Genomic DNA, 288,358 nt, shown 5'->3' on the forward strand with positions numbered 1-288,358 from the left:
GGAGACAGAGACTGTGTCTGAATTCAAGAGGGCCTGGAATAGGCAGGTAGGATCTCTCAGAGAGAGAAAGAGATAATGGTTACTGTGGATGGGCAAACTAGATGGGCCATTTGGCCTTTATCTGCTGTCATGTTTCTGTTTCTACGCACTTCCCTAGGCTTGTGAAGACGCCTACAATATTGGCAGCCTGCCTCGGGATGTTTTTTTTAAAAAAACATACGTTCTGATTGGCTGGTTAGACAGCGGTAGGACGCCTACTGCCGCTTACAGTCGGGACGCCGTTGATAGAATTTGCCTCTTAGTCCAACAAATTTCCAGTTTTTGGTAAATTATTTTCCCACCATACAAAAACAATGGAGACTACATTGTTATAACTTACTTTTTCACCAAACCTTTCAAACCACTCTAGTATGTGGGATTGCTGTTTATGAGTTCACAAAAGGTTAGTCTAAGGACAGCTATTTCTTTTATACAATAGACCAAGTGCACCTGCTCCACTTTTCACAAAATTACATGGGTTTTTATGAACTGCACCCATTTTTTTTAAAAACGGCATTTGTCTGCACTGGCTATGTGAAGCAGGGAGGGAGGTTAGCAGAGAAAGGTGGATCATCCTCTCTGTGTGCAGCACACGCACAATGTTTCATCAGCTTTGAGATAAACTGAGAGGAGAAAAGAAGAATACAGATATAGTTGTTTTAAAACATAAGAAATACATTCACCCTACTAAGAACAAGAAAGGCTCAAAAGCGAAATAAACTCTCAAAGTGAACAAATTCTATATGATTTGTGATTGTAAAGGTTTCAGGTAACTTTTTCACTTAAAAGTCTCTGTTTTCATAAGGTTCAAAGGTGTGATAAGAATTTAATTAAAATTCTCTCAGGTTTTCATAAACGATAACTTTGCATACCCAAATGAGTAATTCTCTTTTTATCAATAAATATTTTAGGAGTTTGACCCTTTGTGTATTGGATTCACGTTTAAGTGCTCAGTTTTATTGATTAGACAGAACAGTAAAGGTACCATATTGGCATCTGACTTAATGGGAAAAAATAACTAGATAATCCCACCAAAAAGGGACATGCAGGAATCTTGGAGAACTCTCACAAGCCTGAACAGGATACTATAGAGTTCATAGGATAGAGATTAGAAGTAATATATTAAAAGGCAGGGACTGTTTTCTTATTCTTTGTGACTCTGTGCAGCGCTGCATGTGTCTGGTAGCGCTATAGAAATAATTAATAGCAGCAGTAGTTCTGTGAATTACTTATCTATTTCTCAAGTTTGATTTATCTCCGTGGACAATATCTCAAGGTAGATAAAATAAAAATATTTTTAAAACAAGTGGGAAGGCACTTCGAGCTTGATCTCTGGAATTCTTTCCAATTCTCTCTCTCTCTGTCAGCATTTCTGTGTGCAAGAACATAGGGGTCCTTTTACAAAGGCGCGGTAGCGGTTTAACGCGCGGAATATCGCGCGTTAAACTGCCTGCCGCGCTAGTACCTAACGCCTCCATTGACGAGGCGTTAGGATTTTAGGCTGCCACGGGGGTTAGCGCGTAATGAAATGTCCGACGTGCTAACCCCCGTAACGTGCCTTGATAAAAGGAGCCCATAGGGGAGATATGATGGAGTAGAACAGGTTCAAGTGGATTGATTTTTCACTCTGTCAAAAATTACAAAGACTGGGTGACACTCGATGAAGTTACAGGGAAATACTTTTAAAACCAATAGTAGGAAATTTTTTTTCACTCAGAGAATAGTTAAGCTCTGGAACGCATCACCAGAGGTTGTAATAAGAGTGGAAAAGTCCATAGTCTGTTATTGAGAAAGATATGCCCTGGATCGGGGACGTGGCCAGGTACTAGTGACTTGGATTGACCACCATGAGAACGGGCTACTGGGCTTGATGGACCATTGGTCCGACCCAGTAAGGCTATTCTTATGTTCTTATAGTTGTCTATCTTCCTGTCTGTATATGTGTGTCTGTGTATTGTCTCTGTCCCCTTGATAGTCAGCCAGCGGCAGTCAGCGTTTTTTAAATGCAGATTAATGCTGGCAAAATTATGTCCTGCTGTTCAGTGCCAGGCCATGTCCAGGCACTGGCACTGAATATTAGGGCATAATTCTGGGTGGCCGACTGAATATCATACCCGGACCGCATAACTAGTTTTTTGGGGGGGTGTTGGGGGTGTCCTCAGGTAGGAGCGATCGGTCAGCTGGTGGGTGGGAGGCAGGGAAGGAGAGAGAGGAATTGGGGATCTCCTGCAGGTTCTGCTGATCTTGGCAGGGGAGTCCCTGATCAGCTGAGCTGGCAGAACTGCCCGACGCTGCAGTTTTGGAGAGTCCTGCTGGCTCAGCTGATCGGGGATTCCTCTGCCATGATCAGCTGATGGCAGGGTACAGACTATTGTTATGATCCTCCAGCACAGATAGGCACCAGAACTGTAGGCCAGGGTTTTTTCTGGGCCTACATTTCTGGTGCTCATCTTTGCGTGAATCGCACATCTGAAGGCATTTTAGGCCACCTAACGCCATTTCTAACATTGGCCATGTCTACTTTGATATTCGGTGGCCTAAATTCCAGTGCCTTATATTTAGGTGCCAGTAGTCGCCTTAACTTTGCCATTTTTTGCCATTTCTAATGGCGTTTTTCAATTAATTTAGGTGTCGATAGGGCGCTGATTTTAGAATTTCCTCCCATACAGCTTATTCCATGGTCAGACCATTTTTTGATTGCCTTTACAGGGAGTTTTAAAGTAGCAAAGACAGGAGACAAATAACTTTTGATAAATGTAGTTCTTTTGAAATTGAGGATTTTACATTTGAGGGGTATGAAAATATATCAGTTTATGAGGCAATAATATATCCTGGGATAGCGCAATTAAAGCAGTATTAGATGAAATTGCCCCAGTTAAACAGGTGGTGGTTAAGCTATCACATATACTTACCTGTATCCTGCTCTGGGCAGGCTAAGGAAACTGTTGAGTGGGTTTTTGGAAAACCAGGATGGAAGCAGGGCTCTGCCCAGCCAAACGGAAATGAACTGCTTATGGTTAAAAGCTAATGTTTTTGCCTATAATGAACTGTGGATGAAAATCCTGAGTGCTACATAAGAGTTTTCCTTGGAGTTTTGTTGAACTTTAATTCTGCGTAGTGCATTGGCACATTCTGACAAATAAAGCAGTGTTTTGGAAGTTTTGTAACAAGATTTTTGTGTTCGTGTGTTTCCTGACAGTACTTTACCTGTAGGGCTGATCTCCATACTGAGCAGTGCACCTAGATCAGTTTTGCCTGTGGCCACTAGGGGTGCTGTTACCCTTGTTTTGTGACCCCGGTGGCTACAGTGTTGTGTAGCCTTGTTTTTCAGAGGTGCTAAAAATACTTGAGAGAATTGAGATGTGAATGTGCTTGGAGAAAATATCCTCAAGGGTTACACAAGAATAGTACAATCAAAGTTTGCAATTGTATAATTCTGAGACTGTGCTTACAAAGAGAACATGTTATAATGAGATTATTACAGTTGCCCCTTCTCAATGTCGTGAATTATTTATGGTAGTTAAGAGGCTGGTAAATTTGTAACAAACTTTTGCTAAAATATATGAAACAATCCCATGTCAAAGATTTGCAGTGGGTTTCTTAGAAAAGGTAGATATGATAACTACGAAATTTGGAGTAATACCACTTCCCCAGGAAGAGAATTGTTTATTAAGTTGTGAACAAATATTGATTCAGTTTCAAGAGCCCCCTTTGAACCAAATTAAAGATCTGATGTTGCACACTCTTAAATCAAGTTCTAAGCTACCTCGTAGATCCTTGTCTTTTATCATGGAGTGGATCAGGAAAGGCAGTTTTATTCCCACCTTTATTGGAAATTGTGTATAAGTCATTAAGGCCCCCTTATGCAGATGACATCCAATTTTTCTTTAAGATGGAAACTTCAATCAGTTTTGATTTGTTGTGCTTATGGCTTAGAACAATTATTTGTTGGATGTGAGCAAATCATTTGCAATTAAGGGCCTCTTATGCAAAGCTGTGCTAGTGGCTGCCGCACGGCAACAGCCCCGAAGCCCATAGAGATTTAAAGGGCTTTGGGGCTGTTGCCGCGTGGCAATCGCTAGCACGGCTTTGTATAAGAGGCCCTAAATGTTAAAGACCCTGGTTATGTTTCGTGCTGCACATCCTTCTTCCGATATTCCAGCTTCATTTTATTTTGATAGAGATATGATAGAATTACCCAAAACGATACAATCGTTAGGAATTGTGCTTGATTCAGCATTAAATATGAAAAATCAAGTTCAGAAAATGGTGGGTAATGTTTTATGATGCTGAAATAATTGAGGTGGTTAAAAAGCTATCTTGAGGATCAGAATTTCAGGCTAGTGGTGCAAAGTATTGTGGTTCCTATTTTAGATTAACAGTTTGTTGAGTAGATTATGAAAGAAGGCTGTACGGACCCTACGAAATGTTCAAAATAGAGCTGTACATGTTTTATATGGATTGTCTAGATTTGAACATATTTCCCCTGTTCTCATTCAATTGCATTGGCTACTGATTGCATTTCATATTCAATATAAAATTTTACTTTTAGTTTTTAAGTAATCACTGGTCAGATTTCTGTTGTGATAGCTTCATCAACCAGTCCAGGAATTTATTGGATGTGCCTTTTTTCATACTATGGTTTTGAATTAATATAGGTTGTCCATTTTTTACATTATTGGTCCGCAATTATGGCATGAACTACCATTGAATTCAATTGGAATTAAAAGATTGAATGATTTTAAAAAGGACCTGAAGACATTTTTATTTCAGAAAGCTTTTGGGATATAAGGTCCCAATTTTCAGGATGCACGCTTTAGAAAAAATACTGACGAGGAAGGACGCCTGTTAGGAAGGCATCCGTGGTGCATCTATGGAGTTGCGCAGGTACGCTTAAGCACACCCAAGGCAGGTGTGGGCGTGGTTTTGCCGAGAAGTGGCTTTGGGCAGGCTTAAGCATTAGATCGCGCCTCCGTAGATGGGCGACAGATGCCTTAAATGTATACCTGCAAAATGCTGGCCTACATTTAAGCCACCTGTCCAGGAATGTAGACCCAATTCTGAATAGGACACACACGTGATCAATGGTTGCTTCTTAGGTGGCCGTTGATACCGGCGTACTATAGAAAATTAGGCCCATTGTATGTTAATTTTATGTATGCTTTATTTGTACTCCACATGAAATAAATATGAAATAAATATTTTTAAAATATATAAATAGCTAAGTGGCTTAATTTAGGACAGATTTTGAGCTGTTTTAAATTAAACCAAGATGATAAAGGGGATGGAACTCCTCTCGTATAAGAAAAGGCTAAAAAGGTTAGGGCTTGGAAAAGAGATGACTGAGGGGAGATATGATTGAAGTCTACAAAATCCTAAGTGGAGTAGAATGGGTACAAGTGGGTCGATTTTTCACTCTGTCAAAAATTACAAAGACTAAGGGATACTCGATAAATTGCAGTGAAATACTTTTAAAACCAATAGGAGGAAATATTTTTTCACTCAGAGAATAGTTAAGCTCTGGAACGCGTTGCCAGAGGTTGTGGTAAAAGCGGATAGCGTAGCTGGCTTTAAGAAAGGTTTGGACAAATTCCTGGAGGAAAAGTCCATAGTCTGTTATTAAGACATGGGGAAGCCTCTGCTTTCCCTGGATTGGTAGCATTGAATGTTGCTACTCTTTGGGTTTTGGCTACGTACTAGTGACCTGGATTGGCCACCATGAGAATGGGTTACTAGGCTTGATGGACCATTGGGCTGACCTAGTAAGGCTATTCGTATGTTCTAATATTGCCAATACATGCCTAACCTGGAGCTCGTCCACAGTGCCTCCCTTTTTTTTTTTTTTTAATATACCGCAGGACGGTGAAGTTCTATGCGGTTTACAATGATTAGAAATGTTACAGATTGAGTGAATATACAAAGTTACAGATTGAATGAATAAACAAAGTACAGATTTAGCGACAGGTGGTTCTTGCGCTCGGTTGTTAAGGACTAAGATTGAATAGGTTGGTTTCCTAAGTATTTCAGGAATAGATGTGTTTTCAGGCGTTTCCTAAATTCCCCATAGTTAGAAGGCACGAGCAATTGTTCAAGGTCTTTACCCCATAATGCTGCTTAATGTTGATGATGTTGATGATGACTTTTAAATTTACAACCTCTAACCGGTGGAGAAACGAAGTTCAGGTGTGAGCTTCGCTTGTGTCTGTTGGTTGAGAAAGAGAAAAGGTCTGTTATGTATTTAGGGGCTGAGCCATAGAGTACCTTGAAGCAAAAACAACCAAACTTGAATTTCACCTGCCCACATTTTAGTTGGGTGATCTGAGGGGCTATTCAGCAACCCTCTCCCGTTAAGTGATGCTGAATATCTCTACTTGGGTGTTGGGAAGAGATTTAAGTGGACAGGAGGGCTTCCTGCCTGCTTAAACCGCTTTGAATATCGGCTTCTATGTGTATATATGTGTGTATATTTTTGGCTTTTATATTTATCTGTTTTATTTGTGTGGATATGTGTGTGGGTAGATATGTCTGTGTTTTGTCTGTGTTTTACACAGAAGATTATGCGTCGGGATGCTGTGGAGCAAAACAAAAGGGGGGACTCTTTCTTGAAAAAGCCTTTGGGCGAAACTTGTTGAACCCAAAGGTCCCACCCGAGGTTCAAACAAATAAGAAAAAAAGAATGAAGAAATGGCTAAAGCTAAGTACATAAGATTTGAACTTGTATAGATAAATGTTAATGAATTGCACAAAACATAGAGCACAAGCACAACCGCTTTAGAAAAACCAAGGTCTGATGATGAATTAAAGCCTAAAAAGTAAAAACAAGCCTTCAAATAATTTGGCTGGTGGTTGGCTGAAACTGAAGACCATAGAGTTAATTAATAATTTATTTATTTATAAAATATCGCTTATGAATTAGGTATTCTAAAACTCATTAAATGCCGTTGTGGAATGAGTGTGTGTTTTGTATGTGCATATATTTATATGTGTCTGTGCATGCTTCCATGTGTGCATTTGAGTGTATCTGTATTGTGACAGGGAAAAGCACGTAGTCAACAAATTGCCTAAGGTGCAGGCTGAGCCAAGCTCCGTCACTAAAGAGAAGCCAAATAATAACGCCACTCAGGTTAAACCTGAGGCTTCAAAAGTCAGAGACATCCCTGTTACCAAAGTTTATTTGCCTTCAGCTGAGAAGCCTGTGAGTCAGCAGTTTATTCTAAAGCCCATTTCTCCTGATAAGGGGAAAGCCCAGAGAGGGGGGTGAGGTGGAAACAACTATGTTTATGTTTATTAAAAACTTTATATACCGTATAACAGCCTATAAAGGATCCAAGCGATTTACAATATATAGTTAAGAAAAGAATTCCATTTAAAAATAGGAATGGAAAGAATAAGAACAAAAGTTTTGTTTTTTTTTTCATAAATTCTATAACTACATCTAAGAACACACCGGGGGAAACTATATTCAAAGCAGGCAGGCTAGTTAAGGAACAGCCAATGAGAACTCTAGCTGTCCCTGCAGGTATACATAAACAGGCAAGAGAACAGAAGCTGAGGAGGAATGACTCCATTCCTAACCAAAGCTTCAATTTCTAATGCAGCACTGAAGTCACAGTGCCTATTGTCCTCAGGAGGTCAAGCTACTGGAGAAACCAAAGCTAACCCAGGACTTCTGGCAAGGGAATTTTCCAAACCCAGCTCTATAGAAAGGTCTGATCCGGATTCGACCCAGGAATAGGTGGACAAGATATAGACCTAATTTCTTTATCTGGAGGAAGTGATGTTCAACCAGAGTGTGACATGTGCATGAGTGAAGGGGAATGTGATACAATAAGCTTGTTGGGGGATGAAGACTTGCAGTAGGAGCCATGGAACTAGAACATAGGAATGAGTGTGGTGTTGTCGGAATGTGTGTTACAGTGAGAAACACTGAACAGTAAAGCTGACATGTCTCAGAGCGGTTTCAGTTCCCTTAAGAAGATTTAGTGTGGGGGAAAGGAATTCCCAAACTCTGTCCCTCTCTAATTGACAAGCACTGCTGCAGCAGTACTAAAGCCTAAAGATAAAGCCCTAATCTTAATTGAAGTTCACCAAGGGGTTTTGTTAAATGTGAGGGATAAAGCCAGGCAGGTTTGCCTTCTCTCTGAGTTCAGACAATCCCAGTAAAGGACTCGGTGTCCTGTTCTTTAGCAAGATTAGGAGAGCATTAGTGCCAAAGCACAATGCTGTAAGCCTGATTCAAGCATAATAAGACAAGCCTATAATGAGTTGTCTGAACAGCACCAGTGAATAAAGTTTGGCAGAAAGTCACCATATTTGATGGACCTAAGACTCATGGGATATGTAGTCAAGTTGCTGAATGAAAAGAGGAAAAATAAACTTGTATCTACATTACTGACTGTGTTTGTGGCAACTTATCTTTCATTTGTGACAAGAAGTTTGTGCATTGTTTTGAATAGATCAGTGCATGATGGAAGCACTGGACTGAAATTAGTTACACTTGCTTCAACACCCCAGAGTTTGGGGAATAAAAATCTTTAATTTTTGCACATGGCTGTTTTTGTGTTCCTTTTTGAGTTTGCAATCTCCTTGGCTACTCCAATAGACCGCTTGACTGGTACTGTGCTAAGGATTAGGGTCCAGCTGTATGCTATCCCTACTCCCCGCCACAGTATGTACATGGATATGCTTTGTGTGTATACAGATCTGTGTTTGTTCTCTGTGTGTTTTATTAGGAGAGCTGGAAGGCTGTTTTCCAGTGAATCAGTATGGGAAGGGGGGGAGGATCAGTCACCTAAAATTTGGTGCTGAGCTGATGCACGCTAAGCATGAATACTAACCTAGAGCACAATTTCACACCTAAGTTTGTGTGCGAGCACTTAGGCCTGGATTCTGTGACCGGTGCTGTTGTCGACAGCTGCCTGAAAAGTGGCTGCCAATCGCGTGCCAATCACACGAGGGTGCCGGGTACAGAATCGTGTCCTGGCAAAGGTAGGTGCCGGAAATGTAGGCCACACTTTTCTTGACACTTTTTTGTTTCAATGATATGAAATGAAACAAAAAATGTCAAGAAAAGTATGGAATAACTCGTAAGTTTCATGACTTCAGTGGCGTACTAAGGGGGGGGGCGGGAGGGGCGGTCCGTCCCGGGTGCCAGCCATGAGGGGGTGTTCCCGGCCTTGCCGTTCATTCCCCCCCCCCACCCCCGAAGGACCGCTCGCCCCACTGACCTTCCTGCACCACCTGTGAAGCAGCCCGCAGCAGGATCGCGACTTCAGCGATACCTGAGCTGCTTGGGCGCTGCTTCCTGCGCCGCGGTCCCGCCCCTCCTCTGACGTCAGAGGGGGTGTTCAAAGAGACGTGCATATGCCAAACTTTGGGGGGGAGGAAGAAATAATGGGTCTGAAAATAGAGGAGAGGGAGAGAGATGATGGACCATGGGATTTAGGGAGGGAAGGAACAGAAAGGGAGAGAAATTGGACACAAGGGATGGTGTGGAGGAGAGATAGAGATACTGGATAGGAGGGTAATTGGGAAAAGAAAGGGAGAGATGGTGGACTCGGGTGGTTGGGAAGGAGGGAGAGATGCCGGATGAAAGGGTAGTTAAGAAAAGGTGGATCTGTGGAGGGAGATGAAAAAAAGGAAAGATACCAGACTTCCTGGGGAGGGAAGGGAAATGGAAAGGGAGGACAGAGTTGGCAGATGGATGGTTAGCATGCAGAAAGAAGAAAGAAGGAGACCCCCAAGTTATCAGAAGAAAACCAGAGCCTTGGACCAACAAGATTTGAAATATAACCAGACAACAAAAGGTAGAAAAATTAATTTTATTTTCTGTTTTGTGATTATAATATGTCAGATTTGAAATGTGTATCCTGCCAGAGCTGGTGTTGGACTGCAAACGTGAGCTAGGATTTAACAGAAAGAGGAAAAGTCCTTTTTGTTTCTTTATTTTATTTACACCACAGCGCCAGTGTGATTAGGAGAAGCCAAAGGGGGTGAAAAAGCTATAAAACCCACCAGGAGTTTTGAAAAAAATCACCCAACTGGGCAGGAAAATCGAATTGAAAAACCAATTCAATAGGCTGAATCGAATCAAAATTTTTTTTCCTGAATCTGGCAGCATTAGTTTGCGCTACTGTCTTAGACTTTAGGACCTGGGATTGGGGAGAGATGGCATCCTCAGTACTTTATAATGCAAGTGAAACGAGGATTTGGTCAGACTTTTGAAGGGTCTGCAGAAAAAAAATATTGTATAGGCCGGGGACATGAGACAGCAGGAAATGGGAACTTTTCTTCCTTCTATTTTTGTGAATGGAAAGGCTGAGGATGTCAGAGAGTTCAGTTAAAATATGTGCTTTATAAGAAAATATAATAATGTGTTTTATAAAGTTTATAGCATAGCTGGCCTACCCAGTGAGGTGTTCCTAGTGGTGGTGGTGGCAGCGTGTCAATGTATTGAGAGGAAGAGGTGGTCTGGGAAATTCTGCTGTGCAAACTCCGGGCCCATTTCCACCCCCCAGTTAGTCCACTCCACTCAACTGGTTCACACACTGAGTGGGTCTTTGGGTGTTGTTTTGGGATCTCTTCCAGTGGTTTATCAGTATCTCCTTCTGGTCCAAGGAAGGAAACTGTTATCCTTAGCATTGACCTACAGAATATGTTTGTAACAGCGCTGCTTGTGTGGCATTAGGCTATGTAGTGATCGAAAGAAAAAAACAGACCTTTGCACATTTTTGCACTATATGGTGGGTGTATGAGGAGATTCACATTTCCTGCACAGCTAAGTCCATGTGAAGTTACCTTGTGCTGTATTTGACATCTAGCAAGGTCTCTGTTTGAAAGGAAAGATCTAAACTTAAAAATGAAGTGGCCAGAAGTTATGGTAAAAGCAGATAGTGTAGCTGGTTTTAAGAAAGATTTGGACAAATTCCTGGAGGAAAAGTCCATAATCTGTTATTAAGACATGGGGGAAGTGTCTGCTTGCCCTGGATCGGTAGCATGGAATGTTGCTACTCTTTGGGTTTTGACCAGGTATTAGTGTCCTGGATTGGCTACCATGAGAATGGGCTACTGGGCATGATGGACCATTGGTCTGACCCAGTTAGGCTATTCTTATGTTATGTTCTCATCTGTAGGGGCCTTTGTTTTCACTTCTTATTTTAATGTATTTTTTTTCTGGGAACTTATCAGTGTTTTTTATAATGGGAACAAAAATGGAAGAGAATTAATGTGTGTGGGATGAGGGGGTAACTAATTTCTTCAGCTAAATAATTCAATCCACCTCAACCAGACATAGGAGAACTCACGCACCATTCACACACCCTCCAATCAAAAACATCAAAAGAAAAAAACTGTTCGACAACCTCCTAGCCAATCGAGCTGCAACACTCGACCCCCCAACTCTACAACCTATTGACCTCGACCACAGACTACAAAACCATCAAAAAAGAAATAAAAACCCTTCTATTCAAAAAACACATAAAACCGAACTAACACAATCAGAACTGTCCCAAGCATCACCTGCAACTACTCCATATGTACTTCTGATGTCATGACAATTCAGACATAATTTATGTTATGTTATGTTTGGAATATAAGAAAATTTTCACTGCCTGTTTCTATTCTGACCATTTATTCCGTTTCATGGTCATTACAAAAAAATATTTTTTTACATGGGGGGTGTCAAAAAATGATGGGCCCCGGGTGCCACATACCCTAGGTACGCCACTGCATGACTTCACATCATTCTTTTCTTGGTTGGGCTGATAACCTTTCTGCTGCCCCTCGTAGTAGGGCTGCCATTGGCTGTAGGGTCGAAGACTGGCTTAACAGGTGTGGGGGTGTGGGAGGGGGCATCAAGTCATGGTGAGGTGTGGGGAAGGCATTGAGCCATGGTGGGGTGCAGGAGGGGTGAGAGATGCCAGACCACATGGAAGAAAGGTGAGAAGAAGAGAAGAGAGGAAGTCAGGCAGAAAATGGACTGTACTTGCAATTAAGGCCCTCTTTTACAAAGGCGTGCTAAGCGTTTTAGCGTGGATTTAGCGTGCGCTAAATCAATGCATGCGCTAACCGCTAATGCGTCCATAGGATAACATGCATATGTTAGCAATGAGCGCGTGTTTAGCGCGTGCTAATATTTAACACTCGCTAAAAAGCATAGCACACCTTAGTAAAAGAGGGGTTAAGTGTTTTAAGTGTGATTAATCATTAATGCATTAATCATGACATTAACTATGATTAACTTGCAGCCCTAAGAATAAGATATAAAATAAATTATAATAAATAATAAGAATAGATAAAATATACAAGAATATGAAAAAATAAATAGTATGAGAATAAATAAAGTTAAAAGCAAATATGTAAAGTTTCCTGAGTCACCCATATATACATATCTCATCTGTGTGTATAGGTTTCATGTAGGCTAAGGGAATTCCAGACTCAAAAACTCCCAGTTTTTCTTACCTTATACATATCAAATAGAAAAAAAATAAATAAATCTATACATATTTGTCTTTGTATTCCCAAAAAACATATCAGTATGTATATACTGTAGTTATGGATAAACACATCCTTTTGCTTACTTAAAATGCCAAACATATACATATTTAAAAACCAACTAAGCAATCGGGTTTTCAAGATATCCCAAATAAATATCCCACATATGCATGCCTCCTACCTACTTTATAGGCAAATTTTGCTCATGCATATTCATTAGGGAAATCTTGAAAACCCGACTGGCTGGGGGTCCCCCAGGACAGGTTTAAGAACCACTGCTCTAAAACAATCAGTCTCTAACATCTGTTGGCCAAATGAGTATTTCTTACATCTGATATGTCCATTTTAAGACATAGGTGGCCTTAAGGTACTCAGAGCAGATGGTACCAGTTTATTTTTCAAATCTGGGCCTCAGGCGCGTGCTACTAGCAATCTGCGGTGTTGAAAACAATCTGGTTCTTGTAGCACATACCAATGTCTTTTGAGAATCTTTCTAATATCTGTGGTTAAATGAGAAAACTGAATAACATCAGGGAATTAACTTGTATTTTCTTTTTAGATAGCAAAGTGTTCCAGTCTGTACATTTTGCCCTTTTAGATCCACTATCAATAAACTGGATCTGGGGGCCTCATTTAAGTTGCTCTATCCATGTAAATGACTGATATGTTAGGGGAGCTTGAATTATGTTTGTTTTTTGTTTTTATTCCTGAACAGTTGAAATCTTTTATTGATCTCAAGAAGATTGTTTGAAGTCAAGTGTAAAATGGTCAAGTAAGAGATATACAGTATCGCTGGAATTGTGTGGATGCATTATGCTTTATTTCTGTCTCTCTCTTTTTTTTTTCTTCAATTGATACTCCTTTTTTTTTTTTTATAAATCTTTATTAATTTTCAAATATTAACAATGCAATACAATGAATTTAAACATAAACATTTCACAAAACGCACTTTAAATTTTATTGTGAACTCACACCCCTCTTATTATGGCCTATTTAGGAGATAACAATTTCTTGGTTTATCTATTTTTCTTTTTCCTCTGGAAAATTAATTCTTTCCATGTTGCTGTAACAAGTGTGATCTTGTGATATGTTTAGTGAAAATGAATAATTAAAAAAATAAAAAAATGGAATCAATGTAGGGGAGCACAAGTCATCACCCACCCCAAAAAAGTTCACGACAGAAAAATCTGCAGGCAAAGTCATGGCAACTGTCTTCTGGGATGATGAAGGACTTTTGCTTCTGGAGTTCATGCCACACAAGACAACCCACAACCGGGGAGAGTTACGCCACCACAATGATCGCTTTGCGGGAGTCAATTGAGAAAACACGAGGAAAACTCACAGCGGTGTGCTGCTTCTTCACAACAATGCACCAGTGCACATGTCTTCTGAGAATGTGGGTTTCAGCAGCTGAACCATCCGCCTTACAGTCCTGACCTGGCTCCCTCAGATTATTTCCTGTTCCGAGTTTTGAAGATATCACTCTATGGACAATAGTTTTCATGTGATGAAAATGTCAAGAATTCCTTTCAATGGGGTTAAAGTCAAGTGGATGAAGTGTATGGAGCTATCAGGAGATTATACTGTATTGAAAAATAAGACAAACATTTTTTGAAAACTCTTTTCTGTCCTACTGAGGTAGATAAATTATTGAATGCCCCTCGTATGAATGAATTACAAAACAAAAAGCAGGGATAAAGTTAGGGGCAAAAGCCAATGCCAATCCTTTATTCTTCAAATAAATTTTTATTGTAACACGTCAATTAGGCTTGTGCTTAAGTATACAGTGTTCCCTCGGTCATTCGCGGTCGGCAGTTCGCGGTCCCGGTCATTCACGATATTTTCCGACCGCAAACTGCCAACCAGGAGATGACAACTGGAGAGGCAGGAGAGAGCACCGGCGAATGAAAGAAATCACTCGCTGTATGCTCCGACCACCTCTTCCTGCACTAAAGTCGGGCCTTACCAATCAGGAGCTGCTTTGACATGCATCTCCTGATTGGTAAGGCCCGACTTTAGTGCAGGAAGAGGCAGTCGGAGCATACAGCGAGTGATTTCCTTCACTCGCCGGTGATCCAGCTGCTCTCTCCTGCCTCTCCCGCTGCCCTCTCCAGTCTCCCCCATGAAAAACTGTATTTGCAGTTTTTCAAGATTCACGGGGGTTCCTGAAACGGAATCCCCGTGAATATTGGGGGAGTACTCTGCATGCTCGTTCACTATCATTAATTTTCTGAGTAAATTTATGTCTACAGTTGCATTTTCAAAAGTAGGCTCCTAACATCCAACACCTTCCTCAACCACATGCTCATGAATGTCTCTTATGAGTCTGGATAGAGTGACTCATATAAACGCTGGTCATGTGCAACCATGTTCGCAACATCAGGTTTTACAGAACTGTGCTTCTATTTCTACAGGTAAAGCACTGCTTTGCTCACAGGTATACTTTTGAAAGGTATTTTCTGAACGGAATTTATGTTTTTTACCTGTCACCATAGACAATGTTTTTATTTACTTCAATGAGACCTTTTTGTATATATGTTTTGTTGCTGCCTTTCCCTCTGCTGTTTTCGGTGGAACTGGCCACATATGTGTTTCAAAGCATATTTACTTAGAACAAATGTGTTGGCATGCAATTTTGATTTCTTCACACCACTTTGTACTGATGTACTCTGCGCATGCTTTTTGCACTTCCTCCACTAATCATAGCACTTTCAAGTTATGTTACTTTTCTGTATATCAGTGTTTTGCTTCTGCTTTGTTTATTAGGTTATGTTATCAATTTAAGGTTATAGAGAATTGCATTTGTTTGTGCCAAGTATAGATCTCAGATTAGAAATGTGCAACTTTCAGTTTGATTAAGCAGGATACAGTGGTGGTTATTTTAGAAGCTCTGTTTGTGTCTTGCACATTCCAAGTTTCCACGTTTATTAGGAACTTGATATACCACCCTAGGGTGAAGGCCAATCATTGTAGTTTACATTACGAGGGGACGCTGAAAGGTCCTCAGCCCAATCAAGAAGAGAATGATGTGGAGCCATGAAACTTACAGGTTATTCCACACTTTTTTGACACTTCTCATTTTATATCATTGAAAAGTGTGGAGTAACTTCTAAGTTTCATGACTCCACATCATTCTCTTCTTGGTTGAGCTGATAACTTTTCAGCGGCCCCTTGTATTGCGATGTCATAATGCCTCATTCTACCAGTGCCTAAGAGCCAACCTCATCAGTGATGTCACAATGGCTTGGTTTCCCTATACTTGTGCCCATTTGCTATATACATTTGCTTCATTGAAAAAAGTTTCAAGAAAAGTGTGGAGTAACTTCTAAGTTTCATGACTCCACATCATTCTCTTCTTGGTTGAGCTGATAACTTTTCAGCGGCCCCTTGTATTGCGATGTCATAATGCCTCATTCTACCAGTGCCTAAGAGCCAACCTCATCAGTGATGTCACAATGGCTTGGTTTCCCTATACTTGTGCCCATTTGCTATATACATTTGCTTCATTGAAAAAAGTTTCAAGAAAAGTGTGGAATAACTTGTAAATTTCATGGTTCCACATCATTCTCCTCTTGGTTGGGCTGAGAGTTTTTCAGCAGGCTCTCATATAAGTAAAGTATAAACACCCAAGGTGTAGACAGAAGGTTTATAGAGGAAGAAGAGGAAAGATTAGCTGTCATTTCTATAGTAGCATTATTATACATTCAAGTTTATTGTTCACTGAATTTGTGTTATGTTACTGACTCTTAGTAGTTCTTCTGTTTTAGGAAGCAGAGATTTACATATGCAAATTGTAAATACTTACATATGGCAAGTGGACAAGGCCTGAGACTAGAGCTGGAACAAAACATACATATGGATTCCCTATTTCAGAAGGAGATGTATGTCTATGAAGTCCAAACATCGGCGTCAGGATTTTTACTGCTCCTGGGTATGGATAAGTTTTGCAATAGTGCTCCATTTCAGCAGCACTATACTGAAAGAATTAGGAGAGGCTGTCCCCCTTAATTACCCAGTGTTCTCTCCTGCCCCACAACAAACATGAAACCAATAGTGCTGCAATATTGTGGACTCAGTACTTAATTGGGTGAACATAGACACATGAAGGGGCATTGCTGAAGTCCAAATCCAATTTTGGACTTTATGCAAAAAAAAAAAAAAAAATGTCCAAAACTCCAGCGTCAAACATGATCATTTTCAAGTCAGAAAAATGTCTCTCTTTTTGGTTTGAAAATGACCCTATTTTAAATGTTTTTGTGCTCAGTGCATCCTTCTTTAAGGACCATTAAAAAAAAGTCCATTTGGATATCTGGGAGCCAGCGGTTTTACTAGACTGGCCACACAGACATCCCAGCAGCCTAGGGGACACTGCAGTGAACTTTACATTAAAGGTCCCAGGTATACATCACATCATATTGTCTAGTGAGTTCTCCAGGAATAACAAAAAAATGTACTGTACCCAACTGTATACTACTACAATAGCTCGTATGTCTGCAGGTGTCACCTATATATGGGATCAGTAGATATTTTGTGGATTTTGGAGAGTGGGATATGGCCCTGCTCTACAGTCCACTGCACTGGCCAATAGGCTACTCCAGGGACCTGCTTGCTGTTCTAAGGGCTCCTTTTACAAAGGTGCGCTAGGGTTTTTAGCGCATGCACAAAATTACTGTGTGCTATAGTATATGGTAGCTGAAAATCTACCGCCTCCTAAAAAGGAGGCGGTAGTGGCTAGCGCGCTCGGGAATTTAACGCATGCTATTGCGCGCATTAAGGCTCCAGCGCACCTTTGTAAAAAGAGCCCTAAGAGAAATGGCCATTATATCTGCAGCTTCCATAGAGCCTGGTACATACTGTCACTTTCAACTCTTAGGGGGGATAAGAGGGGATCAGTGACCGCTGTGGAATTAAGGGGAGTGTCGTGCCTCTATCCCTCCAGTGGTCAGTTTGAGCACCTTTTTGGCACTTAGTCATTATTGAAACAAGTCTTACCCAAAACATCCTATTTTTTTTTTTTTTTACAATGTTCCATTATAGCAGAAAAATATCCAAATCATAAGCCCACCCTAATCCCACCCAAAACATACCTCCAACATGCCCCCTTGATTTAATTGACCTGCATAGAAAAACATCTTAAAAATGAGGTTTGAAAATAACAATTTAGACATTTTTGCAAAAAAAAAAGTCCATCTGCCATTTTGTGCCATTTTTTTCTAGGTTTTTCTGTTTTGAAACCGAGTCCCATAGTTTTCCAAAACAACAGATATACGTGTCTATTTGTCATCACTTAGACACCAGCATACATGTGTAAGTGCTGCCACTTATGTGAGTAGATATCAAGGTGAGATAAAAGTCAGATTTGATCATACCTTAATTTCTCACAGAAATGACTAATGCAACCAAATAGTGTTGCACACCAACCACATAGTGTTGTGTGCATCAACCTTGCAAGCAGCATTATTCACACTATCTGGGAGCATTTGGCCACTTGTTAAGGGGGTCAGACAAACTAACAAGAAGCTTCTCCTTTCCTGCTGATGACCCCAATCATCTACCTGTCTTCCTAAAGACTCCTTCTAGTCCAATATCCCCATGCCAAAGTTTCTGCCATCACATTTCTCCCTCCCAAAGACCTCTTATAAAATTCCCCCTCCCAAAGTCCTTCTCTACCCAAGACCTCTCTCTTGAAGGCCCCTCAGTCCAAGACCTCCATCCTAAAGATCTCCCAATCATTACCCTCCCCCCCTCCTGTAGGCCTCCTTAGCCTACCTGGCAAATCCCTGGTAATCCACAGTTGCTCCTACCCCCTACTGGTACCACTGACTTCCTAGAGATAGTGTCATGGTATTCTTGTGAGGGCTCTAGCTTCCCATATAAGGGGTATTTGTTTCAATGTGTGAGGACCCTCCGATGCTCCAGTTCCATCTTGGTTTTTTTCTCAGGACCTTTAGAAAGTGTTGAGCTTTACATTAATGTAGACTAAACTAAACTAAACTTTAGGTTTGTATACCGCGCCATCTCCACAAGCGTAGAGCTCGACACGGTTTACAGGGTTAGGTTGAAAAGGAGTTACAATGAAGGGTTATAGGAAAGGAGCTAGGAAGATAAAGAGGGACAGGGTACCAAAGAGCGGGAGGTGTTAGATTTTTGAAAAGAGCCAAGTTTTCAGGTGTTTGCGGAAGGATTGGAGGGAGCTTGAAATTCTGAGTAGGGATGTGAGGTTGTTCCAGAGTTCTGTGGTTCTAAAGGGGAGGGATGTTCCTAGTTTTCCTACGCAGGATATACCTTTTGCAGAGGGGAATGATAGTTTCAGTTTTTGGGAGGATCTAGTGGAATTAGGGTTAGAGGAGTTCCAGAAGAGTGGGATAACGGGAGGGAGGATGCCATGTAGGATCTTGAAAGCTAAACAGGCACATTTAAATAGGACTCTGGAGTGAACTGGGAGCCAGTGAAGTTTGGACAGGAGTGGGGAGACGTGGTCGAACTTGCCTTTAGCGAAAATAAGCTTGGCCGCGGCGTTCTGGACAAAGTATTCAAAGAAAAATTCATCATAGCTGTAGCAGTCTCAAGGCTTTGACAGTTATTTGCGTTTGCATCTCATCATCCCATAAGTTCTAGCTTTTCCAGTTCTCAATAAATATTTAGAATTTATGAATTCAATCTGCCTTTATATGTGATCTTGAATCAGAGTTTATGCATCTAAATAACCGTGCAGAGAGATACATGTAGCAAGCAGAGACTAGCTATATTTCAAATGTTGCTGTCATTACAGTAATTCTGTATGGGATAACAAGCATTTTGCATTTTCTAATGAAACTGATGGTGGATTAGTCTCCAGGAAGCCGAAGTAGGTTATGATCCCTGCGAGTGAGGGTTTATTTTGAGTTGCAGAGCTATGTGCAGGACTTCCTGGCCACTTTTCTAGAAGCAGAGTGAGATTATTTTCTCTTCTTTATTAATTTCCAGGTACTTTAGTTAGATTGTGAGCCTTCGGGACAGTAAGGGAATTTTTAAAGTACCTTCTTACTTCTCATTTATAATCTTAATGTATATTTTCTTCAAACCGCTTAGAACCTAACAGATGTAGCGGTATATAAGAAATAAATTACATTACATTACATGCATTTTTGCAAGACAATGAATATATTTTTTCCCCAGAAATGTTTCTAATTTCCAAATTAGGGTGAATGTGCCCCTTTATGGCCTATGATACAAAATACTAAGGGCCCCCTTTTATAAAGGCACAGTAGTGAGTCCCGATGCAGCAAGTGCTGCAAAACCTGTAGAAATTGAACAGGCTTTGTTGCATTTGTCGTGCCGGGAATCACTACCACAGGTAGGAAAAAAAATATCAGTTAGCCCACATGTTTCAGGTGATATAAATACCAGAGCCTGAAGGGATTCTTGCTTCACAACACATTTCCCTAATTCTGGCTTCCAGAAAGATTTGATAACAGAATTTTTATGATCCTACTTTCTTAAAATGACGGGATTGAACTATTTTGATTTTAAAAGCACAAATAGATGATGTTTCCATAGCTCCAAGGTTTTCCATTTCTAAGCACAGATTGTTATCTAAGAATACATTGAAAAATGATTATCTTTGCTAAATCTGCATTGAAAATTAATTACCTCACAAGCTAATTTTCAGTGATACCCTGTTATTTATAGTTGCTCATAGACAAAACCCTTGTTCTTGAACTAGCTTGTAAGATCAGAAATTTGATCTTAAATTTTAAAGAGATTCTTAAAATCCTCTTGCACATTCAGGTTTGGTTGCTGTGTATTTATCTTATATAGAGAGAAACAACATCCTACTCAGTGGAGTCTTCTGTCTTTAATTTGCAGAAAAAGTAATATAATTTGATAATCATACATAATGATGACGTTTTTAGATTTTTTTTTTCTTAGCGTTTATTATTTTTTATTTATTTATTTAAAAGTTTATAGCCCACAGCATCCCCCAATTCAGCGTGGGTTAAATAAAAACACACATAATAAAATTATAACAGACAATTATCGCAAAGAACATATGAGATAAAACTTCTATAAAATTCTCACTCAGCTAATAATATCTGATTCATTTGGTGATACTAGAAGGGTAATATATAGAAATATTAAACACAGTACACATATTCCTTCCCTTTCATCCTAGGGGAGGGGGGAAGTGTTCACAATAGGTTTTCCCCACTAGTGAGAAATTTGTCATTTCAACTCAGTGACTAGTAAGTGAGTTGGGAGGGAGTTCCGCCCCGGATGCCATCATGGTGGGGGTGCTGACACCCTTCCTCCTCTCTGCACCCCCACCTCTTCCAACTCCTCTCCCAGCTGCATGTGTGCCCCTTCCCTTCACCTATACCTCTAGTTGTTCACTGCCACAAGTAACAACTTCAAGGTGCTCCTCGTGACCGCGTCGGCTCCTGCTATCACTTCCAGGTGCCAACCATAGGAAGTGATGTCAGAGGGAGAGGACGTGATTGTGAGGGGCATGTTGAAGTTGTTACTTATGGCAGTGAATAACTAGATGTACGGGAAAAGGGAAGGGGGCGTGTGCATGGCAGGGGGGTCAGGGAAGGAGCGGGGGGGGGGGGATGTGGAGAGGGGGACAGGGGAGGGGCACCACAACCCCAGGCACCTCTTACCCTTGCTACGCCACTATTCCAAGCGGGCAAATGGAACAATTGCCTTACCGCCCTCATCTCCAACTCCCCGCCCTACCACCTGTTCAGGAAGTCACTAAAAACCTACCTCTTCGACAAATTCCGCTAACGCTGCCTTCCCTCCTTCCCTGCACCCTCCTGACCTCGACATGCCTCCATTCCCTCTGACTACGCCCCCCTCCCAAGCCACTATGGCCTCTCTTTCTCAATTTCTGTTTTACCTAATTGCCCTGCCTTTTCATTGCCTCCATTTACCACCGCTATAACATGTAACATCGCTATATACGTACTGTCTCTTCTTTAGTATATGCCTTTTTATTACTGCTATTTATGTAACATCTCTGTAAATGTAACAACACTGTAATATGTATCATCGCTGTAAATGTACAGTCTCTTCTATTGTTAACCGCATTGAACTTCCATGGTATTGCAGTATACAAGAATAAAGTTATTATTATTATTATCTAAATTGCCTTGGTCTCCATTGATGCCTGTAGTTTTTAATGAGGAGATAATAACTGATGAAGCTGAAGCTTCACAAATTTCTTTAATGGATGTTTGGAAAGGAGTTAAAAGGATTGAGGGCTTATTAAAGATCCAGTACAACATCTCTGTGACTTTTCTCACCAGGTGGTCTCCTAACTAGATGACTTGGACTGAAACGTACAATCACTGGATTCAGATTTTAAAAAAGAAGGCATTCAGCTTGGGTAGCTCCAACAAGTAGGAACATCAGGGATTAAAGATAGTCTATATTTTCACAGACAGACTGAAAAAAATTGGAAAATGAATTCAGAAGCACTAATCTGAGATTCTTGAATTTTCCTATGCCCAGACAGGAGCACGTTACAGGGCTTCAAAGAAGGTTTGGATAGGTACCTAGAAGACAAAGGGATTGAGGGGTACAGATAGGTATAGAGGTAGGTTATAGGGATAGGAATAGAGGTAAGTATAGAGATAGGAGTAGAGATAGGTTATAGAGTTAGTCAGGGACCACTACTCAGGCAATGGGCCTGATGGGCCGCCGCAGGAGCAGACCGCTGAGCGAGATGGACCTCTGGTCTGCCTCAGCGGAGGCAACTTCTTATGTTCATTGTTATCAGCAGAGATACTTTTGAGAAAGTTGCATTTCATAGAAGTATTGGTTTTACCAAATGCAGAAATAATTTCTATTATTGTTATTAATTGCCTTATAAAGCTCGGAAAGAGAGGCCAGAGGGGGGTGACACCTGCGGTGTCCTTTATGAACGTCAATGTATTACAGAATTTAACTTCCTCTTGGAGTCCTCTTAACACGTGTCACTCTCCTGGTTTCTTTTTCCTCTGAGCTTGATAAAACTAATGTGCTGAAAAATTCGGAAAAAAGATTTCTTGTGTTGTGGAACAAAGCTACAGATACTGTAGTTCCAGATGTGGCTAATATGACACAGATGAGACATAAGCAATTTCTTCAGTTAAAAACTAGAGCTTTTGCACTAGGAACTCGCTTTTACTTGAAACTTCCTTCCAAGTGTTTAATATCATTGGAAGACCTTAAATATGTTTTCCTTGAGCCATATCAGTTAGAGAGTCTTATTAGATAGGGAAGCAAATATAGTTCAGCATAGGTGGATGTATATTTCATATTGTCATAGAGTTGTTCGATAAGCAGTTACCAGTATTTTTTCTTAGTTCCTTAGTTAAAGATTTTTCTTTCTCTTCTCCGATTGATGTGGGTTACAGTAGTATATTGGTTTCTTTGATGAGTGCTTTGATGTATTTGTTTGTAATTCAATAAAGTGGAAAATAAAAAACCATAGAAAGAAGCAATACTATAAAAAATTAAATAAACATTTTGTTTGCATTTTAAACCATGAGAAAACAAGATATTTAGATTGTAATCTTTTCATTTCATTTCTTCTGAACAGCAGAATTTGACAGTTTAATGAACAGCTCTTGTTTTCATACACTTTACCTTTCCAAATGACTTTAATTTATGATGTTTAACATTGATAAGAGAGCTGGAGTAAACAAGAAAAGATCTGTATTCAGAGCCTGTTTCCCTCATGGGTTGCATAGGAGGAAAGGAACTTGTATGAGGATGGTTTGAAAACTTTGGTAAAAAAAAGCACTACACTTAGGGCTCCTTTTACGAAGCCGCGCTAGCGGTTTTAGCTAGCTGAAAATCTACCACCTGCTGAAAAGGAAGTGGTAGCAGCTAGCACGTGCGGCAATTTAGTGCACGCTATTCCGTGCATTAAGGCCCTAGCGCGGCTTCGTAAAAGGAGCCCTTGGACCAATGATTTTCTAGGATTTTTTTCATATTGTAGGAAAAATAGCTTACGAAAAAGTGGAAACTCGCTGGAATAAGTGTATAGCCCTCATTGGAGACTACATTTTTAAACTTGATTTTATACCAGACTTTTCAAACTGCTCTTGTACTTCCCCAAAGGGTAGGATATAGAAGATAAAGGGACAGCGTGTAAAGTGGACTTAACCATTTGTCTAGAGCTTCATACATATAAGTACATGAGACAGTGACGTACCAAGGGGGGGGGGGGGGGGGACATCCACCCCGGGTGCAGCCTTAGGGGGGGTGCACAGCTGGACAGGTCCGGAAAATTCCTGGGCTGCGACGGCACTCAGCGGCATCAGCGCCCCCCCTGCCCCGCGACAGCACTCAAGTTCGGCCTCCTTCTCCCGGCATCAGCAGAACTTTAGATCAGCAACAGGTGCTCAGTCAAAAGCTTCCCCTGACTCAGCTTCCTGTTTCTGCCCAGGCAGTTCAGTCAGGGGAAGCTTTTGACTGAGCACCTGCTGCTGATCTGAAATTCTGCTAATGCTGGGAGGAGGCCGAACTTGAGTGCTGTCGCGGGGCAGGGGGGGCGCCGATACCGCTGAGTGCCGTTACGGAGTGGGGGGGCGCCGATGCCGCTGAGTGTCATCATGGAGGGGGGAGGCGCTGATGCCGCTGAGTGCCGTCGCAGCCCAGGAATTTTCTGGACCTGTCCGCCTGTGCACCCCCCCCCCAAGGCTGCACCCGGGGTGGACCACCCCCCTGCCCCCCCTTGGTACGCCACTGACATGAGAACATAAGAGTTGCCATACTAGGACAGACTGAAGGTCCATCAAACCCAGTATCCTGTTTCCAACAGTGGCCAAGCAAAGTTCCAAGTCCCTATCAAGATCCCAACTAGTGAAACAGATTTTATGCTGCTTATCCTAGTAATAATCAGTGGATTTCCCCAACCTATCTCAATAATGGCCTATGGACTTCTCTTTTAGAAATTTATCCAAACCATTTTTAAATTTAAGCAAGCATTCCTCTAACTCAGAAAACTGTGCTTTGCAGCCATGATTTGCCTTCTTGTTGTGTTTTATTAGAGCTATAGGACTCCTTTTACGAAGGTGCGCTAGGGCTTTAATGCGCAGAATAGCGCGCACTACATTGCCACGCATGCTAGACCTTAACGCCAGCATTGAGCAGACGTTGGTTCTAGAAGCGTAGCGTGCGGTGTAGCGCGTGGTAATTTCCTGCATGCGCTAGAAACGCTAGCGCACCTTAGTAAAAGGAGCCCATAGTGTCCTGCAACTTTCTCCAGCCTCTTATTAATTTTTCACTAACTCCAGAATGTCATTCTGTGGCCCTGTTACCATGTTCCTAAGCGTAGTTTAATCGCCTTAAGTTTGAATTTGGCTGTATACGCTTTTCTTGTGGTTCATGTGCTGCGCCTACACAGGTTATCTCTACTCTTATTTTTGATTTTGTCTTTTTCATCCGATCTGGTTTTCTGATTATCTAACTACCTCCGATTGGGACCCCTGAGGAAGAAGTGTTTCATCGAAACACGGACCATGTTGGGTCTGGTCCGCATGAACATTAGGACCAGTTTTTTGGATGTATTTTTGTTGTTTATGCATTTGTCTTATTTTAAACATTTTTTGTTATTTTAATAAATTCCTGTCCCCTGTATATTAGCCTGCAGTTTTTTGTTTTCTTTCTCGTTTTTGGTGCTATTTCCCTATTTTCTGCATAATTATAATAAAACAAAGAACTATGATGCTGTACCGGTACATTAGCGTACTTTTACATCACACCATTAAAAATTTGATTACTGGTAGCACCGATATATAGACTGTGGTACCTACTGGTAATTTATCAGTATCCAAAATCTGGCTTGCAGTACACATGCAATACTACAAAAGATCTGAGTTCTAGGAAAATAATTAAGGTACCGGACCGGTAATCCAACTTTAAAAACATGTGATTCTTACCAATATGGAGCAAGTAAATCACCAACCAAACCAACCATAATCCTTCTGTAATGATGGTGTAAATATGGTACCAGTAGGATATGTTTCAAGCTAGTCTTTTGATATTGTTAAACTTCAAATACCAGTACACTCAGTAACTAACTATGGAAGCCTTGGTATCTGTAGATCAAAGGGATATAGAACATAAGAATGATGAAACACCATAAATTGGTGAAGCCAGTGGCCATTAATGCAATGTCACTTACTAAGATGGTGAATTGCTGCTTCTCTGACAGGCAGCACAAGCATTAAGATGATTACAAATCAAACCATCACCATTATATAAAGTTTGCACACAGGTTGCTCCTCTGCATAAATCACAACCGGGACAGAGAGGGAAAAATGCTTGAGTACCTGAATGCAATCTGCCTTGGAGTTTACTGTGAGTTTGAACTAAAAGTGTTACAAACCACACATTCATATGTTAAAAAAAACCCTGCAATTTATAACCTAGAAATTACGGTACATATGTATTTTGTTTCTCTTGTGCTAGTAGTCAGCTGTTAGTCATGGGCTGACAAGAAACAACTGCATATCCTTTGTGTATTTTCTGACTTACCCAATAAACAAGTTACGAAAACAAACAAACCCCTCTGGTGCTTTGGGAGAGGAGCGACTGAACTTTAGCTGACAAGCCTCTGCAGTTATAATCCCCTCTTAGCCACCAAGAGGGGGAAGGGCATACTGTAAATTTAGTCTGTAGCCAATGGTAGGGACGCCGAGAGGTGGAGCTTGCATTAGCTCCTCCCATGTCTCTGACAGGCAGAACGTGCTGTGGTGCAGCTGTGTAGTTCCGGCTCATAACTGCAGGCAGGTTTGATACGTTCCTGAGGCCGTTGAAGCACTCCGGTACTCTTCTCATTTTGTTGTGAAAAGGCAAGTGCTAAAGCTCCGGTGTTTGCTTTTATAAGAAAGCTTAGCAGGAAAGGGGGGAGGGGCTGGATCATTCAGGGGAAGAGGAGATGTCAGTTCAGTAATAGGCAAAAAGCTTGAAGTGCTGGAAGCTTGGGGACACGCACTTTGCCTTTCTCCCTCCTCCTTTTTGTTTTTATTGTATTGCTGATTATGCTACTGGCTGGTTTCTGTCCACACTCTTATTGCTGACATATATATGTTAGTAACACGGGCAATGCCCTGAGACATGGTTGATTGTTACACTGACTTCTAAGAGTGTGCAGGCTTCTGTTTCTAGCACACTTTCTTGGAAATCAGTTAATCTTATGTGTGATGGGTATTAAGTTGTGTGTCTGTTCAGCAACAAGTTGACTTGAATGCAGCTTTTTAATAATAATAATAATAATAATAATTTATATACCGCAGGACCTTGAAGCGCTGTGTGGTTTACAATGATTAAAAATGCTACAAATTAAGTAAAGCTAATAAAGTAAAAGCTAGTGATCAGCTAGTGATCAGTTATTGTGGAATAAGATTGTACAAATCAGCTGCCTAAGTACTTCAGGAACAGATATGTTTTTGGGTGTCTCCTAAATTCCCCATAAATATTAGTAAGCATAAGTAATTGTTCTAGATCTTGACCCCACAATGCTGCCTGATATGAGAAAAGATGTTGATGATGTTTTTTAAATTGACATCCTCTAACCCGGTGGAGAAACAAAATTCAATTGTGAGCTTCTCTTATGTCTATTGGTTGAGAAAGAGAAAAGGTCAGTTATGTATTTAGGGGCTAAATCAAATAGTACCTTAAAGCAGAAACATCCAAACTTAAACTTCACATGCACCTCCATCGGCAACCAGTGCAGAAGTCGATAGGAAGGTGTTACATGATCGAATTTCTTCAAACCAAAATTAGCCTGACTGCTGCATTTTGCACCAGTTGTAATTGCTGCATATTCTTCTGGGAAATTGCTAAATAGGCAATATTACAGTAATCAAGTTGACTCAGTATAAGGGATTGTACCAAAATTCTAAATGATGAAACATCAAAGTATGCTCTAATGGACCGAAGCTTCCAGAGAGTAAAAAAAACCCCTTTCTAACCAAAGAGTCTACCTGGTCCTTCATGGTTAGGTCCTGGTCCAGTATTACACCTAGAACCTTCATAGTAGTTTGAATCGGATAACTAAGTTTATTGATGCACAGTGATGTTTTAGTATCAAGCGGGTATGGTTTAGTAAATGGGACTACTTTGGTCAGTGAAGCAAAGTTCCTGGGTGTAACGAGTTCACAATCTAGAACAATATATCGCAACTGTGTGCCACCTGAGATTCCAGGTGTGCCACGAGGCGTCAGGGAGGAGGAGAAGCGCTGGCTGACTGCCTACAAGGTGTGCCTCTCTTGGTGAGAGGCACATCCTGGAGGCAGTCATCTGGCACCAGCGCCTCTCCTTCTCTCCACGCGTCTTCCCTTCTAGCACCCTCCCCCCCCCCATTGGTGGCTCAGGGCCCTTCTGGAGGGTCTTTGCGCATGCATGGATGGCGATGTGATGACATCACTCATGCACGTGATGTCATCGCGTTGATGTCCGCACACTTCCAGGTGCCTTGAGCTGCGACTTGGCAAAGTTTGCGAGACACTGACCTAGAATTTTAGTTTAGGCAGATAAGAGATTTCTTTGTAGGATTTTTTTTATTTATTTGCGACTGAAGTTTGGCAGGTCCTAAAATCACTAGGGCAAATGGCTTTCTTAATATAGTTTCCTTTTTCGTGACTGTGCAACATTATATTTTAGCTGTTCCTAGTGCTATAATTTACTCAGCCTCCAGATGGATGTTCATGAAAAATTTTCTGCGTAATATGTGTACAAAGAAGTCAGAAAAGGGAGAAGCTCTAATGCTGGATATTTACAGTACAGTGTTCCCCCGCAGTTCGCAGACCCGGTCATTTGCAGTATTCTCTGACCGCCTCTTCCTGTACTAAAGTCGGACTTCACCAATCAGGCGCTGCGTGTCAAAGCAACTCCTGATTGGTGAAGCCCAACTTTAGTACAGGAAGAGGCGGTCAGAGCATACCGCTAGTAATTTCCTTCACACTCCAGTGCTCCAGCTGCCCTCTCCTGCCTCTCCAAGCAAAAAACCGTATTCACGGTTTCTTGATATTTGCGGAGATTCCTGGAGCGGAACCCCCGCGAATATCAGGGGTGTACTCTATTGCCAAATTTCCATGTAGCATTTATTTGTTTTTAACCACTCTTGCTGCAAAAACAGACATGGTGGGGGCAGAATTAAGTTCGTGTTGAAGCGGGTTCTCTGAGGCAGCATGGTGAAACGCGTCAGAACCCGCTGAACCCCTGCATTAAAAGCTAAGTCTTTTTTGAAGTTGAGCATTTAAAAAGACAAAAAGTATTTTAAAAATGCAAAAAAGTGAGAGTATTATACTTAAAGATACTACAGGGACCAGTGCAATGATTGAGAATTGAGCCGTATCAGTAGTGGTCTAAAATTTTGCTTCACCCAGAGGTCTCATAAGCTAAAAACGGTTCTCTGAGCACTGAGAAGTGTTAGAAGGTGTGTGTTATAATCACCTGTGTGCACATATAGTTATATCTGTTTGCAGTTTAGTGCACTTGGGGCAATTAATTATTCCTGAATATATATTTGAGCATTTATACATCTGGTCATCTCTAGATTTTTTTAATGCCATTTATACATGGGGATACTTCTATTGCACAGGAAGGGCCATAGTGTGTCAGACTTTAAAATCTTTGAGTAAGAAATATATATAACTTTTTTATATTGACTCCTATGTATATGATAATATCCATTTACTTAAAGCACTGCAACAGAAACTGCATTTCACCAATGGGTTACAAAGGCATGTACATTCCCAGCATAGCCAGTACCAGGGCAAAGTTCTATGAAAATAAATATTTAGCTAAATATTAATAAAGCCCTTGTGACACATTATAATGGTTCGCTTAATGGGTTATGTTTTACACGAGCACGTTCTAATGGTTCTTTTATTTATATTTCAGTGTTTTGTCCTGTACCAAACTCAGCAGTTGTCTACCAGGACTGAAATCTAGCAAGGGTAACCAAAATCACTGTGAAAAAAGCCCTTTAGTTAAATTGTATGCAAAACTGATGTATTCTAGAAAATCCTGTGTCTTAGAGCTTCTAAATTGAAAGGAGCCCTTTAAAATATGGTAAATTTATACTGTGCATTAACAGCCAAAATTAATGCACAATAAGTGCAAAGGTCTACCAAATCCCCTTGTAGAAACCGCACAGACAAGTTCCAAACCATGCATTAATGTCAAGCACAAATAGTACAGATGTGTCTGATGCATTTGACAAAAAGCACCTATTACTCTATGCTAACTGTAGTGTGTAGTCCACACCCAATCTCCACCCATACCCTGCCCAGGCAGGATCCCTTCTGGCCCTTTCATGTGGGCATGTGCCCACCATGTGTTTTTTTTCTCAAAAAAAATACCCTCCTATGGCTCGACCCCCATTAGGAAGTACCTCCCATGGCAGAACCCCAACCCCCTGATCAGGTTCACTGGGATCTAGTGAGACAGGAATAATGCCCACTCACTCCCGCTGTGGTACTCCTCTGGCCTCAAAATGGCTGCCAAGACCTCTAGTGGTAATACTATGATATCACCACTAGATGTAATGTAGTATAACCACTAGAGATCTTGGCGACAATTTTGAACATGGAGAGTCATCATAGTGGGAGTAAATGGGCATCATTTCCACCCCATCAGACCCTGGGGACACCAATAATGCTAGAGTTGCCAGTTAAGGCATAGGGGATGGGGAGGACTTCCTGGAAAGGGGATTTCCTAAAGGGGTTTGGGCTGCAGAAAGGGGGTTTCTTTGGAGTGAAAGAAATGATGTAGTAGCTACATCATTTTGAGAGGCAAAGATGCTCCTGCCTGGAGGGAAGAATTCCTTGGGGTGTAACATGAGAGAATGACTATCAGGTGTTGAGTCAGTGAGGAATGTTTGCTATCCAAGGTGTTATGCTTGGGGCGGGGTGCTGTGGTTGGTGGTACTTCATCCTGTTGGAATGAACCTAGATAACTAGAGATTGTCACAGAGAAGATTCCTGGTATGAGGGAATGGGGGCAGTGCTGCACGAGAGGAGGGAAGCTACTGATCAGGAATTATTTGTTAAAGGATTAGCTTTCATGCCTGTGTGTGGGGAGATGGATTTTTTTCCCCCATGTGCAGAATTCTTAAATCACTGCTCCCTTTAGACGTTCAAGGGCCAGAACATGGGCATCCCTCCTGCCAGCCAACTTTGTGGTGGAGAGTTCCCTGCCACTGCCGCTCAGTTGATCGCGGAAGGGGGTTTCCCTTGCCACAGTCAGCTGATGGCAAGGGATCCCTTGATGATTCTCTAACTGGCGCCTATGACATGGGAGCCGATTAGAGAATTGGGGCAGTTAGGCAGGTTTAGGCATCTGTCCATTAGGGCAGACACAATTCTGTATAGGACGCTGGTGTGCGATTCTCAGCCGCTTTTTAGGCGGCTGCTGAAACCAACATTCTGTACAGAATCTGCCCATTTTTGTCTATCCCACACTAGGGAGATATGATAGAGTCGTTTAAATACCTACATGATATAAATATGCATGAATCGAGTCTCTTTCATTTGAAATGAAACTCTGCAATGAGAGGGCATAGGATGAAATTTAGAGGTGATAGGCTCCGGAGTAATCTGAGGAAATATTTTTTTATGGAAAGGGTGGTAGATGTGTAGAACAGTCTCCCAAAAGAGGTGGTGGAAACAGAGACTGTGTCTGAATTCAAGAGGGTCTGGGATAGGCAGGTGGGATCTCTCAGAGAGAGAAAGAGATAATGGTTACTGTGGATGGGCAGGGAAAACAATATAATGTTTGTTTAACATTACTCCATACAAGCCAATCTCGGACAAGTTTCTCACCATTCAAATTTTGAAATGTTAGTATGCTTTCTGGAAAAACTTGGCTATTTGTATCTTTGGGAAATGTTTTAGGATTGCCAATATGACTTTTCATAACATAGTTTTCTATATCCAGCTGATAAGGAACCTCTGTTACAAGAAGTCCAATGTCAATTCCAATATTACTCTTTTCTTTACCATGGCTAGATTCTGTAGACATTGACGTACTCATTGCCTCATTTCTCTTTTCATCACTAACATTCACTTGTTCCTTCAAATCTCCTTTTCTCTCATATCCTCCATCTTCGAAATCCACATTCGCATCATCCACCTTTTGTACAAGAATCACATTAGGGTTTACTTGATCTGATGTTTTTGAAAATCCAAACTGGCTTAATGAGATTCTGCCCTTTGTTTCAGTTCTGCATGTGACTCACCTTGTTCTAAATTTAAAGTTTCATTTTTGTCAGTTTCTCTTATTTTGCATTTAATGCCAACTTGAAAGAGAATTTGCAGTCCTTTTTTATTAAACTCATCACGTTTTTGTTGTTCTTTACGTTTTTGAGCTCCAGATTTTTGAGATGACATGTTTAAGGCCAGTACCTGAAATGAAATATAGAACATAGAAATTTGCTGTATTGCTATCAAGAATTTTGAAAGTGGTTCTAAAGTTAGGACAATATTGCTATTGTCTTTCTGCTAACCATCAAGCCGTTTATAATCTCAAATCTCTCAATAACATAGACAAAAAGGCATGCGATATCAGTGAGTCCTTTATGCTACAATTACAGAATTTACAGGGAACTTTACCTGTGGAATTATTTTTTCCTTCATTATCCTGTAAAGTCTTCTTTGCAATCCATGATGAATAGCGTGGCAAATATCTCGTTTTATTCTTCCTTCCGGGATTCGGTGGGAAAGCAAGGAGGAGTAATCCGAGCAATAAGTTTGAAGCTAGGAATGAACACGTGAGAACACTCATTGATAGTCACTTTCACAAGTTTTTGTTTATTGAAACTTGAATGCACCGTATTATGTCTCTCAAAAGTATTTTATCATTGTCACGGCCTTCTATTGCTTTGTGCTCACTCAAAGCTTCACGATCTTGTACACGAAAGTAGCCGTTCTTTGTCTTAGTTTGTAAGGACGTCTCCTTCTCAAGACAACACGTTTCAGTTTTTGTGATGTTTCATGGGCTTCATTGGGCCCCCATGAGCTTCATAGACCCTGGAGTGATATACCAGCTGCACTCCCCTCCCCTCTCCTCGGGCCTGCTCAAGGTTAAGAGTACAAATCATACTTTTTTTAAATATACAAAACACTATTAATTTTACAGTTCTACTCAACAAAAGGACTCACATGAATTTTGGTGGGGAAAAAAAACAAATTTTGCCTTTTGTTCACATAGCAGCTCTTCTACTGTGTTAGTAAAGTGTGGTCAAAAGAATTTTAACAGACTAAAAGGGGGAGGATTTTGCTGTCTTTAAAAAGCTTCTATTACTACATTAAGTTGTGATATTTTACATTCAGGTCAAGAAATAACCTTGAATTTCTGAGCATGCTTGTTTCTCCCCAGAAAAAGTAAATTGTCATTAAGGTCATCTGACCTATGCTTTGAAACCAGCATCTGTTCTGATAGCTGCAGTGTACTAAATCAAAGGACTTTTCTATAAAGCATGTATTTATTTTGCCCAGTGGAGAAAACCCAAAACTGTTAAATCTCAAATTGAATTTGCAGTCACTTGTAAAATTAGGAGCCAAGATATTAACAAGCCAGCATGCCAGATATAACAAGATCAAACATATGACTGTAAATCTTCACAGCATTCAAGACAGATTGCTATAGGTGAGATTAAACAGAGATGTGTCACTGACTGATAAATGTTCTTAAAAACTGTGTAGTGTTTCTCAAAACAAAAATTTCATTAATGGACTTGATTTGCCCCTTGGCTTTTTTGTCTTTGGAGAACTAATGACTTACGGTACCTGGGTTTCCCAAAATAGCAACTGTACTAAAAGGATATACTATTTGGAAAATATTTGTGGTAGTCAAAGAGATGCGTGTCAGACTGAAAAAAAGATATTATCTGCTGGAGAAGGAGCACACAGCTTTCCAGAAGATGGGGAAGGAACCGAAGTCCCTGGAACAGCCTATAGCTTTTTCTGAACTACTACCTGTCTATGAAAAGGTTCGGAAATAAGCAGCATAAAATCTGTTGTATTACTTGGGATCTAGCGAGGTACTTCGGACCTGGGTTTGCCACTGATGAAAACAGGATACTGCGCTTGATCTTTGGTCTGTCCCAGTATGGCAGTTTTTAATATACAGGTGTATAAAACGATCAGCATGAATCTGGCAGGTGTCATGTGTAGCTATTCCATTTTACAAACCTGCAACTACAAGTGCCATCTATTAAGTAATAAGGCTGCAATTTTCATTTGGTTTCATTTTGGAGGCAGAACTAAACAACAGGAGTTTAAAGGAGAATGACTCTCTTAGTCTTTTGTGTCTGGCCAAAATGAACACGTTTAAAACTCTGTGCATGGAGACTGAGCTTGCATACAGAAAGAAAGGTTCATGTTTGATGTAATGAATCAGGGATTAGGCTGTCTAGGCAGTAGTCTAGGGTAGCAGTTCAAGGGTCAGCAAAGGATAGCTGTAATCAAAGAAGAACAATAAATTGATTTATTTAAAACTTTTCTATACCATTTAAAGAAAAGACGTAGGGCCCCTTTTACAAAGCCGCGCTAGGGCCTTAACGCGCGGAATAGCGCACACTAAATTGCCGTGTGCACTAGCTGCTACGCCTCCTTTTGAGCAGGCGATAGATTTTCAGCTAGAGCGCACTATAGAACGCACTAATCCGGTGCATGCACTAAAACCGCTGGCGCGGCTTCGTAAAAGGATGCCTTAGGCCCTCTTTTACTAAGGTGCGCTAACCGATCAGCGCGTGATGTAAACCATTAGCACGTGCTAATGGTTTACATCAATAAAAGCATACATAAAATAACAGACAAACTAAAACCTTAAAATCTCCATAATTAAACAGTTTGTTCTCTTCAAGTGACAGCTAATAAATCACAAAAATGCAGTTTTTAACTGTTTCTTAAATTCGAGGCAATTTATACATAGTCGTAATGGGCCCATCAAGGTGTACTTCATCTTCACACCAGCAATACATAACAACATAAGAATAGCCTTACTGGGTCAGACCAATGGTCCATTCGGGCCAGAATCCCATCTTCACAGAGGCCAATCCAAGTCACAAGTAGCTGGCAAAAAACTCAAATAGTAGCAGCATTCCATGTTACTGATATAGGACAAACTGTGGCTTCCCCCATGTCTGTCTCAACAGCAGACTGTGAACTTTTTCTCCAGGAACTTGTCCAAACTTTTTTTAAAACCAGCTACATTAACCACTCTTACCACATCTTCTGACAACGCATTCCAGAGCTTAACTATTCTCTGAGTGAAAAAAAATTTCCTCCTATTGGTTTTAAAAGTATTTCCCTGTAACTTCATGGAGTGTCTTTGTAATTTTTGACAGAGTGAAAGATCGATCCACTTGTACCCGTTCTACTCCACTCAGGATTTTGTAGACTTCAATCATATCTCTTTTCCAAGCTCAAGAGCCCTAACCTTTTTAGTCTTTCCTAGTTCCATCCCATTTTTCCTCTTGGTCGCTCCTTTGAACCTTTTCTAGTGCCACTTTATCTTTCTTGAGATAAGGAGACCAGAATTGAACACAATACTCCAGGTAAGGTCATACCACGGAACGATACAGAGGCATTATAGCATTCTTAGTCTTGTTAACCATCCCTTTTTTAATAATTCCAAGCCTTTTGTTTGCTTTTTTGGCTGCCGCCCCACATTGAAGGTTTCATCATACTGTTTACAATGACACCCAGATCTTTTCATGGGCGCTAGCCCCCAAGGTAGACCCTAGCATCTGGTAACTGTGATTTGATTTATTCTTCCCAATGTGCATCACTTTGCATTTTTCCACATTAAATCTCATCTGCCATTTGGATGCCCAATCTTCCAGTTTCCTAAGGTCTGCCTGCAATTTTTCACAATCTGCATGTTTTAACAATTTAGAACAGTTTAGTGTCATCTGCAAATTTAATCACCTTACTTGTCATTTCAATTTCCATTTATAAATAAGTTAAATATCACCAGTCCCAGTAAATTTCCCTGCGGTACTCCAGTGTTTACTCTTTTCCATTGAGAAAAATGACCATTTAACTCAACCCTCTGGAATGAGAGAAGTTGAAAGGGATAGGCTCAAAAGCAATCTAAGGAAAGGGTTTATGGTTTTTATTTAGATCCCGCTTTATACAAAGCGGGTTCCAAAAAAATAGACCCCCCCCCCCACTAAAACCACACATTACAAAACACATACATATAAGCATGGACTTGCCTTAATTGCTTTGTCCTACATCAAAAACAATTCACCCCACCCTCACGTACAATACTCACCCAGATGCCACAAATACCCACCCCTATTTCTATCATTTATGCATTCAAGTTGTAAAACTATATTGTCTTCTCTCTTAGCACCCATATTGCATCTGATAGAGCAGATAATGTTTCAACAAACATTTAAATGAAGTGAGATTCCCTTGCTGACATATGTGACCCAGGAGTTTATTCCATTCTACTGGGCCCGCATGGTGAGGAAGTGCGTAGGGCATCAGGCCTTTGGAGGAGAGCGGTGGTGGGGCTTCAGCGGCATCCATCTGCAATGTGGAGAGGAACAGTAGCTGCCTGAGGCTAGCCATCAGGAATCTGGTGAATGGAGGCAACCTGCTACAGATTAGAGGCAGCGGAACTTTGGGCTCTTTCAAATTGAATGGGAAGCGTCTGAAGGTTGAGAAGAGGAGCCATCCCAGAGGCAGGAAGCCAGTGGTGAGGAAACCATAGCAACCGGAGTGTAAAAGAGTCCAATGAACCACTATTTTTTATTTGTTTTATTCCCTGTTATTTTTTCTTGACCGTTAACGGCTGCATTCCATGGCAACATCGAGGGGCCTCCACTGGACAGGGCTGGAGTATCTGACTGGAATTTATTTAATTTAATTTATCTATCTATCTATTTATTTTATTATTTACTATTTATTATTTTTAATTAATTAGTTTTAATTTCTTAATCTTTTAATTCATAATTTATAATTAACTAGTATTTTTATTTTTATGTAATCTTAGTTTTTATCCTCATTGAATGCTTGTTAGGATATACCGTATATACTCGAATATAAGTCGAGACCCCCATTTTTTCCCTCAAAAAGGAGGAAAAATGGTTGACTTGAATATAAGAAGGGGGCTTAATATTCAAGTACCATGCTCTGCATCCAGTGGCCTCTCCCTCATGCCCTCCCCTGCCAGGCTCTGCACTCAGCCCTCCTCCCTGTCAAGTTCTGCACCCAGCCCCCTTCCCTACTAGGCTCTGCAACCAGCCCCCTTCCCTCCCTGCCCTACCAGGCTATGCAGCCTGCCCCCTCACTGCCAGGCTATGCAGCCAGCCCCCCTCATTACTTGCCAGACTCTGCACTGCACCATGTCCTCCCCTTCCTGCCAGGCTCTGCACTGCACCCTGTCCCCTCTCCCTGTTAGGCTCTGCACCCTGTCCCACCTTCTCTTCCACCTCTGGTCAAGTGGTAGGCTGGGCAGGGACAGGAGAGATCCCTCACGTCTCCTGTACCAGCCCGGCCAATGCAAATAATTTTTTTAACCCCCTTCCCCCATGTACCTTTTCTGCTAAACACCCCCCAGTGCCTTTTCAGTTATCCCTGGTGGTCTAGTGGTGTATGGGCCCTGCACACCTCCTTTGAATCGCTGATCGAGGCGTGGGGCTCGCTGCTCACAGGCACGCAGGAGCAAGCTTCTTGAGCTCCCGCACAGCTCTGCGCCACTAGCAGAATGGCTGCTGCTAGGTCCCACAAGTCTCATGAGAACTGGCGGCAGCCATTCTGCTAGTGACGCAGGGCCCTGTGGGAGCGCGAGAAGCTCACTCCTGCGTGCCTGTGCGCTGCGAGCCACAATCAATGAGTCAAAGAGGTGCACAGGGCAGGAGCGCGGTCCTGCCCATACACCGCTGGACTACCAGAGATAACTAAAAAGGTATCCCGGGGGGGGGATGTTTATCAGAAAAGATAAGCAGGGGGGGGGGGGGTAAAAAAATTATTTGCATTAACCGGGCCGGGACAGGAGAGGGGAGGGATCTCTCCTGTCCCCGCCTATTAGAGGCCTGCATCGTCGGGGAGGGGGGTCGGGTAATGACCCGAATATAGGACGAGACCCCCATTTTTGGGCCATTTTCTTGGCCCAAAAATCTCATCCTATATTCGAGTATATACGGTATGTATCTTGTCTCTAACTCTATCTTTCCTTTCTTTAGTGGAGTTTCTTTCTTTAATCAGTTGTTGCAATTTAAAATGTTTAGGTCAGTAATACCTGCGGTATATAAAAAATATTAATAAACAAACATATTTTATAAAAACAAAAAAATGCCTACTTGTCTTCATAAAACTGATTTTTAAAGAGGATTCCTCTTTAATACCTTTACTTGGAGTACCTGTTTATGAATTGTTCATCACTCAATGATTGATGTAATATTGTGCTACGAGGGGTGCTGAAATTTTTTCAGCACAACCAAGAAGGGAATGACTTGGAGCCATGAAACTTACAAGTTATTCCACATGTTCACCCCTAAGCTCAACACACTTGGCATATCGTGTCTGAAGTTTCTGTAATTCTTCCAAAAAATACTCTGATATCTGGTCACTAAAATACTGCTCTCTGCTGCAATCACCTCTGAATCACTTGAAAATTGTCATCCTTTCAAAATCTTTTTTAAGGTTTGGAAACAGAAAATAAACAGAACAAGATCTGGTGAGTAGAGCAAATGGTTTATGTACTGAAACCCCAACTGCGCCAAAACTTCCATTGTTTTGCCAGCCTTGTGAGCATGTGCATTGTTTTGCAAAAAGAGAACTCCTTTCCGCAGCTTCTAAACTAAACTAAACTAAACCTTAAGTTTATATACCGCGTCATCTCCACAGAAGTGGAGCTCGACACGGTTTACAGGAATTAAAAACAAAGAAAGGAGCTCCAATGGAATGAAGGAGGGCTTGGTAAACAGGAAGGAGGAGGGAGGGGGAAGTTACATTTTGGAGAAAAACCAGGATTTCAGATGTTTTCTGAAGTGTTGTAGGGAGGTCGAACTCTGAAGATGGGCAGTAAAGCTGTTCCACAGTTCGGTGATCCTGAAGAGGAGGGATGTTCCAAGTTTTCGTGTGTGGGAAATGCCATTTAGAGAAGGGAAGGATAGTTTGAATTTCTGAGTGGATCTGGTGGAATGAGTACTCGAGAGCCAAGATAGAGGAAAGAGGGGAGGAAGGATGCCGTGAAGAGATTTGAAGGTAAGACAGGCGCATTTGTAGCGAACCCTGAGGAAGACTGGGAGCCAGTGAAGCTTAGACAGAAGAGGGGAGACATGGTCAAATTTGCCTTTTGTGAAGATTAGTTTAGCTGCGGTGTTCTGAATCCGTTGAAGTCTGGTGAGACTTTTCTTTGTTAGGCTTAGGTAGATGGAGTTGCAGTAATCCAGTCTGGAAAGAATGATGGACTGGACAAGGACAGCGAAATGTTGCTGGTGGAAGCAGGATCTGACTTTCCTTAGCATATGAAGATTGAAAAAGCATTTTTTTACTAGGGAGTTGATGTGTTCATTAAAGGACAATGTAGAGTCAATGATGATGCCCAGAACTTTGCTAGAGTGCTCAAGCTGCAGAGTGGTGCCAGAGGGAAGTGGGATGAGGGAGGGTAGCTGATCCAATTTCGGGCCAAGCTTCTCTCTCCTTTTTTCTTCCAATGCCTCTTTAAATCGGCACAGCAAGTTACAGTAGTATTCTGCATTAACTGTTTGGCCCCTTGGAAGATAGTCAGTCATTACAACACCTTCCTGATCCCAAAACACTGTAGCCAAGACATTTCCTGCTGTCTTTTGGGTCATGAATTTCCTTGGCCTCGGAGAACCTTGCATGGACTGTTGTTTTGTTTCAGGATCATAGTGGTTTAAAACCATGCTTCATCAATAGTAAGTAGTCAGTCCAAAATGTTGGCACCCGCTCGCTGAAAATGCTGCAAAATCAACTTGAAAGTGTCCATTCGACGACATGTCCATTCCAGGTTTTAAACATTTGGGCACCCACTTGACTGACAGCTTCTGCATACCCAGTTGCTCGTGGATTATACAACCAACTAATTCCCTGGATATCTGTAGTTTCTTCAACAATTGTTTTAGCCAATATTCGCTGATCTGCCAAAAACAGGTCAAGTTTTCAAATTTTATTTAAAATTTGATATTCCGCTTATCAGACTTCTAAGCGGTATACAATAAAAGTATAAACCCAGGGTTACATAGATTAAGACATATGGACTTACGGGTGCAAGGGGAGAACTGGGGAGAACTACCTGTTAAAATAGGACAGAGAGCCATTTAGGGGTAGTACAACAGGAGGGGGGACCCGTCTGTAAATTATAATTGTAAAAAAGTTTAAGTTAGAGGTCAAAGGCATCTTTGGACTTGGACAAGGTCAACAATTTCTGGAGTTGACACCATTTGAGGCCTCCAGCCTTAGCTGCATCTTCGGTCTCAAAATCTCCATGCTGTAAGTTTGTACACCATTTCTTCACTAAGGAATATAATGGTCATTTGTCACTTACCCCTTCTTTTACGAATGCATAGCATGGGTTCTAGTGCTGGCAGCAGTGGTAACTGCTCCCGACGCTCATCTATGAGCGTCGGAGCAGTTACTGCCACAGCTGGCGGTAAAACACGCATTATGCGTTCATAAAAGAGGGGGTTAATGTTTGCATCATACATTCATGGATTTCCTTTGGAGTTTTCTTTTGCAGAAATAAGAACTTCATGATGGCTCGGAGTTCCACACTTGAAAATTCCATACTTTTCATTGACATGGTTCAATCAGTGATCTGAAACAATGTCAAAACATAGCGTTACACTTCTGCAAATTTGCACTTTGCAAAATAACTCTCTATTCAGCTTTTAGGTGCTATTGACTCATGTTTGACTCCGAGCAACTTGATAAAAATCATCAAGTTTTTGTGTCAGAATATAGAAGTAGTTTGCAAGGCCTTTCTTCTGCGCAGTATAAATTCAATGTTATCGCCACTGTAGCATCAAACACGATCCCCTGCCTCCATCACTGCCCATCTGCTGCTGCTGCCCAAATAGATGGTACATTGTTAGTCTGACATCTCTGCTGAAACCTATCTGCCTTGGGAGGCCCTGCCGGTATAGAAACTACCGATGGCATAGCTTTCAGCTTCACAGATGTGCGCAAGCCCCAGTGGCACGACAAGCCCATGTACCATGACATGGTTCTATCAGTGATCTGAAACAATGTCACAACATAGCATTACACTTCTGCAAATTGGCACTTTGCAAAATAAAATAACTTTCTTATCAGCTGTAGTGGCAAAATAACACTCAGAATTTAGGAATTTGGTTGGGCTGAGAACAATTCAGCATCCTGTTGTACTTAGTTTATTGAATAAAAATAAAATAAAAACTTAGTTTATTGAATAAAAAGGGCCTGAAAATAGGCTTATGCTAACTTCAAAGAGCTTTTTTAAAAATAGCTTTTAATAGACTAAATAGACAGTGGTCTTTTGAGTGTACATTGATTGTATACTACTTTGTACTTGCTCAATTGTATTTAGAGTAATACTAATATCACTGACATGAGGTGATTGATGTTGAGGCAGCAAGTAGGTTTGAATGTGAAGTAGCAGAAAAAACACACATTTATTCTGGAGGTGCCCTGGAGAGAAATGGAGTATCAAAACAGACAGTTCAATGTACCTTTGGTATATTGCCTTCGATTTTGGGCATAAACACTCTGAAGGTATCTGAATTGGCTGAGAATTCTTAATATTATTTTGTGGCTGTTAAAAGCTAGGCTTCATCTGACACAATTTGGGGTTTCTGAGATAAAAGGAATTTTAGTTTCTCCCGTTTTCTATGCCACTGTATTTGCAGGTAGCAAATTGTTTGGGGGCTGGATTTTCTATATCGTGCTGATATCGGCAGTCACCTAAAAAGCAGCCGCCGATCGCGTGTCAATCACGTGACAGCGCTGTGTAGAGAATCGCGCCTCTGGGAAAGATAGGCGCTGGCAATGTAGGCCAGAGTGTTCAAGGCCTACATTTACTGCACCTACATAGAAACATAGAAAGGTGACGGCAGAAAAGGGCTACAGCCCATCAAGTCTGCCCACTCTACTGACCCACCCCATTAAGTCTGAGTGCTGCTCGACCCACGTAGGGATCCCACGTGGATGTCCCATTTATTCTTAAAGTCGAGCACGCTTGTGGCCTTGATTACCTGTGTCGGAAGTTTGTTCCAGTGATCTACCACTCTTTCTGTGAAGAAATACTTCCTGATGTCACCTCTAAATTTCCCTCCCCTGAGTTTGAGCGGGTGCCCCCTTGTGACCGAGGGTCCCTTGGGAAGGAATATATCGTTTTCTACCTCGACATGACCTGTGACGTACTTAAAAGTCTCAATCATGTCACCCCTTTCCCTGCGCTCCTCTAGAGAGTACAGCTGCAATTTGCCCAGTCTTTCCTCGTATGAGAGACCCTTGAGTCCAGAGACCTTCCTAGTGGCCATTCGCTGGACCGACTCAGCTCGAAGCACATCTTTACGGTAATGTGGCCTCCAGAATTGCACACAGTACTCTAGATGAGGTCTCACCATGGTTCTATACAGTGGCATTATGACTTCAGGTTTGCGGCTGACGAAGCTTCTATTGATACATCCCATCATTTGCCTCGCCTTGGATGAAGCCTTCTCCACTTGTTTGGCAGCCTTCATGTCTGCACTGATGATCACTCCCAAGTCCCGTTCCTCTGAAGTCCTAGCTAGTGTTTCTCCATTCAAGGTGTATGTTCTGCATGGATTTCTGCTGCCGAGATGCATGACCTTACATTTCTTAGCGTTGAAGCCCAGCTGCCATGTCGTGGACCATTTTTCCAACTTGATCAGATCCTGCGTCATACCATCCGTGGGATTGCTTCCACCCACTATATTACACAGTTTGGCGTCGTCGGCGAACAGCGCTACTTTACCCTGAAGCCCTCGGGTCAAGTCCCTTATGAATATGTTAAAAAGGGATGGTCCCAGGACTGAGCCCTGCGGCACACCGCTAGACACCTCCGATGTCTCAGAGAGGGTGCCATTGACCACCACTTTCTGAAGTCTTCCACTCAGCCAATCGTTGACCCACGCCGTTAGTTTCTCACCTAACCCCATCGATTTCATCTTGTTTAATAGTCTACGGTGTGGGACACTGTCAAAAGCTTTACTGAAATCCAAGTATACTATGTCCAGAGACTCTCCCGAGTCCAACTTTCCTGTCACCCAATCAAAGAAGCTGATGAGATTGGACTGGCATGACCTGCCCCTAGTGAATCCATGTTGACAGGGATCCCTCAGATTCCCCTCATCCAATATCGTGTCTAATTTCTCTTTAAGTAGAGTTTCCATGAGTTTACACACTATTGATGTGAGACTTACTGGTCTGTAATTTGCGGCCTCCGCTCTGCAACCCTTTTTGTGCAGAGGAACCACGTTGGCAGTTTTCCAGTCCAGGGGGACTCTCCCTGTACTTAGGGAGAGATTGAAGAGTATTGCTAATGGTTCCGCCAAAACATCGCATAGCTCTCTGAGCACTCTTGGGTGCAGATTGTCCGGTCCCATGGCTTTGTTCACCTTGAGTCTTGACAGTTCTTTGTAAACATCAGCTGGTGTGAACTCAAACTTCTGAAATGGGTCTTCCATGCTTTGGCCTGCACTTAGCCACAGCTTAGTAAAAGGTGCTTTATGGTGCCTAAACCCACTTCCGGCATTAGCCATGCCCATAGTGGCATTAGGGGCTAGTAGGCGCCTCAAGAGGCACAATTCTGGTGCCTTTTGATAGGCGACGGTAGACGCTTTAAATTTAATGTTAATTGACATTTCAAACGGCACTTCCCAATTAATTTAGGCGCTGATAGGGCGCTTACTGGCACCTAAGTTTAGGTGCCGTCTTTAGAATTTCCCTCTGAATGACTAAGAGGTCCTTTTACTAAGCTGTGGCTAAGTGCAGGCCATAATGCATCTAAGTTTTGTCTTTTCAATACCAAACAAACTTGCTAACTGAGGGTCTTTTTACTCAGCTATAGGAAAAGTGGACATTCTCTGCTTTTGCTGGGTTTTACTCATGTGTTAAGGCCAATTTTGCCGTAAAGATAAAACAGCCTATTTTTCATATTTTTTTTTATTAATGACCATGTGCTAATGTTGTCATTAGTACATGGTCATAAAATAATTTCCACATGAGCAGTTACCACCACCCATTTTATAGGTAGTAAGTCCCTGATTCTATAAACAGCGCATAACTTATATCAATACTATGCTAGGCACCATTTATAGAATCGTGCCTAGCGGTGCCCATAGGCATTAAACCTCAGTCATGGTGCATGGGCTTGTCATGCCACTGGGGCTTGCGTGTGTCTGAGAAGCTGAAAGCTATGCCGTCGATAGGTTTACTACCAGCAGGGTCTCCCAAGGCAGACATCTTTCAGTGGAGATGTCAGACTAAAGATGTACTATCCATCTGTTGGAGGTGGAGGTGTTGGATGTTGGAGGTGGAGGATCGCGTTTCATGTGTCATGGGTAACAACATTGAATTTATACAGCACAGAAGAAAGGCCCAGCAATCTACTTCTGTATTCTGCCAAGAAAACTTGATGATGATGAGACATAAAGAATCAACATGTAGTGCAGGAAGATGGTCTCCTAGATCAGAAAGCACTCACCATGCTAGTAGGGAAGAATTGACAGTCATCCAGAGAATGCCTGGTGTTTGTGAAGCAGTTGGATTAAAGCCATCAGGTCATCCTGGTGCTGATGTTGCTGGATAGAAAAGGGTGATCAGAAGTTGTAAGGATAAGGCTTACCAGATTTCTCCCACATGAAAAAAGGACACGTGGCCCTGCCCTGTTTCACCCCAACCCATCCCCATTCTGCTTCCAGCCCCACCCCCTAGCCACTAGCTCTGCCCCTTCATTTCCTTTCCCAAGCTCAGGGCTGATTTTGGGCATGGTTTGACTTAGGTGCCCTCATTTAGACAAAGAAAACCATAGAATAAATGGGCATGTACCTAAGGTTTCAGTGCCTGTGTGCTAGGTGCCATCCACTTGGGCTTGAGTCCTAGCAACTTGATGAATTACAGATCCATAAAGAATTTGATTTTGTCCTTGTCCAACAAGGTCCTCCAGCATCATCCCCATAGTTGTCTTCAATGTATACAACCATCTAGTTGCAGGACGTCCTCCTCGCCTGTTTCTTTTAATCTTCCCAAACAAGATATCTTTCTTCAATTATCTCTTCCTTCTAATGGTGTGATAAAAATAAGACAGTTGTAACTTCATCATGTGGGCTTCAAGTGATAAACCCCCTCTTGTACAAAGCCAAGCTAGCCGCTGCCGCGCAGTAACGGCTCCGAAGCCCAATGTCTCCCAAAATCAATTTATTAATTCTGGTGGTCCACAGCATGCATAAAATCCTTTTCCAGCACCAATGTTCAAATGAATCAATCTCCTTTCTGTTGCTTCCATAATGTCCAACTTTCAAATCCATAATTAACTACCAAGAAAATAAGTGTATGACAAATCCTTTCTTCATTTCGAGTGTTATTTCCTTGCCTCTAAATACTTTGTCATCCATCATTATAGAATGATGGCATATTTCTTCACTACTAGTTGCTTCCTTGTTTACGAAGGAACCCAAGAGATTAAAACTCTTTATAGCTTTTATGCTATCACCTTCAAGTTCAGAATCTTCACCATTTTCTATGACCATGCTCTTCATCTTATTTATTTTCAGTTCTAATCTGATTTTATGACTGTCATCTTCGACTTTCCTCGGTAGTATCTTCTTTGCTGCTGGCGATGAGAGTTTTGTCATCTGCATAAATGCAGGTTGTTTGTTTCAACCACCAACTTTGAAACCGACACTCTCATCTTCCAAATTTGCTATTCTAAAAGTCGCTTCACCATAAAGGTTAAACAGGTATGGCAACAAGATGCATCCTTATCAAGCACCACGTTTTATTGGAAACCATTCAATATTGCCATATTCAGTTCGCAATGCAGCTTCATTTTCATAGAGGTTCTTTATAAGCAAAATTATGTATTTTGATTTTCCTGTTTGTACTAGAGTTCTTCATAATTTTGCTGGTGTGTGGAATTAATGCAATTGTTCTATAGTCTTTGGCATCACCTTTCTTAGGTATAGGTATGCATAATGATCTTCTGCAGTCAGTTGGTCATGTTTTTGTCTTCCAAATCTATTGACACTATCAAGCACATTGGAATACCATCAATACCACGTGACTTGTTTGATAAATCCTTAACTACAGCTATAACTTCCTCTCTTAAAATACCTGGTTCTTCTTTAGCATCAATATCCAATTTCTCAATGTTTTCTACATTGCTTTTATTGTATAGATTTTCCATGTATTCTTTCCATCTCTTTTTAATGCTTTTTGGGTTATTCACTATTATTCCACTGGCATCTTTAAGCATCCCCCATCAAGGCTGAAATTTCTGCCGCAATCTAATATCCCGATAAGCCTATTTGGTTGTACCATACACATGCTCCAATTCAATTTTCTGACATACATCTTGAAAATATATTTCCTTGTCTTGCTGAACTTGATTTTGAAATGCTTGATACATTTGCAATACTTTATCTCTATCACCAGAAAGTTTTACTTCTCTTCTTTGTTCTGCTACTTTTCTAATCTTTTCTGAGATCCAAGGCAATCTTTTAGCTTCCTTTCTCTTCTGAAGTGTTTTTTCATTTTCATCACTAATTACGGTTTTGATAGTATTCCATAACTCCTCAGGTTCTCTATCACCTATATCAAGAGCAGCAACTCTATTATTTAGTTTTATCCAATAGTCTTCTGGAATATTCTCAGTGTCATGTTGCTCTCATGGGGGTTCTGGAATCTTCCTATTCTTTGAGATGCTGGAATGTTGCTGCTCTTTGGGTTTTGGCCAGGTACTAGGGACCTGGATTGGCCACCATGAGAGCGAGCTACTGGGCTTGATGGACCATTGGTCTGACCCAGTAAGGCTATTCTTATGTTCATGTTTTGGAAGGCCATGAGTGATCTTCTTACAGAATTTTACCTTGATCTTAAGTTAAAAGCTTGTGGTCACTTTTTATTACAGTTACTTTATTTGATATATTGCAATTATTAACATAAAAGTTAAACAAAGTGGTTTACAATAGTCACTTCCACAATTTGCTCCTGGTTTAGTCCGTGCCATCAAAATTGCAGATTTCCATCTCCGACCAATACAAATATAATCAATATGATTTCAATATGGAGAGGTCCATGTGTATTGGTGACATTTATGATGTTGAAAATATGTATTCATAATTGACAATTGATTAGTTTTACAAAACTGTACTAAATTGTCACCCACTTCATTTCTTTCTGCTATACCATTATTTTCCAACCACTGCATCTTCAGATATACTTCCTACTTTAGCATTAAAGTCCCACATAATGATCAATAGATCTTATTTTGGCATTTAATCTATAACCAACAAACCACAGTGGCGGTCCAAAACAGTTGGTGTGCAATTTTATTGGTCAAATCACAATGTAGTGTGATGACTCAACACGCACGTGTTTTGGCCTCTACGGCCTGCCTCAGGAGCCTTTGTGAACCAGAACCGCAATTATTTCTATGACTAAGAAAATGATTGTTCACAAACACTAGAAAAATCGCCCATGGAAGCGCAGACACAAACTGCACACATCAAGCAAGTAAGGGAATTACTGAACACTGTGTTACTGCAATGTCAACAGGATTCATACTACCAGGATCCATACTACCAAATCGCTGCAGCACTGTCAGTGTGCTAAAATAGATTCTGCTAGGAAGAGCTATATTTAGAGTGATAGACACTAAAACATTTAGCATGAATGCCAATCTGGAATCTGCAAAAACAAAAACCTCCCAAACCCCAAGAATAGTAACTGGACAAGGGAGAGAGACAAAAGCAGAAACGGCTCAACTACATTCACCAACCTGTCAATAATGTTTAAGGCATAAGTACCGTATTTTCACATAGATAACGCGCACCCGTGTAAAACGCGCACACGGGTATAGCGCGCAAAAAACACACATTTATGTACAGAAATTTTTATATACCGCGCACACCCGTATACCGCGCATGCTGCCCGACTCTCCCGTCGCCGCCTGACTCTCCTTTCGCCCGCCCCGACTCTCCTCTGGCCACCCCGACTCTCCTTTCGCCCGCCCGACTCTCCTCTCCCCCTTCACCCCCCCAGGACCGCTCGCACCCCCACCCCGAAGGACCGCTCGCACGCACTCCCACCCGCACCCGCACCCCCACCCTGAAGGACCGCTCGCACCCCCACAGCCTCCTGACCCCCCCATCATGTAGAAGTCCTGCTGCTTCCTCTTAGCGGTCCCGATTCCCCGACACGATCGGGGCAAGAGGGAGCTCAAGCCCTCTTGCCCCAGCCAACCGCGGCACCCCCGACACGATCGGGGCAAGAGGGAGCTCAAGCCCTCTTGCCCCAGCCAACCGCGGCACCCCCGACACGATCGGGGCAAGAGGGAGCTCAAGCCCTCTTGCCCCCCCGACTCCCCAACTCCCCGACAATATCGGGCCAGGAGGGAGCCCAAGTCCTCCTGGCTCTTGCGAACCCCCCCCCCCCGCTAGTTGTTCGGGCCAGAAGGGAGCCCAAACCCTCCTGGCCACGGCGACCCCCTAACCCCACCCCGCACTACATTACGGGCAGGAGGGATCCCAGGCCCTCCTGCCCTCGACGCAAACCCCCCTCCCCCCAACGACCGCCCCCCCCAAGAACCTCCGACCGCCCCCCCCAGCCGACCCGCGACCCCCCTGGCCGACCCCCACGACCCCCCCACCCCCCTTCCCCGTACCTTTAGTAGTTGGCCGGACAGACGGGAGCCAAACCCGCCTGTCCGGCAGGCAGCCAACGAAGGAATGAGGCCGGATTGGCCCATCCGTCCTAAAGCTCCGCCTACTGGTGGGGCCTAAGGCGCGTGGGCCAATCAGAATAGGCCCTGGAGCCTTAGGTCCCACCTGGGGGCGCGGCCTGAGGCACATGGTCGGGTTGGGCCCATGTGCCTCAGGCCGCGCCCCCAGGTGGGACCTAAGGCTCCAGGGCCTATTCTGATTGGCCCACACGCCTTAGGCCCCACCAGTAGGCGGAGCTTTAGGACGGATGGGCCAATCCGGCCTCATTCCTTCGTTGGCTGCCTGCCGGACAGGCGGGTTTGGCTCCCGTCTGTCCGGCCAACTACCAAAGGTACGGGGAAGGGGGGTGGGGGGGTCGTGGGGGTCGGCCAGGGGGGTCGCGGGTCGGCTGGGGGGGCGGTCGGAGGTTCTTGGGGGGGGGCGGTCGTTGGGGGGGGAGGGGGGTTTGCGTCGAGGGCAGGAGGGCCTGGGATCCCTCCTGCCCGTAATGTAGTGCGGGGTGGGGTTAGGGGGTCGCCGTGGCCAGGAGGGTTTGGGCTCCCTTCTGGCCCGATATTGTCGGGAAGTCGGCGGTCCTTCGGGGTGGGGGTGCGAGTGGTCCTGCCGGGGGGGGGGGATGTATCGGACGTCGGGGAGTCGGCCGGGCAAGAGGGCTTGGGCTCCCTCTTGCTCCGATCGTGGATGCGGGTGCGGGTGGGAGCGCGTGCGAGCGGTCGTTCGGGGTGGGGGTGCGAGCGGTCCTGCTGGGGGGGTGAATCGGGCGTCGGGCGGGGTGGGAACTATGTTTAAAAACTTTTGTATACCGCGCTCACGCATATAACGCGCGAGGGGTATGCGCGGTAGGTAAAAAGGCGTATAACGCGCGCGTTATATGCGTGAAAATACGGTAAGTTAAACGGGAGAGCCCTCAGTCACACAGCCACCCACTAGAAGTCAAGTGGAAAAGGCTGTCACATGGCTTACACCCAAACAAGTGTTAACTGTGAAACATCCCCGGGCTCTACTCCGTATTTTTACAATAAAGTGCACCCAACAGTGCTAAGTATGAAAAAAGATATACATAAATCAAAAAAACACACTTTACCATCCACTACGATTGTCTCTGCCCCTTGTCCAGGGGGGCAAAAAACGTCCAAGTCCAGCCAAGCAAAAAAACAGGAAGTACTTAGCTTCTCCGTGAAGACAAACAGCCAGCAAAGATATATTTCGTCCAACGGGACTCCGTTTCAGGGGTGCACACCCCCTTCTTCAGGAACGGCTGGGCTGCGCTGTGACCATCCAAATCATCCGGCACAGCAAGGATTGACAAAGCAGGAAATGGCGCTGAACCGAACAGAACGCCTCCAATTTAAACAGCAGACCCAATAAGGTGATTGGACAAGAAAAAAGAAAAACTACGTGACTCCAAAGAACTTCAGAGGGACCAGAAAAACACGGCCCGGAGTCAGCTAAAATGGTGAACTGCAAAAAAAATTCAATGAAAAATAGCAGAACTAACCTTCAAAAAACACAATTAATTAAAAGGTGTGTTGCCATTCAATATAATCATTGTGTCCCATAGGAGCTAACGCTTGGAGTTCAAAAATCCAATACTGCTCCCTCCGTTGTAACCACAGTACTTTATCTCCTTGATGACTCTCATAGACCTGTTCAATGATAGACCAACGTAGATCCTGAAAAGTATGTCCCAACTGGATACAATGAGGCACCAACGGAGAATTCATTGACTGGGTATTTATACGTGAGCGGTGCTCAATCAAACGTGTTTTGATTTTTCTTTGAGTACGGCCCACGTATACCATACGACAAGAGCATGTAATAATATATATCACCCACATGGAACTACATGTGGTGACAGATTTGAGAGCATATGTCTTAAGAGTCTTAGGGTGTTGCCATGTATTACCCTCAATAGTAACCTTGCACAAATCACAGGTCTCACTACATCTTGAGTGCTGTCCCTCCTGGATCTTATGGTTATGTTCAGCAATATATCTGGAATGAACCACATAATCTGCAACATTTTTGGTACGAGAATATGCTATGCAGGGGGGTTCATGAAAAATGGAATGAAGCTCGAGAATATGCCAGTGCTTTTTGATGCTTTGAGCAACAACGGCCGCTTGATCAGAGAACGACAACACACAAACTGTTTTAACCTCTTTTTGAGGGGGAGTGGAGGACAGCAACAAGGCCCGGTTGGCATATAAGGCTCTGTGATAAGCATTCTGCAGGATACGATGCGGGTATCCTCGCTCTCTGTGGTATAATTTCTGGGCTTGAATACGGAACTCATCAGTATCTGTGCATAACCTCCGAATACGGAGGAACTGGCTTATAGGAAGGGATTGTTTAAGCTTGGTGGGATGACAACTGGTGTAGCTTAAATAATTATTAACCTCCACCGCTTTTCTATAGACAGTGGTGGTTAATATTTGGTTGGACTTCTGGACCCATACGTCCAAAAAAGCTATTTGATGTTGATCAGATGTCATAGTGAATCTCAAGTTTATGTCCAACGTATTGAGCCAATCCACAAAATGCACCAACAATTCTGGAGGGCCCATCCAGATTCAAAAACATCGTCAATAAATCTATACCAGACTTTGATATAAGCAAACCACTGAGATGGATACAAGTGGGTTTCCTCAAATCGGGAAACATATAGATTAGCGATGCTGGGGGCCGCTGCAGTGCCCATGGCAACGCCATGTGTCTGTAGAAAAAACTGATGGTCAAATTGAAAATAGTTGTGATTCAAAACCAGCTGCGCTAGTTGGATAAGCAAATCCGCTCTTATACGCTCATGATGAATGTCCTGCATGAAAATCCCGGAAATTAATTCAAGAGCAGCATTTTGTGGTATGTTGGAATATAAGGATTCTAAATCCATGGTAACTAAAAGGTAAGTATCGCGGACATCCGTAATCTGTGCAATACTTGACAGAAAGTGGGTAGTATCTTTCAGGTAAGACCTAGCTTTTGTAACTTGAGGTTTAAGAAACCAATCAATAAATTTGGACAAAGGCTCCAGGACAGTGCCTCTAAGAGACACTATAGGTCTGCCCGGTGGGGGATTAACGTTCTTATGAACCTTAGGAACGATATAAAACGTCGGGCGGCAAGGGGATGACAATTTAAGAAATCTTTTTTCAGCTCCCGTGAGTTGTCCTTCGTCATACAGATAACCATCAGATGAACAGAAGCACTCTGCCTTGAAGCCAAATCAAATGGGCTTCTCCTTCATGAACATCATGAAGGAAGTGTCTGCCAAAATATGGAATCATCTGTTCATCAATACTCAAGTTGTGTGAAAAAACACCAAATTGTGTAATTAATGCAAGACCCATCCCACAAGTTCCAGTCCGGTATTATTTGTTCTAAAACATGTCTTCTATATTCTGCATAGGTGCAGATAATGAGAATAGTCTGCAAGACAGGTGTTGCGGCAGATGTGAGATTGCAGTAGTGGAATTATGAGTTCCTCGCAGAAAACAGAGTGGGAACTAGGAGGTGTGTTCATAAGGCTGTCTTTCACACTCGAGGTTAGACAGTCCACTGCTCTGTGAGTGTGAAGTGGCTACTCCAATAAGGCCTGAATGAAGTGGATAGTTGGGACATAGTGTTGAACTGTCACTTGAGCCTGTTTTTTGATGTGTTGTATTGGTCATTGTTGTGGTTGGGCAGTCTAGAGACATCTTCAGGCATCCAAAGGCTTCAGCATGAACAGATTTAATTATGTAGCTACAGCCTCAACACTACAGAGAACTCAAGGAAGGTCAGGTGACATTGGTCTTTCTGATTTAGAGCTGATAGTTTTAGTAGTTTGGTGTTTTCTTTCAAAATCTTCTTTTTCACCTCCTCCCATTGGGGTTTCATTGTTTTTCTGCTTCTGTCCTTGGTACTAGCAGCCAGCCCTTATGCAAGGCTTAGTTCTGCGAGAGATGAGACCTACACACTCAGTTTAGCAGATGCCTGCCACTTTCGTTGTGTCTTCAAGTTATTAGTGAGTAGAAGTCACAACATTATAAGTTAGCTTCTACACTGAGAACCCTAATATTCAAAATTTTTAAACCAGCAAGAAAAGGCTTCTGGCCAGTGAAATTCAAGGGGTGTTCAATAATTTATCTACCTGAGTATGAAAGAAAGTAGCAAGCATGTCAAAACAAGTCTGTGCATGTTGTGAAATGTCTCAAGGTTACTCATGCAAAGTTGTGGCTCAATGCAAGTCTAACATTCCAAGAGACAGGATGTCAGGAGAGTCTACGTGTGAATCAAGTACGAAATTGCTAGATGAAAGAAAAGAGGATAGAAGGGTATAGATAGAGGATTACTATACAGGTCCTGGACCTGATGGGCCGCCGCGTGAGCAGACTGCTGGGCATGATGGACCTCTGGTCTGACCCAGCAGAGGCACTGCTTATGTTCTTAATGTTCATTCAGTGATAAAATCTCTCACAAAAGAAAGGGAAAAGCCAAAGGAGATCCATGAATGCATGACTGCAGTTTATGGTGAGTCTTCCCCATCATCGTACAAAGTAAAATTTTATAGCAAGCAGTAGGGTAGAGAGTCCATTGAAGATGACCCTCTCACTGGACGGCCTGTGGAAGCAACTTCCACAGAAATGTGCAAGAAAGTCAAGAATTTAATTTTGTCACACAGACAAATTAAGGTTTCCCGAATAGCTGAATAAATGGACATCTCGGCAAGTACAGTTTAGAAAATAATTTATGAAAAGTTGGGCATGTCCAAGGTTAGTGTAAGATGGGTTCCAAGAATGCTGGCGCCATATCAGAAAGCCATGAGGCTACAGTGCTGTTAGTAGAACTTGGAGATGCTCTGTGATGACCAAGCAATTTTTTTTCATCATTTGGTGATTGGAGATGAGACTTTGGTCTATCACAGAGATCCTTAGTCCAAAATGGAGTCAATGTAGTGGAAGCACAAGTCAGCCCCAAGCCCCCCAAAAATTCAAGACTGAAAAATCTATAGGCAAAGTCATGGCAACTGTCTTCTGGGATGATCAAGAACTTTTGCTTCTTGAATTCATGCCACATAAGACAACCATAACCAGGGAGAGTTACACCAACACAATGATCACTTTGCGGGAGTCAATCAAGGAGAAAAGCCAAGGAAAACTCACAGCATTTGTGTTGCTTCATCATGATAGTGCGCCGGTACACATGTCACGAATGTGGTTTTCAGCAGCTGAACCATCCACCTTACAGTCCTGACCTGGCTCCCTCGGATTATTTCCTGTTAAAGTTTTGAAGAAATCTCTATGTGGACAGCGTTTTATACGTGATGAAGACATCAAGGAAGCTGTGACATCCTGGTTTGCAAGCCAAACAGAATTCTTTTCAAAGGAGTTAAAGTCATTGCAGGAAAAGTGGATGAAGTTTATGAAGCTATCCGGAGACTATACTGAAAAATAAAACAAAAATTGTTTGAAAACTCTTTTCTTTCCTACCGAGGTAGATTAAATTATTGATCGCCCCTCGTAGCATATTGATGCCTAACTGTGGATATTTAGCATAACAAAGCCAGCTAGGCAGTGATATGCAGCACTATCCTGCTATGTTTAGCTGATAAAACAGGCTGCATAAATAGGCCTATCTTTAGCTGCTAAGCACTTAATCAGTTAGCACCGGATGTCAGCATAACTAGTTAAGTTGCCACAGCTAAAAATAAAACTGGATATTCAATGCTGGTTGCCGGAAAAGGCCTGGCATTGAATATCTGGGTTGAGTGCTGGCATTAGGCTGATAGTGTGCTGCCTAGCACAGGCTGAATATCAGCCATATAATGTTCACATGCCATTATTTGGTGCACAAGTTTTGTATTTGGAGTCGGATGACAGCGGCTACCTCGGGAGACCCTTGATAAAGCGTAATAACGTGAAACATGTCGGGTCTGGCTCCCAGGTTGGCGGACGCAGAGATAAGTACACAGTATTATAAATAAGTAAATAAAAAGAGAATGGCACATAGCACTTTAAACGCACATTGAAATATATATTAAATTATTTATGCTTCGAATATTTACGAATGCGGAATAGCCAATGATGAAGGTTACCACGTAATTCTCCCCGCAGGTGCAAACGGTAAAGCAGTGGAGTGGTGGGACTGAGGCTTCCACATACAGTTATTGAGGAATTTTTTAAGAGGTTTTGAATATCTAGTCCTTGCTTGGTGGTATACTACTTCATTATTTGGTGATGTGCATGCGCTAAAAATCTTTAATGTATCCTATATTGAAATTATGGTATACACATTAATATTTTTATCACACACTTGGTAAATCTTTCTAGAATCAATGACTTCAGTAGTTGGAACCTAAGAACAGTACCGGGCAGAGCTTTGGATTCTTGCCCAGAAGAAGAAAAAAAAACAACAAATTTTTAGATTGAATCGGGTTGGGCAGACTGGATGGACCATTCGGGTCTTTATCGATATGCCATCATCTACTATGTTACTATGTTATGGCACATAGGCCTCAAAGTATGTAAAATGATCAAGATTTCACAGCAAATATAACCACTGGCTAACTTTTATATTAAAGGGGTTATATAATAGTATCTCTGCTTTGACTTGATAAAGCCTCAATGTGTATCTAATCTTCAGGACTCATCGTCATTCTAAGACCTTTAAAACAAATTTCACTTGCTGTGCAAGTGCTTTTCTTTCTCCTATCCGCAGGCTGCATATTGTGTATTTTCAGTTTTGAGGTCTCATGGGTTGATGAGGAATAACACTTCTTTGATGAATGTGGTCTCAGGGAAGTTTCCTGATGAGATCAGTCTCAAATTTCTATTTAGTGTTTATACCCAGAAGAGGAGCAAAGCTCAAATGTGCTAAAAGAAATGTGGATAAATTGTTTTGAGCACTGTTATGGGGTTTTTTTTCATGCACATTTTAATGCAGTATGGAAGTGGTTTTAAAAAGCCATTTTAATGGCTGGAAGAGTGCAAAATTGTTCACCCTATGAATGGGTTAAAGCACACATGAATTAGCAGAGATAAATATGGGTGGGTAGTTTATTAGCCTTAAGTTAATTTTCTGTGAAAGTGTGGACTATGTAGGAATATAAGCCTGTTATTTCAGCAATCAAGTCCATTATCATTCAGTTTAACAACTTGGTTCTTAAGTTCAGTCTCACCGACTTGCTCTGTGTGCAGAGTAAGTTTGGCAGTGTTGTACTGTGCCACTGTGCCAACTCTTTCTAGCTTATTTTTGAACTGCAAAAACAGATGTTTCAGGATATTGGGAGACAGCCAGAAAAATGTTGAGGTTCTATATTAGGCTGCCTGTGACTTAACTGACTTTTTCCATTTCTAATTTTCATTGATATTTTTTAGTGACTTTTAAAGCTTTTAAATCCATTAGGCTGGGGGAATGCCACTAAGGCACATACATCTATGTCTAAAGATCCCACTGTCTCAAGGTTGCTGGTTCATATCCTTTTTGGGTCAGTATAGGCTGAAGAGTATTACTTGAAATTTGTTGGTAACCTATGGAGCTCTTTTCGAAAAAGAAAAAAAAAAAGTCCAAAAAGTGGCATAAAAGGGCAGATGGACATTTTTCTCTGCTTTGGGTAACATATTTTTGTTTTTCTATTTTTCCTGCATACTTGTTTTCATGATGTTTGTTCTTCTTTTCAATATTTGCACTTTATGCTCAAAGCTTAATGTGATGTTATTTTTTCATGATGTATTATTTTATTGATTGTCATTTTATAGACTTTTATTTGTTAGGTCCTATTAATGTTTTTTCATATTTTAGACTCCTGATGCAGGCCTTTGACCGAAACACGACTCGTGTTTCAGTCAGAGGCCTGCATCAGGAGGGGGAAAAGAGAGAGCAGCGAGGAAGGTTGGCTCCCTCAATCCTCCCTGGGGCTCTTCCAAAAATGGGCTGTTGGCTATGCTCCTGGACTGTAGGTATTGAAATCTACTTTTTTCTATCAATTTATGCCTCACAAATCCAAACGTAAGTAAGCCTGTTGACTCAGAACCTAAATTCTGGCCTGGACTGATTTATTGAATTAAAAGGAGAGTGCTGCGTGAGGGAATTATTGTGCCATTAGCTTCCCAGATTAAGCTGGTCCCTATCCTCCATACAAGTTACTAAATAAAAAATTATACTACTTTGTTCTCAGTTTTAATGTAAAGTTGATCTTAAGCTAATCATTGATTGTAAACCACTCTTAAACTTTGTGTATATAAAATACTTGAATAGAATAGAACATGACCTGTCTGATACTCACCAGGGTTACATTAATATTTCAAATTAATTTGTTACTCTAATATTCACATAACTAACACCAGTTCCATCTTAAACTGGACTGGAGTCTTTTAACTGCATTGCTGCCAGTGGGGGGAGGCACTTCAATATTGTGTGTTCATTCAATCACTAGAAGGCAAGAAAGTTCCCTGTAGTCCAGCAGAGCTTGCCTATCATTCACTATTGAAAAAGTGGTAGTTAATCAGCACACACCCTTCCCCCCACACACTGGCAGGAGGACTCCCACTCAGCTTAAAGGGAGCAACGATGACAGTATGGAAGGTTCCCGGTGCTAATCGCAATGTTATACCCCCAATGGGCGTGTACATATGGTGCAATGGACTTATTTAAAGTTATTTTAATTTTTTTTTACTCTTAAATTAATTTGTCTCTAAGAGCGTTTCACTAAATATGATCTATTACAAGCTTTTGGAGATATAGCATTAAAAATCAAGATACAGTATTGGATCTGATAAACTTAGCCAGTGCTGATCTAAAGTGCAGTTAGGGAAAAATACTGAGCTTCATGGTGTGTTCATATTTACTGCAATTAAGTCACCTGCTGTTTTATGCTTATTAAATTAAGGAAACTATAATCTAGGAGTACTGCCGAGGCAGCATTCACAGTCCCTGGGAGGAGGGCTGAGTCAGACAGTGTTCTTATGACAGTATTTTGAGAGCTAGGTTATTTATTTATAAAATCCTCCTTCCATAAATTAAATATAGACGTGGTTACAATCTAAAAAGTACTTTAAAAAATACAGTACATAAAAGTATCTATGAAAACAAAAACCCCAAGCCCTCTTGACTAGCCCTGGACTCTATTGCATCAAAACCCTGCCACTTCCCTCAGCGCCCTTCATTTATTTAATTAATTTTCTATCTCATTCTCCCCAGTGAACTCAGAATGGGTTACAGGTTAACATACATAATATACAGTTAACAGGTTACAATTTGCCATAGTTACATATAAGTTTATGTAATACAAGTTGTTATCCTAGCATGACACATACTGAGGATCTGGTAACAATATACATTTCTTTGAAATCCACCAACCGTAGGCAGGGGCACATTTTTATTGCTTTCCTAAAGTTCAGGAGTCCTTCAAGGGATCTGATCTGTGAGGGCAGTTGATGCCATCATTTGGCAGTTTGCAGTTGAAGGGCATGTTTCACCCTGGGAGTGGTCTGTTCGGCACGTATGGAGAAAGCTTGGTTGTCTTATAGCCTGGTGCCATGTTGTGCAAGGATTTTAACGCTAGCATCAAGCCCTTAAAAACACAACATTTGGCTATGGGTAGCCAGTGGGCTGATGATAGATCTTAGGAGACAGGGTTGTGGGCATGGAGGTTCTTTATAAGTCTGTTTGTTGCTTTTTGTACATGCTGGAGACGTATGTTCTTTGCTGTGAGCCCGATGAATAGTGCGTTGCAGTAGTCCAGGCGTGAGAGGACGAAGGCATAGAGTAGTTGGGTGAAGTCAGGCTCAGAAAAGTAGTTCATAATCCTGTAAATCTTGCATATATTTAAATATAGGATGAGATTTTTGGGCCCAAAAATGGCCCAAACATGGGGGTCTCGTCCTATATTTGGGTCATCACCAGACCCCCCCTACCTGACGATGCAGGCCTCTGATAGGCCGGGACAGGCGAGATCCCTCCCATCTCCCGGCCCGGCCAATACAAATAAATTTTTTTACCCCCGACCCCCCCGTCTACCTTGTCAGTTATCCTTGGTGGTCCAATGGTATATGCTTCTGCCCTGCACACTTCCTTCCGGGCTTGGGACTCGCCAGTTGGGGCTCGCAGCGCACAGGCATGCAGGAACAAGCTATTCGAGCTCCCGCGCAGCCCTGCGCCGCTAGCTGAATGACTGCAGCCTGTTCTTGCGAGACTCATGGGACCTGGTGGCAATCATTCAGCTAGTGGTGCAGGGCCGTGCGGGAGCTCGAGAAGCTTGCTCCTGCATGCCTGTGCGCCGTGAGCCCGAGCCCAGAAGGAGGTGTGCAGGGCAGGAGCATATACCGCTGGACCACCATGGATAACTGACAAGGTACATGGGGGGCTGGGAGGGGTGTTCCAGAAAAGGTACGCAGGGGGGAGGGAAGGGGGGCTGGGGGTGTGTGTTTCAGAACAGGTACGTGCGTGGGGGGTAGGGTAAAAAAATGGGCCAGGCCGGGAGACAGGAGGGATCTCTCCTGTCCCGGCCTACCACTAGATCACCAGAGGTGGAAGAGGAGGTGGGACAGGGTGCAAAGCCTAGAAGGGAGAAGGGACAGGGTGCAGTGCAGAGCTTGGCAAGTAGTAAGAGGGGCTGGCTGCATAGCCTGGTAGGGCAGGGAGGAAAGGGGACTGGGTGTAGAACCTGGCAGGGGAAGGCGTGAGGGAGAGGACACTGGGTGCAGATCCTGGCAGGGTATGGCACTTGAATATTAAGCCCCCATTTTATATTTGAGTCAACCATTTTTCCTCCTTTTTGGGAGGCAAAATTGGGGTCTCGACTTATATTTGGATCAACTTATATTCACATATATATGGTAACGTGCAAAAAGCCAAGTTTTCACCTTGTGTTCCAATGAAAAAAGTAGAGCTTAACAATAGACTTCCAATAAATAGCAAATGGATTCATACAATACATACATTTGCCACCTGGCTACTCTCCTTGCTCCTGTTGGAAGTCTGTAATTAAACCTATTTTTCTCCATTGGATGTTGTATCATGGGTTTCCTTTAGGACTTTGAATGTGGCCACAGATGTGTTCCCACATCAACCAATTTTTAACATTTGGCTAAAGTATTAGAAAAGACAGCACTAATGGAATTAAGAACCTTTCTTTCCAAAACTAATGCTCTTTATCCAGAACAACAGCAACAACCAAAGTATCCTCAACGTTCCACAAAAACTGGAAGAGCCACAATCCCAAAAAAGGAGCAGAACCGATGTACAGGATCAAACAAGTTTATTCCAACATATAAATGGTAAGTGTTTATACAAAAATGACAATCGGTGAAGCTGGCAAGACCAATCAAAGTGGAGAGAGAGTTGAAGTACAGTCCAAATAGGAGGCACAACATAGAAGCACAAGGAGCCTTCCAGTTCCGAGCAATCAAAAATATATTAAAAGACCCAACATGGTTCTTATTTAAGCATGTCCACCTGCATCAGGGGTCTAAATACAATACAATATATATGTGGAAAGTCATTTTTGATAGGACATCTAACTGATTCTGGATGTCTTGGGAAAGACATCCAGAAATCCAGGAGAGAAAACAACCTTTCTCTTTTTATATATATATATATATATATATATCTTTATTCATTTTCATTCTAAAAACAGTGCATATAAAAATTGCATAGCAAGTTACCTGAAAAAACAGCACTTATATCCATCAGTGAAATACATAAGAATAATTTTAATGCCCCTCCCCCCTGATTTCAATATATTCAAGATACCCATACAATAGTACTAACAACTCATAAATAAACCAGTCCCTATACATTATCCTTCTCCCTCCCACCCAGCCCCCTTCCCTGGATGTAAAAAGTATAACCAAAAGTAAAGGGAAAAATCATTCAATTAGAATCAATAAAATTGGTTAATGGACCCTACATCAGATTAAATCACTTAATATTACCCCTTTGTTCAGACATCATTTTCTCGTTACGATAACACAAGCATATCAAATTCCACCAAAAAGTGAAATTTAAGCTGTCACAATTCTTCCAGTTTTTCGTAATCATTTGGATGGCTACCCCAGTCATTATAACCAATAACCTGTTTTTATGTCTGTCTACTGGAAATATAGGAGATAACACATAATACCGCTTCATATGATAGCAGAACCATAGTCTCCAGAATCAGAGTAATATGTCCCCATATAGATCTCCAAAAACTGAGTATCAAAAGACAGTGGAACGATAGATAATCCAGTGTCCCTATATTGAGATGACAGTGCCAGCATCTATTTGACTTAGAATTATCTAATTTCTGCAAATGAACAAGGGTCCAAAAACTTATGCAACAACAACAAAACTTATGCAACAACAACAAAAAAAAACAGGCTTGTCTCATAGATGCTAATGTTGTACACCTCATCCTCCAAGACCAAATCCGTAGCCATTGAGTAGCAGAAATCTGCTCCTTAATCTCAATGCTCCAAATATCTCTCAAACTTGTTTTTGGTTTCTTATTCATATAGCCAGATATTAATTTATACCACTTGGCTGCCTGATGCCCCAGCAAATCTGTCTGGAAGCATAGGCCTGGCAAGCTATACTGATTTTATAGATTTCGCCAATCAGGGAACCCCTTCTGAATGGCTTGCTTCAAGTGCAACAATTTATATGCTTGAGACTTGGAGATACCGAATGATTGATGCAGTCATGAAAAATCAAGCATTTTCCCATTAGATATCACATCATCTAGCGTACATATACCTGCCTGCAACCAATGCTTCCAGAGGATCATAAACTCGCCAATTTGAATCTTGGAGTTCAACCATAAGGACTGACACGTGGATTTTTCTACTGGAATCTCTGTTAAGTTGTTAATAAATTTTAAGGTGCTCCATGTGGCAAATAAGATATCATTGTCCTTATAAATTCTGGGCAATTTGATACTCACCGTATGACATGGGGCTCCTTTTACTAAGCCGCATTAGGGCTTTAACGCACAGAATAGCGTGCGCTAGACCTTAATGCCAGCATTGAGCTGGTGTTAGATCTAGAAGCGTAGCGCGGGGTGTAGGGTGCGGTAATTTCCTGCGTGCGCTAAAAACGCTAGCGTACCTTAGTAAAAGGAGCCCATAATCTTAATGAGGACATAAGTTGCCATTCTAAGTAAAATTCAAAATGAGGACTGGAATCAGTTAGGTCATGGAATGAAGCCCTCAGTAACCTGTGGGTGCTGAATATTTATAACAACAACCTAATACAGGTAGGTACTTTTTCATTCATCGGGCTTCAAACCGCATTTTTTTGATTTGTTTTTCAATGCTTGTAAAACTTGTTTAATAATTATCAAAAACTTTAAAATTTAAAGGTTTGCTCTTATCATTTATGCAAACAGTTGTAAAGCGACACTTATCTTATTGAGCGGGTCACTTATCAGCTGTGCTCAGACTATCGGACCGACGGGACCCGTTTCGCCACTCGGGCTTCATCTAGGGTCAATGTAGTCGAGCTGTAATTAAAAGAGTTTTGGATTATAATCCATCTACTTGAACAGTTTTATACAAATATTTGACCTTACTTAAACATTAAAAACGGTACTCACCGCTCACAGCGTCATCCGGCTTTTCGGATTCAAAAAATGGCGTCGGCAAACACACTCTTGTGCGCATGCCTTATATTCATAGATGGCTGTGACATCACAAGCCTTTAACACGCCCATTTTTTCTTTTTCTATTGTTATTTGTTAAAATATATATGTGTAAATGTATATAAATTATTACAGGAAAGCGTACCAATCAATAGAATTATTTAAGCCATGAGGTTTCAAGGTGTTGAACGTAAAAATCCATTTACATTCTACCTGGTGAAGCTTCTTTTGTCTATTGCCTCCCCTTGGTGTTGGTTCAATTGTATCGAAACAAAAACACTTAAGATCTTTAAACCTGTGATTTTTATCTATACAGTGTTCGACCAAAGGAGCCGATGTTTTCATGTGTTTTAAATTGGATTTGTGTTCTGAGAGTCTCTGTTTGAACGGTCTTGTCGACATACCTATATACCACAGGTTGCAAGGGCAAATAATTGTGTAGATGATATGGTCCGAAGAACAAGTCAAAAAATGACTAATGCTGACTTTCCTTCCATTCTTTTCAAAAGACTTGGTTGGCATTACCATCTCACAAAATGCACACTTGCCACATCTAAAAAAACCTTTAGGAAGCAGGCTGGACGTGCGGCTGATTGTAGATTTTAAAAGCGCTGGACTCAACAAATCCTTTAGATTTCTATCTCTTGCAAACGCTATTCTTAACTTATCTTCCTGGAACAAAGGATGGGATTGTATAATGCTCCAGTTATTTCTAAGGATAGCAGCAGGTATATTCCCTCTAGCAGAAAACCGCATAACGCAGGTTTGTACATCTTCTTGTTGAACTTTAGTATCCCTGTCTTCTAAAAGAGCCTCTCTATTGTAATATCTCGCTCTTTTATAGGCTTGTTTAAGAACAGTTTTGGGATATCCTCTTTCAGTCAATTTGATTTTCAATTTTTTAGCTTGTGATTTGAAATTCCTTAAAGAGGAACAGTTTCTTCTCAATCTGAGAAACTGGGAGAATGGTAAGTTTTTTCTCAGCGCTATCGGGTGGCAGCTCTTAAAATCCAACAAGGTGTTCCTTTCCGTAGGTTTTAAATGAACATCAAACTCAAAATGATCACATTCTTGTATTATCATTAAGTCCAAAAAAATGATTTTATCCATGGCATAAGTCATTGTGAATTGAATGTTAACATCACAACCATTAAGCCAGCTTTTGAACTGTAAAAGATTTTGTTCAGATCCGGTCCATAACATTATGATGTCGTCGATGTATCGATACCATTTGTAAATATGGACATCAAAAGGAGACTGCTTGATCCATGTGGTTTCAAAACATTCCATGAAAAGGTTCGCAACGGACGGAGCAAAAGTTGCCCCCATTGCAACACCCTTCTTTTGCTTAAAAAAACAATTGTCAAATAGAAAGAAATTTTCTTTCATTGCTGTCCTTGCTAGGAAACAAAGAAAATCTGAAGGAATTAAATGAGGACGAATGCGGGCTTCCAAAATGTTCTGGATGACAATTAAAGCTTCATCCTGGGGGATAGACGTGTATAATGACACAACATCAAAAGAAACTAGAAGAAAAGGAAAATCCTCCTTAGGAATGCTGTCGAACTTGTTAATAATGTCTTTTGAGTCTCTTAAAAAAGAATCCATCTTGCTAACTTCAGATTTCAAAAAATGGTCAACAAATATTGAAAGTGGTTCCAGGAGAGATCCACGGGACGACATAATAGGTCTACCCGGAGGGTTAGACAGACTTTTGTGTATCTTAGGCAACGTGTACAACACAGGTACCAATGGAGATTTAGTATTTAGAAATTTATGATCTTTGAAAGTGAGAAATCCTGCACTTAAACCTTTATCAGTTTCTATCAAAATTTTTCTCTGTATACGTTTTGTGGGATTTAAAGCTAGTTTTTCATAAGTGTCTAGGTCACTTAGTTGTCTAAAGATTTCCTGACAGTAATCTTTTTTATCACTGACTACTATTGCCCCACCTTTATCTGCTTTCTTTATTATGATTGTGCTGTCTTTTTTAAGTTCAATTAGAGCCTTTTGTTCTTCCCTGGTTAGGTTAGCTTTGTACCGGGGATTGGTGTTGGTCCATTCTATGATATCTCGCAATACACATTGTTTGAAAGCATTAATAACTGGATCGAGAGGGATTGGAGGGGCCCAAGTGGAAGGAGGATTAACCACCGTATGATCTCCGGACATCGTAGTGTTATTAAAGAAAACTTTAATTTGTAGTTTTCTCAAAAATTTCTCAAAATCCACATTAAATTGAAATAAATCAAAATTGGTTGAAGGCACAAAGGACAAACCATGTGATAACAGAGACATCTCGTTGTCATTTAAATCCCTGCTAGACAAATTGATCACCACTGGCTTGGTCTGGTCTGTGACCGTGTGTGTGGTCTGTTGCGTTGAGACCCTCCTCGACTTCTTACCCGGCCTCTCCTGGGGGGTTGACCTCTTGACAAAAAAGAAGAAGAATGATTGCTACTTGTAGAGCTGGATGAAGAATGACCATCAGAGCTGACAGATTGAGTCATATCGTCTGGTTTTTGGGTATCTTTTTTATACATCCATGAATACACTCTATTCGCAGAATAATCATGTTCATCCCTCTTGAACTTACGGACCTTGTTCTTTTTTATAGAATCCTTCAATTTAGACATATTATCTTCCAAATTCTTAAAATGAATCTCAAAATCATTCTCAGAAAGAGAGGATTTTAAAGATGTTAAATCTGCATCCAGTTTGGCTTTTTGTTCATTGACAATTTTGTTACTATGTTGAATAATTAGCAACATTAAATCTAATGAACATTTATTAAGTATCTTATTCCAAACTTCAACAAAGCCGCTGTCTTCTTTAAAAATTTGCGGAGCTTTGTTGATGCGGAGACCTCTTGGAATTCGCTCCAATTTGCAGTATTCTATCAGCATGCTGCTGTTAATATCCATGCTGACAATGGACTTAAATAACTTGGTAACATCATTCCATGGTGAAGTACAAGAAGTTGTAATTTCTGCAACATCAAATTGCGAAGGGACATTAAGCAATGTTCCCATAACATCTACTGAAAAGCTATGAGCGCTTTTCCACTGTTCTACAATTGTGATACAAAGTGATTCACTACTGGACAAGAATGGTAATCAGTCCTTTGAGTACAAAAAGTCAAATTCAAAATGAGGACTGGAATCAGTTAGGTCATGGAATGAAGCCCTCAGTAACCTGTGGGTGCTGAATATTTATAACAACAACCTAATACAGGTAGGTACTTTTTCATTCATCGGGCTTCAAACCGCATTTTTTTGATTTGTTTTTCAATGCTTGTAAAACTTGTTTAATAATTATCAAAAACTTTAAAATTTAAAGGTTTGCTCTTATAATTTATGCAAACAGTTGTAAAGCGACACTTATCTTATTGAGCGGGTCACTTATCAGCTGTGCTCAGACTATCGGACCGACGGGACCCGTTTCGCCACTCGGGCTTCATCTAGGGTCAATGTAGTCGAGCTGTAATTAAAAGAGTTTTGGATTATAATCCATCTACTTGAACAGTTTTATACAAATGTTTGACCTTACTTAAACATTAAAAACGGTACTCACCGCTCACAGCGTCATCCGGCTTTTCGGATTCAAAAAATGGCGTCGGCAAACACACTCTTGTGCGCATGCCTTATATTCATAGATGGCTGTGACATCACAAGCCTTTAAACACGCCCATTTTTTCTTTTTCTATTGTTATTTGTTAAAATATATATGTGTAAATGTATATAAATTATTACAGGAAAGCGTACCAATCAATAGAATTATTTAAGCCATGAGGTTTCAAGGTGTTGAACGTAAAAATCCATTTACATTCTACCTGGTGAAGCTTCTTTTGTCTATTGCCTCCCCTTGGTGTTGGTTCAATTGTATCGAAACAAAAACACTTAAGATCTTTAAACCTGTGATTTTTATCTATGCTCCTTTGGTCGAACACTGTATAGATAAAAATCACAGGTTTAAAGATCTTAAGTGTTTTTGTTTCGATACAATTGAACCAACACCAAGGGGAGGCAATAGACAAAAGAAGCTTCACCAGGTAGAATGTAAATGGATTTTTACGTTCAACACCTTGAAACCTCATGGCTTAAATAATTCTATTGATTGGTACGCTTTCCTGTAATAATTTATATACATTTACACATATATATTTTAACAAATAACAATAGAAAAAGAAAAAATGGGCGTGTTAAAGGCTTGTGATGTCACAGCCATCTATGAATATAAGGCATGCGCACAAGAGTGTGTTTGCCGACGCCATTTTTTGAATCCGAAAAGCCGGATGACGCTGTGAGCGGTGAGTACCGTTTTTAATGTTTAAGTAAGGTCAAACATTTGTATAAAACTGTTCAAGTAGATGGATTATAATCCAAAACTCTTTTAATTACAGCTCGACTACATTGACCCTAGATGAAGCCCGAGTGGCGAAACGGGTCCCGTCGGTCCGATAGTCTGAGCACAGCTGATAAGTGACCCGCTCAATAAGATAAGTGTCGCTTTACAACTGTTTGCATAAATTATAAGAGCAAACCTTTAAATTTTAAAGTTTTTGATAATTATTAAACAAGTTTTACAAGCATTGAAAAACAAATCAAAAAAATGCGGTTTGAAGCCCGATGAATGAAAAAGTACCTACCTGTATTAGGTTGTTGTTATAAATATTCAGCACCCACAGGTTACTGAGGGCTTCATTCCATGACCTAACTGATTCCAGTCCTCATTTTGAATTTGACTTTTTGTACTCAAAGGACTGATTACCATTCTTGTCCAGTAGTGAATCACATTCTAAGTAAAGCCAATCAAGGAGATGTTCCATGAGCTCAGGAAGGATCCAATACATACCCTGATGCAGTATATAGGCCTAATGGTACCTATAAAAATTTGGGAAATTTACCCCACCCGCCACAATTGGTTTTTGTAAAGATACTAAAGCTATTCTGGCAGTTTTATCAGCCAAATAAATTTAGTAAGAATACTATTTAACTTCTTATAAAAGGACCCTTGAAAATAAACTGGCAACATACTGATTTGATAGCAAATTACGGGCAAAATCATCATCTTGACAGTTTGAACTGTCCCCCACCAAGAAAGATGTAATGAGTTCCATTGCTTACACAATTCTGTGACCTTCAACAATAAAGATTTTTCATTTACTCTCATTGTATCTTCCAGTGTTTTTTGAATCCAAATACCTAAATATTTTATACCCTCTTCCAAGTTTATTCAGGTTTTTGATTAAATGCTTGTTCAAAATGAAAAGCGATTTACAAAATATTTTAAAAAATAACATATAGACAAATAAATATTTTGACAAACTGAACATACTTGGCCAAGATAACAAATCTACTAGAGATCAGACAAATAAGACGTACATGACCACAGTGGCGTAACAAGGGGGAGGTGGGGGGGGAGGTCCGCCCCTGGTGCAAGGCACAAGGGGGTGTTCAGGTGGCCACTTACCGGGGAATAGGCTGCCGCCGGGGAAAGGCTGCCATTGCCGTCATCAGAAAAAAGCCGGTGCCGAATTCTCTCTCCCTGCTGCTTCTCTTCCATGAGCCGAGCAATTCTAGCCGTCCGACAACAATTCTGACGTCGGAGAGGACGTTCTGGGCCAGCCAATCACTGCCTGGCTGGCCTGGAACATCCTCCCCGACGTTAGAATTGACGGACAGCCAGAGTTGTCGGCCTGCGGGAAACAAGCAGGGTGAATTCGGCGCCGGCCTGTTTCCGATGGCCAGTGGCAGCCTTTCCCCGGGGGTGGTGGCAGCATGGTGGTGGTAGCGGCGGTGGCATGGGGGAGGGAAGGGAGAAAGAAAGAAAGGGGGGAGCTAGGGAGAAAGAAAGAAATGGGGGGAGCCAGAAAGAAAGAAAGGGGGCAGGGTTAAAGAAAGAAAAAAATGGGGCATGGGGAAGAGAGAGAAAGACAGACATACAGAAAGAAAGGGGGCATGGAGAGAGAAAGAAAGAAGGGGACAGGATGAAACAAAGAAAAAGTTGGGGGAGGGAATGAAGTCTGGAGGAGAGGAAGCATACAGGAGGCTGAAAGAAGGGAAGAAATATTGGATGCACAGTCAGAAGAATAAAGTGCAACCAGAGACTGATGGTAAGAACGTCTTCGGACACCGACTAGCCCGCCTGCTTGGCAGGGCTTTAAACTAGGTAAGTTGGGGGAGGGGACCTACTCATATACTGGTGTGGAAAGGAACTATCCTGATGGGACGAGTCGACACTCTGTTTCCGAGGTAAGGACCCAATTTGCAAACAGTTCTCTAGGAGCCACACAGACTCAGTCAGGAATAGCCTTACAGGGACTCAGCAAACACAAACACAAAGTGTGGAGGGCCATGTATGTTAATGCACACAGTTTAGGCCAGGGGTGTCGAAGTCGGTCCTCGAGGGCCGCAATCCAGTCGGGTTTTCAAGATTTCCCCAATGAATATGCATGAGATCTATGTGCATGCACTGCTTTCAATGCATATTCATTGGGGAAATTCTGAAAACCCGACTGGATTGCGGCCCTCGAGGACCGACTTCGACACCTGTGGTTTAGGCAATAAAATTCTAGAACTGGAAACTGAAATAAGGGATGCCAACCTGGACGTGGTGGCAATATCCGAGACTTGGTTCACGGACGCACATGGGTGGGATATGGCTATACCGGGGTACAATCTACTTCGTCAGGACAGAGAGGGCAGGTTAGGTGGAGGGGTAGCACTATACATTAAAGAGGACATCAAAACCACCAGGATCACTGATGTCAAGTATACCGGGGAGTCCTTCTGGGTAAACCTGGCAAGAGGTGGCAAAAAATGCCTGTATCTTGGTGTGGTATACAGACCTCCAAGACAACCGGAAGACATGGACGCAGAATTAATTGAAGACATAGAGAATATAACTCTACGAGGCGACACTGTACTGCTAGGGGACTTCAACATGCCTGATGCAGACTGGAACACATTTTCAGCAACAACCAGTAGCAGCAGGAGGCTTTTGACCTCCATAAAAAGAAGCGGTGCTAACGGCTCACCAAGACCAGCAGCAGCATCAGGAGCCCCTCTCCAGCAGGGCACCTGATCAGTTACACCCCTCCCCCGATCCAGCAGGGGAGAACACTTTGAAAGAAGCGGTGCTAACGGCTCACCAAGACCAGCAGCAGCATCAGGAGCCTCTCTCCAGCAGGGCACCTGATCAGTTACACCCCTCCCCCGATCCAGCAGGGGAGAACACTTTGAAAGAAGCGGTGCTAACGGCTCACCAAGACCAACAGCAGCATCAGGAGCCCCTCTCCAGCAGGGCACCTGATCACAGTTACACCCCTCCCCCGATCCAGCAGGGGAGAACACTTTGAAAGAAGTGGTGCTAACAGCTCACTGAGACCAGCAGCAGTATCAGGAGCCCCTCTCCAGCAGGGCACCTGATCACAGTTATACCCCTCCCTCGATCCAGCAGGGGAGAACACTTTGAAAGAAGCGATGCTAAAGGTTCCCCGAGACCAGCAGCAGTATCAGGAGCCCCTCTCCAGCAGGGCACCTGATCACAGTTATACCCCTCCCTCGATCCAGCAGGGGAGAACACTTTGAAAGAAGCGATGCTAAAGGTTCCCCGAGACCAGCAGCAGTATCAGGAGCCCCTCCCTCGATCCAGCAGGGCACCTGATCACAGCTCCACCCCTTCCCCTATCCAGCAGGGGAGAACACTTTGAAAGAAGCGATGCTAAAGGTTCCCCGAGACCAGCAGCAGTATCAGGAGCCCCTCTCCAGCAGGGCACCTGATCAGTTACACCCCTCCCCCGATCCAGCAGGGGAGAACACTTTGAAAGAAGTGGTGCTAACGGCTCACTGAGACCAGCAGCAGTATCAGGAGCCCCTCTCCAGCAGGGCACCTGATCAGTTACACCCCTCCCCCGATCCAGCAGGAGAGAACACTTTATTTTTTTATTTTTCTGTTGATACTTATTTTTTATCTCTATTTTTTATTTATTTTACTTATTTATTTTTAATTCTATCTTTAAATTTATTTATTCATTACTTGGTGGAATATTCATTTCTATCTCTATCTCTGTCTTTATATTTTATCTTTATTTTTCATAAATTGTCTCTTCAGGTACTTTAGTTAGATTGTGAGCCTTTGGGACAGTTAGGGAATTTCTAAGTACCTATCTTATTTATTTTTATTTATTGTATCTTTTAATGCATTCATTTTTGTAAACCGCTTAGAAACCTCACGGTTATTAGCGGTATATAAGAATTAAATTAATTAATTAATTAATAAAAGGAGTGCATCTCAGACAGATGGTAACTGAGCCCACTAGGGCCCAGGCGATCCTAGACCTGGTACTCACCAACGGGGAAAGCGTCTCAGAGGTCTCGGTAGGAGATACGCTAGCCTCCAGCGACCATAACATGGTACGGTTCAACCTTGGGAAAGGATCCCCTAAATCAATTACAAAAACAAAGGTGCTCCAATTCCGGGGCACCGACTTCGCACGCATGGGAGATTTCGTTCATCAGATGCTGCAGGACCAAGCAGAGACCGGCAATGTGGAAACTATGTGGTCGTACCTGAAATCATCTATACACGAAGCAACTAATCGCTACATAAAATCAGTAGATAAACAACAAAGAAACAACAAACCCCAATGGTTCACTGAAGAGATCTCTCACCTCATTAAGGAGAAGAAAAAAGCATTTCTTTCCTACAAACGTACGCAGAGAAGAGAAACTAAAGTAGAATATAAGACCACATCTGCAGCAGTCAAAACAGCAGTTAGGGAGGCCAAACTTCGAGTGGAAGAAACTCTGGCAAAAAACATTAAAAAGGGGACAAATCCTTCTTTAGGTATATCAGTGATAGGAAACGGAACACAGACGGTATAGTACGCCTTAGACAACCAAACGGAAACTACGCAGTGGTGGATTCAGAAAAAGCAGAACTACTAAATGAATATTTCTGCTCAGTCTTCAACTGCGAAGCACCGGGACACGGACCACAGTTGATGATAAAACAAGACGTGGACGACCCGTTTCAGAATTTCGAGTTCACACCTGGGGACGTTTACAACGAACTGGCAAGGCTAAAGGTAAACAAGGCCATGGGACCGGACAATTTACACCCAAGAGTGCTCAGAGAATTGAGAGACGTTCTGGCGGAACCGTTGGCAGTGCTCTTCAATCTCTCACTAAGTACGGGGAAAGTTCCGTTGGACTGGAAAACAGCCAACGTCGTTCCTCTACATAAAAAGGGTTGCAAGGCTGAGGCTGCAAACTATAGACCGGTAAGCCTCACCTCAATAGTGTGTAAACTCATGGAAACACTAATTAAGTATAAATTAGATACGATCCTGAACGAGGGAAATCTCCGGGATCCCAGCCAACATGGATTCACCAAGGGTAGGTCATGCCAGTCAAATCTAATCAGCTTCTTTGACTGGGTAACAAGAAGACTGGACTCAGGAGAGTCCTTGGACGTCATGTACCTGGACTTCAGCAAAGCGTTTGACAGCGTCCCACACCGCAGGCTGCTGAACAAGATGAAATTGATGGGATTAGGAGAGACTCTAACTGCATGGGTTAAAGATTGGCTTAGTGGCAGACTTCAGAGGGTGGTGGTTAACGGTACCCTCTCTAAAATGTCGGAGGTGACTAGCGGAGTGCCACAGGGTTCAGTCCTGGGCCCACTCCTCTTCAACATATTCATTGGGGATCTGACTCAAGGGCTTCAAGGCAAGGTAACCTTATTCGCTGATGACGCCAAACTATGCTATATAGTAAACGGCTATAATCTACAGGATGCTATGAAGCAAGACCTGCGTACTTTAGAAAGTTGGTCCTTGATATGGCAGCTGGGCTTCAACGCCAAGAAATGTAAGGTCATGCATCTCGGTAACGGAAATCCTTGCAGAACTTACACCCTGAATGGAGAAACTTTAACCAGGACTACGGCAGAACGAGACTTAGGAGTAATCATCAGTGCTGACATGAAAGCAGCCACTCAAGTGGAGAAGGCTTCATCTAAAGCACGGCAGATGATAGGTTGTATCAAGAGAAGCTTCGTCAACAGGAAACCTGAAGTCATGATGCCATTGTACAGAGCCATGGTGAGACCTCATCTGGAGTACTGTGTGCAATTCTGGAAGCCACATTACCGTAAGGATGTGCTCAGAATTGAATCGGTTCAGCGGATGGCCACCAGGATGGTCTTGGGGCTAAAGGGTCTCCCGTGCGAAGAAAGACTGAGCAAATTGCAGCTCTACACTCTCGAAGAGCGTAGGGAGAGGGGAGACATGATTGAGACATTTAAGTACATCACGGGATGGGTCGAGGTGGAAGATGATATCTTTCTTCTCAGGGGACCCTCGACCACAAGAGGACATCTGCTCAAACTCAGGGGAGGGAAGTTTCGTGGAGACGCCAGGAAGTGCTTCTTCACGGAGAGAGTGATCGAGCATTGGAACAAGCTTCCAGTGCAGGTGGTCGAGGCACGCAGCATCCCTGACTTCAAGAACAAATGGGATACCCATGTGGGATCCCTACGAGGTCATGCCAAGGGATAGGGTCACTAGGACTTGAATGAGCGGGTCAGTAGAGTGACAGTATAATTACAATTATACTTTAAGGGGTCAGAAGACTTAAGAGGGTGGGTAAATAGTGTGGGCAGACTTGATGGGCTATATAGCCCTTATCTGCCGTCATCTTTCTATGTTTCTATGTTTCTAAATTACCAAAGGTAGGAAAAATGATTTTATTTTCAATTTAGTGATCAAAATGTGTCCGTTTTGAGAATTTATATATGCTGTCTATATTTTGCACTATGGGCCCCTTTTACTAAACTGCAATAGCAGTTTTTAGCGCAGGGAGCATCAAGAGCAGCATGGGGCATTCAGCGCAGCTCCCTGCGCTAAAAAACACTATCGCGGTTTAATAAAAAGGGAGGGGGTATATTTGTCTATTTTTGTATAGTTGTTACTGAGGTGACATTGCATGAAGTCATCTGCCTTGACCTCTTTGAAAACCTGCGGAATATAAATGATAATTAACATTTTCTCTGCGTACAGCGTGCTTTGTTTTTTTAAAATTTTATTGTTGGTAGATCATTTTGACTTGGCCACGAAGGTAACGGGGAGGGAGGGAGGGGAGCTGCTGAAAGACATCAAGTAATCCTTGCAGGCTTGACTGCAGGGAATTATTTTTGTAAAATCATGTTTTGTTATGTGACTGGCATTATTTAGACTTTAATTTCTATGAATGAATAGAATGAAAATGATATAAAATTACTTGCTTGTTTTTATGTGCTTGCGCTGAAGGAAAGTGGAGAGAGAGTGGGCTGAGGACGCTGAAGGGAAATGGGGAAGAGAGAGTGGGGAGAAGACGCTGATTTATAAATTGACAATTGTACAGAATATTGTTTCTTTTTATACTTTAATATAATAAGTTCAATATAAAACAATTCAAGGCTTGTGTGGATAGAATCAGGTGGTTTGTGGGGATGAGGACCGAGCTTACGGAGATTAGTCCAATAAAATGGTATTTTCATATTTCTCATTATTTGTTTTATTTTTATTTGTTAATTTGTAAAGTGGTGATTGTTATGTATCAGTTTTTCAAATTTACATCTACTGTCTTTATATTTTGCACAGTATTAGAGGACATGTATTACTGTTTTTGTGGTGTTGCATTGTATGCAGAGTCTGGTTTCTTGGCGGTTCAGTTTAACTTTTGTCTACATATTTCTATTTTTAGTTTGTGATTATTCCATTTCTATTTTTAGTTTGTGATTATTCCATATTGGGCGAGGGTGTATCTGTCTGTGTGTATGAAAAGAACATAGTTTTCAGTTGGTATTGACTGCAAGATCAATTGACTGTGCGGGATCCGGCTTGTTTAGTTTTACAATGAATGTGTTGGTGTTCTAGTGCTCACTGCAGTGTTTAAGATGCTGCCTTTTCCTAGGTACACTCTTGTTGTGCGATATGTAGATTGTTACTAAAAATCATATTTTTCATATAGATGGGGGGGTGTCATAAAATGATGGGCCCCGGGTGTCACATATGCTAGGTACGCCACTGCATGACCAATAACAAGTACATACTGGGTAGGTGGAACTGTAGAGTCCCTAGGAACAAATAGGAAGGGGGGGAGAAATACAATTGTTTTAGAAAGAAAAAAGAAACAATTAAGGTAAATACAAAAGGGAGTTGGGAAGATAGGAATAAGAGGCAAAAAAAAAAAATTGTGGACACTTTCCTCGGATGTGTATGTAACCATTCAACATTATTAAGAATCATGAAGTCAGCTGAAGGCATCTTTAAAAAGAAAGCAGTTTAGGCTGCTTTTAAATTTTTGTAAGTTTTTTTCGATTCTTAAGTATAAAGGAAGAGAATTCTAAGTCATAGGAGCGGTCACGGAAAAGATTAAGGTACGACGTGTACCAATTGTTTTTAAAGATGGAACATTAAGAGTAAACTGTGAAATAGATCTTAAAGCTCTGGGGGGGGGGGGGGTCATATGGGATCAAGAGTCTGTCTATAAATGCTGGGGTGTTGGTCTGTAATGTTTTAAAAGTCAAGAGAGCAATTTTATAAGTTGTCCTATGTATAACAGGCAACCAGTGGGCTTTTTGTAGCAGTGGGGTAACGTGGTCAAATTTCCTTGCGCCCAAAATTATCTTGATGGCTATATTTTGGATTAATTGTAGATGCTTTATATCCTTTTGATATATCCCTTTTAATAAAGAGTTATAGTAGTCCATTTTAGATATTACAAGTGCATGGATTAGCACATTCAGGGAGTTAGTATCAAGGAGAGGAACCAGTGATCTAATCATCCTTAGTTTATAAAAACAATTTTTAACCAATGCACTAATTTGTGGGTGAAATGTTAATTTGTTATCTATAAGAACACCTAAAATTTTGGAGGTTGTGATTGGTAAGAGTGGGGTATTATCAATGGTGACTGGGGCAATTAGTTGTACCCCCTCTTTTCCGGAGAAATGAATGAATTAAATAATCCTTTTACACAATGTACATTTAGCAGAAGAACCTCCGATTTACTCCAATTTATTTTATATCCAGAAAATTTTCCAAATCGGTCAATCAAATCTAGTAAATGCGGAATGGTACATTCAGGATTCTTCAAATGAAGCAAAATATCATCTGCATAAACAGAGACCTTATATTCCCGACCTGCATAAGGAATACTTTATATCTCCTTTGCCTGTTGAATAGCCAATAACAAGGGTTTCAGAACAACGTCAAAAAGCAAAAGGGATAGTGGACACCCTTGTCTAACTCCCCTCTCCAGACAAAAATGCTATGAAAAAATATTATTAATATATAATCTGGCAGAAGGGGAACTATCCAAGGTTTGAATCATTTGACTAAATCTGGATCCTACACCAAACCAATCCTTTGCTTGATACATGAAGGTCCATTCTACACGATCAAAGGCCTTCTCTGCATCCAAGGCCATGGAGAAGGCCTTATCTTCCATGGCTTTTGTTAAATTTAACATGTGAAAAGCCAGTCTGCTGTTATTTGAAGAATGTCTTTGAGCAACGAAACCCATTTGGTGCATACCGATAATATAAGGGAGAGTCTTAGCTAAACGTAAAGCCAATAACTTAGCCAGAAGTTTTCCATCTAATTTGTAAACAACATGGGATCTTTATTTGGCTTCGGCTGTTGTAGGGGAAAACACCCTCCAGGGATTTAAGACAAAGTTGGACGGGTTCCTGTTGAACTGGAATGTATGCAGTTAGGGCTGGTCTCAGGGCACTGGTCTTGACCTGGGGGCCACCACGGGAGCGGACTGCTGGGCACAATGGACCACTGGTCTGACCCAGCAGCAGCAAATTCTTATGTTCTTATTCTGCCATAGTACCTGAAATATAACCTTTATTTAGTTGTGACTGATATAAATTGAAAAGATGTGGTAATAATGTAATTTGGAATGATTTATAAAACTCCACAGTGAATCCATCACCACCTGGAGCAGGACTTCAACGCTGTCTGAAGTTTTTAAAGTGATATAGGCCCCTCAAGATTTCCTTTTATATGCTCGGGAATTTTTGGCCCCTTGATTATCTTTAAAAACTCTAATCTCTCAGTTTCTTTATTTGAATACAGCTCAGAAGAATATAAAGCTTTGTAATAGTTCAGAAATTGATTTAAAATAAGTCCAATTTGAGAATATTTCACCCTTCTCATCTTTAATGGGCACAATCTTTACTTTACTTTTTTTGGCCTTAAGATAATTAGCCAATAATCTTCCCACTTTATTCGAGTTTCCATTATACAGATCAGCTGGGCCAGTTTTGTGGAGTCCTACTGGCTCAGCTGATCAGGGATTCCTCTGCCAGGATCATCTGAACCGTCAGGAAGAACACGATTCCTCTCTCCTTCCTTCCCTCACACTCACCAATCTCACCCCCCAGCCCCTATCTACAGAGGATCCTTTAGAGCAGTGGTTCCCAAATCTGTCCTGGGGGACCCCCAGCCAGTCAGGTTTTCAAGATATCCCTAATGAATATGTATGAGAGAGATTTGCATACCTGTCACTTCCATTATATGCAAATCTCTCTCATGCATATTCATTAGGGATATCTTGAAAACCTGACTGGCTGGGGGTCCCCCAGGACAGGTTTGGGAACCACTGTTCTAGAGCTTTTGCTAAAGGTGCAATGGAAGAGATAGGAAGAAAACCATAAAATAACAGAGCTCTGAAATCCAAGCTAGGACAGCATTTCAATGAGTAGGTGTTGATCTATGGTGTCAAATGCTGCAGATCAAGGAGGATGAGGATGGAGAAGAGTTCTTTGGATTTGGCCAGGAGCAGATCATTGAAGACTTTAACAAGTCAAGACAATTGCGGTGAACAGTAGTTTGGCTAAGAAGGGGAGAAGGGAGATAGGGTGATAATTGGAGGCAGTGGCATAGTAAAGGGGGGGTAGTGTACACTGGGCGCTATCTTGGTTGGGGCACCAGCACCCATCCTTTCCACCCCTTCCCTTCCCTCGTACCTCTTTAATGTTCATGGCATGTGCAGCAACCCCAACCTAAGAACATAAGAATAGCCTTACTGGATCAGACCAATGGTCCATCAAGCCCAGTAGCCCGTTCTCACGGTTGCCAATCCAGGTCCCTAGTACCTGGCCAAAACCCAAGGAGTAGCAACATTCCATGTTACCGATCCAGGGCAAGCAGTGGCTTCCCCCATGTCTTTCTCAATAACAGATTATGAACTTTTCCTCACCTTTCTTAAAACCAGCTTCATTAACTGCTCTTACCACATCTTCTGACAACGCATTCCTGAGCTTAACTATTCTCTGAGTGAAAAAAATATTTCCTCCTATTGGTTTTAAAAGTATTTCCCTGTAACTTAATCGAGTGCCCCCTAGTCTTTGTAGTTTTTGACAGAATGAAAAATCAATCCACTTGTACCCGTTCTACTCCACTAAGGAATTTGTAGAATTCAATCATATCTCCCCTCAGCCGTCTCTTTTCCAAGCTGAAGAGCTCTAAGTCGGCACTTGGATCGGGTCTTTATCTGCCGTCATCTACTATGTTACTATGTTACTATGTAATCACGTGGACGTATTTATAAACGACCTACGCCTCCATAGTGCCACTGAATGACCACAGCTAAACGGGGAGTGTTGAAGGCGGAATTTGGGCGGGTCATGGGCAGGCTTAGACTTAGTCGTACTGCATGTATAACCGAAAGTTATATAGCACAGGATCGACGGAACTTGGACATTGTGACTTAGACCATTTAAAACATGGTCTAAGTCACAAAAACCCACCTAAAGTGACCAAATAAGCACTGCAAACACATAATACAGACCCCCACACACTACCCCAGTGATCACCGACCCTCCCCCCACCCCCATAAAAATATTAATCACAACTTGAAAATTGTGCCTCATCGCCTGGCATAGAGGCGTCTTAAACCGTCTTGGGGGTGGGTTAGGGACCCATAGAGAGGTGGACCCATGCCCATAAACCCCTGTTATCACTGCATTGATATTGAAACATGTGCACTCTCCTATACACCCCCAAAACCCTTTTTCACTAGCATATAAGTGACTCCTGCAGCCATAAGGGCTATTGGGGTGGTAGTTAAGTGGGTCTAGGGGATTCTGGAGGTGGTTTGGGAGGCTGTAGTGAGATGGCATCCTTTTTGTGAAGTTCACAGCAGTGCCCTGTAAGGTACCCCACTATTTAGGTGCCATGTCTGGGTGTTCAGTCCATCACTTTTCAGACCCCTCCCACGTCCAACAGGGCATGTTCAATGTGTTTTTGACTTGGACGAAAAATTGGACGAAAATGTGGTATAAAGATGGACGATTTAGTGGCTTGGACGATCAGATCAGCAGGACGTATAGTTAGACGATTTTTGAAACAAAAAAAAAAATTTGGACGTATTTTTCGAAAATGTGTTCTAAGCTATTTTTTACTTTGGACAACTTGCGACTTGGACAAAAACAGACTTAGACGTTCCTTTTGATTATTCCCCTCCACCTGTTTTAGTCTTTCCTCATATGAGAGGAGTTCCAACCCCTTTACCATCTTGGTTACTCTTCTTTGAATCTTTTCTAGCGCCACTATGGGTTCCTTTTACTAAGGTGCGCTAGCGTTTTTAGTGCATGCAGGATATTACCTCACGCTACGCGGCTAGAACTAACGCCAGCTCAATGCTGGTGTTAAGGTATTACACGCGCGGCAGTGCCCTAATGCAGCTTAGTAAAAGGAGCCCTATATCTTTTTTGAGATAAGGAGACCAGAATCGAACGCAATACTCCAGATGAGGACGCACCATGGAGCCATACAGAGGCATTATAACATTCTTAGTCTTGTTAACCATCCCTTTTTTTTTTTTTTAATCATTTTTATTAATTTTTTAAATGTACAAAAGCAAGCAATGCAAACATACCAACAAAAATGAACAAGACAACAGCAGAAACAGTCGGGTCATTCGCGTCTTCCTTCACGAAGACCCACAGAAACTAACCCCACCATACCCACCAGAATCCCCCCCCCCCCCTTCCCACATACTCCAGTGTCAAAAGTTCAGTAAAGAACTACGAGCTCTCGGGGACAATCCCTCCCAAACAGGAGCCCAGATCCTCCTAAATTTCCTCCAGGGCCCAGGACCCCCCCCTCCGAACATCCAGATATTCAAATTTTAACAAAGTAAACAATTCATTTCTCCACATAGTTAAGGTAGGCACTTCAGCTTGGCGCCACAACTAAAGGATGCACTTCCGGGCCAACAAGGAGACCTTCTGCAATAACAGGTTACCCCCTTTGGACAAGCCCAAAGGAGCTCCCTGAGAAAAAAGCAGAATGTCTGCCCGTAAGGGAATCCGCTTATGCAAAGCAGATTGCAAATACAGTGCAACAAAAGACCAAAAGGCTTGGATACGATCACAGGACCAGAACATATGAAGCAAGCCTGCAGGGGTAGACTGGCAATTCCTAGCATCCTGTTTGCATTTTTGGCTGCCACCACACATTGGACGGAAGGTTTCATCATATTGTCTACAATGACATCCAGATCCTTTTCTTGGGCGCTAATTCCCAAGGTGGATCCTAGCATCCGGTAACTGTGATTTGGGTTATTCTTCCCAATGTGCATCACTTTACATTTGTCCACATTAAATTTCATCTGCCACTTGGATGCCCAGTCGTCTGCCTGCAATTTTTCACAATCCACATGCGTTTTAACAACTTTGAACATTTTAGGCCTCCTTTTACAGAACTGCGGTGAGTCATGCTGAATGGCTTGCGCTGCTCCCGACGCTCATTGAGTTCCTATGAGCGTCAGGAGAAGCGCAGGCCATTCAGCGCAGCTCCCCACACTAGAAATTGCTATTGCAGTTTCGTAAAAGAGGGGGTTACATAGAAACATAGAAGATGATGGCAGAAAAGAGCCACGGCCCAACAAGTCTGCCTACTCTAATGACCCACCCCCTAATTTCTTCCTTGAAGTGATCCCACATGCTTATCCCATTTTCTCTTAAAATCCAGCACACTGCTGGCCTCAATTACCTGCAGTGGAAGACTATTCCAATGATCAACCACCCTTTCGGTGAAGAAATACTTCCTGGTGTCACCATGAAATCTCCCACCCCTGAGTTTCAACGGATGTCCTCTTGTCGCCATAGGCCCTTTAAGAAAGAAGATATCCTCTTCTACCTCAATATGGCCTGTGACATATTTGAACGTCTCAATCATGTCCCCCCTCTCTCTACGTTCCTCGAGTGAGTATAGCTGCAACTTACCCAACCGTTCCTCATACGGGAGATCCTTGAGTCCTGAGACCATCCTGGTGGCCATTCGCTGAACCGACTCAATTCGCAGCAAATCTTTTTGATAATGTGGTCTCCAGAATTGTACACAATATTCTAGATGAGGTCTCACCATGGATCTGTACAATGGCATTATAACTTCGGGCTTCCGGCTGACGAAACTTCTTCGGATACAACCCATCATTTGTCTAGCCTTGGATGAAGCTTTCTCCACTTGATTGGCAGTCTTCATGTCTTCACTAATCACTCCCAAGTCCCGTTCTGCTGCAGTTCTTGCTAAGGTCTCACCATTTAGGGTATAAGTTCTGCATGGATTTCTGCTGCCATGGTGCATGACTTTACACTTTTTGGCATTAAAACTTAGTTGTCAAGTTGAGGACCAATGTTCCAGTAAGAGTAGGTCCTGCGTCATACAGCCGGGCACTGTGCTTTTGCCTACTATGTTGCATAGTTTGGCGTCATCAGCAAATAATGTAATTTTCCCTCAAAGCCCCTGAGCCAGGTCCCTTACGAAGATATTAAATAGGATCGGACCCAAGACCGAGCCCTGTGGCACTCCACTGATCACTTCCGACGTTTTGGAGAGAGTACCGTTCACCACCATCCTTTGAAGTCTACCACTGAGCTAGTCTTTTACCCATGCAGTTAACGCTTCTCCTAATCCCATCGAACTCATCTTGCTCAATAACCTGCGGTGTGGGACACTATCAAAAGCCTTACTGAAGTTCCCTGCTAGCTCTCTCTCTGCTTCCTCCGCTGCTGCTCTGCCACGTGCTTCGGACTAGGCTCAGCTCCTCCTGTCTCCCTTCGGCTGGCCTAGCACTGTGGACTCTTCGCCATTGGCTCCTCCCCTTTTATGGGGGAGTTCGGCTGGTGACGTCAGAGGGTAGGCGGACTTAACTCTCACCTCTTCCCTTCTCTGTGTCCCGTCTGCCTCCCTCTCTGCTTGCTCAGCTTACTCTGCTCCTCTTTCCGCTCCTCGTTCTGCTTTATCCGCCCTTCTCTCCGTTTTCACTGCTTCTCCACTCCTCTTTCCGCTCTTCTCTCCATTCTCTCCCTACTAGCTCTCTCTCTGCTTCCTCCACCCCTCTCTTCGCTTTCACTACCTTCTCTGCTCCTCTTTCCTCTCCTCTCTCTGATCTTTCCCTGCTAGCTCTCTCTCTGCTTCCTCTGCTGCTGCTCTGCCACGTGCTTCGGACTAGGCTCAGCTCCTTCCGTCTCCCTTCGGCTGGCCTAGCACTGTGGACTCTTTGCCATTGGCTCCTCCCCTTTTATGGGGGAGTTCGGCTGGTGACGTCGGGGGGTAGGCAGAGTTAACTCTCGCCTCTTCCCCTCTCCTTGTCCCATCTGCCTCCCTCTCTGCTTGCTCCGCTTACTCTGCTCCTCTTTCCGCGCCTCTTTCTGCTTTCTCCGCCCCTCTCTCCGCTTTCACTGCCTTCTCCGCTCCTCTTTCCGCTCCTCTCTCTGCTCTTTCCCTGCTAGCTCTCGCTCTGCTTCCTCCGCCCCTCTCTGCTCTTTCCCTGCTAGCTCTCTCTCTCTCTGCTTCCTCCGCTGCTGCTCTGCCACGTGCTCCGGACTAGGCTCGTCTCCTCCTGTCTCCCTTTGGCTGGCCTAGTGTCATCTGCAAATATAATCACCTCGCTCATCATTCCAATTTCCAGATCATTTAAGTTAAATAGTACCAGTCCCAGTATAGATTCCTGCAGCACTCCACTGTTTATGTTTATTAAAAGTTTTAACCGCACTTCGGTTTGCCAACAGCACGGTGTACAAATATATAAAAACAGGAAATTAAAGGAACGCCATAAAAAAAGGAAAGCAAAATAAAAACAGTAAAGAAAGAACAGAAGAAAAATAAAATATAAAAAATTTAATTAAATCTAAATAATCAAATCTTTTAAAAAAAGAGGAAAAGGAGCTTATCTAAGATAGCGGCCTGAGGTCTTCAGGGAGACAATGATGTAAAAAAAAAAAAAAATTAAAGATCCGAGTTTTCCCGGATGAAACCATGTTGCAAACCGGCCCGATGGATGTCTTCATGGAGCGCAGCTCACGAACAACATGGCTGTAGGAATCCTTGGCTGGAGAGTATGCGCAGACTGAGGCGCAGGAGTTCTCCTTTGAGGATGCCACCTTATGCCCAGAAGAGCGCAGCCCGCCAATTCACCCCAAGGCAACAACAGAGTCGATAAGAAAGGGGTTGGCCCGGGATGTTCACTTGCCAGCCCAGCAGAACGATAGGACCAATTCTGGATGGAGACAGGAGGAGTCTTTCAATTTACCACCTCAGCAATTGATGGACAGGGCACAGCAAACTCAAAAAATTTATTCGGCAACCACTGTGGTTACAGGTACTCTTTTTTGCTACAGGGACTTTGGGAACTGAGTTTCTTCCCCCACAGAGACCTGAGGTCTTCAATCTGGAATGCTATTTCCAAGTTACAAGTCTCACTGGGGAATCAAATGCAGCAACTTTCCTTGCAGTGCACTAAGGAATTCAGAAAATCTGGAACTTAAAAATAAAATATCTACCCTGGAAAATATATCTGATGATATTGTAGCCCGGATAAAAACTCTGGAAGTACAAGATTTAACCTGGGTTATGGACAGTACTAGTTTACATTTCAAACAAGAAATGTTGGAAAACTCCATTAGGAGGTATAATCTGAGGATTATCAATTTTTCAAAATTTTTTCCTAATACTGCTCTGAAAGCACTGGAAACCTCATATCTTCTTAATAGAGTTAAGTTTCAAATCTGAACCAGCAGAATTTATCTGCTGATAGTTTGGATTTATCTAATTTCCTTGATAGGTCAGAAACTGAGGTTCAGATTTCTGCCACATTGTTAGTACAGTTTGCTATTGATTCTGACAGTGAATGGATGTTAAAATTGTGTTTTTTTTTAATATAAAGATGTTCCGTTTTTGACTAATACTATTAGAATGTTTCCTGACGTGTCTCGTCCTACTCAGAAGAGACGTAAACAGTTTCATATCTTGAGGCCACAGGTCATTCAGCTGGAGGCAACCTTTGTTCTATGATACCCCTGTAAATGTGTTTTGGTATATAAAGAAAACAGGTATGTTTTCTATGAATATGCAGGCTCTTAAATAGCTCAGATAGAATATGTTCAAGAGCAATCAGACCACTTTGGATTTTTTCCGTTTCCTTATTTAGTCAAACAATTATTCAGCATATTTTCAGCTCCCCTTTCATATAGATGGTGGACTAACTATACTTTATAAAATGTGGTTTATTTCCTGAAAGTGAATGTGTCTTATTGCGATCACATTGTATTTTTTCCTTTTTTTTATGATAAGAATTGTCAAAATGTCAAAATTATAAATAATGAAATTTTTTAAAAAAATTATTTAACTCTTGTTTAAATAGTTGCCAGAAAACAGGATCATAATTTACAAAACATTCTCGTAGAAATGCTAAACCAAAAAGATGCGTCTTAACCATTGATCTAAATTTTACATAAGACAGTTCTGAATGAATTCTAACTGGAAGAGAATTCCACAGGCAAGGAACTGCTGCAAAAAAGGCAGACCTTTGCGTCGATGCCAAATGTACCAAATGAACAGCAGGCAGAACCAATTGGTGAGCAGTCAGTGAACATAGAATATGAAAAGGCTTATAGGGAACTAATAATTTTCCTAAATAATCTGGATGACCTGATTGTAATGCTTTATATGCAAGGGTTAAGGCCTTAAGCATAAGGCAAAATTTAACAGGAAGCCAATGGTACTCCTTTAAAAAAGGAGAAACGTGATCATATCTCCGAGCGTTAACAAGAACTCTGATAGTAGTATTTTGAACAGTTTCTAGTTTCTTAAGAGATACTGATGGTAATCCAATATAAACAATGTTACAATAATCTAATTTGGGTATTACAAGGGCATAAATGAGAGACTCACAGCTCGACGTGTCAATGTAAGTACGAACAGAACAAATCTTTCGTAAAGAGAAAAAACAGGATTTCACAACTGATGAAATCTGTTAATGAAATGTAAGTGTGGGGTCCAAACGTACACCTAACTATTTCAAATGATTTGAAAGCTTTATGGATTGGGTACCCAAAAGGGGTGATAGAGCTGGTGTTTGTGATGAACTAGAGACCTACATCCCAACTGTTTCTGTGGATTCAAAACCAATTTATTTTCTATTAACCAATCACTAATCACATTGAAAAAAACGACCAGTTAACCCTACCCTCTGTTTTCTATCCGATAACCAATTCCTAATCCACAACTGAACTTTGCCACCCATGTCTCTTTAATTTTCTCAGGAGCCTCTCGTGAGGAACTGTATCAAAAGCTTTCTGAAAATCTAGATATCAACCGGCTCTTCCTCTGACATCAATTCCTGGACCCGTGCCAAGAAATGACATCAGAGGAAGAGCCAAACCCGGGGCGAACAGCAGGTTGGAGTTGCTGCTCACTCTGGGAACATTAAAGAGATATGGGGAAAGGGAAGGGGTGCACATGCGGTAGGAGGGGTGGGGGAGGGTCAGAGAACAGGGGAGGGGCACCACCTCCCTGGGCGCCTCACCCTCACTACACTACTGATTGGAGGGGCAGGTAGGGTCCAGTGTAACTACAACATATTTGAAGGCATCAAGTACAGTCACGGTGGAGAGCGACAGGTTGAGGATATGGCAGATAGGGGGAATGACAGTAGGGGGATGGTGACCAGCAGATGGGTAGGAAAGGGATCAGAGGAACACGGAGTGAGTTTGAAGGAGGAAAGAAGATGCACAGTTTCCTCTTCAGTGATTTTCGGGAAGTAGAAAAAGGCGGCAAGGTCAACAGGGCAGGCTGGAAGAGAATGATGTGGATATGGTTCAGTCAATGGTCTGAAACAATGTCAAAACATAGAATTTTGTTTCTGCAAATTAGCACTTAATGAAATAACATAGCACTCTTTTCAGCTACAGTAGCAAACTAATGCTCAGAATTTAGGAAGTTGGTAGGATGGGCTGAGAACTTTTCAGCATCCCCTCATATGTATAATAAAAAAGTGAGGCAAACAGAACTTAGCTTTTATTATATTCCACTGCTCCATTACTCAGTAGTTACAGTTCCAACTCAGCAGAAAACAGATTTTAAAACTTGTAGAGCTAAGCTTAAGAGCACTTCCCCACATTATTTGATTAGCAGTCTAAAAGAGGAGAGACTTCAACAACCCCAACAAGGGCCTCTTGTTTTGCGACTGAGCATTGCATCAGGAGGAGGAACTGTTCAAGACTAAACTACGTGATCCAAGATGGCATCAGATTTTATGCAAACATTGATGACTCTCAGCCAATCAGTTCACACATGAAATTTAAAGGGCCCAAAACTTAGAAGAAAGTTTGCCATTTAACAGCTGTGTTTAAACGTGCAGGTAAGCGAAAAATCCATTGTTGTTCCCTCTGCCACAAATGTCTTTTAAGGTCACCCCCCTCTTAATGTTAATTTTAATTGCTCAATCACAGTGCGTTTTAGATCCTGAATGCCTCAGTTTTTCTTTACAGAGATACAGTACTTATGCTCTGCCATACAAATTTTAAATGCATGGGATGTTTGTTCCACATAAAGCTTGTCGCATCTTTAGAGTCACAAGTTGTCAGATGTCTCAACACGATCTTAAAGTCTCCATGCTTCCAATGGATAAACACATCCTCCTTCTGTTCCTAGTTTCCAAGTTTATTAGTTATTTATATACTGCCTATCAATGTAGGTTGTTTAAGCAGTTTTATATTCAGGTACTCATAATCTACCATGCAAATTGAACATTTGCCACATTTTTAATGTCCACCAGTTGGATTCATTTGCATGAACCAGATATCTGATTTGCAGATTCTTTCCGCTATAGATAGCATGTAATTAAACTCTGGAATTCATTACTGGAGAATGTGGTGAAATCAGTTAGGGTTCTACATCTCCAACCGTATATGTCATATCTGTTTGTCCAAGTTAAATTGTAAGCTCTTCTGAGAAGGGACCATCTATTAAATGTCAAATGTACAGTGCTGTGTATGCCTTTCAGTTATATAGAAATGATAAATAGTAGTAGAAGTAGTAGTATAGTCTTTTCTCCCCATAGGGGTGGAGATTTTTTTACTGTGTTCTTTTTTCCAGCCTAATAGAGAAATCAATGATAGCACAGAGGTCCCTATAAAAACATTAAGCGGCTGTGATGCTACTGTTTTAGGGCCATCCTTGAAACTCTGAGGCTTCTATTATTTATTGGGTTATGTGTTGAGGTTTCCCCACCATGTTAAATGGGAATTCCAGCAAAACCTTTCTTTATAATAGACTTTCCCCTTTTTTGACAAAGCCATGCGGCAATGGCACCAATGGGCTTTGGTGCAATTATTGCGGGCCACCACAGTAATTAGCTTTGTAAAAGAGGGCATAGGTAGTTGGTTTACTTTCCCTTGTTGAGTGTTTTATTTTTGAAATACCACAACAGTAAGCCAGGGAAGGACTAGGGATTCATTGCAGAAACACAAAACCTGTTCATACTTGCTCATTTTCTTTTCATTTTTAATTATTTTTATTCTATATATCTTATTTATTTATTCTTGTACAATCCCACTCTATTCCTGGACAAATGAATAGTCAATCCCATCTTGTGAGCTCTCTTGTAGGAAGCTTCATTTATATATTTTTGACCCTCTCCTCAGGCCTGCCCTCTGACTTCCAGTTGTCATCCTACAAGCGAGACAGTAGGAGCTAGTCAAGATTCTCTTCTTGGTGGCCATTACTTTGGCCCACAGAGTTTCCAAACTTCAGGCCTTGTCTTGCAGAGATCTTTTTCTGGGATTACGAATTCCAGTGTGATCTTGTGATTGTTCCCTCCTTCCTTCCGAAACTGGTCTTAGCTTCCACATTAAACAGGAAATGCAGTTGCCAGCCTTTGTACCCTCAGGTTTGAACAAACATGACAAGGTGTTAAAATCACTGGATCTGCAAAGACTTTTGCAGAGGTACTTAGAGGTCACAAACTAGTTTTGTTTGTCTGATCATTAGTTCATGCTGGTTGGTATAGCCCGTAAGGCCCAACTGACTTCAAAAGCCACCATTTCTAGGTGGATCCACATGGCCATTTCCTCCACCTACATTGGAGCCAGAAAGCAACCTCCTCTTTTGATAAAGGTTCACTTTACACGAGGCATAACTTCCTTGTGGGCAAAATCTTTGGCAGTTTCCTCAGAAGAGATTTGTAGAGCTGCCACTTGGTCCTCCTTGCATGCCTTTACAAAGTTTTACAGGATAGATGTGGCAGCCAAGCAGGATTCTGCTTTCAGTTCTGGCAGCCAGCTCATTAGTCCCACCCTGAATTTAAGGGATTACTCTGTTACATTCCACTTGTCCAGGAATAGAGTGGGATTGTACAAGAACGAAAGATTAGGTTCTTACCTTTGCTAATCTTCTTTCTTATAAATACACACTCTGCTCCTGGAACCCGCCCTGGTACTTGTTGATTTGCTTATTGTCTGCCTCAATAAGTACTCGTAAGTTGGACCTTTGGTTCTTTGACCAGCCTTTCTATGATTAACATCTAATCATATTGCACACTTTGTCCTGGAGGTTTTTAACTAATGTGCCCCACCCTGTTAGTGCAGGCTGTGTCTCCTTGTTGTTCTGATTTTATGATTTATCAGTTTTCTGCGACCTTTTTTAATAGTTCATGATTGTTATGCAGTTTTATGACATGAGCAGATTAGACTTGTTTCTCGGAGAGTATCCCCATACCCCTCCCCTTTCTGTGTCCTATACAGGTATGACTGTTTTTGTACCTAGAAGTCAGAGGTAAGAGGGGAGTGTCAAAAATATGTAAATGACGCTTCCTATAAGAGATCTCGCGAAATGGGATTGACTACCCACTTGTCCAGGAATAGAGTGTGGATTTACAAGAAAGAATATTAGCAAAGGTAAGAACCTAATCTTTTGTTAATTTGTGATGAATGCTTTGTTTTCTTTAATCCACTCTGATACATTGTGAAGGACAGTATACGAAGTTTGTTTATTAAAAACCTAAAGGCTGCCTGTATTGTACATTCTGTTCTCACTTCTAAAGTTGAAGAGAGAAAAATGGGCATGCTGGCTCATCCTTCATGAACAACTCAGCCAAGTAAACAGGCTGCCTGTTTACAAACCCTTAAATGAGGACAATCATTTTAAAACCTTACTCTTAAGTTCAACAGGCAGCCAGTTAAAATGATTCAAGATAACAGTTAAAGAATTTATTTATACGATTCCACTGTTAGTTAATCTTGCAGCTCTATTCTGTAATAACTGAAGGCATTTCAAATTTTTTTCTGCAAAACACCTTGATACAGCTTTATCACTAACACGGTCAAAAATGGAAAAAGAGGCTAATAACTCACCCTTATTTAAAGTGTTGAGTGACTAAAGAGCACGTATCGACAATTAAAAAAAAGTCACTCTATATGCCCTAACAGCAAACAATATTGATGAGATGTCCTTTACTTTAATTAGAACTTATGCTCAGAGACATGAAGGCGAATATACCGCCTCACTACCCAATCATTGCATTGTTCAATACAGTGTCAAAATGATGGTATTAATCACTATTTGATTTGTAAATGCCACACTGGCTATGGCTTTATCATCTTATATTAATAAATTGGAGAGGTAGAACTTAGCTTTAGGAATTCACTGGTTCCGACGTGCCACGTTTCGGTACTTCTTCAGGGAACCGATGTACCACTAGTGTTCCCCTCAAAATATGGGTAATGGCGTCTCATGTAATACCAAAAGATCAATACTGATCGCTAAAGCTTACTCCCTCTTGCAATGCCGTTGGATTTTATTTTTTGCTTGGGGGCAGAGAGTAGGTGTGCCCTGCGCTAATTTGCACTTACCAATTAGCACATGGGTATTGGCATGCGCTGACCAATTAGCACAGGATAACATGAGGGCCCTTACCGCCTACAAAATATCCTAATTTTGAAATTAGTGTGTGGCCATTAATAGGCCGTGAATGCTATGAAGCACGCAGCACAGCTGGTTGATTTCAACTACTTCAACTAGGCAGAAAAGTACTGGGTCTTCATTTATTACAACTTCCAGCTGATTTTATGACTTTGGCTATTTTCATTATGAGGCTTGTTTGAACATTGATCACTGAACTGTGTTATATAGCAGCAGCCAATTTTTATTGTGTTTTTTTCAATTTTTCACATTGAGTATTTTTTGCATAATATTCACTACAACACGCTCAAGGCCGGATTAAAGGGTAGGCCCAGGAGGCACGTGCCTAAGCCCCGAAATTATCAGGGGGACCTAGGACAGCTGCAAGGGGCCCCACGATCCGAACTTCCGCCCATACAGTTAGCGCAAGCTCGGCGCTTGGGGTGAAGACCCAGCTGAGGCGGCGGTTGGATGGGGGAGGATCTCGCTGCGGATTCGTGGATTGGGAGTGAAGTGCCTCCTCCTCTCTTGCTCTCGGGCCACAGCAAAGCCACGCTGAAAAGGACTCTGGAGTTTGACCTGCTGCTGAGCCAGCCATCCCCCAAACGCCGGAGATGTGCACTCCTGTCTGCACCCAGCGCCGCTGCTGCTGCTTTATCCACGCAGAAGAGCCTCTGCCTGGAGCTCTTGCCCTTCGACGACGTGTCCTTGTGGCTCACAGCCAGTGGGTAGTGGGAGGGGGCGAGGGAGGGATGGGATTGTGCTAAAGGAGTTATAGACACTAAGGTCGTGCTTCTCTTAGCAAGCTGGTTTTAATTTTTTTTATTTTCTGTTAAAAGAATGACACCGGTCTTGCAGCTTACCCTGCTCGTTAACTTAACAGCCAGAGCAGCTTCCCAAACCAGTGGGGCTCACCCAGCCAATTATCCAACTGAATATGCATAGTTTAAAATTTGCATGCTGCAGATTCATCAGTATGCAATTCTCTTATGCATATTCATTTAATATAGCTCTGTAATCTTATCTTAGTACCCAAATGAAGTTAAAGAGGGATAGACTCCAAGAATGACCTCCTGGTAGAGGTGGTGAAAATGAGGACTGTATCTGAATAAAAGAAAGTATGGGACCGACATTGGATCTTTTAAAGCAGGGATCTCAAAGTCCCTCCTTGAGGGCCGCAATCCAGTCGGGTTTTCAGGATTTCCCCAATGAATATGCATTGAAAGCAATGCATGCATATAGATCTCATGTATAGTCATTGGGGAAATCCTGAAAACCCGACTGGATTGCGGCCCTCAAGGAGGGACTTTGAGACCCCTGTTTTAAAGGAAGGAAGATATAGCGGATGATATGGATGAGCCATATGGCCTTTTATTTGCTGTCATTTTCTGTGTTTCTCTGTAATACTGATACTCAAGCACTTGTACTTGTGTGCCTAGGGGCCCTCAAAGAATTAATCCTGCCCTGAACATGCTAGGGAAGTGTCCAGGGATATTTCACTAACTAACCCTGTTTGGGTAGAACAAGGGGCAACTCTGCCTTTTGATATCAGCATGTAGTTGTGGAAACTAAGGACTCTCCCTACATCACACATAACTTAATTTCATTTAATTTGGTGATACATCATTAATTGCTATCTACACTGCATCATTGAAGAATTTTTGTTATAGACCTTAATTACATTTTTCTAGGGTGGGTTTTTACTTTTTGAAAGCCATGTTTGTAGGGGCATGGTGGTGGTGGGGAAGAGTGGCCTGTGTGGATGGAGCAGGTGGAGGGCCGGGGGTTTCGGTGGGAGGAATTTCACATTGTATGTGTTTAGCAATAGATATTGAACTTACATTCATGGAAAATGTCTCTGTATTAGATCTTGTCGTGTACGGATGCCAAACTATGGTTATGAGAATTTTTTTAAAAAAAGATAAAATTTAAATCCTTATTTATTTATTTTTTTCTTTTCTAGAATCTGTCCTCTTCATTTTGTATTTGAGAGAGAACATGTCCTCACTAAGTGGTAAAGTCCAGACTGTGCTAGGCCCTGTGCAGCCTAGTCAGCTTGGCCGGACCTTGACACATGAGCACTTGACGATGACCTTCAACTGCTGTTACAGCCCACCCCCTGCAGGTCAAGAAGCTTTATCTGAGGAACCCATTAGCATGAAGAACTTATTTTGGCTGAAACAAAACCCTTATAGTAATAAAGAAAACCTTCAACTGAATCAAGAGATTGAAGCTGTAAAAGACGAGCTCTTGCATTATAAAGCAGTGGGTGGTGGGGCAATAGTAGAGAATACAACCACAGGCATCAGTAGAGAAGTCAAGAAGCTGAAATGGCTTGCTAAAGAGACTGGTGTCCACATTATTTCAGGGGCTGGATTCTATGTGGATAGCACTCATTCTTCTGAAACCAGAGCGATGTCAGTAGAACAGGTAAAAATATACTGTTTGGAAGACATTTTCTGTCATTGAAAAGCCTAGACATGAAAAATAAATCATACCTGATATCTGGAGGAGAAAGCTGTGGCCATTATTTCACAAAGATAAATTGCATATGTGTGTAAATACCTATTTCAGAATGTCACTGGAAATCTATACCACACAGAAGTGTAAAGAGGCAAGGTTTGGGCACAGCTCAGACAGGACTAAAATCTACCGACCCGATTTCCAGCCAGTGGCAAGCTTTAACTGCGCTGCCCATTGCCATCGCTGAACCTAGATATTCAATGCTGGACCATTTCTGATGACCAACTTTGGATATACAGTTTCATTTTGGGCTGCCAGCCAAAAACCGGTTAAGCATCTTATTGCAAAAACTTTGTGGAATCTCAAGCAGAGGAACCATGAACCTCATTGCACCTTATTAGCCAAGACAGATATGGTTCATTCTACTTCTTGAGTTGGCCTCCAAAGATCCACAGAGATTGTATTGTTTTAAAACCCTCATTAGTCAAATCCAGGGGTCGCTGACCCTCACAGCTTAGATGTTGAGAGGTTAGTAGTTGACTCTCTTCACTTGAATAAAAGTGTCTCATATGTCCTGCTTGCTTCCAGAAAAGATTCCACTAAGTCAGTGGTGTAGTAAGGGGGAGGGGGTTCGCCCTGGGTGCCCTCTTGGTAGGTGCGTCGGCACCCATCCTCCTCTCCATCCCCTGCTCCTTTCCAACACCCCCCCCCCTCCCGCATGCACCCCCTGTTCTTCCCTGTGCCTCTTTAATTTTCCAGGCACGAGCAGCATCACAAACTTGCTGCCCACTTTGGTGTCAGTTCTCTCTGACATTACTTCCAGATCCTACGCCTAGGAAGTGACATTAGAGGAAGAGCCGACACTGACGCTGGCAGCAAGTTCATGCTCGTGCAGGGAAAATGAAAGAGATACAAGGGAAGGGGCATGTGTGCATGGCAGTGGGGGTCTTGAAGGAGTGGTGTGGGTGGGGTAGAGGCACCACTGTCCCAAGTGCCACTCACCTTCGCTAAGCCACTGCACTAAGTGGTCATATAAATTTAAATTGAAGAGGTTTGCCATTGGTGTGAGGGGCAGGGCCATAGTTCCTTTTTCCTGTCCTACACAAAAATGAGCAGATTCTAAATATGGCTCCTAAGCACACTTACATTGTAGGTGCCACCTGGCATGGTTGACAATCATCCACTAGGCACTACTTATAGAAAGAATCCCACTTAGTAGCATCTGGTTGTGCTTAGGTGTCACTAGACATCCTATAGGTAGGTGCCGGCATATTAGGCGAGGTTTTACTTGATCTAATTTACCAGCGCCTAACTCAACCATGCCTATTCTCCGCCCCCTAACCACACCTACTTTTCAAATAGGCATCGTTAGGTGTCAAAAGATGCTTCAATATAAGTATTGCTATGCATCCTTACTGCCACCAAACTCTTTAATTGTTAATTTTTTGGATTGGCTGAACACTGGTGCAGTCAATTACCATGGGGGATCCCAGAATTAGGTGTTGCTCGGTGTCCTTGATTAGGATGTCTAGCGGCGCCTAATCCTATACAGAATCTGTCCCAAACTGCTTAAGTGCCTTCTAGACTTGTCAAAGTCTGGACTTAACTCTGTTAGGATTCACCTCAGTGCAATCAGCGCTTACTATCGGCATGTAGAGCAAACTGTGTGCCTCAGCGCCCATTTTTTTTGTTTTGGACAGCTGAATAGTTCTCATATATGTTAATATGCATGCCCACCTCTCCTAGGAGTTCTGTTCTCTTAGCTCTTTTAACAGTGCTGCAGCGGTGGGCAGGAAGTCATGTGCATATGCACGTTGGCAGTTGTAAAAGCCTAGTTATACACAACTATACAAAGTAGGATAAATATAATCAGTTACTGATATTTAATTCATTAAAATACTATACCAAGAATACCAAAACATAAAATTAATTAAATGTTTAATTTATTAATTTCTTTAATTCAATTCATATCCTAAAAACTAACAAAATTTATTTCATCTACATTTATAATCTACAATAACAAGTAATACAAAGTGCAGAGTGCTACTAATGACAAAATCATAGGCTGGGAAAAGCTACAGGTACTATCTAAAGCTTTTAAATAGAGTCCATCAATCAATCTTCAAGGCTCTTAATGATGTTAAGTATTGACACCATTCAGACTCAATAAAGCTCACTTAACTTGATGATGAGTCAATTAAAGTCCCAATATCTCCTTGAGTTGTAATCCGTAGACTTGACCAAGCCAGTTGTTCCTTATATTCATGATCCAATAAGAAATGCTTAATCAGTTCTGAGGTTTTCTCTTCTTAATCCTTATTGTTTTCCAGTTTTAGTTACTTAGTATACTTAGACTTCCAAAAAGCCTTTGACAAGGTACCCCATGAACGCCTACTTCGGAAACTGAAGAACCATGGGGTGGAAAGAGACGTACACAGGTGGATCAAGAATTGGTTGGCAGGTAGGAAACAGAGGGTAGGAGTGAAGGCCACTACTCGGACTGGAGAAGTGTCATGAGTAGTGTTCCACAGGGGTCGGTGCTCGGACCGCTGCTATTCAATGTATTTATAAATGATCTAGAAACAGGGACAAAGTGCGAAGTAATAAAATTCGCAGACGACACCAAACTATTTAGTGGGGCTAGGACTATAGAGGACTGCGAAACTTACAAAGGAACCTGAACAAACTAGGGGAGTAGGCGATGAGATGGCAGATGAAATTCAATGTAGAGAAATGTAAAGTCTTGCACGTAGGAAACAGAAACCCGAGATACAGCTCCACGATGGGAGGGCTGTTATTGAGTGAGAGTACCCAAGAAAAGGACTTGGGGGTAGTAGTGGACAAGACAATGAAGTTGTTGGCGCAGTGCGCAGTGGCCACTAAGAAAGCAAATAGAATGCTAGGTATAATCAAGAAGGGTATTACAACCAGAATGAAAGAAGTTATCCTGCCATTGTATCGGACGATAGTGCGCCCACATCTGGAGTACTGCGTCCAATATTGGTAGCCATACCTAAAGAAGGATATGGCGATACTCGAGAGGGTTCAGAAGAGAGCGACACGTTTGATAAAAGGTATGCAAAATCTTTCATACGCTGAAAGAATGGAGAAACTGGGGCTCTTTTCCCTGGAGAAGTGAAGACTTAGAGGGGACATGATGGAGACTTACAAGATCATGAAGGGTATAGAGAAAGTGGAGAGGGACAGATTCTTCAAACTTTCGAAAACTACAAGAACGAGAGGCCATTCGGAAAAATTAAGAGGGGACAGATTCAGAACCAATGCTAGGAAGTTCTTCTTCACGCAAAGGGTGGTGGACACCTGGAATGCGCTTCCAGAGGATGTGATAGGGCAAGGTACGGTATTGGAGTTCAAGAAGGATTTGGACAATTTTCTGAAGGAAAAGGGGATAGATAGATAGATAGAGGGTTACTATACAGGTCCTGGACCTGGTGGGCCCCAGCATGAGCGGACTGCTGGGCGTGATGGACCTCTGGTCTGACCCAGCAGAGGCACTTCTTATGTTCTTATGCTATGTTGTTCAATCAGCATAAGCCTCTATTTAAAAACTTTAGACGGTACCTATAGCTTTTCCCAGCCTATGATTCTGTCATTAGTAGCACTCTGCACTTTGTGTTACTTGTTATTGTAGATTGTAAATGTAGATGAAATAAATTTTCTTAGTTTTTAGGATATGAATTGAATTAAAGAAATTAATAAATTAAGCATTTAATTAATTTTATGTTTTGGTATTCTTGGTATAGAGTTGTAAAAGTTTCACATACTTTGTAAAATACAAGAGTCAAAAATTTGAATGAAAACATACGTATTTGCTAAATATATGATGGACCTTTTTGATTAGTTACAAGTATTGAGCTACTCCTACAAAGTAAACTCAGTCACAGAATTTATTCAAAATGTCCTCCCCAAGCAGAGACACATGCACAAAGATGTGAACACCCCTGTCTTATTGCAGCATCATTGATCAAATTCTTCCCATTCAGGTGCAACCTTTCCAATGTTCTATTATACCAGTTTCATCAATATTTTTTCAGAAGCTTATTTAAGCCTTTCAATTATATAATAGAAACATGATAGCAGATAAAGGCCAAATGGCCCATCTTGTCTGCCCATCCGCAGTAACCATTATCTCTTTCTCTCTCCGAGAGATCCCACGTGCCTATTCATACACAGTCTCTGTCTCCACCACCTCTTCTGGGAGACTGTTCCATGCATCTACCAGCCTTTCTGTAAAAAAGTACTGTGGAACCTTGGTTTATGAGCATAATTCATTCCAGAAGCATGCTCGTAAATCAAGTTACTCGTATATCAAAGCGAGTTTCCCCATAGGAATGAATGGAAACTCGCTTTGATTCGTTCCACCAACCCTCCCCCCCCCCCCGAGGCTACCGGCGCTGCTCCATCACCCCCTCCCCCCGCTCTAACTGGCATTGCACCCCCCCCGAACCGGAATCGTAACCCCCCCGTTAACGCCCCCCCTTCCGCGAGAACGGCAAAGCACCCCCATGCTGAAAGCGGCATCCACCCGCCCTTCTTCCCAAACACGGTCCTTACCCCTTCTGCTCGTTGTAAGGGTGAATGCGAGCTCCCGCCTCTTGCCTGGGCTGGGCCTTGAGCATCTGCGCATGCTCAAGGCCTTCTGACTCTCATTCTTTCAGAGATCTCATTCTCCTTTTTCCTACTGGCCATACCTCTCCCTTTGATAGAAACATAGAATCCTGTGCTTTGTCAGAAATTCAGTATAATGTTTAGTTTGTCACAAAAAATTGATGATAACTATTTTCTTGAGTAAATACCATTTTCTCAGTTTGTGCAAATATGTCATATAACATAACATAAAAATGTATTTATATACCTCAATACCTTTCATTTCAATGTGGTTAACAAGAAATAGAGTACGGTACATACACAGCGAATTGCAATCCAGGTTACAAAAATGTATAAAATACAGAAGTTTTTGGCACTCTTCTAAAGGCTTGCTAAGAAGTAGAGTTTAAAATCAGGTTACTAAAAGTTTTATCCCATGTAGCAGACTGAAAAGATAAAGTTCTATGAAAGAATCTCTTATATACTGAAGGAAAACAAAAAAGGCGCCTACTTTCTACTAACAATGGTCTACTCTAAAAGATAACTTGGTACAAGGCCATGCAATGTTTTATAACAAATGCAGGCAAACTTGAGTATCACTCTCGCTCCATCATATTGATGTCACTTTTGCACAGTAGGGGTAAGTTAGCAGCAAGTCTGTTACTCAGTTATACAAAGTGTTGCTGATATTTATTTTGGTACAAATTACCCAAATTTGCTTAAATTATGCTGTTAAACAACAAAGATAGATAACCAGATCAGGAGTTCCCTTTGTTGTCAATCACCATGTAGAATTTACCCTTCAGTGATGTAAAATGCTAAAAGTTTGACTTTCTTTTTTTTTTTTTTTCTTTGGCTAGGAAAGGTCTTATGTAGTCATAACCTTTGGCTGACCCAGCAATATACCTACTATACCTGAATGTAACTCATTTTGAACTGTAGCTGGAAAACAAATGAACAATTGATTCTAGTAACAATGGATGCTTACATTTTTTTTCTGCAGCTTACTGAAATCCTACTTAATGAAATACAGCATGGAGCTGATGGAACCGATATAAAGTGTGGAGTGATAGGAGAAATTGGTTGCTCCTGGCCACTGACTGAGAGTGAAAGAAAAGTACTACAGGCAACAGCTCATGCCCAGACCCAACTTGGCTGTCCTATAATCATCCACCCTGGAAGGAACAGCGATTCTCCTTTCCAGATTGTTCGTATTCTACAGGAAACTGGGGCCGATATCTCTAAAATGGTTATGTCTCATCTTGATCGGTAAACAAAATTTTAAAAAATTATAGTAACTTTTTACATTTCCATTTGTAAGGTTTTATTATAATTTGTCACCAATGCTCATAAAATTCCTATGAGGGTCAGAGTTATTACTACCGCAGCTGGAACTAAAAACCGTGCTACAGTTTTGTAAAAAGGGCGGAGGGGCGGTAAGTTAATACAATAAAAAAGGTACTATTTTTTCTTTTATGCTTTTCTTTTATTTCTACATGTTACCAAGGAATAAATAAAAATGATGCCGTTTTATCTCTAAGAAGGATCGATTTTTCACTCCGTCAAAAATTACAAACACTAGGGGACACTTAATGAAGTTACAGGGAAATACTTTTAAAACCAAAAGGAGGAAATATTTGTTCACTCAGAGAATAGTTAAGCTCTGGAATGCATTGCCAGAGGTTGTGGTAAGAGCAGATAGCATAGCGAAGTCCATAGTCTGTTATTGAGAGAGACCTGGGGAAAGCCACTGCTTTCCCTGGATTGGTAGCATGGAATGTTGCTACTCTTTTGGGTTCCGTAATCTTTTGTTACTCTTTGGGATTCCAGAATCTTGCTGTTCTTTAGGATTCTGTATGGAATGTTGCTACTCCTTGGGTTTTGGCTAGGTACTAGGGATCTGGATTGGCCATTGTGAGAACGGGCTATTGGGCTTGATGGACCATCGGTCTAACCCAATAAGGCTATTCTTATGTTCTTAAGGAGTAGCAAGTCACTGCAAGCTTGAAGTCCCTGTGACATAACCCCCCTAAAGATAGCAAGATAGACATTAAAGGCCAGATTTCTATAAACAGCGCTTAAGCAAGCCTACATTGTAGGCGCCGCTCCTTGCGGTTGTCAATCAACTACTAGGTGCCCCTTATTCTGTACAGTCACACCTAACGGTGCCTTAGGTGCCTCTAAGCATCCTAGAGGCAGTCACTGGTATATTAGACCAGGAACTCTATGAGCATCTGGAGCAGCGCAGGCCATCCAGCGCGGCTCCCCGCACTAGAAACTGCTAGCTCAGTTTAATAGAAAAGGCCCTATATTTTATAAGAGGATTCAAAATTTTTTTTTAAAATGTGCAAACATCCCTTTTTTTCCGCAAACACTCTTTCAAACTTAGCAGTTAGACTCATTAAATTCTACCATTCCATGTTTTTTTCATGAGGTTAATGAAAGTGCTATACTGGTCTAGTTAATGACTGCAAGATGAGAGCACATCCCCCCCCAGCTTTCAGTACATACAGTTGTCAATAGTGGAAATCTAATCCTTCCACTGGTAATATTTAACATATTTATAAATGATCTGGAAATGGGAAATTTGCAGATGGCACAAAGCTAAACAAAGTTATTAAAATGCATGCGGACTGTGAGAAATTACTCAAAGACCTTAGGAAATTGGAAGACTGGGCATCCAAATGGCAGATGAAATTTAATGTGAACAAACGCAAAATGATGGAAATTGGGAAGAATAACCCAAATCATAGCTACTTGCTGCTTTGTTCCACTTTCCAAGTCACCAGCCAAGAAAAAGATCTAGGTGTCATCAAAAACATATCTGTTCTTGAAGTGCCTAGGTAGCTGATCTGCCCAATATCTCCCACAACAACTGATCTCATAAACTGTTAGTCACTAATCTCCACCTATGTAAGTTCTACTCAATTTGTAGCATTTTCTTTAATCATTGTAAACCGCATAGAACTTCACAGTCCTGCGGTATATAAACTGTTATTATTATTATTATTATCATGGACAGTGAATTGAAATCTTCTGTTGAGTGTGCAACAGTATCCAAAAAGCAAACAGAATGCTTGAAATTATTAGAAAAGGAATATCAAATAAGATGAAGCATATTGTAATGCCTCTAATTGCTCCACGGTGGAATTAGAAAAGGCTCAAAGAAGGGTGACTAAATGATTAAGAAGATGGAATTCCTCTTATATGGGGAAAGACTAAAGAGATTAGGGTTCTTCAGCTTGGAAAAGAAATGGCTAAGAGGGAATATGATAGAGGTCTACAAAATACTAAGTGGAGTAGAACTGGAAAACATCAATCAATCATTTATTCTTTCAGAAAGTACAAAGACTAGGGGATACTCAATGAAGTTACAATTACTACTACTGCTACTACTAATCATTTCTATAGTGCTACTCAGTGGCATATCTAGCATATGTGACACCCGGGGCACATCATTTTTTGATCCCCCCCCAATCTGTATGAAAAACATGATTTTTAGTAACAATCCACACGTCACACATGATCTAGGAAAAGGCAGCATCTTATGTACTGCAGTGAGCAGTACATCTACTGGGGTTCAAGGAAGGTTTAGATAAGTTCCTGCAGGATAAGGGGATTGAGGGGTACAGATAGGAAGTAGAGATAGGTTATAGGAAAGTCAGGGACCACTTAACAGGTCATGGACCTGATGGGCTGCCGCGGGTGCGGACCGCTGGGCGCGATGGACCTCTGGTCTGACCCAGTGGAGGCAACTTCTTATGTTCTTAACCCCATTGTAAAACTAAACAAGCCAGACTAGTACAGATCAATCCTCCACAGTCAATCCTAACAGAAAATCATGTCTTTTCGAACACACAGAACACAGAAAACACCTTTGCCTAGTATGGAATATGTAATCACAAACTAAACTCGCTCCCCTTTTAGCCACAATGGTAACAGCTCAGACGCTCATAGAATTCTGAGCATCAGAGCTGTTACCACCATGGCCAATGCTAAAAAACGCTCTACAATTTTCTAAAATAGGAGATAAAATATAAATACATAGACAAAGGTTAAATTGCAGCACCAAGAAGCTGGACTCTGCATACAATGCAACCCCACAGAAACAGCGATGTATCTCCCCTAAAGCAAAATAAATAAATATAATTTTTTTCTACCTTCTCTTCTCTGGTTTCTAATTTCCTGATCTTCTTGTCACTCTCTTTCTTTCATTCACTGTCTACCCTCTCTCTGCCCCTTCTATATGGCATCTTCTCTCCTTCTATTCCCCTTCCAGAAACTTTATGCCTCCCCCTTCCATCTCTCCCTTCATCCCCATTGGTCTGGCATCCATCTTCTTCCCTTCCCTCCTCCAATGGTCTGGCATTTCTCTCCTCTCCTCTTCTTCCCTCTCCCACACCCCCATGGTCTGGCATTTCACTCTCTCCTCTCCCCCCCCACTTCCATCAGCATCTGCCCCCTTTCTTTCCCTCCAACCCTATTCCATGCAGCCCCCTTGTCTCTTTCCCCTTTCCCTGCACACCAATTCCATCAGCATCTGCCCCATTCTCTCCCTCTACCACCCTTCCATACCACCCTGACCCCCTTTATCACCCTCCACACCCTTCCATACCACCCTGACCCCCTATCTCACTCTCCACCACCCTTCCATACCACCTTGACCCCCTTTCTCTCCCTCTACCACCCTGACCCCCTTAATCACCTTCCACCACCCTTCCATACCACCCTGACCCACTTTCTCTCCCTTCACCACCCTTCCATACCACCCTGACCCCCTTTTTCTCCTTCCACCACCCTGCTATGCTCCTTTGTCTCTCCATCCAAATCAGCAAGATCCCACAATGACTGCTTCTGCTGCCTCTTCTCCGGAAAAAGTAAATGATGGCGGAGGAGGGTGGGCTGGCAGATGCAGGGAGTTGTGGCAAGGTCCTGCAATGACTGCGGCTGCTGGTCCACCCCCCTCCGACGTCATTTACCTCTTCCAGAGCAGAGGTGGTAGACGCAGTCATCGTGGGACCTTCTTGCACTTCAGCGCAGCTGCTGACTCTGCTCTGGAATAAGTACGGCACCTGTGCTGAGGTGCCATTTAGAGCTTCGCGGGAGGTTCCGGACCCAGCCAGGGCAGACCGCCCCCCCTGGTATGCCACTGACACTACTAGACATATGCAGTGCTGTACATAAACACATAGACAGTCCCTGCTCAAAGGAGCTTACAATCTAGTCTCATTGGCCAAAAATAGACCACCCTTTTAGGTGGCTCTATCTGACTGGAGAACTTAGCTGGTGAGCTGCTGAATATTGGCAGTGAGTAGCAATATAATTTGATATAGCTAATCACTGGTAGAGATACCAGATTTTTAAGAACAAAAATCCAGACCCATGGCCCCACCCCCAGGCCTGCCCTGTTCCTCCCGAGTCACGCCCCATTCTGCTCGAGTCACGGCCTGTTCTGCCTCCAGCCCTGCCCTCTCAACCTGGTAGCTTGTCGGGAGGGCATCTGCACTGGTGTGACGTGATGACATCACACGCATGCACGATACGTCACCACGTTGCATCCGTGCATGCACAGATGCCGTCCCGATGTCACTGCTTGCTGGAAGCTGTGCAAAACCCTGACAAAGTGCCGTGTTTTGAAAAGTCGTCCAGACCTCCGAACATGTCCTAGAAAAGGAGGACAAGTCCAGGGAAATCCGGACCTCTGGTAACCCTAGTCACTGGCCAATCTGCTAAGCTGGATATTCTGCAGGAAATAGTTATCTATCTCTTGTTGAATCACGTTTCAAGTTTTATTTAAAATCTGATGAATCGCTTATTCGTAATACAAAGCGATGAACAAATCTAAAACATATAATAATACAAATACAGAGGTTCAGTATAAAAACATTGACAGTACTTGTGACATAAACAGGACCAAAAGGGAAACAGGGGAGGAAATACAATAAATGATAGTAAATGAGACGGATTACATTACATTAGTGACTTCTATTCCGCCTTTACCTTGCAGTTCAAATCGGATTACATAAGAATTGTTATGATCTTAATACAATTTAAAGCAAAACTCAAAACATTTTTATTTGAGGATGCTTTTGGATAAAATTGTCCTTCTTAGGGCTAACTAACTACAGTCCCTTTCCCTACCTGTTGTTTTATCCCTAAGTGTGCTTTATCTTAAATTATTGTAGTTCAGTCCCACTTCCCTATTTTTTTTAAAATTGTTTATTTCTATATTCAACAAAACTTACAAGAATACATCTTGCTACAATGAACACAGGGAGGCAAACAACACAGAAGTATTATAAACTCATACATATGAAAATAAAAATATTCCTTTATCCCCTTCTTAGACCTCAATTTTGGGGGGTGGTCATTCAAGAAAATATATGAGAGAAAAATTAAAGAAAAATTAAATTGACAGATAGGCTTAATGTATCTAAGCACCAGCTATTAAAGTTTCGTTATCCCTCAGTCCTTGATGATCTTCTTCACATCTAGGAATTCCTTCAGATGGTTTGGAGAAAAAAAAGTGTATTTGACTCCCAAATACCTAACCAAGCATTTGCAGGGGTATGCTAGAAGAAACGAAAGGGGCGACCTCCCCTCCGCTCACCCTAATCTATCCTACCCCCCTTCCCCCCCCCCCCTGCGCCTAGCCGATTGGCCCCCAAGGCTTCGGCCGATTTGTCATCGCTCCTCCCTAGGTGGTTCGGAGCTTGTTCTGAAACGTTGCTCCCAAATTAATAGTATCTTGACGCATAGAAAGAAATTCTTTCCTCCGTTCTTGCGTAGTCTTTGCGACGTCAGGGTATATCCATATTTTCTGTTCCCCAAATAACTTTTGTGAGTTTTTAAAGAACAATTTCATAATCATGTTCACATCTTGTTCAAAAACAAATGATACTAAGAGCATAGCTCTATCAGTGTCAACAGTTATTGTTTGTTCAAGAAGAGCAGTCACATCAGCAAATTCTATTTCTTTATTTTTTATTTTTCTATCTTTCTCAATCTCATTCTCTCCTCCTTCTCTTCCAGGTATCTTCTTATTTGGTAAATAGTAAATTTTATTTATTGAAGGAATACAATTTGAGGAAATCTTTAAATTTTCAATCAAATATCTTTTCAATAAGTCAAAAGGCAATATACCCGGAATTTGGGGAAAATTTAAAATACGGAGGTTCAATCGTCTATTAAAATTTTCAAATTGCTCTAATTTTTTATGTATAGAAGTACTATCTTTAATAGAAGCCACCTTAAACTGTTGTAAATGCAGTATCTCCTCCTGCATCTGCTTAGTTTGAGCAACAGAGTTCAATTTCATTGTTTCCACAGTTTTAGTCAATGAGTCTAAATTCTCCACTATTTTAGTTACCTCCTCCGACAATTTTTCCATTTTTGTCTCCATCCGCTGAAGCAAAGCCCAGATATTGTGTAAGGAAACCTCCGTCGGTGAAGACAAATTCTCCCCACTCTTGCTTGCTTCCATCAGCTGACCAAACTCGGATGCCGTACCCCCGCCAGGAGACCCCGCGCCTCCACTTCTGGGATCGCGTGCCTCCCGCCCCAGCGCCTCGGCGGTCGCTGGACACGGAGGTGTGAGGGCAACCGGAGGAGACAAGGATGTTTCAATGCCCGAAAGGGCAACGACTCCCTCAACTCGCCGCCCAAAGCCAGGCTCTCCACTCCGGAAAATGCTGGTGCCGGAAGAGCAGAAAAGAAGCGGTCCCATGGTTTGCTGGAGCGGGGTGGACGCCAGGGCCGGCAAGGAAGGACCCCTAACCATCCCTTTCCTCTTCGTATGGGGCATTGAGGTATAATTCTTTATTAAAGATATGCAAACTCGGAGAGATCTCGTCTCGTCACTCACTGCTCCTCACATCGCCGCCATCTTGACACGCCACCCCACTTCCCTATTTGTTTCCAGTTAATATATGTATTTATGTTTAAATCTACTAACATGATACTGTATTGTACAATATTTTAACACTAATTGGTTTTGTTTCTTTTAAAGTTTACTTTTTATCATTGCTGTACACCGCTTAGAAATTTGAATAAGCGGTATAAAAATTTTTTAATAAACTTGAAAAGAGCATGTTCTAATTATCTAAGGAGAGGATTGGTAAAGCCGGTGGAGATTGGGACTTTATTGGTAAAGTTATATTGGTTTTATGTATTTTTTGAAGAGTAAGGTCTTTGTTTCTTTTTTGAAAGTTTTGTAGTCTTGATTGAAGTCAGCAGATTGGTGAGTTGAGACGGGTAAGGGATATTACAATAGGGAGGGGTAAGGAAGGACACTTAAAATGAAGGCTGGAATTAAAAGGTGTATCTTAGCTTTAAAAGGGGATAGCCAGCTCTCTGTTGTTTAGGCGGCTGGGAGCTGTTTGAAGCCAGCTAAATAGCGTTGAATATCAGGCCTTTTAGGTGCATGAGCTAGGGTTTACAGAAGTCCAGATTTCCCTGGATATATCCTCCTTTGTCTGGGTTTTGAAAAGCTTCCTTGAAATTGCGTCGGGTAGGAGGGCATCAGTGCGTGCGCGGATGCCCTCCTGCCCGATGAGGGCAGACAGAGGAGGCGGGGCTAGGGTGGGATTGGGGACATTACAGGGCGGGAATCGGTAGAACTGGGTGGGCCTGGGAGTGGGTCTAGGGCAGGGGTCTTAAAGTCCCTCCTTGAGGGCCGCAATCCAGTCGGGTTTTCAGGATTTCCCCAATGAATATGCATGAGATCTATGTGCATGCACTTCTTTCAATGCATATTCATTGGGGAAATCCTGAAAACCTGACTGGATTCCGGCCCTCAAGGAGGGACTTTGAGATCCCTGGTCTAGGGGGTCCAGATTTTACTGAAGTAAAATCTGGTAACCCTAACATGAGCAGAGGAGAAGCCTAATGCGGTGTCTCCCTATTTGGTCCTGGAGCAGCCCATGGCAGTCAGGTTTTCAGGTCAACAACAATGAATATGCATGAAAGAGATTTGCATACAACAGAGACAGTGTATGCAAATCAATCTTGTGCATATTCATTGTGAATATCCTGAAAACATGAATAGCAAGGGGGCGCTCCGACTTGACCAACTTGAGAAACACTGGCCTAGTGGGCTGAGAACCTGGGAAACTGGGTTTGATTCCTACTGCAGCTCTTTGTGACTGAAAAAGTCATGTAACTTTCCATTACCCCAGCCCACTAGGAATAGAGAAAGTACCTGCATATAATAAATGTAAACTCCTGTGGTAGAACCACTGAAACATAACCTATCAAGTCCATTACCCTTTACTTAATTTTGGTCTATTATATGAAAGCAATGCTTTAACTCAGGGGTGTCCAACCTTTTGGCTTCCCTGGGCCGCACTGACTGAAAAAAATGTTTCTGGGGTTGCACAAACGCTGCAGCAAGACAGAGGAGGGAGCTGGCAAGATGGTAAATACCCAGGGGCAGCAGAGGAAAACACTGCATCGCCCTCAACCGGGGCCGCACAAAATACTTCACCGGGCCGCAGGTTGGACACCCCTGCTTTAACTGTTTGGGACTGAGATGAGGTATTCTTGTAGACCCTTTATTTATTGGACTACTAATGTGTGAAAGGCATCTACTTTTTAAAAGGTGTTATATTAAAAGCTAAGGCCCTTGTTTACTAAGCCACGATAGACAAATTCTACCATGGTCCGGGGCGCTAAATACTCAGGCCCTGCTCCAACGCATCGGAGGATTTTGGGCTCTGAGCCATGGTACAAACCTCTACCGCAGCTTAGTTAAAAAAAAAAAAAAAAGAGGGGGGGGGGGGAGTAAGATAGCTATTGCCTACTTTGATTTGAATGGAATCATGAGTGACTACTGTGAAAACATCTCATTCCTATGATATTGTTCTCTGTTGATTTTATCAAAGATGTCCGCAAACTACTTAAAAGACCCCAAGGATAATAATAGCATGTGCATACCTTTTCTTAAAAATTATGCAGCCTTTGCTGAAACGCTTTGGTTTGACGGTTAAGTCATTTATCATACACATCTACCCATTTTTCTTTCTTGGTATGTAACATGTGAACATATTTTTTACTTTCAGGACAAACTTTGCAAAATGGTCCAGATCATAAAACCCTAGTCTGTCAAGAGATGGGATTCCCATCATCCTTTGTGGAATGCTCTCCCTGATACTGTTCGTCAGATTTTGTCCTTCTTTCATGAGGCTGAAGACTTATTTTTTTGAAAAGGCTTTTTAGGTTTTCTGATGAAAAGTTGTTGCTTGATTGTTTTATTATTTACTAGTGTTTTAGCCCGTTACATTAATAGGAACTAGAATAGATTAGTCTGATCCAGTATGGCTATTCTTCTTATGTCTTACCCCCATATTCAGCCTCCCATTTCCCCTTTTACCTTCCCTATTTCCACCAACTTAAAAATCTGTCTCCTTTCTCTGTCCTTCACTTCCATAGAACTCCCTCTCCATTCCCCCTTTCCCCATCAACTTTTGCTTCTGCATCTTCACTTATTCTATCACTTATTCTATCTTCAGCCCCTTTCTCTCACATGTCCCCTTTTTTCAGCCCCAGCTCCAAACCCCTTTTTACACCCCCAGCCCCTTCACCCATATTTTCCCTTTCAGCCTCCAGCCCCAGACCCCTTTTCTCACATTTCCCTTTTGCAGCCTCCTTCTCACACATATCCCCTTTTCTGCCCCCAGCCCTCTTAATAATAATAATAACAACAGTTTATTTATATACCGCAAAGCCGTGAAGTTCTATGTGGTTTGCATCATTTAAAATACATTTAAAATGCAATAAAAGTTGAAGAAGATTAGAGAGTTAAGAACCAATGGCTAAAACCCCTAAAATCTAATAATTACATAGTCTAAAATTTTACAAATTAACTACCTAAGTACTTCAAAAATAACTGTGTTTTTAGATGTTTTCTAAATTCCCCATAAATTTCGGTAAAAGGAGCAGCTGATCTAAGTCTTTGCCCCATGCTGCTGCTTGATATGAAAGAAGATGCTGATGATGTTTTTTAAGTTTGCATCCTTTAACAAGCGGAAAAGCAAAATTCAAAAGTGAGCTTCTTTTATGTCCATTGATTGTAAAAAAGAAAAGTTCATTTATATATTTGGGAGTCAAACCAAATAAAACCTTAAAACAAAAGCAACCGAATTTAAATTCCATGTGCACCTCCACTGGCAAACAATGCAACACCCGATAAAAGGGTGACACACGGTCATATTTTATATCAGCCCCTTTCTCTAACATGTTCCCTTTTTACAATACCGATCCCAGCTTCAGCCCCCTTCTCCCACCTACCCTTTTTTTCAGTCCCTAGTTCCCTTCTCCTATTTTCTCCTTTTGCCTCTGAAGTATGGCTTGGACCCTGGAATCAAATACAACAGTGTAAATGTCTCCTGTTTGCAGGAGAGAAAGCCTAGCCTATGTCCTCACATCCCTGCCCTTCTCCTCATTGGCTAGGCAGTCGCACCTCTAGCTCTTTATTGGCTCCTGGTGCTATCCATTACTGAGAAGCCCCGCCCTTCCCTGCCGCAATTGGAAGTGCCCCTTTCCCCCTCCACAGCAATGGTTGTTTTTATTTTTCCTTTTGGCCTCACTCGGAGTTTCCTCAGCAGACGGACAGAGGGTGGGAGGGGGGAGTCGCTGCCGTGGTGGTCGCCACTGTCTTCGGGCTCACAGTGTTGCCGAGGGAGAGTGATAGGGAAACCACCGCAGGCTCCTTCAAGTAGGGGAAAGTTCTATCGTACTATGCATGTGGAGGTGCAGAGTTTCAAAGTGCGCATGCGCTAAGGGTTTTATTATATAGGATTAATTTTTATAAGATTGATTTTTAGTTTTACAGATATGTAAGAAAGCTTATATTAAGAAATTTAAAGTGTGCTGTTTTTATTGTAGATGTTATGATGTGTTTGTGTATTTTGACTTAATGTTATTTTGTAACCCACATAGATTTTGAATATGCGGGATATAAATATATAGATAATGCCTGGGCACTTACGATAGATGCCCAAGATCTGCTTGAACCTAAGGTGTCATCTGAAAATTGCATTGTCTTTGACTCAATTACATTATTTATTGCAGGACTATATTTGATGAGAACACACTGCTAGAATTTGCTACACTTGGATCTTTCCTGGAGTATGATCTCTTTGGGGTAGAACTGCTGAATTACCAGCTTAACCCAGCTGTTGATATGCTAAGTGATAATGATAGGATTAAAAAGTAAGTATATTAGTATCTTAAAACAGTGTTTCTCAACCTGAGGTAAGCATGCCCCTTGGGTTATGCGGACTGCTTGTTGGGGGTACGCGGCATGGCCGCTGCGGAGAATATTTCCTGCCACACGTCCGTCAAAGCCATGCTACCGCCACCAGGGATCCCTCCTTGCTGCCCACCCCATCCGCTGAAACCGCTGCTGGAGATCCCTGCCCTCCCCCTTCCTCCCGAAGCCGACCCTCCAGGTCAGAGTGAGGGGGGAGGTTCCCAGTTACCTCCTTGCTGCACTAGCTCCTTTAAAGGCTTGTTGGGATAATGCGCAGCCAGCACCGGCAGCAGTTCACACGCACATAGCAGACCAGGAAACTACCTCGCTGACGTCAGAGGGAAGGCTTGTGGGTCAGCTACATGCAGTGTGTGAATCGCTGCCTGCGTGTAAGCCGCTGAAAGCAGATGGAGTGAGTGTGGCTCGAACAAATAAGGGGACACGATCTTTCTGGGAGAAAGGAGGGGAAAAGAAGCATGTTGGGGCATTGGAGGGGCATAATTCTGGGACACCAGCTGGAAGGCAGGGAGGGGGCATAAACTTGATTCAGAAGGAAGGGAGGTGGCATGAACATGGGACACAGAAGGGATGAAGGAAGGGGGTACTAACTTGGGACATAGGAGGGAGGGAATAGAAGGGGAGAATTGTTGGGCATAAGTGTGTGAGTGAGAGGAAAAGAGATGGTGGCACATGGGGAAAGGAAGAAAGAGGAAAATTGGGCATAGAGAGAGGAGAGAGGTAGAGATGCATGGGGAAGAGAAGAATGAGAGGGAGAATTGAAGGGGATGCAAGGAGGAGGAATATTGGACATAGTGATGGAGGGAGAGATGTGGCATGGGGCTGGTGGACAGTTGTGAAAAATGCTGCACATGATCTGGGGGGATGAGAAAGGGAGAAATGTTGGACTCATGGAGGGACAGAAAGAGAGATGTTGGTTGGGGAAGGGAATGAGGTCCAGAGGAGAAGAAGCGTGCAGGAGGCAGAAAGAAATAAATATTGGATGCACAGTCAGTCAGTGCAACCAGAGACTCATGAAATCATCAGCTAATAAAAGTAGGAAAAATGATTTTATTTTCAATTTAGTGATCGAAATGTGTCCGTTTTGAGAATTTATATCCGTTGTCTATATTTTGCACTATATTTTTCTGTTTTTCTATAGTGTTACTGAGATGACAATGCATATTTTAAAGTCATCTGCCTTGACTTCTTTGAAAAAAAAACCCCTGAATATAAATGATAATTTTTTTTTTCTGTTTAAGTTTTTTATTGATTTTTTCATTTAACAACAAGTGTCATAAATTTTCATACAATTATCTTAATAATACACTTGATATTTCTATAATGTATTTTGTACATAACATTTCTTATCTTATATTTCTTATGATTTTATATATCATATAACTGTAATTATTTTTCTTATAAAGTTATACAACATATATATTGTAATGATTTTATCAATTATTTTTTAAATTATTAACCTTTTTCCCTTCTCTTTATTACATTGTTTTCATGTATGAATACCATCTATTAATAATATTTTATTTATAATTTATAATAAAGAGTATAAATCCCCCTCCCATATCCCCTCCCTCCCTTTCTTCTTTAACTATTTTCTTATTATGGGAAAATGAAATTTAATTATTACAATATTTTGTTAATGGTCCCCAAATCTTTTTGAATTTATCCATATATCCTTTTTGTGTTGCAAATGTATGTTCCATTTTATATATATATGGCAAACTGAGTTCCACCAAAAATTATAGTTCAATCTGTCACAATTTTTCCAATTGTATGTAATTTGTTGTACTGCTATTCCAGTCATTATAAATAAAAGTTTGTTGTTATTTGATGAAATTTGACTTTGAGATCTCATTGCAGTACCAAATAGAATTGTATCGTATGTCAAGGCTACAGGATTTTCTAACATCCTATTGATTTGGGGCCAAATTGATTTCCAAAATGTTAATATGAATGGACAATAGAATAAAAGATGATCTAATGTCCCTGCTTCAAGATGACAATGCCAGCATCTATTAGACTTAGAGCTATCAATTCTATGTAAACGTGTAGGAGTCCATAAAGCTCTATGTAAAATAAAAAACCAAGTTTGTCTCATAGATGCTGACAGTGTACATCTTATCCTCCAAGACCAAAGTCGTGGCCATTGAGATGCATTAATCTGATGTTTAATCTCAATGCTCCAAATATCTCTAAGACCATTTTTTTTCTTTTTATGTACAAATTCAGATATTAATTTATACCACCTTGCGGCCTGGTGACCCATGGAATCTATCTGAAAACATAAGAATTCTATATTATGATAATTATTAAGATTTTTCCATTCAGGGAACCCTACCTGAATGGCCTGCTTCAATTGCATCCATCTGAAATATTGTGATTTATTCAAACCGAATTTATTTTGCAATTGTGAAAATTCAAGCAGTTTACCTTTATTTATTACATCTTCTAAAATCCGAATTCCAGCAATCATCCAATGTTTCCAGATAATTTTAAAACCGCCAACTTTGATCTTTGGATTGAGCCATATTGTTTGAGTCGTTGATTTGGTTATTGGAATAGGAGTTAGATTACTTATATATCTTATAGTTTTCCAAGTATCAACCAATATTTTGTGATCCTTATATAACCTTGGCATTTGAATACTGATAACATGACTTAGACGTAAAGGAAACATTAATCTCCATTCTAACCAGAACCAATCTGGTATATGTTCAATGGGCTCTGGGAGGATCCAATACATACCCTGATGCATAATATAGGCTTGATGGTACCTATAAAAATTTGGAAAATTTACCCCTCCCTCCGCAATTGGTCTTTGTAATGATACTAGAGCAATTCTGAGGGTTTTTCCAAGCCAAATACATTTTGTTAACATCTTATCCAGTTTTTTATAAAATGACCCCTGAAAAAAAATTGGTATCATACCCATTTGGTAACAAACTACTGGTAATATCATCATTTTTACAGTTTGTATTCTCCCCCACCAGGATATGCACAGAGGATTCCATTGCTCACACATTTCTGACACTTTTTGTAGTATATTTTTTTCATTAATTTTCATTGTCTCTTCTACAGTTTTTGTAATCCAAATTCCTAAGTATTTTATTCCTTCTTCTTTCCAAATAAAAGAAAATGAATCAAATAGACTTTTTGTAAAATGTACATTGAGTGGAAGTACTTCTGATTTATTCCAGTTTATTTTATATCCTGAAAATTTTCCAAATTTTTCAATCAATTCAAGCAAATTTGGAATGGTTGTTTCCGGATTTCTCAAATAAAGTAAAATATCATCAGCATATGCTGATAATTTATATTCTCTATCTGAATGTGGAATATCCTGTATCTCCCTTGTTTGTTCTATAGCTAATAACAAGGGTTCTAAAACGATATCAAAAAGCAGTGGAGATAGTGGGCATCCTTGTCTAACTCCCCTTTGCAAAATAAATTTTTCTGAAATATTATTATTGATGTATAATCTAGCAACAGGGGAGTTATACAATGCTTTTATTATTTGTATAAAACCGGATCCTATACCAAACCATTCCATTGCCTGAAACATGAAGTTCCATTCCACTCTATCAAAAGCTTTTTCAGCGTCTAATGAAATAGAGAATGTTGGGTCATTAATGGATTTTGTCAAATATAACATGTGATGTGCCAATCTAGTATTATGAGATGAATGTCTTTGAGCTACAAAACCTGTCTGATGCATATCAATAATGAAAGGGAGAGCTTTAGCCAATCTTAATGCTAATGCCTTGGTCAAAATTTTTCCATCTACATTTATTAAAGAAATAGGTCTATAATTTGAAACCAAAGTGGGATCTTTATTTGGCTTAGGTAAAACTATAGTTATTGATTCAGCCATAGTACCTGTGATATAACCTTTATTTAGTTGTGTCTGATATAATTTTAATAAATAGGGCATTGTAATGTTTTGAAATGATTTATAAAACTCTACTGTATAGCCATCTCCACCTGGAGCGGATCCAGCCCTAAGGGATTCCAATGCTGTATCTAATTCTTTTAAGGATATTGGTTCTTCTAAACTTCGTTTTATATGTTCAGGAATCTTCGGTCCTTTTATTAACTTTAGAAATTCTAAACAATCTTTTTCCTTTTCTGAATAAGGCTCGGAAGAATACAATTTTTTATAGAATTTCAAAAATTGTTTCATTATGTGATCATTGTGAGATAACATTTCTCTATTCTCATTTTGAATTGCAATTATTTTTGTTTTCTTTTTTTTTGCTTTGAGATAATTTGCTATCATTCTTCCCGCTTTATTTGAATTTCCATAATACAGAGCTTGTTGTACAAATAAATCTTTTCTAATGATTTTTGAAGAAATTTCATTATATTTTCCTTTAGTTTTTAACAATTCTTGTTGTGCCAAATAATCCCATTTTTCAATTAATTTTGATTCTAGAGACTTTATTAGTTTTTCTAATTCTGTAAATTGTTTTTTTTCTTTTTTATTTGCATTGCTGAATAAGAAATAATTTGTCCTCTAATGTATGCTTTAAAAGCATCCCATAAAGTCTCTATTGAAATTTCTTCTATATCATTAATTTGAAAATATTCTTCCATTTTTTCCATAAGATTTGTACAAAAGTCAGTATCTGCAAGCAGTGCATTATTTAATTTCCATATAGGTTTATTTCTATTTTGATCTATTATTTTAATTTCAATCCACACTCCACCATGATCTGATAATATAATTGGATCAATGATAGCCTGTGTGACTTGATGTACTAATTGATTAGAAACAAAAATATAATCTATTCTAGAAAAAGAGTTATGGACTTGTGAACAAAACGAAAATTCTCGACCATCAAAATGAAGTATGCGCCAAATATCTTTTAAATCACAAGATTGTACCAAATTATCAAGTCCTAATGATTTTATAAATCTTCTCGGATTTTTATCCATCAATGGATCCATCACAGCATTGAAATCTCCTGCTACTATTAAATTTGAAGTAGCCAGTGGAAGAATTAATTGTTGTAGAGTTTTAAAAAATTCATTTTGATTCGAATTAGGGGCATATATATTAAAGAGCGTCATGGTGGTATTTCCCATGTCCATTTCTACATATATCCATCTTCCAAGAGGATCAGCTGCCTTAAATTTAAATGAAGCAGTACATTTTTTATTTATTAATATAGCAACACCAGCTTTTTTTCCTATTGCTGCAGAAAAGAAACATTGTTTGACCCAATCACCTTTTAGCTTTATGGATTCATTATTTGACAAATGGGTCTCTTGTATGCAGCATATATCAGCGTTTTGTCTTTTTAAAAATAATAATGCCTTTTTTCTTTTAATCGGGTGATTGAGACCATTAACATTTAAAGAGATTATCTTAAGATCCATTATATATTATTGTAATTTGTAATATAACAATCCCATCTTCAGTGTTTTTAATAAACTTCATTTTCCCATATATAAGATAGTTTGAAGAATTTCCTATTTTGCCCGTACCCTTAAAATTTAATACCCTCCCTTTCCCTCCCTTCCCACCCCATATATATATGATCACTTGGAAACGCAAAATAGATCAGGTCTGATATTACTCCATTACAAGCTAAATATTATAATTTTATAATTATTACTCCATATTAATGAACATATCTTATCATATCATTTACTGAATTAGTTTATAATTTTATATCTTTGTTTTCTTTTATATTTACTTTTAAAATTCTATATATTCTTTTATTTCTTTAGTATATAAGGAATTGCCTATATTTGACATCCTCCCTTTACTTTTATCTATCTTATCTAATGAGTATGTTTGATTTCTAATTTCTTTTTTTTTTTTTTCCATAAAGAAATATTATCTTAATTTTACTATGTTATATCTACAAAGCAATATTTTCACCTAGAGACAACATTACAATTTCTCATATATGAATGTCTTTTCTTGAAGGTCTAAGTATGGTTGTATATTACTATATTATTTAAATTATAGCAACCTTTTGGGCTTTTCTGAATTTCTTGGGGTTGTCACACATTGCATTTCTATCATAGAAGAGATCACAACATTTATATTTATCAAAGTAACCTCCATCAGATTCTAAATAGGCTTTTACAATTGTATATATTATAGGTGGAGGTGGACTTTATCAATATCTTGTAATATCTTGAAAATAAATAGCCTTTCAATGTATCGATTTCTAACCAATTGATCAGCAGTAAGCAGTAATGATTACTTTCATAGTAATACAAAAAATTTAAATATCAGGTCTTTTTATAAGATAACAATAATTTGCTCATTTATGTTTTATCTCCAATGCAGCATTTTTAAAGTGAGCCAAAAATAAATATAAAAGAGTCATGACTATGAGGGCTGCCATCTCTCCATAATTTTAAAGATGACCTTCATCCTTTTATCTTAATTTGTAGTGATGTCTACCCTCTTTTTAAATATATAACTTGTATCATATTTTGCTCTGAGCTTAGCTTTTTTTTTTTTTTTTTTTAGTGTATTGCTGGGTTTTTTTTTCATCAACCTATTAGTTGTAGAACTAAGCATTTATTATATCAGAATTCTAAAAAGCTGAATTTATTTACATCACTTGAGGTCCATTTTAGACAGATATTTGTACCATGCTCAGTTCTCAGGAGCCCTTGTATTTTGGTAGGACAATCATCTTCCCACTCTTCCTCATAGTGTATGAGACTGAGATATGAGCCATGGACCTCTTCAGAGTTTTTACCTCTGCTGCAACCTACATTTCCTCTCCTGTATACAAAGGGGCTAAGAACTGGATTTCCTGATACACTAATATACACCTCTTTCCAGGCATTTTAGTACCCAACACTGCTGATATAAGTCCGTTGATTAAGACATCATGAATAATCGTCTTTTTAAATACTTTGGTTTTTGCATATTCTTTATCTGTCCCCTGTTAACTTAGAAAAAGTTTCAATATCACTCTTTGTAAAGACTTTGCTGAGTTCTGCTCTGTCTCCAATCTGCATCTGCAAGCATCGAAGAGGTACTGGTCTGGAAAGCGAGGCAGAAACTGGTCCACTTCTCAGTAGTTGTTGTCTTAGCTTTATCCTGGTCCACATTTCTCATTCCTGGTGTTTTGAGTGAGCAAGAACAGCTCAGTTTATGGTCAGTTCTCTGTTGTTGTCAGTTTTTTCGATTTTTATCGTGGATCAAGTGAAGTGGTGCATTTTCTTTTTATAAGAGTTATTTCTTATCTGTATTTTTCCTTCCACGTGTTATTTTAAACTTCCTTTGGGTTTTTTTTTTTTTTTTAGTTTCCTTTTGTCTTTCCGTAGATGCAGTACGTAGAATCAGTCTTTCTTCTTCATTTCCGGTGCGCTTCTCAGCAAGAGGAGACTTCCTGCTTATGCGCAGTTTCTTTCCTTTTACTCAGCGATTGCAGCACTTTCAGTGTTTTCTTTTTCCTTTCTTTCTTTTTCACTTCTCCCTGAGAGCACGAAGTGATGATGCCAAACATCTTTCAAAAGGCTGTCCCATTTCATTCTTCTGGTCTCCATATACTTAGAATTCTCTAGGTAAGTCAATTTTTTTTCCCCACGTCATTTGGCTATTGACGTGTTTGCATTCTTTTTAAGCTTGTTCCATGCTCTTGTTTGTATTCTCCGTTGTTTTTTAAAGTAATTTGAAAGTTCCAGCATTCTAAACGGTGTATTTTTAAAGTATAAATTTTTTGTAGTGAAATTAATTTATAATTTATAATGGAATAAATCAAAGTGAAAAGTTTTTTATATCTTTTTAGTCTCATTGAAATATTTTAAAATAATTCCAACTTTCTTTTAAGAATTCATTGGTTGTTCGTATGTGTCAAGGTATTCTGCTAATTTTTTAGGATTTGTAAAATTTTGTGTTTTATTTCCTAATGTTACCTTCATTATTGCTGGGTAGAGAAGTCCATATCTTGCCCCTAGTGTTCGTAGTTGGGGTCTTAAATCAAGAAGTTGTTTTCTTTTCTGGGCAGTTTCTCTAGCAAAGTCTGGTACAATATGTATCCGTGCATCTTGACATCTTAGATTTTTGTTTTCTTTAGCTAGCTGGCATATTTCAACTACATGTTGATATCTTAGTAATTTAAAAATAAAAGTTCTTGGTCCTTTTTGTGTGGTTGTTTTTTGTCCCGGTATTCTGTGTGCTCTCTCTATTTCAAGAGGCATCTTGGATTTTATAGGCAGTATCTTTGGGAGGAATTGTTGTAAGAAATTTATGGGATCATTTTTTTCCACTCCTTCTGGCATCCCAATAATTCTTAAATTATTTCTTTTTTCTCTATTTACACAGTCTTCCAGATCTTTCTTTAATATTTCCATTTCTTTCCAGGCTTGTTTGTTTTGTATAACCTCAGCATGTACTTCTTCCGATCTTTCCTCCAAGTGTGTCATTTTGTTGTCTATTAGATCAACTCTTTTTGTTAATATGGCAACATCATCAATTGCCTTTTGTAGTTGTTTTTTGATTTCCAGTACTATGTCTTTTATTTGTTTTATTTCTGCCATCATATCTTGATCTTCTGAAGGCAATGGTACTTTTGATGGTGTCCCTGGCTCTGGCTTTGATCTTTTGTTACTGCTTGTTCCTGCTCCTCCGGTTCCTGTATCTGTTTTATTTTGTTTGCCCGATGCCATTTTCTTCTTATCTATCGTTTTTTCCAGTAAAAATTAAATTTTTGGAGTTGTATGTATGAATATTAGCTTGTCTGGTCTGGAGCTCAGCTATTACCCAACCATTTGCTTGCGTGTCCAAGTTCTAGAATGTCAATATTTAACATATTCTCTGCATACAGTGTACTTTGGGATTTTTTTTTTTTAATGTTGTGGTTACCATTATGTATTAATAAGATTATATTGTTTGTATATGAAAAATGGATGGAAGAAATTGCATTACAATTAGTACTATTATTATGGGGGTAGGCTCAGGGGCAGAGTCTGGGAATGTCTGGGGGCACTTGGCTTGAAGAATTTGAGAAAGACTGTCTTAAAACAATACTTTTCAAACCAGTACTGCGGCATCCTGCTGCCTAGTCTGATTTTCAGGGTCTCCCCAGTGAATACGCATGAGAGAAATGTACATAGAGTAGAAGCAATGTGGCTGGAGGAGCACTCCAGGACTGGTATATGAGTCTACACCAGGGTTGCTCAGTGTCAGTCTTGAGGGTCCTAACCTGGTTGGGTTTCCAGGATTTTCCCAATTAATATGTATGAGATTTATTTGAATGCACTTCCTCCATTATATGGAAATAGACCTCATGCATATTCATTGTGGGAATCATAAAAACCCAACGGTTGAAACCTTTGAGGATCAACATTGAACAACCCCGATCTACACAGTATTATAAGCCTTAAAGTATACACAAAGTAGATAAGCACGTCTGTAAATTCTATACTCATAGTAACATAGTAACATAATAGATGACGGCAGATAAAGACCCGAATGGTCCATCCAGTCTGCCCAAACTGATTCAATTTAAAATTTTTTTTTTTTTTTTTTCTTCTTAGCTATTTCTGGGCGAGAATCCAAAGCTCTACCCGGTACTGTGCTTGGGTTCCAACTGCCGAAATCTCTGTTAAGACTTACTCCAGCCCATCTACACCCTCCCAGCCATTGAAGCCCTCCCCTGCCCATCTTCCTCCAAACGGCCATACACAGACACAGACCGTACAAGTCTGCCCAGTAACTGGCCTAGTTCAATCTTTAATATTATTTTCTGATTCTAAATCTTCTGTGTTCATCCCACGCTTCTTTGAACTCAGTCACAGTTTTACTCTCCACCACCTCTCTCGGGAGCGCATTCCAGGCATCCACCACCCTCTCCGTAAAGTAGAATTTCCTAACATTGCCCCTGAATCTACCACCCCTCAACCTCAAATTATGTCCTCTGGTTTTACCATTTTCCTTTCTCAGGAAAAGATTTTGTTCTACGTTAATACCCTTTAAGTATTTGAACGTCTGAATCATATCTCCCCTGTCTCTCCTTTCCTCTAGGGTATACATATTCAGGGCTTCCAGTCTCTCCTCATATGTCTTCTGGTGCAAGCCTCCTATCATTTTCGTCGCCCTCCTCTGGACCGCCTCAAGTCTTCTTACGTCTTTCGCCAGATACGGTCTCCAAAACTGAACACAATACTCCAAGTGGGGCCTCACCAATGACCTGTACAGGGGCATCAACACCTTCTTTCTTCTACTGACTACGCCTCTCTTTATACAGCCCAGAATCCTTCTGGCAGCAGCCACTGCCTTGTCACACTGTTTTTTCGCCTTTAGATCTTCGGACACTATCACCCCAAGGTCCCTCTCCCCGTCCGTGCATATCAGCTTCTCTCCTCCCAGCATATACGGTTCCTTCCTATTATTAATCCCCAAATGCATTACTCTGCATTTCTTTGCATTGAATTTTAGTTGCCAGGCATTAGACCATTCCTCTAACTTTTGCAGATCCTTTTTCATATTTTCCACTCCCTCTTCGGTGTCTACTCTGTTACAAATCTTGGTATCATCTGCAAAAAGGCACACTTTTCCTTCTAACCCTTCAGCAATGTCACTTACATACATATTGAACAGGATTGGCCCCAGCACCGAACCCTGAGGGACTCCACTAGTCACCTTTCCTTCCTTCGAGCGACTTCCATTAACCACCACCCTCTGGCGTCTGTCCGACAGCCAGTTTCTGACCCAGTTCACCACTTTGGGTCCTAACTTCAGCCCTTCAAGTTTGTTCAACAGCCTCCTATGAGGAACTGTATCAAAGGCTTTGCTGAAATCCAAATAAATTACATCTAGCATATGTCCTCGATCCAGCTCTCTGGTCACCCAATCAAAAAATTCAATCAGGTTCGTTTGGCACGATTTACCTTTTGTAAAGCCATGTTGCCTCGGATCCTGTAACCCATTAGATTCAAGGAAATACACTATCCTTTCTTTCAGCAACACTTCCATTATTTTTCCAACAACTGAAGTGAGGCTCACCGGCCTGTAGTTTCCTGCTTCATCCCTGTGACCACTTTTATGAATAGGGACCACATCCACTCTCCTCCAATCCCCAGGAATCACTCCCGTCTCCAGAGATTTGTTGAACAAGTCTTTAATAGGACTCGCCAGAACCTCTCTGAGTTCCCTTAGTATCCTGGGATGGATCCCGTCTGGTCCCATCGCTTTGTCCACCTTCAGTTTTTCAAGTTGCTCATAAACACCCTCCTCCGTGAACGGCGCAGAATCTACTCCATTTTCTCGTGTAACTTTGCCGGACAATCTCGGTCCTTCTCCAGGATTTTCTTCTGTGAACACAGAACAGAAGTATTTGTTTAGCACATTTGCTTTCTCCTCATCACTCTCCACATATTTGTTCCCAGCATCTTTTAGCCTAGCAATTCCATTTTTTATCTTCCTCCTTTCACTAATATATCTGAAAAAAATTTTTATCTCCCTTTTTTACATTTTTAGCCATTTGTTCTTCCGCCTGTGCCTTCGCCAAACGTATCTCTCTCTTGGCTTCTTTCAGTTTCACCCTGTAGTCTTTTCTGCTCTCCTCTTCTTGGGTTTTTTTATATTTCATGAACGCCAACTCTTTCGCCTTTATTTTCTCAGCCACTATCAGTCATCATTGATTTTCCAAAATGCATCACCTTATCTTGAAGTTAGTGTTTTCACATGGTTTGAAGCTACTTTGTAAAAATGAGAGTCTTGTTTTGTATGGGGACATATTCAACTAAATAATATCCAGTGAACAAGATCCAGATATGCTAAGCAGATATTTTAAAAGATATCCAGATTAGTCAATGTCACTGAATATAGCTGGTTAAAAAATAACCAGTTATCATAGTACTGCTATATCAGTAGCCAAGGTATCCAAATAACCTTTAACCAGAAAAGCAGCTCTGATCCCTATCCAGCTAATGTTTAAACCCATCCCTGGCATACCTCCAGTTTCACATTTTAAATGGATAAAACTCTTTGCCATTCACAGAGATGTTCAACCAAATGATGTGTGTTTGGCTGGTTGGGATAATTAAAAACAAACATCTGATTAATTTTTCTTCAGATCAGGACGCAAGGAGCAAAAGGTGGCAAGTCTAGAAAATATAAGAGAATCATAAAAAGGCTTTCAAAAGACTGAATGAAAGGGAAAAGGGGAGAGAGGAGGCTGGCTTATGGGGACCATTTATAAAGCTTTTTCCACCTCTAAAGCTTGATTTATACATGGAAAATTGCACGATGGCATAAGATTGAGAAAAGTGCATACACAGAAAGTTGCACCTAGACATTCCCAGGAGTGCAATCTGGGGCAGAGCAGAGGTGTGTTTGCAATATTCATTAATATTTTTCAAATAAATACATATGAACATGCTTTCACAGATTTACATCTGTTCCAAACTTTGTACATTGACCTGTGTGTACTGTTAAAGAGGATCTAAGAGCATATAGACATGTGGAGGGGCATAATCAAAACATGTATAGCGCTAGATGCCCAAAGTCAGCAGTGGGAAAATGCCCATTCTCGAAAAATACGTCTGTTTTTATACCACATTCTCGATCAAAATTTCGTCCAAGAACCCAAATGCCCAGAACAAGATCATTTGAATGTGGGAAGGGCCAGCATTGTGATTTACAGGCCACTCGGACATGGCAACAGAGCAGTGGGGCACCTTACAGGGCACTGCTGTGAACTTCACAAAAAGGGTGCCACATTAACATCTTACCAGAACTCCCTTATAGGTTATGCTGAGCCTCCAGACCACCCCAAAACCCACTATACCCACCTGTCTACAACTCCAATAGCCCTTATGGCTGTAGGCAGCACCTATATAGGGTTTGGGGGATGGTGCAGATGTTCCACCATAAATGTAGTGGTTAGAGTGGCTTATGGGCCTGGGCTCTCCTCTCTATGTTTCACTAGCCCACCCCCCGGGCTACATAAGACACCTATATGCAGCTCTACTAGGCTTTCCTATAGCAGGTGCAGATGTTCCGGAGTCAGGTATGTACGTTTTTTTATTTCGATCTTTGTGGGTGTGTGAGGGGGGGTCAGTGAACACTGGTGGAGTGTGTGTGGGTCTTTACGTTGTCTCTGCAGTGTCTGGTTACTTTGGATACCTTTTGGGCACTTATACCTGTTTTTACATCTAAGTCACATCGTATAAGTTCCATCTAGGAAGTTTCGTAAAGCCTTCGATTATCCCTGCAGGATGACTAAGTGTAGGTCGGCCCACATCCTGCTCTAATCACTCCTCCAGATACACCCCTTTTAGCTCTGAGCACACAGCGGCATTCAGGGGCCTAAAAAGTCCCTGGATACGTCCAAAAAATCGGTTTGATTATCGGCACTTGGCGACCTGTCTTTTAGGTCATCCAAGTGCCGACTTGGGTGGGTTTTTAGACGTGTTTAATTTTCGATTATGAGCCCCTTATGTTACTTTAAAATAGTTGCCTTTTTTGGATTTCTCAGATAGAAACACTGTTATAAAATTATTTATTTATTTTATTTATTTATTTATTTTACAGCATGATATCCAACCATCACAAATTGTTATTGCAGCTAGGTGGTATACATGGGCTACAGTACTGATAATTGACAATTAACAGCTTTTTATGGGCACTAATTAGGACTAATTAAAAGTTACGTACTCAACTCAGAAAGTGTGATTCTGTAGAAATTATGCGACAGTCGCAGTCCATGAATTTGAAAAGGGACAAATTGGGGTGTTCCTGAAAGTTATGCACGTTGTTCTAGAATATGCCCCATCTGCAGACTACTTAGGCACAGACATTTAAGCCTGGTTTTAGTTGGCCTAAATGCCTGCATCTAAGCTATACGTCGCACACAGGTGCTAAGTGCAATTCTGTAAAAAGTACGCACACCTTGTAGAATTGCCCTAAGCAACATTCTACTTGGCACTGATTTTTTTAGGCACCATATAGAATATGGCCCTTACTGCCTCCCAAATAGGTGTCGGTGAGGTTTGAAGTAGCCTAGTGGTTAATGTAAAGGATTGTGAACCAAGGGACCCAGATTCAAGTCCCACTTCAACTCTTAGAGGAGAGTGTGGCACAATGGTTAAAGCTACATCCTCAGCACCCTGAGGATGTGGGTTCAAACCCACACTGTTTCTTGTGACTGCGGGCAAGTCACTTAATACCCCTCCCCCATTGTAAGCCTGGCAAGGCAGACAGGGAAAAATGTTTGAATACCTGAATAAATTCATGTAAACCATTCTAAGGTTCCCTGAGAGGACAGTATAGAAAATAAATAATTCTTTTTAATGGCTGCATAGAAAATCAGCCTTTTTCCAGCTGAAATAAAAAATAATAATAATAATAACAGCTTATATACCGCAATACTGTGAAGTTCTATGCGGTTTACAAAGATTAAGCAAAGGTACAAATTGATTGACTTTAAGAGGGGAGGAAGAAAGAGGGTTAATAGGACAGGAAATCCATTTTTGAGGAGAGAGTGATCAATAGAACAAGTTAATCGCTATAGAGGGGAGAGAGAAGAGAGGATCAGTTGTCTAGATACTTTAGGAACAGGAAAAGGCCTTAGTGCGCTTGAAAAACCCAGGTAAGTGTGCATTAATGCCTCTTTTATACCACTCCAAAATGTGTGATCATTTTAACTTCAAATTTTTTAATATTCTTGGATTGCTTTAAAGTTTCATTTGTGTATCCTGACCATAATGTCATTGATGCAGTGCTCTAGTTCAAAACGTAGAAGTCACTTTGGTCTGGTTTGTGGCATCTGATCTTATCTCTATCTAAATTCATTCTTGTCTTTCACTTCTGGCCTTTTTTTCTTGTTCTGTATGGAATAATATACACCAGATTAGAGAAGGAGCCAGAGCATAATCTCAGGAGGGGGCCGGTAGGGCTAGAAAACCCAGAGGAAAAGCGGGGAAGTGGGGTGGCGGGAATGTGGGGAAGCTGAAAGCTACGAGGGTAAAGGCTGAGGGCAAAGCAGAAGCACAGGGAACGGGAGAACTGCCCGGAATTCAAGAGGAGGCAGCCCAGGTAAATGCAGAGGTGGAGGAAAAACGACGGGACCTGCGGTGCTTATACGCAAATGCAAGAAGCCTCATGGCCAAGATGGGTGAACTAGAAGTTGTGGCCAAGGGGGAAGACCTGGATATAATTGGAATTACAGAAACCTGGTGGACAGAGGAGAATCAATGGGATGTGGCGCTGCCGGGGTACAAGTTCTACAGGAGGGACAGGACCCACAAGAAGGGGGGAGGCATAGCACTATATATAAAGGACTCTATCTACTCAGTCGGGATGGATATGGCAACGAAAGCAGAGGGGCTGGAATCGCTATGGGTCAAATTGCCGGGAAACAAGGGTGCAGGCATAAAACTGGGGCTGTACTATCGCCCACCTGGTACGCCAGAAGGAGTCGGACACGACTTGGAAGCTGAACTGAGACAGGAATGCAGGACTGGAAGTGTAACAGTGATGAGGGACTTCAACTACCCGGGGATAGACTGGAGTACGGGTCACTCCAACTGCACTAGGGAAACAGGATTTGTAGAAGCTGTGAGGGACTGCTTCATGGAGCAACTAGTCAGGGAACCGACACGAGGGGGTGCTACTCTTGACCTCATCCTAAACGGATTAGGGGGGCCTGCAAAAGTGGTAGAAGTGGGAGGACCACTAGGCAACAGTGATCACAACGCGATCAGATTCACATTAGAAAGGGGGACACCCATAGTAAGGAGGACCGCAACAATTGCGCTCAACTTCAGGAAAGGGAACTATGTTGCTATGAGGGAAATGGTGGGGAGGAAGCTCAGAAACATCTTTAGGATGGAGACTGTAGGAAGCGCCTGGACCCTATTCAGGGACACCCTGCAGGAAGCACAAAGAATGTACGTCCCCAGTTTCAGGAAAGGCTGCAAGAACAAGCGGTCAAAGGACCCGGTTTGGATGTCAACTGAAGTAAAGAGGGCAATAAATGACAAAAAAGTATCCTTCCGGAGATGGAAAAAGGACCCAACGGAGGAAAATCACCAGGCGCACAGGAAATGCCAAAAGGAATGCCACCGAGAGGTTAGAAAAGCAAAAGAGGAATACGAAGAGGGGCTGGCCAGGGAGGCGAAAAACTTCAAGGCATTCTTCAGTTACGTAAAGGGGAAGCGACCAGCGAGAGAGGAGGTGGGGCCATAGGACGATGGGGATAGGAAGGGAGTGATTAAGGAGGATAAAGAGGTAGCTGAGAGGTTGAATACGTTCTTCTCGTCGGTTTTCACGAGCGAAGACACATCTAATATACTGGACTCAGAGGAGCTCATGAGTGGGGAACAGGCCGAAAAATTGGAGCACATAGAGGTAAGTAAGGAGGATGTCCTCAAACAGATAGACAGGTTAAAATGCGGCAAATCACCGGGCCCGGACGGGATCCACCCAAGGGTTCTGAAGGAACTAAGACAAGAAATAGCGGGCACAATCCAGCATGTTTGCAACCTATCCTTGAAAACTGGAGAGGTACCAGAGGACTGGAAATTGGCGAATGTCACACTTATCTTCAAGAAGGGATCGAGGGGTGACACCGGAAACTACAGGCCGGTGAGCCTGACTTCAATTATAGGGAAGATGGTGGAAGCTATGATCAAGGACGGCATTTGCGAGCACATCGAGAGGAATGGCCTACTGAGAACAAGCCAGCACGGATTCTGTAAGGGAAGGTCGTGCCTAACGAACCTTCTTTACTTCTTTGAGGGAATAAGCAGTCGGGTGGACAATGGGGAACCCATAGACATCATTTACCTCGATTTTCAAAAGGCTTTCGACAAGGTGCCACATGAAAGGCTGCTTAGGAAGCTGTGGAACCACGGGGTGGGAGGGGATGTGCACAGATGGATCAAGCACTGGTTGTCGGGTAGACTGCAGAGGGTCAGAGTAAAGGGCCAATATTCTGACTGGCGGGGAGTCACGAGCGGCGTGCCACAAGGATCGGTCCTGGGGCCGTTACTCTTCAACATATTTATCAATGACCTTGAAAAGGAGGCAAAGTGCGAGGTTATAAAATTTGCAGATGATACCAAACTGTGCGGCAGAGTTAGAAACATAGAAACATAGAAGATGACGGCAGAAAAGGGCTATAGCCCATCAAGTCTGCCCACTCTGTTTACCCACCCCCTGTCTATGCCCTAATGACCCAATTTCCTTATCTTGACCCTCGTAGGGATCCCACATGGGTATCCCATTTATTCTTAAAGTCTGGCACGCTGTCTGCCTCGATCACCTGCACTGGAAGCTTGTTCCAATGATCAACCACTCTCTCTGTGAAGAAATACTTTCTGGTGTCGCCATGAAATTTTCCGCCCCTGAGTTTGAGCGGGTGCCCTCTTGTGGCCGAGGGTCCCTAGAGAAAGAAAATATCATCTTGCACTTCGACACGTCCTGTGAGGTACTTAAATGTTTCGATCATGTCTCCCCTCTCCCTACGTTCCTCAAGAGTGTAGAGCTGCAATATGTTCAGTCTCTCTTCATATGAGAGACCCTTGAGCCCCGAGATCATCCTGGTGGCCGTCCATTGAACCGATTCAATTCTGCGCACATCTTTACTGTAATGTGGCCTCCAGAATTGCACACAGTACTCCAGATGAGGTCTCACCATGGCCCTGTACAACGGCATTATGACTTCAGGCTTTCGGCTGACGAAACTTCTATTGATACAACCCAATATCTGCCTTGCCTTAGATGAAGCCTTCTCCACTTGATTGGCAGTTTTCATGTCTGCACTGATGATTACTCCTAAATCTCGTTCTGCTGAAGTCCTAGTTAAAGTTTCTCCGTTCAAGAAGTACGTCCTGCATGGATTTCCGCTTCCGAGGTGCATGACCTTACATTTCTTAGCATTGAAGCCTAGCTGCCAGGTTGAGGACCAACTTTCCAATGTAAGCAGGTCCTGCGCCATATAATTCTGTAAACTGCATTCACTTACTATATTACATAGTTTGGCGTCATCGGCGAATAGTGTTATTTTACCTTGAAGCCCTTGAGTCAGATCCCCTATGAATATGTTGAAAAGGAGTGGACCCAGGACCAAGCCCTGCGACACTCCACTGGTCACCTCCGATGTTTTAGAGAGGGTACCATTAACCACCACCCTCTGAAGTCTGCCACTCAGCCAATCATTGACCCATGCAGTTAGTGTCTCTCCTAACCCCATCGATTCCATCTTGCTTAGCAGCCTGCGGTGTGGGACACTGTCAAAAGCTTTACTGAAGTCCAGGTACACAACGTCCAAAGACTCTCCCAAGTCCAACTTTCTTGTTACCCAGTCAAAGAAGCTGATGAGATTGGATTGGCAGGACCTACCCTTGGTGAATCCATGCTGACTGGGATCCCGAAGATTCCCTTCATTCAAGATCGTGTCCAATTTGCTTTTAATTAGTGTTTCCATGAGTTTGCACACTATTGATGTGAGACTCACCGGTCTATAATTTGCAGCCTCTGCCCTGCAACCCTTTTTATGCAGAGGAACGACATTAGCTAATTTCCAGTCCAGGGGAACTTTCCCCTTACTTAGGGAGAGATTGAATAGCTCAGCCAACGGTTTCGCCAGGACATCGCTCAATTCTCTGAGCACTCTTGGGTGCAAATTGTCTGGTCCCATGGCTTTGTTCACCTTGAGTCTTGCCAGCTCACTGTAAACTTCACCTGGTGTGAACTCAAAATTCTGAAACGGGTCTTCTGTGCTTTGTGTTGCCTTCAACTGCGGACCTGTCCCGGTGCCTCACAGGTGAAGACTGAGCAGAAGTATTCATTCAGTAGTTTGGCTTTATCGGAATCTGCTTTCACGTAACTTCCGTCCGGTCTTCTAAGGCGTACTATCCCGCCTGTGTTCCTTTTTCTGTCACTGATATACCTGAAGAAGGATTTGTCCCCCTTTTTAATGTTTTTTGCCAGAATTTCTTCCACTCAAAGTTTTGCCTCCCTAACTGCCATTTTGACCGCTGTAGACCTGGTCCTATATTCTACTTTTGCCTCTCTTTTCTCCGTGCGCTTGTAGGAGAGAAACGCTTTTTTCTTCTTCTTAATGAGGTGCGAGATCTCCGCGGTGAACCATTGGGGTTTATTGTTTCTTTGTTGTTTATTTACTGATTTTATGAAGTAGCTAGTTGCTTCATGTATGGTTGATTTCAGTGTTAACCACTTAGCTTCTACATCATCGGTCTCCGCTTGGTCCTGCAGCGTCTGATGGACGAAATCTCCCATGCGTGCGAAGTCTGTGCCCCGGAAATTGAGTACCTTTGTTATCGTGTTTGATCTAGGGAAGCCTTTCCTAAGGTTGAACCATACTATGTTGTGGTCGCTGGAGGCTAGCGTATCTCCTACTGAGACCTCTGAGACGCTTTCCCCGTTGGTGAGTACCAGGTCGAGGATCGCCTGGGCCCTAGTGGGCTCCGTTACCATTTGTTTGAGACGTGCTCCCTTTATGGAGGTTAAGAGCCTCCTGCTACTGCTGGTTGACGCTGAAAATGAGTTCCAGTCTGCATCAGACATATTGAAGTCCCCTAGCAGTACAGCTTCTCCTCGTAGAGTGATATTCTCTATGTCTTCAATTAATTCTGCGTCCATGTCTTCCAGTTGTCTTGGGGGTCTGTATACCACACCTAGATACAGGCATTTTTCTCTGCCTCTTGCCAGGTTTACCCAGAGGGACTCCCCGGTGTACTTGACATCTGTGATCCTGGTGGTTTTGATGTCCTCTTTAATGTATAGAGCTACCCCCCCCTCCTAACCTGCCCTCTCTGTCCTGACGAAGTAGATTGTAGCCCGGTATAGCCATATCCCACCCATGTGAGTCCGTGAACCAAGTTTCAGATATTGCCACCACATCTAGGTCGGCATTCCTTATTTCAGCCTCCAATTCTAGAATTTTGTTACCTAAACTGTGTGCATTGACATACATGGCCCTCCATATCTTGTTTTTGCTAAGTCCCTGTGAGGCGTATCCTACCCGAGTCGGTGTGACTCCCAAAGAACTGTTTGCAATGTGGGTACTTACCTTGGACATGGAAGCGGAGTTTCGACTCACCTCATCAGGATAATTCCTTTCTGCACTAATATGTGAATGGGTACCCTCCCCCGACTTACCTAGTTTAAAGCCCTGTGAAGCAGGCGGGCTAGTCGGTGTCCAAAGACGTTCTTACCCCTACTGGTCAGATGGAGTCCGTCTGGTCCCTGAAGTCCTTGTAGCGCTTCCCCATGGTTTAGGAATCCGAAGTTCATATCCTGGCACCATCCCTGTAGCCACTCGTTCGTCCTCAGGATACGTTCATCTCTGGCTCTTCCCTTGCCTCTAACTGGGAGGATCGATGAGAAAACCACCTGCGCTCCTGTCTGCTTCAGCCTCTCACCCAGTGCTCCAAAGTCTCTGGTGATGGTCTCCAGTGTGTTCCTGGCAATGTCGTTGGTTCCACATAGGAACCTATGTTCCACATAGGAACATAGGTTCCACATAGGTTCCACATAGGAACCTATGTGGAACCAACGACACTGCCAGGAACACACCGGAGACCATCACTAGAGACTTTGGAGCACTGGGTGAGAGGCTGAAGCAGACAGGAGCGCAGGTGGTTTTTCTCATCGATCCTTCCAGTTAGAGGCAAGGGAAGAGCCAGAGATGAACGTATCCTGAGGACGAACGAGTTAGGTCCAGGGAGGAGTGTGAGGACCTGCAAAGGGGCCTGGACAACCTGGAAGACTGGGCAAACAAATGGCAAATGCGCTTTAACGTGGAAAAATGCAAGGTCATGCATATAGGGAAAAAGAACCCGTTGTTCAACTACAAATTGGGGGGGGGGGGGGCATTGCTGGGAGACAGCAGACTTGAGAGAGACTTGGGTGTGCTGGTGGATGCATCACTGAAGCCATTTGCACAGTGCGCAGCAGCCTCTTAAAAAGCCAACAGGATGCTGGGCATCATAAAGAGGGCATAACAACCAGGAAGCGGGAAGTCATCATGCCATTGTATCGAGCGATGGTGCGTCCACATCTGGAATACTGCGTTCAGTATTGGTCGCCGCACCTCAAGAAGGACATGGCGGTACTTGAGAGAGTCCAAAGGAGAGCAATGAAACTGGTAAGAGGGCTGGAACACTGCCCATATGCCAAGAGGTTGGATAGGCTGGGGCTCTTCTCTCTGGAAAAAAGGAGGCTCAGGGGAGATATGATAGAGACCTTCAAGATCATGAGGGGCATAGAGAGGGTGGATAGGGACAGATTCTTCAGACTGAAGAGGACAACAGATACGAGGGGGCATTCGGAGAAACTGAAGGGAGATAGGTTCAAAACAAATGCAAGGAAGTTTTTTTTCACCCAAAGGGTCGTGGACACTTGGAATGCGCTACCGGAGGAAGTGATCAGGCAGAGTACGGTACAGGGATTCAAACAGGGATTGGACGGATTCCTGAGGGATAAAGGGATCGTGGGATACTGAGAGAGGTGCTGGGATGTAACACAAGTATAGAAAGCTAACCAGGTAATAAGTATAGAAACCCAACCAGGACGTGCATGTGCAAGACCGGAGGGTTAGGACTTCGATGGGAAGATAGGACTTCAATGAGAAACCAAGGTGGCAAGGGGGCCCCTTCTGGTGATTCAGACAGGTCGTGACCTGTTTGGGCCGCCGCGGGAGCGGACTGCTGGGCAGGATGGACCTGTGGTCTGACCCGGCGGAGGCACTGCTTATGTTCTTATGTTCTTATGTTATGTTGAACGCTTTCCCAATATGGTTAACTGTGAGGTCCCGTGATGCGTGCTGGCGCAGTTCTAGTGTGGCATATTGTTCTGAGCTGGGTAAGCACAACCTAGTGGTTGGTTAGGCCATGATATGAGTCATTCTGTTCTTTTGACAAAATTAGTGAAAAGCAAGCTTCTTAATTCAGCCTAGATGTTTTTTGGGAAAGCCAACACTGACAGAGCCAGGAATATCTCTTTGTTGATTTATTTCGCACTTCAGCTTTATTTGATATGCTGCAAATCAAGGAATATCTAAGCCGTTTGGAATATACGTAAATAAAGAAATGAAGGAAGAAGAGTAGGTAACACACAAGGAGGCCTGCAAACAGTTAAATCAAATACATGTTCAATAAATGGTATGCAACATTTACAATAAGACAAAACGGGGGTGGAGCAGGAGGTGGTAGAGGGTGAAACTAGCAAAGAGTTGCTGAGGATCTCAGCTGCAAGACAAAGAGATAGAACTAATGTTCAGAAGGAAAAACCTGTATACAGTAATAGATTTATCTATTTCTATACCATTCTCCCCAGGGAGCTAAGAATGGTTTATATGAATTTATTCAGGTACTCAAGCATTTTTTCCTGTCTGTCCTGGTGGGCTCTATCTAATGTACCTGGGGCAATGGGGGGAAATTAAGTTACTTTCCCAGGTCATTTTGAACCTACAATCTCAGGGTACTGAGGCTGTAGCTTTAATCACTGTGCCACACTCTTTTAAAGCAGTTTCAAATTTCACAAGGATGTGTCTAGTTGAAGGTATTTGGATGTGCATACAATATGGATGTTTAAGGTGCCAGTTATAGAAGCTCTGTTGGTGTTTTGAACATCTGAAAACTAGCATTTATTTTTATTTAGTTAGTTTGATAGCCCATCCTCCCAGGACAGCTCAGAACGGGTTACAAGAACTCAGAATATGGACATCTAAAATTGCTGTACATCCTTACAGTAAGGCGTTATGGTCTGGACATGTTTTGGGTGGGATTCCGTTGTTCAGCAGTCCTCCACGAGTTTATATTGTCTGACCACAAAGTTTTTCAATTTTCAATAATACTGTTCTACCAAGGACCTTTCTGGAATATATGGTTTTGTCTGAGTGAAGGAGTGTAAGCAGTTTGGACCCCTGATGCAGGCGATCTGTGCCGAAACATGGTCTGTGTCAGGTCTTTTAATAAAGTGTACTCTGTCATTACTTTGAATCCCGATTTTGGCTTTTCGTTAGACTCTGAGCACAAACATTAAGGTAGTCAATAAAGATACAATGTCTAAATCAAATGACAGGGAGGCAATCAAATAGAGGGTTTAGTGAATCAATAAGAGCACCTTAAACTGTACCCTGCATTTAACAGGTAACACTGGAGTCACATGCAAAAAATTTCAAACCCCCCAAAATCAATCTGAGAACTGCAGAATTCTGTACCACTTGCAAGGCTGTACATCTGGCTGATAAAATCCCCTTTTACCGTAATTAGAACCAAACTCTGAATTACAGTTCTAAAATTGCTTCCACTCAACATAGGCTTCAGTTTACTCAATAAATGAAGCTGAAAAGCAAAGACTTAGCAACCCATGTTATCTGGTGCTATAAATCACACATGGAAATGTGGGCACGTGTCCAATCTCCGTAGGGAATTTAAATGCATAACAATCGAATTAGCACCCATAATTAGGTGCTATTTGGCATCAAATTTACAGTACTCACATATTTTTAGGTGCTAGGATCTATGCATAAATTATATGAGCAGATCCAATAAGAAGCACAGCATGGGCATGGAATGGGCATGAGCAGATCAGGGGCATTCCTGGTGTTTATGCACAGTTCTACAGAATAAGGAAAATCTGTGTGCAATTTAGGTTTTACTCGGTATAAATGCTCCTGCCTAAAATTGTGCACGGATTCTAATGTTAAGGGCTATGATATAAACGGTGGCCAACTTTGAGTGCCATTTCCAGAATAGCACTTACGCTGGGTTTTACTAAGCAGCGTAAGAGCAGGCCAGTGAGGTAAGTGCGTTATGGTCTGGACATGTAAATGCTCAGGAATTCAGTGAGCATTTACCAAAAGGAGCCCTTAGTGTGAAATGTTATCGATGCTGATGTTTCAGCACCATATATTGATTCCAGCCCTCTATGTGCACTAAGCAGGTAGTACTTAGTAATGTAGCTATACTAACTGGTTAACGCAGGAATGTCCACTTCCTGTCCCTGACATGCCTGTGGAAGAATAAGGGGTTATCTTCTGCTAATGCTACCATTCCACCTCCGTACAGCAGGGGCTGATAGCCCAAGACAGAGCAGACTACATGTCCCAGAATGCACTGGGCTCTACAGCTCAGTGCTGAGCCACTATAGCAAGGGAACCCTGCTGAGTCAGGGAGCAGACCTCAGCCAGGAGGTGGTTATCTACCACAGATGAGAATCAATGGGAGAGGTCTTTGGAGGAGAAAGGGACTCTCAAGTAGAGAATGACACGGGGAAAAAAAATCTGTCCCCGTCACTGCCCCATCACCAGACCACAATCCCCTTCACCGCCCCTTCCCCGCCGTCCCCTTCACTGCCCTATCCCCGCAGCATCCATCCTTCCCTCTCGCCACCTCACTGCCCTTCAGCAGCCCAAGAATCTCCCTCCCTCCCCCTTACCTTCACAATGTAAAGAAACTTAAGGGAGGGAAGGCATGCAGTCCCTTCCCTCTCTCCTTCCGGCCAAATCTAACTCCCTCCCTCCCCCTTACCTTCGCAGCACTTTAGAAAAGAAACTGATGCCAGCGAAGCCTGCCTCTGCCGCCCTGCAGTCATATGTGGGCGGAAGCTTCTCCTCTGACAATTGCCATTTTATATAAACACAAATAAAACAGAGCAAGGTTAAACAAAACCCATCTCCCCTCCTTTTCACAAATATCCCCTTCACTATTGTGAAAACTAAACAAACCAAATTACAAAATCAAGCTAACAGAATACTTTAGTTACACATGGCAAGAATAATGTTAAGGGAGTGCAACTACGGCAACTGCCCCCTGGTCAGAGAGAGAGCCCTAAGCCAGCTGGAAGCTAAAGAAGCACAGCCTGGACTTTGAGGTCCCCAGTTATGTCTAATACCAGCTCTAGCAGGATACATATTTCAAATCTGAAATATTCTAATCACAAAATATAAAATAAATTTATTTTTTCCTTTTTGTTGTCTGGTAATTTTATTCTTTAAATCACATTGGTCTCAGGCTTTGATTTTAGGTTCCTTCTGTCTTCATCGTGGCATGGCTGGCTCCTGAAGGTAAAATAGGGGCAAGAGGAGCTGGGCACGAGTCTGACACGGGCGCAATTTTTTTTTACCACAGGAGTAAGACTTTTCACCACTCCCACAGGGCAGTAAAAGGTCTTGTTTCCATTCCCGTGGGGTGAAAGGTCTTGTTCCCATTCCTGCAGTAATCCAGTTGCAAATGTCTCCATTCCTGCGGATTTACTGAGGTGACCAGCGGTTTACCGCGGTAAACAGTCCCCGTGTCATTCTCTACTTTCAAGATTTCCCCTAGATGTGGCTGAGGCAGTAGCCCTGCGGGAGCTGACAGCACTTAAAAGAGAGAAAATTGGACTGTACCAGGTGAAACAGTTGTTGGTAGCTTGGCTGAGGCAAGACAAACTACTTATTCTGAAAACTGTGACTTACTGTATATTCCTGGGTCTGGCTGAGACTGTTTTGTTGAACTAAGAATAATTTTCTCCCTAGGCTGTGAGGGAACAGAATCAGGGTCTTGTAAATAAATAAAGGTTTTGTGACAGTTAAAAGTGTGTCCAGAGTATGTGTGCACAAAGTTTACCTCCCAAAACCAGAGGAGGGTGAAGCTTCATTCTCTCACAATCTCCCTCAAAAAATATTTTGTAGCTTGCACACAGTTAGCAGTTACCACAGCATATTTGATCATGTGCCATGGCATGCCATTTTAAGTTGCATTAGTACCTAATGCAGCTTAGTAAAAAGGTCCCTAAAGTTCCTGAATATCATTAATGACTACTTCATGGAGCAGCTGGTCCTAGAGCCAACAAGAGGGGCAGCTTCATTAGATCAAAATCTGAATAAAATAAAGGGCATGGTGCAAGTGGTAGTGATGGCAGTGTCACTTAAAAACAGTAAACACAATACAATCAAATGTGACACAATTAGTAAAACTTCTGAACTAACATTTATTTTTAAAAGGGGGGAGACCTCCCCCCCAAAAAAAAAATCCTGTGGAAAATAGAAACTACTAAAAGGAGTAGTTGCAAGGGTTAAATGTTTGCAGGAGGCATGGAGATGGTTTTAAAATACCTTCTTGGAAGATCAGAGAAAATGAATTACACATTTTAAAAGGTCAAGGGAAGATAAACCGACTGCCAGCAGGGTTAACTGGTGAGGTGAAAAGGGCTATTAAAAGAGCATTTTATAAAGATGAGATCCAAATGATGAAAATAGGACAGAACATGAGCGCTGCCAAATTAGATTTGAAACAAGAAGAAATTTAAGTAAGAATTCGGTACTAATGTAAAACTTAAAAAATTGTTTCTAATCTATGGAAACCAAAAATCCTGTGAGGGAGCAACAGAGCCATAGAGCTGATAGAAGTGAAGGTGCCAAAGTGTAGCAACAACAGTACTCCATAAGTTAGGCACATAAATGGGGTCCCACTCATGCTTTGCCCCTACAGTATGTACCCTCCTCTTACAAATAAATAACAAATAAGTTATTTATTTATTATTTATTTCAGTATTTATATACCCCTTATAACCTAAGTTAGGGTTACCAGACGTCTGGATTTATATGGACATGTACTCTTTTTGGAGGGCACTTTATCCGGGTTTTGAAAAGCAGATCACGGCAGGAGGGACATCCGCAGATGGGCGGATGCCCTCTCTACTGACAAGCAGGATGAGGGGATGGGGCTAGAGGCGAAACAGAGCGGGGATGGCATGAGCGTAACAGGGCGGGGATGGATGGAACTGGGCGGGCCTGGGGGGGGCGGATCTATGGGCTCGGATTTTACATACGTAAAATCTGGTAACCCTAACCTAAGTGGTTTACATTCAGGTACTCAAGCATTTGTTCATATCTGTCCTGGTAGGCTCACACTTTATCTAATGCAGTGGTTCCCAACCCTGTCCTGGAGGAACACCAGGCCAATTGGGTTTTCAGGCTAGCCCTAATGAATATGCATGAAGCAAATTTGCATGCCTATCACTTCCATCATATGCAAATCTCTCTCATGCATATTCATTAGGGCTAGCCTGAAAACCCGATTGGCCTGGTATTCCTCCAGGACAGGGTTGGGAATCACTGATCTAATGTACCTGGGACAATGGGGGATTAAGTGACTTGAAACAACCACAGCAATCACAACCCTCACTTATTTGGGTCAAAGACAGGATGGCAAGAGAGCTAGCAAAGCCAATGATCCAGCTTTGGCTCATCTAATTGCCTCCTCTTTAAATGCAGCTTGCTTGTCTGTTGCTGTATTTCTTACTATTCCTTTTCAAAAACAAATACTAAACAACAGCAATTCTTTTTTTACTTATCCTTTTAATGCAGTGTCTCTAACATGGGATTTGAACCCACAACGTCAGGGTGCTGAGGCTGTAGCTCTAACCACAGCGCCAAATATTTGAAGAATAGTATTTTGGAAGCTTAAGGATATAAGAATAGCCTTACTGAGTCAGACCAATCTAGCCTGGTATCCCGTCTTCATGGAGGCCTACCCGAGTCACAAATACCTGCAAAACCTAAACAGTAGCAGCAACTCATGCCACTGATCCAGGGCAAGCAGTGGCTTCCCCCATGTCTGTCTCAACAGCAGTTTGTGGACCTTTCCTCCAGAAACTTGTCCAAACCTTTTTTTAAAACCAGCTACATTAGCCGCTCTTACCACATCCTCTGGCAACGCGTTCCAGCGCTTAACTATTCTCTGAGTGAAAATATATTTCCTCCTATTGCTTTTAAAAGTATTACTCTGTAACTCATCGAATATCCCTTAGTCTCTGTCAATCTTGATGCATATTAGCACTTAAACACATAAATGCTAATATTCTAAACATTTACATTCATAACACATATGTAAATGTTAGCATCTAGTTACAGAATTGTCTCGTACATTCATAACTTTAAATGTCTATCAGACAGTTTTATAAGAGGCCTTTTTTTTGCTAAAGCACAGTAAGATTTTGTACTTGCCATACTTTATTGGCACAAATTAACATGCGGTAAATGCAAAAGATGGATAGTAATTGTTGGAGGCACTGAAATGTTATTTATTGAATGATGAAGATGGTATACAATAGTGTGGATGCAAGTACTGCCTTCTGTTGAGGAACTGTGCTAATTGCAGAAGTGAATATGTAATAATTACTGGGTACTAACTGCAATGTAAAATCTATGTTCATTTTCTTTCCATAACCTACCCAGTTCCTTCTCTCCTAGAGCATGTAGTTAACTTATAATTATTGTGCACTGTCATGTTACCACAAGGAGTATAATGCTCATGTCGTTACAGCATATGAGGGGGTGCTGAAAAGTTCTTAGCCCAATCAAGAAGGGAATGACGTGGAGCCATAAAACTTACAAGGTATTCCATATATTCACCCCTAAGTTCAACACACTTGGCACATCATATCTGAAGTTTCTATAACCCTTCCAAAAAAATACTCTGATGACTAATCACTGAAATACTGCTCCGCTGCTGCAATCACTCTGAAATTACATAAGAACATAAGAATAGCTTCACTGGGTCAGACAAATGGTCCATCAAGCCCAGTAGCCTGTTCCCATGGTGGCCAATCCAGGTTACCAGTACCTGGCCAAAACCCAAGGTGTAGCAATATTCCATGCTACTGATACAGGTCAAGCAGTGGCCTCCAGGAACTTGTCCAAACCTTTCTTAAAACCAAGTATGCTATCCGCTCTTACCACATCTTCTGGAATATGTTCCAGAGCTTAACTATTCTCTGAGTGAAAAAAAAAAAAATCCTCCTATTGGTTTTAAAAGTATTTCCCCGTAACTTCATCGAGTGTCCCCTAAGCTTTGTAATTCTTGACGGAGTGAACAATCAATCCACTTGTACCCGTTCTACTCCACTCAGGATTTTGTAGACTTCAATCATATCTCTCCTCAGCCATCTCTTTTCCAAACTGAAGAGCCCTAACCATCTTAGTCTTTCCTCATACGAGAGGAGTTCCATCCCCTTTACCATCTTGATCGCTCTTCTTTGAACCTTTTCTAGCGCCACTTTATCTTTTTTGAGATAAGGAGACCAGAATTGAACGCAATACTCCAGATGAGGTCACACCATGGAGCGATACAGGGACATTATAACATTCTTAGTCTTATTAACCATCCATTTTCTAATAATTTATAGCATCCTATTTGTTTTTTTGGCCGCCGCTACACATTGGGCGGAAGATTTCATTGTATTGTCTATGATGACACCCAGATCCTTTTCTTGGGCGCTAATCCTCAAGGTGGACCTTAGCATCCAGTAACTGTGATTTAGGTTACTCTTTCCAATGTGCATCACTTTGCATTTCTCCACATTAAATTTCATCTGCCATTCGGACGCCCAGTCTTCCAATTTCCTAAGGTCCGCCTGCAATTTTTCACAATCGGCATGTGTTTTAACAACTTTGAACAGTTTAGTGTCATCTGCAAATTTAATCACCTCACTCGCCGTTCCAATTTCCAGATCATTTATAAATAAGTTAAATAGCACCAGTCCCAGTACAGACCCCTGCAGCACTCCACTGTTTACTCTCCTCCATTGAGAAAAATGACCACTATCTGATAACCAATTCCTAATCCACAACTGAACGTTGCCACTTATCCCATGACACTTTAATTTTCTCAGGAGCCTCTCTTTTTAAGGTTTGGAAACAGAAAATAGTCAGAAGGATCAAGATTTGGTGAATAGGGTAGTTGGTCTATACACTGAATCCCCAACTGCATCAAAACATCCATGATTTTGCCAGCCTTGTCAGTAGGTGCATTGTCTTGCAAAAAGAGAACACTTTTCCGCAGCATCCCTTTCCTTTTCTCTTTCAATGCCTCCTTTAATTGGCATAGCAAGTCACAGTAGTATTCTTCATTAACTGTTTGGCTCCTTGGAAGATAGTCATTACAGTACCTTCCTGATCCCAAATCACTGTGGCCATGACCTTTCCTACTGACTTTTGGGTCTTGAATTTCCTTGGCCTTGGAGAACCAAGAGTGCAACCATTTCATGGACTGTTGTTTTGTCTCAGGATCATAGTGGTATAACCATGTTTCATCAGCAGTAACCATTGTTCAAAAATGCTGGCACCAGCTCGCTGAAAATGCTGCAAAATCAACTTGGAAGTGTCCACTTGATGTTGTTTCTCATTAGCATTCAAACATTTGGGCACCCACTTGACTGACAACTTCTGCGTACTTAGTTACTCATGGATTATACACCCTACACATTCCTTGGTTATCTGTAGTGTCTCAGCAATTGTTTTAGCTGATATTTGTTGATCTGCCAAAATCAGGTCATGGACATGACAACAATTTCAAGAGCTGACACTATTTGAGGCCTCCAAGACCTTGCTACATCTTTAGTCACGAAATCTCCACACTGAAAGTTTGCACACCACTTCTTCACTGTGAAGTATGATGAGCATTTGTCACTCAATGTTTGCAACATACATTCATGGATTTCCTTTGGCATTTTCTTCTATGGGAATAGGAATTTCGCAGTTCCACATTTGAAAATTCCACACTTTTCTTTGACACGGTTCAATCAATGATCTGAAACAATGTCAAAACATGGCATTAAAATTCTGAAAATTGGCACCTTGCAACACTCTTACAGCTACAGTGGGAAAATAACGCTCAGAATAGTGCTGCATGCATCTGGTAGTGCTATAAAAATAATAAATAGTAGTAGTAGTAAATTTTAGGAAGTTAGTTGGGCTGAGAAATTTTCAGCACTCTCTCATAGAGTAATTTGTGCATTAAAAGGCTAATTCTATAAAGTCTTCCTAAAGTTAGGCACCTACCTCGGTGCATCTAGCCAATATAGGGGCCTAACTTAATAAGCTTAATCAGCACCAATAATTGGCACTTAATACCTAATAATTAACATTAATTGAAATTAATTGACAGGTACCTAACTTAGGCCCAGATTCACTAAAGATAGTGATTCAATTGCTGATGGCTGATTCTCTGACCGATTTTCAAACAGCAATTGATTCATTATCAAGTTTGTATGCAAACTCACTGATTCAATTGATTGAGTCAGTGAAGAGCCCTGACAGTAGTGATAGGAGAAACAGCCTCCTGTCACTGCTGTCAGGGCTTCTGCTTTTTTTTTTTTTATGGGACAGATGTTCTACGTGACTTAAATGCGCACCAGATGGCCCATTAAAAAAAGCTCCTCCCTAAGGAAGTCCCTGATTGGCTCAGGCACCTCAGGCCCCTCCCAAGGGAGAAGCCCAAGGCACCTGAGCCAATCAGGGCCTTAGGCCCCTCCCCATGCATCACATGGACAACCCTCCTGCTCCCAACTTAAAGGTATAGGGGCAACAGCAGGGGGGACGATGGCATGGGGGCCTGATGGCAAGAGGGAGTGGGCATCCATCCTGCCATATTTAAGTTCTGTGGGAAGAGGGGTTCAGTGGGGGTTGGGTGGGCAGATGGAAGGAGGGAATGGACGCCCCTCCTGCCATATCTAAGTTTGGCAGGGGGGGTTGGGGGAAGTTCGACGGGGGAAGTGGGCCGATGGCAGGAGGGAGTGGGCATCCCTTATGCTATATTTAAGAGCAGCGGTGGACGTCTGGCGACAGGTGGGATTGGGCTTCTCTCCTGCCATATTTGCATGGGGGGAGCATTGGGGGGAGTGTTAGGTGTCACGTAGAGAATGACACGGGGAAAAAATTTGTCTCTGTCACCATCCCCACGAACTCGTACCCGCGAGCTTGGTCCTCATCCTGTCCCCGCGAGCTTGGTCCTCATCACCGTCCCATCCTTGCGAGCTCAGTCCCCGTCACCGTCCCATCCCCGCGAGTTCAGTTCCTGCCCTGTCTCCACAAACCATCTGATCCCATCCACACAAGCCTTGAATAGTTTTATACTGAACTCATTTTATTAAAGTATAAAAAGAAACAATATTCTGTACAATTGTCATTTTATAAATCAAAGTTCAGGCTGCTGAACTAGAGAAAGAGATGTTGAGCTGGCAGGGCTTTGTTTATAAATGTTTATCAACACAACTAATACATTACTTTATACTAAAGAAAAAAAAAAAAAATTCTGCCTTTGTCTTCTGCCTTTGTCTGGTTTCTGCTTCCCTCATCTTCTCCTCATTCAATTCACACCATCCATGTATCTCTCCCTTCCATCTCTCCCTCCACCCCACCCCCCAATTGGTCTGGCACCCATGTTCTTCCCTCCGCTCCCCCCATAGTCTGACATCTCTCTCTTCCCCATTTCCCTCCAGCGTCTTCTTCCCACTCCCCACTTCTGTTCCCAATTTCCCTTCAGTGTCTTCAGCCCATTCTCTCTTACCCATTTCCCTTCAGTGTTTTATCCCCACTCTCCGCTTCTTTTGCCCATTTCCATTCAATGTTTTTAGCCCATTCTCTCTTCCCCATTTCCCTTCAGCGTCTGTTCCGCTCACCCCCCTCTCTCTCCACTTCCCTTCAGTGTGAGCAGTCCAGCAGCCCTCCCCCCGATCGCCAGAGATCCTCTCTCCCTCCTGATTGCCAGAGATCCTCCCTCCCGATAGCCAAAGTCATCTCCGAGTCATCCGAGGGCATCTCCCTCCCTTCCTTCTTTCCCCTCACCTTACCATGGCATTTGGGGGGAGGATTTCATCTCCCAGCTGCCCGAGTCGGCTTTCATCAAGTCGCTGCTGAAACTGCTCCTCCTCTGCTCCTCTTTCTGGTTGCATCAGAGAAGTTTCAGTAGCCACATGTGACCTGATGAAAGCTTGCTCGGGTGGCTGGGAGACAAAAAACACACACAAAATCACCACAGTAAGGGGAGAGAGGGAAGGGAGGGAGGGAGATACCCAATCGATGACCGCGCGTGTTCCTGACCTTAACTGCGGAGACAAGGCCATTCACCGTTCCAAGGGATGGTGAATGGCCTTGTTCCCGTACCCACGGCAATGACGACTTTTTCTCCCACTGTTTTCTCCCACTGTTTCAGCGACGGCGACTGTTTCTTCCACCGTGTCATTCTCTAGTGTCATGGCAATTTTTGGAGAGGGGGGTGACGCGATTGCCGATGAGTTGGGGAGGGCCGCTGCCTGGCTGGCCTGGAACTTCCTTTCCGACGGCAGAATTGACATCGGAGGTCAAGGTTTGTGGGTCTGGCGCTAGTGCGCCAGGCCTGACTCGGGGAAGCATGGAGAAATCAGCATTGTGGCTTGGTGGGTGAGGGGCACGGAGAGAGAAATAATTGGGGAAGTGGAAAAATCAGCACGATGGCTTGGAGGGACAGGAGGAGAGAGAAAGAAAGACAGGCAGGCAGGGGGAAAGAGAAAGAAAGGCAGGGGGAGAAAGAAAGTCAGAAATAAAGAGGGGGCAGGGGGAAAGCGAAAGGAAGAGAGACAGAAAGAAAGAAAGGCAGAAAGAAAGAAATATTGGATTTACAGTCAGAAGAAGGAAATGCAACCAGAAACTCATTAAATCACCAGCCAAAAAGGTAGGAAAAATGATTTTATTTTCAATTAGGGATCAAAAGGTGTCTGTTTTGAGAATTTATATCTGCTGTCTATATTTTGTACTATTGCCCCCTTTTACTAAACTGCGATAGTGTTTTTTAGCGCAGGGAGCCTATGAGTGTTGGGAGCTGCGAGGGGCATTCAGCACAGCTCCCTGCGCTAAAAATCACTATCGCAATTTAGTAAAATGGGAGAGGAATATTTATCTATTTTTGTATAGTTGTTACTCAGGAGATATTGCATATTTTAAAGTCATCTGCTTTGACCTCTGAAAAAAAACCTGAATACAAATGATAATTAACATTTTCTCTGCGTACAATGTGCTTTGTGTTTTTTAAAATTTTATTGTTGGTAGATCATTTTGACTTGGTCATTTTAAAAGTAGCTCGCAAGCCAAAAAAGTATGGGCACCCTTGGTGTAGAGGTAATGGAGGAAGAGATTTGGCATGGAGCTGGAGAGGGGTGATAGAAGCAGAAATGTTGGACATGGGGCTGGTGGGCAGAGGCAAAAGATGCTGCACACTGTCTGGGGGATAAGAGAGGAAGAAATATTGGATGTGGCAGTAGAGGGGGTGGGAGAGAGGCACCCTAAATCCCTCTCTGCCTCTTTCTTTCCCCACTCCCTCTGCAGCAAGGGAAGGCATGAGAGAGAGAGGAAGACGTTGCACATGGGGGTGGAGAGAGGAAAAAGAATGGTGGGGAGGGGAAAAAGAGTGCACTTTGTGTAGTTTAATTTTGTGGTTACCATTGTGAATTATACGATTATATTGTGTATATATGAAAAATTAATGGAAGAAAAGGCATTTACAATTAGTACTATTATGGGGGCAGGGTCTGGGACGGAGCTTGGACAGGTCTGGGGCGGGGTCCAGGGAAGAGCTTTTGGGCCCCCCCAACAAAAAAGCATTCCACTGCCTGTTCTTCCTATTATTTATTTTTAGTATTTATACCACTTATAGCCTATGTGGTTTACATTCAGGTACTCAATCATTTTCCCTATCTGTCTTGGTTGTTTTACACTCTACCTAATGTACCTGGGGCAATGGGGGATTAAGTGACTTGCCCAGGGTCACAAGGAGCAGCGTGTGATTTGAACCCACAACCTCAGGATGCTGAGACTGTAGCTCTAACCACTGCACCACACACTCCCATTAGGTGCCCCATCTATGATATCTACATATGAAGGCAGCAGTTGTACAGTATTTTTCTCTTTCAAATGGACAATTTTGTTAAATACAGGCTAGGAATGGCAAGCTGTCTTGAACTCTGGTATCTCAGAATGCCATAGAATTTGGACTTCTTAGCTAACAAGTGCAAATGTCAATGAATTTTTTTTTAAATTTTTTTTTTGGGGGGGGGGTTGTGTGAAGAACTAGCCCTTTTGAGTGCCAGTGGAATTGACCATGAATGCTAGTTTTTATTATTCATGCTGTATTTTTGACAGTACTATCTTAAAATACTTGAAAATTATAAAGGGTAACTTGACGATGTAAGAGCAATCTTTGATTTTGAAAGAATTTGAATGTATAGTAAGTAGTGTGTCTTTAAAGATCAAGAGTTTCTAATGTGAAGCAGGATATAAATCAGGCTTGCTCTGTCTGTGCTAGAATTTAAATGATGTACTTTTGTATTTGTTTTGCAGTCTGCGGACTCTGGTTGATCAAGGCTATGAAGGCCAAATTGTCATTGCTCATGACATACACACAAAGAATCGTCTGGTAAAATATGGAGGTCATGGGTATTCACATATCCTCAAAAACATTGTTCCTAAGATGTTGCTCAGAGGTATATCCCAGGATGCAGTTGACAAGATCTTGGTGGAAAACCCAAAACGATGGTTGACTTTCAAGTAGACGCGACTATGAATCTTGCTCGGAGAGCTTAGGGAAAAAATTTTGACTTTTCTCTTGCTACTTTTCTTTTGTGCATTGGCCATGTGGAACACAATTACTCAGCAGCACAATTACTCAGCAGCAATATTTGTAGATTCTTCTCCCTGGGGCTTGTAATGTTTTGTTTTAAATTTTCATTAGAACACGAGGTCATACCATATTTCTATGTCTGACCTTCAGTAGGCATCAGATCCTATGGGAGATTTTAATTTTAATTGAACATCTCAGCCAAAAGAAAACCACATCATAATTGTTTCCAAACATGAAATATGATCCTGAAGGGTAGATGAAGAAATGTTTTTATTTAGATATTTTTAGCCGTTCTGATTTTTGAAGGCGCATCAACTACATGCATGAAGAACTCTGCACTTCTGGAGGCAAATTTAAAGTGTTTCCAATTAAATGACCCCCCTCCGGAGCAATTTAATGTTCCTTGTAATACTGATGATGCTTGTAATTATCCTGCTGTTCTTTAATTAATGTTTATAAAGAAGAGGATTTTCAGCAGTTTCTGGGAAAAAAAACAAACCCTCACAATTTAGACAGATCAGGCTTGGAAGATATTTTTCAGAGGGAGAAAAGTACAGCTCTCCAGAAAACCTGATTTATCTGTCATATGGAGAATCTCATTCTATTTTGTTTTTGGATAGATGAGGGGAAGAGATTGACTTGAGATATTGAATATCAATAAAACTGATTTTATACAGCGCCAGTAGCATTTGTAGTAAAAAAATGTTATTTTCTGTTAAATTTCCCCTTATATAGTGAAAAAGAAAAGATGGGTGAGATGTGTGTAACAATTTTGCACAGAGCCAGTGTTAAAGGGGTATAATTGGAGGAACCATCAGGGGGCGCCATGCTTACATGAAGATGAAAAAGGCACAATCTGCCAGCACTTATAAATAGACAGAAATAATAATCAAAATATACTACAGTACATAATGCTATTTAATGAATTGTTACATTTATAATAAAGCCCATTTTGCCTTTATACAATATAGCGTAAGTGGCAAAAATCACAGTCACATTTTAGGTGTCGGCCCTGCCCTGGTTAGGTATAACGTATGTCTGTAGATTATTGTGCACGCTGTCCAGACTCTACCTCTGTACACACCTCCAGCAATGCATGCACTCATAATAAAGTGCATGCTTTAACACCAGTCAGAAATTGATGAGGCCATGAATATATTATGTCGCTTCACGTGTGTAAAAATGACTCAAATATTTACCCCGGATCCTACCCAAAACACGAACCCCCTCTTTTACTAAGATATGCTAATCAATTAGCGCGTGCTAATCGAATTAGCGTGCGCCAAATGCCAACGCGTCCATAGACTAACATGCATGCGTTAGCGTTTAGCGCGTGATAATCGATTACCGCACCTTAGTAAAAGAGGGCATTAGTTACAGTTCAGACCTTTACATAGAAATGTATTTTCCTCTAAGAAGGAAAAGATGGTCAGCCACGCAGATAAGCTATCTCCATCTTTTCAAGTGTTTTTAGATAGATAGAAAGACATACACCTAGGGTTACCATATGGCTCCAGTAAAAGGAGAACAGATTGAGACATCTGTGGTTTACTTTCACTGCTTTCAATGGAAGTAAAACCCGGATGTCTCAATCCATCCTCCTTTTTTTCTGGAGCCATATGGTAACCCTACCTGTGTAAACAATGTACCAGTTGGAAAGACTTGAGTCAGAATCTTAACTAGTCAATATTCAGCTGGCAGATGGAAGCATTCTTTAAGCACTGACCGTCACTGGCTAAATTAAATCCAGATATTCAATATCAAGCTGTGTCTGAGCATCTGCATTCATCTGGACATGAACAGGAATGTTCTGGCTGCCAGCATATACTGTACAGTATGCAGACCCCAGCTGGGATCCATATAAGACACTTATGTGAGTCCCAGCTGAATATTGGCCAGGATCCACATAAGAGGATCTGTCTAGACCTCCAAAGCCCCCCACCCACCTGTCCCAGTTCCAGTCCGCTTCCTTAGCCCCCCATTATGATATGCACCCAAATCAGCAACTCCCTCAATCTGTTCCACTCCAAATCAACATGTGTTTCTATATTATGTGTTCTTCATGAAGAGACAGAATTCACATCACTTTTCTTTATCCGATTCTCCTCCTAACTGCTCCAACCCCCGGGGTCACCTCTGATTGACTAGGGGGAAGAAGCAGGGGCAGTCCCCCTCCTGCTCCTACTCTGTCTGAATGCTGAATGGTACCTGCTGACTCTGGTAATGGTCTTGAGGTACTACTGCCAGGGGTCAGCAAGCACCTGGAACTAGATGGGGAAAGGGAATGTAACTAATTAGTGCACTATAATGGTTGCTGGATGTCCAGGGTTTATTTTCCATGTTCATGACAATTGGAAGGGATCATCTCCTTCCCATTCCTACTATACTACCAATGATAGCCCCCTTGAAAGTCCTGGGTGTTCTCGGGATCAGGAAGTAGGTGGGGTGCTGAGTTGGGGTTATCACATTGGGAGGCCAAAGTTGGAGAAACATCAGAATGTGGGTGCTGAGCTGAAGACATTGGAACAGGAGTGCCGAGTCGGGGGTGATTGAATAGGGGGTATTAAGTTGGGGGAGGATCAGCGAGGACATCAAGGAGATTGGGGTGAATCAGATCTGTGACCCAGCAGAAGTGACCTAGAATTTATGTGGGTATCAGCCAATATTCTGCTTAGGTTTTAAGCAGAATACATTAAAAATATATATATATATATGAATAAATATTCACACCCGCATCAACATAACTAAACGGCAGTAGAGGTTTCTGCCGCGAGTTGTTAAGTTAAATGGTCCAACGCTCATAGGATTTCTATGAGTGTCAAAGCATTTAACTTGCTGGCTCACGGTAGAAACTTCTACCGCCATTTAGTAAAACTCAGCGTAAGTGACCAATAATACAACAGCCTTTTGCACAGTCCTATTTGATCACTTAGCTATATGTGCACAAAAAAATGAATACAGCTCCTACTTGACTCCACCCTTGGATCGCCCCTCCACTGTCCGCTTTTGAATGGGCAGTTAAAGCACTAACATCACTATCCGGTTAAGTACTGCTGAAAATTGGCAACCAGCCCACTCAGCATAGTTTAACCCTTTTGAATATCGGGCCCTAAGATTTTTGTGTGAGCTGACTGATTTCTACAGGATAACAACACTAGTGAGGCAGTCGTGGTCCACAGAATAGTATCAAGAACAACAGTGGATCAAAGAGGTTAAAACAAAGCACACCTGGCTGGATGTGGCTGTGTTTTACCAATGGCAGGATGCTTCAGGGGCAGCGACTAAAGGGGAATTTGAATATTCTTTGGAAGGAGTCCCGTAGCTGGTGCCAGCATTCTTTGCCTTCACTAAGAGGAAGTGCTATTAAAATGGTCAGTAGTCTTCAACAAAAAGTGTTTAAGGACAGATTTAAAGATCTCAATATGTATACTTTGGAGGAAAGGTAGGAGAGGAAAAAAATGAAGAGATGCTTAAATACCTGTGTGGCTAAGAGGCAAGCCTCTTTCAATTGAAATTAATCTCTGCAACAAGGGGGCATAGACTCAGAAGTAGGGTTACCATATGGCTCCAGAAAAAGGAGGACGGATTGAGACATCCGGGTTTTACTTCCATTGTTTTCAATGGAAATAAAACCCAGATGTCTCTATCTATCCTCTTTACTTCCATTGCTTGCAGTGGAAGTAAAACCTGGATGTCTCAATCCATCCTCCTTTTTCTAGAGCCATGTGATAACCCTACTTAGAAGTAGCCTCAAAAAATACTTTTTCACAGAAAGGGTGGTGAATGCTTGGAACAGTCTCCCAGTGAAGGTGGTGGAGACACAAAGTGTATCTGAATTCAAGAAAGCTTGGGACAAGTCCATTGGATCTCTAAGGGAGAGGAAAGGATAGTAGATAGCATGGATAAGCAGACTAGATAGGCCATGTGGTCTTTATCTGCCTTTGTATATCTCTGTTTCTAAGTGTGATTTCAAATTCCCCTTTAGTTGCTGCCCCTGAAGCAGCCTGCTTTTGACGAAACATGACCACATCAGGCAAATTTTAATAAAAGTGTGCTTTATTTTAACCTCTTCAATTCCTTGTAGTTCTTCTGATTTCTACAGGATACAGACACACAGTGACTGCTGTGAGGTGGAGAAGCCCTGTCTAACCATGCAACTGATTTAATAGATTCACCATGGATAACAATTCAGGTTTTCTGAGAGAAATAAACTAGGATACAACAGCTGCACTGGGAATATTTATTTATACCAGGATGTACCATAGTAACAAATATTATAAGATGGGATTTGAGGGAGGATAATACAATTATTTTGAAGTGGCAATTTACTGCACTTTTCCACAAAGCTAAACATTAGGCAGATTTGGTGTTTTTTTAAGTATCACAGTAAAACGTATTATACTGTACAACAAACCCAGCTGGTACTGTAATTGAGCTGTGGATTTGTGTTACGATCGTGCCCACTGGTATGTACAATAATTTGCTCTAAAATTAAAGGCCCCACAAATTATAAATTGATCGCTTGATGCTTTCCCTTTTAGCCAGTACAGCAAGGAGTAAATGAGCAGAGGCATGGAGACGGGGAGGCAGCCAGTTCGGTCATTTGATAGGAGATATCCAGTGATGTCAAAAAGCATAGTGCTGCAGAAGAAAATGTATGAATGCCAGACACACACACAAAAAGCACTGGAGGCACAAACTGCATCAGAAGATTAAGACTGAAACACTTCGAAATGGGGGTGACGGCTGATCACAGAAACCTGCTGAGAGAGAAGTAGAAAGAACACACTGAAGAATATAATTTTGGTGCAGTGAAATCTTCTGTATTTTTGTCCATGGTACCGTATGTACTGCCATAAAACTAAAATTGTTTAACTGTATTGCATCGTTCAGAGATCAAATTATTAGGTAAGAAGCACACTCAGCAAATGTGGAAAATCACTCTGAAGGAAGCCCAGAATCAGCAGAAAATGATTGACGAGAGCACCTCCCTTCTTAATGTAAATATTGCTCTAATAAGAATGTATTGTGAAACCTTTCTTTATCCTGCTGTGCAATAGATGAACGTACTCTTAAACTAAAAATATATAAAAATGCAACTGTAAAAAGACTATACAGGCAGTCCCCGAGTTACAGATGCCCGACTTAAGTACAACTCATACTTAAGAGCACGGTCGTGGCTTCATTTGTTTTCACTGAGCAGTATTTCCTGCAATTCTCCTGCAGCAGATTCAGGAATGGTGCAGGGCCACATTAAGAAAAGTGTGTGGTTGTGCATGCTGTACCTTAGAGGGAACACTGATAGGGACTGTTGACCTTTTTGTCAGCTGGGAGCAGAGGTAAGCAGGAAGAACCTTCAAATGAATAAGTTCTGAGTTACATACAATTCTGACTTAAGAACAGCTTTAAAAACGTAACTTGGAAGAACTGGAATTGCTTTAACTTTACTTTTTGGTGGGCAAATTTATATTTAAGTTATAGGTATGAAAAGATGAATGTGGATATGCTGGGGCATACTAAGAGATTCAAGTTAATTTGGGGCCTATTGATGTCTTTTATGGATTCATTCTAGTTGTCTTTTCCTTTATTTCTGTTGGTATAATACACACACACCCAGGGGGAGGGAGGGCGGGAGGGGGGTATTTCTTTTGTATGGTTCTATTCCCTTATGAAAATGTTGGTTGGGTGGGGTTTTTTAATATTGTATGGATTCTGATTGATTATAAGTGCATATATGATTACTATTATTTGTATAGATATTGTATTGCAATTTTGTTAGCTTTAGAAACTCAATAAAGATTAAAAATAAACAAACCCAAAAACGTAACTGGTTCTTAACCCGGGGACTGCCTGTACCTGAAAAACAATTATATCCTTACTGAATTGTCCAGTAGGAATGAATGAAATATGCTACAAATATCCCACTGCTCTTGCTGCAAAACCAGGCATGAAGCTAAGGGCTGACTTTGCTTTTCATGGTTTGGGAGTACTGTGAACAAGGAATTAAACAAGTGGGGTGCTATATATGCTTTAAGTTCCTATATACTTTGTATGTTCCTATATCCCTCTGAGAGCAGACTCAGAGGAATATTTTAAAATGTCTTTTCTTTGCAGCAGCAGGTTTTCTAATATACAGATAATATTATGCACTTGAAGGTTGATTCACCCATTTTGTTACTGGAAAGAGAGCTGAGACAAATAATTATTGGGGCAGGTTGGTAAATCAAAAATATTTGCAATTTCAGGCTAGAGCAGTGTCTGCCTTGCAGGGCAAAAGTAAATGATAATGAATCATTTAATGCCACTCTCCCCCCCCCCCCCCACACACACACACCCCCCTTCAAAGCCGGGAACATATTAGCTGCCTCATTTCCTTATGCTCATGCCTCATTGTCCCTTATCGGACATACAACATGGCTCTGGCAAAGTTGGTCCCCTATAGAGAAAAGATGAGAAATTATCTTGTATGTAGTCAAGCAGTCATTGCGCTTCTGCCTCTGACTGCTTTGCTTTAATATAGTCTGAAACATGAATCCATCCCAACTCTGTAAGAATCAGTTGAGAAAATCATGACTTTCCCACATATGTCAAAAAAAAGTCTACTTTCTTCAGAAAGCCAACTGCCCAGTGCTTAATTACCCAAATAAGAAACAAAACACGTGTTTCTGTATTATGCGTTCCTCAAGAAGAGACAGTATTCACAGGGCGCCCATCACTTTTCTTTATTCATATCATACAAGTTCCAATCCCTGCATTATTGTCATAGCCTGACAATTTCATACAGGCCTATAAGGCTAGGGGTGCATCATCCGTCACACTCAGAAATTCTCTCTTTGCCTTACCTACACTGCCCTGTAGCAGTCAGCAAAAAACAAAAGGAATTGACCGCAAAATATCCACAAAGAAGAAAATCCAGAGAAAACCAAAAAAACTCTGTGGAGTGACGATGTTCCCAAATGGACTTTATTTGAAAGTATCAAAGTTCCAAAGGTACACTAAAATCATCTACATAAAATAATTCCATCCACATAAAAGTAAATCATCCACATAACAGCCTTAAAGGACCTAGTCCGCTAGGGATACGGGACCCAACACGGTCCGCGTTTCGACAAAAAGTCTTCTTCAGGGGTCCCTGAATGCAAGCAGTGTCTCACTTCCGGTTCAAAAAAAAGCTTTCCATTGCAAATGCAAGCAGTGTCTCACTTCCGGTTCACCACACAATTGTTTCCCACGTACTCACCTTTATAGGACCCCCAGGGACCCCTGAAGAAGACTTTTTGTCGAAACGTGGACCGTGTTGGGTCCTGTATCCCTAGCAGACTAGGTCCTTTAAGGCTCTTATGTGGATGATTTACTTTTATGTGGATGGAATTATTTTATGTGGATGATTTTAGTATACCTTTGAAACTTTGATACTTTCAAATAAAGTCCATTTGGGAACATCGTCACTCCACAGAGTTTTTTTGGTTTTCTCTGTAGCAGTCAGGCCATTTTGAGAGGGTTCTACAATACCTCTATATATAACGTGACCATTTTTTCCTCAAAATGGCACAGGACCCCCTACCCCCCCCCCCCCCAGTACCTTTTTAAAATCCTGACGGCTGCCTCCGGTCCTGATGCCTTCCGGCAGCGGCAGAGTGGCACACAAGGCAGACGTGAGCTTTTCGCATGCCTGCCTGGTCCTACGCTGCTCATTGAATGACTGCCGTCAGTTCTCACGGTACTTGTTTCCTCAGCGGGCCCATGAAAATGGGACATTTTGGCATCCCGAAGCTGTGCTTGGGGACAACGGGACAGGCTATTTATATATATACACGTTATTTATATACCACACCCCTACAAGCACCCTACCTCCTGCAGCACTGTCATTACTGTATACATATTGGCTGGCCTGGTGCCTTCTAGCCTACACTGTCCTCTATTCCATGTATTATCAATGCTCTGAACAAAGAAGCACGTTAATATTCATGGAGATAACCATAGTGTGCACTGTGTAAACAAATGAGCACACCTGGAGGCCAAAGGTTAGCTGCTGCCACCTAAAGTGCCTTTTCTACTGCATTTTTATAATTACTAAAGAGCACAACTCTTGGTAGGAAACACAAATGCCTGCAAATTTAAACGGAGGATCAGTTTCAAAGTGCACTGGCCAGTGCATTTCCAAAATGAAATGCCTCATTCATGTCTTGTCTATGTGAATCCATAGGTCTGACTTTTCCAACAGACGTGCTTCTACTTTCCATCTTATATGATCTGTGATGATAGCGGTGTGTTTTTACACTTTGGGTGTGGTCCTCCATTCTAGGTTCTCTGAATAGTGTCGGCCATGTTGTTTGCCTCTCTCCTTCTTAACTACATTGTATATTTTTTGTCTTCTTTGCATCCTGCCTTTACATTTCTTGTTCATACTTCTTGCTGTAATCATTACTCTCTGTCTGCAATTAAATTTCCTCTCTTACTGGACTTTGCAGCAGCCACTTCCGCAGAGATGCCCCAGCCCCTTCCCCAGTACCTGGGCTCTCCACCAGCAAGGATGCGATGCAGCTGCTTCTCCACCCAGGGCCCAGGCTCCTTGCCTGCTTCCCAGCCTCACCCTGAGGCCTGCTGCGAGGGGGACGACACGAGGGGGATGACACGAGGGGGTGTGGAAGGCATCGTTCCCCCAAAGAAATCGGATTCATTGCGGCCAGTTCATCATACTGAAATCATCCTAGACCCCTCCAAAGAGCTAATATCTCACAAAAGTGTGCATGTACATGCTCCCTGGGGTTTGTTCTGAATGCTGCCTACTTTGTGAGGCATCCTGATTATCCTTTTCGCCTTTGGCTTTCAGCCTCACATAAACATCCTCTAATGTGCCTCAGAGAGGAAGAGTTGGTCTCTTAGAGGTAGAAGCCTCCTCCACCCCCATTAGAAACTTAGACAGCCTCCTCACTGCTCATCTATTTTATTCTTTTTTTCATTTACCTTTTATTTTTTTCTTTAGTCATCATGGTACTGTGGATTAGATTCTATAAATGGTACCTACAAAACTGGCACTGAAAAAAAAAGCCCTTAGTGCCATTCTATAAATGGCGCTCAAAGTTAGTTGTCGTATCTAGAATAGCATTTGGTACTGGAAACCATGTCATACTTTAAACACATCCATTTATACCATCTGAAATGTGGTGTAAATCATGCCTAAACCCCCCTCCCCTTTACTACAGCGTAGCGCAGTTTTTAGTGCCGGCCGCAGTGGTAACAGCTCCAAAGCTCATAGAATTCCTATGAGCGTCGGAGCTGTTACCGCCATGGCCAGTGCTAGAAACTGCGCTACGCTTTTGTAAAAGGGGGATAAATTAGGCAATTATTCTAAATTGCGCATGTAAATTACTGGAATGCCCCTAATCCACCCATGACCCTCCCATGGCCAAGCTCCCTTTTTGGAACTGCACGTAAAATCTATGCGCAGATCCTGCATCTAAAAAATATCCATACATAAATTTTAAATAATTCCAATGAGCGGCAATTGCTTCTTAAGATTCCAATTAACGGCACTAATTGGCTCTTTATTCAATTAAGCAGTGTGTGCAATTTTTAGCACCTTTTATAGAATTAGGCTGTGTATGCTTAAAAGCTCTCATAAACTGAATATGGAATGATGTAAAAGAAAAGAGGGGACACAAACCAGCGTCTGTGATTTTCCAGAGGAAAAAAAAATTAAAATGCATTTTTCTTTCTATTGTATTAAAACTAATTGTAACCCCATAGCCAGAGTTGCTCCTCAAGTGATAAATATAGTGAAGGTACTGGCTGTTGAATAAAAGCCACATACCAAGATGGTTGAATAGTTGTTTGTGGGCCGGAAGGCACAGCTGAGGGTCTGTCTCCTGCATGCTCCAACTATTTGCATTTGGGACTAGAGAATGACACGGTGACAAAATTCATCACCGTCCCCGTCCCCGCGGATAACCGCGGGAAACCATCTTCATGTCATTCTTTAAGGAGAGAGGAAAAAATCAGAGTATAATTGGGCACAACTACTCAAACTTTGCTTTGAAGAATGCTGGTGTAGAAGGACCGAGGTCGAAATAGACACTAGAAAATGACATGAGATTATTTCCCGCGGTTATCCGCGGGGACGGGAACGGTGATGAATTTTGTCACCGTGTCATTCTCTATTTGGGACCTTGTGAATTATTTTAGGACAGTAACTATATATCGAAAAACCTTATATTTAACTGCAGTTTGCTTCCTGAAGACCAAAATTCCTACTGAATTAAAAAATAGATTTGTACAAGTAAGATTTTGCTCAGAAGGGCCTTTATTCTATAAAGGGTGTCTAACTCCTACGTGTGTTCAACGTGGATGTCAATCATCTGCTAGGCATACTGCCATTTAGGCCTAAATGAGTGCGCCTAAGTCAATCCACACCCAAATTCTGCCTGAATCTGCGACTAACTATGCCTACTTGCCGGTAGGCACCTTGATTTAGACGCCTAACTCAAAGTGGTAGGTACCTACCCAGTTAGGCACCTATTGGCTAATTAATTTTGTAATGTTTTTTAAAAATTGGTTTTTAATGATGCTTTCAATTATGAGTGCTAATTAAGACAATTAAAAACATTAAGCTAGGCGCCTAGATCAGCTAGGTGCGCCAATCTAGGTGCCTAACCTCTGGCATCATTTATAGAATCTGTGCCAAAATGACTAACCCCCCCCCCCCCCCCCCTTTTACAAAACCACAGCACAGTTTTTAGCACCAGCCGCAGCGGTAACAGCTCCAATACTCATAGAATTCAATTACCGTTGTGGATGGTACTAAAAAGCACTCTATGGCAGGGGTAGGGAACTCCGGTCCTAGAGAACCGTATTCCAGTCGGGTTTTCAGGATTTTCCCAATGAATATGCATGAGATCTATTTGTATGCACTGCTTCCAATGCATATTCATTGGGGAAATCCTGAAAACCCGACTGGAATATGGCTCTCGAGGACCGGAGTTCCCTACCCTTGCTCTATGGTTTTGTAAAAGAGGGGGGGGGGGGGGGAAAGCTCTTCACTTTACTTCATACCTAGAAAACCAGCATCTTGAGTCACTCACTGATACACAATAGTATCACATCCTAACACATAAAGATTTTGTGGCAAGATGTCAAAGCTAACATTAATAAAGACTGCAAAGATTTATGAGCAGATTTTAAATCTTTTCCTTTTTAAGTTGTTACAGTACAAAAAGAATGCATTAATGAACTTGAAATCAATTTTTTTTTTCATATATATTTGGAAAGCCTAAGATATGAAAACAAGATGCTGAATGACAAGAAGTGAATAGAAAACAATTTCTATATAGTGTAATAATGTTTCTTGTGTGACAGGAAAGTTCCTTTGGAAAAAAAAAACCCAAGAAAAAAAACATAGGGCTCCTTTTACTAAATGGTGCTATAGGTTTTTAGTGCAGGTGAGCGAGATAAATGCTCCAAAGCACTTACCTCGCCGGCCCGCACTAAAAACCTCTAGCGCTGTTTAGTAAAATCCAGCGAGAGAAATGAAGGCTTTCTCAATTTCACTAATTATTGGATTTAAAACATCTAGGAGGCCTTTTATATTAACGTGCGCTAAATGCTAACGCGCCCACTATTATTCTACGGACACGTTAGCGTTTAGCCCACGCTAAATCGGCATGTGCACCTTAGTAAAAGGACCCCCTAATTTTATAGTTTGATGGCTGCTCTAAAAGTTGCTGTATATCTGTTTTGTCCGAACCAAAGGAACCATTATATCTATTCTGAGATTAATAACATTTTTTTCATTCCAACAAATCCTTTTCTGGTAAAATTATGTCATACTTTTAAAAACTATAATTATTTTACTTTCAGCATGAAGGTAACAATAAAAAGAGGCAGTTTCTTTGGAGGGAGACAGCTTGTGCTAGTTACTGCACCTATGTACAGCTGCTCTTTACCATACTATGAGTGCACTTAAAGTATCATAATTAGCAGACAGCTCACAAAAATCAAAGCCAAGGCCCAGGGAGAGCAGCAGGAATACATCAACGTGTAGCACACTGAAAGAATAAATTTTCTGTAAAAACTGAGCTATACAGCACGTAATCCATTTAGACACGTAACAATAGAGGATATTTGCTTTGGCGGCGGAAGATAGAACATCTGTTTTAATTTCAAAATTTTATCTAGGGTTCGATTCACCCAAAATCATTTCGACTTCTGAAAGAAGAAACTAGCCTGTAGTCTAAGTTAGGGGTGGTTCTAACAGCAGATACCGGACCATGTTGCTCGAAAAGAGATTTCAAACGTGGAAGCGGGACCTACCCTAGACACTCCCCTGATGCCCTCCTTCTGCCCATAGGCTATCCCACAAGCACCCATTTACCCAAACACCTGAACATCTTTCATTTGCTTCAGGCAGATGTCAGACTGAATATATTTACTCCAACAATGACACTAATTAATATAGGACAGTGGTCTCAACCCAATCCTCAGGACACACCTAGCCAGTCTGGTTTTCAGGATACCCACATCAAATATTCATGAGATAGATTTGCATAGGATGGAGGTAGTGCATGCAAATTTACCTCATGCATATTAATTGCGGATGTCCAGAGAACTGAGTTGAGAACTGCTGGTCTAGGATAAACCATTCCCAATAGAAGGGATTTTACTACTTCAAAGCTTGCTTGGTTTTGGGGAAACAATCAGAAGAGTAACTCTAGGACTGCATCAGAAGTTTTGGACAAAGGAAAGGATGTTTTATATGAAGACTGAGTAACTACATAAAAACAATACCAAATAGTTCATATTACAACCAAAGTAGTCACCCGGCATTTAATTGCATGCAAACTGTTCACACTGTAACTGGAGTTTGAATCATCTGAGGTTAAATGTATGATGTGCTTCCAACCTGAGACAACCCAAACTCCAGTTACAGTGTGAACAATTTGCGTGTTTTTATGTAGTTACTCAGTCTTCAATTAAACCATCCTTTCTTTTGTCCAAGACTCTTGATGGAGACTTAGAGGCCAAAACACAGCCGTGTCGAGTTTGATGACAGTTCAACATGAAAGTGATTATATCGCCTCTGACGTCCCATTGTTCTTGTTGGTCATCTTCACCATGTGTGGTATCCCATACAAAAATCACATTTAAAGGGTCAAGGCCACTTTTCATGACAGGAATTTTTCTAAGGAGTGTTTTGGTCTTCTCTAATGTCTACATTAACCTATGTAGCATGTATCCTACCATGTACCACTCATTTGATCACATCTAGGGTTACCAGATGTCCGGGAAAACACGGACATGTCCTCTTTTTAGAGGGCTTTCCAGGTTCTCAGATGGACTTTCCAAAATCAGGCATTTTGAACCGGGTTTTGGAAAGCCCTGAGCAACGGCCGTGTCTGGAGGGCATCCAACAAGCATGTGCGGATGATGTCATATGCATCTCCGCATGCTGGAAGCCCTCCAAGCGCGGCCTGGATATCAAGAGAAAAGGAGAGGTGATTTTGGGGGTTGGGACTGGAGGCAGAACGGGGTGGGGCCATGCATCCAGGTTTTTCCATCGGCAAATCTGGTAACTCTAATCACATCTTACACGTTCACTTGTATTCCAAACACTTTCCACATGCCGAGCCTTTTTATACATATATCTCTCATCTAAGTTTTAAAAAAATACATACAGTACTGAAATATCATCCTACCAAACAGAAGTACTTAGATCACTAGGTAGCATTACTTCGAGCACATATAGTCATTTCTCAAATGGCTCAGGCTGCAGGGTGATGTATAACTCACAGACATCTTTTACATCATAAACATACCCCACCAGTGATGAATGTGTTGCTCAGGTTTCCTGTGTCCTATGATAATGCCTGCACACTAAACCCCAGATTCTATATATAGTAGGTCACCTAAATATGGGCATGGAGCCCAAATGCACATAAACTATTTAGTCAATTGAGTGTCAACAACCAATTATTGAGCGTAATTGGAGTTAAATGGCACTTAAGTGGCATTCATTTAGATTTCTGCGTGCATCTGCCTATATAGTGCTCGATAATGTTGCATGCCCAAAGTACCTTTAGTGCAACCTGAAAGGGGGTGTGGCCATGTGAGGGGCATGGATGGGCCAGGAGTGTTCCAAATGTTTGGACATAGTGTTACAGAATACTGAGGTTACACACCCAGCTGCATGCCAGGATTTACACCGGGATTAAGCTGGTGGAGGTCCTCATGCCAAAGTTGGGTGAGGGAATCTGCACTAAGTACTATTCTTTAAAGCAGTGTCTCTCAAAATGTGTGGCCCGGCACAGTGGTGTGCCACAAGAGACTCCAGAATTTTACTTCATTTTCATAAATTTCCTTCATAAGTGTACACTAGAATAGATGACATGTATGTCGCATACGCAAAGTTATATGTCAAAGTTATGAGTGTCTGTGTGCATAAGGATACAACCGCCTAGACAAGCATCATTCTTTGACGCGATTGGTCCTTGAAAACTAACTGCAAGTAATTTTAGGTTTTTTTTTTTATGCAGTAGTCATCTTAAACTTGAGCAACAAAGCAATCAAGACGTTGTTACCGTCTGGACTTTCTTATCTTTGTGAACTTAGATTTTCAGCTCTGACAGAAATTAAATTGAAAAAAAGAGAATGACTGCAGATGATAGATAATGAAATGTGTTTTTGCTGGTCGACTATCGAGCCGTGTTTTGAGTTAATTTATACTCAAAAACAAGCACATCCATTGCATTGATTAGCAATTCTATTCTATCTACTTTAGTTTCACTGTTGTTACAATTTAATTTTTTATTGGTTTTGCAATTTTATAATTTCAGTTATACAGTGCCGCCATAAACATTTGCTCCGTTTAATGTGCCTGATCTAAAAAAAGTTTGAGAGACACTGCTTTAAAGCATGCTCAGCCTGGTGTGCCCTTTATAGAAGAACATTTAATGCAAAGTTTTCCTGGTTCCTAAATTTAGATGCCGTTAACTGAATCTGTCCCAACTTGAAAGCCCCTTGTGGAAGAATAAGGTTAATAATAATGATCTTCCAAACAGGTAAGTGAGGAGGAGAGTGAGCACTTGTGTGTAGTGCTCAGAAAGAAGTGTGAAATTAGTACTTTAAGGGTTCCTTTTACGAAGGTGCGCTAGGGGCTTAACGCGCAGAATAGCGCGCACTAAATTGCCACACGCGCTAGCCGTTATCGCCTCCTTTTGAGCAGGCGGTAGATTTTCAGCCAGCATGCGATAAAAACGCTAGCGCACCTTCGTAAAAGGAGCCATAAGTGATGCATTTTTTTCACTTCTTGTTTTAAATTTTTATTTGTAATTCACCAAGGCATAGGCAGCAGAACGCTTTTGTTTGGGTAGGGGTGGGGGTGGGGGCAAAATCTCTTACCTACACCTCTCTCTCCTGCTTCCAGCTCCCCCACCCACCTTCTCTCTAGCCGCTCTCATTTTAGATCTTCGGGCAGTGGCAACTAGAGGTCTGCATGGGAACGGGGATCGCGGGAATCCTGTGGGTCCTGTGGGGGTCCCGCGGGAATCCCCCATAACCCACGGGACTCCCACGGGGACCCCCCTCTAGTCAACGGGACTCCCACGGGGATGGAAGGCTTTGGAAGCAGGGTTCATCCATATAATGGATACGTCAGCCTTAGTAAAAGAGGGGGTTTATAAGTTAATTACCTGAACAGAAAACAAAAAAAGGGTTCCACCAAAGAGATTCCACAAGGAAAACAGCAAAAGAAACTGTGGAATTGATGATCCTGTCAGAAGTAATTGCTGCTTTTTGTGGGGACGGGCGGGGATGGAGGTAATTCCTTGCGGGGATGGGTGGGGACGGAGATGATCCTGGCGGGGACGGGTGTGGACGGAGAGGATCCTGGCTGGGACGGGTGGGAATGGGTGGGATTTCTGTACCCTGCAACTCTCTATTGGCAACGAGTGAGCCTGCTGCCATTGGCGTGCTCCAGAAGTCTTCATTCTGCAGAGACCGGATGCTGCAGAATGAAGACTTCCGGGGCACACCAACGGCACTGGCTCACTCATTGCCACTGCCCGAAGTTTTAAAATGAGAGAGATCAGGAAGGAGGTGGGTGGGGGAGGCGGGAGAGCCATCTCTTCTGACCTCCAACCGCCAATTTTTGGGGCGTCCATGGCTACTGTTCCGATGCCCATGCACCAAGGGAACATTGTCTTAGCATGGAGAAATATAAATGACCATTCAATAAGTAGATTATATGGCTATTTATGATCATTCCTACCCCTCAGCAGCTAGCTGAGAAGGGCACCGTATTAGTGTCTAGTATACCAAAACTGAGCACATGTTTGGCCTCTTGACAATACACTTTCATTGTGCGCACCACAGTGCAGACTTCCCATTGTTGATTTCTGTAAAAGGAAAAAAACCCTCTTTTTTGTCTGCAACCCATATGGAACTTTTTCCTAACTCTTAAATAACATTCTTTTTGTTATTTTCTTGAACAGTTTTTTGTTCCCCACAATACATGACACCGCTGTTTTTCCTGATTTATTCCTGAAGAGTTGGGTTGTATAAGCGCTCTTTAAATGAAACGTTGTGAACAGTTGAAGGGTGGGAAAATTTTCTTTGTTTTTCTAACATTTGAGACAGCACAAACTCAGAAGGCTTTTTCCATCCAGATGCTGGTGTTGGCGATGGATAATAAGGTTCTTGCATATTGCATGAAACTTCTAATTTGTTATATGAGGGAGAGGGGTCAGCCTAAAATGCACAAAAGGGGTTTTATTTGATTTTTGCAAGAAAAACAGGACCTCTAGGACACATTTATAATATAGGACGTGCTTATTTTTGTTTACCAATTTTTGCAAATGTCTTTATAACATACACATCTACATCCAAATTTGGGTGAATCGAGCCCTTAGAGTTATCTGAGTTGTACAGAGGTGAGTCAGGTAGCACTGTATATTTTTTTCCCACTGCTAAAATGTCCCACAGTGGATATCCTTTGCCATCCATGTTTCACTGACATAAGTCTTGCAAATCCACAGACTGGAAAAAAGTATTATTTCTGCAATCTTCCATCAGTCAGCATAGATGATAAATCCAGAAAAAGTGCTGTATTTATTGTTATTCCCTCCGTGTGCTTTGCCTCCATCTAATTTAATGTAGACCTCGTCCCCGGGCTCTAAATGAAGAACCACACTGTTGCTTGCATAATCATAATTCTGGTCAGCATCCTGAGCGATAGCACTGGCACGGACCTGCACAAAATACAAAACGGGTTAATGCTCCATTCCTGAATAGCAATGGATCTACAAAAGATCTTTGAAGACTCCATACTTAGTCATTTTCATTAATTTATATCTCCATACATCTAGAAAGGGGTGTTCATCTCAGTCCTTAGGACACAGCTAGCCAGTCTAGTTTTCAGAATACCACAAATGAATATGCATGAGCTAGATTTGCATGTACTGCCTTCATTATATGGTAATCTAGCTCATGCATATTCATTGGAGAAATCCCGAAAGCCCGACTCGCTAGGTATGCCATGAGGACTGGGTCAAGATTTCCAACAGCAAAAATCAATGGAATTATAAACATCTGCCAAGAATCTGTGTGAAGTATCAACACATCATCTGCCATAGCTTTTATTCTTCCCAAAACAAAATTTGCAGTTTGGTTGATCAAGAAAGACAGTCTCCACCCAAAGGAACTGCAGTATCTAAGGCATAGACAGCGGAACGCTTTTTGTTTGTGGGACCCATAAGCTCTTCCAAAGCTCCACCCCCAGACCCTTCCTAAGCTCCACCCCAAACCCTGTTCCCATAATAGTACTAATTGTTATACCATTTTTCCATTCATTTTTCATATACACACACAACATAATCTTATTAACAACACATAATGGTTAACCACAAAATTAAACTACACAAAGCACACTGTATGCTTCTCAACATTCATCCCTACCAGAACACCTGGCCTTGGTCACACATGCAGAACACAGACAACCCATATGAAAAACAGGACCACAAACTAAAAGTACTAATATATACAAGCAAAACCCTAAGATGGAAGACTCCGCATGCAGTACAACCCCAGAGAAATAGAAACAAATGCATTTCTTCCTGAACAGTGCAAAATATAGACAGCAAATGTAAATTCTCAAAACTGACACATTTCAATCACTAAATTGAAAATAAAATAATTTCTCCTGCCTTTGTTATCTGCTGATTTTACTTTTCTAACCTTCTTTTCCCAGTATCTGGCTGCACTTCCTTCTGACTGTGTTCTTAACTGTGTATCCAGGGCCTTCTTATCCATTTGATGTTTTTCTCTCCTTCACTTTCTGCCCTACATCCATCTTTGTTCACAGTATACACAGGGAAAGATTATGCAAAAAGTCAGCCAAAGTGTGTATAATAGCCAAAAATAAGAACTGACTGTACTGAAAACTAGTGCACAGAGAGTGGAAAGGATTTATAAAGAATATGCTCAGAAAAGTGAAACTCTGGGGGTAAGAGTTTACCGTCCAGTTATTGCATAATTGATTCAAAAAATCACTCTCTGAGAACTAGTAAAGGTAATAAAAGCTAATTTTAAATCTTGTAATTTCTAAACACAGTCCAGGTTCAAAAAAATTTTGAGATATAAAATATAATAAATCTATTTGGATTTTTGATGATGCACTTATCTTATAAAGATAAACTTGTTATAGGGGTCTCAGGTCTCAACGTGGCCCCGTTTCGTGGTCTGCTTCAGGAGACCCAAAATCAATCTTTAAACATTATACGTTGTGATGCATGAGATGATCATTTGCAGAAGGAATTCAAAATTTATATCCATGAGATCATTTGCAGAAGTGTTTCTGATGCTCCAAACAGCATCAGAAACACTTCTGCAAATGATCTTCTCATGAATATAAATTTTGAATTCCTTCTGCAAATGATCATCTCATGCATCACAACGTATAATGTTTAAAGATTGATTTTGGGTCTCCTGAAGCAGACCACGAAACGGGGCCACGTTGAGACCTGAGACCCCTATAACAAGTTTATCTTTATAAGATAAGTGCATCATCAAAAATCCAAATAGATTTATTATATTTTATATCTCAAAATTTTTTTGAACCTGGACTGTGTTTAGAAATTACAAGATTTAAAATTAGCTTTTATTACCTTTACTAGTTCTCAGAGAGTGATTTTTTGAATCAATTATGCAATGACTGGACGGTAAACTCTTACCCCCAGAGTTTCACTTTTCTGAGCATATTCTTTATAAATCCTTTCCACTCTCTGTGCACTAGTTTTCAGTACAGTCAGTTCTTATTTTTGGCTACATCCATCTTTAGCATTAACTTTTAACATTCAACTTTCTTACATTTTTCAGCTTTCTTCTCAAAATCTAACTACTTTTCCATGTCTTCCCTTCCCATCTATCCATGTGTACCATCTCTTTCCTCTATCTTCTCCACTCTTCCCATCTATCCATAAGAAGCATTTCTTCTTATCTCTTCCCTGCCACACCCATTGCTGTGCACCATCTCCTCCCTCAGACTCCCCTTCCTCTCCATCTCTGTGCACCATCTCATCCCCCTCTTTCCTTCTCCCATGGTCAAGCATCTCTGTCTTCCACCTTCCCCCTCCTATAGTCTGGGATCTTTCTCCTCTCCTTTCCATAGCCTGGAATCTCTCTCCTCTCCCATGGTCTGGCATCTCTCTCTCCTTCCCTCCCTCTTCCCATGGTCTAACATCTTTCGCCTTCTCTCCTCTCCTTCCTATAGTCTGGCATCTCTATCCTCTCCTCTCTGCAGTCTGGCATCTCTCTCCTCTCCTTCCTGCAGTCTGGCATATCTCTCTTCCCTTCTTCCCTTCCATTCCATAGTCTAGCATCTCTCTCTCCTTCCCATTCCATAAGAACATAAGAAATGCCTTCACCGGATCAGACCGAGGTCCATCTAGTCCGGTGCTCCACACACGCGGCGGCCCATTTAGGTACTCCTTTCTGGAGACCCGACTTTACCGTATCCCTCAATATGATATGCAAGAAGGTGTGCATCCAACCTGCGCTTGAACCCCAGTAGTCTGACATCTTTCTTTTCCCTCCTTCCATCACCCTTCTCCAGAATCTGACATATCACCCTTCTTTGAGTCATCTCTTCTCTCTCCCAGTGTAACATTTCTCCCTCCTTCCTCTCCATCACTATCATGTCCAACAATTCTTCCTCTTTCTTCCTTTATCCATGTATATCATCTCTCTTTCCTTCCCACTGCACACACCTATGTTCAACAATTCTCTTTTTCTCTTCCTTCACCCACCAGCAGCATCTCTCTTTCCCTTCCTTCCCACCACCCCACCCATGCATTTTTCTTTCCCTCCTTTCCTAACTCCCAGCCCATGCAGCATCTGACCTTCCCTTTCTTTCCAAACCCCTCCCAGTTCATGCAATATCTGTCCTTCTTGCCACCCCCCCCCCCCCCCGCAGCCCGTGCAGCATCTGCCCTTCCCTCAACCCCTCCCCCCCTCTCATCTGGATCCTGTATTACAAGCTCTCCCCAGTATCCAACTCCCCCACCTACCACCTCCCCGCCACTGTAATTTAAAATCTTTGGGCAGCCAGCGGTACAACAAAGCGAGCCTCCCGCCGTCGGCCTGCTCCTGAAGTGTTCTTTCTGCAGCACTTCCTCTTCCCGCATAGGCAGAATGCTGCAAAAAAGAACACTTATGGGGCAGGCTGATGGCAGGAGGATTCGTTGCGTTGCCTGATGCCCAAAGATTTTTAATTACAGCGGCGGGGAAGTGGGAGGTGGGGAGTCGGGAAAGCCATACTTCCGTTTGCCAATTTTGGGGTAGGCTATGTCCCCTGTGCCCTTCCCCCCCTTTCCGATGCCTTTGATCTAATGGGTTCTTTTACTAAGCTGCATTAGGTGCTAACACAACCTAATGCAGCAAAAATGGCATAACACAGGAAACACTAAAGTGTCACACATTAGTTTTGGCTTGAACGCATGATAACTACCCAGAAAACAACTGAAAATTTTTCTCTTTTCAAAATTTCTTACGAATAATTTAAAACATAATTGAAAACTTTCTTTTTTAAAAAAATTTCTGATCTTATATTTTCTGTTGTACTGTATCTTTTGATAATATTTTGTAAACCGCATAGAACTTTTGTTGGTTATGCGATCTAGAAGTCCGATCTTAAGTTATGTTTAATATTTGGGAGGAATTTTATAGGGGATGTATTAAGGTCAGAGAGTGAGCTTTCTTGCCTAACCAGTTAGCACATCAATATTGCCGTAAGGTGCAAAAATAATGTGGGAGCCCTTACCACCTACAAAACAGATGGTGGTATGCGCTCTCGCAGTAAATTTTTTTTTTAATGGTTGCATGCTAGTGGCAATAGTGCATGGCAATTAAGGAAACTGGGATTTTTACAGCTGCATAAATGATGTCCTTAGTGCATAGGAAATACCAACATAAGAGCATGCTAAGACCATTCATTACCGCAACTTAGTAAAGGGACCCCTTAATTATGAAATGAGAGTACCTATTTTTTGGCCTGCTTCATAAAGACAAAGCTGCCAAGCTACCGAGTTCCAGGAGGGAGATGTTTTGGCCACTCGTGGTTTTAAACTTATATCCCAAAGCAGTGTGGTAGTTGTAGTTTCTGATTACACCCTTTGAAGTTAGTACTGCATATCCCATAATGTACCAGGATGGGGTGATCACAATACATATAGGGGGCCCACAAGTCTTGCCCCGATGTCAATTCTGACATCGGAGAGAAGGTCGCTGGTCTGGACCTTATCTCCGATGTCAGAATTGACATCAGGGGAAGGCTTGTGAGCCAGATTGCACGCCGCCAGCCCTTCCCTCATGGAGTTGCAATAGTGGGCAAGCGGCAGACCAAGGAGGAGGAATCAGCGCGGCAGGGAGGAAGCAGGCAGGCTTCGATGCAGGAGGGAGGCAGACTTCGGTGCGGCAGGGAGGGAGGGAGGAAGGCAGGCTTCAGTGCGGGAGGGAGGAAGGACAAAGGCTGGAAGGCAGTGAGGGGGAGGGGGCAAGAACTCAGGACATAGGAAGGAGGGAGGGAAGGAATAGAAAGAGACAATTGTTGAGCCTGAGGAAAGAAAGAAAGAACTATCTAGTGCAACCAGAAATCACCAGACAACAAAGGTAGGATTTTAATTTAGTGATCAAAATCTGTCTGCTGCAGTATATTTGTCTATTTTTCTAGGGTTCAGAGGCACAATTTGGTTCAGAATATTTTTTCTTGGTTTTATATCCTCTAAATCTAGGGTAACTCTTATGGTCAGGTACATCTTATGGAGCGAAAAAATACTGTAATAGGACTTAGAATGTAAGAGTGACTATTTGACTAGAAACAGAGAAACAGAGAAAAATGAAGGTATACTCTATAAAGACCATATGGCCTATCTACTGTGCCTACCCATGCCATCTTACTAGCCTGTTCTCTCATACTTGGCCCAAGCCTTCTTGAATTCACAGCACTTTTTGTCTCCACCATCTCCATGCAATCACTACCCATTCCATGACATTTTCTGAGGTTACTTCCGAATCTATCACATTTCACCTTCATCCTATGCCCTCTTGTCCTAGTTTCCTTTCAAATGAGACTCGTCTCATGTGCATTTGGGTCACATAGGTATTTAAACACTATCATATTTCCCCCCTCTCCCACCTTTCCTCCAAAATGTATATATTGAGAACTTTAAGTCTGTCCCCAGCAAGGAGCAGAAGTGGGCATCAAGCCCACTTCCCTCCATTCCTCATGCCACAGTACTAATCATTAGGTTATTTAAGGAGAAATTGCAAACGAGAGAGAGGAAGAGATTGATTTATATAGATATAGATTGAAAGATAAATATGCTTTGGTCCCTACAAGTAGCATTTATCAGGTTCAGCAGGGTGCGCTATTTGCAGCTATGGACAATGTACAGCTGGGTGGTTTTGGAGGCCATGCTAGTTAGAATGAATCCCTAGGCAGTCAGCAGACAACAAGGGGGGAAGCAAATCTGGCAGCTGCAGGAACTGAAAGGAAGCTCACGCAGTCTTCTGCCCACCTGGCCAGACATGAGCAAAGCAGGTAAAACAGATGGTAATGATGGTTCAGCGCGTGGCAGCTAATATGACTGTGTTATGCATAGTTAATTCAACTGAAGGGATTCCTGTCTTGTGAAGTTTAAACTGTGAACCTCCTGTTCATCATTTGTAAAATGGGCCCTACTATGCTACAGAAAGACGGTTCTGTTTTACCACAGAAAGACTTTCTCATCAGTGTTCATTTGCACAAACCTCCTAGTGTCACAGAATCACTTCTTCCAATACTACAAGCATTGTTCTTTGAAAGAGCAGCTTACCTGTAAAAGTGTTCAACTTTCCAAATAATTTTTAATCAACACTCTCCTCCTCCCTGTCTTGCTGGCTCGCAATCTCGGGGTTCTCTTTGACTCCTCTCTCTCCTTCTCTGCTCAGATTCAACAAACTGCTATAGCCTGTTGCTTCTTCCTCTATCATATTACCAAAATCCAACCTCTCCTTTCCGAGCACTCTAACAAAACCCTTTTCCACACTCTCATCACCTCTCGCTTGATTACTGCCAACTTGCTTCTCTCAGGTCTTCCACTCAACCATCGCTCTCCCCTTCGATCCATGCAAAATCCTGCTGCACGACTTATATTCCGCAAGGGCTGCCACATTCACATGACTCCTCTCATCAAGTCACTTCACTGGCTCCCCATCCATTTCCAAATATAGTTCAAACTCTTCATACTGACCTACAAGTGCACTCACTCTGCAGCTCCTCAATATCTGTCCACATTTATCTCTCCGTATGCTGCCCCCCCCCCATGAACTCCATTCACTGGGCAAGTCCCTCCTATCCATACCCTTCTCCTCCACTGCCAACTCCAGACTCCGTCCTTTCTATCTTGCTGTACCGTATGCCTGGAACAGACTGCCTAAGCCATTACGTTAGGTGCCGTCTCTAGCCGTATTCAAATCCCAGTTAAAATCCAACTTTTTCATGGCTGCTTTCAACTCCTAACTCTCACTCACCCATAAATTTACCTATGTCTAGCCTATCGTTCTCTCTTCAAGAAACTCTCCAACCCCTATATGTCTGTCTGTCCAAATTAGATTGTAAGCTCTTCTGAGCAGGGACTGTCTATTGTATCTTAAATGTACAGCATTACTTATACTTTTCAACACTATAAATAGTAGTAGTACTAGTAATCAGTACATATAACATTGTCCTTATCGTTTTGATTGCTTTGAACACACACAAATTAACTCATAAAACAACTGTTAAAAGTCAATGCTCAAATTTCCAACACACATTTGCACACACAAGTTGGTCAGTTTTACTAACTGGTGCTAACAGCTAATTGGCTACATTCGACCTTAATTTGTATTAATAGGCACCAATTCAGTGATGTGCATAACTGCCTTAGTTGCTATTCTCTAAGTTACCCACTAGAGCAGGGGTGCCCAATAGGTCGATCGCGATCGACCGTTAGCTCGCCAAAGCAAAGTGAGTCGATCACCCAGGACTCACTTTGCCTTGGCGATCTATCGGGCCGATCAGTCTTCCTCTCCCCGACGTCAATTCTGCCGTCGGAGAGGAAGTTCGGGCCAGCCAATCGCTGCCTGGCTGGACGGAACTTCCTCTCTGATGGCAGAATTGACGTAGGGGAGAGAAATGCTGGTCGGCCCGAAGCAGGAAGAGCATGGGGCGGCGGCTTTGGGGCCTGTTATCCATTGGTGGCATTTTGGCTCCTGTTCCCCGATGGCAGTGGCAGTGGCTTGGGAAGGGCAGGGAGAAAGAAAGAAAGGGGGCGGGCAGGGAGACAGAAGGAAAGAAGAGAAACAGAAAAAAAGAAAGGGGGCATGAAGAGAGAAAGAAAGAAAGGTCAGGGAGAGAGAAAGAAAAAGTTGGGGGAGGGAATGAGGTGTGGAGGAGAGGAAGCATACAGGCTGAAAGAAAGATTGGATGCACAGTCAGAAGAAGAAAGTGCAACCAGAGACTCATGAAATCACCAGACAAGGTAGAAAAATGATTTTATTTTAAATTTAGTGATCAAAATGTGTCTGAATTTATATCTGCTGTCTATATTTTACAATTTGGTCCCCTTTTACTAAACCGCAATAGTGTTTTTTAGCGTTGGGAGCCTATGAGCGTCGAGAGCAGCGCTGGGCATTCAGCGCAGCTCCCTGCGCTAAAAACTGCTATTGTGGTTTAGTAAAAAGGGAGGGGGTGGGTATTTGTCTATTTTTGTATGGTTGTTACTGAGGTGACAGTGCACAGAGTCATCTGCTTTGACCTCTTTGAAAAAACCCCGGAATAGGAATGATAATTAACAATTCTATGCGTACAGTGTGCGTTGTGTTTTTTTTAAAATTTTATTGTTGATAGACCATTTTGACTTGGTCATTTTAAAAGTAGCTCGCGAGTCAAAAAAGTGTGGGCACCCCTGCACTAGAGAATGACCCAAGGAGGAAATCTGGGAAGTCGTCATGAGACCCTTAACCTCACCTGTCATTACTCTTGCTCCATCAGTAGTGATGGAAACAAGTTTATGCAATGAAAGATTATACTTTGTCACAAAAGAATGGAAAGAACTGAATATTTCCTAACCAGTAGTTCTCCCTTTTAAAGAAATCATTCCAAGTACCATATTTTCACCCATATACCGTGCACCTGTGTAAAATGCGCGCGGGGAACACAAATTTATGTAAAAAAAATTTAATATAGCGCCTACTCCAAACCAGCATCCTCCCCCCCCGCTCGCTTACCCGAGAGAGCATTTTTTTTTTCATTTGAATCCGGCATTCCCCCTGCAAACCGGCATCCTCCCCCCCCCCCCGTTCGCGTCATCCCCCCCTCCCCCGCGATCCTACATCCCCCCCAGCACCGCAAAGACAACTCTTACCCGAATGGGCACCGGCACCAGCACCAATGCACAGGATGTGCCAGTGCCAGTGCCAGTGCCCGAAGATCCTCCCTCGTTGGGCTGGGCTGGGCTGGGCTGGGTGGTGCGGTGCGAGAGAGATCCTCCTTCTTCCTGCGCCACGCTGGACTAGGCTTTGAGCATTTGCGCATGCTCAAAGCCTTCTGGTCTCGCTCTCTCCGAGAACACAATACTCCAAGTGAGGCCTCACCATCGAACTTCACTGGTCACGCCTCTTTCTATATAGCCTAGCATCCTTCTGGCAACAACCACCGCCTTGTCACACTATTTCTTCACCTTTAAATCTTCAGACACTATCACCCCGAGGTCCCTCTCCCCATCCATGCATATCTGCCTCTCACCTCCCAGCACATACGGCTCCTTCCGATTTCTAATCCCCAAATGCATTACTCTGCATTTTTGTGCATTAAATTTTAGTTGCCAGATATTAGACCATTCTTCTAACTTTTGCAAATCCTTTTTCATGTTTTCCGCTTCCTCCTCGGTGTCTACTCTGTTACAAATCATGATCTACCTGTTGAACATGCCTGTTCTATAAGATAATGCCTACGTGCTTTAGCATGTAACTGCAAAGGAGACATGCATGGGTGCATCACACACAGGCAGCAAACTTATAGCATACTGTAAGTTGCGTGCCTAGGTGTCAATGTTTTAGGCACTAACATTTATACCTGCCTTTTACTTGGTGTAAGTATTAACACCTAAATGCCAACTTAAGCTCTATTCTGTAACAGAATCTGGGTTCATCATGCCATTATAGAACACTGTCTTAGGTCCAGATTCTACAAAAGCCACCTAAAGTTAGGTACCTAACTTAATTATGTAAAAAACTTTATCAGTGTCAATAATAAGCAACTAGCACCTCATAATTGGCTTAAATTAAAATTAATTAGGTGGTAGGCACCTAACTTGGTAGGCGCCTAGGCGTGGTTAGGGTCGGATCGTGGGCATGCGTCATGTGTAGGCTCCTGTTTTGGACTTAGGCGCTGGTATTTAGGCCTAGAACAGTTTTCTTCAACCACCGGTCCATGGACCAGTGCCGGTCCACAGAAATTTCCTGCCGGTCCACAAGGCCAGCACGTGCATCAGGCCCAAAACAGTGTTCTTCAACCGCCGGTCCACGGTGCGATCGATGCGGCGTTATCTTCGAGCCAGCTCCCTCTTCCTAACTGATTCAGTGCACAAAGCCACTGGCAGTGGCTCCTACGGGCATCCTGCGCCTGAACAGGAAGCCTTCTCTCTGACGTTGCAACGTCTAGATGAGGCATGGGACGTGCAAGGTGAAATTAGTACTATTATGGAGGCGGGGTCTGGGGTGGACGTTGGGTAGACATGGGCGGGGTCTGGCCCACGACTTAGCCCAGTGTTCTTCAACCGCCGGTCCACAGAATAATTTTTTTATTTCTGCCAGTCCATAGGTGTAAAAAGGTTGAAAAACACTGGCCTAGAAAACCTAGGGTTACCATATGGCTCCAGAAAAAGGAGGACGGATTGAGACATCCGGGTTTTACTTCCATTGAAAGAAGTGCAAGTAATGAGGATGGATTGAGACATCCGGGTTTTACTTTCATTGAAAGAAGTGCAAGTAATGAGGATGGATTGAGACATCCGGGTTTTACTTCCATTGAAAGAAGTGCAAGTAATGAGGATGGATTGAGACATCCGGGTTTTACTTTCATTGAAAGCAATGAAAGTAAATCTCGGATGTCTCAATCCGTCCTCCTTTTCCTGGAGCCATCTGGTAACCCTAAGAAAACCCATTCATAAATAGGGTACGCCTAAGGTTCAGATGCCTACTGGCGCCCAAGTCCTCTTTAGATGCTACTAGGCACGATTCTGTAAATGGCGCCTAACTTAATAATGACATGCACTACACTCATTGTTCCTCAGTGCCTGTTTACAGAATTAGGGCCTTAGTGCACAGATGTGGTTCACTTAATTTTTAGTGCCCTTTATAGAATTACCCCCTATGGGGCAAATTCTCAAAAGGCACGGGGATGATGCGTGCAAAGTACAAATTCTACTGTGTGTGCTTACATGCCTAACATTAGGCGTTAGCACTTGTGTCAGCTCAGTGGCTGGTGTGAATGTATTCTGTAATCTGTGTGTGTGTGTTACTTCCTGACATTTCCTCACCCAGTCCATGCCCCTGCCAGATCCACACCCTCCTTGAAGCTGTGTTCTCTGGAATTTGAGCAGGTAATAGAGAATAACACAGGGACAAATTTTTCCCCATCCCCGTGGGAACTCATTTTCCCGTCCCAATCCAGCGAGTTCTTTTCCTGACTCTGCCCCATTCCTACAAGCTCTGTCCTCATCTACACAAGCTTCAAACACTTTAAAATCATAAGTGTTCGAGGCTTGTGCGGTTAAGGCAGAGTTTACAGGAATGGGGCAGGGACAGCGATAAAACTCACGGGGATGGGACGGGGAATTTGAGTTCCTGCGAGGATGCTGCTGCATCATTCACCAGCAAGTTTTGGCAAGCAAGAGACTCAATACAAAGACTGTCATGGACATCACTTTCAAAACTGTAAATTCAGTTCATGGAAGATCACTTCAAAGATGGCTTTTCAATCTTACTCTTGATGAAGGGGCAGCTGAAATCATTTTGCACACAGATTAAGGTAGCTAAGTAGGCACAAATTTCTGCAAAGATTTTGTGATTTGCTGAATGAAATAAGAAGTGTTTTGAAGGAGAGGGGAGATTACCAAGCAGAGTTAGAAGATGAGGAGTGATTATGTGATCTGGTATTTCTGACTTTACAGGTGAACTAAAGGGTCCTTTTACAAAGGCGCACTAAGCGTTTTAGCGTGCGCTAAATATTAGAACGTGCTAACCATGCATTAAAAGCTAATGCGTGCATTTTAATCTATGGACGTGTAAGCGGTTAGCACGCAAGTACATTTAGCGCACGCTAAAACGTCTAATGTACTAGACACTAACGCCTCCATTGAGCTGGCGTTAGTTTTTCCACGTAGCATGGAAGTTAGCACACGCTAATCTGCAGCACGCGCCTAAAACGCTACCACAGCTTAGTAAAAGGAGCCCTAAGTGATATGAACCTTGAACTACAAGGCAAAAACAAATGCATTGGCGAGATGATGAGTACAGTTTCATCCTACAAGAGCAAATTTGAGCTAATGATGACTGACCTTGCAAACAACACTTTTGTTCATTTTCCTACTACGCAGGACCATTTGGGACAATATCCAAATTTTGTTTTTCAGAACGAGAAGTATGTGACAGAAATCTGTTCTGTTATCCAGGAATTGGAAAATAGATTCTGTGACTTCCCAAAAAATTGAAACAGTTGTAGAGTACTTGTCATACCCATTCAAAGTAGATGTGGACATTAAAGAAACTGCAGCTGCTATCAGTAAAATTAACTCATTAAACAAGCCATCTCTTGAAAACAAAATATTAACCCTTTTCTCAGTATTAACATTTTTCTCAAGAATCATGCTGAGCAAGAATCGTTTTGGAAGCTAGTGCCTAGAGACAAATTTCCCAACTTGAGAAGATGCAGTGAAGCTGTACACTCCTGTTTCAGCTCAACTTATTTGTGTGAATCTGTGTTTTCCCATCTGAAAATGACAAAGAGTACACAATGTTCCAACATGACAGATGAACATCTCCAAAATTCCCTGAGATTGGCCCTCATGAAATATTCACCCAACTTCAAAAAGCTGGTGGATGAAATGCAGGCTCAGACGTCTCACTAATGAGGAGGAGCGAAATATTGAAGATTGTACAAGATCAGCCTGGATCAATACTCGACCTAAATTTAATACAAATTACTCAATAATAGTTAAAGAAAGTTATTAAGACAGTTAAAGAAAGTTATTACTCAATAAAACTTTAAGAAAAAAATGTACTTTCCATTTCTCCTCGCAGTTCTTACTGGATCTTCGTTTCTCTGTTTTGTTTTTGCTTAATTTGCTTAACAGCTGATCACATCCAAGTAAATGACAGAAGGTTCATTAAAAATGGGGCAGGGGGGAATCCTCTAACTTTATTGGGTTAAAATTTAATTTGAAACCAGTTGCGTACTAAGGGGGGCGGGGGGAGGTCCGCCCCGGGTGCCAGCCCTGAGGGGGTGCTCCTGGCCTTGCCGTTCAGTCCCCTCACCCCTGAAGGACCGCTCGCCCCACTGACCTTCCTGCACAACCTATGAAGCAGCCCGCAGCAGGATCGCGATATCAGCGATCCCTGCGCTGCTTCGGCGCTGCTTCCTGCGCTGCAGTCCCGCCCCTCCTCTGACATCAGAGGAGGGGCGGAACCACGGCGCAGGAAGCAGCACCGAAGCAGCGCAGGGATCGCTGACATCGTGATCCTGCTGCGGGCTGCTTCATAGGTGGTGCGGGGAGGCCAGGGGGGGCGAGCGGTCCTTCGGGGTGGGTCGGGGAATCAGGCCTTCAGGGTGGGGCGGGGGGGGCATGCAGGCTTTCGAGGGGGAGGGGAGTGACAGGCAGGCAGGCAGGCCTTCAAGGGGGGACAGGCCTTCAAGGGGAGGGGACAGGCAGGCCTTCAAGGGGGGAGGCAGGCCTTCAAGGGGGAGGGACAGGCCTTCAGGGGGGGGGCAGGCAGGCCTTCAAGGGGGGACAGGCCTACAAAAGGGTGGGATAGGCCTTCAAGGGGGTGGGAGAGGCCTTAGAAGGGGGGACAGGCCTTCGGGGGGTGCAGGCCTTCGGGGGGGTGCAGACCTTCAAGGGGGTGCAGGCCTTCAAGGGGGGGACAGGCCTACAAAGGGGGGGACAGGCCTTCGGGGGGGTGTAGGCCTTCGGGGGGTGTGCAGGCCTTCAGGGGGGGTGCAGGCCTTAAAGGGGGGGACAGGCAGGCAGGCCTTCAAGGGGGAGACAGGCCTACAAGGGGGGGGACAGGCCTTCAAGGGGGGGACAGGCCTACAAGGGGGTGGGATAGGCCTACAAGGGGTGGGACAGGCCTTCAAGGGGGGGGACAGGCCTTCGGAGGGGTGCAGGCCTTCGGGGGGTGCAGACCTTCAAGGGGGGGACAGGCCTTCAAGGGGGGACAGGCAGGCAGGCCTTCAAGGGGAGACAGGCCTACAAGGGGGGGGGGACAGGCCTTCAAGGGGGGGGACAGGCCTACAAGGGGGTGGGACAGGCCTTCAAGGGGGTGCAGGCCTTCAAGGGGGGACAGGCAGACCTTTAAGGGGGGACAGGCCTTTGGGGGGGACAGGCCTTTGGGGGGGACCCTGGTTTAGAAGTACACGGAGTGAAGGGGGTGTTCAAAGAGACGTGCATATGCCAAACTTTGGGGGGGGGAAGAAATAATGGGTCTGAAAATAGAGGAGAGGGAGAGAGATGATGGACCATGGGATTTAGGGAGGGAAGGAACAGAAAGGGAGAGAAATTGGACACAAGGGATGGTGTGGAGGAGGGATAGAGATACTGGATAGGAGGGTAATTGGGAAAAGAAAGGGAGAGATGGTGGACTCTGGGGTGGTGGGGAAGGAGGGAGAGATGCCGGATGAAAGCGTAGTTAAGAAAAGGTGGATCTGTGGAGGGAGATGAAAAAAAGGAAAGATACTAGACTTCCTGGGGAGGGAAGGGAAATGGAAAGGGAGGACAGAGTTGGCAGATGGATGGTTAGCATGCAGAAAGAAGAAAGAAGGAGACCCTGGCAAGCAAGTTATCAGAAGAAAACCAGAGCCTTGGACCAACAAGATTTGAAATATAACCAGACAACAAAAGGTAGAAAAATTAATTTTATTTTCTGTTTTGTGATTACATATTTGTATCCTGCCAGAGCTGGTGTTGGACTGCAAACGTAAGCTAGGATTTAACAGAGAGGAAAAGTCCTTTTTGTTTCTTTATTTTATTTACACCACAGCGCCAATGTGGTTAGGAGAAGCCAAAGGGGGTGAAAAAGCTATAAAACCCACCAGGATTTTTGAAAAAAATCACCCAACTGGGCAGGAAAATCGAATTGAAAAACCAATTCAATAGGCTGAATCGAATCAAAATTTTTTTTCCTGAATCTGGCAGCATTAGTTTGCGCTACTGTCTTAGACTTTAGGACCTGGGATTGGGGAGAGATGGCATCCTCAGTACTTTATAATGCAAGTGAAACGAGGATTTGGTCAGACTTTTGAAGGGTCTGCAGAAAAAAAATATTGTATAGGCCGGGGACATGAGACAGCAGGAAATGGGAACTTTCTTCCTTCTATTTTTGTGAATGGAAAGGCTGAGGATGTCAGAGAGTTCAGTTAAAATATGTGCTTTATAAGAAAATATAATAATGTGTTTTATAAAGTTTATAGCATAGCTGGCCTACCCAGTGAGGTGTTCCTAGTGGTGGTGGTGGCAGCGTGTCAATGTGTTGAGAGGAAGAGGTGGTCTGGGAAATTCTGCTGAGCAAACTCCGGGCCCATTTCCACCCCCAAGTTAGTCCACTCCACTCAACTGGTTCACACACTGAGTGGGTCTTTGGGTGTTGTTTTGGGATCTCTTCCAGTGGTTTATCAGTATCTCCTTCTGGTCCAAGGAAGGAAACTTTGTTATCCTTAGCATTGACCTACAGAATATGTTTGTAACAGCGCTGCTTGTGTGGCATTAGGCTATGTAGTGATCGAAAGAAAAAAACAGACCTTTGCACATTTTTGCACTATATGGTGGGTGTATGAGGAGATTCACATGTCCTGCACAGCTAAGTCCATGTGAAGTTACCTTGTGCTGTATTTGACATCTAGCAAGGTCTCTGTTTGAAAGGAAAGATCTAAACTTAAAAATGAAGTGGCCAGAAGTTATGGTAAAAGCAGATAGTGTAGCTGGTTTTAAGAAAGATTTGGACAAATTCCTGGAGGAAAAGTCCATAATCTGTTATTAAGACATGGGGGAAGTGTCTGCTTGCCCTGGATCGGTAGCATGGAATGTTGCTACTCTTTGGGTTTTGACCAGGTATTAGTGTCCTGGATTGGCTACCATGAGAATGGGCTACTGAGCATGATGGACCATTGGTCTGACCCAGTTAGGCTATTCTTATGTTATGTTCTCATCTGTAGGGGCCTTTGTTTTCACTTCTTATTTTAATGTATTTTTTTTCTGGGAACTTATCGGTGTTTTTTATAATAGGAACAAAAATGGAAAAGAATTAATGTGTGTGGGATGAGGGGGTAACTAATTTCTTCAGCTAAATAATTCAATCCACCTCAAACAGACATAGGAGAACTCACGCATCATTCACACACCCTCCAACCAAAAACGTCTAAAGAAAAAAATTGTTCGACAACCTCCTAACACTCGACCCCAACTCTACAACCTATTGACCTCGACCACAGACTACAAAACCATCAAAAAAGAAATAAAAACCCTTCTATTCAAAAAACACATAAAACCGAACTAACACAATCAGAACTGTCCCAAGCATCACCTGCAACTACTCCATATGTACTTCTGATGTCATGACAATTCAGACATAATTTATGTTATGTTATGTTTGGAATATAAGAAAATTTTCACTGCCTGTTTCTATTCTAACCATTTATTCCGTTTCATGGTCATTACAAAAAATATTTTTTTACATGGGGGGGTGTCAAAAAATGATGGGCTCCGGGTGCCACATACCCTAGGTACGCCACTGTTTGAAACTAATTTGAAACTTAATTTTCATGGTAGTAGATCACCGACACTCTTGGCCAGAAAAAAGTAGATCACGACCTGTTCGAAGTTGGACATGCCTGTTACAGAATTATTTGCAGTTAGGCGCCAAACTGTCATTTGCCCCCATTTGAGTGTGTAACTTCCATTTATGTGCCAAAAGTTAAATGCCTAATTGGTTCCTAACTTGTGGTGCACTATATAGAGTTAGCGGTTTGAGTTTACTACTTTTTCTCGGGTCAGTCGTAGTGTCAGTCATTTTACCTTTCCATCAGTTCATGGTCGATCTAAACGACGTTATGTAGATAAGTTGTTTTCATTTCAGGCAGTACGATTGGGGGAGAAACTGTCAGGGTATTTTTTTTTTTCTTTTCTTTTTCTAGTTCTTATGTTGTTTTAAGGGAATAGGTAGGAATCTCTCATGCCTATTTGAAAATTTTATTTGGTGTGTTGTGCATTGATTGTTGGATGGTCTTTACTAGTAATTGGATGGTCTTTACGTAGTAGATGCCGTCATCTACTATGTTACTATGGTTGTTTTATGGTTTGTAGTTCCAGCGATTACCATTTTTTTAAATTGTAAACTACTCTGTATGGTTGTTGCGGTATATAAAAAAATTATTATTAATAATAGCAGGATACTGACTTTTAAGGAGCATTGATATAGTATTGACAATGACAAGTGTATGCAAATGGTATTCACCTTTTCATAAAGAAACAAACAAAGAAAGGGCACTTTGGATAAAGACCAAAGGAGGAAAAAAAAAAAAAAAACCTGAGGCAAGAAATGGACAAATGTACATGATAAAGGCCTTTCCTGCCAGTACTCTAAGTTAAAACTTTTATGTGTACTCTTTTGGTTTAGCATGCTGAGATGTTTCACCTTTAGAAATGATCCCTTTCAGCTAATTCAAATCCCCTACTTTGCTGCCTGGTCCTAAGATACGATAGTTATACCTAGCGGCAAAAAGACGCAAGTGATTTAGTGGCATTGTAAATCTGATCTAAGTAATAATGCATGACTTACCAATGTGCAATATGCTGGATTTTTTTGCTCTTTCTGAAATTCAGAAGAGATGAGCTGTAATTCAAAAAGAAAAAAAAAAAAGTCCCTGCATCCTTATCCTTTTCAAAGTGTAAATGAGGGCTGTGTAAAATAAATTTTTATGTGGTCTAATCCCACAGTTCTAAACTGCTGGGAAAAAATCCCTTTATGATTAAAAATCTGATAAGAAGATTAGAAGTCTAAAAAAAAAAATGACGGTAAAAAATAGCACGTCACGGTCACATATGCAGAACTACAGTATGATTAAAATGTTTAAATAGTAACCACTCCTGCACACTATGGGGCTCATAATCATAAAAAACAAACGTCTAAAAAGGGCCTAAATGGGTACTTGGACGATCAAAAAGCCTGATCGTCCTACCCATAATCAAAGCTGGTTTTAGACGTATCTAAAACCAGCTTAGGCCTTTCCCCTGCCTCTAAACGCACAGAGAGAAAAGAGGCATTTTTAGAGGCGGGGAAAGGGCAGGGGGTGGGTGGGAGGTGGGCTGAACTAGACCTAATCGTATAACAGGTATAACCAAAGATTTTGACAGGTTGCCTAGTCGGCACTTATACATTTTGACTTAGATGAAGTAAAAACAGGTATAAGTGCCGAAAAAGGGGCCGCTGAGCTGATCGCTGCAGCTCATTGGCCCCAGCAACCTGCCTATCGCTGCAGGAGAGATGGCTCATCTCTCCTGCTGTGATGATGATCGCCCACCCCCCTCCGAACCGCAGCACTTCGGGGTGAGCATGGGGCAGGGCATCTCCCCCTGCCGGTGATGCTCACCCCAAAATGCCATGGTTCGGAGGGGGGTGGGCAATCATCATCACGGCAGGAGAGATGAGCCATCTCTCCTGCAGCAATGAGCCCTCCCCCCTACAGCAATCAGACAAGAGGGAGCCCAAGCCCTCCTGCCCGGCGGCACCCTCACCCCCTACCCGCCCAACACAATCGGGGCCAGGAGGGAGCCCAAACCCTCCTGGCCTGGCAGAACCGCGACCCCCCACCCGCCCGACATGATCGGGGCCAGAGGGAGCCCAAGCCCTCCTGGCCCAGCGATCCCCAATCCCCCTCCCCCCGACGTTTCCGATAGGGCCAGGAGGGAGGGGTGATCCCCAACCCCCCTCCCCCCCGCCGATTCCGATGAGGCCAGGAGGGAGCCCAAGCCCTCCTGGCCCAGTGACACCCCCTATCCCCCGCCACCACTAAAATACGACACCCCCGCTGATCCCACGACCCCCCAACCCCCTCTACCTTTAAATCATTGGTCGGACGGATGGGTGCCAAGCCCGTCCGTCCGACAGGCCAGCCATCCATTGAATGGCTGGCCTTAGGGCCTGATTGGCCCAGGCAGCTCAAATCCCGCCCACAGGAGGGGCCTGAGATGCCTGGGCCAACCAGAATAGGCCCAGTAGGCTTAGGCCCCTCCTGTGGGCGGGGCCTTGGATACATGGGCCCAACCAGGCCCATATGCCTAAGGACCCACCCACAGGAGGGACCTAAGCTACTGGGCCAATTCTGGTTTACCCAGGCGTCTCAGACCCCGCCTGTGGGCGGAATTTGAGCTGCCTGGGCCAATCAGGCCCTAAGGCCAGCCATTCAATGGATGGCTGGCCTGTCAGACGGACGGGCTTGGGGGTTCGGCGGGAGGATCGTATTTTAGTGGGGGTGGGGGGTAGGGGGTGCCACTGGTCCAGGAGGATTTGGGCTCCCTCCTGGCCCCATCGTAATCAGCGGGGGGAGGAGGGTTGTGGTTCGCCCCTTTCTCCTGGCCCCATCGGAAACAACGGGGGGGGGGGGGGGAGCGGATCGCCGGGCCAGGAGGGCTTGGGCTCCCTCCTGGACCCGATCATGTCGGGCGGGTGGGGGGTCGCGGTGTTGCTGGGCCAGGGGCTTGGACTCCCTCCTGGTGTTGGGCGGGTGGGGGTTGAGGGTGCTCTTGGGCCAGGAGGGCTTGGGCTCCCTCCTGGCCCCATCGGAATCGGCCGGTGGAGGGGTGAGGGTGTCAGTTGGGGGGGAGGTCACGGTTCACCAGGGCAGGAATGCTTGGGCTTCCTCCTGCCCTGATCATGTCGGGAGGTTTGGGGGTGCCACGGGGCAGGAGGTCTTGGGCTCCCTCTTGCCCGGATCATTGTAGTGGTTGGGGGATTCTGTAACCGGTGTTGTTTTTGACAGACACTGGTTACAGAGTCCAGCTTTTAGGCGAAGGACTGGCTCCTCCTTCTCCTAAAAGCTCTTGTTTTGGGCGTTTGGGAGTTAGGCTTTTTTTAGGTTGATTATATGGTGTTAGTGTAGATGTAGTGGTGGTCTGGGCATTTAAACAGCTGAACGTAGAGGCAGGCCATTATTAAAAAAAACCTCCTTTTGGACTTTTTTTGGATAATGGACATTTTCCCTGCTTCTACTTTCAACGTTTAAGGCCTTAGGCCAAAAGGGGACTATGCTCTTATCTCCCAATTGGCTCATTACATCATAGCTTCCAAGTGTGTGTTTGCAGTTCCCCACTGTTTTGCTAATCTCAAATACTGCAGAATCAACTTTTTATGTTACATAAAATTTATTATATGGACTTTGAAGATAAGGGTGCAATTTTTTACTAGCCTGCATGATTTGAAAGCATGCAGGCTCTTTTAACACAGACATTTTGGCCCATATTCTAAAAGCAGCGCCTGGAGTTAGGTGCCAAGATTGGCACGCCTAGCATGAAATATTGCTACTCCTTGAGTTTTGACCAGGTACTTGTGACCACCATGAGAACAGGCTACTGGGCTTTATGGACCATTGGTCTGACCCAGTAAGGCTTTTATGTTTGGCTTAATTACTTTCCGCAAGAAAATTTCAAGTGACCAGTTCTGGTCCAAATTTCTTGACAATCTCCCATCCAAGCCTAAGCCACCAGATTCTGCAACCAACTGGCACACTTGGATCACTCTCTCAGAATCCACCTACCAATCTCTCGCCCCGCTTTCCACCAAAACCATCTCCTACTCCCGTAAGGCCCCCTGGTTCCTCCCACAACACAGGGCGCTAAAACAAAAATGTCGATCCCTGGAACGCATCTGGAAAAAAATCGAAATCCCCCGCAGATAAACAAATCTGGAGAGTCAACATTAAATCTTACAACAATACACTCAAAAGAGCTAGGAAAGACTTCTATGGTGACAAGATCTCCAGATCGAAAAACCAGAATAGTATGCTGTTCAATATCTGGCGCTCCTTAACCCCCAACACCAACTCTTCTATTCTTCCCTCCTCCCCATCAGTGGATCAACTAGCAAACTTCTTCAACGGAAAGGTCACCGCCTTGAGAAGCTCCTTCCCTCCTGCAGTCTCCTACAACCCTCTGGTGCCCGCCTCCCCCGATCCTACTACAAAGGTCCCCACCCCCATCCCAGTCAATAGATCCTGGACCACCTTTGAGCAAGTATCCGATTCTCAGGTCCTCAAACTCTGCCTGAAACTGAAATCCTGCAACTGCACCTTGGACCCATTCCCATCCTATCTATTTGAGAAAATACCCGCACAGGCCATCTCTTCTCTCACTATACTCATAATTTCTGCCCTATTATCGGGCCTCTTCTCCCCTGAAATGGGACGCATTGCACTGACCCCCCTATTGAAGAAAGCTGACCTAGACCCCTCCTCCCCATCCAATTATCGCCCTATAGCAAACATTCCGCTCCTAACCAAATTGCTAGAGTCCATCGTCTCCTCCCAACTTTCAGCCTACCTGGAAAGATTCTCTATCCTCCTACCCTATCAATACGGCTTCAGACCCAACTTCAGTACTGAAACCCTCCTGGCCTCCCTTATCTCGAAGATCCAACAATTTCATTCTCATAAAAAATTTGCCGTTCTCCTTCAATTCGACCTCTCTGCTGCCTTTGACGTTGTCCACCATGACATTCTAATCTTCCTACTCTCCGAGATAGGCATCAGTTCTACAGTCCTCGACTGGTTTTCGAACTTCTTACGCTCTCGCTCTTACACCGTCACCAAACATGGTTCCTCCTCCTCCCCATGGAAACCGACTTGTGGAGTCCCACAAGGCTCCCCCCTATCTCCCATCCTCTTTAACATTTATATGTCCTCCCTGAACCTTCTCCACCTATCCCCCCTAGAAACACTCTACACCTACGCCGACGATATCCTGGTCCTCATCGAGACCGACGCAAACCTCACCAATCTCGCAGCTAACATTTCCTCTTGCATAACCAACCTTCAATCCTGGGCTCACACTGTACAAATGAAACTGAATGAGTCCAAAACCAAACTACTATGGCTCGGCCCCAAACTTGATCAATTACCCACTTCAGTCCCGCTGCCCACAGGTTCCTCTCTTCAGCTGGAGTTCTCTAGCAAAGTTCTGGGCATCACCATAGATTCATCATTATCTTTCAATGACCACCTCAACTCCCTGATAAAAAAAATGCTTTTGCAGCCTTCACATGCTGAGGAAAGTGAGGTCCTGCTTCCACCAAAAACACTTTGCCGTCCTCGTACAATCCATTATCCTTTCCAGATTGGACTATTGCAATTCCATTTACCTAAGCGTAACAAAGAAAAGCCTTCACAGACTCCAACTAATACAGAACACCGCGGCCAAACTTATCTTCTCAAAAAGTAAGTTTGATCATGTCTCACCGCTCCTATCCAAACTCCACTGGCTTCCCGTTATTTCCAGGGTCCACTTTAAATGTGCCTGTCTAACCTTCAAGATCCTCCATGGTATCCTCCCTCCTTTTATCCCTCTATCCTGGAATTCCTCAAATCCAACCTCCACTAGATCCACGCAAAAATTAAAACTATCCTACCCCTCCTTAAAAGGCATCTCCCTTGTTGGTAAACTTGGCTCCTCCCTCCCTTTCAGAATCGCTCAGCTCTGGAACAGTCTCCCTTCCCCTCTCTGCAATTTGAGCCCACTTCTACCATTCCGTAATCATCTGAAGACCTGGCTCTTCTCCAAAACGTAACCCCGTCCCGTTCCTGGCACTCTTACACCTAACCTCTCTCCTCTCTTACTTATATAATTCCACTGGAGTTCCGTTCCTTCCCTAACCATGTAAACCGTGTCGAGCTCCATCTGCGGAGATGATGCGGTATATAAATCCAAGATTTAGTTTAGTTTAGTTTAGTTTAGTACCATTAAAACAATTTTAAAAATGGTGCCAATTTTGACTGAAAAACGCCTGTTAAAAATGTAGAAAAACACAAAAAATGGCAATTTTAGGATTATACAGGGTATGCAGGGAAACCACCCAAAACCCCAATTTGAGCACCCCCCCCCTCCAAAATCAGAAAACTCTGTGACTCACAGACACTACAGAGACATGTGCTGCAATGAAAGTCTATGGCAGCCTGCAATACACAGTACAAGCAAGGAGATCAGTACCTCAGGAGCTATTGAAAATGGATTTTTAAGGTCTTCTGACTGCCTCACCTTCCCTGTCACCACAGATAACAACCACCAGGACCCCTCAGGGAAATTAGGGAAGACACACAGTCCGGTTCTGATCCTGGTGTACCTCCACGGAACCACAGCAGCCTGCACTCTACTTCTTTGCGAACAAACCAGTACAGAGACCCGATCCAATCTGCAGGTTGTCCAGAAGGCTTACTGCAGGTTAAGCTTACAGAGCAGCCTCCAGAAGCAGACAAAATTTTAAGATGTCTGCGATCTCCCGCCGAAGGATCACTCGCACAGAGTTGATCCGCAGCACGTGGGCAAACCCACAAAATAAATCAAATATACTAGGAATTGAAAACAAATCATGAGCAGAATAGACTGATTTCAACCATGCAGAGAAGCTGCAGGATCAAAATTGAGCATGACAGGAAGCTCCCGAGCAGGTAGCCCAAAGGGGAGGGAACAAGTTTTAGTAACCCTGCAGCAGAAGCTATCAGACATACAAGAACCCATGAGTTCAGCCTCCAGAAGGATTGTACAAGAATTTGTATGTAATTTTGTAACCTGCCTTGGGTAAGGGCGGGATATAAATAAATAAACCAAACCAAACCACCAGTGCAGCTATCTGCACTTGTATATATTTACACCAGTGGTCTCAAACTCAAACCCTTAGTGGGGCCACATTTTGGATTTGTAGATACTTGGAGGGCCGCAGAAAAAATAGTTTATGTCTTATTAAAGAAATGACAACTTTGCATGAGGTAAAACTCTTTATAGTTTATAAATCTTTCCTTTAACAATTAAAGGAAAGATTTATAAACTATAAAGAGTTTTATCTTAAGCAAAATTGTCATTAACTAATTTTTCTGTGGCCCTCAAAGTACCCTATTTTTTTCTGCAGCCCTCACATTTAAAGTTTAATATCTTTCCTTTCTCAAAGCTGACACATTTCAATCACTATATTGAAAATAAAATCATTTTCCCTACCTTTGTTGGCTGGTGACTTTATTTTTCTGTGCTTTTAACTATGTTTCCAGGGCCTTCTTGTCCTTTGACTGTTTTTCTCTCCATCTTCACTTTCTGCCTTGCATCCATCTTTGGCATTAACTTAATATTCAATTTTTCTGTTTTCTTTTCAAAATCTACTTTTCCATGTCTTACCTTCCCTTCTATCTCTCTCTTCTTCTGTCCCTATTTCCATGGTCTGACATCTCTTTCTTTCCTTTCTCTCCCTCCCTCCTTCCTTCCTTCCTTTCCTGGTCTGGCATCTGTCTTCTTTCCTCCCCCAACTTTTTATTTCTTTCACCCTGCCCCCTTCTTTCTTTCTCTCTCTCTCTCCATGCCCCTTTTCTTTCTATATGTCTGTCTTTCTCTCTCTTCTGTGCCCCCTTTCTTTCTTTTTTTCTTTCTCCATGCCCTTTCTTTCTTTCTCTCTCCATGCCCCTTTCTGTCTGTCCCGTCTCCCTTCTTTCTTTCTGTCTCCCTGTCCCCCCCTTTCTTTCTTTATTTCTCCCTGCCCTCCCCCAAGTCACCATCGTATAACAGGCTGGCGCCGAGTTCTTATTCACCCTACTTATCTTCCCCAGCACAGGGCTGACCAATTCTCGCCACCCGATGTCAATTCTAACATTGGAGAGGAAGTTCCGGGCCATCCAGGCAGCGATTGGCTGGCCCAGAACTTCCTCTCCGACGTTAGAATTGACGCCGGGTGGTGAGAATTGGTCGGCTCCGCGCTGGGGAAGATAAGTAGGGAGAGCTAAGAACTCGGTGCCAGCCTATTCCCTGATGATGGCGGTGGTAGCCTATTCACCGGCTGTGGCAGCCTGTTCCCCAATGGCGGTGACTTGGGGGAGGGCAGTGAGAAGGGAAGCATGTTGGGACCCCTGCTTTAGGCGAGCCGCACTCAAGTAGCTAAAGAGCCACAGTTTGCCGACCACTGACATAGGCCAATGTGAAGAAACACCACCACAGGAGAAATCATAGGGGGTTTAAAAAAAAATTTCTGTGGGACAGATAAATGCAATTTCCAAAGAAACACATTTTTCACATACTTGCCAAAGGCCTACAGCCCTACACTGCAACCACCACCACAGCCTGGGATGCCTCGTTGCTTGGTTCCGGTGCTTGTGGGCGAGCTGCAGGGCAGAGTGAGCCGTGCGCTCCGGATCTGGGCTGAGAGGGAGTGGAGGAAAGCTGAGATCGTGAGATGCACAGCGCAACCCGGCAGCCGCTAATGCCGCCTAGAGACACAAGCCAAAGCGGGGCGGAGGGAGGCTGAGACTGGGAGAAGCACAGCGCCACCAGGAGGCCGTTTGCCGACATTCCCTCCGACACAAGTCAATTACAGCACTTGCGGTCTGTACGCGATTGTCCTCTCCACAATTGGAAAACTTGTGAAGTGGAGAGGACAGATCGCAGGCCGCAAAATAGTCCCTGGGGGGGCCGCGTATTTGAGACCCGCTGATTTACACCAACTTGGGAGCTGCTGAAGATGTATGTGGCTGACATACATATATAGGTGTGCATTTTATAATCTTTCCTTTTCTTTTGCAATGGTTTACACTTCACCCAAATCCCTCCACCAAATATGTGTTTCTTCCCTCCCTTCCCCCCCCAAAGTCACATGCAAGTATGCACCTACTTGGCCCATAGGTTAATTTTATGAAGCCTTTAACATACATTTAATGGCAGTCCTCATTACCTTTCTGGGGAGAGGGCTTTGCCAGTATTTTGCCTCTTTACCCAGGCTCAGGACAGAAAAGGGAAAGTGGATGAGGGAAAGAGCTGCATGCTTGAAAGACAATAAATTAAATTGATCTGGTCCTTTTACTAAGGCACGCTAGTGCGTCTTAGCGCGCACTAAATTCTAAAGTGTGCTAACACATCCATTATATCCTATGGACACGTTAACACGTGTTAGCATTTAGCATGCGCTAATTTTAAGCGCATGCTAAGATGCATTAGCACACCTTAGTAAAAGGACCCCTTAGTAGCAAGAGCAATTATTTCCGAACCTTTACATATGCTCAGCACCCAAAACACACTTAGAAGCAGCACAGCCACAGTTTTCATACAAAGTTTGATCTTCAGAAGCCTCAAAGGTGACTAGTTTCACACAAGCCACTCTACCTGTGATTCACCGAAATCTTCATAAACTTCACATGTTGCTTGATGAAATTCTCAGAAATACCAAAACCTTTTCTGTAAAACAATCTTCCACAACATTTCATATCCAAAAGGTACTTAGCTTAAGGGCCAGATAGCCTGACATGTAGGCACCACTCAGCTGCTTTTTTGGCGTGGCTAAGTGACTCCTACGCAAATTTTCTTATGTCAATAGAGTTAAAAGTGGGTAATTGATTTCAGCTTTGTTGATTATTCAAAAGAAGTCTCCTTGACAAACAGATTATTTAAAAATTCATCGTAAAGATGATATATGGATTTTTGTACATTTGAAAATTACTCATAGAGAAAACATGATTTAGCGGTAGACCCATTTAAATCTTCACTCAAGGGCGTGATTTATGAGGTTCCGCGGGGGGATATTTTACCTCACGGTGATTTCCCTCAATTGAATTTCTCTTTGAGAACTAATTTGAACATTTGGAATTTGTAAATTATATATTAATATACACCTAATACAAGGAGATTTCCGCAAACAATGTTTTTTGTTATTTGAGGAATTACAGTGTACAAGTCTACCACATCCAGTGTCTCCAGTGTAAGTTGAATCTGAGAAATTTTATTCAAGAAATTAGTGGTGTCCTGAATAAGTGATTTGACCTTTCTAGCTTGAGGTTTAAGAAAAAGATCTACAAACTTAGGGTCCCTTTTATCAAGCTGCTCTAGAGGTTTTTAGCTTGAGCTGGTGCGGCAAATGCTCCAACGCTCATAAAATTCTAATGAGCGTCAAAGAACTTACCTCGCCGGCCTGCGCTAAAAACCTCTAGAGCAGCTTGATAAAAGGAAGGGTTAATGATTCTAAAACAGTACCCCACAAAGAAACAATTGGCCGCCCAGGGGGCTTCGTACAGTCCTTGTCAATTTTGGGTACAAAATAAATTTGAGGAGTAGATGGATGAGGAGTGCATAAAAATGCCATCTCCTTGGAGGTCAAAATATTTGCCAAGAATGCATCATTTACCTCATCTTGTATAGTTCTCTGTATTATAGAAAGGGGATCCCTTGGAACGCTGAGATATGTATTGCTGTCTTGTTATTTGTGCATAGCCTCTGATATATATATGCATATATATTTTCTATGATATATACTGTATAGCTGGATAGGCTGGACTGTTGTTGTTCCTCCTTTATTTGCCTTAAGAACCGTCAATGAGCGGATATGGATTCCAGACTCAAATTAGTAAACTCCAACAGATCTCTGCGAATCAGCTGCTGAAAAACTGGAAGATTTCAACTAAAGCAAAGAAACATTAGCCACCATGTCCTGTTTTTCAAAATACTGTAGCACATTTTTGATGTTATGTGTGCAATGAAAAAAAAAAAGAATAACAGGGGGTAAAAAAGAAGAATCTTGTTCTGAGTAAATGGTTTAGAATATCGGCACAGACTTTGACCCAACCTGAGCAAAACATGACCAATGTCTGGTTATCTGGCCCTAGGATATGATAGAGCAAATCTTTCTAAGCTAAGTACCTTTTGGATATGGAATGTTTTGAAAAATTGTTTAACAAAAATGTTTTGGTGTTTCTGAGAATTTCATCAAGCAACATGTGATGTCTATGAAGATTTTGGTGAATCATGGGCCGAGCGCTTGTGTGAAACTATTCACCTCTGAGGCTTCTGAAGATCAAACTTAGAATCAGGAACTCTACCACAACAATGGAAAACATCTATCATTAACCCCATCATTAAAGATCAACAAGTTAGCATTTCTGAAGAATCCAATTATCGTCCAATAGCCAAAATTCAGTTTTTAGCGAAGTTGACAGAAAACTTGTTTTCAACCAGTTATCAGAATTTGCTGAATCTACTAACATTTTGCACCCCAACCAAACAGGCTTTAGGATAAACTATTCAACTGAACATTCTCTATTAGGGATGCAAACTACCATACTTTACCATCTAGACCACTATAAATCAGTGGTCCTTATCTCCCTAGACCTCTCTGCAGCTTTTGACACAGTAGATCATGCACTTCTCTTAGAAAGACTTGAATCCAATGGAATTACAGACCAGGTCCTCAAATGGCTACAATCCTATTTCTCAAATCATCAATCTAAAGTCGTTTTTAATAATACCTCTTCAGATCTCTTTGCTTGTTTAAGTGGAGTACCACAAGGTTCTATTCTTTTTCCATTACTGTTTAATATTTTCCTCTCTCCTCTACTTACCTTATGTCAATCAATTGGTTGTTCAGCATTTGTTTACGCAGGTGATATCCAATTATTACACCCCGCTAAACCCAGAAAATACCAATGAAATTAAGAATAAACTCAATCAGATTAGATTATGGCTGAAAGAAAATATGCTAGCCTTAAATGCTTCAAAAACAAAAGTAATGTTCTTCCCCTGGAAAGAGGGAATAGCGCTAAACTTTCCAATTCTTCTTGATACCTTCCCCCTGGACCATGTTGACTCTATTAAAATCTTAGGGGTTGTATTTGATAAAAAACTAACCTTACATAACCATATAAGTTCTGTAATTAAATCATGTTTTTTCAAGTTGCGACTGATTCGCTCAATCTCTAAATTCTTAGAACCAAAATCCATTAACATTCTGGTACATTCATTAATCATTGCGAAATTAGATTACTGTAATAGCTTATTTACAGGAGTACCCAGAAAGAATTAAAACGTTTACAAATCATTCAAAATGCCGCAATAAAATTAATAACAAAATCTAGAAAATACGACCATGTTACCCCCCTAATTCGAAATGCCCATTGGCTGCCAATTAATCAAAGAACTTCTTACAAAATCTCTCTTATAACATTTAAAACAATTCATTCTAAACTGCCCCAATTTATTGTACCGTATTTTCGCGGATATAACGCGCACCCGTGTAAAACGCGCACACGGGTATAGCGCGCAGAAACCACAATATTATGTATAAAAACTTTTGTATACCGCGCTCACGGGTATAACGCGCATGCTGCCCGACTGTCCTTTCACCCGCCCCGACTCTCCTCTGGCCACCCCGACTCTGCTTTCGCCCGCCCCGACTCTCCTCTGGCCACCCCGACTCTCCTTTCGCCCTCCCCGACTCTCCGTGCGCTGTCCCGACTCTCCGTTTACCCGCCCTGCCCTGCCCCCCCCCCCGGCAGGACCACTCGCACCCCCACCCCGAAGGACCGCCGACTCCCCGACAATATCGGGCCAGAAGGGAGCCCAAACCCTCCTGGCCACGGCGACCCCCTACCCCCACCACGCCCGACGCCCGATTCACCCCCCCCAGCAGGACCGCTCGCACCCCCACCCCGAACGACCGCTCGCACGCGCTCCCACCCGCACCCGCGATCGGAGCAAGAGGGAGCCCAAGCCCTCTTGCCCGGCCGACTCCCCGACAATATCGGGCCAAGAGGGAGCCCAAACCCTCCTGGCCACGGCGACCCCCTACCCCCACCCCGCACTACATTACGGGCAGGAGGGATCCCAGGCCCTCCTGCCCTCGACGCAAACCCCCCTCCCTCCCTCCAACGACCGCCCCCCCCAAGAACCTCCGACCGCCCCCCCCAGCCGACCCGCGACCCCCCTGGCCGACCCCCACGACACCCCCACCCCCCTTCCCCGTACCTTTGCTAGTTGGCCGGACAGACGGGAGCCAAACCCGCCTGTCCGGCAGGCAGCCAACGAAGGAATGAGGCCGGATTGGCCCATCCGTCCTAAAGCTCCGCCTACTGGTGGGGCCTAAGGCGCGTGGGCCAATCAGAATAGGCCCTGGAGCCTTAGGTCCCACCTGGGGGCGCGGCCTGAGGCACATGGGCCAAACCCGACCATGTGTCTCAGGCCGCGCCCCCAGGTGGGACCTAAGGCTCCAGGGCCTATTCTGATTGGCCCATGCGCCTTAGGCCCCACCAGTAGGCGGAGCTTTAGGACGGATGGGCCAATCCGGCCTCATTCCTTCGTTGGCTGCCTGCCGGACAGGCGGGTTTGGCTCCCGTCTGTCCGGCCAACTTCCAAAGGTACGGGGAAGGGGGGTGGGGGTGTCGTGGGGGTCGGCCAGGGGGGTCGCGGGTCGGCTGGGGGGGCGGTCGGAGGTTCTTGGGGGGGGCGGTCGTTGGAGGGAGGGGGGTTTGCGTCGAGGGCAGGAGGGCCTGGGATCCCTCCTGCCCGTAATGTAGTGCGGGGTGGGGGTAGGGGGTCGCCGTGGCCAGCAGGGTTTGGGCTCCCTCCTGGCCCGATATTGTCGGGAAGTCGGCGGTCCTTCGGGGTGGGGGTGCGAGTGGTCCTGCCGGGGGGGGATGTATCGGACGTCGGGGAGTCGGCCGGGCAAGAGGGCTTGGGCTCCCTCTTGCTCCGATCGTGGATGCGGGTGCGGGTGGGAGCGCGTGCGAGCGGTCGTTCGGGGTGGGGGTGCGAGCGGTCCTGCTGGGGGGGTGAATCGGGCGTCGGGCGGGGTGGGAACTATGTTTAAAAACTTTTGTATACCGCGCTCAGGCATATAACGCGCGAGGGGTATGCGCGGTAGGTAAAAACGCGTATAACGCGCGCGTTATATCCGCGAAAATACGGTAAATATCTTATCCCATATGACCCACCTCACAGTCTTAGATCATCTAATCATAAATTGCTGACGGTACCCTCCCTTCATATAATAGGAACCAAAAGGCATGTCTTTTTCTCAGTCATAGCCCTTCAATTTGGAATACTCTACCAGCTCTTGTTAGAGAAGAAGCTAATCTCGAATGTTTCAAAAGCCTACTCAAGAGTCATCTATTTAAAGAAGCTTTTAACATTTGATTTAAATTTTACAGTATCCTTTTTAACTCCCTTAAGGAATTAAGCAGCCACGAGCCCTTTCCTTTTGTTTTTTCCTTATTTGTCTTTCGTTCCTATCCAAATTGTATTTCTAACCCTATTTCCTTTTGTCTCCCGTCTGTCTGTCTCATTTATCCCTTTTCAATATGCCAATTATTAGTTGATGTTTCTTTGTAATTGCTTTCTTTTTGTAAGTATTAAAAGTATTGTTAATGGCATTTTTATTATGTTCATGCTCTTTTTTTATATATATTGTAAACTCGCTTAGAAATTAGATAAGTGATTAAATCAAATTTTAATAAAACCTTGAAACATTGTACGAAGACTGTAGCTGTGCAGTTTATTAATATGTAGCTGTGCTGTTTATAAGTGTGTTTTGGGTGCTGAGCATATGTAAACGCTTTTTTAAAAAAAGGCATTTCTCAATAGACAAAAGAGAAAGACAAAAGAGAAAGCAATTGGAAATTCTCACAACTTTGAAGATACCCTCTAAAAAATTAATAAAGACCCCTGATTTAGTAGATTTAAGCATGTGCCACCTCTATGTTAAAGTTCTCTAGGAGGGAAAAATCCAAGGTTGTAAGTAAAAACAAAATTACAAGTTTCATTTTGTTTTCATGGCTTATTTACTTTAAAGCTGTCATATGACCTATGTGGTCTCGGAAGCTCTAGTAAAGGGGTGTCCAATAAGTCGATTGCGATCGACCAATAGATCACGAAGGCAATGCGAGTCGATCGCGGAGCCCATCCTGGGCTCCGTGATAGACTCATGTTGCCTTCACGTTGGGGAAGCTGGATGTTGGGGAGCCCCTGGATATCGTATACTTGGACTTCAGCAAAGCTTTCGATAGCGTACCACACCGCAGGTTGTTGACAAAATGAGCTCTATAGGATTGGGTGACACATTGACAAAATGGGTTGGGGACTGGCTTGGAGGTAGGCTTCAGAGGGTAGTGGTGAACGGCACCCCCTCCGAAACATCGGAGGTGATCAGTGGAGTGCCGCAGGGCTCGGCCTTGGGCCCGATCCTATTCAACATCTTTATAAGAGACTTGGCTGAGGGGCTTTGAGGTAAAATAACGTTATTCGCCAATGACGCCAAACTATGCCATGTAGTAGACAGGAGCGCAACGGCCAAAAACTCAATGCCCGACAATATGATGCACGACCTACTCCTACTGGAGCGCTGGTCTAGGATCTGGCAACTAGGTTTCAATGCCAAAAAAATGCAAAGTCATACACCTTGACAGCCAAAATCCATGCAAGACTTACACCCTTAATGGCGAGATCCTAGCAAGGACTGTAGCAGAACGGGACTTAGGGGTGATCATCAGTAAAGACATGAACACTGCCAATCAAGTGGAGCAGGCTTCATCTAAGGCTAGACAAATCATATACATAGGAGTTTCGTCAGCCATAAGCCTGAAGTCATTATGCCATTGTATAGATGCATGGTGAGACCCCCATCTGGAATACTGTGTACAATTCTGGAGGCCTCATTACCGCAAAGATGTGCTGAGACTGGAGTCGGTCCAACGAATGGCCACCCGGATGGTCTCGGGACTCAAGGACCTCCCGTACGAGGAACGGCTGGATAAATTACGGCTATATTCACTCGAGGAACGCAGAGAGAGGGGAGACATCATCGAGACGTTCAAATATCTAACGGGCCGTATTGAGGTGGAAGAAGATATCTTCTTTTACAAAGGTCCCACGGCTACAAGAGGGCATCTGTAGAAAATCAGGGGCGGGAAGCTGCACGGTGACGCCAGGAAGTACTTTTTCACCCAGAGAGTGGTTGATCGCTGGAATAGTCTTCCACTTAAGGTGATCGAGGCCAGCAGCGTGCCTGATTTTAAGACAAAATGGGATCGTCACGTGGGATCTCTTCACAGAGAAAGGTAGGGGAGAGTCATTAGGGTGGGCAGACTGGATGGGCCTTGGCCCTTATCTGCCGTCTATTTATATGTTTCTATGTTTACTTGCTTCCCGACGCTGTAAACAGGACAGCAGAAGCGCTGGGCCCATCAGCCAATCCCTGCCTGGCTGGCCCGGAACGTCCTCTCTGACGTCTGAATCGATGTTGGGGGGAAGGCTGATGGGCTCGGTGCTTCTGCTGTCCTGTTTACGGCGTCGGAAAACAGGGAGAGCTCAGAACTCGGTGGCGGTGGCTTGGGGGGGGGGCAGGGAGAAAGAAAGACAAATCAGGGGTGGCAAGGAGAAAGAAATGCAAAGAAAGAAAGGGGGCAGGCAGGGAGACAGGAAGAAAGGGGCAGAGAGACAGAAAGAAAGAAGGGAAACAAAAAGAAAGAAAAGGGGAAAGGGAGACAGAAAGAAAGGGGGGCATGGAGAGAAAAAGAAAGAAAGGGGGCATGGAGAGAGAAAGACAGACAGAAAGAAAGAAAGATGGGCAGGGAGACAGAAAGGAAGACAGACAGAAAGAAAGAAGGGGGCAGGGAGAAAGGAAGAAAAAGTTGGGGGAGGGAATGAGGTCTGGATGAGAGGAAGCATACAGGAGGCTGAAAGAAGGGAAGAAATTGGATGCACAGTCAGAATAAGAAAGTGCAACCAGAGACTCATGAAATCACCAGACAACAAAGGTAGGAAAAATGATTTTATTTTCAATTTAGTGATCAAAATGTGTCCGCTTTGAGAATTTATATCTGCTGTCTATATTTTGCACTATAGCCCCCTTCTATCGCGGTTTAGTAAAAAGGGAGGGGGTATATTTGTCTATTTTTGTATAGTTGTTACTGAGGTGACATTGCATAAAGTCATCTGCTTTGACCTCTTTGAAAAACCCCCGGAATATAAATGATAATTAACATTTTCTCTGCATACAGTGTATTTTGTGTTTTTTAAAATTTTATTGTTGGTAGATAATTTTGACTTGGTCATTGTAAAAGTAGCTTGTAAGCCCAAAAAGTGTGGGCACCCCTGATCTAGTATTACACCATCCTTTTTGTTGTTCCTACAAAACTATCTTCAAAGATTCCAGTTTTCTCCCAAATCAATAAAGCTACTAACACTAACACTACTTTAACGCTTCAATGCAGACTGTCAATAGAGGGACACCAGAGATCCCCTCCCCCCCACAAAATGCACAGTCTTGTGATCCAGGAAACAAATGTGCAGTGTTCTAACACTAGGTGTAGTGTGAGTGTGTTTTGGTTTATAGAGAGTGATCTATCCTGGCTGTGCTTTGCTGTCAGATGATTTTGGATTGGGATTTATGAGCCATAAAGTGAATTTAATCAATGCAGTCTGCGGATCATATTAGTGCTTCTTCTATAACAGCTATTCAATGGTAATAATTAGAGACATTAGGAGAAATCTTGTTAGACATGATGCATACTGTTTATATCTGTGTAGACACAGCCAAATAAAAATGCATGCACCATAACAGGAAGAAATTGCATCATAAGTGTGTACATGGGAAACTTTGTGTGTCAAATTATCTTATTATATCTCTTCTTTTGTTCTACCTTTCTATCTGTCCTTACTAGTGGTATTCTTCCAGGGGACATCAAAGTACTTATGCAGTGGTATAGTAAGGGGAGGAGGGAGGTGGTCCGCCCCAAGCACCATCTTGGTGAGGGCGCTGGCACCTCTCCGCACCCCCCCATGCCATGCTCCCTCCCTCCCTCCCTTCCCACCTCCCAATACTTCTTTAAATCTGCACCAGTGCAAGCAATGTCTCTGGCTTGATGCTCGTGCCGGTCTGGTTCCCCTCTGAAATCACTTCCAGGTCGTGGGGCCAGAAGGTGACATCAGAGGGAAAGCCAACACCGGTGCGAGCAGCAGGGTGGAGAAGCTGCACACATTAGCGAAGATTTAAAGAGGTACGGGAGGGAAGAGAGGGCACAAGTGTGGCATGGGGATCAGGGATGGAGTGAGGGTGGAGAGGAGGGCACGGGTGAGCACCACTGCCCCTCCTACCTCCTATCCTCGTTATGCCACTGCACCTATGCACTAGATTGCAAGAGCAGTTTTCAAAAGCATTTGCCCAGGTAACTAAGGAGTTCCCAGAGTAAATGTATTTATTTATATACCACCTGCAAGCTCTAACACTATAAAAGCAGTACACATTTAGGTACAGTAGGTATTGAACTGTCTTTGCTGAACTCACCATCTGAATTTGTGAATTGGTGAGGCTTAGGTGTAGTCGAGGGAAATCTTGCTGGATAATTCATGATGCAACTGCACCGCGAATGTTATCCGCAATTCTGGTCACCACATCTCAAGAAAAGATGTGGAGGGTCATTTTCAATATGACATCGGGGGTACTTCAGGGTTCCCCGTTATCATCCACCCTATTTAATATTTACATTTAATTGTTTTAAACAGCATAACAAATGAAATTTTAGAACACATTTCTTACATTATGAATGAAAAAAAACAATGGACAATCAATTTTAAATTGAAATTAAATACTGACAAGACTAAAAAAATTTTAGCAAGCCCAAAGGATAAAATAATTAGAACATCACTTCACTTAAATGGTCATGATTACCCAATTTCTAAATCTATAAAAATACTGGGAGTTACATTAGATACACATCTATCCATGGTTGAACATACAAATTTAGTGGTGAAGAAGTGCTTTTTTGCACTATGAAAATTAAAAACTATCAAAAAATATTTTGACCCGCTATCCTTCAGACTATTGGTTCTATCTATATTGGATTACTGCAATATCGTTTATCTAGGTATACCTTAAAAAAACAATGAGAAAATTAAGAATAATACAGAATACGGCTGTCTGGCTGATTTTCGGACTGAAGAAAAGAGATCATGTTAACCCCTACTATAGGTTGCTGCACTGGTTACCAGTGGAGGCAGTGGCGTACCTAGCATATGTGACACCCAGGGCCCATAATTTTTTGGCACCCCTCCCATCTGTATGAAAAACATGATTTTTAGTAACAAGCCACACGTCACATATGAGTATGTGACCGTCCAATTGCAAATCTTCCTTTAATATCGAAACTAACTGAAAAAATCATACACACACAACTGTCAGAATTCATTGAAAAAACCTTTGTTTTACATCCCTGTCAAACAGGCTTCCGTTCATCACATTCAACAGAACTATCTCTGCTAGGCCTTATTTCAACCATACACTACTATCATGACCACCAAAAATCTGTCCTTCTTATCTCACTTGACCTTTCTGCTGCTTTTGACACCATTGACCATTCGCTTCTCCTAAACAGACTTAAAGAGTGCGGTATCACAGGAACGGCACTATCTTGGTTTTCATCTTACTTTCAAGAACGCAGCTTCAAAGTCTTTGCTAGAAATGAAACCTCACCCTCAATATCATTAACGTATGGGGTTCCGCAAGGTTCCATTCTTTCCCCTTTACTATTCAATATCTTCCTATCTCCCCTCTTAACACTTGCACAATCTATAGGATTTACGATCTTCGCCTATGCAGACGACATACAACTACTTCACCCAATCAATATTTCCAAAACGTCTGACATAAAAGATATAAACAATAAACTGGACTCCATAAACGATTGGCTATATTCTAATAAACTTTCTCTTAACATAGATAAATCTCGCGGACTTCTATTCTCAATCAAAAATCCTGAATTTCTACCAGATAAAATTTCTATCAAATCTATCCCAATTCAAATGGAGACAAAAATAAAACTCTTAGGAGTTACCATTGATAAAGATCTATCATTTCATGATCATATTAGTTCGGTAGTTAAAACATGTTTCTATAAACTAAGCATAATTCGTTCATTGACCTCAATTCTAGAAACCGAATCCATCAAAATTCTTATTCACTCACTAATAATCTCTCACCTAGATTACTGTAATTCCCTACTCAACGGCCTCCCACAAAAAGAAATTCGCCGCCTTCAACTTATACAAAACACAGCAATAAAACTCATCTATAACCTAGGTAAATATGATCATGTTACGCCTGCTTTGAAAGATGCCCACTGGTTACCCGTGACGCACCGAATCACCTACAAAATCATCCTTTTGTCATTCAAAATAAAATCTTCTCATCTGCCGTCATATCTCCACAAACTTCTTATCCCTCAGTGCTCTACTCGAACTTTGAGATCTTCAAATCAAAATCTTTTATTGATTCCGTCTATAAAAGAATTTTATTACACACGCAAAATAAACTTTGCAGTAACTGCCCCAACATTGTGGAACTCCCTTCCACAATCACTTCGTGACGAACAAAACCTTGACAAATTTAAGAAAAACTTAAAAACTTTTTTATTTCGAGATGCATTCTTTTCCACTTAACTTCTATCCTCTTAAATTATTTTCTATCTAATTTTGCTCTTTTATAAACATTCAATATATCTTATCCCCATCCAACATGTTATTTCCTTAACCCCTCTTTCTCCTTTTTCTACTTACAATGTAACTTTACCCACCCATTCCCTCTCTCCTCACTGTCAAGTCTGTCTTGTTATTGTTTTTTAATGTTCACTATACATTATTTAAATTATTTAATACTTTTCGTTTTTTTTTTTTTTTCCAATTGTTTCTACTCTTGTCTGTCAATTTTTTAAATATAATGTAAATATAATTTAAATATAATTATAATGTAAATGTAATATTTGCTTGATGGTCGGTATATTAAAAGCTAATAAACTTGAAACTTGAAACTTGAGTATCTAGGAAAAGGCAGCATCTTACATACTGCAGTGAGTAGTACAACATCAATACACCCATTGTAAAACTAAACAAGCCAGACTAGTACAGATCAATCCTGCAGTCAATACTAACAAAAAACCATATCTTTCGAACACACAGAACACAGAAAACACCTTCGCCTAGTATGGAATATGTAATCACAAACTAACCCCTCCCTCTTTTACAAAACTGTAGTGTGGATTTTAGCCACGGTGGTAACAGCTCTGACGCTCATAGAATTCTGAACAGCAGAGCTGCTACCACCATGGATGGCACTAAAAAACGCTCCACAGTTTTGTAAAAGGGGGGATAAATTAGAAATACATAGTCTAAGGTTAAATTGAACCAGTAAGAAGCTGGACTTTACATACAGTGCACCACAAAAACAGTGACACATGTCTCCTAAAGCAATAAATAAATAGAAAATTTTTTTTCTACCTTTGGTTTCTGCTTTCCTCATCTTCTTGTAACTCTCTTTCTTCCATCCACTGTCTGTCGTCTCTCTTCCCCTATATGGCATCTTCTCTCCTTCTATGCCCTTTCCAAAAACTGTATGCCTCCCCCTTCCATCTCTCCTTTCACCCCCATTGGTCTGGCATCTCTCTCCTCTCCTTCCCTCTCCCACACCTCTCCTCTGCAATCCCTTTCCCTTTTTTCCCTCATTTTCCTTTTCAATTTATTTTCTGCATCTGTCTAGATTACATTCTTACTACCCTCTCAGCAATGTCCTTTTTTTAAACATATGTTTATTAACAGTGAAGCAGCACATACAGTCACTGTCTACCTAAAGCTTGCCACCTGTTTCCCTCGCCCCTCCAGTGTTTCCCTAACTCAATCCTTTTCTCCCCATCATGTGCCCTCCTTTTATTTATCCCCTCCTTCCATCATGTACCCTCTTTCTCCAGCCCTTCCATCTAGTACCTTCTCCTCTCTCTGTTCACTTCCATCCAGCATCTGCTCCCCTTTTTCTCTCCTCCCATTTCCTTCCTGCTTTTGCTCCCTTATCTCTCCCATCTGCACTTCAATCCAGCATAGGTCCCCACTACTATCCAATGTCTGCCCTTTCTCTCGCCATCCACCCCTCTTCAATCAGCATCTGCCCACTTTCTTTCCCTCCAATATCCTTCCCCCTTATGTCTCTCCGCTTTCTCTGTACATCAATTCCATCAGCACCCCCCCTTCCATACCACCCTGCAACCTTTCTTTCCCTCCACCACTCTTCCATTCCAGCAGTCCTGCTCTTTCTCTTCCTTCATGCAGCAAGATCCCATGATGACTGTAGCTGCCGGCTGCCAGTCATCCCACTCCGAAATACTTGATCTGGTGCCTGCTCAGCAGCCGCATGCTGGAAAGTCCCACGATGACTCGTCTGCTGGCTCTGCTCCGGAAGAAGTAAGTTACATCAGAGGGGGTGGACCCGGCAGACGCAGGGAGTTGTGGCAAAGTCCTGCAATGACTGCGTCTGCCGGGTCCACCCCCTCCGATGTAACTTACTTCTTCCGGAGCAGAGCCAGCAGACGAGTCATCGCGGGACCTTCCTGCACCTCAGCACGGCTGCTGACTCTGTTGCAGAGAAAATAAGTCAGAGGTAACTTGACCATTTATTTTTTTCATCAAAAGGGGACATCTATTAATTGACTGTGTATCCTTTCTTTCATTTCTTTCTTTCTGCACTCAGGCCCAACAATTGTCCCTTTCTATTCCCTCCCTCCTTCCTTCCTTCCCATATCCTTAGTGCCCCCAGTGCCTCCTTCCTGTGTCCATGGTTCCCCCAGTGCCTCCTTCCCATGTCCTTAGTGCCCCCAGTGCCTCCATCCTGTGTCCATGGTGCCCCCAGTGCCTCCGTTCTGTGTCCATAGTGCCCCCAGTGCTGCCGTCCTGTGTCCATAGTGCCCCCCGTGCCTCCTTCCCATGTCCATAGTGCCCCCAGTGCCCCTGTTCTGTGTCCTTAGTGCCCCCAGTGCCTCTGTCCTGAGTCCTTAGTGCCCCAGTACCTCCTTCCTGTGTCTATGGTGCCACCAGTACCTCCTTCCCATGTCCTTTGTGCCCCCAGTGCCTCCGTCCTGTGTCCATGGTGCCCCCAGTGCCTCCTTCCTGTGTCCATAGTGCCCCCAGTGCCTCCGTCCTGTGTCCATAGTGCCCCCTTCTCGTATCCTTAGTGCCCCCAATGCCTCCTTCTTATGTCCCCCCCACTGCCATCCAGATTTTGTCCACCCCCAAAGCCAGCCTGCCTGCCTGCCTACCTATCTCCCTCCCTCCCTGCCGAGGAAAAAAAAGCGCCTCTCTCTTTCCTTTCCCCCGGTCTGCGCCACTGCAATCTTACCTCCCCGCTGCTGCTGCTAATCGCCGACAAGAAGTCCTCTTTCCAACGTCAATTCTGACGTCTTAGAGGACGTTCCAGGCCAGCCAATCACTGCCTGGCTGGCCCGGTACGTCCTCTCCGGCGTCAGAATTGACAATGGAAAGAAGACTTCTTGTCGGCGATTAGCAGCAGTAGCAGCAGGGAGGTAAGACTGGAGCGGCGTGGACCGGGAGAAAGGAAGGGCAGGAGGACCCGGACCTGGCAGGAGGACCCGGATATGGCTGGCTGTGCACCCCCCCCCCCAAGCCATGCACCCGGGGTGGACCGCCCCACCCCACCCTCGCCCCCTTGGTATGACACTGAGTGGAGGCACGAGTAATGTTCAAATTTTCTTGTATTTATTTTAAGTTGATTTGGGGACTGGCCCCTACCTATCTTTTGTCTTACTTTGTGCTATATAACCCCACGAGGAGAACCAGAAAGTGTAATTTATTTCCCTTTCCAAAGATCACTGGTTGTAGATACAGGTCATTTTTGGATAGGACTTTTATGTTTCAAGCAAGTAAACAGAAGTCCTGGTTTGGTAATTACATTAGTGTAGCTAAGATGACCTACGGTGCTTTTCGGAAAGAAATTAAAACTGTACTATTTGATAGATACATTTCCTAAATAGAAATTGCATTAATTGTAATAATTCTTTAATAATTGCAATAATTATATTCTGAATATCCTTTAGAAATATACGGTACTGTTACTATTTGTATTTTGTACTTCACTGATTGTCCAGTCTCTCTTTGATGTAAACCGCTGAGAAGTCGTCAGTATAGAAGAATAAAGTTATTATTATTATCTAAACCCGAGTTTAGTTGTTTTGAGGAATATACACAGAACTCCAGTACCACACACGCCCCTTTTCAAAATTGTAAAACGTTTATCTTGTTTTTTTGAAAATGAACATTTTTCAGGTATGGATTTAACTTTTTGAAACATTTTTTGGGGAAAAAAAACATGTCCAAAAGAAAAATGAACAAAACAAGCTATTGGGATATAGAAGGGGCCAGCATTTTTAGTAGACTGACCACACAGACATCCAAGCAGAGCAATGGGGTACCCTAGAGGACACTGGAGTAAACTTCACATAAAAGGTCCCAAATACACATTTCACCATAACCCCTTTATATTGTATGGTAAGCCCTCCAAACCCAGCCCAAAACCTACTGGATCCAACTGGACACTAAACCAATAGCCCTTATGCCTGCAAGTGCCACCTATATGTAGGCACAATGGAATTTGGGTGGTTTTGGAAGGCTCACAGATTCCACCATAAGTGTAGTAGTTAGAGTGGTATATGGGCCTGAGTCCCCATTTCTGTAGTTGACTATATCGCCCACTAGAGTCCAGAGACCTGCTTGCTGCACTACTAGGACTGGCCATAACATCTGAAGCTATCAAAAAGCTAAGTATGTACTGTTTCATTCACATCTTTTAGGGGTAGGAGCGGGTCAGTGACCACTGAGGGAGTGTGAAAAGGGGTCAAGCTTATATCCCGCCTGTGTTCATCTGGTCAGTTTGGACACTTTTTTGGCACTTGCCTTACATACTCAAATATAAACCAAGAGTTTTGGGCTCAAATATGGGGGTATCAGTTCATATTTGAGTTTGCACCCAACCACCCCTCCTCCCAGAGGTGTTACAGGCCTCGCACAGGCCTGTCATAAGCCCTGGTGGTCAAGTGGTGAGTCGAGACAGGATGGATCCTTCCCGTCTCCTCCCGCCTCTGAAACATTCCACCTCCCTCCTGCATTTTTCTATATGGTTCCAACCTTATGGAATAGTTTACCCACAAAACTGAGAAAAGAAGAATCTTTTCTAAATTTTTTAAAAGACATTTAAAGGCACATTATTTTCAATTGGCCTTCTCACACTGATGGGATGTGAATTCGGGACTTCAATCTGCATTAATTAATTAATTGATTTTTTATTTTATAATTTTAGCTTGTTATATAATTATGCATTAGAAATGTATATTTTCTTTCTCTTTTTCTTTACTATTTAAATGGAGTTCGTTTCATTATTTTGACTGAATTATGTTGTTAACTGTTTTGATCCTTTTTTTTGGCTATTTAAGTGGTATATAAAGATTTTTAATAAACTTAAACATAAGAGGATTGTGAAAAATTACAAGAGGACTTTATGAAATTGGGAGACTGGGCATCAAAATGGCAGATGAGGTTTAATGTGAGTGAGTGCAAAGTGATGCATGTAGGAAAGAGGAACCTGAACTATAGCTAAGTGATGCAGGGTTCCACATTAGGAGTCACGGCCCAGGAAAAAGATCTAGGTGCCATCATTGAGGATATAGTGTGCAGCATCAGCTAAGAAAGAACATAGAATGTTAGGAATTATCAGGAAAGGAATGGAAAATGAAAATGTTGGAATGCCGTTGTATCACTCTATGGTGCAGCTTCACCTTGAAAACTGTGTTCAATTCTGGTTGCTGCATCTCAAAAAATATATAGTGGAATTAGAAAAGGTACAGAGAAGGGTGATGAAAATGGTAAAAGGGATGGAACACCTTACCTATGAGGAAAGGCTAATGCGGCTAGGGCTCTTTAGCCTGGAGAAGCCACAGCTCAGGGAAGAAATGATAGAGCTCTATAGAGTAGAGTGGAACAAGTAGATGTGAATCACAGAAAATATTTCTTCACTCAACGGGTAAATAAACTCTGGAATTTGTTGCCGAAATATGTGGTGAAAGCAGTTAGCTTAGCAGGGTTTAAATTTTGGGGGGGTAATTTCCTAAAAGAGGTTTATAAGCCATTATTGAGATGGCTTGGTGAAATCCAACCAATCAGGTTTTAAGGATACCCACAATTAATATTCATGAGATATATTTACATGCATTACTTCCACTCCATGCAAATTTCTCTCACGCATATTCATTGTCGATATCTTGAAAACCCAATTGTCTGTCAGTCTCCCATGGCAGATTTGTATTCTTTAACTTACTTGTCCTATTTTTAGACCACATAGATAAAAGCCATTTAGTGACCTCATTTTGCCTCTGTGCTCTAAAACAAAAAGAGTCCTGCAGCCATGTTCAGAGTAACTTGTAACTTCACACAGATGTAGCAGCAGAAATGTGCATTCACCCCCAGATTCTATATATGGCCCTAGATTTGCAAGGCAAAATGTGGACATGCTTGCAACATGTGCATGCAAATTAATTGGCTGAGACAATTATTTTTATTTATTTAAAATTATTTGTAGCCCGCCTATCTACAAATCTAGGCGGGGACCAATGTAAACATACACAATCAGCAAATAACAAACAACAAAATACAATAGCAATACACATTAAAAAATCATAAAACATCTGAGCATCTTACATAATCATAAAATACAACTTCAAAAAGACATTTCAAATCAAATAGGAAATAAAGGCATAACCCAACTAATCAGAGTTAACAAAATTTGTCAATTAGCCCCATGTTAATTTAAATAGTTTATTATGACATGAAGGTGGGAGGGAGGGGGGTAATATATTTTGTTGTATTCATTTATCGAATCCAAGTGCTGTTTTATGATATTAATTGTATGCGTAATTTAAAGCACTTTGCTTTTGTTTTTGAATTAGGGAGCGAAGGAGGGGAAAAATTTTTTGTAGTATTCTTTGATCGATTGTATGAAATTAATTGTATGTATATATTTAATGTACTGATCTCAAATTGAAAATTAATAATAAAAAAAGACATTTCAAAGCTGGTGCCAACCACAGCCTAACATTGAAAGATAGAATCTCATACGCCTCCACTGCTTGTGCCAAAGCACGGGCAAATAATAGTTTTTACCTCTTTTCTAAATTGACAAAGCATGGTCAATTGACGCATAGAAACTGACAAGGCATTCCACAGAATCGGGCCCCGAACCAACAACATGGAATTCCTATTACCAGCAAGTTTCACGGTTTCTAAGGATGGAATTTCCAATCTCAAACTGTCAGCAGACCGCAACTCACGGGTAGGAGAGTACCATCGAAAAAGTGAGCGAACAGCTATTGGACAATTGCTTTGAAGCACCTTGAACATTAAACACAAGATCTTAAATTCTACCCGCATTTCAATAGGCAGCCAATGAAGCGCATGTAATATCGGTGTGATATGATCAAATTTGGACACATGCGCAATAAGGCGAGCAGCGGCATTCTGTGCCACCTGCAAGGCATGCAAAACACATTTAGGCAACCCTACATAAATAGAGTTGCAGTAATCCAACAATGGCATTATCAATAACGTAACAACTGTCCAAAAGTTGTCATCTGATAAATAATCACGCAGCCTCCTCAATAGCCACAACTTGAAAAACACACTGGAAATCATACCCTTGATGTGAGCCTTAAAAGATAAGGATGAATCTAGCATAACTCCCAGATACTTGGAGCAATCCATCCGGTGTGCCACAAGGGTCTCCGCTTTCTCCATTGCTCTTCAACGTCTACATGTCCTCACTAGGCACGCAGCTAACCCAGTTAGGGATAAAACTATTTAGTTATGCAGATGATTTTACGATCATCATCCCATTCGTTAATTCTATCTCTGAAACTATTCCTAAAGCTTCAGAAGCCATAAACGTGATGGAGCACTGGATAACAACCTTTAGGCTCAAACTTAATTCAGAAAAGACAACTTTCTTCGTTGCTTCACCACATCCGCTTGACACCAAATCACCACTATGTATCAATAATCTTAATTACCCTATCCAACCTACCATAAAGATACTAGGTGTAACTTTGGATCAGTGCCTAACCATGAGAAACCAGGTGGACTCCTTGATCAGAAAGGGATTTTTCACTCTCTGGAAACTCAGATCCATTAAAGCTTATTTCGATACAGCGGCATTCAGAACCCTAGTCCAATCCCTCGTACTGAGTCTACTTGACTATTGCAACATCACCTATTTAGCAATTTCCCAAAAGAACATGCAGCGTTTACAATTGATGCAAAATGCAGCGGTCAAACTGATCTTTGGGCTGAGGAAGTTTGACCACGTGACACCCTACTACCGGCAGCTGCATTGGCTGCCAATGGAGGCGCGCATAAAGTTTAAATTTGCCTGCTTCTGCTTCAAAGCACTACACGGACTTGCCCCTAAATATATAACTGACCTTTTCGTCTTCTCAGCCAACAGACACAAGAGAAGCTCACATTCCAACTTCGTTTCCCCCCCAGTGAGAGGTTGTAAACTGAAAAAACACCATGAACATCTTCTCTCGCGCCAAGCAGCATCATGGGGTAAAGACCTAGAACAATTGCTTTCACCCACTACTTATGAGGAATTTAGGAAACGTCTGAAAACACACCTGTTCCTAAAGTATCTAGACAACTGATCCTCTCTTCTCTCTCCCCTCTATAGCGATTAACTTGTTCTATTGATCACTCTCTCCTCAAAAATGGATTTCCTGTCCTATTAACCCTCTTTCTTCCTCCCCTCTTAAAGTCAATCAATTTGTACCTTTGCTTAATCTTTGTAAACCGCATAGAACTTCACGGTATTGCGGTATATAAGCTGTTATTATTATTATTATATCTACACTGCTGACATACAACGGCCTCCCCTGCTAAATAAATGTCAGCGGGACATGAAGCCAAGTTCTTCCCACGGGCCAAAAATAATACTTCAATTTTTGACACATTCAGTTTTAGATGGGTTTACGCCATCCACTCCCGAATGACATTAATTGGAACCCATTAAAATGTGAATGCACATCTGGCTGCACACTATTCTATAAGGCATGGTACCTAAATCTAACAGCACATAACTCAAAAGGGTATGGACATAGGAGGAGTATTCTGACAAATTACACATTTTCTTACAGTATACAACTTCAGTGCACCTGGTTTTAGCAGGCATAAGTCTGGAGTAGAGAATGACATGGGGAAAAAAATTGTCCCCGTCTCCGCCCCATCCCCATGAGCTTGTCCCCACAAGCTCAGTCCCTGTCCCATCCCCACAAACCATCTGATCCCATCCACACAAGCCTCAAATAGTTTTATACTGAACTTATTTTATTAAAGTATAAAAAGAAACAATATTCTAAACAATTGTCATTTTATAAATCAAAGTTCCGGCTGCCAAACTAGAGAAGGAGATCTTCAGCTGGCAGGGCTTTGTTTATAAATGTTTATCAACACAACTAATATACTACTTTATCCTAAAGCAAAAAAATGAAAATAAATAGAATTTTTTTTTCTACCTTTGCTGTCTGGTTTCTGCTTTGCTCATCTTCTCCTCATTCATTTCCTTTTATCCACTGTCTACCTTCTCTCTGCCTCTTCCATATGCTCTACCTCTCCTTTCCTTCTCTCTCTCCCAATCCCCCATCCCCGCCATTGGTCTGACACCCATCTTCTTCCCTCTGCTCCCCCCATAGGCTGGCATCTCTGTCTTCTTCCCTTCCATCTTTCCTTCCCTCCCCAGGTGGTTTTTAGCATCTCTCTTTTCCTTTCCTCCCCTCAGATCTGGTATCTGTCTCCCCAATCCAGCATGTGCCTTTTTTTTTTCTTTGTCCCCTCCTTCTATCCAGTTCTCTTCAGTGTCTGTTCCACTTTCTCTTACCCACTTTCCTTCAGTGTCTTCTCCCCTCTCTCTCTTCCCCATTTCTGTCTTCTCCCCACTCTTTCTTCCCCATTTCTGTCTTTTCCCCACTCTCTCTTCTCCATTTCCATTCAGCGTCTGTTCCTCGCTCTCTCTCGCCCCCCCCACCTCCTCTCTCCACTTCCCTTCAGCACCTTTTGCATGGTCCGGCAGCCCCCTCCCTCTCTCACTCACGCGGTCCAAGCATCTCCCTCCCTTCCCCTTACCTTCTCTGACAATTTTTATTTTTCTTTCAACAAGCAGCCAGAGCCTTGAAGTCATATGCAGCTGCTGGAAACTTCTCCTCTGATGCAACTTCCTGTTACCAGTTACATCAGAAAACATTCCGGCAGCCACCTGCGACTTCAAGGCTCCGGCTACTTGTTGAGAGAAAATTAAAAATCACCATGAAGGTGAGGGGAAGGAAGGAGAGATATACCTGGATGGCAGCGATCATTAGGAAAGAGGGAGGGGGCTACTGGATCAGGCGATCGGTGACCATGCACATTCCCTCCCTTAACTGCGGAGACAAAGCTATTCACAGGGCGGTGAATGGCCTTTCCCTATACCCTCCCTATACCCTATACCCTATACCCTCGGCGACCACTTTTTTCTCCCACCATTTCGGTGTAACAGCCACCGTGTCATTCTCTAGTCTGGAGCCAAACATTAGGTGTGTGAATTGGGACTAAGCTCAGTTCTATAAAGGGTGCACGCTCTTTGTACTATAGAATCACACAGTGCCGATTTATTTCCAGCACCAATTTTTGAGCACCATTTATAAAATTCCACCCTAAACACACAAGGGTGTCTGGAACAGAAGAATTTGTCAAAATATTTTACTCAAATCTAATATATAACAGTTTTGTTTATAATGCAACATAACTATATTTCTTTATTGAAACCTACACCAGTGAATCAAATTGTCAAGACATATACAAGGGTTCTTCAAAAAGTTTCCGCACTTTCATATTTTTTTGCGGGAAATGGTTGCGGCGGGAGAACTGGTAAGAGGGTATGTCATAGAATGTCACTTAACTAGTCAGTCAGGCAAGCTGGCTTACTTTGCAGGTAGTGATGTAATTTGCTTTTCAGATATTTAATATGTGGAGGGGCATAATCAAAAGATACGTCTAAGTTCGATTCAGACACATGGTGCTAGACACCAAAAGTTGGCAGGGGGAAAATGTACATTATCGAAAAATACGTCTAGAATTTTTTTTTTTTTTTCCAAAAATCGTCTATCTGGACATCCAGGCTATTGATCGTCCGGACTGCCGCTATCTTTATACCACATTTTCAACCAAAAATTTGTCTAAGTCCCCAACACCCAGAACAAGACCATTTGGACGTGGTTGGGGCCAGCGTTGTGAAGGACTGGCCATCCAGACATGGCAACAGAGTAGTGGGGTACCTTAAAGGGCATTGCTGTGAACTTCACCAAAAGGGTGCTACATAAACATCTCCCTTATAGGTTATGATGAGCCTCCCAAACACCCTCAAAACACACTATACCCACCTGTCTACAACCTCAATAGCCCTTATGGCTGCAGGTGGCACCTATATGGTAGTAGAGTAGGGTTTGGGGGGAGGGTTTGGTGGCCTCACATTTTCCACCATGAATGTAGTGGTTAGAGTGGCTTATGGGCCAGGGTCCTCCTCGCTATGTGTCTGATTTCAAGAAAGCCTGGAATAGGCACGTGGGATCTCTTAGAGAGAGGAACAGATAATGGTTACTGAAGATGGGCAGACTGGATGGGCCATTTGGCCTTTATCTGCCATCATGTTTCTATGTTTCACTAGCCCACCCCCTAGGCAGCACAGGGAAAGTGGTTGCGTCAGAGGGGGAGCGGCAATGAAATAAAGTTGGAATAAGGTTCAGCTACCGGAACGCGAGATTGTTATTCGCGGTTTCACCAAATGCGGGAGGATTTTTGAAAGAAAACTGCAAATAACATATGAAAAAGTTATTCGCGATTTTCCAGTATTTGCGGTCATGTTAATCCCCTAACCCCCGCAAATACAGAGGGAGAAGTGTACTTGACACTTATTTTTAAATCTTATTTTTTTAAACATAGAATATAGGGAGCATGTCTTGAAATTTGGAAACTATGGGGATGAAGGTGCAAAGAGCAGCCTCAAACATTTTTCACAGAAAGGCTGGTTAATACTCACAATGCCTTCCAGACAGTGGCGGAAAAGACAAAAACAGAGAAAGCCTGAAAAGCAAGAGAATGGAAACCCAGCTTGATGCACTTCAGTTCAAAGCAGTAATGAAATTACTTTTAAGAAGACAATGTGTTAGGATGGGCTAATCTTCATAGAGCAGCTGCTACAACTCCAAATGAACAGAAACAAATGAAATACACACAAACAGTGGCGTACCTAGCATATGTGACACCCAAGGCCAAATAATTTTGTAACAACTCTTCCTCGATTTGATTTTTAGTAATAATCCACAACTCACATTACAAGAGTATACCTAGGAAAAGGCAGCATCTTACACACTGCAGGGAGCCCTAGAACATCATTACATCCACTGTAAAACTAAACAAGCCAGATTGATCCTGCACAGTCAATGTTAACAGAAAACCATGTCTTTCATACACACAGAACACAGAAGCACCCTCACCCAGTATGGAATAAGTGCTTCCAAACTAAAAATAGAAATATGTAGACAAAAGTTAAATCAAACCACTAAGAAGCCAGAAACAGTGATGCATGTCCCCTAATATTTTGCAAAAATATAAAGATAGCAGATGTAAATTGTAAAAATACTGAGAAATAACAATCACTTTACAAATTAATAAATAAAAATAAAACAAAAATGGACAATAAGATAATACTATTTTATTGGACTAATACATTTCAATTAGCTTTCAGAGGTCAAAACCTCCTTCTTTACAGCAATAAAGTATACTGCTGTTATGGTATCCTGTCCTGACCTGGGGAAGGAGGTTTTGGTCTCTGTAAGTTAGTCAAAAATGTATTAAAATTAGTCCAATAAAAGGATTACCTTATTTCCATTTTCTGTTTATAAACGTTTATCAACACAACTACAATACAACTTTATCCTAAAAGAAATAGACATTTTTTTTCTACCTTTGTCATCTCTAATTTCTGCTTTCCTCATCTTCTCATCACTCTCTTCATTCCATCCAATTCCTGCCCTCTCTCTGCCCTTTCCATATAGCATCTGCCCTCTTTCTGTGCCCCTTCCAGACACTGTCTGCCTTCCCCTTCCATCTCTGGCATCTGGCATCCATCTTCCTCCCTTTCCTCCCCTCCCCCATTGTCTGACATCTCCGTCTCCTTCCCTTCTATCTCTCTCTCTAGCCCCCTCTATGTTTTTTAGCATCTCTCTTTTCTCCCCTCAGATCTAGTATCTGTCTCCTTCCCTTTCCCCCATACACTGGCATCTCTCGCTCCTTCCCCCCTCCCCTGCCCTGTTTCCTGGCATCTCTTTTTCTCTCTCTCTCCTCTCCCTTTCCTTGTTTTCCCTGTTCTTTTTTCTCAATTTATGTTCTGCCTCTGTCTCAATTTCCCTCTTTTCACTGTGTCTACCTGCAGCTTGCTACCTATTTCCCTCATCCCCTCCAGTATCTCTAAGTCTATCCTCTTTCCCCATTTAGCATGTGCCCTTTTTTTTATCCCCTCCTTCCATCCAGTATGTGCCCTCTTTCTCTACCATCTTCCCAGTACCGCCATTAGGAGGGACAAACAGGGCAGCTTCCCTGGGCCCCACAGCTCCAGGGGGCCCAACAGCCTGGGCAACGCCAGAGCTAGCTCAAGAGATGAAGAGCCTTACTCCTTTGCTGCCCTCCCGTTGCCTACCTCGGAGTCTGGAGTCCATACAAGGCCCGGCACTGACACTAACTTAAATGGTGAAGAGCCTTCGAGCCTATCCACTCATGAGGCTCTGTTGGTGCTGCCCCTCTGATGCAATAAAAAGGTATAGCTAGTATCTATGCAATATGTCTCAAGTAGTAGTTAGACAGAGAAAGATTAGACAATGTTTGTGTATTATGTGTAGACACGTGTTTTATAATATGTATGTTCTTTTGTAAACCGCTTAGATTTAGGTGGTATATAATTTTTTTTTTTATAAATATGAAGTAGAGGGATTTGAACAAGGTTCTCTTGATAACCTGCCCAATACTCTAACCGAGTGTTTCTCAACTCAGTCCCAGAGAACCCCTTTGCCAGTCAGGTGTTCAGGATATCCACAATGAATAAGCATAAACTTGATTTGCATACATTGCCTCCATTATATGCACATTTCATTCAAGCATATTCATTGTACATATCCTGAAAACCTAACTGACAAAGGGGTTCTCCAGGACCAAGCTGAGAAACACTGCTCTAACCACTAGACTAACAGCAAACACAGGCTCCTGCTCAGGCCTGCAGTGTGTTCAGTGGCAATAGAAAGAATAAAGAACTCACACTGTTCATTTAAGAAGTGCCTGGTTACTTTTAACTATTATTTATTTTTAAATATTTTATTGATATTTCTATGTATTAGCAGCATTTTACATTTTAACATGAATCAACAAATGACTATTAATGATTGCTCCCCCAAATAATTCTTTTTAAGCAAATGTTTGAATGGCTTTCCCATTCTTCAGTCCACCTCTAACCTCACCCTTCTTTGTAAATCACAGTCACTGGAGCACTATACGAACACACTCACTCTCAATTTTCATCTGCCACTTATATAAAGTTATGGCCTATAAGGAGAGCAAGGATAGTTAAAAGTATTTAATAACAGAAGATTTGGAGGTTATACTCACTGAAGGGCTTCCTTTTTTTAATATTCTTTATTCATTTTTTAAACTTAGAATAAGTGCAACAGCATATAATATCAATATATATTTAAATACATCACTTAATATCCTATTAAAATTTAATTCAGATCCCATAACCCTCCCACCCCATATTCAATGACTTTCATCAAACATAAGAAGACATATAATAACCCCCCCCCCCCCCACATTATTTGCACTGAAGGGCTTCCTAATAGTAGCATAATAGATGATAGCAGACATAGGCTAAAATGGCCCCTATAGTCTGCAGTGAGGTGGTTAGAGCTGTAATTGCTGCTTTCTGGAAGTTACTCCTATATCTTCATTTAGGGTTAAGTAGAGTAATTGCAGGAATGCACAGAAATAAAAATAATTAAATAAGAAAAAATATAGAGGGGATATCTTTTTATTGCATTAACAATACAAGTTAGGTGCCTACTGAATATAGGTACACCTAGCTGATGTAGACGCATAACTTAATAAGCTAAATTGGCACTGATAATAAGTGCTCAACCTAACTTGGAAGGCATGATTCTTCAACAGTTAGGCACCTTGTGCGAAGTGCATAGTTAAAAGTGGGCATGGTTAGGGATGGATCATGGGAGTGTTTTCAGTTAAGAGCTATTTGGCACCTATCTTAGGCACAGGAATTTAGGTCAAGAAAACTCTGGCATAAATAGGCTGCTTCTCCACTCTGATCTGCTCTGTTTTGGTTGCATTTACCTTGCCAAGGAGCTTCAGGATTTTTTTTTTTTTACATTAAAGTTGGATCCAGGGGTCTTCTCTGGATCTGGAAAAGATCAAAAACGGATGAAAACTGGAACAAGCACAAACAACATCAACGCAGGTGCCATAAGGAGGTAAAAGGGGCCAAAAGAGACTACGAGGAAAAAATAGCCAAAGAGGCAAAGAACTTCAAGCCGTTCTTTCGATATTAAGGGAAAACGACCCACAAAGGAAGTGGTGGGACCGTTGGATGACAATTGAATAAAGGGAGCGCTAAAGGAGGACAAAGCAATCGCTGACAAACTGAACACATTTTTTGCATCTGTATTTACCGAAGAAGATGTGCCGAAGAAGATGTACCCATCAGGCTATATACTGGAAATGAAAACGGAAAGCTGACAGGATTGACGGTCAGTCTAGAGGAGGTATGTAGGCAGACTGATAGGCTTAAGAGTGATAAATCCCCGGGACCGGATGGCATCCATCCCAGGGTCATCAAGGAACTGAAAGGGACCATAGCTGAACTGCTTCAACTAATAGCCAATCTGTCGATCAAATTGGGAAAGATTCCGGAAAACTGGAAGGTGGCGAATGTTACACCGATCTTCAAGAAAGGTTCGAGGGGAGATCCGGGGAACTACAGACCGGTGAGTCTGACCTCGGTACCGGGAAAGATGGTAGAGTCACTGATAAAGAACAGCATCATTGATCACCTTGACGGATATGGGCTGATGAGGACCAGTCAGCATGGTTTTAGCAAAGGCAGATCGTGTTTGACGAACTTGCTGCACTTCTTTGAGGGAGTAAACAGACAGATAGACAAGGGCGATCCAGTCGACATTGTATATCTGGATTTTCAGAAGGCGTTCGACAAGGTTCCGCATGAACGACTACTTCGGAAAATTGCAAGCCATGGAATTGAGGTTGAAATACTCACGTGGATTAAAATCTGGCTGGAGCATAGGAAACAGAGAGTGGGGGTAAATGGACAATACTCGGTCTGGAAGAGCGTCACCAGTGGGGTGCCACAGGGCTCGGTGCTTGGACCCGTGCTCTTTAACAACTTTATAAATGATCTGGACATATGTACAACGAGCGAGGTGATTAAATTTGTGGATGATACGAAGTTATTCAGAGTAGTAAGGACGCAGGGGGATTGTGAAGATCTGCAACGTGACATAATCAAGCTCGAGGAATGGGCATTGACATGGCAGATGAGGTTCAATGTGGATAAGTGTAAAGTGATGCATGTCAGTAACAAAAATCTCATGCACGAATACAGGATGTCCGGGGCGGTACTTGGAGAGACCTCCCAGGAAAGGGACTTGGGAGTTCTGATCGACAAGTCGATGAAGCCGTCCACACAATGTGAGGCGGCAGCAAAATGGGCAAACAGAATGCTAGGAATGATAAAGAAGGGGATCACGAACAGATCAGAGAAGGGTATCATGCTGTTGTACCGGGCCATGGTACGCCCTCATCTGGAGTACTGTGTCCAGCACTGGTCGCCGTACATGAAGAAAGACACGGTACTACTCGATAGGGTCCAGAGAAGAGCGACTAAGATGGTTAAGGGGCTGGAGGAGCTGCCGAACAGCGAAAGATTAGAGAAACTGGGCCTCTTCTCCCTCGAACAGAGGAGATTGAGAGGGGACATGATCGAAATATTCAATGTACTGAAGGGGATAGATTTAGTAAATAAGGACAGGTTGTTCACCCTCTCCAAGGTAGGGAGAACAAGAGGGCACTCTCTAAAGTTAAAGGGGATAGATTCCGTACAAACGTAAGGAAGTTCTTCTTCACCCAGAGAGTGGTAGAAAGCTGGAACACTCTTCCGGAGGCTGTTATAGGGGAAAACACCCTCCAAGGATTCAAGATAAAGTTAGACAAGTTTCTGCTGAACAAGAACGTGCGCTGGTAGGACTAGTCTCAGTTAGGGTGCTGGTCTTAGACCAGAGGGCCGCCGCGTGAGCGAACTGCTGGGCATAATGGACCACTGGTCTGACTCAGCAGTGGCAATTCTTATGTTCTTATCTGACTTTTCAGCAATAAAGTTGGATACATAGATTCCCAGATCTAACTTTAATTTTTTTTTTTTTTTTTAAATCATAAGGTGCCTGGAACGGAACCCCCGTGAATATCGGGGGAGTACTGTATTCTGTAAAGCATGCACTAAAATGGTAGGTACGACCATGCCTCTCCCATGGGAACCCCTCCCCCCCTTGTATTTATGCACAGGAACATGTAGGCCTAGATTCACTAAGGGCACACATCGGATTGGATCCGATCCGTAAGGGATCCGATCCATGTCTGGGGGGGGCTGATTCACGAATCGCCCTCAACTGACTGCCCGGATTACTCTGTAGCAATCCCGACGCATGCGCAGACCATCTGTAGATGGTCTGCGCATGCTTAAAGAACAGCAACCTTTTTAAAAAAAATTTTTTTAACTTTTTAGCCAGCCCAGCGAGCCTGTGGTTTTAACTCATGGGTTAAAACCACGGGTTTGCACTGCGGGGGAAGGCCAGGGCAGAGAAGTTTCAAGTTTATTAACTTTTTAATATACCGACCATCACAAAGTACAGGGCACAGAGCTGCAAAGGCAGGGCAGAGAGAGAGCAGGAGAGTCCAGGGCACAGAGCTGCAAAGTTGGGGCAGAGAGCAGGAGATGCAGTCAGAAATCAGTGAACGACTGGTCCCCAGCAGTCGCTTGTTTGTTGATTGGCCAGGCCATTTGGTGTTGCAGTTTTTGGTTAGTGAATCGCAGCCTGCTTACATTTGAATGCCATTCCCCCTCATTTGCATGCGCGGATCAGAGGATGATCGGGACAGAGGTTAGTGAATCGGGTCGGAGGGAAATCGGGTCGCCAAGGGGTTGCAAACCAATCAGTACAGGGGTAGGCAATTTCGGTCCTCGAGAGCCGGAATAAGGTCAGGTTTTCAGGATATCCACAATAAATATGCATGAGATAGATTTGCATCTCAAGGAGGCAATGCATGCAAATCCATCTCATACGTATTCATTGTGGATCTCCTGAAAACCTGACCTGGCTCCGGCTCTTGAGGACCAGAATTGCCTACCCCTGGCTTAGTGAATCTAGCCCTTAGACGCCTAGTTATAGAATAGCACTTAAGTACACATGTGTGTAGTTGCCATTTTACTCCATTTTGGTCTCAGCTATTGTTATCTCCTGTTTGCATACCTATAGTTATGCGCCCTATACAGAATTACTCCTATGTGCATACATCTCTGATTCTATATATAATGGCTAGATTGGGCTTCTGAGATACGTATGCAATTTAATAGGCTAAGAAGTGTTTAATCATCAGCAACTGGATGATAATAACAAGCAATTATTTTTTTCTCTTTTATATTTATTCAGTTTCATAATAATTCAAGTATATACTTGATACAGAAATACACTCCAATTCAAAGAAAATATTCAGCAAGAAAACAAAATAAAAGAAATTCATAACAAGAATATGAGTGTAAATACACCACATTTCAAGGAAAAACATCCTGAGAAGGAGCAAGAGGAGGAAAAAAAAATCTGATAAGACAGGACCAGGAGTAAAAGTCTAAGGGCTCCTCTTACAAAGCCACAAGAGGTTTGTACCGTGGGCTGGCGAGGTAAATGCCATGGCTCACGGTAAAAGCCAGTGTAAATAATATGAGTTTCTGGTTCAAAATGTATGTAAAGTGGCTCCATTTTCCATTGGGATTTAAATCATGAGAAAAGCCCCATTGAAATGTAACTGAAACTCCTTAGCTCTTAAATTAAGTTGAATGATTAGGACCATTTGAATTTGATTAAGGGATTGGAAAACCATTGGACCATTTGAATAGTTACCTGGAACTAGAGTCTAGCTAGGAGGGGCCATTTCCTGTGGTACTTTCATTTCCTGGGACAAAGCCTTGGTGGGATCACATGTGCTTTTAGCACTGCAAATCTAAGAGCTAAGTAATCCTGGATTGTATATCCCTGATTTTGCTTTAGTATAGAATCTAATATCTTCCCTTTCCCTTCAATCTTCTACTCTCAGTAAGTAAAAAAAAAGAAAAAATAATTAACTCCACCCCCACCCTTTACTTTCTTGGGAAATTTTATTCTTATGTGCTTGGTTCTCTTCTGAATTAGGGACTTTAGTCCCACCCACCTCAGGGTTTGCTACTGATATATAGACAACACAGTAATCAAGAATACTTCTCAGCCAATTCCCATACCAACCATCAGGATGACTTTTATTTAGTTCAATCATTGTGGTGCCTTAGTTCCAAGGCACACCATCTGGAGATTTAGGGCCTGTCCCATCTGTCTTCAGCTTTCTAGTATCAAGAAGGAGCTCTGTAAGCTTATGTAAATATTGGAGGCAATTAAAGCAGCTTCCATTACTCCACAGAATCATACCAATTTACCACTACCACCTCAAAGAATAAAGCAATCCAGGAATAAATGGATCACAGTAGGGTCAGGTACATCCACCCTCACAATTGTTGCACCTACAGAATTCTTTTGCTCTATTAGAGCACTGCAATACTCAAGAAAAAAGAATTGAAATATAACTGGAACCCAGCGAAGGTAACTCAAGAAGAAAAGCACTCCCACAGGGAAAAAAAAGAAAGCTCAATCAAGAAAATTGTTGCTGTTAGATTCCATCATAAGAGGCATTAGCCTTGGAACACAAGTCAAGGAGCCTAAAATAATGAAGTGTCTCCCAGGATCCTCAGCTACCAGGAATACCAAACAAATACTGTCTATAACAGTGGTCTCAAACTCGTGGCCTGCCAGGTACTATTTTGAGGCCCTCGATATGTTTATCTTAATCACAAAAGTAAAATAAAACAATTTCTTGATCATATGTCTCTTTAGCTATAAATTATAATATTATTATTAAGACTTAGCCAAAAGGAAAGATTTATAAACTATAAAGAGTTTTACCTCATGCAAAATTGTCATTTCTTTAATAAGACATTAACTATTTTTTTTGAGGCCCTGCAAAAGATATGAGTTTGAGACCACTGGTCTATAATTAGGGAAGAATCTTGTCTAGATGTTGTATGTCCCTGGTGAGGCCCCAGTTTTGGAGACCGCACCTTCAAAAAGATATAAATAGGATGGAGTCGGTTGGTTAGTGGCCTTTGACATAAATCATATGAAGATAGATTTAGAGGCCTTAATGTATGTATACTGTGGGAGAAAGACGGGAGAGAGGGGATATGATAGAGATGTTTAAATATCTCCTTGGTGTTAATGTATCAGGAGGTGAGTCTTTTTTAAAGGAAGAAAAGCTCCAGAAGGACAGGACATGAGTAATGTAAGGAAATACTTCTTTACAAAAAGGGTGGTGGATACGTGGAATAGTCTCCTAGTAGAGGTGGTGGAGATGAATACTGTATCAGAATTTAAGTGTGGGACAAGCATATGGGATCTCTTAGGGAGAGGAAGAGATAGTGGATGATGTGGATGGGCAGACTGGATAGGCCATTTGGCCTTTATCTGCCATCATGTTTCTATGTTCTACCTCCCCTTAGAGTCTATGCTGTAATGTAAGTACTAATGTATGCTATAATGTTTAGCTATTTGAATATTTTCTTCTGCTGTAACTGTCTACACTTCTCCCTCCGTATTTGCGGTTTCAGTAATCACGGTTTCGATTATTTACGTTTTTAATTATTATTCGCTGGCTCCTCCCCCCATATTACATCATTTTGCATAGAGATATTGCTGATTCCAAGCATGTACAGAGAAAGTCGCTGACTCCCAGCACTTTCTTCACTGTGTTTTGCCTCTCCTTCAGGAACAGGCCAGGTCTCCCACCATGTTATTCGTAATTTCATCATATTCACGATGTCACTGTGTGGTTCGAAAAGCCAAAAGAGAATATGAAGAGAGACTAGCCAGGGAAGCACGAAATTTCAAACCATTCTTTAGATATGTTAAAGGGCAACAGCCGGCTAGGGAGAAGGTGGGACCGCTGGACAACGGAGACAGGAAGGAAGTGATGAAGGAAGAGAAAGAGGTCGCAGAAAGACTTAACATGTTCTTTTCGTCTGTATTTACAAGCGAAGACACAATCAACATTCCGGAACCTGAGTAAATCTTCAATGGAAATCAAGCACAAAAGTTAACATCCATGGAAGTAAGCCTTGATGATGTGCATAGGCACATAGAAAAACTAAAAACTGACAAATCCCCGGGTCCGGATGGAATCCATCCAAGGGTTCTGAAGGAACTAAAGGAGGAAATAGCGGAACTACTACAGCAAATTTGCAACCTATCTCTGAAAACAGGTGTGATCCCGGAGGATTGGAAGATAGCCAGCGTTATGCTCATCTTTAAAAAGGGATCAAGAGGTGACCCGGGAAACTACAGACCGGTGAGTCTGACCTCGGTTCCGGGGAAAATGGCGGAAGCACTGATAAAAGAAAACATTGATGAACATTTTGATAAAAACAAACTTCTGATAACCAGCCAACATGGTTTCTGCAGGGGGAGATCGTGCCTGACAAACTTATTGCACTTCTTCGAGGGAATTAACAAACAGATGGACAGAGGAGACCCCATAGACATCATATACCGAGATTTCAAGAAAGCCTTTGACAAGGTGCTCATGAACGTCTACTCTGGAAACTGAAGAACCATGGGGTGGACGGAGACGTGCATAGATGGATCAGAAACTGGTTAGAGGGTAGGAAACAGAGAGTAGGGGTGAAGGGCCACTACTCAGACTGGAGGAAGGTCACAAGTGGTGTTCCACAGGGCTCGGTGCTCGGACCGCTGCTTTTTAATATATTCATAAATAATCTAGAAACAGGAACAAAGTGTGAGATAATAAAATTTGCAGACGACACCAAACTATTTAGTGGAGCTTGGACAAAGGAGGACTGCGAAAAATTGCAAAGAGACTTGGACAAACTAAGGGAATGGGCAGAGAGATGGCAGATGAAGTTCAATGTTGAGAAGTGTAAAGTATTGCATGTGGGAAGCAGAAACCCGAGGTACAATTATACAATGGGAGGGATGTTATTGAATGAGAGTACCCAAGAAAGGGACTTGGGGGTAATGGTGGAAATGACAATGAAGCCGACGGCACAGTGCGCAGCGGCCGCTAAGAGAGCGAATAGAATGCTAGGTATAATCAAGAAGGGTATTACAACCAGAACGAAAGAAGTTATCCTGCCGCTGTACCGGGCAATGGTGCGTCCGCATCTTGAGTACTGCGTACAATATTGTCACCGTACCTTAAGAAGGATATGGCGTTACTCGAGAGAGTTCAGAGGAGAGCGACACGTCTGATTAAGGGGATGGAAAACCTTTCATACGCTGAGAGATTGGAGAAACTGGGTCTCTTTTCCCTGGAGAAGAGGAGACTTAGAGGAGATATGATAGAGACTTACAGGATCATGAAGGGCATAGAGAGAGTAGAGAAGGATAGATTCTTCAAACTTTCAGAAAATAAAAAAACAAGAGGGCATTCAGAAAAGTTGAAAGGGGACAGATTCAAAACGATTGCTAGGAAGTTCTTCTTTACCCAACGTGTGGTGGACACCTGGAGTGCGCTTCCAGAGGACGTTATAGGGCAGAGTACAGTACTGGAGTTTAAGAAAGGATTGGACAATTTCCTGCTGGAAAAGGGGATAGAGGGGTATAGATAGAGGATTACTGCACAGGTCCTGGACCTGTTGGGCCGCCGCGTGAGATGACTGCTGGGCGCGATGGACCTCAGGTCTGACCCAGCGGAGGCATTGCTTATGTTCTTATGTTCTTAAAACAGCAAATAACCTATGAAAAAGATATTTGCAGTTTTTCTGTATTCGCGGGTCTGTTAATCCCCTATCACATCGAATACGGAGGGAGAAGTGTATTGTCTAGGTTACTTCTTGCCGTACATTGCTTTGGGTGAAGTGCCTACTGATTAAGGGCACAGTTTGCACAGGAACTGGAAAGGATCCAGAATGAGATGCTTCTAACCTGTTGTTCGCTGCCTCTAACAAACCCTGAATTAGTCTATGTTTGTTAGAAAAACATTCATGCCAACAATCTCCTACAAATGGTACGAGAAATGACCCATTTAGCTGAATAATTTAACTAGCTAAACAGACTACAGGGATCAGGTTCTGTAATTAGATAGTGGATCTTCCTATCTAACCTAGGGAATTCTGCATGCTAGAAAACACCTATTGTGCACTTTATTGCCTTTTTTTTTTTTTTTTTTTCAAATGTTTGATGTGTCCTGCCAATACAGAAAGATCATTTACAACAGAACCTTCTACAATAATGCATACTAAATTAATAACACTTTTTAACCTGACTCCTACTAATGTAATTTAGATTAACAAATGTTGGGAAGTTTCACGCCTTCTCGGAGCTTTACATGTTTTCAGGGCATCCCAGTAAAATGAGCAATAGGAGAACTTCTTGCAGATGTGCTTGGATAACTCAGGGTTGCCCAATTTAAGAGAGGGAGAGGAGAGACATTAGCATCTGCTCAGGTTAGTTAGTGTAGCTGAGGACATAGAAAAAGATTACACGTGCTGCAAATATGGGGAGGGGCGAGTGGAGAGTGAAGACAGGTCTAACAGAAGGCAACATTTATTTTATTAAACTAACTAAATCAAATCAAAGTGGTTTGAGCTGTTAGAAGGGTTCCCTCCAGGTTCTCATTTGTTTCCATCCTCCTTTATGAGACGTGCATTACACTTCTTCCTCCATTAGGCCATCTCCGCGACCTTAGCATTTCCAAGAGATCGCTGTACCGTACATTTGATAGTCTTTCTGCATCTTCTCTTGGGAATGCTTGGCAAATGGCCCTGCATTGCTTATTTGGGCATTGAAGAGCTTTTTCGCTCTAATTGTCCCTCTTTTTCTGAACGTCCTTGCGTGAATAAAGTCACCGTTTGACCCCTCTGGATGTGCATGAAGAGTCCCTGCTCTCAAAGCGGCCATTGCTATGCTTCTATTCCCTCTGCGGAAAATCAGAAAAGGCAGATGTAAATGCTAAAGCTGCTTTACTCAGAGGAAACCTCGTACATGCGCTCAATGCGCTGAGTGCATGTAAAAGATTTGGAAGTAATTGCTTCCGCCAATAAGAAAAATTCTTTGGCCTGATCAACTTCGTTTATTCAGAGGAAAGACAACTTCTGAACAGCAAATGCACCTGCAAGGCTGAGATCAGCTGTTGTTAGCATCGCTTTGGATTCTAACGATACAGGATCTGTTTACGGCATAGTGATATTAAATATTTCTCTTCTGATCAAAATAGTAGTCCAGTTATAGAGACAGTCCTGAGAAGTGCCCGATTTAGTTCTTGCAAAAAATTGTGCTGATTTACTCTTAAGGGTTTGTTTGTTTTCTCAGTCCAATGATCAAATAAAGAGCTCCTTTTTGCAAAGCCGCAGTAGCAAACATTGCTGCAGTAATCGCTCCGACACCCATAGGAACTTAATGGGTGTCAGAGTGTTTGCCTCACGGCAGCCGCTACCGTGGGCTTTGTAAAAGGGGGGAAAGTTATATAGCAAATCTTTCATTTATAAATATGTGACCCACTAAGCAAAAAGATAAGAACATAAGAACTGCCGCTGCAGGGTCAGACTAGTGGTACATCGTGCCCAGCAGTCTGCTCTCTCGGTGGCCTCCAGGTCAAAGACCAGTGCTCTACATGAGTCCAGCCTCACCTACGTACGTTCCAGTTGAACAGGAACGTATGTGTTGTGTGGGACTTATTTATACCACAAGATAGAGGGATATCAACAGCATAATCCTGGTAAATTTCAGCCTTAGGTATTGACTAATTACGTTTTTTATAAAAAAACGAGAAATGTTTATCAATAAAAGTGTAATTAACCCTAGAAATCACATACCCCACCTTTTAAGCATTTGAAGTTTTTAGGCTATAAAACGTGAAAAATATCAAAGTTATGAAAATGTTGCATAGTCGAATTCAACTGATCCCTTAGTACACAAAACTTTCAAAAATGAAAGTTGCCCAAATTTACCCCTCCAAACTTTTATAGCTGTGAACCCCACTTTTGCTACCTTTCATTCATTCAGAGAAAGAGATAATGGTTACAGTGGATGGGCAGACCAGTTAGGCCATTTGGCCTTTATCTGCCGTCATGTTTCTATGTTTCTATAATAAACACAAAAAGACAGAGAGACCTACAGACTACGAGGGGCCGCTGAAAAGTTCTCAGCCCAACCAAGAAGAGAACGAGGTGGAGCCACGAAACCTACAAGTTATTCCACACTTTTCTTGACACTTTCCGTTTCAATGAGGCAAATGCTTCTAGTAAATGGGCATAAGTATAGGGAAACCAAACCATTGTGACATCACCGATGAGGATGGCTCTTAGGCATTGGTGGAATGAGGCATTATGACATCACAATACGAGGGGCCGCTGAAAAGTTCTCAGCCCATCCAAGAAGAGAACGAGGTGGAGTCATGAAACTTACAAGCAGTGGCATAGTGAGGATGAGAGATGCCTGGGGCAGTGGTGCCCCTCCCCCACCATCTCCACCCCTGCTCCCGCCTGCCGCGCGCCCCACCCCCCACCTTCCCTTCCCCCCGTACCTCTAGTTGAAGTTGTTACGGCGGTCCACAGCGTGCTCCTCGCGACCCCATCGGTTCTCCCTCTGATATCACTTCCTATGCGAGGCACCCGGAAGTGATATCAGCGGGAGAGCCGACGGGGTCGTGAAGAGTACGTTATGGACCGTCGCGAACAACAATTTCAATTAGAGGTACGGGGGAAAGGAAAGGAGCACTTGTGCGGAGGGGAGGAATGGGAAGAGACGGGGGAGCGGAGAGGAGGCGGGGTGCCGGCGCCCCCACAAACATGGCCAATTCTCTTCGATCGGGCCGAGAATTTTTCATTGGACCCACGTACACAACCCATGTAGGTTTTCTTTGGTCCTCTCTGAAGTGGTGCCATTATATATAAGGAAGCCACTCATGTATTGGTCCAGCTTCTAGTCTGATCCCTCCAGAGTCCAGTCTACCCAGTTTTGCAACTCTTCCTGAGGTCTGGCTTCTCAACAATTTATTATACTGCATTTGGGAGGTTTTCCAGTAGAATGTGGAGCCTGATCATCTTAACATAGCAATATAGAAGCAATTCATTTTTATCTCAGATTAGGAAAGTATAAGGTACACTTGGAAATGACTGCGCACTATTTGCAAGGTTTAGGTGGTACAATATTCTGAAGCATGCGATAAACAGTATGAAGTATCTCTAGGAGCAATAATTGTAGAAGGTTGCTCCCAACTTAATGGGAAATTGGGATCTCCGCTGAGGACGTGTCCTAGTGAAGCACAAGAAATCCCTTAACAAACACAATCATCATCTACTTACTTTTATGCAAATGCACACTTGACGTTTTTCTGTTCTGGCAATACATTTTACACCCAAGAGTGCTTTATTATATTCAAGAACACAATCAGAGTAATAAAATATTTCCAGCAAGCAAACGAATTTCACTGCGCTGTGAGATACTCTTTCTAAACAGGGCATGTGTTAAAAATATGAATACGTTTCCTTCTCATTTATCCTCATTGCAATAGGCTACATCATTTTGGTTTTTCCCCATATCATATTTTTGCTGCTTTTCTGTAAAAGGTTCTTACAGGACTTGACTCCACCGAATTCTGCAATCGGCCTTTTCAATTTTACTTTTTTTTTGCAGGTTACAAAGAACAATAATGAAGTTTGTGCACAGTTCTGCTCTATTAAGGCTACGCTGTGAGAAACAGATGCTCACCAATCTACCACGAACTCGGCTTCCATAAATATACCAATTTGCTCACATTCCGGGGGCCCCGTGTCTCTGTTTTAATGTACTACGCTATCAGATCAAATGATGTTATCACCAGTTTGAGTACAGTCCCACTTTCGGTTTTGGTGTGTTCTTTTGCGCAGCCCTCTCTTTGTACTCAACACAAGTTGTAGCGGGATTAAAAAAGAACAAGGAATAGAAGAGTCTAGCTCATTTCAGTTTGTGGGCTCTGTCAAGTTCTAACCCAGTTTTTTTTGTAAAGGTGAGATTTTTCAGTGACCCAGCTCCATTGCCCTTAAGGACATAAGAATAGCCTTACTGGGTCAGACCAGTGGTCCATCTAGCCCTGTATCCTGTCTTCACGGAGGCCAATCCAAGTCACAAGTACTATGCAAAAACCCAAATAGTAGCAGCATTCCATGCCACTGATCCAGGGCAAGCAGTGGCTTCTCCCATGTCTCTCTCAACATCAGTTCATGGACTTTTCCTCTGGGAACTTGTCCAAACCTTTTGAAAAACCGGTTATTGCACTGTCATGTGTCTTTCCCTGCCCTTTCCTGGAATTCTTACCAAAGGATCAGCTCCTCTGAATTTATAAGATACTTTTTGCTTCTTTATTTTTTTTTTCCATATTCCTTTGAGAATAGGAGGATGAGAATTATTTTTTTTAAGTGCATTATTTTATTTCTTTCAGAAGTATCAATATACCTGAATGTAATAGGTCTTATGCTACAACTTAATAAAAGACAAGAGCTAATTTCAACATAAATTAACTCTAAACAAGTGACTTTCTGGCATTACATTTTCAAATCAGGCTGCAGGGAGGTTCATTAGCTAGGGGTTTGCAATTATAATTAAAATTATTATTATGAAGGTTGGCATGCTGTGCCCTCCTCACCTGGTTGTTCTTGCAGAGATCTGCCCACATGCTGGTGCCGTCGCCCCCTCGCATCAGGACATGGTAGGTGAAGAAGTAGATCCCCGGGATGGAGCAGGTGAACTTGCCCGTGGTGGGGTCGTAATGGTTGCCCAGGTTGGTGACCACGTCGTCGAAACGCAGCAGCTCGTAGCCCTCGTGCTGGCGCTTGAGCCCGGCGTAGAAGGCGATCTTGGGCACGGTGCTGTAGGTGGCGGCACTGATGGCTCCGGCTGCGTTCAGTCCAGGGGGCCCTGGCAGACCTGGCCGCCCTGGCTCCCCTTTCTCACCAGGTGGTCCTGGGGGACCCGGTTCCCCTGGGGGCCCCCGGGGCCCCACCTTGCCTGGGCGGCCAGACTCACCCTTAGGGCCCTGGATGAAGGTGGGCAGGGACTGGAGCAAGCTGTGCTCCCGCAGGGTCTCAGCCGTTGCCGTGCTGGGGGGGTTGGTTCCATAGGGGTCACAGACCATTCGGCATGTGCCCAACATTTCATAATGGGCCGAAGTGCCGGCTGAGTTGACCAGTACCGGGATGAGAATGACCAGAAGCAACACCATGACCACCCCCAGTGCCCCGGCAGCCATCAGCCGTTTCCTGCCCATCAGCCGGCTTAGAGCTGGACAATCCTCCTGACTGCTTTTAGATGAAATCTTGAAGGCTGATCAGGGTCCTTCTTAAAACTGGAAAAAAAATCCCTCCTTATACTTGTAGCACTTTTGCTGCTGGGTTGTGGGAAGGGAGTGGGGGGAGCTCAGGGTCCAGTCCTTTGCTCCAATCACACTCTTTCACTTCTCACTCCTGTCCCAGGTGTGGGTCACTTTCGGTACCTTCTGCTGCCTTTCCCTCCCCCTGGCGTCTTCCTGAGTTTCTTCTGGCTCGAGTGGTCTTTGTTCTGCCAAAAGAATCGTCACCCTTTGCACTACAGAGAGAGAACCCCCCTCAACAAATCTTCAGTGTGTCTTTACCATCTCCAAAGCACCTTAAAGCTGCCCATCCACGTGCGACAGCGAAAAGCAAACCACCTCCCACACACGAGCATCTCACACTTTTATGCTGACTTTGTCCCCCTTTTAATGTTTTTGCATACTCCACCAGTTTGGATCAAGTTTCCATCTTGGGCTGACTTTATCTCATCTTTTCACCTTTTTCTTTGAAGTCTACCAGTTGCTGTCATCACAGAAACGATCCTCCTGAGCTGAGTGGGGAAACCAGGAGCACTCAGGAAAGGAGATTTCTACCCAGATTTGTCCTTGAATCATTAGTGTCACCTCTCTGGAAGTAAATCACAAAAGTACCCTTCTGTGTCCATGCATACCAGCCCCCATATAGGGTCTCTCCTCTCTGTACTTTAAAATACCAAAATGTGGATACCCAGTAGCTCTTGTGACATCTCTCATCAGCTTAAACAGCATTTTTACCTCTTTGCATCCAGCGAGTTTACACCTTTTCTTTCCTTCTCTCTCTCTCTCTCTCTCTCTTTTTAACCACTGCTTTCTTTCCTTTGATCTCAGCAGCTCTCCTGCTTTTTGACTTCTGCCTGGTGTCAGGCTGCTCTCTTACAGAAGCAGAAAGGCAAAAACAGGTAGAAAGGAGCTCTCTGGTTCTTCAGATACAATCAGATCATCTAATTATGTGACAGCAGCACAATAAGCAAAACAGTGCAAGTGGAGGGTGTGTCTCTTGTTATATTTCCAAACAGTTGACCAGTCACAAGGCATAACAATCGGTTTAGTATAATATATTTAGGGTTCCCTTTGCATTTCCTTCCTAAAGGTTATAGGGGGGGGGGGGGTTCCCCTTTAGTTTCAGCCTATAAGGAAAGCTAGTTCACGTTTGCCTCCAAAGACTTTCCAAACCCTGGCATTGGTCAAACGTTTAGACTTTTACTGAAGCGGGCTCAAACTAGAGCTTTTGCCGCCAGGCTTACCATGGGTTTGAAAACGATTTTGGTATCTCTGCCAAGTAACATGGAATGCTTTCAATAAATAAAACGAATTGATCTGTAAATCATACGTCTGCATTTAGGAACAATAGAGTCAGTCAAGCATGGTGTATTTTGCTTGTCAGTAGGAATGACAGCTGGGAGCCGGGGACTTGCTAAAGCAGGAAAGAATCCAAAATGAGCCTCAACAGCCAGCACACTCCCTTCCCATCTCTGCATGCGATCGGAGGATCGCGTTCCTTCGCGCTTTCTTTTTCTTCTCTCCTCCTCAACATCAGAAGGTCAAGGAACCTGACACCGGGAAACAAAGGGCTCCTTTTATGCAGCCGCGATAGCGTTTTGATGCGCGTAATAGCGTGCGCTAAACCGCCGGATGCGCTAGCCGCTACTGCCTCCTCTTGAGCAGGCGGTAGTTTTTCGGCCAGCGCGGGGGTTAGCGCGTGATGAAAAGTCGTACGCCTTAAACCCGCTAGCGCGGCTTTGTAAAAGGAGCCCAAAGGTTCGATTCTTCCTTTTGAGTTGAAATGTCAGCTTCTCGTTTGCTCTTTCCTAAGAGGTTTCACGACCAGACCTTCTACAGAGACGGAACGAAAGTGCTGGAGGAAATCCCTAAAGATGAAATGTTTAGCTGATCTCCCACTTAGGTCTAGTCCACGAGCTCTGTTATTCATTTCAAAACTAATACAAGTGCCATGAATTTTTAAAAACATTAATAAGCAACTTAAGCACTTAAATTGCATCAGTAATAATACAAAGAGAAATCTCTGTTCCTCTCTTTTGTAAATATGTGTATTTTCGAAACTTCCTTCGGAGTTCTGATTTCCGCTCCTCTGGACTTTATCTGAATTCTACACTCCAGGGACAAAACGTCACTCAATGTAACTTATATAGAGCACTGTTGAAGGATCAAGTTTTGGGGGACAATATCTTCTAGTCAGAAAAAGAGCTTTGGGAAGGGAGCGGGTAGCGACATCTTAGACCCCCACAGAAGAAACAGTTTCATAACGTTACCATTTGGTCTCTTCCGAAAGGTTGCCCCTTGCCTTCCTGAGTTCAAATAACCCCTAGGCAAATGCAAGGGTGGCAACATGATCACAAAAACAAACATTTGGGGAAGACACAGTGCCTTGTAAAAATCGGTTTGTTCGTTTTTCACTTTCTCCTATCTTTAAACTACAAAACAGATTAGAGCAGGTTCCTTGGCTGATTTAAAACACTGTAATCTGCCTGAAAGAATTATAGACATTTGAGAAGTAGGTTACAAATAAGAATCATCAAATCTGCAAAAAGCTCTGCTATATTATGGCTGTGCTCTAATTGGAGAAGCAGATGTTCACCCATATGCCACAAATGTGGTTTCTGTTCATATTCTCATGCCATATATTTTTTTTTCATATTCTGAGGGCTCCTTGGATCTTTTTTGAATGCACTACGTTATCAGATCAGAGGATGTTATAGGCAGCCCCAGGGCTCTTGCTCCTATTCTACAGCCTTTGCGGAGTTTCCCCTCACTTCAATTTGTGCTTCTTAAAAGTAGTGGAAACTTGACTTCCTTATTCCAAAAACTGGCGTTTTCTTTGCAGTGACCCGGCCCTTCCATGATCCCGATCTTTCCAAGTGCACTGTGTGTCTCCCCCCCCCCCGAATTCTTACCATGGAATCTGTTCCCCTGAGTTCTTCTTTTTCTTTCCTCATTCCTCCAAGAACCGGAAGATGAGAGAATTCATTTTTTTTTAAAGTGTTTCCATTCCCCCCCCCCCCCCCCAGAAATGTCTATTGTACCTGAATATAACCCACATTCAAGCACTACTTTAAAAAAAAAAAAAAAAAAGGTGTAAACCAATTTCAATATAAATTTCAACTCTGTGACTTTCTGGCATTCCATATTCAGATCAGGCTGCGGGGAGACTCTTTTGCAATGAACCTGATCAGGACGATTATTTCAGGCTGGCATGCTGTGCCCTCCTCACCTGGTTGTTCTTGCAGAGATCTGCCCACATGCTGGTGCCGTCGCCCCCTCGCATCAGGACGTGGTAGGTGAAGAAGTAGATCCCCGGGATGGAGCAGGTGAACTTGCCCGTGGTGGGGTCGTAATGGTTGCCCAGGTTGGTGACCACGTCGTCGAAACGCAGCAGCTCGTAGCCCTCGTGCTGGCGCTTGAGCCCGGCGTAGAAGGCGATCTTGGGCACCGTGCTGTAGGTGGCGGCGCTGATGGCTCCGGCCGCGTTCAGGCCGGGGGCCCCCGGGGGCCCCGGCAGGCCCGGCCGGCCCGCCTCTCCTTTGTCGCCGGGGGGGCCCGGTTCCCCCGGGGGCCCCCGGGGCCCCGCTTTGCCCGGGCGGCCGGACTCGCCCTTGGGCCCCTGGATGACGGTGGGCAGGGACTGGAGCAGGCTGTGCTCCCGCAGGGTCTCGGCCGTGGCCGTGCTCGGGGGTTTGGTGCCGTAGGGGTCGCAGACCATGCGGCAAGTGCCCAGCATCTCGTAGTGGGCCGAGGTGCCGGCGGAGCTGACCAGGACCGGGATGAGGATGACCAGGAGCAGCACCAGGACCACCCCCAGGGCCCCGGCGGCCATCAGCCGCTTCCTGCCCATCAGCCGGCTTAGAGCTGGGCGATCCTCTTGGCTGCTTTTGGACGAAATCTTGAAGGTTGATCAGGGGCCTCTTTAAAGTCGAAAAAAAAAACCACCCCCCAAAACACCTCTGCTAATAGTTGCAGAGGTTTTACTGCCGGGGTTGGGGGGGAGCTCAGGGTCCGGTGCTTTGCCCCCGATCACACCCTTTCACTTCTCACTCCTGTCCCAGGTGGGGGGAGGGGGTCACTTTCGGAACCTTCTGCTGCCTTTCCCTCCCCGACTTTCTTCTGGCTCTGGTTCTGCCCCAAAGAATCGTCGCCCTTTGCGCGACAGAGAGAGAAACCAGCCCCCCCCCCACCCCCACCAAATCTTCAGCGCGTCTTTCACCACCTCCAAAGCACCTTAAAGCCGCCCGTCCACGTGTGACAGCGGAAAGCAAACCACCTCCCACACGCGAGCATCTCCCGCTTTTATGCTCCTGCAGGCGATCGACTTCTTGGGGTGGTTTTTTGCATACTGTGCCACTTCGAGTTTAACTTTCCATCTCGAGTTGACTTTAGCTCGTCTCCTTGAGTTACACCTTTTTTCTTCCAAAAGGCAACAAGTTGCTGTTGTAACAAAAGACTCCCCCCCCCCCCCCCGAGCTCAGCGGGGCAACCAAGAGCACATAGGGGAAAGGGTTTCTTCATAACACTTCAGCTAAGGGAGCTCTGGTTGACACTAATGCTTCTCCCTCCCCTAAGCCGAGACTAAAAGTGGCGAGATCCGGAAGATCCGTGAGGTCCGTGTTTTACCCCTCCCCTCCTTGTTGCTTCTCTAGGACCCCCTTCCATCCCCCGTGCATAACGGGAACCGTATAAAAGTCTCCCCTCTCCGTGCGATCCGTCCTAAGTCCTGAAATCCCCAAACACAGCAGCTCTTGAAACATCTCCCGGAAGCTCCTTACGGTTTTAAAACCGCAGTTTTTACTCCTTTGCATCCGGCGAACTTGTCACCTTTTTCTCTCTCTCTCTCTTGATCTCAACAGCTCTCCCTTTTTCGCCGCCTGGCTGCTCTTTTCCAGACACACAAACACAAAAAAAGCTGAAGCGGGCGGAAACGAGCTTGCATGTTCTTTAGACACGATCAGATCATCTAAAAAGCTATCTGGCAGCGGCATAATGATCGAAATTGTGTAAAGGGGGGGGGGAGGGGAGGACGTTTCTCTTGTTATATTTCCAGACCCGGTTCTGTATGATGTTCCAGTCACAAAACATGAGAATAGGTGTCCTATAATCGGGGATCTCTCTTTTCATCTCCTTCCTGGATGATTCGGGGGTGGGGGTGGGGGTGATCTTTGTATTCAGCCTGTCAGGAAAGCTACTTCATGTTTGCCTCAAAGGCTTTTCCAGATGCTGACATTTGTTCGATGTTATTGTCCATGTCGTGTTTAGGCTTTTATGGGAACTGGACCCTTAACAAGATTTCTTGCCACCCACTCCTTGTTTTGGGAAAATGATCTGGTAGCTCTGTCAGCTTTTTCCCGCCCTCTAAAAATGACATAAAAAGTTAAAGCACACCGGTGGATGGCATTGTATTTCAAAAATCAGGTCCTCGAAGGAAAATAAAAGTAGCATATCTGGAAAACCACATATGCAAAAAGGCTTTACGACATTAAGATCATGTACCTGGATGAAGGGTGACATTAGCCTCTCATGGCCTCACTGATGTATAATTTCTTTTCTACCTCTTTAACTCTGTATTTCCCGCCCATCCCAGCTCTTCCTTTGCCTGTATTTTTACTTTCTCACAGTATTGCTTTTTCATCCTTATACAGTATTTTCTTTTTATGTGAACTTTTCCTCAGAACTTTCCTCAGAATGTTCCTTTTATATATATATATATATATTCTCCTGCCTTCCTATTTCTCTGCTCCTTTCCCATCGACTCCCAGTAAATTCTGTAGCTATGAACTCCATTTAAGCAGTTCCGTCCTGTACATGACCTGCAGTGTTAATATTTGCATATATTCCTCAATATGAATAATAAATCAGCTTGCATGGTAAATACAGGAATGCTTTCAATAAATAAAACCGATTGATCTGTAAATCATACATCTGCATTTAAGAACAACAGACGTCAGTCAAGCACGGTGACATTCGCCTGTCAATAGGAATGATGGCTGGGAGCAGGGGACTTGCTAAAAACCAGGAAAGAATCCGAAATGAGCACCAACAACCCCTCCACACTCCCTCCCGTCTCCGCCTATGATCAGAGGATCGTGTTCCTGTCTGATATTTTTTATTATCATCACAAACTGCTTTCCTTTTCTTCTTTCCTCCTCAACATAATAAGGTCAAGGAACCTGACACAGGGAAACAAAGATTCATCGATTCTTCCTTTTGAGTTGAAATGTCAGATTCTATTTTGTTCTTTCCTAAGAGATTTCATGACCAGACCTTCTACAGAGAGCATGAAAGTACTGGAGGAAAGCCATGCAGGCGAAATACTTATCTGATCTTCCAGTCAGGTCTAGTCCGCTGTCCCTGTTCTTCTCATTTGTAAATATTTGTATTTTCTAAGCTTCCATCCGACTTTTGACTTTATCTAGCCCGGACAGAAGCTGGCTCCCTTGGACATTATCCGTACTCTACACTCCAGGGGGCAAAACGTCTAAATACTATCTCTCCAGTCGTTCAGTGCCCGATTGAACGATCAGATCTTTATTCCTTAAAAAAAGGGCCAAGGGAAGGGAGGAAGAAGTGAAACAGAAGAAACAGTTTCATAACTTAAACATTCAAGATTATCTATTCTAGCATATTGCCGGTTACCATTCTGGGTTAAAATAATTCCTTTTTTGACCTGATCACTAAAACACGCCTTCACTGTACAGAAACATTCTCTTCAGGCCCCTGCACATTTTACACATTCTGCTCTTTAAACTACAAAACATTAAAAGTAGGAGGGGTTGTTTTTTTTTGACTGATTTACACATTTTCAACCTGAGAGAACAATTATAGACATTTTCCAAAAAGTAATTAAGAAACCAAAACATCTTGATTGTATGCCTTCACACCATTGTCTCAGTAGTTGATAGAAACCCCATTTGTATTGTAACTTTAGGTTTAAAAAAAAACCCCTTTGTTTCAATAGCTGGTGCAAGAGGGGCCAGGCCGGGCCACTGAAAAGTTCTCAGCCCAACCAACAAAGCTGGGGCAGTCTCCATGGAGGGCTATACAGTTATTAGTCCAGTGTTTTTTTTTTGGGGGGGGTTCACTTTTTTTTTGTCCTGTGCATTCACTCTATAGCCATATCCCTCCTCGCTTATCCCTCCCCCGCTATGCTCCCTCCCGAGAACTCCGTTCATCTGGTAAATCCCTCTCATCTGTACCCTTCTCCACCACCAACTTCAGACTCCATCCCTTCTTTCTTGCTATGCTGTATGCCTGGAACAAGCTGCCAGACTCAGTACATCATGCCTTGTCTCTAGCAGTATTCAAATCCATGCAAAAGCCCACTTTTGCCTTTAACTCTTAACTCCCAATCACTGTCAGAAACCTATACTTGTATTATTCCTTTCTGCCAGAAATTCCCCAACCTTGAAATGTCCTGTCTGTCCAAATTAGACTGTAAGCTCTTTTGAACAGTGACCGTCTATTGAATGTTAAATGTACAGCACTTCGTAGCTCTTTCAGCACTACAGAAATGATAAATAGTAGTAATAGTTCTGTTGTAAAAATAAGGAATGAAAAAATTGGAAACTCACTGCACTAAGGCCCTGATTCTGAAAAATGCCGTCCCGATTTTAAGCAGCTGTAGGCATCCTACAGCTATCTAATCAACCAATTGGGATGCACGTTTTTTTAAAAAAATGCTCCACAGGCAGGCTGCCTATATTGAAGGTGCCTCCGGGAGCCTAGGGAGGCCCGCAAGACGCCTAAGCTCACCTAAGGGCCTTAGGCAAACCTAGGTGGCCCTACGCGTGTCCCTAGTAGAGGAAGAGACGCTTAAAATGTAGACGCGGCCGCTATACTTATCGCGACAAGGGATCTCCCTGCCGCAATAAGTATAGCGGCCGCGGCCACCTGTCCGATCACCGGCAGAAGGGTGCCTAACCCCTCCTGCCGGAACACCGACCCCTCAAACTCACAATCGCCGGCAGGAGAGTGCCCAACCCCTCCTGCCGGAACGCCGCCCCCCCAAACTCCCAATTGCCGGCAGGAGGGTGTCCAACCCCTCCTGCCAGAAAGCCGGACCCCCTCTGGACACCCCCATGCTACGACCTCCCCCCCACATGACTCCCCTAACCTCCCCCCAAACTAACCTCCTCCCCCCAACTAACCTTTAAATGTTGGTCGGCTGGACGGGTCTTGCTGCCATCCAGCTGACAGGCCCGCCTCGTCGAAATGAGACGGGCCCGCACCTTCCCGGCCCATCCCCGCTAAGTCTAAGGCCTGATTGGCCCAGGCTCTAGAAGCCTGGACCAATCAGGCCTTAGGCATAGCGGGTCCACCCATCCCCACTAACCCTAATGTGTGATTGGCCCAGGCGGCGATTGTGAGTTTGGGGGGGGGGGGGCGTTCCGGCAGGAGGGGTTGGGCACCCTCCTGCTGGCGATTGTGAGTTTGGGGGGACGGCGTTCCAGCAGGAGGGGTTCGGCACCCTCCTGCCGGCGATTGGACAGGCAGCTACTATACTTATCCCTTGCCGCGATAAGTGTAGCGGCTGCGTCTAATCTAACCCGATTCTCTAACCGGCGTCTGTAACATGGACACCGGTTACAGAATCGGGGTTAGTGTAGGCCCGATTCTGTATAGGACACCTCTCCCGGGTGTCCTATACAGAATCAGGGCCTAAGTGTATAGCCCTCCATTGAGACTCTCAACTTTTCAGCGGTACCTCTACAAATTATTGAATGGTTGATAAGGGCCTTTTACCTCAAACATGCACACAGTACTGCGCAAAGGTGTACAATTAAACTATCCTCAACTACATCATTTTAAATAGTGTAGAGGAAAAAAATAAGCTAAAGATTTTAAAGCAAATGAATCCAACTTCCCCAAAATTTAAACACACTCAAATTTGGGTTGTACATTAGATTTTTTCCAGAGCCGATTGTTATTACTCTTCCGTGCAAATCATGTGCATGCAAACTTAATAGTGAATCAATCACTGTTGGAAAATCGTCCGACAGCGATTGAGTCGTTATTGTTAGTGAATCTAGGCTCTAGTTGCTTAGCTTTTGAATATCAGCACTTGAAAGGTCAAGTGTTGACTTCACCCCGCAGAATGCTCCCAGAATAGCCAGTTTTCAAGTCAGTGCTAAGTGGTTATTTTCAGCAGTAATAACTGGTTATGTGCTGCTGAAAATTAGCAGTTAGTCCTGAACTGGTGATTTAACTGGCAAGGAGCTGTTTCTGACCAGTTAAATTGCTTTGAATATCAACCCCTTTAATTTTTATGTTGAAAGTCATGTTATTTTAAGGCATTTCCAAGTTATTTGCTGTTATTTAGCTCCTCAGTCTTATTTTACAAGTATATCCAAACTAGAGCTGTTCCAAATAGAACATATTTCTGTTATTATTCTGCCAAATACAAATACTGAATACTAATAATGGTCATTAAGCTTTAGGATAACAAATAATAAAAGAAGCAATGTAAAATCAGAGATCAAGGGCTCCTTTTACTAAGCTGCGATAGCGGTTTTAGCGTGCGCTTAGCGCACGCTAAACTGCCGTGTGCGCTAGACGCTAACGCCAGCATTGAGCTGGCGTTAGTTCTAGCCGCGTAGCGCAGGTTTAGCATGCGCAGCGATTCTGAGTGTGCTAAAAACGCTTTTGCAGCTTAGTAAAAGGAGCCCCAAGTGTTTATTTCAGTAGGATTTAGCACAGTAGAGTCCCTGATTGTTGGTATTTAAATTTAAATCGCTATTTGGCCAAATACAAAAATGTATTCAGGGCACTATTCGGTACAGCTCCAGCTGAAACAACTTCAGGAATATAGAAACAGAGAAGATGCAGCAGTTAACGCCTATGTTCTCATATTGTTAGATATTTCAGCAGCCTTTAATACTATTAATCATGACATTATGCTTCAGAGTTTAATGGGTATAGGGACTGTGGTTAAGGTATTAGATTGCTTTAAATCATTTTTGTTCCTGCAGATGCGGCAAGTAATTTCTGGAAGTAATAAGAACATAAAAATAACCTTACTGGGTCAGACTAATGGTCCATCTAGCCCAGTTGCCCATCTTCATTTTGGCCAATCCAGGTCACTAGTATCTGGCAAAAATCCAAAGAGTAGCAACATTCCATGCTACCGATCCCTGTGGCACTCCACCATTTACCCTCCTTCATTGAGAAAAATGGCCATTTAACCCTACCTTCTGTTTTCTATCTGATAACCAATTCCTAATCCACAACTGAACATTGCCTCCTATTGTATGACTCTTTAATTTTCCCAGGAGCCTCTCATGAGGAACTTTGTCAAAAGCTTTCTGAAAAATTAGATACACCACTTCAACCAGCTTATCTATATCCACACCTTCAAAGAAGTCAAGCAAATTGGTGAGGTAAGAACTCCCTTGGCTGACTCTGTCCTATTAAATCATGTTTGTCTACCTGTTCCACAATTTTATTTTTTATAATTGTTTCCACTATTTTGCCCAGCACTGAAGTTAGGCTTACCGGTCTATAATTAACAGCGGGACCTGGAGTGACCCGCCTCTATATAACACATTACCCCCTTCCCAACATACCTTTCACCTATCTCAATGAGACAATACACTTTGTTGGTAATACCTGGCCGCAGCCCTGTTTATTGAATATTAACATATTCAGATAACATTTACATAAATCAATATATAAATTAACAGCCATAAATAACACATTAACAATAACCCATAACAATGGTATCACCATTGTGACCTTGATCCCGAGCTACCATTAGATGTAATTGGCCCCCGACCCCGCCGTCTAAGCAAGGGTCCGAGGGGTGGCATGTCCCATACATGCCCCATTATCCAGGGTCATCCGACCCACCAGGCACAGCTCCCAGCCGGCCCACCGCTCATCCCTTGATGAGCCCATTAGCCAGTAGCTCGGGATACCGCCACCCTGACTACCTTACACACCCCAAAACTAGAGGGCGGGCGGGCGGGCGGGAAAGCTGCTTCGGAGGACCCAAACTGTTCGGGTCCTCCGTGAGCCCTGCCTTTTTAACCCTTCCCTCCCCCACAATTCCTTTCGGCCGCGACAGCCAATGCTATCCCTTCTTAGTGACCGCCCCCCTTTGGGCCCGCTACCCCTACCCCTCCTTCGGCCTAACTAGTCCGATGGGCGATCCGGCGGGCCACCCAGCCCCGCGTTAAGTTCGCCCATCGAGACTAGCTCTTGGGCTTTTTATAACAGCGGGACCTGGAGTGACCCGCCTCTATATAACACATTACCCCCTTCCCAACATACCTTTCACCTATCTCAATGAGACAATACACTTTGTTGGTAATACCTGGCCGCAGCCCTGTTTATTGAATATTAACATATTCAGATAACATTTACATAAATCAATATATAAATTAACAGCCATAAATAACACATTAACAATAACCCATAACAATGGTATCACCATTGTGACCTTGATCCCGAGCTACCATTAGATGTAATTGGCCCCCGACCCCGCCGTCTAAGCAAGGGTCCGAGGGGTGGCATGTCCCATACATGCCCCATTATCCAGGGTCATCCGACCCACCAGGCACAGCTCCCAGCCGGCCCACCGCTCATCCCTTGATGAGCCCATTAGCCAGTAGCTCGGGATACCGCCACAGGCCTGTAACGCGTTACAGGCCCCCCCCCAATAAAAGGAAAACAGGGCTGCGGCTAGAAGACCAACACTCGCTCGCAACAGGAGGCGAAGTCGTCCAACAGCAAATCACAACTGCTAGCCCATCATGAGACTCAACGAAGCAGAAGCCCAGCAAGACACAACCCAGGCCAGTTGACCTCCAAGCCCAACCCCAAAGCCCCCAGGACCCACCCAGAGGGCGGGACGAAACCCAGAATCGGACCCCCAAGGACGAGCCCCAAACCCTGCCGAAACCACCCCGTTAACAGGACGGCAAGGACCCTGCTCGCCCCACCCCTCCCCCATGGAGGAACCCCCTGAACAGTCCACCAGCCCAAGCGAGACAAATCAAGTCGACAGCCCTGGACATCACCAGAACAGCCCCCTGCCCCTGAATCTCCAGACTGTAACCCAAGGCACCAACCGCCAGCATAGCAGCTTGGAAAAACTGGAGGGAAGGCACCACTTAACACAGCCGCAGAGCAATCCCCCCACAGGAAGCGGCCGACCCACACCCAGACACACCCCCACCGGCACCAAGCGTAAGGAGAGCCGATCCGACCGATTGCAACCACGCCAACAAGGCGCCAGGAGAACCCGAAGAACCAGGACTAAGACCCCAAGCCCAACTCGCACCTATACACCAGAGGGGCGACAAGGAATAACACGCCCGCATCCGGCTCCAAATCCAGCAAACTAGTCTTGACCAAGAAGTCCCCGAAGGAACCGACTGAGACTAACCAAATCCAAAATGGGCCTCCCCCCGACACAGCCCCGCCCGAGCATGCACCGAACAACTCTGCTCCAACCCAACGAGGCCACCGAATAAAACCCCCAGGTCCAAAAGGGGATGGCCATAAACTCAGGACGGGACCCACCACCAGGTAACGAACAGATATTCCCAGAGCTAATGCGAGATACTGCAGGACCACCCTAGCCCTGCCCACCCAAAACGACCCAAGACAAGCGCCACGAACAGCGGCAAGCCAGCCAAAGGAGAAAGGGGGAGAGAAAGGGTCGCAGACCGAGGCACCTGGACCGCACCCTATATCACACCGGCCCCCATACAGCCCGCGCCCCAAAGAACCAGGACCACCCACTCCTGCCACCACCAGACCAACCGCAAGTCAGCGCACGACCGAAATATGAAAACAACCAAGCAGGAGCCAATCACCTGAGGAACCATGATAGCAACTCTGCAACACCCACCAACCAGCAACGAGCCCACGCAGCACCTGGTCCCCTGCCCCTAAGAAACCACCAAACACCTAGTCCAACCACAACCCGCCACCGAGGCACCCCAAAACAGCCCCACGTTGCAGGGCAGGGGAATAAAGTCCTTCAGCATTGGAACCAGGGCCCCTCAGCGCCCCGCACTGCAGCACCCCCCTCGAACCAGGAGCACCCGCTCCATCTGGGACAAGCACCAACCATCCATCACCACCCCTCGCCCTAGGGGAGGGCACTGCAAACCCATGGAACTCAGGCCGACGCCATGCACCACCAGCAGCGTGCAACCAGCACCACCCAGCCCGCACTGGAAAACCCCCAGACTGACCTAGTCCTCCCTAGGAGGTCTCTAAACCATACCCAGTCTCAATCGTGCTCTAAGGAGATCACCAGAACCTCCTCAAGCTCGCCCCATCCTTGGATACCAAAGAACCTACCCCAGCTAGCCCCAAGGAAACCCTCCAAACCAAGCCAGCATTAGCCCATCCCGGGAGTCCCCAGAACCGTTGCCCGGATCCTCCCCTCCAGGAGTTAACAGAACCACCCCGGCCCCGCCCCCAGGGGAGGCCCAGAACTACCTTCGTTCTGCCCCCCCCCCCCGGGGAGTCCACAGACCCACCCCGGTCCTCCCACCTCAGGGAGGCCGCCGAACCCCACCCTGGACCTGTCACCCCCAGGGAGGCCACAGAACCACCTCAGTCCAGCAACCCCCGTGGAGTCCACTGAATCAGTCCTGCCCCCCCCCCCGGGGAGTCCACAGAACCACCCTGGTCCTGTCCCCCCGGGGAGTCCACAGAACCACCCTGGGAGTTCCCCCCGAGGAGCCGCAGAACCACCCCGATCTTGCCCTCCCATGGAGGCCACAGAACCACCCTAGTCCTGCCACCCCCGGGGAGTCCACAGAATCACCCCAGTCCTGCCCCCCCAGGGAGTCCACAGAACCACCCTGGTCCTGCCACCCCGGGGAGTCCACAGAACCACCCTGGGTGTTCCCCCCCCCGGAGAGTCCACAGAACCACCCCGGTCCTGCCCCCCCGGGGAGTCCACAGAACCACCTCGGTCCTGCCCCCCCGGGGAGTCCACAGAACCGTCCTAGCACTGCCCCCCAGAGAGACCACAGAACCGCCCGGTCCTGTTCTCCCGGAGGGTCCACAGCACCAGATCAGCCCAATCCCCCAAGGGGAAGCCAGGCCACCAACCAAGCCACATTTCGCTGCCACAGAACAACTCCATGTCCTGCAGACAGCTGGCAAAAGGGCATGCCACCGTAGCAGTGGCGCCCTCGAAGCAACCACCAGTCTCTCAGCGATCCCAAAACCAGACTGGAAGAAAGGATGGCGCCGTTCGCAGCAACCAATGTGTCTGCTGACCCCCAGCTGTAAGCCGTGTCCTCCAGGGGCACAGTCACCAACTGCACTAACAGTCCTAGCCGTTGCTCGGCAGCGAAGCAAATAGGAATCTGGGAGGCAGTGGCGCCATCCGAAGCTACCACCAAGTCTTTGGACCCCGTCACACGCTGGCTCCAACGTATCCGAAATTCCGTCCATGGACCACCAGTGAAGAAGAGACGATCCCCGGAGACTGCCATCACCAGACCTGAAACAAAACCAAAAGAGCAGCAGCAAACCCCCAAAGCATCCACCCGATAGAACACCCGTCAGTGGCCTCAGCCCCTACTGACATCCCCACCTCCAGGCCAAGCCCCCCCCCCCATCCGGACCCCTGCCCCAGGAAAAAGGAAAAGAAGGAGAAGGAGCCGACTCACCAGGAGACCGCAAGACCATAAAGAAGAGGGAACAAGGCCCTAGAGCAAGGAGCCACCAGAGCGAACTCCCCCACCTGCCACCAAGGCACCCGCCCTCCAACGGAAGGACCCTGCCTCCCTCCGCACGGACACGAAGCCGGCGCGTAAGAGCAGCGCCCACGTGCAAGAGCAACTGAGAGGAGCCACAGGGCAGGAAACCCCCCCCCACTGCAGGGGCCGAGGCAGAATCTGTATCCACCGCGCCCCAAGCTCCCCCCCAGTCAGACACAGGCTGAGGAACCTGATTCAATGAGGTTTGGTTTCGGTTTTATTTCATTTTATGTTATTTTTATTTTATTTAATTTAATTATATTTATATTTTAGTATAACATATTGGTACAGAGGAAAAGGGGGCCAAATCCGCCCCACCGCCTCACCACAAGGCCTAGCAGCCGCCCATGAGGCAGTCAAAAGCAGCAGCCCGGCAACCCTGTGAAGAAACAGGCAGCACACAACGAGCACCCCCACTCCTGCCCCCAGTGATCCAGGATCCTTTGCTAAGGTGGCCGGGAGAGGGGCAGCAAGCATGAGCCCCACTGCACACACCAAGCGCCGTCCACTTACAACGCTACGAGCGCAGGGGCGCCCCGATCTGTGCCCTCTCGCGCCTGATCCTCTCCCTCTCCCCGCCGACGTGACCCAGAGGAGGAAGACGAAGAAGAGGAAGAAGAGGTTGCAGAGGAGGAAGAGGAAGACGAAGAAGAATCTCTGCCCCCCCCGTCTCTTTTTACCCTTACCCTTTTTCTTCCCCCGTTTTTCCCGAACACTAACCCCAGCCCCTAGGGCCATGTTACCCGTGATCCGGTCGTCTCCAGGTCTGTGTCCGCCTCCAGCCGCTCCCGAAGTGGTGCCTTCCGCAGCAGCCACTGTAGCTGGACGCTGCTGGTCTCGAGCATGCTCTCCGCCACCGATCTGTGGAGTTGCAGCCGTTCCTCCGCTAGACTGTCCAGTATCAGAAGTCCCAGCCATCTCGACAGGTCCCGCAGCGACGTCCTGTGGGAAGAAATCCGAACAGGGGCCAGCAACCGGCACAGCAGAATGGTAGTAAGCCCCGTAGAACCAGCCCCAACATGAGGTCCCCCGCTACCCCCAAGCACACCCGGTCCCCAAGGATAAGGAGGAAACGGTGGAGGGACTGACACCCAGGGGGTTCCACTCCAGGGCGCGCGCCAGGGACCTGTAGACCAAGGAGCCCACCAGCCCGCTGGGCCCGTTGGCCCACCTCCCCCCATTCCTGATGTCGAGGGGGTGCCAGGAACAGCGGCAGACTCGGGCGCATTCCCCCCCAGCCCGATCTCATGGGGAACTCGGGCGCCGCCGCCGGCTCTCTCCCCGGCCCTCCACCCCCCCTGGGAGCGGGCTCATGATGGGCAGGCTCCGGGGCCACCGCCCCCGGGTCCCCGACGACCGTGACCCTCCCAGCCGGCAAGGCACCCGAGTTCTGCGCCCCCACGATGCTCCTCCCCCTTCCCGCGGCAGGGTTCCGGCTCCTGCCCCTGCGGGTAGACCCCGCACCGCGACGTGCAACCCTTACTCTGCGCCCCCTCTCTCGCCGCGATACTCCTCCCCCGTCCCGCCGGATTCCGGCTCCTGCCTCTGCGCGATGACCCCGCTCCTCTACCTGCCTCTGGCCTCACCCCCACTACCTCCAGCGCTATGGCTGCCCGTGCCGATGCGCGGGAGCGCCTCGGAGGTAACTGCCTGCCCCCCCTTGCAGCCACACTCACCGGGAAGTGATCCTCTTCGTCGAGGGAGTCGCCCGCTAGCAGCGAAATTTCAGCTGGGTCCGCCTGCGACGAGTGCACCATGCTCTCACGCTCCGGTCGGCCACGTGGAGAAAATGTAGGCCGCGACCGCGAACGCGCGTCTGGCCGGCGAGCTTCTTCGCGGCACCAGGACTCGTTCGGGTAAAGTAATCTGCGACCGCGAGCGCCCTCCCGGCCGGCAAGCTGCTTCAGATGACCGACGCTCTTGCAGGGAAACTGTAGGCTGCGCTCGCGAACGGAAAGCTGCTTCGGAGGACCCAAACTGTTCGGGTCCTCCGTGAGCCCTGCCTTTTTAACCCTTCCCTCCCCCACAATTCCTTTCGGCCGCGACAGCCAATGCTATCCCTTCTTAGTGACCGCCCCCCTTTGGGCCCGCTACCCCTACCCCTCCTTCGGCCTAACTAGTCCGATGGGCGATCCGGCGGGCCACCCAGCCCCGCGTTAAGTTCGCCCATCGAGACTAGCTCTTGGGCTTTTTATTCCACAGATCTTCCTGGAACCCTGTTTGTGGACAAATGCAAAGTGATACACATTGGAAAGAAAAATCCAAATTTATTATTTATTTATTTAAAGAATTTATATACCGTATAAGGCCTACATGGTTTACACCCTGGGGGCCAGTGCCCAAGAAAAAGATCTGGGTGTCATTGTAGACAATGCGATGAAACCTTCTGCCCATGTGTGGCAGCAGCAGCCTAAAAAGCACAAGATGCCAGCAACCATCAAAAAAGGGATGGCTAGCAAGACTACGAGACTCTATCACTCCATGGTGTGACCTCACCTTGCCGCCACCACCTGGACCCTTGCCAGGCACCAGTGACCCAGATCAGCCATTGTGAAGATGGGCCACTGGGCCAGATGGACCACCAGCCTGATCCAGTAAGGCTACTCTTTTGCTATGTTACCGGTACCTATAGGATTTGCAGGCAGAGTCCAGGGCTACTATTACCTATGGAATTTGCAGGCAGAGACCAGGGCAACCGCTATCCATAGTCTTGGCAGGCAGAGACCGGGGATACCGCTACCTATGGAATTTACAGAAAGAGACCAGGTAGGTTTGCCAGATTTAAGATTGTAAAATCCGGACACCCTAGACTCACCCAGGCTCGCTCATCTCCACCCCAGGCCCGCCCTACCTCCCCCAATGCCGCTGCCTGCTTTTGAAAAGCTGTCCAGACCCCTGGACATGTCCTCAAAAGGAGGATATGTCGGGAGAAATCCAGATGTCTGGTAACCCTAAGACCAGGGCTACCGCTACCTATAGTGTTGGCAGGCAGTGATCAGAGCTAACGCTACCTATGGGATTTACAGGAAGATGCTCATCCCACTCGTGCAGCTGTCTTTTCACTCTCTTCATCAACGTTTGTTTTGAACAGGGAAAATTCTACTTTCAGCTAATTTTTTTTAAAATTTTTATAAGCAGCTATGAATATAAAAGTTCCTTGCCATTACAAACTTCTGCACTCCTCCCCACACATGGTTAGAAAAGGAAGAACCCACCCCTTCCCTCCCATATGCACAAAGCAGGAAACACACAACTGTCTTCTCTCCCACTTCACTGAGTCCTCTCCTATAGTCAATGAGCAGCCTTTCTTCCTCAGCCCTTCCGCTAGCAAAAGTAACTACTCCTTTCCTTCTGGTTTACCCCACCAGTTAAAGACTTCATTTCACAGTGGGGCAAATTGAGCAATAACATCCTTGATGAACAAGCCCCACTATTAACCAAAACCAGAACCTGCAGACAACCAATGGTTCGACGACAAATTACTCCTACTCAAAAGACAATGTAGACGACTGGAAAGAAAATGGAGGAAAACCAACCTAAATCACATGAAAACCGCCTGAAAAAAAATTAACAAACAATACAAACTTCTATTAAAAGAAAAGAGAAAAAAACATTACACCAACCTAATAGGCACAGAAACCCAAGACACCAAAAAACTATTCCAAATATTAAAAGATCTAACCACACTCTATATGACCACTAACAATAACCCCTCCCCTTCAGCCTCCCTCCTAGAAGAAAACACTTCAGGAATAAAATTACAAAACACCAGAGCTACTCTTAATAGTAACCCAGCCCACCTAATTGAAGTCACAATACTTCCCACAGAAATGAATCTTGTGCTGAAGACAGAACCTGGTCCCAATTCCCTAAGATACATTGGATCCAATTCAACAAACTCTACAATAAGTACAGCCACGTATCCTGTGAACTCAACCACTGCCCGCCATATCTACTGTCATCAGCGAGCACTAAGTTCTGTACCTTACTCCTACACTGGATACAAACCATGCTCACAGATGGCATTTTCCCAATTGACCTCAGCGAAATCATCATCACCCCAATCCTAAAAGACCCAAAAGGACCAACAGACCACCCATCCAACTACAGACCAATCGCCTCAATACCTCTATATATCAAACTAACAGAAGGACTAGTAGCCAGACTCCTCACGAACTATCTACACGACCATAATTTACTCCATCCCACGCAATCCGGTTTCAGAACTAACTTCAGCACAGAGTCACTACTAGGCTCCTTTATTGATATAGCAAGACAACACCTCAGCATTGGAAAAAAAATGCTGCTCATACAGCTGGACCTGACAGCGGCATTTGACTTGGTAGACCATAACATCCTACTGCAAATCTTGGACTCAATAGGCATCTCAGATAAAGTATACTCATGGTTTGAAGGTTTCTTAAAATCCAGAACATACAAAGTAAAATCAGACAAAGAAAAATCCAAACCTTGGTCCAACCCCTGTGGCGTACCACAAGGATCCCCACTATCCCCAACTCTCTTCAACCTATATACGGCCTCTCTCGGCATTTACCTGAACAAACAAGGCCTAACCTCTTATAGCTATGCTGATGACATCACCATCCTCATACCTTTCGACCAACCAAAGCTTTCAATGACAGACACACTACACCGAACTCTAGTTACAGTTACGACTTGGATGGAAGACCACAAACTGAAACTCAACCCAGACAAACTAAATTCATCCTCCTAGAAAATAGCAAAGTCCCAACCACAACCAACTTAGAAATCAACTCTATCAATTACCCTATGCAAACCACCCTAAAACTACTAGGTATGACTATTGACAGAGGCTGCACCATGCAACCACAAATAAACAAAACAATACAGAAATCTTTCGCAGTTATGAGAAAACTTAGAGAAGTCCGAAAATTCTTAGAAAGAACACAATATCAGCTCCTAGTACAATCTCTAATCCTAAGTATTCTGGACTACTGCAACATCCTCTACCTCCCCTGCCCTGCAATAATGATTAAACAACTACAAACAATTCAAAATACAGCTCTGAGACTCGTCTACTCATTGAAGAAACATGACACCTTGGCGAAACCACTATCAACACTCTTCAATCTCTCCCTTAGCAAAGGAAAAGTCCCGCTAGACTGGAAAATGGCTAATGTCATTCCACTCCACAAAAAAGGAAGCAGGACGGAAGCTACGAACTACAGACCAGTGAGTCTCACATCAATAGTAAGCAAACTAATGGAAACTCTAATCAAACACCAATTGGATACGGTCCTTAACGAGGGGAATCTGCGAGATCCCCGTCAACATGGGTTTACAAAGGGGAGGTCCTGTCAATCCAACCTGATCAGCTTCTTTGACTGGGTGACGAGGAAGCTGGATATTGGGGAGTCCCTGGACGTCGTGTACTTAGATTTCAGCAAAGCATTCGATAGCGTACCACACCGCAGGTTGTTGAGCAAGATGAGCTCTATAGGTTTGGGAGATACCTTGACTACATGGGTGGGGGACTGGCTAGGAGGTAGACTTCAGAGGGTGGTGGTGAATGGCTCCCCCTCCGAAACGACAGAGGTGATAAGTGGAGTGCCGCAGGGCTCGGTCTTGGGCCCAATCTTGTTCAACATCTTCATAAGGGACTTGGCTGAGGAGCTTCAGGGTAAATTAACGTTATTCGCCGATGACGCCAAATTATGCAATATAGTGGACAAGAACACAACAAGACCTGACAACAAATCCAAGACCGATAGTATGGCACACGACCTCCTCCTACTGGAGAATTGGTCCAGGACCTGGCAACTAAACTTCAATGCCAAAAAATGCAAGGTCATGCACCTTGGCAACAAAAATCCATGTAAGACTTACACTCTTAATGGTGAGATCCTAGAGAGAACTGTAGCGGAACAAGACTTAGGGATAATCATCAGTGAGGACATGAAGACTGCAACTCAGGTGGAGAAAGCTTCATCTAAAGCCAGACAAATCATGGGTTGCATACGAAAGAGTTTCGTTAGCCGTAAGCCCGAAGTCATAATGCCATTATATAGGTCCATGGTGAGACCCCATCTGGAATACTGTGTACAATTCTGGAGACCACATTACGGCAAAGATGTGCAGAGACTTGAATCGGTCCAGCGAATGGCCACACGGATGGTCACGGGGCTCAGGGATCTCCCGTATGAGGAACGGCTGAATAAATTGCAGCTCTACTCCCTAGAGGAACGCAGGGAGAGGGGGGACATGATCGAGACATTCAAGTACCTCACGCGCCGTATCGAGGTGGGGGAGGATATCTTCTTCTTCAAGGAACCCACGTCAACACGAGGGCATCCATGGAAAATCAGGGGAGGGACATTGCATGGCGACACCAGGAAATACTTCTTCACCGAGAGGGTGGTGGATCGATGGAATGGTCTTCCGATGCAGGTGATTGAGGCCAGCAGTGTGCCTGATTTTAAAGCTAAATGGGATCGAAAGGTGGGATCTCTTCGCAAAGGGAGGTAGGGGAGGGTCATTGGTGTGGGCAGACTTGATGGGCCTTGGCCCTTATCTGCCGTCACTTTCTATGTTTCTATGTTTCTATGACCACATTACTGAGGCATATATCGATTCACATTGGCTTCCAATCCAGGAAAGAATACAATTTAAATTCTACTGTATACTATTTAAAACTATAAACAGAGACAGCCCAATCTACCTAAACAACCGCCTCATCCAAACTACCTCTACCAGGCATAGAAAAACACACACCCTATTCACTTACCCCCCAATCAAAGAAGTAAAATGGAAAAAACTATACGACGGCCTATTAGCCACTCAAGCAGCAAAAATAGATAACCAAATTTCCAACCTATTGATAACAACCCCAGACTACAAGATGTTCAGAAAGGAAATAAAAACTATACTCTTCAAGAAATCCCTGAATAAAGCTTAATACCATGAATATCTCCTTCTTACCATCCACTCCCTAACCCCTGATCCTACTTTTCCCTCTCTTGGAAACCTTCTCTGATCTAACGTTGTAACCCTTCTTCCATAACTCTTTTTGTAATCCGCTTTGAACCGAAAGGTAATGGCGGAATAGAAATCTGTAATGTAACGTAATGTAAAGTAAGTTGCGGGCATCAAGAAAACCATCTTAAGACTGCATATTATTCAGAATACTGCAATCAAACTCATACACAATCTGAAGAAATGTGATCATGTCACCCCTTTGTATCGAAACTTTCACTGGCTCCCTATAGAAACGTGCGTTATTTTTAAACTGGGCTGCATCTACTACAAAATTGCTACTGGTCAAGCACCACAGTATTTGACAGACTTATTTGTTTTCTCATTTCAGACGAACCCCGGAAAAACTCATGCTTTTTTGTCTTTCCACCAGCTAATGGCTGCAAATACAAAAAAAAATATCATGAGCGTTTGCTCTCTTTCCAAGCTGCTATGCATGATAGTGATCTCAGGTACTTCTTCTCTACTACTACTACTACTACTACTACTATTAATTATTTCTATAGCGCTACCAGAGGCATACAATGCTGTACAGAGTCACAAAGAGTAAGAAAACAGACCCTGCTTGAAAGAGCTTACAATCTAAACAGGCAAGACGGACAAACAAGATGTCATGGATACAATTAAGGGGAACAGTTAATCAGCTGGCTGGGTTGGAGGGCAGAGGGGAGTACAGGACAATCAAGCCTTTGTGACATCACTGATGAGGCTGGCTCTTATTGGTGGAATGAGGCATTATGGCATCACAAGCTCAGCTCTGAAACTCTTCTCACTACTACTGTAGTTTTTAACTCCAACTTGCTTTGTTTCTTTTAAAATATTCTTTTATTACTGTATACCGCCTAGAAATTTGATTAAGCGGTATAACAAATTTTTAATAAACTTTTAATGAAACTACTATGAATTATTTCTATAGCAGACGCACGCAGCGCTGTACAGAGTCACAAAAAAGAAGAAACAGTCCCTGCTCGATAGAGCTTACAATCTAAACAGGCAAGATAGACAAACAAGATGTCATGGATACAGTTAAGGGGAACGGTTAATCAGCAGGCTGGGTTGGAGGGCAGAGGAGTAGGGTTAAGGATTGAAAGCTATATCAAAAAGGTGGGTTTTCAGTCTGCTTTTAAACAAGGGAAGAGAAAGGGCTTGACGGACAAACTCGAGTAATTTATTCCAGGCATAGGGGGCAGCTAGATGAAAGGAATGAAGTCTGGAATTGGCAGTGGCGGAGAAGGGTAACGTTAAGAGTGACTTATCTGAGGAACGAAGTTCTTTGGGAGGTGTATAAGGAGAGAGAAGCAAGGAGAGATATTGAGGGGCAGCAAAATGAACACGCTTGTAGGTCAGCAATAAGATCTTGAACTGTATGCAATGGCAGATAGGGATCCAGTGAAGTGACTTAAGGAGATGGATGACATGAGCGTAGTGAGGTTGGTAGAAGATGAGTCGCGCAGCAGAGTTTTACACAGATTGCAAGGAGGAGAGGCGACACTGAGGGATACAAGTAGGAGTAGATTGCAGTAATCTAAGCATGAGGTTACGAGAGCTTTGACAAGGGTCCGGGTAGTGTGCTCAGAGAGGAAGGGGCAAATTTTGGTGATACTGAAGAGATAGAAGCGACAGGTAGCATGTTGGATATACATATATATATGTCTCACTCTTTTCTTCATTTCAGAAGGCAATTAAAAACTCATATTTTTAATAAGTTTATAGGTAACTAGTCCTGTCTTACTGTTTATTTCCATGTATCTTATACTATTCTTTTGTGAATCGCATTGAACTATCTCATTTTGCAATCTAGAAACTGGTTTATTGTATTGTATTGGTGTCACAAGGGTTCACCTTATCGGCATTGCTTTTGAACATCCATATAACCCCTGTTTGCAAACTTTTTCTTTGGCCCTAGATGTGAACATTGGCTTTATACCAATGATCTGCAAGTTTTTTGTTCCTGTAAATGGAACATTAGCTCAAGCATTTGATTTTGTAGCATTATGTATTAAATCAATGTAACACTAGATGACACATAATAAATTAGCTTTAAACATTGGAAAAACTGAGCTTATGATTTTCAGCCACTCTTCCTGTCAGTCTGTGCCCATAGCTCATGATTCGAGGGCTGGTCAATACTCATTATCTCAAATGTGAAGAGACTGGATGTCATTATTGAAACTAGCTTCATATTAACACTATTATTAAAAAGGCTTTTTTTTTTCAAATTATGTATGATTTGTCACTTGAAGCCTTTTCTTACTGCCAATGATTTTTGTGCAGTTGTACAATTGCTGGTAATCTCAATTACCAATTAGTACAATGGATTATATTTGGGTCTCCCTGCTCTTCAACTTCTCCAAAAGGCTGCAAATATGTCTGCTAGTTGGGATCCAGTGAATGGATTATATTATGTCTACACACTGGCTTCCAATTATCTGGAGGATTCAATTTAAAATCTTGGTTTAGATGCCAGCCAGAGCAAAGGGGGTGGCTGGCCATAGAGAGGGGGACCTCACAGGGCTAAAGAAAAAAAGGGGGGAAGCACCAGAGGGAGGGGGTGGGGAGTAGGGTTAGGACAGGAGGAGCAGCTTAGGAAAGGGGGCGTGCCATAGGACAGGAGTATGATGAAAGAGAGAGAGAGAGAGAAGGGGTTCAATCGATGGAGCCAGGGAGGGGCTCAAAATGAATTGCAGTCCCCTCCCAGCTCGGCCATTTTGTGGGCACAGAGGAGAGGCAAATGAGGGTGGCCCAGAAGCTCACAATGGTGAAAAAGGGGGATACATACAGTAATGGTGCTAAAGGGCCTTTATAATGAAGACACATATCCCATATCAGAACTGGCCTCTTGGACAGAGGTGCTTGCCTGAGCCATGAGTGACAACCCTTACCCTTGCTTGGACGATGGGGAACTGATAAAAGGGGACAAGCAACTGTGTACGGGAAGCTTTTACGGCAACCCAGACTGAATGGACTCAAGGCAAACTGCTTATATGGCGGTGCCTATATATCACCAGAGACACAATGGCTCATATTCTATACATGGTGCCTAACTTAAGTGGAATAAGCCGTTTAAACATGATTAAAATAGTTTCTAAAAAAAAAAAAATGTAGTCACCTAATGGTGCCTAGAAAAATGGCTCCTTCATCGCTGCTATGGAGGTGCTTTATGACACCTAACACCACTGTAGACTTGGCTAACTCCAGAAGTGGCATTAGACTTTGTAAAGCATTTCCATAGCTACGATTCAAATGGAAGGTAGGCAGCAGAAATGTAGGCCTTTAAAATCCTGGCCTACATTTCCGGTGCCTACCTTTCACAAAGCTGCAATTCTAGAAATAGTGCCATTGTGTGATTGAGATGTGATCAGTAGCTGGTTTTTTTAGGAAATTATGCAAGCCTTTTTTAAACCCTGCTAAGCTTCACCACATCCTCCAGCAAGGAATTCCTTGAGTTAAAAAAAATATTTCCTCCAGTTTGTTTTAAATCTACTACTTAGCAGCTTCATTGCATGCCCCCTAGTCCTTGAATTGTAGAAAGAGTAAACAAGCGGTTCACATCTACCCTTTCCACTCCACTCAGTATTTTATAGACCTCTATTATATCACTCCTGAGTCAACTCTTCTCCAAACTGAAGAGGCCTAGTTGCTTTAGCCTTTCCTCATAGAGAAGTTGTCCTATCCCTTTTATCATTTTTGTTGCCCTTCTCTTTACCTTTTCTCTATATCTTTTTTGAGATACGGTGACCAGAACTGCACACAGTATTTGAGGTGCAGCTGTACCATAGAGCGATACAAAGGCATTATAATGTTTTCATCTTTGTTTTCCATTCCTTTTCTGATAATTCTTATATACTGTGTATATACAGTACTTCCCTGATATTTGCAGGGGTTCCATTCCAGGAACCCCCGCGAATGCTGAAAAACTGTGAATACGTTTTTTAGCGGGGGAGATAGGAGAGGGCAGCTGGAAAGGCATGAGAAGGCAGCCGGAGCGCCGGTGAGTGAAGGAAATCACTCGTGGTATGCTCCGATCGCCTCTTCCTGTACTAAAGTCGGGTCTCAACAATCAGGAGCTGTTTATCAAAGGGGTATCAGCAAGAGGGAGTGGACATCCCTTCTGCCAGTTTTTGATGGGGGGGTTCAGGGGCAGGAGGGAGTAGGCATCCCTCCTGCCCGTCTGCTTTAAAGGGGGGGGGGGAGGAGGGAACGGGTGTTTGGGTTTAGGAGGGAGTGGACATCCCTCCTGATCTTCTGCTTTGGGGGTGGGGTGGGGGGAAGTGTTCGGTGGTAGGAGGGAGTGGGCATCCTTCCTGCTGATTTTGACGGGACTTTGGAGGGGTCCCCTGCCGCAGCCGCTCAGCTGATCATAGCAGGGGGATTCCCTTGCTACAATCAACTAATAGCAAGGGTCAGCAGCAATTCTCTAACTGGTGACTGTGACATTGGCACCATTTAGAGAATCAGGGCAGTTAGGTGGGGTTAGGTATCTGTCCGTTAGGGCAGATGCAATTCTGTATAGGACGCTGGTGTGCGATTCTCAGTTGCAATCTTATATAGGGACATCAATACCTCCTTTTTCCCACTGGCCATACCTCTAGCCATCCTTCTAGCTTTCGCAATCAACTTTTCAACTTATTTGGCTACCTTAAGATCATCATATACAATCACACCCAAGTCCCGCTCTTCTGTCGTGCATATAAGTTCTTCACCCCCTAAACTGTACCGTTCCTTTGGGTTTTTGCAGCCCAAATGCATGACCTTGCATTTCTTAGCATTAAATTTTAGCTGCCAAATTTCAGACCATTCTTCAAGCTTCACTAGGTCTTTCTTCATGTTATTCACACAATTCGGCATGTCTACTCTATTGCAGATTTTGGTATCATCCGCAAAGAGGAAATCTTACCTGACAGCCCTTCAGCAATATCGCTTATAAAAATGTTAAAATGAACATGCCCAATAACAGAAACTTGAGGCACACCACTGGTAACATCCCTTTCCCCAGAGCAGGGCCGGATTTAGATGAAAAGAGGCCCTAGGCTATTCCACTTATGAGGCCCTTTCACCTTCCATTTTTAAGTTTGTAAATTACATGAGAGATAATAAAATACATCATTACTGTGATATATATCAATATGTTAAATGAAAACATGTTGTTATTGGTACTAACCTTTATAAAAAATGTGACACGGATAATAAATAAAAAAAAGTCGAGAACACTTATTTTGACATTTATTCTCAGCACCATATATAGTACTTGTAACAATAACTAATCAAACATAACACACAACATTGCCCCTTCCTATGTCCATAGTGCCCCCAGTGCGTCCTTCCTCACCTCACCCCTCCTCCGATGCCCACCTGCCTCCCATCCCCATTCCATTGAACACCCCCCATGCCATCCTGCCTGCCTGCCTTCCATTAAAACCCCCACCCCCCCTACGATGCCAGCCTGCCTGCCTCCCATCCCCCTTCCACTGAAACCCTCCCCCCCCCCCCGATACCAGTCTGGGCCGCCCTGTCCTGTCGGATCCACGTTTTGCCTCTCTCCCCGTGGGGCTGGGCTTTGCCCAGCTGTTTCCAGACTGACGTCTTTCCCTCCCCGATCCTCCTCCCAGGGCGAGAAAAAGAAAGTGAGAAGCCGAGTCGGCGCCCGTTGCTGCCGGAGCCGGTTCCGATCCCGAAGCGTAGAATTTCTCCTTATTTTCAGTTCAGTGTTTTAGTGTTCACTGTTTTTAGACTAGTGTAATTTTAATTTTGCTAACAATTTGAATGTAGGCCCCTCTTGATCTTGAGGCCCTAGGCTGAAGCCTAGTTAGCCTATGGGAAAATCCGGCCCTGCCCCAGAGCGATCTCCACTGACCACTACTTTGTCGTCTTCCACTTAACCAGTTCCTGACCCAGTCCATCACTTTGGGGCCCATCCCAAGAGCACTCAGTTTATTTATTAGACATCTGTGTGGCTTTGCTAAAATCTAAATATACCACATCTAGTGTACTCACTCTATCCAATTCTCTGGTCACTCAGTCAAAGAAATTGATTAGATTTGTCTGACAAGACCTACCTCTAGTGAATCCATGTTGCCTGCAGTCCTGCAATTCACAGGATTCCAGAAACTTCACCATTCCAGACTTACTAGCCTGTAATTCCCTACTTCTTCTTTACTTCCACTTTTGTGTAGAGGGACAACATCCACCCTTCTCCAGTCCTCTTTGATGGGGGGGTTCAGGGGCAGGAGGGAGTAGGCATCCCTCCTGCCCGGCTGCTTTAAAGGGGGGGGGGAGGAGGGAACGGGTGTTTGGGTTTAGGAGGGAGTGGGCATCCCTCCTGACCTTCTGCTTTGGGGGTGGGGTGGGGGGAAGTGTTCGGTGGTAGGAGGGAGTGGGCATCCTTCCTGCTGATTTTGACGGGACTTTGGAGGGGTCCCCTGCCGCAGCCGCTCAGCTGATCATAGCAGGGGGATTCCCTTGCTACAATCAACTAATAGCAAGGATCAGCAGCAATTCTCTAACTGGTGACTGTGACATTGGCACCATTTAGAGAATCAGGGCAGTTAGGTGGGGTTAGGTATCTGTCCGTTAGGGCAGATGCAATTCTGTATAGGACGCTGGTGTGCGATTCTCAGTTGCAATCTTATACAGGGACATCAATACCTCCTTTTTCCCACTGGCCATACCTCTAGCCATCCTTCTAGCTTTCGCAATCAACTTTTCAACTTATTTGGCTACCTTAAGATCATCATATACAATCACACCCAAGTCCCGCTCTTCTGTCGTGCATATAAGTTCTTCACCCCCTAAACTGTACCGTTCCTTTGGGTTTTTGCAGCCCAAATGCATGACCTTGCATTTCTTAGCATTAAATTTTAGCTGCCAAATTTCAGACCATTCTTCAAGCTTCACTAGGTCTTTCTTCATGTTATTCACACAATTCGGCATGTCTACTCTATTGCAGATTTTGGTATCATCCGCAAAGAGGAAATCTTACCTGACAGCCCTTCAGCAATATCGCTTATAAAAATGTTAAAATGAACATGCCCAATAACAGAAACTTGAGGCACACCACTGGTAACATCCCTTTCCCCAGAGCAGGGCCGGATTTAGATGAAAAGAGGCCCTAGGCTATTCCACTTATGAGGCCCTTTCACCTTCCATTTTTAAGTTTGTAAATTACATGAGAGATAATAAAATACATCATTACTGTGATATATATCAATATGTTAAATGAAAACATGTTGTTATTGGTACTAACCTTTATAAAAAATGTGACACGGATAATAAATAAAAAAAAGTCGAGAACACTTATTTTGACATTTATTCTCAGCACCATATATAGTACTTGTAACAATAACTAATCAAACATAACACACAACATTGCCCCTTCCTATGTCCATAGTGCCCCCAGTGCGTCCTTCCTCACCTCACCTCTCCTCCGATGCCCACCTGCCTCCCATCCCCATTCCATTGAACACCCCCCCATGCCATCCTGCCTGCCTGCCTTCCATTAAAACCCCCACCCCCCCTACGATGCCAGCCTGCCTGCCTCCCATCCCCCTTCCACTGAAACCCTCCCCCCCCCCCGATACCAGTCTGGGCCGCCCTGTCCTGTCGGATCCACGTTTTGCCTCTCTCCCCGTGGGGCTGGGCTTTGCCCAGCTGTTTCCAGACTGACGTCTTTCCCTCCCCGATCCTCCTCCCAGGGCGAGAAAAAGAAAGTGAGAAGCCGAGTCGGCACCCGTTGCTGCCGGAGCCGGTTCCGATCCCGAAGCGTAGAATTTCTCCTTATTTTCAGTTCAGTGTTTTAGTGTTCACTGTTTTTAGACTAGTGTAATTTTAATTTTGCTAACAATTTGAATGTAGGCCCCTCTTGATCTTGAGGCCCTAGGCTGAAGCCTAGTTAGCCTATGGGAAAATCCGGCCCTGCCCCAGAGCGATCTCCACTGACCACTACTTTGTCGTCTTCCACTTAACCAGTTCCTGACCCAGTCCATCACTTTGGGGCCCATCCCAAGAGCACTCAGTTTATTTATTAGACATCTGTGTGGCTTTGCTAAAATCTAAATATACCACATCTAGTGTACTCACTCTATCCAATTCTCTGGTCACTCAGTCAAAGAAATTGATTAGATTTGTCTGACAAGACCTACCTCTAGTGAATCCATGTTGCCTGCAGTCCTGCAATTCACAGGATTCCAGAAACTTCACCATTCCAGACTTACTAGCCTGTAATTCCCTACTTCTTCTTTACTTCCACTTTTGTGTAGAGGGACAACATCCACCCTTCTCCAGTCCTCTTTGATGGGGGGGTTCAGGGGCAGGAGGGAGTAGGCATCCCTCCTGCCCGGCTGCTTTAAAGGGGGGGGGGAGAAGGGAACGGGTGTTTGGGTTTAGGAGGGAGTGGGCATCCCTCCTGACCTTCTGCTTTGGGGGTGGGGTGGGGGAAGTGTTCGGTGGTAGGAGGGAGTGGGCATCCTTCCTGCTGATTTTTACGGGACTTTGGAGGGGTCCCCTGCCGCAGCCGCTCAGCTGATCATAGCAGGGGGATTCCCTTGCTACAATCAACTAATAGCAAGGATCAGCAGCAATTCTCTAACTGGTGACTGTGACATTGGCACCATTTAGAGAATCAGGGCAGTTAGGTGGGGTTAGGTATCTGTCCGTTAGGGCAGATGCAATTCTGTATAGGATGCTGGTGTGCGATTCTCAGTTGCAATCTTACACAGGGACATCAATACCTCCTTTTTCCCACTGGCCATACCTCTAGCCATCCTTCTAGCTTTCGCAATCAACTTTTCAACTTATTTGGCTACCTTAAGATCATCATATACCACTCCCACTCTAGAGACTCATTGAAAAAGTCAGTCAGTGGATCCACCAGAACTTCCCTAAGTTCCTTCAGCACTCTGAGATGTACACCATCCAGCCCCATCGCTTTGTCTACCTTTAATTTAGCTAGCTCCTCACAAACACAACCCTCTGAAAATCGATCAGGGTCTACCACTACTTCATCCCTATTCGTGTTTGTCTTCTGCGGTCCTGCTCCTGGTGCTTCAGCCACGAACACAGAACAGAAATATTTGTTAAGCAATTCAGCCTTTTCTTTATCAGCTTTGATCATTCTGCCCCACCACTTCTAGTTTAAAGCCCTCTTCAGTAGATTAGCCAATTCGTTATTTAACAAATATATAGTTTTTGCAAAAAAAAAAAAAAAAAAAATCCACTTTTTAGCTATGAACACTAAAAATTATATAAATATCGAAATCCAAATTTAAATCAAAAGCAACTTGTGTGTAGCAGTGCCATATCATCCCCCAGTCAAATCATCAAAACCTATTTATAAAAAATAGCCATAAGGGCAATTCATAAAACTTTCACTGGCATCAGAAATATATTTGAATCATGATGTGTGGCTGCCCCTTCAAGCACTGAGAGGCATTGGGGGAGGGGGGGGAGAGAAACTGTTTGCCTCAAAGTACTGTTTGATACCAGAGTTTAACTATAACAGTTGGAAGTTTTTCTCTTTGGGGGGAGGGTGTTCTCTGCATGTGCAGGGGGGGGAGGTGCCAATAAAACCCAGGAGCGCTGCCTGTGTTATTGAGGTGGGATCAATGGGTATAATTGAAGTTCCAGCACACAAAGCAGCACTCTCCTGCCAGCATTTAGAAAGGCTGGCAGTCCAGTACTTGGTACTGAGACCAGGCTGATTAGTTCAGCACACCCCTGAAACATTTTGAGAAAGTTTTGCTTTTGTTTTGTGGTTGCTATGAGGGACTGATACTTTGTGTGTTGCAAAGCAGCGTGAAACAAGAACGCTTTACTGAAGAACTTACCTGTCTGAGTTTTTGTCCATTCACTGCATGTGGCGTGGTAAGCAGCTGAGTTCGTGGGGGCACAGGGAAGCCCACAAGAACTGTTTCCTTGTTTTCTTTTGTTTGTTTGCTACAAGTATGAACCTTTGCTAAGAACTCTTTTGACTGAGAGCATTCTGACACTGAGAACTATATTTGCTTTTGTCTCTTTGACTTTACCTTTTTTGAACTCTTTTTTGGTGATTAGAAAACCGGATGCTCTTAAGTTTGAACTGAGTACCAATAAAGTATGGTCCATATTTAAGCTGCAGAAGGGTGTGGTGTATTGATGTTTGGACATCAGAACTCAGTAGTCTCCTAAATCCTTATGCATCCCCAAGAGGCACACAGTAACCCTGACATATGCCACTCAGATACGCTGCAGTGTAAGGGTGACTTTGACCACAGTTCAGGGGAGATATGAAAGAGGTCTATAAAATACCTGTACTGAGTAGAGTGGAATGGGTAGATGTGAATCGCTTGTTTACTCATTCCAAAAATACAAGGACTAGGGGCATCCAATGAAGGTACTAAGTAGTAGATTTAAAACAAACTGGAGAAAATATTTCTTCATTCAATGTGTAATTAAACTCTGGAATTCATTGCCAGAGAATGTGGTGAAAGCAGTTAGCTTAGCAGCGTTTAAAAAAGGTTTGGATAATTTCTTAAAAGACAAGTCTATAAGCCATTATTAAGATTGGGAAATCCACTGCTTATTCCTAGGATAAGCAACATAAAATCTGTTTTACTTTGGATCTTTGAGCTATTGTGACATATTCTCCAATAAAATGATTTTTTTGAACTATACACCCTTGGCTGAACTTCTGACATCTTGTCCTCACGACTCCTTGTTGTGTGCTTTTGTCTCGTCGTTGAGGCCTGTCCTTGGCTTCGGATTCAGTTACTTTGGATCTTGCCAAGTACTTATGATCAGGATTAGCCACTGTTGGAAACAGGATACAGGGCTTGATGGGCCTTTGGTCTGTTCCTTCCCTGTTATCTTTTTAATTATCTGTAAACCACTTTGTTTTGTTGGTATATCAAGATTTTTAATAAATGATAAACAAATCTATTCCCTTTCTTACAGAATCTAAGGGATAGATGTACTAATGAAATTGTTAATGAGATTTATGCACATGCACCCTCACTTTATAATTTGGTACTTACATGTACACATCAAGCACATGCATAAATTATAGAATACTAGCATAACATAACAACATAAAATGTATTTGTATACCTCAATACCTTGCAGATCAGTGCAGTTAACAAAATAAGAGGACTGAGTAATTCACAGCAAAATTCAAATCATCAATTTTCCAAAAATTTAACAAATAGATAAGCTTTCAATAATTTCCTAAAATGCAAATAAGAATTTGAATTACCTAATAATCGGTGAAATTCAACATCCCAACTAGCTGCTTGAAATGACAGTAAACGATGGAAATATTGTTTAAATGATTAGCCTTTTATAGAAGGAAATGCAAATAAAGTTGTGATACGCAATGAACATCTAGATCTTGTAAAAGTAGAATGGTCAGCAAGGTAATTAGGTGCCAAACCGTACGAGACCTTATAACACAGACATCCAAACTTAAAAAAATACTCTGGTCTCAATAGGAAGCCACTGTAACTTGCGATAATAAGGTGTCACATGATCTGACGTTTTAAAATACTTAACTTTGAAGATTATTTTGATAACCAGAAAGATAATATTGCAGTAATCTAAAATATGTAAGGCTGATGACTGCATCTGAACAGGGTAACATCAAAGTTCTAATAGCTCAGTTTCCAAAGCATATAGAAACTTTTTCAAACCAAAACATCAGTCTGCACTTTCATTGATAAATTCCTATCCAAATAAACCCTCAAAATTCTAATGATAGTTGGGTCCTAAGCAGTATTCTATTGCTGTGGAGGGGCATTTTCCATAGGGCATCTATGTTTAATTTGGACGATTTCCAGAAATCCAGTAGAGAAAATATCCATTTTTAAAACAGCCAGATGCCTATCTTTTATTTTTGAAAATGACCTGTGTAGACGTTTTGGTCCTGAGTACCAGTGGCGTACCTAGGGGGGGGCGGGGGGGGGGCGGGCCGCCCCGGGTACCAGCCCTAAGGGGGTGTTCCCGGCCTTGCCGTTCAGTCCCCCGCCACCCCCGAAGGACCGCTCGCCCCCCTGGCCTCCCCGCACCACCTATGAACAGCCGCAGCAGGATCGCGAAGTCAGCGTCAGCATCCCTGCGCTGCGATCCCGCCCCTCCTCTGACGTCAGACGTCGGAGGCTGGGGCTGGCGGGCTCGGAGTGGCGCGCGGAGTTACGGTGCAACCCGGCTCCCACTGTCCTCGAGCTCTCCTCTGCCAGCGTTTTGCCGCTGCCGTTCCGTTCCCCGTCCCTCCTCCCCTCCCCCGCCCCACTCCGACTCTCAGCCATGGTCATGGCGGATGGTCAGAGGCACTTGCAACGGGGGCCCGTGCGGGTGGGCTTCTACGACATCGAGCGCACCCTGGGAAAGGGCAACTTCGCCGTAGTGAAACTGGCCAGGCATCGCATCACCAAGACCGAGGCAAGTAGAAGCGGCGAGCCCCGGCGGTAGGGGGCGGAGGGCGGAAGCAGGTCGCCCCTGCAAAATGCGTTTGGGGGTCAGGAAGTTGGGGCGGGCGGGCAGGCAAGCAGGCTTTCAAGGGGGAGGGGGTGACAGGCAGGCAGGCAGGCCTTCAAGGGGGGACAGGCCTTCGGGGGGGGGTGTAGGCCTTTGGGGGGGTGCAGACCTTCAAGGGGGTGCAGGCCTTCAAGGGGGGAAAGGCAGGCAGGCCTTCAAGGGGGGGATAGGCCTACAAGGGGGGGGGGACAGGCCTTCAAGGGGGGGTGCAGGCCTTCAAGGGGGGGACAGGCCTACAAGGGGAAGGGACAGGCGTTATGTTATGTTTGGAATAATGGTTACATATATGAGGTTCAATAAAAGAAAATTTTCACTGCCTGTTTCTATTCTGACCATTTATTCCATTTCATGGTTATTGCAAAAAAAAAAAAAAAAAAAAAAAATTTTTTTTACATGGGGGGGGGGGGGTGTCAAAAAATGATGGGCCCCGGGTGCCACATACCCTAGGTACGCCACTGCTGAGTACGTCTATCTTTTTAGGCCATTTTCAAAAATAAAAATGTCCACATGAAAAACACACAAAAGCAAGTTTTATAGACCTGCCTAACTACCTTGTCTGATTGTGGCAGGGGAATCCTCATCAGCTGAGCCGGTTTTGAGGATTTCTGCTGGCTTAGCTGACGGGGATTCACCCTGTCAGGATCAGATGAACTGGCAAGGAGATTCCTCTCTCCCTCCCTCCTTCCCAAGCACCGATCCCCTCAAATATGCCTCCAAACTAAATAAAAAAAAGAGCTGTCAAGCCCTAAACCCCTCCCCCAACATCCCCCTGACATCCCTGTCCCCTCAACAACCCTGGTTATCCCCCTGACATCCCCAGACCCTCCCCCAATATTCCCCCATCCCCCAACATTCCTGGATCACCTGACATCCTCTGACACCCCCATACCTTCAGATGACAAATCAGCAGGAGGGAAGCCTCAGAATGACAGGCCTTTCCCTCCTAATGTATCTTGGGATGCAGTGAGAGGGTCCTCTAGGCTCCTGTTTGGAGATGATTCGGATCAGCAGTGCAGTGTTTTCTGTCAGTCCAGGACAAACAGAGCCATGCTGTAGTTTGGTAAGGCCTGCAGTAACTATCTCTCAAAATCTATAAAGTCTGCCTAACTTAATTGATTAATAGGCTTAATCTGTACCAATAGTTGACACATAATACCTCACAATAGCCGTTAATTGGACTTAATTGAAAGTTAAGCACCTAACTTGAAAAACCTAATTCTATAAAAAGTAGGCGCCTAATTCAAAGTGTATTTTTTTTTTTTAATAAATCTGTATTAATTTTCAATTCGAGAACAGTGCAATAAAATATACATACAATTAACATCACAGGCAGCACTTACAATTGATCAAAGAATACTACAAAATATTATCCCCCTCTCTCCCTAATTTGAGAACAGACAATTAGGCGAGGTTAGGGGTGGATCATGGGCATGTTTTCAAGTTTGGTGCCTGTTTTTGTCTTAGTTGCCTAACTTTAGGCCAAGAAAGCCCGGGTCTAAAAGTTAGGATGCCTAGTGACGCCTAGACCACTTAGGCGGCACTAAGCGCAATTTTATACAGTGTGCCTAACATCACACTTAGCACTGGACTAGATGGCGCCGATGTTTTAGGTGACATAAACAGAACTGGTGCCTCAGTGTCTTAATGTAACAATTGACTGTTCTAAGAACGTTCAAACTCAATAGCTTCTGATGCTACATCTCTGGAGCCTCCGATGGTGCAAGTGTATTATTTGAGTTTAGAGCTGACTGAAGAGAATTTGCTTCTTAACTATTAAGCCTGAAGATTTTGAGAACCATTGTAAGTAGATTTAATCAGAGATTTTTAAACTTTTCTAAGACTCCAGTAACATATGCAAAGGAACCATTTAGGACGTAAATGATAGAATTTGGGAATATCCTGCCAAGGCACTTCCTCTGATTACAGTGATATAATTTTTACAACAAAATAAAATGTAACTATGGCAAATATAAACTGTAAACTGCATATTATGTATATTGGTATTAGATCCCTAGTATGTGTCAAGTTAGGATAAAAACTTATATTGAAAAAACTTGTACTGTAGCTATGAGAAATTGTAACCTAAAACTTATTCTGAGCTCTTTCAGGAAAACTAATTGAATAAATAAATAATGAAGCAGTCAGTTTGAGACTATCAATCTGGACAGCTGGTTCTAGACAATGTGGACATTAGTCCAAATGTCAGACTTCCTGCGGCCTTATATTCTCAAGCCCAGTAGGAATAAAAAAGGAAGGCCCCTTGGTTTGAGATACTTAAGAAAGGCTGTTTGAAAAGCACAATATTTTCAGAGGTTATGTTGTTTGTGCCTGGTCAGATTTCATGTCATTGAATATATTTTTCTTTAAACCTAGTCATTTATTGATTAATCCTGATGGATAGTTTAATAATATGTGTACCCGATCTGTTTCTTGATCCATGCTACTTGCAGTTTTATGTAGCCTGAAATTAGTTACAACTCCATTAATAGATATTTGATCTCTCTGTTATTTTCCATAAATAGAAAGATATGACTATGTGAAGGAGCATACAGAAGTAGGCCCTGATCCTCCTTAAGGGGGCAGAATGTTGCTGGGGAACTTGACAAAGGGAGTAACCCAGGGAAGGGAGAGAAGGGGCAGACCCAAACCAGGAAGAAGGAGATCTCAGATCTATCCAGAGATACCAAGGGTGGCCCATCCCAAAGCTGGAAATTTACCACCATTATGCAGGAGAATGCTGGAGATTTATTTTCCTAGGACCCAGCCTAGAGCTTCCAAGTTACCCAGTTCTAGGAGGAAGATTTCAAACCAGTCCTGAATTTCTGTCAGCCTCAGCACTGATATAAATGGGTAAAATCAGAGGCCACACTGCTTTGGGATGGAAGTTCTAAACCAAGACTAACCAAAAAGCCTCCCTCCTAGAACCGGGTAACTTGGCAGCTCTGCCAGTTCTGGAGATGTACATTCCAAAAATTGGTATATTCTAATCAATAAATAGAAAACAAAATTCCCTTTTCTACCTATGTCATCTGGTCATTTTATTTTTTAATCATGTTGGTTCCAGTCTCTGATTTTGCATTCCTCTGCCTTCTCTTAATTCTTTTGCCGGGGTCTCTTTGCCCATTTGGCATTTCTTCTCTCTCCATGTCTGCTGTCCATATTCCCTCTAAGACCTATCCTTACTGTCCAGAATTTCCCATGCCCCCGCACCTATACTCCTCTTCTCTTTATCCCTATTCTTGCCCTGTCCAGCAATGTTCTCATTTATCCCTATTTCCCCTCATGTATCCAGCATCATCCCTCTGTGTCCCTATCTCCTCATGTGTACAGAATTTTTTCTCTCTGCCCAGCATTGTTGCTTTGTGTTCCTATTCCTCCCCAAGTTCAGCATCTCTCCTTCTTTCTTCCCTCCTTCCTGCACTTCTCCTTAGGGTCTACCATCTCTCCCTCTTTCTTCCCTTTCTCCTGCTCTTCTCACTGGGAATTCAGCAAGTGCCCCCCCTGTCTTCTCTCTTTCATGTCCCTCACTCCCATCTCATAAGTCCAATATTTGTTCCCCTTCGTTCCCTGCAGATCCAGGTATCATCATTTAGTTCTCTTCCCCTCCTCCTAGTCCTGATATCCCTTCTTCTTTTATAATCCTCCCCCCTCCCTGGTAATCTTTAAACTAAGCCTAGATCACGAGCAGCAACAGCACTGAAAAAAATAACAAACAGCCTCTGGCCTGTTGTGGAACTTTCACTCTGCCTGTCCCACCTCCTCTGTTTCTACTTCTTACTTCTGGATGGGCAGAAGTGGCCTTGGGAAGACTACCTGAACTGGCCAGAGGAAGCCTGTTTTCAGTGCTTCCTGCTTCTGCTGGCAAGTTTAGGGCAAGTTTAAAGGGGGGAGGGAAGAGAGGGATTGAGAGATGCTGAACTGTGAGGGTGAGGGTGAGGAGCAAGGACCCAATGCTGGAGAGAAGGGTACTTTGGCATGAAGATTGGAGAAGGGCACCAAATACGTGACTTGGTTTGTCCTCTTGTGCTCATATGATTTATGTTTCAGTACAGGATGTGCTGCTTTTAAGCCTGCGAGAGTAAGCCAGGCATTCTTTTTGGCTTTGTGTTCAGCACCTGCTTCAGATGGCTCTTTATTGTTTGTAGGTCCTCACCACAGAGCCAGAACATTTAAATTATCCTACTTGACCTTACAGAAAGTTTTAATTGTTGTCTTGTTCTTTTCCCGTTATTCTTGCTTTCTAACATTTTGGTCCCTTTCCAGGGTTGGCCAGTGACAGTGCCATCATCTTAATTTGGGGGTTTTCTCCCCTCACCCCCTATTGTGTTTTGGTATTGATAAATTGATACTTTTTCTTTTTGTTATTTTTATGCACGGACCAGAGTATCTCCTTTAAATATGCATCATGTTTCATATCTTTGAAAAATGTAATGATACTATAAATAGTAGAAGTCAATCTTTCATTCGTTCAACTCATGCTTGGATTAATATGAAGACCCGGGCTCCTTCAGGGCTCCTTTTTTGGAAATTTCAATATGAATAAGAAAGGAGAATTGATGCTGCTGTGCTCACTGATTTCAGACTTGTGCTAATTCAGCCCTTTTGGGTACAAGCTGCTATGTACCCAATATGTGCAGTTAGACCTATTGTAGGTATATATACAGGATGCTGTCTTAGTTCCAAGGCTTATGCTACACTGTAGACTGAGGCCATAACTTAGTGATTTGGAAATGTACTTTTTCCTTTTAAATTTTCAGTCTTAAATGCTCCACGGCATATCTCAAAGACCTTCTTGACCTAAACAACTGAGCTATGGGAGAGCAGGCCTTCAGCCATTCTTAAATGGAATTACATTGATATCCACCTAACATCAGTCACTCTCAAGAATTTGGCTGAACTTATGGTGTTGCATCAGTTTGCACCTTTCGTGCCTTGCCAAAGGCACATAATTATTTTTAAAAAATCTACAAGATTTGGAATGTAGGACCCTGGTGAAGGATTCATGGAATATAAGTAACCCAGAGAGTGGGCACATCAGGATGAAATAAAGGAAGCAAAAAATATGTATTACTCAAAGCCAATTGCTTGTGGAATTAATATTTCTAGGGAGATAATGCTGGGTTTTACTAAGCCGCAGTAGAAGTTTCTACTGCGGCCTGGAGCGCTAAATACTCCGATTCTGCTCCGACGCTCATATAATTCCTAAGAGTGTTGGAGCAGCATTGGGGCATTTAGCACTCCAGGACATGGTAGAAACCTCTACCACAGCTTAGTAAAAGGAGCCCTAACTTTCTTGGACTATAAATTCATTTCTGAAGCCTCTCAGTTCTGACTGTCCTCCGGAGTTTGATATAATTTATGGTTTATTTATTTATATCCCACCTTTCCCAAAGCAGGTCACAACAAATACATACACAATCAATAGCAAACAAATACAAACAGTAAAACTAATTTAGCGACCAGCGCTCTTTCATCCGCTATAATAAAACCCTTAGCACGCATGCACACTTGAAACTTGGTGGGTCCGTGATCCGTGGTGCCGTGCCCCTGCACGTGCAGTAGGAGCCTGTGGCGGTTCGTGTGCGGCAGGTGGCCGAGGATGGAGATGAGGTAGCGCAGAGTGGGCTGGCTACGGCCGTAGAGCGGTGTATGTGGTGACTGCGTGCTGCAGAGGGTGTTCGGGGAGGCGTCATGGTGGCTGCGAGCTTCCAATGTGCAGCGGCACCGTGTAGTGTGAGCAACGAGCGAGGAAATAGAGAGCGGCACTCTTCAGCGGAGGTGTTATTGTCAGCTGTGGACTGGGTTTCATGCCGAAAAATATTTGTCCTGGTGGTAGGAAACGAGCCGGCAAGTGTGGACATGATGGAGGGATGGAGGGAGAGGGTTTGAGTGGAGATGGCATGCGGACATGCGCTGGCCAAGTGGAGAGTAGGCTATGGCGGCATGGCTGTGGCGACATGACTGAAAGGTTCCTAAGGGGGGGAAAAAAAGGGGGGACTTGGTAGTCGCAAACATGAATGCAATGGATTTGAGGTGTGGGGAGGGGGGTACATAGATAGCAATTGGTGGAAATCGTAAATAGAATGGATATTTTTAAAAAAACCTGAAAGGATTGTATTTGGGTGTTTCAGCTCAGCAGTTTGTTCGTGTCGGAAGGGAACAGCACTGATGCTTATTGTGTTGATTGTGAGCTGCTGGATTATGGATGCTGTTATTGCTGGACAGGAGGGAGCAGGGAAGGGGTGCTGCTGGACAGGGGACTTCAGGGAGGCTGGAGGGGGCAGGAAAGAGACAGATGGCCTTGGGAAAGGAGGGAGGGGACCAGAAAGGGAAAGATGGCAAAAGGGATGAAAAAGGGTCAGAGAGAGAGATGGTAGGGGGAAAGGGAGAGATTGAAATGGTTTGAGGGCCAAAAGGGTACAGAGGACTAAGGAAATGGTGAAAGATAAGGTGGTGGGACTGGGATCAGTGGGAGGATCTGGGCATAGTAGAGGCTAGGCATGGGTGGGGTCAAGGTCAGGGTATAGGTGGGGCTATTCTAGCACCCGTTACTGTAACAAATGTAATGGGTTAAAACATTAGTATAATATAAAAGACATAACTCACGATCCATATTTTATTTTGCAAAAAAGGTGGTGTTGGGGGGTTTCCAACAGTTTTTTAAAATTCTGTAAATTGCTCTGCTGACAAATATACAAGGGAGGCCTATTCCACTCCCTGGGACCCAGGCATGAAAATATACTGTCACGGGACACCTGCAGCTTCAACTCTTTAACAGTTGGAATATATAATTCCGCACGATCGACAGAACGCAACTCCCGAGGCGGCACATGTGGTAAAATGCTCTCCATCAAACACTTTGGTGCAAAATTATGAACACAGAGATAGACCAGTAGCTGCACCTTATAACAAAATCCTATATTTCAATTTAAGCCAATATAGTGTAACATACCAATCGGATACATGTTCACGCCCCCCAAATCGGAACAACGTCCTGACGATCGAATTTTGTGCCACTTGCAGCACCCATAAGGCCGAAGCAGGTATACCTAAAAGTACCAGATTACAATAATCCAAACTGGATTACACAACTATTTGCAAGACGGCTTTAAATGTACTATCAGACAGATAAGGCCTCAAATTACTCATCATTCGCAGCTTAAAAAACACCTTACAGACCATTGTCTGAATATGACCATGAAAAGTCAGGCCTGAATACACTAGAACTCCTAAGTACTTTTCCTCTGCAACCACTTGGTACCCAGAAGTTCAAGTGCAACATCCCCTAACACTCTCCCAACACCACTTTTGCTTTCTGAACACTGAGCTTTAATTTGTTATAATCCATTTATCTTTGTTACAACTAGTCTTTTTTATGGAAACCACTCAGAATTTATGGCAGGGCAGTATATAAGAATAAAGTTGTTTATTCTTATTCTTATTATTATTATCTGCAGTCCGAATATCTCCACTGCCAGTGAGTTAGAGGTATATTTGAATCTAACCGCTCCAACCCCCCCCCCCCCCCCATTTTACAAAACCACAAAAGCAGTTTTTAGCAAAGGCTGGTGCACTGAGTGCTCTGCGCTGCTCCCAATACTCCTAGAGTTCCTATGAGCATCAGGAGCAGCGCAGAGCATTCAGCATGCTGGCCTGTGCTAAAAAAACGCTTCCACAGTTTTGAAAAAAAGAGGGGGGGGGGGGATTTACTCATCATGCTTGTGGTTGTACTGAGATATGGTAATGGATTTTGTGTTTCTTTTGTTTTTATATGTTTACTTCTTTTATATACATAAATATATACTGCTGCAATGCTTATGGCATAGTTTATCAAATTTACTTTTCATTCAGTCTTCATAATAAGCCAAATTAATCAATTTGGCTTCCATCCTGTAATAGGGTAGTTGAAGGTGTAAGTCCTGTAAGATTGATCAGCGATTTCAGCAAGTTGTGGAATAGTAAGGTGCGTTGAATTTAGTTTGAACAAGTTTCTCTTTCAATTAAAGGTGCCAGTTAAGCCTAATTGAGTACTTAAGTTAGGCGCCAAGATCGACAAGGTATGCCAAACTAGACGCCTACCTTCAGGTGCTGTTTATAGAATCTGGGTCGTCTTCTGTATATCAGTTTATTTGGGATATCAGTATTATATTTGTCCCCTGTCTTGATTTGGGTTTCCTGCTTTTCAATTAATGGCACTGATTAAGCCTAATTGAATAATTAAGTTAGACACCTAGATCAACTAGGCGCCTAACTTCAGGTGCCATTTATAGAATCCTGGCCTAAATGCTAAGAACAAAATAGAACAGGGGAAACAAAACCACAAACTCAAAAGCACAGAAACAGAGTGGAATGGATTTTAGCTTAACAGCTGTGCTCAGAGGGTGTGTGCATCTTCATATAGCATATGGTTTTTTGGATACACCTCTTGAAGACTCACAAGACTCCTGAGGCAGGCCGGTTAGGCCGAAACATGTACATGTCGGGTCAATGAGTCATTGGATGGATTTATGAAACTTTGGATGAATAAAGGCATTTGCATTTATCAGATGAGTTGAAGGACACTTTTTTGGTGCGCACCATTCTGATTTGGACAATTCCACTCTGTTTCTGTGCTAAATGCTAAGAACCCATTTTTTAAAGCTATGGACTTCTTAGCATTTAACGCGTACTAAGGTTTAATAAACAAATGCCAGGGAGGCATACACATGGGTGAATTATAGACATGTTGCTCAGTGACCAGCACCACTTATAGAATATTATCAGTACACATAGACACACCCACTCATGCTAGGCATTGGCCTCTTGTTTACTCATAACATGCATTAGCAGCACAAATAAACGCTAACTCAGCACACTTTAGTAAATCTGAAAACAAAACCACATGGAAAAAGAAAGTGTCCCCACAAATTCAACACCACCCGAAAAAGTAGGAACAAAGCAATGGTCTTCACAAGACTAGACTGAGGCCCAGAGTAAAGGAATCTTCATAGCATTTATTGCTGGAAATCACAAAAAAAAAAACCCCCAGATGAAAGACTCGACAGAGCCGTGTTTCAGCAGAGAAATTGCCTGCTTCTGGAGTTGTAGTATCTGTTGGCAGTTCTAATACACAATTGACAAACCAAGATTGTAGAAACCTACATAAAAGGCTGCCTAGGCATTCTGCCAACCAAATACCATTAAATACATCACCACAGAGAGTAAATCAGTGTTGTATAGACCCCCCCAAAGGACACAGAAAGCCCATACTGCAGGCAGAATAGAACTTAAGAACAAGAGAGATTAAGTTCTAACACTGACAGCTCTAATTGACCTAATTAGGTGATTTAGCAGAAAAAAATCTTTGACCTAGAAATAATCCCTATAAGAAATTCACAGTGAGGCACAGGTGGGTGGGAAAATCAGCAAATTCATTTACAAAAATTCTAACAAATTAACACTTCATTTCTTAATTCTTTAATAGAACTGCAAGCATTTCAGAAAGACGTGTAGGAAACTATTAAGAGATTTCTCTGAGCTCCATCTCCAAAAGCCACGGGTCTAGCACTGCAAGCTGCACCTATAGATTCATTCAGTACTGTATCAGTTATTGCCCTTTAGTATATAAAGCCAAAATCTCTCAATAGTTCATTATCCTTCAGTTCATTACCTATTATATAGTCTTGATAACAGTTAAGAAGCAAAAGTGGGGCCTCGGTTTATGCACCCTGAGGAGGCATGGGGAGAGCTATTCTATATTCTATATTCTGTTATAGAATACTAGAATAACCTGATATCCAGTGCCTTCATTTATCTCTCCTCCTCCACCATTTACCCTATAGAACTGGCGTAACTGCAGTTCCATAAATGCAGCAGGGATGTACATTATATTACACAAATATTTATAAATTGCTAATAAACCCCAATAGGAGTTTAATGCGATTTCCAAATTAATAAGAGGCTGGGCATCTTCATGAATAACAATCTTACATTAAAATCAAAATTATAATCTTGTATTAAAATCTTACATTAAGATCAAAACATAAAAACAGAGAAATAGGTTTTCAAACCTTTACACAATCATCTGTTAGCGTGAATGAGATATCTTGCAAACACATAGGTCTTCAGGCCTTTGCAGAGGCTGTCATAAGAGGAAATAGGTCTGAATTGTACTGGAGATAAAGAGTGTACAGTATTGTTTTACATTCTGTAAGTTACACACACAAGTGAAAGTCCTGGCCATTGCCTGCTAACAGCTTTGCCCATGTGTATTCCCTCTCACTTAGAATAGCACTTGCCCTGCTAGCACTTTTATGAGCACAAGCAGCATAAAATCCGTTTTATTACTTGGGATCTAGTTAGGTACTTGGGATCTGAGTTGGCCACTGTTGGAAACAGGATACGGGGGCTTGATGAACCTTCAGTCTGTCCCAGTATGGCAAGTTTTATGTTCTTAAGTACTAGTATTCTCTGCCCTGTGTGGCCCAGGGTGCTAATTGCCCAAAGTCAGCAGTGGCAAAATGTCCATTCTATAAAAGTACGTACAATTTTTTTTTTTTTTCCGAAAATCTATCTGTACGTCCATGCCTTTGATCGTCCAGACGACCACTACATCTATCTTTATACCATATTCTCAACCAAAAATTCATCCAAGTCCCAAACGCCCAGAACTAGACCTTTTGGACATGGAAGGGGCCAGCACTGTGATGAACAGGCCACCCAGACATGGCAACAGAGCAGTGGGGCACCTTACAGGACACTGCTGTGAACTTCACAAAAAGGGTGCCACATAAACATCTCACCAGAACTCCCTTATAGGTCACAGTGCATCCCCCAAACACCCCCAAAACCAATATACCCACCTGTCTACAGCCCCAATAGCCCTTATGACTACAAGTGCAGTAGAGTAGGGTTTTAGGGTTTTTTTGTGGGCTCACATGTTCTACCATGAATGTAGTGGTTAGAGTGGCTTATGGGCCTGGTTCCTCCTCTCTATGGTTCATTAGCTCACCCCCCAGACTACTTAAGCCACCTCTGTGCAGCTCTATTAGGCTTTCCTATGGCAAGAGGCATGTATGTACGTTTTTATTCTGAGATTTGTGGGGGTGCGATGGGGGTCAATGGACATGAGGATGTGTGTGTGTGGGTCTTTACTTTGTCTCTGCAGTGGTTCTCTGGTCACTTTGGATACATTTTGGGCAAATATACATGTCTTTGCATCGTCTAACTCACAACGTATAAGTTCCATTTAGGCTAGGGCTGCCCAAGTCTGGTCCTTGAGATCTACTGGCAGGCCATGTTTTCAGGATATCCACAATGAATATGCATGAGAGAGATTTGCCTGCACTGCCTTCTTGGTATGCAAATCTCTCTCATTCATGTTCATTGTAGATATCCTGAAAACCTGGCCTGCCAGTAGATCTCGAGGACCGGACTTGGGCAGCCCTGATTCCTAGGCAGTCTCATCAAACCTTTGATTATCCCTGCAGGGTGACTAAGTCTAGGTCGGCCCACAATCCACCCTAACCACTCCTCCAAAAACACCCTTTTCAGCTCTTCTCTTTTTTTTCTAATGTCCAGGAAACACATTGTTATATAGGATTTGTCTCCATAGCTATTAATGGTAAGTCCTGTAATTGGCTGTTGACAGGCTAATATGGAAGTAATGGAGTTTGGCAATTCATGATTGGTGCAGCTTGATGAGGATTAAGTCATAGGAGTTGGTCCTATGATACAAAGGCCTAGTCAGTTTATGCATACTTGAGCCATTCTCTGTTAGGCCCATTAAAGGGGAGTCTCAGCAGACCTGCCTTCTGACCACCTTTCATGGGTATGCAGGATTATCCCAGATCATCATGACCGAAATGGTCTTCTACTATGGTTCTTATGCCCCATCTAGCTCCATGTTCCAATGTTTTTCAGTATACCAGCTTGGATCAATAATGCTGACAGCTTAATTCTCTTTAAAAAAAACAAAAACCAACAACAGTTCAGGCCTGGTCTGGACAGCTATGTAATAAAGCCCAATCTAACTGCCCTATAGCCTATAGGCCCAAAACTAAGACTAATCCTAACACTCACGTAGACCTGTGAAGCACCCTTACTGTATTAAATGCCACTGCAGGCATGATTGAAGCAGGAGAAGTCTATGGCTGGCAAGGCTTGGCATCCCCACCAGCCATGAAAACAGAAGGGTCATGAGCTAAAGATGAGGGGGCCTAAGCCCCCAAGGTTCTCCCATGACTGCACCATTGCTTCAGGGCTAACATTAAAGAGTCTTGGCATTTCCTGAACTCTTTCTTATAATTTGCCAATCTAACCAGGTTATACTTCAGAACTCCATTTAACTATATTTATTCTAGCAGGGTCTGCAAGCTTTGTCATTTATCAACTTGGATTAAAAGTATCATTGTTTCAAGTTTTAGGATTAGGTTCAATGTACAATCCTTTGACAGGTCAATTTTCAAACAGCCTGTGTCATTGCAAGCTACCTGGGTAACTACAAAATATATAGTTAACACAAATTTTCAAAGCTAAATTGACTGTATTGTTTCTGTTTCAAAATTAACACATATAATGCAGTGGCATAGACATATGGGGAGCTTTGGGGGGCCTGGGCCCCCAGCTGTGGGCTCAAACTCCTTCCATAACTGCAGCACCAGAAGAATGGCTGGTGGGGATGCCAACACAAGCTCAGAACGGCTTCGGCTCAATGGATGAACTTCTCCGACGAATGCAGGGAATTGCGGGGGCGTCGGCACACCCGCAGGAGACGCACCCTGGCGAGACGGAGGCGTTCTCCATGGACTCAGACACCACCTTGAGCCCCGACGCCAGAGTGCCTCCTCCTCCTCCTCAGACCGCCAGCTCCCCGCGGGTGGAGGAACCATCGGAAGGAGTGAGGAACTCTCCCCGGAGGTCGTTGGGAGCAAAGAGGGGAGCATGGTTGTGGATTCCCTGTTGTTTCAGGGGATTCCAGTGGAAACTGAGGTTTCATCATCTCCGCGGATTGCCTGTGAGCAGAGGAGCTATACCCAGGAAGGTACACTGATTGGTGAGAGTTTTTCTTCACAAGAACCTTTTTCTATATTAAAGAAGCCCCAAGAGGTAACACTTGATGCAATTTGGGACCTTGTAGCGGATCTATCTAAATCAGTTAAGCCCCAACTGTTGCAGTTGGAGCATAAGATATCTTCCCAAGAAAATGAAATTAAGAATATCAAAGTTGACTTGCAAGATTTAAAAACCTCAACAATGAATTCTTTCCAGGAAATTAAACTTTCTAAACAAATAACTGAAACACTGGTGAAAGATAATACTAATTTAAGGAGAAAATTGGAGTCTCTAGAAAACTTTTCTCGTAATAACAATCTTAGATTAATTAACTTTCCCAGGGTTGCGGAGGTAACCCCTAGAGACATGTTAAAACGTTACCTAAAGGAAGTCCTGGAAATTACCGAGGAATTAATACCGCCATTCACTCAAGTGTACTATCTACCTATTAAAAGGGAAGAAAAAGTAAAGGAAGAAGCTCAACAGTCGCTTAATATTTCCAAGGTTTGGAACTTTCAGATCAGGAGGTAGCAATGCCTGCAACATTTTTGCTTACATTTGCCTTATCACCTGATAAAAATTGGTTATTGAAACTTTTCTTTAAAAATAAACAGAAAGCTTTTCTTGGGTATAAGATACAAATGTTCCCAGATCTGTCACGAGATACACAGAAACTTCGACGTGAATTTCTGTTGTTAAAGCCAGGAGTTATTGCTCTTGGGGCAACTTTTTTTCTTCGTCACCCATGTAAATGTGTGATAATTTATCAAACGCAAAAATATGTATTCTTTGATCCTAGCCAACTTATAACCTTCTTGTCAATGGCTTCTCTGAAAAAAGGAGAGGGAATTTGAGTACTCATTGATTGTTGATTACCTTCTCAGCCTATACAACCTTTAGTCTTCATTTTATTTTGTAATGTATATTATACTCGCCGATTCTACATCTTGCTTTCCTTATTTAGAGGACTTGAGTTAAAGTTAAGCTTTATATATATTTCTTATTAAGATAGCAGATTATCTGTTTAGTATCATATTGTATTATATTTATTTTTGGCTTGACTTTACCTTTCTGTACAAGTGGATACTTGATATGTTATTGAAAAATGAAATAAAAAAAGAACTAGAACTAGAACTAGCTGATGTTTGAGTATAGGTGCTCACAAGCATTTCTTAGGCAACAGATCAGCTGCTAATGTCATACTTGCTTGGACAAGCCTAATCAACTGTGTGACAGTCAAACATTTAGGTCCAAATTCACTAAAGTTAGTGATTCAATTGCTGTTGGCTGATTACTGGCCAATTTTGAAACAGCAATTGATTCACTACCTTTTTTACATGCAAATGATTTGTATGGAGGTGCAAATCATTTGCATGCAAACTCCCCAACTCAGTCGCTCAGTGAGCGATTGAGTCAGGCAGCCCTGACAGTAGTTGCAGGAGAAGTAGCCTCCTGTAACTGCTGTCAGTTGCTTTTTATCTTTTTAAATGGGCCAGATATTTTGCGTGTATTACACATGCAAAATATATGGCCATTTTTTTTTTTAAAGTACCCCCTACACACACAAACGCCTCATGGGGGGGTTGCAATGGAAGGAGGGAGTTGGCATCCCTCCTGCCATATTCGTGTGGGTGGGGAGGTGGGGGGAAGGGGCAGCGTCGGAAAGTTGATTTATTTTTTTTTTCCAGGACTGGGCCTGCTGTGAGGGAAGCACGATGGCAGGAGGGAGACGACATCCCTCCTGCCTTTTTCTTCGGGGAGGGGCAGTGGGGCCATGTTTGTGTGTGGGGGAGGTTTTTTTTTTTCTTTTTTTTTTAATTGGCCAGTTATTTTGCATGTGTAATACACACAAAATATCAGTGCCATTTTAAAAAATGAACAAAAAAAAAGGTGTTACCAACAGGTCTCCAGCAGTCGGGTTTTAGGATAGTAACACCCGATTCAAAATAGCCAAGATATTGTTAGTGAATCAATCGCTTGGCTATTTTGCATGGGGTTTTACTAATTTGCAGGGGTTGGATTGGATCGGGTAGGAGATTGATCAGGCAGCAGTTTAGTGAATCGGGTCGGGGAACGATCGCAAAACCAGTAACAGTCTTATTTACCATCCCTTTTTAAATAATTCCTAGCATCTTGTTTGCTTTTTTGGTCGCTGCCACTCATTTGGTGAAAGGTTTCCGTGTATTGTCCACGATGACACCCAGATCTTTTTCGTGAGCGCTGATTCCCTAGCATCCAGTAACTATGATTTGGATTATCCTTCCCAATGTGCATCGCTTTGCATTTGTCATCTGCTATTTGGATGCCCAGTCTTCCAATTTCCTAAGGTCCTCCTGCAGTTTTTCACAGTCCGCATGTGTTTTGACAGTTCTATGACGCATAAATATGAAGCACCCCAACCAGTCAGGGTTTCAGGATATCCAGCATGATATCTGATGATGTGTAGTAGAAGAAGCAATGTGTTAATCATTGAGAAATATTTGGACTTCACATTTTACTTTTTTGTGTGTGCGCACAGTTGTGATTTTGTTATGATTTTTGGAATTCAATGTTCAGGTCCCATGGAGGGCTCTGGTTTGTCCCAGCTTTTGACTCTTTATTGTTGATACATTGTTTTTTGGGAGACAAATGGTTTTTCTCCGAATGGCGTTTTTCCCTTTGCTTCTTTTTTTGGTGGTATATGAAATCTGTGATATGAATTAACTTTGTTTTTTTGCTATGAGTTTTAGGGTTTCTTTATTTACCGCAGGAATTGGTACTAAGTTCTATTCCATAAAGCTTGCTTAGCATTAAAGGACAAATTCTATAAGAAGCACCCAAAAGTTAGGCGCCTAATTAGGCACTGTTCAGCGCGATTCAAGTAAAATTGGGTGCTGTTTAATGAATTACGCTGAGCGGAACCTATTTTGGAGGCGCCCAAGAAATAGGCCAGCTCTAGGCACAACTACAAGTTAGGCGCTTAGCTGGGCGCTTAAGCACGCTTTAGAGCAGTGATTCTGCAACAAGGCGCCTAATATGTAGCCACGCCCACGCCTAACTTGCATAGCGCCTATTTTATTTTAAGGCCGCCTTGTTACAGAATCGCGCTTTCTTGATAGGCGCCTATGTTTCAATCAGTGCTGATTAAAAAGTTTAATTCTTATGTTTTCAGGTCACCAGGCCGCACATTGGTATAAATCTATTAGTGATTTGGTTAAAAAAAAACCTAAAAATGGTCTGAGGGATATTTGGAGCATTGAGATTAAGCATCAGATTTCAGCATCTCAATGGCCACAAATTTGGTCTTGGAGAATGAGATGTACAATGTCAGCGTCTATGAGACAAACTTGGTTTTTTTTTGTTACATAGAGCTTTTTGGGCCCCAGTTAGATTACAAAAATTAAATAGTTCCTTGTCCAATAGGTGCTGGCATTGTAAATTGGAGGTAGGGACTTTGGATCATCTTTTATTCTACTGTCCCCATATCTTAGCCTTTTGGAACTCAATCTGGGATCAAATAAATTGTTTATTGGAAAACCATGTAGCGTTATCTTATGATACTGTGATATTCGGAATGTCTATGAGAAAAAAGAGTCAGATATCAGTGTGTAACAACAAACTTTTAATGATTTTGACTGGAGTTGCCATCCAACATATTACTAATAACTGGAAAGATCATAGTAGGCTTAATTTTAATTTTGGGTGGAATTCAGTATGTCACATATATAGAATGGAAAGATCAATAGCGGTACAGAATGGAAATGATAAAAATTTTATTAAAATATGGGAGCCATTAACATCTTTCTGTCATGATTAGATGCCATTTTTCTATTAATTATACACCATTTAGTATTGAGTGGGGGGAGGGTTTCAAATATATGATCTTATAATGAATAGAGGGATTTGAGGGAGGGTGGGGTGAGGGTTACATTTCTACTTATAAGTTATAATCATAAGATGTTCAAGTGTTCAGACTAATTGTGTTTATTATGAATATTTGTACACTTGATGAAAGTTTTAAAATGAATAAAGAATTATAAAAAAAAAAAAAAAAAGTTTAATTGAGCTTGTTATTCAATTTAGATAGGCGCCTATCTAGTTGGGTGCCTCCAAAATAGGTGCCTTACTTTAGGCGCTGGTTACAGAATTTGGGCCTAAGAGACTTTTAAAGAACTGGCACTTAATATGGATTTTAACACTGCCTATCTTTGGGTGCCATTTACTGAATCTGGCTGTTCCCTTCCCCAACCTAGATGTACCCACAGAAATGTCTCTTCTTGCCACAGCTAAAAATCCCCCACAAGGAAGGATAGTTTCAGTCAGGCCATTTTGTCTGGCTAAACATCTGTGAACATTGTGCCCTGGAGGTCAGCTGCTCTAGACATTACTTTCAAGTCTTTTGGATATTGTATTTTTAAAGAGCTTTCTTTTTCTTTTCAGTCTCACTGGATGTTTTCATATTGCTGCAAATGAAGACTGATAACCCAGCTGTGCCGTGGGCATTGCAGAGAAAGAAGAGAATGCTGAAGAATAAAAGAGCAAAGGACAAGTGGAACTAGCTAGACAATGACTAGAGGAGCAACATAACATTCTGCAGTGGGGGGGGGGGGGGGGGCTGGAACAGTTGGCTGGATCTCAGAAGGCAGATCAGGCCACAGTTGTGCCTTTTATGAAAAGCTGCAGTGCGATTTGACTGCTAACCATGCTGGATGCTGCACTGTGATAAAAAGACAGGAGTAGTGTAAGCACCCCCCCCAAAAAAAAACAAAAAAAACAGAATATGGAAAACTACTCCAGGGGAAAGCTTCATAAAGCCCGTCCAAAAATGTGCACTACAAAGAGTGCCCAGCTTAAAATAAGTAAGGGTATGTTCCATTTGTACTTGAAGCAAGAATAAGAGGGTCACTTTGATTTTAACTTGAAAGCCAGTTTATCAAAGCCTAAACAGATATAAACATACGAGGGGGAGGGTGCTGAAAAGTTCTCAGCCCAGCTAAGAGAATGATGTGGATATGGCTCAGTCAAGGATCTGATGAATTCTGCGGCAAGGTTGATGATAGGAGTTCCACGGCGGGCCCGCATTACGCCGGTCTTGAAGCAGCTGCATTGGCTTCCAAATACAGTGACGTGCTCAATTCAAGGTTTTGACTATTGTACACCAGGTTCTATACCATAAGGCCCCTGATTGTTTCCTGGACATGTTGAAGTTGCCGAGAGCTGCGATCAGAACATGCTATGAGATTGGCCTTGGATAGGTTGTGTAGTATATCCTATATGAAAATAGGGATATCGATGTTCTCTGTTGCAAGTGTGAAGCTTTGGAATGTTCTGACTGGCAAGTACGCCTATGCAAGCTAAGAGAGGTTTTTAATAAATTATTGAAAACATATTTGTATGTATCAGCATTTATGTGAATTCATGAGGGAGGTCCTATTCATAGAATTCTGTCTGAAATAATACGTCATGTGTCAGATGTTGTTATTTTTTTGTTTGTTGATTGTACACTGCTTTGCTTTAAAGCAGTATATCAATGTTTTAATAAATAAATGTAAAAACACAGAATTTCGTTTCTGCAAATTGGCACTTAAGGAAATAGGATTACACTCTTTACAGCTACAGTGGCAAAATAACGCTCAGAATTTAGGAAGTTGGTTGGTTGGCTGAGAACTTTTCAGCACCTCCTCTTAAACATAAATGATTTATTTATCTCTATACGATTTTACTGAAACAAGTATTGATTTAGTAACTAATGAATATTATAGCCAAGTTCCTCTTGAGAGGCTCCTGAGAAAAATAAAGTGTCATGGGATAGGAGGCAAAGTTCAGTTGTGGATTAGGAATTGGTTATCGGATAAAAAACAGAGGGAAGGGTTAAATGGTCATTTTTCTCAATGGAGGAGAGTAAACAGTGGAGTGCCGCAGGGGTCTGTACTGGGACCAGTGCTATTTAATTTATTTATAAATGATCTGGAAATTGGAATGACGAGTGAGGTGATTCAATTTGCAGATGACACTAAACTGTTCAAAGTTGTTAAAATGCAAGCGGGTTATGAAACATTGCAGGCGGACCTTAGGAAATTGGAAGACTGGGCGTCCAAATGCCACATGAAATTTAATATGGACAAATGCAAAGTAATGCATATTGAGAAGAAAAACCCAAATCACAGTTACCGGATGCTAGGGTCCACCTTGGGGGTTAGTGCCCAAGAAAGGGATCTGGGTGTTATTGTAGACTATACGATGAAACCTTTTGCCCACTGTGTGGCGGCAGCCAAAAAAGCATTACATTACATTACATTGATGTCATCTATCCCACTAATACCTTTCAGTTCTAGGCAGTTTACAACAAGAAATTAGCCTGGGCATTCCCAGGGAAATTACAAGGTTGATAGCTATAGTATGCGTCGGGATCTGGGAATGATTGATACGGTTTGGTTAGATCATTTGGCAAACAAGATGCTAGAAATTATTAAAAAAGGGATGGTTAAAGACTAAATATATTATAATGCCTCTGTATTGCTCCATGGTGTGACCTCACCTGGAGTATTGTGTTCAATTCTGGTTTCCTTAACTCAAGAAAGATATAGCGGCACTAGAAATGGTTCAAAGAAGAGCAACCAAGTTGATAAAGGGGATGGAACTCCTCTCATATGAGGAAAGACTAAAAAGGTTAGGGAAAAGAGAAAGCTGAGGGGAGATATAATTGAAGTCTACAAAATCAAGAGTGGATCGATTTTTCACTCCATCAAAAATTACAAAGACTAGGGGACACTCGATCAATTTGCAGGGAAATACTTTTAAAACCAATAGTTAAGCTCTGGAACAAGTTTAAAAGACATTTGGAGCATTGAGATAAAGCAGCAGATTTCTGCTACTCAATGGCCACGGATTTGCATTTGGAGAATGAGATGTACAGCGTCAGCATCTATGAGTCAAATTTGTTTTTTTTTTGCTATATAGAATTTTTTGGACCCCTGTTCATTTACAAAAGTTGGATAGTTCAAAGTCTAATAGATGCTGACACTGTCATCTTGAAGTAGGGACACTGGATCATTTGTTGTTTTATTGTCCCTTGATACTCAATTTCTGGAAATCGATATGGGGAAAGATTATTAGGATACTTGGTGTTCCTTTGCAATTGACATATGAGATGGTTTTATTTGGAACATTATTGAAATCGAAGAACCCAGTTGACAAACATAAAAGCAGACTTCTTTTAATTATTACAGGGGTTGTTATGCAGATGATAACCAGGAATTGGAAAAATTATGACAGGTTAAACTTTTCCTTTTGGTGGCAAAAGTTGTGCTTATATTTTAGGTATTAGAGAATGTATGCGGAACAAGTGGGAAATAAAAAATTCAAAGAAGTCTCTGGGGTCCACTGGAAACATTTATTAAATTGTAGATTGGTTTATTGAAACGATCCTTAATTTTTGGATTTTTAAAATTTTTCCACACATATCCATATGGGGGGGAGGGGAGGATGTAAGCTGTTTTTTTTATATATTTAAGCAATTAATAATTGCTTATTTAATATATTTAAGCAATTAATAATTAAGTGCTATTAATTGTTCATATCTGTAAGTTTTTCTGTATGCACTTTTTCTTCAGTTTGAAAAATTAATAAAGATTTTTTTTTAAAAAAGTACTTCCCTGTAACTTCGAGTGTCTTTGTAATGTTTGATGGAGTGAAAAATCGATCCACTTGTACCCGTTCTACTCCACTACAAGTGAGCATACCTGGAAAGGTGAGGAATATGGAAATTGTAAATAAAATAAAATAAAAAATTTGTTTAAAGTATATGACTATGTAATTTTTCCATTACTGGTATAATGGTTCTCCTCCTTCAAATGGGGTGTTGAAATCTTCCCAGTGGTCCTTGACATCTTGTGCTAGTGATAGAATCTAATATAATAAAACGCTAGGCCGCACATGCGCACTCCCATCGTGTGCGTCCATTTTCCGTGAGCTGTAGCGACCCGCAGGTAGGACTGCGCATGCGCGGCTTACGGTTCAGTTTTTCGGTCTGCCCTGCTCCCTGCTGCTCCTTGCCGTATTGTATTTTTTAGTTGAAAGATGCAGCGGTGGCTCCTCTCACGATCCCCGCCTGCGTCGGACTTCCGACGCAGGTGGGGATCATGAGAGGAGCCAACGCCGCGTCTTTCAACTAAAAAATACAATACGACAAAGAGCAGCAAGGAGCAGGCCAGATCGAAAAACTGAACCGTCTTTCAACGCCGTCTTTCAAATGAACGTCTTTCAAAGCCGCGACTACCCCCCCTCTCCCCCGACGACCCTACCCGACACAACTGAAACCCCCGTTGACTGTCCCACCACTACAAGGCTGACAAACCCAGCAGGAGCAGTAGCGTCCCAGGCACACTAAACGCTGCTTCGGGTCTTCTACTGGCCTAATTTCCTCTGCCGCGTCCCTGATGATGTCATCAGGGACGCGGCAGAGGAAATTAGGCCAGTAGAAGACCCGAAGCAGCGTTTAGTGTGCCTGGGACGCTGCTGCTCCTGCCGGGTTTGTCAGCCCTGTAGCGGAGGGAGGGTCAACGGGGGTTTCAGTTGTGCCGGGTAGGGTCGGCGGGGGGGGGGGGGGGGAGGAGTCGGGTGGGGGGAGTCAGGCAGGCATCAGGGGGGAGGTTCAGTGGAAGGGGAATGGGAGGCAGGCAGGCTGGCATCGGTGGAGGGGTGGGGGGGTTTCAATGGAAGGCAGACAGGCAGGATGGCATGGGGGGGAGTTCCATGAAAATATGCTGCTCAGGGGGATGGGAGGCAAGCAAGCAGGCAGGCATGGGGGTGGGGGAGTTCAGTGGATGGGGAATGGGAGGCAGGCAGGCAGGCTGGCATCAGAAGGGGGGTGGGGGGTTCAATGGAAGGCAGACAGCCAGGATGGCATCGGGGGGGGGTTCCATGGAAACATGCTACTCAGGGGGATGGGAGGCAGGCAGGCAGACTGGCATGGGGGGGTTTCACTGGAAGGGGGATGGGAGGCAGGCAGGCTGGCATTGGAGGGGGGGGTGGGGGGTTCAATGGAAGGCAGGCACGCAGGATGGCATCGGGGGGGGTTCCATGGAAATATGCTGCTCAGGGGGATGGGAGGTAGGCAGGCTGGCATGGGGGGGTTTCAATGGAAGGGGGATGGGAGGCAACGGAGGGGGTGGGGGGTTTTCAATGGAAGGTAGGCTGGCATCGGAGGGGGGGAGGAAGGAGGCACTGGGGGCACTAAGGACATAGAAAGGGGCACTATGGACATAGGAAGGGGCACTAAGGACATAGGAAGGAGGCACAGGGACATTCACAGACAGAAAAAATGACAGACAGGCAGCATGCAAGGAGAGAGAGACAAATAAAAAAAATACCCAGACAGACAGACATGAAGGGAAGGGGGAGCCGACAAAGAAGAGGACTTGAGCCTCAAGGAAGAAGCTGGGCCTGCCTGCCTGTGGGGAACGCTATAAGGGAAGGGGGGCCATGGAGCAGGCTAGACCACGGGAAGGGAAGGGAAGGGAGAGGAGCCGAACGGAGCAGCCAGATCGCAGCAGGCCACAATGCGGGGGAGGGGCCGAACAGAGCAGGCCAGATTGCGGTAAGAGAAGGGAAGGGGTGGGAGAAATGCTGCAACTGCTGCACAGGGACCTGGAGGGGAAGCCAAATACCGCTGCTGCTGCACAGGGAAGTCAGGGGGGGGGGGAAATGCTGTTGCTGTTGCTGCTCCACAGGGAAGTGGGATGGAAATGCTGCTGCACAGGGAAATGGAGGCAAAGAATGACTGACAGACAGCAGGAGGGAAGGAGACAGACAGAAAGGAAGAAAGACACAGGGGCAGGGAGAGGGACAGAAAGACAGACTAGAAAAAGGGAGCCAAGGAAAGAGAGAGAGAGAGACAGCGGGAGAGAGAGAGAGAGACAGAAAGAAAGACAGACAGACGGACATATATTCTAGCACCCGTTAATGTAATGGGCTTAAAGACTAGTTCTAGTATAAGCTGTGTATGAGAGTTCTATCAGTGAAGCAATAGCGTACAAATACAGTAAAACCTTGGTTTGCGAGCATGATTCGTTCCAGAAGCATTCTCAAAAATATAATACTTCCTCCCTCTCTGGTATACTAAGCCCTTCTAACATTCTTCATACTAAGTTCCTATAACCCTTCATTGGAGTTCCTTTTCTATCCCAGCTCCTGTAAACCGTGCCGAGCTCTACGATTGTGGAGAGGATGCAGTATACAAACCTAAGGTTTAGTTTAGTTTAATATCACTCAAACAAGGTTCAGGGCGCTTGGATTCAGTTTTGAAAACTTCCCAGGCAACTGTGCTTTTAGTAAAATATAAATAAAGTTCACCTCTCCTCCTTTTTTTTTTTAAAGTTCAATATTCTTTATTTAGTTACAAAAATTCTGTTGACCTAGTTCAGAAATATAATGCAATACAGACAGAAATCTGACCTTTGCCCTTCACAGTGGGTAAATTACCCATCTTCAGCCTGTAATGATAAGGTAAATTGCAGAGTTAACAGAAGTTATTGAAAGGGCACCCATCCTGTACAACAGATTTAGGATGTTCAACTAATACTTGGATATGTCTCATATCCCCTTAAGCTATGTTAAATGATTAATTCAGGTGTAAGTACAATTAGCAGTGCTAGTAAGAGATTTCTGAAGAGGATACCTCACTAGAATATTCATCATTTACATCTCACCCACCGTTGTTTAATGTTAAAGGGGATTTCTAACTCAAGATGATTCTATGTCTTCAAGAAAAGTTTAAAACAACTAAAGTTTCCTCTGCACTGGCTCATTAAAAGGGACTTAGAAATATAACTCCCTTTGGAGGCTGAAAATCTACATGATTCTTTGTTATAACTTTCGTCTTTATAACCTGACAATCTGTTTAAAGAACACAGAACTAAAAGACGGTTGGACTTTATTTTAAAAATTAAAATTTAGTGTTGTTCCACATATTAACTCCTGGTTGTTTCAAATAGCATTTTGTCACACAGTTTTTGTTCCTGGGCAGTAAGGGCTGGATTCTGTAACCAGCTCCGATATCGGTGGCCACCGATCGTGTGTCAATCACACATCGGCGCTGATTTCAGAATTGCACCTATGGGAAATATAGGTGCCGGAAATGTAGGACAGTGTTTTCCAGGCCTAGATTTCTGGCACCTACTTTTGAATGAATTGCACCTACTTCCGGCAGATGCATTTTGGCGTTTGGCGGCCTAAAGTACCTATGTAGGTGTGATTCTGGCACATTTTATGTAAGCACTGGTAGATGCTTCAACCTCGCCATTTTTTGCCATTTCTAATGGCGCTCTTCAATTAACTGGCACTTATGTTTAGGCGCCAGTTTTAGAATTCCCCCCCTAAGTGTAATTTTCTAATTGCTCATGCCTAAAAAGTACAGAAAATGTCTTATTTCCATAAAACTTTCCTTTTGTGACCAGGAAAGTCAAATTCTGCAATTTGCCTATTTAAAACTTGAAAACATCAGATTTTCATCTTTTCATTCTTATGGTTGGAGAGTCATACATTCAAAGCCCTGAATATCTGGCGTTTATTCATCTCATGGCTGGAATCAGGGCTTTGAACGTATGATATGTGATATATAAAAAAAATTTTCTCATAATTTGTCATAAAAGAATTTTGAATAGCATATCAATAACTAGTGAATTTAATTATCCAAGAGGGTTGTTTATGACCGATGATTACAATACTGTCTGATCCAACTGAACAGCCATCTGGCTGGTTTGTAATGGCAAGTAAACAGTCTGAGGTCTTTTTCTCTCTTGATTCGATGGCTCAGGTATGATAACAATTTTTGGTGAAGATTGACGTAGTTATGATATTATCATAAATTATTGCTTACTATCATTGTGCTTCTTCTGGGCGTATTGATAAAGAATGAATAATTTTTGAACTCTATTGATCCTAGGATTTGTGACTGTAGAGTTTTGTGTTTGCATCTTTTCTAGTGTGTTGTGTGTAAATCCAGATAGTCAGTGCTGGTATCTGGATAGAGATGGTACTGAATTTAGATTCAGCACTGACCAATGGAAATATTCAGCTCACTATCCATGACGCGAGCTGGATATTGCAGATAGTTATCTGGTTAGTAGGTTGAATGTCACTGCTAACTGAATAACTATCAACTTTGCCCACTGACTGCCCTGCACTGTCCAGAAGTGCCAAGGCAGTCTGTAAGGATATTCAACCGCACAGTCTGGATTATGCCACTGAATATTCATGAATTGGCCTGGCTAGGACATTTATCATCCATTGTATGCAAATCTATCTTATTGTGGAAATCTTGAAAACCTGACTGGTTGTTTGCGCCCCAAGAACTGGGTGGAGAACCCCCTTCTTAGAGGAAAGGCAGGACATCTAGGGGCCCTTTTACAATGCCACGCTAAAAAATGTCCCGCTCTATTTTTAGCACATGGTTTCCTTGTTTAGCACTGAGGCCTCATTGTAGCACAGTTGTAAAATGGCCGCAAATTGCTTTTTCCTATTAATGGCCATGCACTAATTTCAAAATTAGCTTGTGGACATTTACGTGTGAGCCTTTACTGTCACCTATTTTGTACGCAGTAAGAGCTCCTGTGCTAATCAGTCAGTGCACGCCAGTGCCAACATGCTAACTTATTAGTGCAGGGCATGCCCACTCTCTGCCACCAAGCATGCCCCCACAATAAAAAATCAATCAAATTTTAGTGCATGGGAAGCAAGTACCAATCCCAAAATTACCACGGGACACCTGAGCGCGACCTGTGGTAAGCATGCACTAGTGATTTGGTTATCCCTACTCACAAAAAATTATGCTTAGAGACTATGAGAGCTACTATTTTCTTATGTGTGGGACCTGCTGAGTAGAATAAGCTTCCAGTATACATTAGACAACAAAAAGATCTGTATAAGTGTCACCTATTTTGTTTTTTGACATGTCTGCTTTGTCTTGTCATTATTTTAACCCCCCCCCCCTCCCCACACACACACACACACACTTTTTTTTAACCATAGAGTGGTTTTTAGCACCGGCCTAGCAGTAACAGCTTCGATGTTCATAGAATTCCTATGAGCGTCAGAGCTGTTACCGCACTATGGTTTTGCAAAATAAACTATAAACTTACTACAGCTTAGTAAAATGACCCCTCTATTTTACTTTTACTATATCAAAAATTGTGAGTCCTTCTTGTACTCACAAGATTATTTTCATTGCTAAAATGATTTTGTATAGATGTGAAGATCTGTTTGTAGGAAATAATCATAACTAGGGTTAATTACGGTAAAAAAAAAAAAAAAATATATATATATATATATATACTGTTTTAGTATACAATTTCAATGAAATAACTTTGAAACCCAATATATTTGTTCTGCCTGATTGCAGTTTTTCATGAATATATTTGCCATTCCTTTGTCTTTATCGATAATGTTTGTCTCATTGGGGATAAGCAGTGAAATGAACATGTTAATCTGGGGAGATCCCGATGTTCTCTCATAGGCCATGGTGCCATACGCAGTAGACAAAGGCATCGTCACAGCCAAACAATGCGAAGCCAACTCATGAAGCCAAACGGACTTGCTCAAACACAAACACTCTCAGGACAAACAAAAAGCTTTGAGAAAATTATACAAAATAATTGCTTTATGTTGAAATGTCCTTGTTTTCACACATTAGCCCCAACAAGGACATTGCCTATCATGGAAAAATTGTGAAACATGTTGGCATATTTCTCATGTTATTTCCTTTACTGCTTTTGTTTTGGAATTTTTTTTTTTATATACCAGTTAATACAGTATTACTTAAATTACATCCTATAGCTGTCAATCAAGCTTTTGTCCGTTTTCTTTTCTTTGTGTTTTGTCCATGATAAGATAAAAAGGTTTTGGCTCTTGGGACTGGAGATGTTTTAGCAGAGCAGTTGCTGCAGGGCGATAATGGGAACTTTTGTTGTACGAGTGCTGACAGATTTTTTTTTTTTTTTCCCAAAGCAGCCCTGTGCTGGTGCAGATGGAGCCCACTTTTGTTCTCAGCTGCACTGCTTTAAGATCTGTAACTTACAAAGTATACGAATGATTTGTAAGACTTAGGGCTCCTTTTACGAAGCTGCGTTAGCGGCTTTAGCACGCGTGACTTTTAATCACACGCTAACCCCCGCGCTAGCCGAAAAACTACTGCCTGCTCAAGAGGAGGCAGTAGCGGCTAGCGCGTCCGGCAGTTTAGCGCATGCTATTACACGCGTTAAACCGCTAACGCGGCTTCGTAAAAGGAGCCCTTAGTGGTCCTTTTATGAAGGTGTGCTAACTGATTTAGCGTGTGCTAAACGCTAAGATGACCATAGGAATATAATAGATGTCTTAGCATTTAGCGTGTGCTAAATTGTTTAGCGCACCTTAATAAAAGGACCCCTCAATGAAGATATGTATGGTAACTTCATTATGTCTTACAAATCATTCACATACTTTGGATTTGGGGTAGCAAAGTCTTATGCGAAAAGTGATGATTTGTAAGTCAGGCAAAGAAATGAAGGACTTTCTCCCACTTTCACCCTCATTTTATAATGGGTCACCTAAAGTTAGGC

At 43.1% G+C, this 288,358-nt stretch overlaps 2 protein-coding genes across 6 annotated transcripts; one reads left to right on the forward strand and one right to left on the reverse strand.

Annotated features, from left to right (window-relative positions):
* Positions 1 to 26,241: 26,241 nt before the first annotated feature.
* Positions 26,242 to 144,676, forward strand: PTER (phosphotriesterase related). 4 transcript variants are annotated; one of them, XM_033931267.1, is made up of 5 exons: positions 26,242 to 26,360; positions 91,253 to 91,719; positions 97,364 to 97,629; positions 108,430 to 108,570; positions 143,719 to 144,676. In XM_033931267.1, exons 2-5 carry the CDS (start codon positions 91,288 to 91,290, stop codon positions 143,927 to 143,929), a joined length of 1,050 nt encoding a protein of 349 aa, XP_033787158.1. In that variant the 5' UTR covers positions 26,242 to 26,360; positions 91,253 to 91,287; the 3' UTR covers positions 143,930 to 144,676. The 4 variants fall into 4 exon arrangements, with proteins under 4 accessions (XP_033787158.1, XP_033787159.1, XP_033787161.1 ...); XM_033931268.1 differs by having other exon boundaries at positions 26,299 to 26,333; XM_033931270.1 differs by lacking the exon at positions 26,242 to 26,360 and adding an exon at positions 29,453 to 29,471.
* Positions 144,677 to 159,810: 15,134 nt separating this feature from the next.
* Positions 159,811 to 230,945, reverse strand: C1QL3 (complement C1q like 3). 2 transcript variants are annotated; one of them, XM_033931271.1, is made up of 2 exons: positions 229,733 to 230,945; positions 159,811 to 161,238 (listed from the first exon to the last, which is right to left on the reverse strand). In XM_033931271.1, exons 1-2 carry the CDS (start codon positions 230,351 to 230,353, stop codon positions 161,059 to 161,061), a joined length of 801 nt encoding a protein of 266 aa, XP_033787162.1. In that variant the 5' UTR covers positions 230,354 to 230,945; the 3' UTR covers positions 159,811 to 161,058. The 2 variants fall into 2 exon arrangements, with proteins under 2 accessions (XP_033787162.1, XP_033787163.1); XM_033931272.1 differs by lacking the exon at positions 229,733 to 230,945 and adding an exon at positions 225,802 to 226,419.
* Positions 230,946 to 288,358: the final 57,413 nt, after the last annotated feature.

The sequence above is a fragment of the Geotrypetes seraphini genome, chromosome 2 (genome assembly GCF_902459505.1).
Source record: "Geotrypetes seraphini chromosome 2, aGeoSer1.1, whole genome shotgun sequence".
Lineage (NCBI taxonomy): Eukaryota > Metazoa > Chordata > Amphibia > Gymnophiona > Dermophiidae > Geotrypetes > Geotrypetes seraphini.

Bases quoted from the DNA above. Each gene is read 5' to 3' on its own strand.
- C1QL3 (XM_033931271.1), bottom strand. From the start codon at position 230,353: ATGGGCAGGAAGCGGCTGATGGCCGCCGGGGCCCTGGGGGTGGTCCTG. The intron at 161,239-229,732 runs GTGAGGAGGGCA...TATTTTGTGCAG, and splicing joins ATCTCTGCAAGAACAACCAG to GTCCGTGCCAGTGCTATCGC.
- PTER (XM_033931267.1), top strand. From the start codon at position 91,288: ATGTCCTCACTAAGTGGTAAAGTCCAGACTGTGCTAGGCCCTGTGCAG. The intron at 91,720-97,363 runs GTAAAAATATAC...TTTTTTCTGCAG, and splicing joins GAGCGATGTCAGTAGAACAG to CTTACTGAAATCCTACTTAA. The intron at 108,571-143,718 runs GTAAGTATATTA...TTTGTTTTGCAG, and splicing joins GATAATGATAGGATTAAAAA to TCTGCGGACTCTGGTTGATC.